The sequence below is a fragment of the Engystomops pustulosus genome, chromosome 2 (assembly GCF_040894005.1).
Source record: "Engystomops pustulosus chromosome 2, aEngPut4.maternal, whole genome shotgun sequence".
Classification (NCBI taxonomy): Eukaryota; Metazoa; Chordata; class Amphibia; order Anura; family Leptodactylidae; genus Engystomops; species Engystomops pustulosus.
Window position 1 is genome coordinate 49,041,822 of NC_092412.1, and position 236,820 is coordinate 49,278,641.

The window sequence follows — 236,820 nt, forward strand, 5'->3', positions numbered from 1 at the left end:
TGCCAGGCTGTTGGTTGGGCGAACTCTGTTGTTCTATTACGTTGCTCTTTAGGTTTTTATTGTGCTCAGTTTTGTACAATTTGAGCCGAGTTCTAATAAATATTTAACATTTTTCCTATTTCACAGTGAAGCAAATGTCATAATCTGAATCAGCGCCACAAAGTGACCCTGAAACTTGTGGGTCAATAATAAAAAGAGTTTGTGCTAGTAATACTACCATATCTTAGTAGGGACACAACAGAATACAAGTGACTTACGATTACTCACAGAATGAAGACAGTGTGGACATAACATTTTCTTCATATAGTTGTATAGGAGGTTAATAATCCTGGCACATGAATAATGCATTTGACTCCATGCCTATAGATAGCTAAAGAGGGTTAAAGTTTAATGAGGGGGCATTGTTTGTTGGCATTTGCCTCTCCATTTGCTCTAGTGATAGAACAATTCTCGGGCCTGGTGTGAAGTGCTCATTATTAGAAGACACAATGGCGGCTGCCTGTGAGGCTGGCATGTAACAATACTTCTACCAGCACTTATTGTGTACAGTCCGGATATAAGTACAGATAAAGAATCGCTATCTCAGCTGAGCAAATGTCAATGTTGATTTAAAGCGAACAGATCTTATGTCTGTAAGACCTGTAGTTCATCAGCATCAATTCTACCGACACCTATGCTTTTTCATATGAGATATGGATTTGATTTCTCAAAAAATCTTAAGTACTTACTGAAACATAGCATTAGACTATGACAGTGGCGTAAATACGAGTGGCAGGGCCCCATAGCAAGCTTCGGCATGGGGCGCCCCTTCCCACTTGAAAATTATACATATTTGTATACTCACACATGCAGGTTACAATCACACATCTGTACACTTTTGCACATATGCTTACATAGAGCACATACAGTGACATTTACAAACACACAGCATATATACACACATACAGTATATGCAGAAGCCATACATCGTATACACAGATGCAGCATATATACATCACATTTATGTTATATACATATTATGATGTACAAAGTGCAGCATAATGGGGCAGATTTATCAAGTGTCTGAAAGTCAGAATATTTCTAGTTGCCCATGGCAACCAATCACAGCTCAGCTTTCATTTTACCAGTGCTCATGAATACTTTAAAGAGGAACTGTGATTGGTTGCCATGAGCAACTAGAAATATTCTGACTTTCAGACACTTGATAAATCTGCTCCAATATGGATATAATGATGCACATCCTCCACTCTTTAGTATGTCAGGTCGGATGCTGGGGCCCCCTGACACTGTGGGCCCCTTAGCGGTTGCTATGGCTGCTACCACTGTAGTTACGCCACTGGACTATGACTTTTATAGTCTAAAGTTAAAGGGGATGTCCTTTATTTTATATTGATGGCTTATCTTTAGTATAAACCATCAATATCAAGTTGGTAGGGGAACGGATATGTGAATAAGCCTTAAAGGGGTTTTCCCACGAATTGAAGTTATGCCCTATCCACAGGATAGGGCCTTACTTGCTGATCCATGGGGGTCTCAGTGATGAGACCCCACAGATCACGAAAACAAAGGGTCTGATGGGGTCCCAAGTACCTCCGTCCGACCCCCTTTTTGCTATGGAGCTGATGGAGATCGCCGATGGTGCTTGGTAATTACCATCGGCTCCATTGAGACGTCATGCGCGACCGTCTGCTCCATTACTCTCATGGAGTGACGAGGTGATCCAACGGCTGTACGTGGGACCCCATCAGACCCCTTGTTTACGTGATCGGTGGGGTTCTCATCACTGATTACTTAGACCCCCACCGATCAGCAAGTTAGGCCCTATCCTGTGGATAGGGCCTAACTTCAATTCCTGGGAAAACCCCTTTAAGACTGGCCATACTTGACAAAGTTTACAGCTACCTCTCAATACATGGATTGGCTGAGCATGCACATGTTTCCAGGAGGCTTATCTCACAAAGAAAACATTCAAATGCCCTTGTTATCTTCCCTAAAATATGCCATCCAGCATATTCAGCCAGTCTTTTAATATGCAGCTCACAAACATAATATTTGTATGTATTTTCAGTTAATCGGCCTCATTCACACGGCCGTTCATGGGACGTATATAAGGCGACGTATATGTGTCTCATATACATCCCCCTTAGGCCAGCAACCATTTCGTAGCTGTGAAAAGATAGGACATGTCCTATCTTATTTTGGCATACGGCACCGTGCGCCATATAACCCTATGGAGAGGGGCTAGGGTGAGCAGCGCTCACCTCCTCCTCCTCTCCCCAGCGCCGTTGTGTGCCCGCCGTGCTACGGTACGGTGGGCAACGACAGTGTGAATGCGCCCTTACACATTTAAGATTTCAGCTAACAACACAGTGCAAGGACGTGTCCCACTGTATGGGGATACAACCTCTTGTTACTCCCCTTCCCACAAGAAAGCGAGAGGAGTGAATATCAGTTCCTATATAGAATTTATTTCCTTATATAGACAGTTACATCACTGGGGACCTTCCTGAGTATATGCTCAGTGGAAGCCAGGGGATGGATTTAAAACGTGGAATGGCCTCCGCTGAGAGTATTCATCACTCAGCAGGAGACCACAGAATAGAAAGACAATGCTTCTTTTGTCTTTTCATCCTGTGTTTCCCACAGTATATAACATATACTGTGCAGACTGAGGCAAAAAGGATGCCTCCACCTGCCAGTATATGCCTATTTTCAAAAGGGGGGAGGGACTGTCACGGTGTCCCGGCGACCCAGGTCTCGGGTTGCGGGAACACACATGCCTTGCTCTGGTCCCTGGCACCTCCACGGCCCCCTGTACTTCCCCCTGTACTGCTCAGGATTTGACAGTGCGGCCCGTTCGTCCTCGCAGACCGCTAATTGGTGCTGGCCATTTCCAGGAATTTTATAAAAGCTGTCCATTTCTGCATTCCCCGACAGATCTTTGTGCTTCATGCCTCTGAGTAAGCTCCCCTGCGATATTCCTGAATGCTCCTGCTCCTGAGTTCCTGTGTTGCTGCTCCTGAGTTCCCCTGCTCCTGTTTCCGTGCTCCTGTGTGTTAATGTCTGTTCCTGTGTTCCCGTTCCCATCTGCCAGGACCTCCCATTGCTGACCTCGGATTGGACTTGACCGCTACATCTCAGCCGCCTACCCTGACCCTGTGCCAGAACATGACCGCGAGATTGTTTCCTGCTAAGGTATCTCGACCTCGGCTGCCACTGTAGCCCAGTCACACCTGTGGAACAACCTGGTGGTACTCCACCACAGCAAGACCATCCCACATTGAAGACCAGGTGCCACTTAGATTCCGGTCCCAGTTGTCAGCTAGTACCAACTCCCGCGGTGGTCCAGAGGATCCACTGTTCATTAATCCTATGTACACCTATGTATACGCTCAGCATATACATCAGAAGCTTACCTCAGGTATACCCTGAGTGTGTACATAAAAGGTGGTGTAAATGTTGCCTAATCTACATAGGGTCCTCATGATTTTAATGAATTTTAATGGACAGAGAAGTCTGGCAACTCCTACTCATGTTGATCATGTGCAATGCTTGACCTGGACAGGTATAAAGTGGAGTTGGGCGAGATAGGTATCTCAATTTAAAGCTTTCTCATGTTTACAGCCGGCATAAACAGAAATATGAATAGAAGTCTTCTGTATGTGAGTCAAATCAGTTCACCTTCATTCCCTGAAGGAATTAGGATGAAAAATTACGTGTGAACAAGTCTGTTTAAGCAGTTTCTCATGTCATCGATTTGCAAGATAATTGAGTGATGTAAAATTATACAGTTATAGCCAAATTATTGTTTGAGTCACTCCATGTCCTGACATGTGCTTTTCCCTGCAATTACTCATGACATACTACTCAAGTAACTGATTGTAACTCGACTGTCAATAACTTGTCTGGATCTGAGACCTCTCCATCAATATCTCTTGTCTGTAGCAATGGTTACCAGCAATTATTGATAGGGAACCTGTCACCGAAAGGCTCTTTTTCAATGGGGCCAACTTACAATAGACTTCGGAAACATGTTTTTAAATATTGTGTATATGAATTGGTTATAGATATATTATATGGTAAAGTTTATTTGGCTCCCTGCCAGTTTACCGCTTGAAGTCCCGGTGCTTTGCAAAAGGATAACGTTCTAGTTTGAATCCAGCACTGGCCCGTCCCTTCACTAATTATTATAACCTCCCCCCCAAACACTCTCCCACAATCTCCTTCCAACTTCCATTAATGACGCAGAGCCAATCCCGACATGCACAGTGAGTAGCAAGACGGTTCACCACGCCACACTGCGCATTCGTCCCCTCTCTCCGTGGTCTTACTAGGCAGGAGGTACGCCAACTGTATAGTAAGATGGCATAGCTAATGGACGCTGCTCCCTGTGCATGTTGGGATTAACCCTACCTTACGAATGGAAGCTGGAATAGAGGGAAGTTGTGGGAAGAAGTTTGGGTGGGTGGAATTATAATGAGAGAGGGGAAGGTCCAGTGCAAGATTCAAACTAGAAGCCGAACATTATCCTTTTGGAAAGTACAACCACTGGACTTCAGTTGGTGAGCTGGCAGGGAGCCTTTACCATACAATATTTCCGTAACCAATTACAGGCAGTCACCTACTTAAGGACACCCGACTTACAGACAACCCCCAGTTAAATACGGACCCCTCTGCCCACTCTGACCTCTGGTGAAGCTCTCTGAATGCTTTACCTTAGTCCCAGGCTGCAATGATCAGCTATAAGGTGTCTGCAATGTGGTTTTATTGATAATCCTTGTTACCAAGACAGTACACAATTTTGAAACTCCAATTGTCAATGGGGCAAAAAAAATTCTGCAGTCTGGATCTACAATTATAAAATATACAGTTTTGACCTACATACAAATTCAACAAACTTATGCAACCGATCTTACAAGTAACCTGGGGGCTGCCTCTATATGTGGAATATTTAAAAACATGTTTCTGAAGTACAATTTACTGTCTATTGTAAGCTGTCACTGTCAACAATAAGGTGAAAGTTAGGGCCTCCTGATAAGTACTTTTATGAGGAAAAAATGTAAACATTTACTGACCTAAGCAGTCCCTCCTGTCACGGTGGACCCACGACCCACATCGCGGGCTCACCTGTGCCTCTCGCTCCCCGCTGGCGCCGCGCCAGCCCGTCTCACCTCTCCCCGCTCCCGAGTCCCACCCTCGCTCCGTGTGCGCGCGGCCCAGTGCCTTAGGGCGCATGCGCAGCACCTTTAGAAAATTTAAAGGGCCAGCGCGTCATTGATTGGCGCTGGTCATTTCCCATGAGGCTATTTATATCTGCCTCTCCCATCTAACCCTGCCGGATCTTTGTGCCTCACAGCCTTAGAGAAAGCTCTGTTGCAATTTGCCTGCGTTCCAGTGTCTCCTGCGTTCCTGTGTCTCCTGCGTTCCTGACTCCCTCCGTGTTCCTGTGTTACCTGACCTCCTCCGTGTTCTCGTATACCAGTGTTCCTCCGTGCTGCTGTCGTGTGTGCTGTGTTCCCGTACCCTTCTGCTTGGACCTCCTGTTGCTGACCCCGGATTGGACTCTGACGTTGCATCTCTGCCACCTGCCCTGACCCTGTGCCTGGACTGTGACCTCGAGTTTGACTGCTGTTTCTGTACTTCAACCTTGGCCGCCACTGCAGACAAGTCACGCCTGAGGAACGACCTGGTGGTACCACGCCGCAGCTTGTCTAACCCGCTTTGCGGAGGGCTCTGGTGAAAACCGGGTACCACCTAGACTCCAGTCCCAGGTAGTGGCTTGAGTCTTTGTCTGCAGTGGTCCAGAGGATCCACATCCCGTAAGCCTGACAGTAAGATTCGGCCATGGATCCCGCTGAGGTTCCGCCTCCAAGTAAGCCTGATCTCGCTACCATCGTGATCCACCAATGTCGACAGATTGCTGCACAACGAGATCAGTTGGAACAAGTTACCGCCATGCTGCAGCAATTACTTGCTAACTAGCAACAGCAACAGATGCCTGAGGCTATCCCTGCAACTTCAATTGCTCCGGCTTGTCTTCCCGCTGCTGAACCCAGACTACGGCTGTCCATGCCCAGCAAGTACGATGGCGACTCCAAGATGTGCAGAAGCTTTATTACTCAGTGCTCCCTGCACATAGAACTTATGCCATCCCAGTTAATCACAGAGCGATCTAAGGTGGCCTTTATAATCAGCCTTCTCTCCGGAAAAGCCTTGGCCTGGGCTACGCCTCTTTGGGATAGGAACGACCTAGTTACGGCTTCTCTTGCAGCCTTTCTATCTGAATTTCGCTCCGTGTTCAAAGAACCGGCCTGGGCCTCCTCAGCCGAGTTGGCCTTGCTGAATCTACACCAGGTGAATTCCTCCATGGGGGAGTATGCAGTCCAGTTCCGCACGCTGGCCTTGGAACTTTCCTGGAATGACGCAGCCCTGTCTGCAGCTTTCAAAAAGGGTCTCGCCTCTCATGTGAAGGACGCTATGGCCGCTCGTGATCTGCCGTCTACTCTGAGTGGTCTCATCACCTTGGCCACCTGGATAGACGTGCGATTTAGAGAGCGTGCTGAGGAGTCTCGCCTCAAGCAACCTCAAAGACCACTCCAGCCTCAGGTCATACCCTCCGCAGAGGAGCCTATGGAGGTGGACAGAGTAAGACTCTCTTCCCAGGAACGCATCAGAAGACACCAGGGCAACCTTTGCCTTTATTGTGCTAGTTCGGAACACTTCATCGGGTCCTGTCCTATCTGTCCTCAGCGTCCGGGAAACGCCAGCACCTAGGGTTCTTGGGAGAAGCGTCCCTAGGTGTCTGCCAAGCTTCTCCACGTCTGAGGATTCCGGTGCTTCTCAGCATTGGCGCCAGCCCCCAGATCCAAGCCTACGCTTTCTTGGACTCCGGCTCTGCAGGGAATTTCGTGGATGCAGCTCTGGTCTCCCGGCATCACATCCCAGTGGTTCCCCTCGAGAAGCCGTTGGTCATCTCATCTGTAAGTGGCCAAATCCTCTCTGACCCGGTCCTGTACCGCACCAAGCCTCTGTTCTTGCAGGTCGGAGTGTTGCACAAGGAGAGACTGTCCTTTTACGTGCTACCTCGGTCCACGTCCCCTATCCTGTTGGGTCTTCCATGGCTGCAGCTCCATGCACCTGTTCTCAATTGGATGACAGGGGAGATCCTTCATTGGGGTCCAGAGTGCCAGTCCTGCTGTATGGGGCCCTCTCTGCCTGTACCTGTATTGGCCTCCTCCCTGTCTACGAAGCCTTTGGAGGGTTTACCCATGTGCTACCAGGACTTCTCTGACGTCTTCTTGAAAAAGCAGGCTGAGACTTTGCCACCGCATCGACCCTATGATTGCCCTATTGAGTTATTGCTGGGTACTTCTCCTCCCAGAGGCCGGGTGTATCCACTCTCCGTTCCTGAGACCACTGCCATGTCGTAGTATATCCAGGAGAACTTGCAAAGAGGTTTCATATGGAAGTCCTCTTCTCCTGCGGGTGCAGGATTCTTCTTTGTTACCAAGAAGGACAGCTCCTTGCGTCCTTGTATTGATTATCGTGGACTTAATAAGATCACGGTTAAAAACCGCTACCCTCTGCCACTGATCACAGAACTGTTTGACCGCCTGCACGGTTCCAAGATTTTCTCTAAGTTGGATCTTCGCGGGGCCTACAATCTTATTTGTATCAGCAAGGGAGACGAATGGAAGACAGCATTTAACACCCGAGATGGTCACTTCGAGTACCTTGTGATGCCATTTGGATTATGTAATGCTCCAGCTGTCTTCCAAGAGTTTGTCAATGACATCTTCAGAGACCTTCTGTATACGTGTGTGGTGGTCTACCTAGATGACATCTTGATGTTCTCTCCAGATCTCAAGACTCACCAATCTCACGTACAGCAAGTCCTTGGCCGCCTTCGAGCCAATTGTCTCTACGCCAAGCTCGAGAAATGTCTCTTCCATCAACAGAGTCTACCTTTTCTTGGCTACATCATCTCCGACAGGGGTCTCCAGATGGATCTTGTCTGCTGTTCTGCAGTGGCCACGTCCAGGGGGTCTTCGCGCCATTCAGAGGTTCCTGGGCTTTGCAAACTACTACCGACAGTTCATTCCACATATTTCTACTCTTGTTGCTCCCATCGTGGCACTCACCAGGAAGGGCGCTAATCCACGTCTTTGGCCTCCAGCAGCTGAAGAGGCCTTTGCAAAGTTAAAGTCCGCCTTTGCCAAAGCTCCGGTCCTTTCTAGACCTGATACGGAGAAGCCTTTGCCTGGACTGTGACCTCGAGTATGACTGCTGTTTCTGTACTTCAACCTTGGCCGCCACTGCAGACAAATCACGCCTGAGGAACGACCTGGTGGTACCACGCCGCAGCTTGTCTAACCCGCTTTGCGGCGGGCTCTGGTGAAAACTGGGTGCCACTTAGTCCCAGGTAGTGGCTTGAGTCTTTGTCTACAGTGTTCCAGAGGATCCACATCCCGTAAGCCTGACACATCCCAGCATCCTGCGCTGTTCCTTTACAGGATCACGGGAGCTACACTGAGTTAGGTTTCCATCCAGATGAGGTGGCCACACCACCAGTCCCTATTCCCAGTGGGTCATAATAGATCTTTTTGCTACCAACAGTAAATTTCTGTAAGTATAATAAAGAAATGAAACACCCATTTATTGAAGTTTACAATAATCACTAGCCCAAGTATTACAAGTGGTTCCCTGCTCATGAATGACAGATAAATGCAGAGGGAAAACAAAATTGGAACAGAATGGTGAGCACTAGCACAGGTGGAAATACTTTTTTTTTTTTTAACACTTGTTAGCATACATACGCTACACTTTAGGCAGTATAGCTGATTATTGCCCCCACCAGCATATATTTTATTCTTGTATTGTATAGATAAACTGGGAAACACAGGAGTATTTCATCTGTTGTTTTAATATAATGGAGCACATTTACTTACCCTTTCCCGGCACGATCCCCGATCTGGATGATCCGAGGAAGATGAAGTCCGGCGCGATTTACCAAGATCCGCCGGAGTTCACCTTCTTCTTCCCGGTGTATGTGAGTGCATGGCTTGCGACACAATTTGCAATGTTAAATCCCGTGCACTGTCCGAATCCGTTGGAGCCATATAAATTAAAAGAAACAACTATTAAGCACTGGAATTATTCACATGCACAAAAAGGCATTTTTAAATCATCATGCTAGAGGCTATTGGTACCTGCCATCATGTAAACATGACCCTCCTGATGACAGGTTCTCTTTAAGTTTAAGTTTACACAAAGTTGTTAAATAATTGGCAAACCAGTGGACCCCTGTTGTGACCTGTATGTTTCTGATCGTCCACTCATGTGCCGATAAGTAAAGACAAAGACAACCTAATCTGCAAACAGGCAGGAATAGGACCTGCTCCATAGTTTGTGGCTCGGGCAGTTTGCTTACCCACTGGGCTGTGGATACAAAAGTTTGGGTTCAAGTAGCCCTAGGGTAAAGGTAAGTACTAGTTTTTATGTTGTTTTATAAAATATTCAGCAGTTTGTAAAGAAGGAAAAAAGACAGTATGTGGCGAGAAATTCCCTTTAACATAATTGCAAAAAAGTTTACCCAAATGTTGTTTACAACAAGAGGACAGAATTGCACATCATTTGTTTATTTAAGCCACAAATAATTTCAGCATCATTGATCTGTTCTCTGTCTTAAATCAATAAATGAGTCTTTCGGAAATTTACCGTAATTATTTAAGAGATACAAATATAACATACGCATGATCTCCAGGACATCATGTCAGACCAGAGAAATGATTATTATTAGTCTTGTTATGTAGTAGGTTATCTCCCAGTGAATAATCTAATAGTTATATTCATCTACTTCAAGTAGATTGAATCTGAGTAAGCTTCTAGCAAACTCAAGGAAAGAAAAATGAAACAGTTTAAAATTGCAATTTCCTAATCTAATCTCCAGAGAAAACAACAAGAAAAAACAATTTTATCATAACTTAATTCACCAGACAAAACAAATCTCTCACTTTAGAAGTAGTTTCTTCTTTTCTCTGGCTACATTGTGGAGAAGGGAAAAGTAATATGGCATTGTCCTGGTAGGTGAGCAACTACAGCAATTATTTTCAGCATGTTTTATGCTAATTATGCTTGTACCACCACGGATCTACCTTTTAAAGTAGATCGAGTGGTAGGTGCCTCTATTGGACGTGAGGATAGACATTTTAAGAGTTAATCCTCACATCCCCAGTATGTTTTTATAACTTTTATTTCTCTAATATGCTCATTTTCTAAAGAGGCTACTGGGGCATGGAGTAGCTGGAGCTGAGGCTACACGGCCCAGCTACTTCACGTCCCAGTAGCCACTTTTATCCTCCTATCCTGAGATCTTCGGCGCGAAGCTACAAGGAGCTGCGCTCCCTCGTCTGCAAAGCCGAAGTTCTGCACATGCGCAGTAGCTCTGGCTGTGGAGCAGTGACCGTGGGTCTGCGTTCTGCGCATGCAGAAGGGCTTAAAAGGGCTATCCTCACGTCCAATAGAGGCACCTACCACCCCATCTACCTTAATAGGTAGATCGGTAGTGGTAGGTTTTTCTTTAAATTGTCAAAAAGTCTGAGACCACCCATCTGATATTTGAGAGCATAGTAAGCATATTTGGTGCCAACAGTTTGAACAATAATTGTAGAGGCTGGAATAGATAATCCAACTGCATCAGAATGAGTGGAGCGACACATATTAGGGCCTCATACACACGACCGTATGGTCTTTTCTGTATTCTAGCCGTAAATACCGGACGTATTGCAATGGTATGGCAACATATTGTACCATATGGCACCGTATCCTAAGAACCTATGTTCCTCCTACAGGCCCAGGTCTCCATGGAACCTGACCGTGTATATGGCAGCATATGGTGCACAACCATATGCAGCAGGTATTTTATACGTTCACATTGACTTCTATGGAAGGGAAATACGGTGGAAAATATGACATGTGCTATATTATTATATGTCCTGCTCATGGTACGGTACGGTGAACAATACAGCCATGTAAATGGATGGCAGTATTGCCCATTGGAATGCATGGGGCCGTATGCCGGCAGTAATACGTTCTCTAAACATTTCCAGTACGTAGGGCCTAAAGGATACAAAGAGTTGGAATAAATCAAGGTGGCAAAGTTTTGAAATCTTACAAATATCACAATAAGATAACAGTGTAACATGTTGGTATAATGACAGAATATACATTAATTTAAATAATTAACATGTTTTGCAGCAGCAGTATATTGATGACTGATCCTCCACTGGATGCCCTCCCCACGAGCTGTTTGAAGGAGCCACTGTACTCTGACAAGCAATGAATGACAAGCACCTGACACTACTAATCTGAGATTGTATTCTTGGAGAAGTCCTTTGAAAGGAAATCTACCATCAAAATCCATCATGATAAACCAGGGACACTTCCTCATAGACCCAGTCACTATGATTGTGGTAATCTTCTTATATTTGTTATCCATGGCTTTCCATGGTTTTCTCATCAATGCTAATAAGTGTATGTGATGAAGTTAGAAACAGCACCACTACAATATCTATGTTGGTACAGCTTTTGCATCTCGTAAAAAGTTCAAGCACAGTGGCAACACAATGTGAAAACCCAGCCTTATAAGCACTTCATCACATGGCTTTCTACTGGCTGCTAGGGCACTGGTCTATGATAGTGATATCGCCACTTAGATGTCACAAATTACATAGGGATTTTACAATTACTTATATGAAAATATATCCTTCTCACTATAAGACAAATGGTGTGACTTCCTGGTCCCTTTTGACGCACAGGAAATGACTACTGTGGCCATTGAGATGAACCCTTATTTCCTGGGTGTCAAATAGCTCCAGGAATTAGAGATCTTTTGGGATCTCAGACAGTGCCGGAGTGGAGACAGGACAAGCCCTTTAAATAGATGGAACAAAAATAAAAGTCAAACCAAATACTGCCCTAAAATGTTATGACCACTCAATATCCAACTTTCTGTCACTTCCAGTCAGACTTGCTCACAGAGTTTATTGCTCATGTCCTCATGAGTCAATGCAATCGACAACCTGTCATTGTCACTAACACCAGGTGACTGTGTAACATGTTATCACAATTGTTACTGATACAATCACAAAAGGAAAGGTTCAGTGACAATCCCTATGTTAGGTTGGTTGCGGATTTACTGTCCAGAAATCAGTTAAGGTTCTCTGCAGTTTGGAATTCATCAAGATCAGTCCTGAATTAGTTCTGAATGACCAAAACTCGCTCATGTGAAGACGGCCTTAGTTTCTGAGGTTAAATATGTACTGTCAGGATTCGGGATGCGTGAATCCACTGGACCACCGCGGGAGGTGGTACTAGCCGACACCTGGGACCGGAGTCTAGGTGGCACCTGGTCTTCACCAGAGCCTGCCGCAAAGCGGGTTGGACTTGCTGCGGCAGGATACCACCAGGTCATTCCCCAGGTACAACTAGCCCGCGGTGACAGCCGAGGTTGAGGTACCTTAGCAGAAGACAGTCTCGTGGTCAGGTCGAGACACAAGGTCATGACAAGCGGCAGAGATGCAACATCAAGTCCAATCTGGGGACACAGGACACAGGAACACAACAACACGGAGGAACACTGGTAACACAGGAACACGGAGGGACCCTGGTAACACAGCAACACAGGACTCAGGAGCAGGAACACACTGGAACGCAGGAATACACTGGAACACACAGGAACGCAGGATAATTGCTAGGGAGCTTTCTTTAAGGTTGTAAGGCACAAAGATACGGCAGGGGACACAGGAAGGGGCTGTAATTTAAGCAGTATAGCTGGCTAGCCAGCACCAATTCTTGGCGTGCTGGCCCTTTAAATTTCTTGAAGCTGCCACGCGCCCTAGGAGGCGGGGACACGTGGGCCGCGCTGCTGGAGTCATCGCTGGATCCTGGGAAGGTGAGTGGAACACCATGGGCCGGGAGGAGTGGCTAGGGGCACGGGTGCGTCTGCAACCCGGGTGATGAGTAGCAGGAGCACTCGGGACATGTACTAATAGTAATTAACAGGTTTTTTCCAGCAATTGGAAGGATTTCTATTTGAGACTTCCAGATGTGTAGATCTCCTTTATGACTAATAACCAAGTCATCTGCCTTCCCTTTTAAGAAGATAACTTGTTTTACATATTCTGATTCACCATTCACAATTTAAAGCAGTTGTATGTATTCTCTTATGACCAGACATCACCTATATACTTCTATATTGCTCTTTTACTCACATAATATTATATGGATTGCACAAATATAACTCTAAAAGACAAAGAATATCAGGAAAAACTTGTTGGTGTGGTATAGCTTCTGGCTAGACAAAACTCTTCTAAGTTGTTTCTGTCTCTGTTTCTCCAAGGATAGTTTTTCAAAAATACAGAAATGATGCATATATGAGTCTTGAAAATCATTATCATAATGTTTACAAGTCTAAGAACAAGAATTTGCTGTCGGCTTAGTAGAAAACGAAATCTCCAAAACTCAACATCTTACTCAAGAATGGAGGGCTCCTTGTATTCCTACTTACCGTTTCCCTGAAAATAAGACAACCCCAAATATAATACCTAGTGATATTTTTTTCACACTTAGAAATATAAAGCCTCTCATGAAGATAAGACCTCGTGGCAGTGTCCCGGGTGCCCCTGCGACCAATCTCTTGCAGGCGAACCCGTGTGCCTTTGTGTGCTTCGTTAGCTCACTTACCTCGTCTGGTTTCAGCGCCATTTCCCGCGGCTCGGCTCGCCGGCTATGTAAGATTTAAAGGGCAGTGCGCCACTAATTGCCTCATAGCCGTAGAGAAAACTTGTCTGATTTACCGCTGTAACCTTGATTCCATTTGCTGCCCGTCCTGACCCTCCGCTACTTTCCCGACTCTGATCCTGTGCTGCCTGTCTCAACCTACTGCCTGTCCCTGACCATGACCTTGCCTTACGATTCTGTACTTCGCCTTGGCCGCCACCGGGGACAAAGTCAAGCCTGTGGAACGAACTGGTGGTACCACGCCACATCAAGTCCAATCCACTTTGCTGCCAATGACGTAAGCCAATACCTGTGACCGGAGTCTAAGTGGCACACGGTTTTCACTAGAGCCCGCCGCAAAGCAGGTCAGCGACGTGCTCTGGTGAAAACACTTAGACTCCTGACAGGCAGTCATTGCTACAGCTCCCTCCACACCATACATTTGTATTAGTAGATTTACATACTGCCTGAGGTTGTGACATGGGTAAAGAATTCATGTGATACAATCACTGATGTTGCAAATGCACTATGAGTAGGCTACCGGGATAAAAAGTCCTCTTTAAAGGAAAGTGCTTTTGCATGAGATATTGAGGGCAATGGTTTTTAAAGAAATTCAGCAGGTTTTGGAGAGTTATGATGAGGTTCCAGAAGATGATACAACTGTCTTGAAATTAATAAATGACACTGTCTTATTTCCAGGCATACAGGGTAGCTAAATAGACCCAGTCTTCAAATATTTCTGTACACATATTATTAATTTTGTCCAAACCCCTTCCACTGGCCTTTCTTCTGCCTGTTGTGAACACATCTATGCCCAGAGGAACTGTACTTATATGTGCTGTAGTGCGATCAGAAAAAAATTGCCTCTTAAAGGTGTATTGTCACTATTTTACTTGCTAAACAACGTTGTAGCCATCTGTGTCTATTGTATAATATCACAATCATAACTATTTAGCAAGACAGAACAAGTCGGGAGTGGATTACTTGTTCAAGGAAGAGAAGTTGAAAACATCACTAAGTAATCAGATAAGTAAAAATGTGAGAAAGCCACTTAACCTACTGGTTTCTAGGAAGTGGTCAGTGATAGTTTCTCTTTGGCGTTGAGACATCCAATGACGTGACCTTAGTAGGGAAGAGTTCTGGCAAATAAACCTGGAAATCTGGAAAGTAATGTGGAGATTGTTCTTCTCTATCTTGACCCATCTGTAGCAGCTGGTTTGGCCTGAAGAGCTGAATCTGTGTTCTTTTTGTTAACTACAATGTAAACATATACAATTTCTATCATACACTTTTCAAGAGCAGAGCACCAGATCCAATTCTTACTATTTCTAAATATAAAAAAGCTGTTAAATAATATTAATAAATGCAAGAAATCATTTGCCCCAAGTAGCATGGACTATTCTTCGTGTTACTCTGCCTGGATCATTGCTACTACTAAGGGTTACTGCTACTACATCAGTGTCCACATGCTGAGTTCAGACATTACAAGGGCCAAGATCAAGTCTAAACTCAGAGTTTAACTCAAAAGTTAGAGATAGAGATTAAAGTTTAACTAAACCCCCTATCTTAAGATGCTCTATATGATTCTCTATAAAACTATAAACTATTTATCTTAAGATTGTTTGTCTCCAGAAATCTTTCTCTGCTACTACGCTGGTTTAAATATTTCCCCAACTTCATAATAGATCTTATGGTGAAATTTCAGGAAAAAGAAAGTTTTGGTCATCCAAATGTATTAGGTAGCCTCATGTACAAAATCGATCAGGGGGGACATACATTACAGTCCGTCAGGGGCAAGTCAGGAGGCAGACATACACATATACGTTTCTTAGACATCTGTATATGAGGCTAATGATGTCATTCTATACGAAATGTATCATAGTATATAGTAATCTATACTCACATGACTAATGAGGAATCTCCTCTTTTTAGTGTGTTAGTTGTGTGTTCCAAATTATTGAAGCATGTGTGCACGTCACAAGGAATGACCCAGACAACTGCTGATTCAAGTATCGCTCATGCTACCACCCTGGGTAAATCAGCACTGCACAAGTTTATTTGGTTTACCAGTCTATATTGAAAAGCAGAAAAAAGTAGAAGAGGAGGAGTGTACGAAGCATAACATATCAGTGTAGTCTCTTGATTGTAGTGTTTCCTGCTGTCTCACGCTCAAGTCACCATAGGGTTGTGCATGGAATTCCTGAAATTCCCCTGCTTCGAGGTTTTAATTGCGGTCCAGGATGCCAGCACCTGGACATTCATTCATTTTCTATTACAGTACTTTTTAGGAATATAAGACAAGTAGAAATGACAGGATTTGATCTATCAGCAAGGTTTTCCTTAACAAATGTATAAGCCCTGTGCCAATACATAAGCATTCGTGGCCAGATCACAGTCCCCATAGACGTCTATGGCACCTGGTCACAATGTGGTGAGCACACATTGTCCAAGAGCACCATGACCAAACTGCATAAAAAAATATAGGACATGTCCTTTATTTTGCCCTATTACGGCACCGGCAGATTGGCTTTCTATGGAGAAGAGATGGGTTAGGAGCGCTCAATACTCCTCTCACCTGCACCCGGCTGTATAGGACCTCATGCACACAAACGTAAGCTCGCCCGGGCCATAGCCTGAGCCAGCATACGTTTGTGTGCATGAGGTCTTATACACAAAATCGCTTCCGTTTCTCTTTTAATGTTAACAGACAAAATTTAAACATTTAACCCCTGAAAAGAATGTCCCAAGTATGGTCATTGCCTGCTGAGATTTAGTTAACTAATTTGTTCTAGAGATTGTATTGGCAAAACAGTAACCATTTTTTGCTGTGTTTCTGCATATCAGAGGTAGATTGTATCCTACATTGGTCAGTAGGAGTCTTGTGATGAGCATGGCATAGGCTTTCTGTTTCAGTGTGACAATGGCTGTCCCTATACCCTCCCCATGCAGTAAATCTGGATAGATTTGACTACATTGAATTTTATTTGTTCCTTATTTTTCTTTATTGCATCACTTACGATACAATTTCCTGTACGATAAATGAAGTAATATTAAATTCTTTGCATCATATATGACTCTGAGTTTTTTTTGCACATTGGAATGGTTTCCTGATGCTAAGGCTGTGAACTTTGGTTTCCTTGGGCTATTTTATTAGGAGTGTCACGCCTGATTCATTGTAAAGCTGCCCTTCCCATTCCGTTCTGTATATTTCATATCTGGAGGAAGGGCTATTTGTATTGTGACAGCGCCTGACTGTCTCTAATAAACAGTGTCCTTACTGGCCCTTGAATAACTAACAATGATTTCTCTGAGTGCACAGATTATGTGAATAGAACTGAAGATCTTCAGCTGAGGAAATTCAGGTTTCTTAAATCACATGTCTAGGCATGAGAAAATGCAGAGGGGGAGATTACTGAGCCGGATATGCTGCAATTCAGGTACAACTGAATCTGGTGTACATGCTTTGCATTACATCTATTATGTGTTTTGAACACTTTTTAAGGGCCTTTTTTTGTAGGGGGTGGAGGTATGACCTAAGATGCTTTAGAAAAAGGTGACTTAGGCCAGGGAATGATGGATATTTACCAAGATCCTATAATGGATCTATAAATGAACATAAAACTGCAGCAGTGATACAGGGTACTTGTTTGAAGTTACTATATTAGAAGATTCAGCACTTTATTATATATAGCATCTGAATGATATAGTATCATATGCTGATGGATGGACATTATGATTAAATTGAATGCTGATGCCCATAGCGATTGCTGCATTTGACTATATGTATTTGCAATATCCCCCACCGGGGCCTAGCCTTTACTTGTGGCCTGGAGGCAGCCGGGGCCCAGAATACTGGAGTGGCTGGCTAGTGCGGCCTTGGGCACACTGTGGTCATGGTGCTTGGTTTGGGGACTGGAGGGCTGACCGGCAGGTATCCAGCAGGTGGTGTGTGCAAGCAATATGGAGGGAGAGGCTGATGTTTTGGTTTCTCCCTGGGGCAACCCCTGAGTGTCTGTAGGATGAGTCCCTGGGTGATGGATGGGGAAGCCCGTGGTGGTAAGCAACCGTATCCAGGGATCAGACGGAGGCAACGTTCTTTATTCGATAACAGCAGATTTAGCACCAGATTCGGCAAGCTGAAAGAGTCATGGAGAGCTGGTCTACAGGAAGGTTACACGCAGCCTGGTAGTAGTTTCAGGCTGGACGGGTAGAGATGGAGCTGAGTCCGGGTGGTGGATCTCAGCTCTGGGCCTAAGTCTTCTGACTTGCCCTGGATGCTAGGCAGTGGCCTCGGAAACCTGTGGTTCCTGATATTAAAACACTGGCTGTGGCAGCACTGACATGTGCTTCTCACTCTGACTAGACTTGCCTCCAAGATGGAGTCTCTCACTCTCCTGCTCAGACAGACAGACCATGTGCTCCTGCCCACCAGGGGTTTATATACTCCCTTGGTCAGGTGGTCTCACTTCTCCAATCAGCTTCCAGCTTGCTTTGCAAGAACATCATTGTACAACAGCATTATGTATTGTTAACTCTTACCTTACCAGGCAGTGGCTACAGCTGCAATCACTAGGTTCTCCTAGCGGTAGCTTCTAGATGGGGTGCGCAGGCTCACCAGATAGAGCCTGACATTGGCAGGGATGTTGCATATTTGTTGCTGTGGTTTTATGTTCATGTTTTTTTGTAGACGATTATAGGGTTATATATTTCGTTGTGTATATATTTTACAAATTAAATCATAATATTTGACTTTGTATAAGAAGTACTTGATATATGTTATTTATACTATTTAGATAGGACTGGATCTTAAGATTTGAAATTCCCATTTTACCTCTGCTTGTCATCCTGTAATACCTAGGAGTATATGTGAAGTTCTATACTTTTTAATACTTCTTATTTCAATGTATTTTTTTTGCTCCTCATGTTAAAGGATCTTCAATTTGTGATTCTAATATAATTCCGGAATTGTTTGGCTGAAATTGTGAAATGTTTTGGCGTCAGGTCTCATAAACCAGATTTGTGATGCAGAAGATAAATTATTGCTTGTAGAAATAGTTCACTACTTTTGTGGCCTCTGCGTTATCTACTAGTTTCTTCACATGGTGCCAGGGCTGTAGTCATGGACTGCTGCAATGTAGACCTGGGCACAACGGGTTCATTCTGTTCTTGAATTGTAAGATTGGATACATGTTTGTTTGCGTCTCCACCATATGTTCATATTTTGTGTCCCTTGGAGACTTTGTGAGGCTCTGATGACTAATATTTTTTTTTGGAATGCATTTTTTGAGACTTTTTATTTATCCCATGCTCATCTTTGTGGTTTATTGTGCTATTTTTGTTTTCCATATGTATTTCATTACCAATGTTTTCTTAAGGTTGAGAATAAGTATACAGTATATCACACTGCTGGTATCTGTCTACCAGTTTTGGAACTATCACTTGATGAATTGTAACCTGTCTAGAATTTCCTCCTGCCATTTGTCGACATATTTGTAATGCCGCTTTGTCATCTTGGTTATTTTTTACTTCATTGGAAAGACTGGTACATTTCATTCTTAATTTCAGCTCCATGGTTTCTCTTTTGATTTGCCACGAATTTTGAAAGCTTGAGATAAGTCTTCAAGGACGTATTGGGATATAGATTTTCTTACACTGCTGTACCCAACAGATTATAAAAACTCTTGTAATAATGCAATATTAGAGCTATGTGAAAGCACCATTGCTTTGTCTTCCAGTACTTTCTCAACACTAAAAATATAAATGTCCTTTATTTTGGAAAACATTTCAAGTTTGTCTTCAGATCGTCATTTACACAACACATCCCTTGGACCATCTATAAGATTAGGGTATTGGGGCTAGTCTTATGTCTGATAAGTACAATATGTGTATTGTACAATAGAGGGATCACATACCAATAACCAGTGCTTTAAAGGAAACCTACCACCACGGATCTACCTATTAAGGTAGATCCGGTGGCCGGTTCCTCTAATCTATATCTATTCTATATGACACTGCCTACCATAAATACCATGACCCTCTGTGTCTCCACACCTATATCATTTAAACCCCATTCCATTACTTCTATGTATGTTGACTTTCTGAGTAGCATCTCCTAATGGAGGGGATGAAAATAATAAGTAAATGAACATAAATTGAACATAAATGAACATAAATTGCCTCGGGCGTTCTGCTACTGGAACGCCCGAGGCACACGCCCTCAAGTCCCTAATGGCAAATACAGCCCTGGTTATCATCCCTGGGGTTAGTTTGAGATGACAACAAGTTATCCCATATCCAAATAATTTACTGAATTCTGGGGGTACCAGTGGTCCGTTGTACCCACAAATAATTGAATCAGCTGGTTGTACTTGTGGCCTCTCTATGGTAATGTGGTAATATAGTAGGTATCTTAGCGCAGCACCTGTTGATCTATTTATTTATTGCACAATGGACCCTTGTTCTATGGTTAGAGATGAGTGGACCCAAACATCGCATTCAAGTTCAGGGTTCAGGTGCACCGCTCACGACTCGCAAATATTGCCAGAGTGGCTGCCTGATACGGCATATTAATGTCCTTAGCAATTAGCTATGGCTTTGATTGGCCACAGGGGTGCCCACTTGACCAATTATGGTCATATCTGGTAGCTAGGGCATTAATTTGCCAGATTGGCTGTTCGCCAGCAATATTTTTGGGTAATTCGGGTCAAACCTTAACCTCCAACACTAACAGGAAGTTGGGGAAAAGAGTTCTCATCAATTCTGTGTATCACTGGACAACCCCTTCAAAGGTGTTGTGTGCTTAACTATATTTATCTCAGGATAAGGGATAAATATATGAATGTGGGGATTTCAGCTGTTTATCCCCCCCAAAATTGACAGAACAGAGAATCACAAATTCCCCTTATGCGCTCCATTGCACCAGGTTTTGGCTGTGCTGTATTCAATTCTGGAGGTTCCATAGAAATCCTATGGAGGTCCAAAGCATGAGGAACCTGTGGGTAATGGATATATATATTTAAGGACATTATAAATAAATATGGTGAACTCCTTTAAATATTCATGTTTCTTACACATATTATATACATGATGTTTCATTTAGGAATTGCATAGATTCAAGAGCAAATCTTAAATTTATGAGACCTAAATTAGATTAATTTGTATTAGTAAAGATTGAGGGGCGGATAAGACTGTTTTGTATAAATATATCATTGACTCATGGAAAATTATGTTCAGTTTACGGTGCCAATAGACATGGAGCCTCCCTCTGCGAGAGTTACAAAAGAAAATAATCTCCAGCTATGAAATGGGTTATTGACTCTGGTCATGCAAAGGGGTGTAGACGAAGTAAGACGGCAAAGTCAATCCCTGGATCCTTCACTTGAAGGGGTTGTCTGGGAAAAATCATAGCCTCTGTTGCTATGACAAAACTTTTACGTGCCTCCATTCACTCCACCAGGTCACAAGTGGCCTCTCTTGACACAATGGGGGAGATTTATCAATCTGTCTACAGCAGGATTCTGGAGTAATTTGCAGCTGAAATGCTTTTGCACCACATTTCTTAGTTTTACGACTTCCCCGAACAAGGGGTGTGACTTTGGGAAAAAGGGGTGTAACTCTGTGCGCCAGGAAACTCAGTCAGAAACCAATTAATATATGGTCTAAAGTAGACTCCATAGTCCTAAACTACTCCAGATATGTATCAGCAGTTATGTTATAGACCAGCGGTTCTCAACCTTTCTAATGCTGTGACCCCGCAATACGGTTCCTCAGGTTGCTGTGACCCCAAACCATGTACATGAATATAACTACTATAATACTGCCCCTTATGTACTAGAATATGACTACTATAATACTGCCCCCTATGTACAAGGATATAACTACTATAATACTGCCCCCTGTATACAAGAATATACCTACTATAATACTGCCCCCTATGTACAAGAATATAACTACAATAATACTGCCCCTTATGTACAAGAATATAACTACTATAATACTGCCCCTTATGTACTAGAATATAACTACTATAATACTGCCCCCTATGTACAAGAATATAACTACTATAATACTGCCCCTTATGTACAAGAATATAACTACTATAATACTGCCCCCTATGTACAAGAATATAACTACTATAATACTGCCCCTTATGTACAGGGATATAACTGCTATAATACTGCCCCCTATGTACAGGAATATAACTACTATAATACTGCCCCTTATGTACTAGAATATGACTACTATAATACTGCCCCCTGTATACAAGAATATAACTACTATAATACTACCCCCTATGTACAAGAATATAACTACTATAATACTACCCGTTATGTACAAGAATATAACTACTATAATAATGCCCCCTATGTACAAGTATATAACTACTATAATACTGCCCCCTATGTACAAGAATATAACTACTAAAATACTGCCCCCTATGTAAAGGAATGTATGTATTGTTTACCGCTGCCAAGGCAACGCGTGCTCAGAGCGGATATATGACGTCAGCTCTGAGCTCTCGCGTTGTCCGAGGCTTGAGAAAGCGGCCAGTGCGCGAAATGGCCCGTTGCCTAGCCGTGGCGTGCATCCCCTCTGTCCTGGATTTGTTTACACAATAAAGTACCCCTCTTTTACTCCGGTGAGTGCCACTTCGCTTTTCTAAAGTTTTACACCTAACTCTCCCAATGCCATTGCTGAGCCTCTATATACCAGCAGATGCAGCAAAGGTGAGGAATGAGTTAAGTATAAGGTCTCTTGTTTTATCACATTAGCCCTTGCCATAGTAAAAAAATGTCCATACTCAGTGTTGGACTATATTGCACAGGTAAAATTGTTCATGGGAGCAGATTTAATGACTCCTGGACAGTATATTATTGAGGCGGATTTGATCAGCTACAGGACAATATAACAGGTGGGGGGATTTTATAAGCTCCTGAACAGTTTATTATAAAGGAGGGGATTTGAGTAGCTCTTGGACAGTATATATACGGGGGGTGGAGGGGGGTCAGATCAATGGCTCCTGGACAGTATATTATAAGCTTTCTGGATGGTATATTATAAAGGGGGGTTGCTCCTGGATCCTATAATAATATAAGACTGCTGGAAAAGTGGAGCCTGATAGACATAATATTTATTTTTATTTAACTTGGGGCTGCTGAACCAAATTAACAGAATTAAAGGGGTATTCCTATGAAGACAAGATTATTAAATATACTCAAGATAACACTTTCTCTAATTCACTGTTGTTAACAAAAATACAGCATTTGACAGATATAAGTTCATCCTGTCTCTATCAGTCCTGGTGAACACAATTTTGTTTGCCCCCTGGATCCAACCGTAAACCTTCTGACTATTCTAGGATTCTTCTCATGAATAGCTTCTCTTGTCTGGACACTGCAGTGATCTCTGTCTCCTTCCCCTGTCTCCTTCCCCTCCACCCCTCCACCTACATTACAAGACCAGCTCAGACACAGGCACTCCCTGCCAGCAAACAGCAGAGTGCAGAGACTTACTCTACAACTACAGACAAGATAAGGTCTTTATCTGGGAGGGAGGCATATAGCAGACTAATGGGGGAGATAAATCATTAGGTAGTGGGCCGAGCCCTCTCCATAGCCGGTAAGTCTTTGCTGCATATTGTCGGAGGCTTCAAAAAGATGCCCCATCTTGCCGCGGATCTTCGCTCCCCGATGACGTCACGGGGAGCGGTGATCCGTTGCCATGACAGCATCAGGTCTCACGAAGGCCCGAAGCTGTCTCGTTTTAACCCATTCATTACAATGTGCTATCAGCACATTGTAATGAATGAGGAGTAAAATCCCCATATATTGCAGTATGGCAGTATATGGTAGGATCGATCAGACAACCTAGGGTTAAAGTACCCTAAGGAGTCTGAAAAATAGTTAAAGTAAAAGTAAAAAAAAGTTAAAAAAAAAAAATTATATTAAAAAAACCTAAAAATTCAAATCACCCCCCTTTCACTAGAACTGATATTAATATTAATAAACAGTAAAAATCATAAACACATTAGGTATCACCGCGTCCGAAAATGTCCGATCTATCAAAATATAATAACGGTTTTTCGCTGCGTTTAACCCCGTAACGGAAAATAGCGTCCAAAGTCAAAAATGACATTTTTTTGCCATTTTGGAAAATATAAAAAAATTTATAAAAAGTGATCAAAAGGTAGCACAGTCCTAACAATGATAGCAATGAAAACGCCATTAAAAGTCGCGCCATGGAATATTAAATACCGTCACTACGAATTGCAATTTGTTACGCAGAAAATAAGCCATAACAGAGCTCTTTATGTGGAAAAATAAAAAAGTTATAGATTTTTGAAGGTGGGGAGTGAAAAATGGAAGTGAAAAAACTAAAAAAGGCCAAGTCGTTAAGGGGTTAACTAGTAGGAGGGACTGCTATGTTACCTATTAATTATTGGGACACTGCTGACTACATATGGATTGCTAAAGAGTGGCTTACATATACATTAATAGGGGCTCTGCTTTCCTAAACATTAATGAATGGGAGAAAACATAAATTATTGGGGATTAAAGGGGATGTTGTGGCTTTATAACAATTAGTGGGTATACAAATTAGGACTTTTTTCTACCGTATGTGACTTTATACCATAAGTGACTGTGGTGTTTTTAGGGGCATAGTTAGAGATATGCTGCACTGAGCTGAAGACGTCTGGTGGTAAATTCTGTGTCTATATCTGCCTTATGGCAGCCCTGGAGTGCAAGACATTTTACATTTTGAATAATAAGGTGCAGTATATTCCCAGCTGGTATATATTTATGTATGCAGTGTATTTGTTACTGCAATATTATTAGTATTGGGTATACATATTTATATGCACATATATTTGAGTGTTTCTTATACATGGTGTGTGTATTTGTATCATATATATAGTGTGTGTATAGTTTGTATGGTGCTGTGTTTATATATGTGTGTTAAGCATATTTATATATATATGTGTACATATGCCTATGTGGTGTATATATGGTATATGTGTATTCTGAAGAACAATGTGTGGGATGGGGCCGGCCGCGAGGGTTAGGTATATCTGGGCCCTGATTCTTAGTTTGCATCTGGGCCCACTAGGGTCTTGTTACTCCCCTGCAGGGCACCTATGTAACCTTTGTACCTGGTAACTCACTATATTTGTTATTGTAACATGCAAAGAAGACTTATCAAAGAGAGCACAGACAATCTACCTCCAGAAGATAGATAAGAACGCACTGAATTTGCTTTTATACAAAAGTCTAAAGTTTTTCTGCCAGATCAGATAGGACCTGTAGTAGTATGATAAAGGCTGCATTTACTTCCAGGCTTGTTATGACTTTCTCATTGATCTTTGAACATGTATTCCTTTATGAGTTATCTTCATTGTCTTGTTATTAGATGTGAAGCATGTGTTATGTATATAAATTTCCTCCGTTCATCTTGGCCATACATTATCTCGGTTTGCTTGGATCTGTATTCAATTAAATCACATGTTTAGTCACAAGATAATCTGTTATTATGATGTAATGCAAGTCAGCACATTTATATGATCTGCATCTAGGTCTGAGAGGCAGCACATACTTTCTTCATTTCATCACAGGAGTTGACATCATTTGGGGTGAGATCACCATAAATCTGCTTTAAATTTTGTTTTGCAATATGGGAAGATGCTGCAACACAGTGTGAAATGATAAAATGTATCCTTTAATGCCAGAACATACTACTACCTCTGAAAAACCATGTACAAAATACAGTTATGTGACCAGGAATGAATTAGCGGTATATATACCGAAATAATTAATAATAAATAATAATTCCTTTATTTATATAGCACCTACAAATTACGCCAAATCGTAAAAAGTTTACCAAATCGGTCCCTATCCCCAATGGGGCTCACAATTTAATCAACCTACCAGTATGTTTTGGTGTATGGGAGGAAACCGAAGGACACAAAGAAAACCCACACAAACAGAGAGAGAACATACAAACTCTTTGCCGATGTTGACCCTGAGCGCTATGTATGCAAATAGTAACAAGAAAATAAGTGGCTAAGATTTCCAAGGAAAATTGGAAAATTGTGATTCTACATAGGGTGCTCAATTATATATTTCCTCCAGCCTATGCAGATCTTAGGAGGTTTTCTACCTAACTCCAAGTCCAATGTAAATGTGAGACCTCACTGAGGTCCCACTAAGGCCCCTTTCACATGACCATTTATGGAGGCCGTAAAGCTAGCCGTACGAGCGGCAGCTAGTATGCGGCCACCATAGAAGTGAATTGTCCATATTCTATCTTTTTCCTTTGGTACGGTACAGCTGCATGCCTTCCCATGGAAAGGGAAAGAGTTAGGACCGCTACCATTCTCTGACCGGACGTATTCTACACCCGGGCTGGAACATGTGTGCAAAAGGATTTGTTCACATCTCCATCAAGACTTCCCTTTTTCTGTTAAGTTATGGGAATGAAAATCTCAAACAAGATTAGGGATACATATTAATCCTGATGTCCCTCACTGACACTGACAGAGTCCATCTAGTCTTTTAATGAAGTCAGGAAAACAGATATAAATATAGGTTGGGAGTGAGCAGTAAGACTAGTTGCATATCAACATGTAAGCTCTATGCAAAAAGGTAATATCTTACCAAAGATCTTCACAGTTCCTTTGATTCCAATATGTGGTGCATGGAGAGGGGTAAAAATGAGGACTCTGCATCGGTAATGGAGAAGCAAACCATCAGAATGGATGGCATCTTCAACACTCCAACAATAGTAGATTGAAATGTTTTGATCTACTACCCTTGCAGTGCTTGAGATCCCATCCATTTTGATTGTTTGCACACCAATATGTTCCATAGATACAGGCCTATATTCTGGGTGGAATCCATGAATGGATCACAGTAGAGGGAATAGTGATATATATTAAAAGCAGTCCCACCCTGCGGCAATGACACTGTAGTCATAATTACAGTTTGGAAAGCAGGCAAAGACTCCTTGCATCAAAAAACATTATAATCCAAGGACTCCCAGCCACTGTACTGTGCTCGGTCCATAGATTCTGACCAGCACATAGGTCCATTTACACCATGTTCTTGTGCAGCCGATCTAATAGTGCACTCACGTGTCAGTAGTGTATGTACAGCATAACCTCTTAAAAAGAGGTTATCCCGAGAGAGTACTAAATCAGGCATATGAAAAGGTCAGAACACGGGACCAAAAAGAGCTCCTTAGGAATAGGGAGAAGAACAAAACACAAGATAGGTTTACTTTCTCCTTTGATTTTTCCCCCATGGCAGATAAAATTAAAAAAGCCATAAAAGAAAACTGGTATTTAATAGAGAATGATAAAGATCTTGCCAGGGTAACGAGTGGAGCATCACTCGTTAGTTTCAGTAGAGGGAGGACAATAAGATCCGAACTTGTGAAAAGTTTGTTTTGTTCAGATAATAAAAATTGGTTGGAAAAAAAAACTCACCCCAAGGAAATTTCAGATGTGGACAGTGTAAATGTTGCCCACATAATTTGGGAGGAAAAATGTTGTCATTTGGAGGGTTGGATGTAAAATTCTAAAGTTTCATAAATTGTAAGACCAGCTTTGTTGTGTATGTCCTTATCTGCAGTTGTCACAGATTTTACGTTGGAAAGACTAAAAGGAATCTATATTTGAGAGTAAGAGAACACTTAGCGTCCATAAAATCAGGACTAGGAGCCCCCCGGTTGATACAACACATTAGAGAGATTCACGGGGGTGATACAGGGGTTCTAAAATTTGCAGGTATCTAAACAGTTTTGCCCCCCAAAAGACGAGGGGACAGGCCTACTTCTACAGGTGGAGAGCAAGTGGATTATTCGCTCGAATGCCATGGGCCCAGCAGGTTTGAATGATAAAATGGACTTTGGAGTATTCTTATAATATCCATCAGATGACCTTGATATGAAAATAGTATCCCTTGACTTTTTCTGTGCATGTACTGTTGCCCATGTCTATTAAAAATAATGCAAAATAATTCTTAAAGACTCCCAGGAAGACGGAACAACGCTGCATATGGGAGCCCCCGCCAGCGTGGATTATATGTCACCTGCCGACAGGTGGAGCGACCATGCGCTGGAGGTAAGCCTTAGCCTATCAAAAGGTTTAAAATGCTAAATCCTGTCCTTTGTTGGACTAGAATTTTGTGAGTGCCATGTGTTCACCACCTATGAAATAACACTATACGCAGAGGAATAGGTGTGCACATTCCCACCTACAGGTATATAATTCCCCATGTTTGTAGTCACTTTAAACGGAGGCCAGTAGAAGCGCATTGCTATGCGAAACGGCCGTTGCGTCTCACTGGGCACCTAGGCTTCATTCCCTCCCCTGTTTACCGCCTTTATAAGTATATGCATATGTCATAATAAAGAAGAAGAACACTTTACTGAAGACCGGTGAGTGCTGTCCATTTCTTGTTCCTGGTTGGATTTGTGATTGAACTACATATTCCTAGGACTGAGCACCACTGACTGCTTACCAGAAATTCTGTGGATCTCATGTTTTATATGGCTGGACTTATTGTAGGTTACTAATAGATACAGGTTGTGCCGTCACCATCTCTTGTTTTGGGGAGTGTATGTAAAGCAGTTTCATGCCAGAACCAGACACAACTCATGACCTTAAGGACCCATCTAGCGCCTAATATAACATATATACTGTATATATTTTAAAAAGCACATTGGGACACAGTGGGGCAGATTTATCAAGTGTCTGAAATTCAGAATATTTCCAATTGCCCATGGCAACCAATCACAGCTCCCCTTTAAAATATTCATGAGCACTGGTGAAATGAAAGCTGAGCTGTGATTGGTTGCCATGGGCATCTAGAAATATTCTGACTTTCAGACTGCTTGATAAATCTGCCCCATTTACTTACCCAGTCCTGCGGAGTTCACAAAAGTGCATTGTCCGACAATCATGCACTGTGCCGCGATTCACAAAGATCTTGTACCCAATATCCTGCATGTGCTGCTTCCCCGCTCAGGTCCGCCGGAGTTCACCTTCAACTTCCCGGTGTATGTAAGTGCTTAATCTTGCGACACAATTTGAAAGTTAAATCCCACGCTCAGACCAAATCAGTCGGATTGTCCGATAGCCCGCCCCCCCCATTTCTGTTGCATGAAAGCCAGAGCAGCTGTGCCACAATCCGATCGCATGCAACACAATCCCAGCGCAAACTCATGTTAAACACCTGTCAAAGCTGCGCAAATCCCAAAAACGTGAACAGTCCAATGAAAGTGTGATCCGCGACCCATTAGTAAATAAGCCCCATTATCTGGATTTTGCATACAACACAACACCTGATGCATCCAAACTATGGTATTTATTCTGGCCTCAGTATCCCTCTAGCATTTGTCACCAACGCTAGAAGGAAACTGATGTCTTGGTGTGTATAAGCGGATGCACCCGCTAGTATAACACATTGACCATGCTTTATGTCTCTACCACAACTGGCCCTTTGGGAGGGTTTCTAGATTCTTACAGCATTAAATAATTAAGTTTTGTTTGTGACCGACTTTGCACCATTTTTAATTCAAAAACTCTTAATATATTACATGATTTCTGATTAAGTAAAAGTACTGATGTTGTTGTTTCTTAAAACTGCAGTTCGGTTCACAGTCAAAAAAGTTGACTGTTCACCCCCATGTATTCCTTATGTACATCCTTATGTGGGCCCCCTGCAGCTCTGTGCCCAGTTTTTTCTCCTTTCAAAATAAGTGGATCTGGTACATAACAACATATTCAACAAATGCAGATCCTTGGAGATTGAGGAGATGATGTACACATAAGATAGTTGGGGGATCCTATTGCAATCTCTGGGCTAGTCATATTTGCTCTTATGTACATGGGTGTGCTTTTTTGCGTTTTTATTTACTATATTATTTATATGGCCCCCACTATACTTGATAATTGTAAAGTTAGTAAAATAGGCAGGAAGTTTCACATAGATTTTTTTCCACTGGGTTCTCACTTGTAGACCTGTCCTCACATGAAGGGATGTGCTAACTTTTAATTAATTCTTCTGGTTTGTATCCAGGACGATGTGAAGTAGTCTTTTTATGAGTCAGACTGCTAGTGTATGATATATGAGTAGCATTTTATTTCTTCATTTGCGTTGTATACTGTGACCTTGTTACTGCCAATATATATTTGTATTACTCACTTTCTTTGCACGGACACGCTGTTCACCATCAAGCCTGTATAAAATGTGCTGTACAGCCGCAGGGGTCTCCAGCTGCTGGAGTGATGTCATTTCAGGATTACTCATATCTTGTTTACAATGTCACAAATGAGGGTTAAAGTAAGGTCCTGGGCTTCATATAGATCTCTGCTGCTATCGCCTGGTTAACTGTCATAAATATGCATACCATATTTTTGACCTCTGTTGTCAGGATATGTTAGGCGTCTGGTTCCACACCCTCACCTTAAAAGCAGGAGGAGGAGTGAACATTGGTAATTGTGTGATGTTCAGTGTGTTTCCTGAGTGGCTTAAGTGTCCATATATAGATACATCACTGAGAGCCTCCCATAGAGTATGCTCAGCAGAGGCCTGAGTAGGATGCAATAAAGTTGAATCTGGTCCTCATAAGCTTTTATGGCCTCCACTGAGCATATGCAAGATGCAGCTTGCTATGTCTTCCATCCTGTGTTTTCTGCAGGATAAGATGTATACCGCAAAAAGGAATGCTTTTTCTGCCACTATGAGGCATATTTACTTACCTCGTCACTGGAGTTCACTGAAAGTGAATTTTCCATCTATAATGCGGCGGGCGGCGATTCACTAAGATTGTGTGCCTGAACTTATGAATGTGACGCTTCCCCCGCTCAGGTCCGACAGAGTTCACCATCTTTTTAGTGGTGCATCTTTGTGCTTGGGCTTGCAACACAATTTAAAAGTTAAATACGGTGCTCAGTCTGAATCAGTTGGATCGTCAGTCGGATCGCCCCCTAATTTGTGTTGCAAAAAACCCAATGCAGCTGTGCCGCCAAAAGGGAGTTGCGTGCGACACAATCCCAGCGCACGCACTTCTTAATTACCTGTGCAAGCCGTTTTAGCCCCAAAAAAGGTGCACAAAAAAAAGTGCACAGCGCGACCCTTAGTAAATGAGCCCCTATATGTCTGGGTATGTTCAGTGTATATGCCGAGAGCTTTCCTGTCGTATAAAATGTGTTGTGTCTGTAGCCTAATTTGCACAGCAAGAGGGTGGAAGACATGATGACATATGCACACATTTTAGAATTTTAGACACTTAGCACCTATTATGTGGGCAAGTTAGAAGATGAATATCTGGTACAACCCCTTTTAGCTATAGATATGTCATTTTTCTGTGATTATTTTGTGCTTTGATAATGAACAATAATTCTCATGCATATTTTCCAAATGAGTTCATTTTTGGCACAGTGCCAACAAATTTGGGCATGTCCTGGTCCAAAACTGGGTATTCCAAGCTGGCAGCGGTAGGACAGGCTGTGGAGAGACTTAAATGAATGTACACTCACCGGCCACTTTATTAGGTACACCTGTCCAACTGCTCGTTAACACTTAATTTCTAATCAGCCACTCACATGGCGGCAACTCAGTGAATTTAGGCATGTAGACATGGACAAGACAATCTCCTGCAGTTCAAACCGAGCATCAGTATGGGGAAGAAAGGTGATTTGAGTGCCTTTGAACGTGGCATGGTTGTTGGTGCCCGAAGGGCTGGTCTGAGTATTTCAGAAACTGCTGATCTACTGGGATTTTCACGCACAACCATCTCTAGGGTTTACAGAGAATGGTCCGAAAAAGAAAAAATATCCAGTGAGCGGCAGTTCTGTGGGCGGAAATGCCTTGTTGATGCCAGAGGTCAGAGGAGAATGGGCAGACTGGTTCGAGCTGATAGAAAGGCAACAGTGACTCAAATCGCCACCCGTTACAACCAAGGTAGGCAGAAGAGCATCTCTGAACGCACAGTACGTCGAACTTTGAGGCAAATGGGCTACAGCAGCAGAAGACCACATCGGGTGCCACTCCTTTCAGCGAAGAACAGGAAACTGAGGCTACAATTTGCACAAGCTCATCGAAATTGGACAGTAGAAGATTGGAAAAACGTTGCCTGGTCTGATGAGTCTCAATTTCTGCTGTGACATTCGGATGGTAGGGTCAGAATTTGGCGTCAACAACATGAAAGCATGGATCCATCCTGCCTTGTATCAACGGTTCAGGCTGGTGGTGGTGGTGTCATGGTGTGGGGAATATTTTCTTGGCACTCTTTGGGCCCCTTGGTACCAATTGAGCATCGTTGCAACGCCATAGCCTACCTGAGTATTGTTGCTGACCATGTCCATCCCTTTATGACCACAATGTACCCAACATCTGATGGCTACTTTCAGCAGGATAATGCACCATGTCATAAAGCTGGAATCATCTCAGACTGGTTTCTAAAACATGACAATGAGTTCACTGTACTCAAATGGCCTCCACAGTCACCAGATCGCAATCCAATAGAGCATCTTTGGGAGGTGGTGGAACGGGAGATTCGCATCATGGATGTGCAGCCGACAAATCTGCGGCAACTGTGTGATGCCATCATGTCAATATGGACCAAAATCTCTGAGGAATGCTTCCAACACCTTGTTGAATCTATGCCACGAAGAATTGAGGCAGTTCTGAAGGCAAAAGGGGGTCCAACCCGTTACTAGCATGGTGTACCTAATAAAGTGGCCGGTGAGTGTATATTACCAATTAAAAAATTGGCAAGTATGCAATTAATACACGTCAGCTCTAGTAAGGGAACATTAAGCTCTCAAATAATTGGTAACAGTGAACAAGAGGTAATTGTGCCCAGGGCCCCAGTCTATAGAATTTTCTGGAAACATGAAAAGAAATTGTGTAAAGAACGCAATAGTTCATTTGTGCTCCTTCCTTTCTTATGAAGGGAAATCTACCATCAAAATCAAGCATGATAAACCCGGGACACTTTCTCCTAGATCCAGGCACTGTGACTGTGGTAATTCTCTTCTATTTGTTATCCATGGCCTTCTTCCTCCTGAAATCAACTTTTAAAATTGTGCAATTGTGTCTGGCTTTACATTCTGTTACATTGTGCTAGGTTAGACTTATTAGCATAAGTTGATTTTAGAAGGAAGGAGGCCATGGATACCAAATATAAGAAGATTACCACCGTCACAGTGCTTGGATCCATGTGTAAGTGCCCCAAGTTTTTGGCTGAACGATTGACATGAATACCAAATACCATTCACTAACAAACTGGTGGACTTAAGTGGGTCATACCAATAATAAATAAATATTTTACAGGTACGCAAGTTATTTTATGGACAACTGAAAATTGGCATTAGAAACAAGCCCTCTGTGACTTCACGTAGCCCTGAAGGGTACTCAAGGTCAATTAATTATTGTTTTTTGTAGACAATCCCTGAAAAAATTCCCCAGGGCACAGGAACAGAGATAAAGTTGTCCACACCATATATGGTACGACACAACACTAGCTCACAACCCTGAAAAGCTGAAAATCCCCTTTCACTAGCCTCCATGAAACAGAGACTTATCACTACAGTAGGCTGCCACCAACTTCTTGTTTGATATAAGCCCGCTCCGTTAGCAAGTATATAACTGAGACAGGTGATGTCTCAGATATATACTTGCAGGTGCATGTTTAGTGCATGGAAATAAAAAAAAGAATGCAGGTTAAATTTTATATTTAATTGCCTTAAGGGCACACTAGACAAAACCACATATACAATACAGATATATTCAGCTAACAATGTACAAGTACAAGTGGAGCACTACAAGTATAAGCAATTCATGAGTAAGTTACCTTGTGCTGGACTAATGGGGAAAGAGGTTAGTCTATACTAAGTTAGTCCTGCTCTTTATGATGTTGTTCTTGAAACTGTAGAAAATCCCATCTTTGATCAGATCCAGAAGCTTGGATGAGTTCTCTATTCTCAATAGAAAGTCATAGGATCAGGGTTCTGGACTCATCCGGCTGAATCTCTTGATTCTGTTGAGAACAGACATAATCCATTTCCTATGCTCCCACTGAGAGTTCTGTATATTTCAGTTTCCAGGGCTTCTAGAGAAAGCTGAGACCCAGGTACATGTTCACCCTGGTGCCCTGATCCCATATATGTATTTGACCTTGGGCTGAGATGGACCATAAATCCATAACTAGCATGTTATTTGGATAGGCTTTATGGGTTTTATGGTCCTTTGTGTCTTTGTAAAAATTTTAGGGAATTCTCTGAAAATTGTCGTTGCCAACACTACTGGTCTTTGAAGGTATACCTCCCAGAGAGTTAAAGGGGCGTTCTTATCTTGGCATTCACATTTAATTTACCGTATATACGATATATAAATGTGCTGAAAAACGTCACCTCCGCTTATACTCGAAAAAACAAACAAACAGTGAACCCACCTTCCAAGGCCCCTCGGCAGGTCCTCTTCTATACAGCAATGCTCAGGCATCGGCATTGTGTCCCCGAGCGGTCCATCGTTGGTGGGTGGAGAACTAAATCCCCCCTTCATATAACAAGTATGTCAATGAACTTCTGTCTGTCTTTAGCGTGTGCGTTCACAAGTTCAGTTTTCAGATGCAGTTTTCAATGTCCAGGAGTGGAGTGGAAAAAAAGAGGAGGAGTACCACCTCTCAATGATATTTCATCACCCATTATGGTCTACACTGGCTTTTGGCTTTGAAATATATATATATTTATTTATTCAGCTTTGTTAGAGATTAACCGCCCTCACTTCAGTTGTACAGGTGACTTTCAAATATATAATATATAATATTTCATGTCTCCCGGTACCAAGGAGGAGAGAACAAACCCAAGACACACATCAGTCAGTATGTAAAGATCTTCTCCCAGTTTATTCTCTTAGCTGCATAATATATATAAATCATCAAAGAGGCGTGAATAGAATACTGCAATGCTATTGGCCATAATGAATTTACCAGCACATTCTGCGAAAAAATTAACTGGCCTTGTTCCTTAGACATGTTTATCTACAGAATGTACAGAGAATGTCTCCAGAACTCAAACATTTATGATAAGAAGGAGAACATACTGAAGGTCAATCATCTCTCACATGCGCCAAGGAAAAACTTTTACAGGCAGGTTATACAAAAATGGCTGAATCATGACATTAGCTTGAAAGTGGTCAGCGAACATGTCTGCTGTATCTAAAATGGCTGACAGTACGCAAGATCGCGTCCGAAACCAGTGCGATCTCTGTACCAGCTTACACAAACAGAGGATTGTCTGCATTTCTCCTCTGTTGCACGTTTGCCATTATCTCGGTAGCTGCTCTTAAATATATTGTTGAATATGAAAATTCTTTTGGGTGTCCTTAAAAAAAAACCTTCACGGACCAGGACATACTCACAGGCTGAGCTCTCTCTGTTCACATCAGGTGTCAGCTGTATAATACAGCTGACACCTGCCTGTTACTGCCAGAGTTGGTGCTGGCACTAATCGTAGCAATCAACTTTTAACGTGTTGCAGTCGAACCCGACCACAGCACATAACATTTCTGTCTATGGGCACCACCATCTTGGAATGTGAAAAAGTTACTGGTCTCAGAATTTGGACAAAAAAAAATTTGTACAAAATATTAAGGTTTTTTTTTAAATCTACTAAAACCAAATAAAACCTATATAAATTTGGTATCATACTGACCCAAAGAATAAAGAGGAAGTGTCATTTGGAGCACAGAATGAAAGCCGTAAAAAAACAGAGCCCATAAGAATATGCAGCAAATATGTTCTGTTGTCAATTTCACGGCACTTGGAATTTTTTTCCAGCTTTTCAGTACATTGCATGGAATGTTGCAACTAAAAAGTACAACTTGCCCCGAAGATAACAAATAAAATTAAAAAATTATCGCTAGAGATGAGCGAGCACTAAAATGCTCGGGTACTCGTTATTCGAGACGAACTTTTCCCGATGCTCGAGTGCTCGTCTCGAATAACGAGCCCCATTGAAGTCAATGGGAGACTCGAGCATTTTTCAAGGGGACCAAGGCTCTGCACAGGGAAGCTTGGCCAAACACCTGGGAACCTCAGAAAAGGATGGAAACACCACGGAAATGGACAGGAAACAGCAGGGGCAGCATGCATGGATGCCTCTGAGGCTGCTTAATCGCACCATTATGCCAAAATTATGGGCAACAGCATGGCCATGACAGAGTGACAGAATGAAGCTAGATAGCATCTAAAACATCCAATAATTGACCCTGACACTATAGGGGACGGCATGCAGAGGCAGCGGCAGGCTAGAGAGTGGCATGGCGACATACCCTAAATGGACTCAGGCTTCAAACCAATGGGTGGCAGAGAGGAACCAAAGGAGGTGAGCAAGAAGCGCTCAAATAATATCGGTACATGATAAAAGTTTGCCAGTATATTTTGTGGATTACACAGCAGGGTGGCGACAAAGTTAACATGGAAGCCATGAAAACAACCCAAAATTCTGCCTGACACAGCTCGTTTGATAAGGGGACCATGTATGGAGGCAGTGAACTAGTAGTAGATTAAAGGTGCTGCAGTTAAAACTATGTTAGTTGGATCTTGGCATGGAGCTGGCGCTCCGCTGCCAGGCGAGCTTTCGCCAATCCAAGCCCCTGTCTCTAGGCTACTCCCCAAACAGCACTTCTAAGAACCTTTTGTATAAGATCAAGTGTAGTAGCGTTCTTATAAGTTTGGGATATGGCGGGTGAGGGGAATGTAAACAGATGTGCAAGAAGCGCATGATGCGCATGGAGCTGGCGCTCCGCTGCCAGGTGAGCTTTCGCCAATCCAAGCCCCTGTCTCTAGGCTACTCCCCAAACAGCACTTCTAAGAACCTTTTGTATAAGATCAAGTGTAGTAGCGTTCTTATAAGTTTGGGATATGGCGGGTGAGGGGAATGTAAACAGATGCGCAAGAAGCGCTGAAATAATATCGGTAAATGATAAAAGTTTGCCAGTATATTTTGTGGATTACACAGCAGGGTGGCGACAAAGTTAACAAGTTTGATGTGGAATGCCCTGTAATAGCTCTTGGGCGGTGTGCCTTTTATCGCCTAGGCTTAGCAGTTTGAGCACCGCCTGCTGTCGCTTAGCGACGGCACTGCTGCTGTGCCTAGAGCTACCGACTGATGGCGCCATGGCCACGGATGGTAATTCGGAGGAGGAGGAGGTATACTAGGCCTTTGAGACCTGGACCGAGGTAGGCCCCGCAATTCTCTGCGTCGGCAGTATATGACTAGCCCCCGTGTCAGACTCGGTCCCAGCCTGCACCAAGTTAAGTGTAGTAGCGTTCTTATAAGTTTGGGATATGGCGGGTGAGGGGAATGTAAACAGATGCGCAAGAAGCGCATGATGCGCATGGAGCTGGCGCTCCGCTGCCAGGCGAGCTTTCGCCAATCCAAGCCCCTGTCTCTAGGCTACTCCCCAAACAGCACTTCTAAGAACCTTTTGTATAAGATCAAGTGTAGTAGCGTTCTTATAAGTTTAGGATATGGCGGAAATAATATTGGTAAATGATAAAAGTTTGCCAGTATATTTTGTGGATAACACAGCAGGGTGGCGACAAAGTTAACAACTTTGATGTGGAATCCATGAAAACAACCCAAATTTCTGCCTGACACACCTCGTTTGATAAGGGGACGATGTATGGAGGCAGCTATATGGACGACTTTTGGAGGTAGCAATGGAGACAACGTGTGGAGGCTGCTATGGAGACAATTTAATTTGGATAGTGCCTGTATGTGGCAGTCCAAAAAAGTTTTCAAACCAGAGGAGCAGGTAGGTGGCCCTCCAGAAAAATGAAATAAATTGAGTGCCTGTATGTGGCAGTCCAAAAAAGTTTTCAAACCAGAGGAGCAGGTAGGTGGCCCTCCAGAAAAATTGAATAGATTGAGTGCCTGTATGTGGCAGTCCAAAAAAGTTTTCAAACCAGAGGAGCAGGTAGGTGGCCCTCCAGAAAAATGAAATAGATTGAGTGCCTGTATGTGGCAGTCCAAAAAAGTTTTCAAACCAGAGGAGCAGGTAGGTGGCCCTCCAGAAAAATTGAATAGATTGAGTGCCTGTATGTGGCAGTCCAAAAAAGTTTTCAAACCAGAGGAGCAGGTAGGTGGCCCTCCAGAAAAATTGAATAGATTGAGTGCCTGTATGTGGCAGTCCAAAAAACTTTTCAAACCAGAGGAGCAGGTAGGTGGCCCTCCAGTAAAATGGAATAGATTGAGTGCCTGTATGTGGCAGTCCAAAAAAGTTTTCAAACCAGAGGAGCAGGTAGGTGGCCCTCCAGAAAAATTGAATAGATTGAGTGCCTGTATGTGGCACTCCCAAAAATTGTTTAAAACAGAGGACCGGGTCGGTGGCCCTCCAGAAAAATTAAATGCATAAAGTACTATAGCTAGAGCCAGTGGGCCCTGTCAAAAAATAGCCAGTTTCCTCTGCTTTACTCTAAAAAGAGGAGGAGAAGGAGGAAAATGAGGAGGAGGAGGAGTGGATAAATTATTCAGGTTGAGCTTCCTTCACCTGGTGGAGATTGGAAATTATGAGAAATCCAGGCTTTATTCATCTTAATAAGCGTCAGCCTGTCAGCGCTGTCAGTCGACAGGTGTGTACGCTTATCGGTGATGATGCCACCAGCTGCACTGAAAACCCGCTCGGACAAGACGCTAGCGGCAGGGCAGGCAAGAACCTCCAAGGCGTACAGCGCCAGTTCGTGCCACATGTCCAGCTTTGAAACCCAGTAGTTGTAGGGAGCTGTGTGATCATTTAGGACGATGGTATGGTCAGCCACGTACTCCCTCACCATCTTTCTGTAAAGATCAGCCCTACTCTGCCGAGACTGGGGACAGGTGACAGTGTCTTGCTGGGGTGACATAAAGCTGGCAAAAGCCTTGTAAAGCGTACCCTTGCCAGTGCTGGACAAGCTGCCTGCTCGCCTACTCTCCCTCGCTACTTGTCCCGCAGAACTACGCACTCTGCTGTTAGTGCTGTCAGAAGGGAAATACTGTTTCAGCTTGTGCACCAGGGCCTGCTGGTATTCATGCATTCTCACACTCCTTTCCTCTCCAGGGATGAGAGTGGAAAGATTTTGCTTGTACCGTGGGTCCAGGAGAGTGAACACCCAGTAATCGGTGCTGGAATAAATTCTTTGAACGCGAGGGTCACGGGATAGGCAGCCTAGCATGAAATCTGCCATATGCGCCAGAGTACCAACGCGTAAGAATTCACTCCCCTCACTGGCCTGACTGTCCATTTCCTCCAACTCCTCCAACTCCTCTTCTTCTGCCCATACACGCTGAACAGTGAAGGACTCAACAATGGTCCCCTCTTGTGTCTCGCCAACATTCTCCTCCTCTTCCTCCTCATCCTCCTCCACCTCCACCTCCTCCGATATGCGCTGAGAAACAGACCTAAGGGTGCTTTGGCTATCAACAAGGGAATCTTCTTCCCCCGTCTCTTGTGACAAGCGCAAAGCTTCCGACTTCATGCTGATCAGAGAGTTTTTCAACAGGCCAAGCAGCGGGATGGTGAGGCTGATGATGGCGGCATCGCCACTGACCATCTGTGTTGACTCCTCAAAGTTACTCAGCACCTGACAGATATCAGACATCCACGTCCACTCCTCATTGTAGACTTGAGGAAGCTGACTGACCTGACTACCAGTTCTGGTGGAAGTTGACATCTGGCAGTCTACAATCGCTCGGCGCTGCTGGTAAACTCTGGATAACATGGTCAGTGTTGAATTCCACCTCGTGGGCACGTCGCACAACAGTCGGTGAGCGGGCAGTTGGAGGCTGCGCTGCGCTGCCCTGAGACGGCCGTTGTCACACACAACCATGCCTGGCTTCAGGTTCAGCGGTGCCAGCCACAGATCAGTCTGCGCCGTGATGCCCTGTAATAGTTCTTGGGCGGTGTGCCTTTTATCGCCTAGGCTCAGCAGTTTGAGCACCGCCTGCTGTCGCTTACCGACGGCACTGCTGCTGTGCCTAGAGCTACCGACTGATGGCGCCATGCCCACGGATGGTAGTTCGGAGGAGGAGGTGGAGGAGGGGTGGGAGGAGGAGGAGGCCTAGTAGGCCTGAAACACCTGGACCGAGGTAGGCCCCGCAATCCTTGGCGTCGGCAGTATATGACCAGCCGCAGGGTCAGACTCGGTCCCAGCCTCCACCAAGTTAACCCAATGTGCCGTCAGCGATATATAGTGGCCCTGCCCGGCAGCACTCGTCCACGTGTCCGTGGTCAGGTGGACCTTGTCAGAAACGGCGTTGGTCAGGGCACGGATGATGTTGTCTGACACGTGCTGGTGCAGGGCTGGGACGGCACATCGGGAAAAGTAGTGGCGGCTGGGGACCGAATACCGAGGGGCGGCCGCCGCCATGAGGTTGCGAAAGGCCTCGGTCTCTACTAGCCTATAGGGCAGCATCTCCAGGCTGAGCAATCTGGAGATGTGGACATTAAGGGCTTGGGCGTGCGGGTGGGTTGCACTATATTTGCGTTTCCGCTCCAGCGTCTGGGGTATGGAGAGCTGAACACTGGTGGATGCTGTGGAGGATCGTGGAGGCGACGATGGGGTTTTTGTGCCAGGGTCCTGGGCAGGGGGCTGACTATCAGCTGAAACAGGGGAAGGAGCAGTGGTGTGCACGGCCGGAGGTGAACGGGCTTGGTGCCACTGAGTGGGGTGTTTAGCATTCATATGCCTGCGCATACTGGTGGTAGTTAAGCTAGTAGTGGTGGAACCCCTGCTGATCCTGGTTTGGCAAAGGTTGCACACCACAGTCCGTCGGTCATCCGGTGTTTCCTTAAAGAACCTCCAGACTTCTGAAAATCTAGCCCTCACCGCGGAAGCCCTCGCCACGGGAGCTTCACTACGTGACACATTTGGCGCTGATGCACCTGCTCTGGCCCTGCCTCTCCGTCTGGCCCCACCACTGCCTCTTCCAACCTGTTCTGGTCGAGGACTCTCCTCCGTCTCAGAAGCACTGTGTTCACCCGGCCTATCAACCCAGCTTGGGTCTGTCACCTCATCATCCTCCGATCCCTCAGTCTGCTCCCGCCTCGGACTTCCTGCCCTGACAACAACTTCCCCACTGTCTGACAACCGTGTCTCCTCATCGTCGGACACCTCTTTAAACACACCTTCCACTACGTCAAGAAGGTCATCATCACCCACAGACTGCGACTGGTGGAAAACCTGGGCATTGGAAAATTGCTCAGCAGCAACCGGACAAGTGGTTTGTGACTGTGGGAAGGGTCCAGAAAACAGTTCCTCAGAGTATGCCGGTTCAAATGCCAAATTTTCCTGGGAGGGGGCAGACTGGGGGGGAGGAGGCTGAGGTGCAGGAGCTGGAGGAGTGCCGATTTCGGTGACACGGGTGGACTGCGTGGAAGACTGACTGGTGGACAAATTGCTCGAAGCATTGTCGGCAATCCACGACATCACCTGTTCGCACTGTTCTGGCCTCAACAGTGCTCTACCACGAGTCCCAGTAACTTCAGACATGAACCTAGGGAGTGTAGCTCTGCGGCGTTCCCCTGCTCCCTCATAAGCAGGTGGTGTCTCAACCCGCCCAGGACCACGGCCTCTGACCCCTGCAGTAGTTGGACGCCCACGTCCCCGCCCTCGTCCTCTACCCCTAACCCTCGGGTTAAACATTTTGAAAATGAGAGTTATAACTTGAATTTTTTTTTTAACTTTTTTTTGTTTTTTTTGTTTTTTTTTGTGTGTTTTTTAGTTTTTAAAACCAAACGATGCTATCCTATTGCTATGGCTATTTTCTAGCCAAGTATGAAAGCACACTGCTATGCCAGATGAGATGACGCTGAGTTATGAAAAAAATAAACGTAAAATAAAAAAGGAAATGGCAGACTGTGCCTAATTGAAATACAACCCCGGGCCCTAATAAATTTTCCCACTTCGGTCTTTGCGATGGATATGTGCGTCACTAAGCGCAAAACACAGCGGTCGCAAGTCTCACTCCAAATTGCTCACAATTTGCTAGTAGATGCACTGCAGCAAGTACAGCCACCAGCAGATCAACCAGAAATCAAATATATATAACGCTACTGTAGGCGTAAGTAAGCCGTTTGGATTCTCCTATGGCTATTTTCTAGCCAAGTATGAAAGCACACTACTATGCCAGATGAGATGACGCTGAGTTATGAAAAAAATAAACGTAAAATAAAAAAGGAAATGGCAGACTGTGCCTAATTGAAATACAACCCCGGGCCCTAATAAATTTTCCCACTTCGGTCTTTGCGATGGATATGTGCGTCACTAAGCGCAAAACACAGCGGTCGCAAGTCTCACTCCAAATTGCTCACAATTTGCTAGTAGATGCACTGCAGCAAGTACAGCCACCAGCAGATCAACCAGAAATCAAATATATATAACGCTACTGTAGGCGTAAGTAAGCCGTTTGGATTCTCCTATGGCTATTTTCTAGCCAAGTATGAAAGCACACTACTATGCCAGATGAGATGACACTGAGTTATGAAAAAAATAAACGTAAAATAAAAAAGGAAATGGCAGACTGTGCCTAATTGAAATACAACCCCGGGCCCTAATAAATTTTCCCACTTCGGTCTTTGCGATGGATATGTGCGTCACTAAGCGCAAAACACAGCGGTCGCAAGTCTCACTCCAAATTGCTCACAATTTGCTAGTAGATGCACTGCAGCAAGTACAGCCACCAGCAGATCAACCAGAAATCAAATATATATAACGCTACTGTAGGCGTAAGTAAGCCGTTTGGATTCTCCTATGGCTATTTTCTAGCCAAGTATGAAAGCACACTACTATGCCAGATGAGATGACACTGAGTTATTAAAAAAATAAACGTAAAATAAAAAGAAACTGGCAGACTGTGCCTAATTGAAATCAAACCCCTAATAAATTTTCCCACTTTGGTGTTTGAGGTGGATATGTGTGTCACTAAGAGCTAAACACAACGGTAGCAAGTCCCCCTGCAAATTCCTCACAATATGGTACTAGCTGCACTACTAGTGCCAGCAAGCCCAGCCACAAGCAAATAAAAAAAAAGTATAACGTTATTGTAGCCCTAAGAAGGGCTGTTGGGTTCTTGTTGAATCACTCCTGCCTAACACTAGTCTAATAGAACACCCTATCGCTTTCCCTAACCAGCAGCAGCTCTCTCCCTAGCGGCATCCAGACACAGAATGATCCGAGCAGCGCGGGCAGCGGCTAGTCTATCCCAGGGTCACCTGATCTGGCCAGCCAACCACTGCTATCGACGTGTAAGGGTACCACGTCATGCTGGGTGGAGTGCAGAGTCTCCTGGCTTGTGATTGGCTCTGTTTCTGGCCGCCAAAAAGCAAAACGGCGGGAGCTGCCATTTTCTCGAGCGGGCGAAGTATTCGTCCGAGCAACGAGCAGTTACGAGTACGCTAATGCTCGATCGAGCATCAAGCTCGGACGAGTATGTTCGCTCATCTCTAGTTATCGCTTTTTGAATGTGGGGAGTAAAAAACAGAGACGCAAAAACAAAAAGGGCTGAGTCCTGTAAGCATGGCCGGCGCCAGCACCCGGCTTACCCGGGCAAGTGCCGGGGCCCCAGAGGTCCCAGAGGGGCCCACGGCACATACTGGCAACATAAAAAACTCAATTACATCGGCATGCTTGTCGCCAATGTAATTGAGAGAAGCGCCGCACTCACAGTGCTGGCGCAGCTGACAGGGGGCGGCACCACAAGCGGACGCGCACATAACAAAGTAACATCGACGCGGCCGATGTACTTCTGCCGGGGAGCGTCTAATACTGTGCAGGACGTTGCTGATGTGATGACGTCACGCGGCCAGCGTCCCTGCTGCTGCACAGTAGACGCTGCTGTCACTTAGAAGATGTGTGCAACCCTTCAGGTAAGTTAGCGTTTTTTTTTTTTTTTTCTGGCCACTAATAATGTATATTTAATTAATTAATTAATGGAGCCTGTCTGGGGGGGGGGGGGGGGTATATTATTTAATGGAGCCTGTCTGTGGGGGTATATAAATGAATGGAGCCTGTCTGTGGGGGTATATTAATTAATGGAGCCTGTCTGGGGGGTATATAAATTAATGGAGCCTGTCTGGGGGGTATATAAATGAATGGAGCCTGTCTGGGGGGGGTATATAAATGAATGGAGCCTGTCTGGGGGGGTATATAAATTAATGGAGCCTGTCTGGGGGGTATATAAATTAATGGAGCCTGTCTGGGGGGGGGGTGTATTAATTAATGGAGCCTGTCTGGGGGGTGTATTAATTAATGGAGCCTGTCTGGGGGGGGGGGTATATTAATTAATGGAGCCTGTCTGGGGGGGGATATATTAATTAATGGAGCCTGTCTGGGGGGGGGGGGTATATTAATTAATGGAGCCTGTCTGGGGGGGTATATTAATTAATGGAGCCTGTCTGGGGGGTATATTAATTAATGGAGCCTGTCTGGGGGGGTATATTAATTAATGGGGGGGTATATTAATTAATGGAGCCTGGGGTGGGGGGTATATTAATTAATGGAGCCTGGGGTGGGGGGTGTATATTAATGGAGCCTGGGGGGTATAATAATTACTGTATTCTGGCTGGGGGGTGTATATTACTTAATGGAGCCTGGGGGACTGTATATTAACGGAGCATGGGGGGCTGTATATTAATATTGGTATCTTAAGGTTTTGCGTTTTTAATGCCACCACATGAGTTCATTGCTAAGGGGCCCAGTGAGGCGCTGTCGCCCAGGGGCCCACTGAAACCTGGAGCCGGCCCTGCCTGTAAGGGTTAATATATTCTTCCCAAATACCTCACTTGGGTGACACCTAAAGGACTCTTAGAATTCTTACAATTCTAAGAAAAAATTTCCTTTATTGCTGTTACCCAGGTTGAGGAATACAAAATAATTGCATAGTTTATCAGTCATGTGTTAGCTAGGATTCCTATTTGTCGAGTTCAGTGGATTTCCTCGTCTCCAGTTGCTCTTCCTATGTCTTCCTCCACTTGCCACTCCAGCCATTGCTTTACTTTGTTTGTATCCTAATGTGTCATCATATGTGTGTCCCCCATGACTCTTTCCATCAGCATATCTAGTAAAAGCAGAGGTGTGTCTTGAATGTGTTGTGTCTGTGTATATGGTGATCTTTGAATTTAGGCTTTACGTGCCCATACAATAGCCCAACCCTTTGTACCAATAGAGATTGTGTATATCAGCAGTGTGTGCATTACTATTACTTAACTCTTCATAGCACGGTTGGCTCCAGGTTTGCAGTGAACTCACATGGCGGCATTAAAAATTCAGAAACTAAAACGGTCTCCTCTTCCCAAAAATATTCCCTAATATATCATATGACAGTGGTGGCGAACCTATGGCACGGGTGCCAGAGGTGGCACTCGGAGCCCTCTCTGTGGGCACCCCGTCCATTAACCAGCACAAAGGTCACCATTCAGGGCTCCTCCTCCTGCAGTCACAGGCAGCCCAGAACGTGCCATGTTCAGCACTATTTTAAAGTGACTTGAAGAGTAAGGGAGGAGCAAGGAGGTTTGGGTAGAGCTGGATTATCATTGAAGCCCCTTCTCAGGGCCTGCGATTCATCCTAAGGGGACCTTAGGGGGAAGCTACAATAATAATCCGAATTTCTCCATCATACTGTATTGGTGTCATCAGGGCTCCAATACGTTCGAATCTGTGACACAGCAGGGAGCAATAAGTTACTTTAAATTGGCATTTGGCACTTTGTGAAAAATATGTGGCTTTAGGTTGTAGTTTGGGCACTCAGTCTCTAAAAGGTTCGCCATCACTGTCATATGAAATGGCCCCCTCATGGTTATTTTGAATACAGCCCCCTCATGATTATTTTGTATACAGCTCCCCTCACCCCAGAACCCGGCATTAGCCCGGTTATGCCCAGTGCTGGCGCCGGCCCTGCTTCATGGTCTAATACAGATGACTATTGTAGATCATATTAAATATTTATCTGGACTACTAATGAGAATGAATAGTAAATCCTTCTTCCTGCATAGAAGACTAAGAGTACGTCCCATGGAAAATACATTGTATTGTGTTGTGTTGGAGACATATCAGGTCAGTGATTGTTCTAAACCAGGGGTCTCAAACTCGCGGCCCGCGGGACAATATTTTGTGGCCCCCACCTGGTCGCGCTGCATGGAGAGGGCTCAGCCGGTAAGTCTTTGCTGCATATTGCAGCAAAGGCTTACCGGCAGTGGCGTACCGATCGCGGTCGCAGGGGTCGCGACTGAGACCGGGCCCATGGTCAGTCAGAGGCCCGCACCTGACCCCTGCGCTGCGCTGATAACTCGGCGCAGCCCAGCGGGCAGATGTTTTAAATTGTGACAGCCGCGGGCCTTCCCGTTACAGCGCACGGACTGTTCTGTATCTGGTCCGTGCGCTGGATCAGGGAGGGCCCGGAGCTGTCCCAATTCAAAATAAGAACGGGCCCCCGATCCGCCCACCGTCCCACCCACCTCAGCGGCCGTTCCCACCCATCGCATCCATAGACGCCGACACGTCTGCCTGCGCCGGGTCTGCTGAGGTCCATGACCCGGCACCTGACCTGGCAGACGCGTCATCAGCCGTCGCCTGCGCCGATCTGCAGAAGAGAGAGCGCGAAGAGGAGCGGGATAACTAGGTAAGAGTTTTATTTTTTATCTTGCTTAAGTATATGGGGCCCTGTTTCTATTTGGGGGGGCATAGGTGAAAGTTAGGAAATTTGGGGGGATATTACCTATGGGGGACATTAATCACGGCTACTGCTGGGGGGATATTAATTATGGCTACTGGAGGGGGGGGGGCATTAATCATGGCTACTGCTGGGGGGGGACATTAATTATGGCTACTGGAGGGGGGACATTAATTATAGCTACTGCTGGGGGGGACATTAATTATGGCTACTGCTGGGGGGGACATTAATTATGGCTACTGGAGGGGGGACATTAATTATAGCTACTGCTGGGGGGGACATTAATTATGGCTACTGCTGGGGGGGACATTAATTATGGCTACTGGTGGGGGGGACATTAATTATGGCTACTGGTGGGGGGGACATTAATTATGGCTACTGCTGGAGGGGGGGACATTAATTATAGCTACTGCTGGGGGGGACTTTAATTATGGCTACTGGTGGGGGGGACATTGATTATGGCTACTGGTGAGGGGGGACTTTAATTATGGCTACTGGTGAGGGGGGACTTTAATTATGGCTACTGGTGAGGGGGGACTTTAATTATGGCTTCTGGTGAGGCGGGACATTGATTATGGCTTCTGGTGGTGGGGGGGGACATTGATTACTGCTACTGGTGGATGGTGTTCAATGTTTTTATGCATACTGGGGGGGGGGCCCTGTTGGGAATTTTGCCCTGGGGCCCAGAGGACTCTAGTTACGCCACTGCTTACCGGTAACACCCGCGATCAGTGCTAGCACCGATCGCGGGTGCTTTCACAGCGATGGCTGCCGGCAAATAAAAAAAATTATTTTTGTACAGGAGTTTTTATGGAATGGAGTGTCCCTGACTGGGCTCAGTGCGGTAGGAGCTTGGGACCCCTCGGTACACAGGACGCGTTCATAGAGAAAACACGTCTCCCAGCATGGGGCTTTCCTTGCACTGGGAGACGCCGTGACATTTGAATCTGAATAATGATATTTTGTAAGCGCATTTTGTATGGAAAACTTGATGCGGCCCAGCCTTACCCAGAATCTACCTCCAACGGCCCCCAGGTAAATTGAGTTTGAGACCCCTGTTCTAAACAATCTCCTAATCTGCTGATATCCAGCTAACAAAGGTATTTGCTTAGAGTTCTCAGCTTTATTTACTTCCATGTTAAAAAGCAGATGTAGATGTAAAACGTTATCATCAGGGACAGTAACCAGCAGATTCGGGATGTTTAATTATCTACACAAACATTGTCTGCTGGTCTGATGTGACTGCTTGTGCTTCCATTCAGATGCTTGCAGGCTATGACCGCATTAGATAATGGACTGGCTTGTTCAGACCTCATCGGCTCACAATGTCCTCAGACACATGGCTCTGCTGTGGCCTGGATTAACTTCACATGACGATGATCTAGTGTTTGGGTTATAAAGTTGACTTACATCAACCACGGCAAACAATATTCCTTTTCTTCAGCTTCTTTCACACATATGAATGTGTTTTGATTGTTCAGGGTTGCCATCACAACCACTATAGGTCATATACTGATGTACAGATATTTTTTCATCGTGTGCCATAGATCAAACTAGACTTTCACTTAAAGGAAGTCTACCACATGGATGCGGTATTGTACACCAAGCACACTTACATGCTAGCCTGTGCTCTCTGAAACATGATCTGTTCTTCCTTTATCTCTTAATGGCCTAGTTTTGTGTGTGTGTGGGGGGGGGGGGGGGGGCGGTTGGAGAGCTCATCTTTTAAAATTATACAAATGAGCCCCACGGGCTCCAGTCTACATTATAGAAGCCCCTTCTGGCTCTGTCTTCTGCTAATTTGCACACCTCCTCAGGCTGGGGAGGGGAAGGAGGAGGTGGGCATTAATGCTGAACAGAGATGTGCATAGTTAGCAGAACCAGAACGGTCTTCTGCGAAGAGTAGACAGGAGCTCCTTAGGCTCATTTGCATAGTTTTAAAAGATTATTTTCTCCAAATCGGTGCCATTGGAAGATAAAGGAAGAAAGGATTACAGGGGTGATTGGTGTCCTTCATTTGGTACATTTTCACAGGTGGTTTTCAAATTCTCAAAGCGTAATTTCAAAGTCATAATAATTTTACCGAATTGGCATATGTGAATACCTTTCTAAAGTTTTCACCAAAATTCTTTGCCTCTGTGGTAAAGTGGCCGGAGTTCAATTCACTCTGCCCACAGTTCTTATGATACCACATGTTCTTTTATTCAGTAATTTATCAGCAGATCCAGTGAGATTCCTACAAATAAATCAATTGAACAATGCATAGTGTACATACAGGATGTATATGGTGACTAGCCTGGCAGCTTTCATTACATGGAGGAGCATGGAGCATGTTATAAGTAATAAAAAACTGTTCTGTAAAATCATGGACAGGAATGGAGGGATTGATGGGGAACAGGGGAGATCTTGTACCCATAGCTCTAAACACATTCAGCTCTGCTACACAAATTCCTTCCTCCTCTGAGAGCAAGGAGAAGCGGCCCCTCCCCTCTTATTTACAAATGTATGGTTCATAAGGGTAACAAGAATAGCAAGGAGAGGACCTAGTGAAAGAGCCAGGCTAAACAGAGGAGGATAGCAAAGAAACTGCTGGATATAGGTAACATAGATAATAGGCAAAGTTGTTCTACATCCCAAGAGATATTGATTTGTGAAGGAAAAAAGAAGTTACAGTTGCGCTTTAAATGAACGCAGAAATAATAACAGCATTGTGTTGGAGAATTTATAAATTTTCCAGGCATAATTTTTCTATTTCTTAGCAATCTGTGATCATAATGAAAGATTCAGCTTTTATCTTTATGCAAATAAGCCTCGGGCGGAGCACCAGGGACCAGGCTGTGCTGGCTGGTGCCTCTGTATTCTTTTTTATATGGACTCAAGCAGTTTCTTTGCTTGAAGATAAAGGCAGAATTTTTGTTTCTAGTTTTCTGGGAAACAACAAAGACAGATCTGGAAATATTCACCCTAGACAATGCTGCTTTTACATGTTCAGTGATGTGGGAGCCTCTGGCTTATTACCTTATCTACTGTTTGACTTACAAATACAGTTCTCAGAAAGCAAAGTGGATGAGTGGATGAGCAGATGAGCAGTGCATGCTGGGCTTCTGGCTCTTGTATGGTTTTGATGCCTGGTGGGCAAGTGTACCTTTGCTGCTTTGTATCACTGGGATGGGTCGCAGGGGTAAAGTTTCCACAGGGTGGAATAGAGACAGGGGCACAGGCCAGGTGGAGATATTGGTGTGGGCCATGCTTACAGAAAAATGTGAAAAACTTACCCAAAAAAGGTAGGACTGAGAGTTTCCTGCTCAAAAAGAGAGTAAACCACGAGTGAAAGAGATCTGACCATCCAGAATTGCGTTGTACGTCTTGCCTTAGTTGTGCACGTCCATCTACCCATCTTATAACTGTTTGGGAAACATCATAAGAACAAGTCACTACCTACCAATTAATAAAAATGTATAATTGTCATTTAAGAATTCTGACATACCTCCCAACATTTGTGAAAAGGAAAGAGAGACAAAATGGCGGCACGCCTGGCGTGCCGCGGCGATCCCCCTAAGCCACACCCCCAATCACTCCCTGGCCACGCCCCAAATTTTAGCCATATTAAAATAATAAAAATCATCTCAATAAAAAAAAAAAATTATCCTCATTGGGATTAGAACCCAAGGTGGAGAATTTTGGTAACTAAGAACTATGACTATATACTGCCTTGGTATATAGGGAGGGATCTTCTCAGATTATTGTAATTATTGAGACTTATTATTATTATTATTATTATTGAGATGATTATTATTATTATTTTTACCATTATTAATAATCATCTCCATAATAATAAAAATAATAAAATGTATGATAATAATAATAATAGTCTCAATAATTACAATAATAATCTCTGAGAAGATCCCTCTCTATATATCAGTGCATTAGTCTGTGTCACAGTGTAAATGGCAGATAACATGTCTTAGTTACCAGAAATCCTCAGCTCTGTATCACTGGAACCCTAGGAGATGCAGTGACCATATATGGACAGATACTGATCTGAAGCTGATGACGTGGTCCCTGCTCTCTCCGCTAAGCCCGACACTTCTCTGAAAAGGATTCCCTCCCGATGTCTGTAGAAGCCATTCTGTACTGTGAGTTCAGACTTTCAAAGTATTTACTATGCGGACACAGAATCCGTGACAATCTCATAGCTGCCCGTGACGCGGGGCAGAGGTACGAAAAACGGGAAAGTCCCGTCAAAATCGGGACGGTTGGGAGCTATGTTCTGATGAGAGCTATATATCAGCTTCCCGAGTCACATAGCAGCCTATGGGGTCACAAAGTAGTAAGGATTCCTTAGCCCTTAGGGCAAAGTATAAAATGAGTGCAGTCAAAACATTCAATAGACGACATGTTACCAGACTTATCCCTAAAACAAGTAATGAGTGTTTTAATCTGACAAGTGCACTTTGTAACAATACATATTAGACAGGTCGGATGAATGCGTCTCACATGTTTAATTCATTGGGCACAAAGAAGAGAGAAGCATCTGTTCCATCATATTAGTCATAAGGTCATGTAGTTATGGGGGAAGCTGGGTACGTTTATAATTTTCCATAATCTAGGAGCAGGTGTAGGAGATTATTATTATTAATTACATAATCATGTATCCCCGTATGGTCTGTCACCCATGGGTGCTGATAGTGACAGTAACACCCACACGTTTACTCAGTTTGCTGTTGCTAGGAGCAGAAAACAATCCAGAGTCCATCCACTGACCTTTATACTAGGACAATATTAACACTTTTCTGCCTATTGCTCCACAGTTTCTCCTGCAACGATCTCTAATATTCTGGTTAATCTGCCTTAACACAACAAATATTACTTAGACAATGGATGTACTAATATGTGATATCTAGTTAAGACATGGAGGCACATTTACTTACCTTGTCTCAGGAGCAGCTTCCACTCTCATTGTGCCCCAACACCCTAATATTGTGCCCCCCCCCCCAACAGAGCCCCCTCCCACAGGAGCAGCAGAGGCATAGTGATAATGCAGAGAGTGGACAGCTTTCTGCATTATCACAATATATTTACTAAAAGGATGCTGAAAGAGTTAAAGTTCCAGGACATCCCACCACCTGGGATACCAATGACTGGGCCGCACATATGAATATTTACCATCAATGAATAGATAGCACATAATAATATCCTGTGCTTATTAATATAGACCAAAACTCGGATCACAGGCACACCCATGCCACTCTCCGTGGTGACGCCACGGTCCGGGCTCACTTACCTCTCCACAGTCCTGCTCCATTCCAGGCTGGCCAGTGCGTGTCCCCGCTCCCTACGGCACTCGCAAATTTAGAGGGCCAGCGTGCAACTGATTGGCGCTGGCCACTTCCCGGGTTTCCATAAGGGCCGGCTGCTCCCAGCATTCCCCGCCAGATCTTTGAGCTTCATGCCACTGAGAAAGCTTCCCTCGGTGATTGTGGCCTCTGGAGAACATCTCCACACTTTGCCCCTAAAAAAATCACAGTCAATATAATGTCCTCTAGATAAAAGCTAAGTGCCCCCTGCATATACAGATAATACACTGTGACCCATCAATATACTATAATATACACTACCATATTCTTCCCCTTCATTAATCTGGTAGCTCCTGTCGAATAATGTCAGCGGCAGCCACGCATAGGTCCTAGAGTGTGCCGGCTGTGCACAGCAACCAGCAATATGTGTATCTTAAAGATACACATATGGCTGGTCGTTACGGGGGTCGGGATGGGAGGGTAGCGCCCTAGGCGATCGCCAACGCTCACCTACCCTTCGTACCCCTGGCACACAGTGGGAGAGGGGAAGTGATACCTGCACACTGTGAAACTACAGCACAAAGGGGCTCTGGTAATGCCCCCTAGAGCCCTTCTGACTCATTAGCATAATTTAGAAGTTGAAGTTGAAGGAAGGAGGCCATGGATAAGAAATATGATGATTACCACAGCCACAGTGCCTGGACCTATTGGTAAGTGTCCCAGGTTTATCATGATGTATTTTGATGGTAGATTTAGTTTCAATGTCATTATTGCTTTTATCATAACATAGTCCCCAGAGGTCACCAGACCACACCAGAGGTAGAACGAACACTTGCTGAACTTAAAAATATGCTCCAAATGCCCAAACTACCATATGTCATTTATAGTATATCAGGAAGAGATTGTAATATCTTATTTTGTTTGTATATGTGTCCCATAATCTGTAAAGCACTGTGGAATATGAAAAAATTATTTATATTATATTCTTACATTATGGGCCCCCCAAGACTCCTCAGGCCAAGGTACAACTGCACCCTCCGTACCCCTCAAGTTACGCTCCTACTTAACACTTGAAACTGTCCATTGTTGCAACCTTAGCCTTTCCTAACCTTGATGTCTGTATATGTTATCTACAGATCTACCTACTAGACAAGCAATGTGCGCTACCGACAAAATACCAAGACCTTAATTCCTAAACAATAGCATGGAAAAGTGGTTTTATAGGGAACAATTGTGGTCCAGTTCATTACTTCCTCTGGATAACTTACGAAACTTTCTAAAACTTTTCCTCTGCAGTTCCTGGTTATGTCTTTAGAAAATGACTTTACTCATAGGGCAAATATAATCCTGTCTGGTCTGTATGAAAGCAGGTAAACAGTCACTGTATTATGTATCAGTGATAAGTGACACTTGTGTCAACACATGAACAAGAGTAGAATAAGGAGCCACGGGACCATGTTCGTGCTGTGTTCATGTCACTGTTCAGACATAACAATCCCTTCCCTCCTACATATGAGGCTCACATGACGGGTTAGAGAATGAATGCTATGCGGCCTCACACATTCTGCACAGCACAGACATCTCCACATATTCTCTATGAGAAGGGCGGCTCGCCCTCACATGGTCTCACACCAAGAGTTAATCGGTTTCCGCATGATCTTCTTTTCTCTCTGACAAGGAGAAGGTTCACATGAACTTTAGATTACATTGGTTTGTGTTTATACATGATGCTATCAGCAGTGGAAAGGAAATAGAGAGAGAAGGCTCAGTAGCGCCCTCTACAGGCATTTTAAGTATACTATACTAAACTATACAATAAAGATGTACCCATTACAGAAGATCTGATTGCTGCTTCTTCTCAAGATAGTATTTAACTATACCTTCCCAATTTGTGTTTCCTACACACCCCTTACTCTTCACATAACCCTCATCCCTTAGTATCACTACACAATATCCTCAGCACCCCCCAAACACTGTATAACACCCCCTTCCTCTAGTCATCACACTATATAATGCACCTTTTCCTGTGGCCCCCACTGTGTAAGGCTCCCTTTCCTGTTGCCCACAGACTTATAATAACACCTTATTGTGGCCCTTACTTGTAATGTCCCCCTTTTGTAAAGCTTCTGCAACATCCCCCACCGGGACCTAGACTTTTCTTGGGGCCTGGAGGCAGCCCGGGCCTTAAATACCGGAGTGGCTGGTGATTGCGGCTTAGGGCGTGCTCTGGTCACGGTTTGTGGTATGGGGATGTGAATGCAAATTAATTAATAATCGTAATGAGTGTATTTGAACACATGTCTCTGAAATGACCTCTGCCATTGTACAGCTCTTTGAATGACAGCTGTAGCTGGACTCTGCAGGACACATCCCCCTCACTAGACTATCTTTATAATTAGCTGCACATTGTAGCTTTATCATCAGCTTTATGTAAAGGACATATATGGCATCATGTGTTCTCTTATGTCATCAGTCACATGTGTATGTAGATTGTGAGGGGCAGTCCCAGGATTTCACTATATATAATAAAGATTATTTGAATGCTCTGGAGGAGTGAATGAGATGGAGCACTAAGCGGCATGTGTCACCTGTGTCTCTGTCTCTACCCCTTCCATCTCCCCAAGGGGGAAGGGGGGGGCTTCTCCCTCCATCTTTCTTGCACACACCACCTGCTGGAGACCTGCCTGGCTGTAGGACAGCCCTCCGTTCCCCATACCAAGCACTGTGATCACAGCGTGCCCAGGGCTGCAACCGCCAGCCACTCCAGTATTCTGGGCCCCGGCTGCCTCCAGGCCCCAAGAAAAGGCTAGGCCCCGGTGGGGGATGTTGCCAATATATGTGAAGACTTTATATTCAATGTCCACTAATGTCCAGCTCACATTTTTGGTGTTCATTTTGGGTTCAGTACTTTTTTACTATTTCGAAACACATACAAATTTTATGAAAAGTGATCAAAAGGTTGTACGGTCCCCAAAATGGTAGCAATGTATACCAAAGTATAAAAAAGTTACTGCAGTCAGAATATGGTAAAACTAAGATTTTTTTTCCCTATAAAACCTATGTACATTTAGTATCCCCGTGATGGTACTGACCCAAGGAAAAAATAAGTGCACATTGAAAACCATAAAAACATAAATCCTTTGCACCTTATACAGCAAAGATGATTTAGACTTAATTTCCATTTGCAGCTCACATCTTGGTGCAGTTGGGGTTTAGCTACGGTGTATCTGTCCCGCCTTTCTTATATTTAATAATGTAATTGTGAGATATATATTTATGATCTTCATATCACAGAGTAATAGATAATTATGGTTATTTTCAGTTGATAAAAATGATAGCATGTATTTCTATTGTTCCATTATTTTGCCTTATGGATATGATATGGAATCAATGGTGCTCTATAAATAAAATCATTAATAAAAATAATAATTCTTCTCTACACTAGTGATTATACCATTATCACTACAAAGCGTAAGTAGTTATACTAATACAAACAGTAGTTAGCCTGGTTACACATTGTGGGAAAGAAATCTGCTGCTGCCATCTAATGGTGTCATTACAGATGATACGATCCATACGGAAAGGACACTACTACAGGCCCAGTTTACCACCAGTTAAAACAAAGAGTCCTTAGAAAAGAATTATAGAATACAGGCAGTCCCCGGTTACATACAAGATAGGTTCTGTAGGTTTGTTCTTAAGTTGAATTTGTATTTGTAAGTCGGAACTGTATATTTTATAATTGTACCCCAGACAGAATTTTTTCATCTCTGTGACAATTGGATTTTAAAAATGTTGGATTGTCATAAGAACCAGGACTAACAATAAAGCTTCATTACAGACACCTGTGATAACTGTTACAGCTGATTATTGTAGCCTAAGGATAAAGTACAGTAAATAAGCAACATTCAGAGGTCCGTTTGTAACTAGGGGTCTCCTGTAAGTCGGGTGTTCTTAAATAGGGGACCGCCTGTACTAGCAACCATAGAGAACTAAAGATTATACGGCTGCGCCTCTGCTAGCACCTTGAAGGATAAACATTCTTCAATGGAATTTAAAACTATGGCTGAACCATTATACCAGCTCTGTCACACATTTCATCCTCATAGACTGTAAGCTCTTGTGTCACCCCCTTCATCCTCATAGACTGTAAGCTCTTGTGTCACCCCCTCATCCTCATAGACTGTAAGCTCTTGTGTCACCCCCTCATCCTCATAGACTGTAAGCTCTTGTATCACCCCATTCATCCTCATTGGCTGTAAGCTCTTGTGTCACCCCCTCATCCTCATAGACTGTAAGCTCTTGTGTCACCCCCTCATCCTCATAGACTGTAAGCTCTTGTGTCACCCCCTCATCCTCATAGACTGTAAACTCTTGTGTCACCCCCTCATCCTCATAGACTGTAAGCTCTTGTGTCACCCCCTCATCCTCATAGACTGTAAGCTCTTGTGTCTCCCCCTCATCCTCATAGACTGTGAGCTCTTGTGAGCAGGGTCCTCACTCCTATTGTCCCATATGACTGTTTGTACTCTATAATGTCTTAATATATTTGTTTATGTCCCCTATGATTTGTAAAGCGCTTTGTTAGCGCTATATAAATAAAGATTATTATTATTATATTATTAAAACAAAAATGAAAAATAACTTTATTTTCTCATAGCCATCTAAGCGTTAAATTGTAGTCCTATTGGTATTAAGGGAGTATATAGAGGGCTCACTGGCTGAGCCCTCTACATACAAACTGGGTGTTTGTTGTGTACTTTAAAAAAATATTAAAAAGACTGGCACTAGTAAGCATGGTAATTTCATAAATTTAATAATCACTGAAAGAACACTGAAAGAACAATATACAGGCGGTCCCCTTCCTAAGGACACACGACTTAGACGACCCCTAGTTACAGAGTGACCCCTCTGCTCACTGTGACCTCTGGTGAAGATCTCTGGATGCTTTCCTATAGTCCCAGACTGTAATGATAAGCTGTAAGATGTCTGTAATGAAGTTTCATTGATAATACTTGGTCCAATTACAACATAAAATGTTGCAACTCCAATTGTCACTGGAGCAAAAAAAAATTTTTGTCTGGATCTACAATTATAAAATATACATTTTCAACTAACATACAAATTCAACTTAAGAACAAACCTATGGAACCTATCTTGTACTTGTAACCCAGGGACTACCTGTACCTTCTAAAAAAGAAAGCTTGTGACAAGTCTAGATATCATTCTACATACAATGTAACAACAAGAGAAATAATTAATATTGTTAAAAATATATATAAAACAGTACATATACCTTTTAATATAAGTCTTAATATAGCACAATTACCTCAAACACAACATATAGGGGCTGATAATCCCTTTTAGTCTGTACTTTGTTTATAGTTTGTTTATCTGTCAGTTTCATGGGAGGAGAGGGGCTGTTGCTCCCTGCTCACAGAGGAGGAGGTCATGTGACAGAGCTCTCTCTGTGTACGTAGCAGAGCTGGATGCGTTCAGAACAGTGGATACAGATGTCTCCTGCACAGAATAGTGATTCTACAGAACTCTCTCTGTCTTTCTCTCCTCATGCTGCTCCCCTCCTCCACCTCAGCTCTGTGCAGATAAGCAGATAGTCACCATATACATCCTGCATGAGCACTGTGCAGTGTTCAGTGGATTTAATTGTAGGAAACTAAATGGATTTAAAGGGAACCTGTCACCAGATGGCTGAATTTCACTGGTGACAGGTCCCAATAGGCACTGCATGTCAGGATCAGTGGATCCTCTGGATCACCGCGGGAGATGGAACTAGTCGACACCTGGGACCGAAATCCAAGTGGCACCTGGTTTTCACCAGAGCTCGCCGCAAAGCGGGTTGGACATGCTGCGGCAGGATACCACCAGGTCGTTCCCAGGTGCGACTAGCCCGCTGTGGGAACGGGAATACAGGCACACGGAACACAGCAACATGGAGGAACTCGGGTAACACGGCTACACAGGACTCAGGAGCGGAGACACATAGGAACGCAGGAATACACAGGAACGCAGGAATACACAGGAACACAGGAATACACAGGAACGCAGGAATACACAGGAACACAGGAATAATCACCACAAAGCTTTCTCTTAGGATGTGAGGCACAAAGATCCAGCAGGGGACACAGTAAGAGGCAGGATTCTTAACGGTGAGGTGTTCAGCCAGTGCACTAACTAGCGGTGCGCTGGCCCTTTAAATTTTCAGAAGGAGCTGCGCGTGCGCCCCAGGAGGCGGGGACGCGCGCGCACGGCAGTCTGGGGAAGAGCAGGAGCCGGGAGAGGTGAGTGACGAGACCGGGCTGCAGCAGGGACACACGGAGGAGCACAGTACATTACATAACTAACTAACATACTACACAACTCTGCTCCCCTCCGTTTGTGTAAAATCCCCTGATAAAGCTAAACAAGTTCTGGTGAAGTCCCATGGTAATGCCTCTTTTCAAATCTGGCCCCACTTATTAATATTCTATTTCTTCCCCTTCCACGTCCTTCCTGCTCCTAACCCTCCTTCTCTGACATCGGCTCACCAAGCATAGATATATACAGCCCCCCCACCCCAGAAATACACAGATATATACCGAATCCCCTCCCAGGAAAATCCTAGGTATATACCACCCCTAATAGCCCCCCCTCTGGAGAAATATATATAGATATATACAGCCACCCCCAGAAAACATTGATACATAGAAATACACAGCCCCCTGTGAAATTATACTCACCTTCCCCCAATGCATTTCAACTTCATCTTCTTTTGGTATGACAGTGTCCTGGCACAGGCAGCACAGTGTGTGATGTCACGCACAAACAAATCAGTCCCTCGCTCTGCCATAGACACAAGTCTATCGGCTACCGTCTGGTTCTCTGTGCCAGCCGCGATTTTAACAGCCGGATTCATAAAAGCTAGACCTGCAAATATATGGGGTGATTCAGGTGGCCATGCAATCACTCGAATTGCCGGCCCAGTATAGAGTGATGTTGGCTTTACCAGAATATGTCAAGGTGAAATACTTCCAGCGTTGTATGCTGTCACTTAACATTGTTCTTTGTGGTATAATATTGTGTTTGTGTAGTTCTCGGTTAAATTTAGGAATCTGTACATAGTACATTTTGCTAGATCCCATCAAAAACAGTGGGATCTGCAGATATCGCTTTTTCTTACTTGATTGTCACTGAGACTGAACTTATTTTGCTATTTTACTGCTCTGTGCAAAATAATTGAAGAAATACATACTTGACGAACTTTTGACTGTACAAAGTGCCATCCAATTTTTTCTTTGAACTATGAAAGGCACACTATGTTGTTATAGGGGAAAGGCAGCAATAAGTGGCTGCAGAGTACAGCACTAGAGACCATTGTGGTGACACCTGTGGCTCCTGACTCACTGGTGAACAATGTACATCTGGATCATCCCATCAAGTCATTGCTCTGGCAATCTTTTTAATTTAGCTTTGTTGCAGCAGAAGATAATAAGACAAATGTCAAGGAGTTTTCAGAATGTCATCACAACCCGAGGTGATTTCAGTACACTTGAGTCTACCTTTGTTCCTATGTCAGCTGTTAATCTCCAAGGCTACTGAGCTGAGTCCAAGAAAATGACATGCAATTAGTGCTCCTGCTGTTATTGTTACTTTCTATATGAAATTGTACATTTTTATAGATTTAAAGAAGACATTCGCCACTTCCACCAACTACAACTCTTTGCATTACCAAAATATGATGCCGGACAGTGCTGGGACTGTAACAGTTACTACAGGACCAGCGCTGCAGCTCAGACGGAGACGGAAAGTATTTGCAACATATTATTTTGTTATTATGCAAGGAATCAGTCCATTGGATTGGGCCAACATGCAAGCCAATTTCTACGTGCTGTAGAACATGTAACGGTGCGGTGAGACGGGAGCTCAACATTCCATGACCAGGTGCAATACTTGTCTATGGGGATCATGATCTGGCTGCAATGTCAGGAGGGCGAGTCTGTGCTGACTCCTGCAGATGTCAGAGATTTACCTCCTATGGTGGATTCTTACTCAATGGGGGGAATTTATCAAGCATTTCCCTACATGACAGCGTTCAAGGTTTTCTCATTAGACATTCATTCCCTATCCAAATGCTGGGGATAAATGTTTGACTGACCCCTAGTTATTTGATGATTATCCTTGTGTACCTCTATTGACTAGTTCTAAGCTAGATAATTCTTAACAATCATATTGCAAGGCTTTATGTGGGCAGTGTTATGTTAAGCGGTAGGCAAGAGTTAAAACTATGAGTGGTTTTGCTCAGCTGCCTCTCAGTTATGTATAAAGCCTGCGTTACACTGGAGCTCACTGACAGATATTTGGTTTATGGTGCGTTCACACTTTCAGGAGTGGAGTGAAAAAAGAAGAGAAAAGACTTCTCTTAATGATATGTTCTCATCCATTTTGATCCATATCTACTTTTGGGTTCAAAAACTGCATTTGAAAAACTGAACGTGTGAATGCACCCTCTCCTACCTGTGCGTGAAAACTCTTTGACCTGACACTTGCTCTGTTTCCTGACTACCCCCTCGCATTTCTGATTTTGTACTGTGCTGGGATCATGTTGTGACTATGGTATGTATTCTTATTTTCTAGTTTACAGGTTTGTCCAGATGCACTTTCCTGGTATTTACTTGGTTTGCTGACTACAGTTTTGTATCCAGTTTTGGCTGTCCATTGGCCATTTCATGGGTCGTTGTCAAGTAGAGAGGGAATACTGGGGGAGATTAATCAGGGCTCACCTATCCTTACCTACCCTGGCTGACTTAAATTACAAACTTTAGGGGGCTCTGCTCTATTCATCAGGTCCAGATCGACTTTTGAACCTGGATGGGACCAACTAGGTTAGTTTATCAGTATTCAATGAGTGGAGGTCTTAGGATAGGCTATTTGTAATGAACATGTATCAGGGACCAGAAAACCCTTTTAAGTTTATGCAGAACTCCAGTTCTATCCACATAATTTTTTAACGCAAATTCTGCAATTGAGAACTGCAAGACTTGAATGTCCTTTGTAGGGGCACCACTCAACTCTCCCATACATCACATTATGAAATAGGACCCTTAAGCCACCTATACAAATGACATAGGTGTTGACAAAATGTTCAAGCAAGGTACCTTGCCCATACACATTGGGGCATATTTACTTACCCGATCCCTGCGTGATCCCTGCGTGATCGTGCACCCGATTTCCTGCATGTGTCGCTTCCCCGATCAGGTCTGCCGGAGTTCACCTTCTTCTTCCTGGTGCATGTAAGTGCATGGCTTGCGACACAAATTTAAATGATAAATCCCGCATGTAGTCCGAATCCGTCAGATCGTCTGATGGCCCGCCCCCGATTAGTGAAAGCCGACGATTCACGAAATTGCAACACAAAACGATTGCGTGCGACACAATCCCTGACGCGATCCTCAGAAAGTTGGGAAAAACGACGAAAATGTGGCCGCGGGACCCTTAGTAAATAAGCCCCATTTTGTACACCTGGTTCTGCTTAGCAATGCAAGTGATAGAGGGTGTCAGAAGAGTCTATTCTCTCTGAGAACAAGAGAAATTGAACTGATATCTGACATCTGCAGTCAGAAAAGAGTTGACTATATTTGATGGTTGGAAACCACCAATGTTAATCCAATGTGAATGGCTAGCTTTAGACTTTGCTATGTGGCCCAAGGAAAGAGGGAAACATATTCCTTGATCTCTGTCTCAGCTTTTTATTTGATTTTGCCACATTCATTTTTTGCAATACAGTAGATTAGTGCTGCAGTCCCAGCATGCAGATCTTTATTCAGGCCCTGCTTTGTGCAGATGTACTCTATTGAATTATGATATTATGGCAACTGACATTTATCAGCATCACTTCACTGATACCGGCTGGGAGATCTAAGTACCTTGTCATCTTTGAGAATAAGGGGACTTGAAGTCCTAGAAATGTCAAATCCCATGTTTTGATCAATAAGACAACAAATATACCTCACTTCTTAGATCCACGGTTTTGAACATCTATTGGGAGCGCCTGTTTAGTGAATGCAGTTATACCTATTGGTATGACTGTATTAATGTACCAGACTGACATTCTAATTTAACAGAAACGTATCACCATAATGCTGTCTAATCTTTACCTCTATATACCTATACATTAATACTGCACTATAACATGCTGCCTGCAGATATGACACCATGTACAGTACTTCCTACTTTATAACATGCTACCTTCAAATAGAACACTATGTACAATATTCTGAGCTCTTACTGCTCTATAATATGCTGCTTGCAGATAGGACACTATGGGGCTTATTTACTAAGGGTCGAGGATCACACTTTCGGTAGGATTTTTCACAGTTTTCGGGATTTGCGCAGCTCTGACGTGAGTTTGTGCTGGGATTGTGTCGCACGCGATCAGATTGTGCCGCAGCTGCGCTGGCTTTCATGCAAAAGAAATTGTGAGGCCTGCTGTCGGACTGATTCGGACTGAGCGCAGGATTTGAATTGTGTCGCAAGACAATGCACTTACATGCACCAGGAAGAACACTTGGCGGACCTGAGCGGGGAAGCGACACATGCAGGTTATAGGGCGCATTATCTTAGTGAATTATGGCACAGTCTATTATCGTCGTACAATGCACTTTCGTGAAATCCGCGGGACTGAGTAAGTAAATGCTCTGTAAGTAAGTAATGGTACAATCTGTTCAGCTTCTTGTGCGCTATACCAAACAATTTGTGGCTGTTATGCATGATGTGTTATACCTACTGTCATGATGGCAAATGTCATTAAACAGAGATCAGGGCAACTGTCGTAGAAGGAAACAAATGTTTTTTTACTTATAGTTTTTGAAAAATAAATGGTGTAAAAAGGTTGTTTGCGGCAGCTGCTTTCTTCCAAAAAACTCTGCTGTCGACAATGGTTTGTGTCATTACTGCTGTTCAGCTGTATAGAAATTAATAGAGCTCAAAGGGGTATCTCCATTTTGGCAAATTAATGTTATTGTTTGTATGATGAAAAATTATACAATTTTCCTATATACTTTCTGCATCAATTCATCATGGTTCTAGATCTCTGCTTGCTGTCAGAAGAAAGTTTCTATGTTTACTTTTAGTGGACAGAAATCTGACCATGGTCACACATGGGCTTGTTAGTATCATAGAGAGTAATCAGAGCTGTGTGTTATATAGCAGGTGTGCTTTCTATAACAGGTGTCAAGGTACCCCTGCGACCCATATCCCGGGTCACAGGCGCACCCGTGTGCCTTCCTGCGCCCCCAGAGCCTGTCTACATGAGAACTCACCGATCCTGGCTTCAGCGGCGGTCTCTTCGGCTCCCGGTGTCTGATAAATTCCCAGCCCCTTCCTGTGTCCCATCACGGATCTTTGTGCTCTATGCCTGAGAGAAAGTTGTATTCCTTGCCTTGTGTGATTATCCTGATTTCCCCTTGTGACCTCGATTCCGTTCCTGACTTCAATCTCATGCTGCCTGCCCTGACCTACCATTACGTCCCCGACTCTGATCCTGTGTTGCCTGTCTCAACTTTCTGCCTGTCCCTGATCACACTTCTCCCAAGTCTTGGCTCACCTTGGCTGCCACCACGGACAAAGTCGCACCTGTGGAACGACCTGGTGGTACCACCCCGCAGCAAATCCAACCTGCTTTGCGGCGGGCTCTGGTGAAAACCGGTTGCCACTTAGATTCCGGTCCCAGGTGTCAGCTTATGTCATCATTCACAGTGGTCCAGGGGGTCCACTACCCTTGAAGCCTGACAGCAGGGCAGCAAGCAGAGATCTAGAAAACTGTGAGGAAATGTTGCAGAAAGTATATTGAAAAATTGTATAACTTTTTATTTTTCAAACAACCATTTAATTCTGAAATGGGAAAACTCATTTAAATGCAATGCCGTACACTACACATAGTCAGGTATAAAGCAGTTTGGACAAACCCTTGAAGCAAAACTTTAGAACTAGGTGTTGATGTGCTCCATGCATATAAATAAATTACATCATTATGGTTACAAGATGGCTGTCTGTGCAGATTATTGTTTTTCTCCTTTTATTGCCAGAAAAAGATTATGGGACATATTTATCAATCTTTATAAATTTATAAATCTAAAAAGCCACATTACAATGGTATCAGCCTGTTGAGCTGCAGTGTTCTCACAAAAATCAGTTGTGTTTCAAGTAAAATTGAAAGGCCAAAAATGTTACCACATTTTTCTGGCCTAGGTCAAAAAGACATGAAGGTGCTTGGACCAGTGGGGCAAGGCAGGTTGGATTGATGCCGCGTGGTACCACGGTGGCAGCCAAGACGCTGTACAAAGACAGCAAAATCGTGGTCGCGGACAGGCAGGAGGTCGAGACAGGCAGCACAGGATCAACAGCAGGAACAAAGCAGGAGCTCATGGCAGGCGAGGCTGGATCAAAGTCAAGTACAGAACCTGGGTCACAACGGGAAAACCAAACACAGGCACAAGGCAGGGACACAAGCTTTCTCAATGGCATAAGCACGAAGATCCAGAGGAATACTGGGAGAGACTGGCTTTTTTGCAATTTCCAGGGGACGGCCAGCACCAATCAGTGTTGCGCTTGGCACCGGTGAGCCCGCTATGTGGGTTGCGGGAGCACCCGTGACAATACCCCCCCCTTCACCCTATTCTTCTTGGGCTTGAGAAACCTCTGCAGGAGGTCATGGTCCAGGATATTGTCCTCGGGCTCCCAAAATCTTTCCTCTGCCCCAAAGCCCTTCCAGTCAACCAAGAAGAACCGCTTACCTCTCACAGTCTTCATCTCTTTCACATCATAGACATCGATGTGGTCAGCTTCAGGAGCAGGAGGAGGAACTTGCCAGGAGAAGCAGTTATGGATGGTTTGAGTACCGATACATGGAAGGAGTTCAGGATGCGCATGGTGGGAGGAAGACGCAGCTTGTAGGCCACAGGATCGATGCCCTCGGAAGAACCCAGGAAACAAGGACCAAGTTTGTCGCCAGGAATCTTTAGCCGGACATACCTGGAGGATAACCAGACTTTGTCACCCGGAGAGAAAGTAGGAGGAGGCCTGCGTTTCCTATCTGCCTGGAGTTTGGTTCGAGCAGAAGCCTGTAGCAGGGAAAAGCGAGTCTGCTCCCAAATGGACTTCAGATCCTGTACCAACACCTCAACTGCAGGAACGTCCGAGGACATAGGTAGAAGAAGAGGTGAAGACCATAGTTGATGTAGAATGGAGCAGAGTCAGCAGATGAAGAATACAGGTAGTTATAAGAAAACTCTGCCCACGGCAACAGAATGGTCCAGTCGTCCTGACTGGCAGAAACAAAATGGCAGAGATAGCAGCCCAAAGTCTGGTTCACTCATTCCCCTTGACCATTGGACTGTGCGTGATAGGCAGAAGAAAAGTCCAATTTTACTTGAAGCTGGTTACACAGGGATCACCAGAACTTAGAAACAAACTGAACCCTCCCATTCAGAAATGATGTGCAGAGGAAGTCCATGAAGCTGGAAGAATGTGATGTATGAACAGAATGGCAAGGCGAGGAGGAGACAGTAGACCTGAAAGAAGAAAGAAGTGCAGGAACCCACAAAATCCCAAACATCTTTGACCAGGTCAGGCCACCAATAGAAACGGGAAATGAAGGCTACAGAGCATTGCACTGCAGGGTTCCCAGCCACATGAGAGCAATGTCCTCAAGTCAATATCCTCTTTCGAGGTGTAGGTCAGACATAAGTCTTGCCAGGAGGAAGCTGCCGAAGATCCACTGGAGCATCAACAACCAGTTGCTCAGGAGAAATAATATGCCAAGGAGCCGTTTCTTCTCCAATGACATAAGAGGCACGAGAGAGGGTATCATCCTTGACATTCTACTCAGCAGGACGTAAGTGAATCAGAAGGTTAAAACGTTAAAAGAAGGGCGACCAGCGAGCTTGCCTAAGGTTGAGGCATTGAGCAGTCTGGAGATATAGGAGATTCTTATGATCTGTTTATACACAGACCGGATGGTGAGTTCTCTCCAGAAGATAACCTTATTCTTCCAGAGCAAGTTTGATGGCTGTAGTTCTCCTATGGAGTAATCGCTCTCTGTGGAGGAGAAAGTCTTAGAGAAAAAGCCACAAGTGAGAGTTCGGCTTTGGGCCCTTTCCAGGTGAGCACCGCCTCGGCACTTACTGAGGAGGCATCAACTTCCAGATGAAAAGTCTTCTCTGTATCAGGCCGAGTGAGAACAGGGGCTGAGGCAAAGGCAGATTTTAATCTCGAGAAGCCTTCTTCATCTGCCGGAGGCCAGAGATGGGTATTGGCGCACTTCTTGGTGAGCGCCACATCAGGAGACAATAGGAGACTGAGCACGTGGGACTGTGCGTCAAGTCAGGTTGCGACAGGAGGTCAAGACAGGCAGCGCAGGATCAACGTCAGGAACAAAGCAGGAGGTTAGGGCAGGCGGAACAGGATCAAAGTCAAGTACAGAACCGGGGTCACAATGGGAAATCTAAACACAGTCACAAGGCATTCACAAGGCAAGCTTACTCAACGGCGTAAGCACGAAGATCCGTCAGGGAATACTGGGTGAGACCAGCTTTTTTGCAATTTCCATGGGACAGGACTTTCTACACGTGCAGGGATGGTGGAGCCAGAGCAAGGTTAGTAAGTGGCGTGAGCGTGGCGCTGACGGGCAGCGAGGGGCACGGGTGAGCCTGCGAGCTGCAATATGGGTCCCGGGAGCACCCGTGACACTGAGTTTCCATAGTTCACAGGTTTGTAAACAGGGTGGTTCTTCAAAAAGGAAGTATAATCCTCCACTCCGGGCACCTCTCCTGTTGTGGGTTCTAAGCGCCCAAACAGCCATCTGGGACATGGTGGACTTGATAAGAGGCACAACACGCAATAAGAGCAAAATCACAATCCCCAATACCACCCCCACTTAAGTCAAGAAACCCTTTAAATCCCCCAACCACAAAGTGAAGAATGAGGTGTCCACTCCAGAGTTTCTCCTGAGTTCTCTGGACAGTCCTCCGAGCTTTTCAAGGGGGTGGGTAATGGATCCATAGGGGGCGGTGTCATTCAGGATTTACATGCAACAAGCCACTCTCACCATCTTACAGACTCCTCCCTTCTCAGCAGGGATCATTTCCAAAGCCATCCGGTTCTGGAATGCCATGATAGAGGTTGCATTAAACTTCACAAATCTCTGTTGCTTACAATAAAAATAGTTAACTCAATCAACATTTCTGTTTTAGCTAACAGAGGAATAATGTACTCTAGACCTGCCCATATCTTATTGTGGGCCTTGAACTCATCTGCCCCCCCCCCCCTTTGTGCTCTTACTGTATCTATATAACCATTGTCATGTAGACCTCCAGAATCTTTTGGGATTCTCTACATTTTCTTTCAAACTTATCCTTGGGGATGATGAAGAAGGAATGCACAAATTTTATCACAGCACCAGAGCCGGATTATAGGCGGGGCTCCCGGGGCGCGCGCTCCGGGGCCCCCACCATCCCGTTCCCGGGGTGGGCCCCCACCATATCGCAATTGAACTTGTAAAAATCATGCGGGCATTAGATTTGCGGCGCCAGCGGCAGACCGCTAGCGCTCCGGGACACTGACACTGAGCTCTCTGGAACTGGGAGCGATGCGCTGCGGCTGTGCTGCAGCGCATCACTCCCAGCCATGCACGGACATTTCAGCTGTTTGCAGAGCGGTGCGCTTCCACCCCCATCCGGTTGCCTACCTGGGGGGTGAGGCGGCTGTATGTGGATGTATTACTGGGGGGTGAGGCGGCTGTATGTGGATGTATTACTGGGGGGTGAGGCGGCAGTATGTGGATGTATTACTGGGGGGTGAGGCGGCTGTATGTGGATGTATAACTGGGGGGTGAGGCGGCTGTATGTGGATGTATTACTGGGGGGTGAGGCAGCTGTGTTACTGAGGGGTGAGACGGCTGTATGTGGATGTATTACTGGGGGGTGAGGCGGCTGTATGTGGATGTATTACTGGGGGGTGAGACGACTGTATGTGGATGAGTTACTGGGGGGTGAGGCGGCTGTATGTGGATGTGTTACTGGGGGGTGAGGCGGCTGTATGTGGATGTATTACTGGGGGGTGAGGCGGCTGTATGTGGATGTATTACTGGGGGGTGAGGTGGCAGTATGTGGATGTATTACTGGGGGGTGAGGCGGCTGTATGTGGATGTATTACTGGGGGGGTGAGGCGGCTGTATGTGGATGTATAACTGGGGGGTGAGGCGGCTGTATGTGGATGTATTACTGGGGGGTGAGGCAGCTGTGTTACTGAGGGGTGAGACGGCTGTATGTGGATGTATTACTGGGGGGTGAGGCGGCTGTATGTGGATGTATTACTGGGGGGTGAGGCAGCTGTGTTACTGAGGGGTGAGACGGCTGTATGTGGATGTATTACTGGGGGGTGAGGCGGCTGTATGTGGATGTATTGCTGCAAGCATAGTGGATAGTGAGCAGGATAATTTGTATCTTTGTTGTATTCGGTTGGGGCCTCCACCATATTTTGCGCCCAGGGGCCCCCACCAACCTTAATCCGGCCCTGCACAGCACACTCATCTTCTCAGCCTCTAGGCAGGCTCGACCTGACTCTTCTATCCTCACAAATCCAGTACACATCAGACACTGCCAATACATGGTTACTTGTGCTGTCAATGTTAAGGAAGGTCTTGTTGCACCAACCGTGGGTAAAGTTCCCTACGGAACTTCCCTAAGAGCGTCCATGAGCTCTTTAATTAGCGTGCCATGCTTAAAGGGGGTCCCTGCAGAGGTGAGGAAATCTTTAGCCTTTCATATGGTCCATAGTCGTGTTCAGACCCCAAAACTATACCTGGAGTTGGTATAGATTTGCCCTTTTACCTTTCGCCATCTATAGTGCTTCCTTGAGTGCCGTCAACTCCACCTGCTATGCTGATCTCCTCCCTTCTGAATCCTGTAAGACTTGCAACAGAATGGCAGGATTTAGAGTTGTGCACCTTGTCAGTGTGACGTTATGGGGCATCAGGAGTGCACACTGGAGTCTGAGCTGTCTGGCTCAGCCCAGATGGTTGAGCTGTACTTGGGTGAGGACACTGTGAGTCATGTGGGGTTTGCACAGTATCTGCGTGATTTAGGATCAACTCACTGGCCTTGCTGACTGTAGCTACTGACACATGAGGGGCTCCAGTCTGAACAGTCTCCCTCATATCCCCGAGGTTTACACTTACTGAAAGGAAGTAGTGGGGATCCCGCCCAGTACCCGCTGGGGCGTGCTGGGGGTGTGTCGGCCGGCCCCCTTATGAATAAGGCCGACTCCCCTGACACAAGATACGAGAATCCGACCTCTTATTTAGTAAGAGGTCGGATCTGTTTAAATCTACTTACCACAAATACATTTTTTTAAAAAACTGACTGGGGAGAAAGGGGCTGGGGAGAGGATTATGGGGGGAGGCACATTTGGTGGGGGTCATTTTTTTGGTGACAGGTCCTCTTTAAATACCTGTGCGAGCAGTTTGTACTAGAAATAACATGCAAAGACCGCCAGAGCTTAGTAAATGTGCCCCTCTCGCTAACTTGAACAACTTTTAGACACATTTAATAAATTACCCCTATGAGTTTGCTGCAAGGTTGCTCCTAAGTCACAACTCCCAGAATAGTCTCCAATTGGCAATAATCTTCTGCTTATAAACCAGCAATTAACTAGAGCAGGGAGTGACTATAAAAGCTGTCTTTCTGATCTAGAAGACTTGGCATATTCATGGAGAGCCTATTGATTCCAATAAGCACTAGGTACGTTTTCCTGGATCCCTGTGGTGGTGCTGCTAGGGAATTGAAAACTTGCTGACAGATTTCTCCACAAATCATGGTGGGTCTCAGGACACCGGCGCAGGCTTACTCTATAGTTCACTGCAACCTTCATCTAACCTACAGCAAGTGATCATTTTTGTAGACTTAAAGGAAACAACTGCTGAAGAGAACAAGCGAGGAAAAGGTATAAAAACATGCCCCGTTATGAATTCAGTCCAACGTCAAAAAACTAAACGAAAGAAGGCAGGCTACCTACTCATTTCTGGTAATTTTTTTTTTTTGCGTTGAGAAATCAATACACTTTGAAAGTATTTTCTGTGCCTACAGATGTACAAACCTGATATCTGGCAACAAACTACAGGTATAAGCAGTCCATGGGACCCTTGGTTGCAGCCCGAGAGTACATAAAGTTCATGTGCCGGAGGCCTAATTAATAAAAAATAGTAATTAAAAAAACTGCGATGTGAATTGGCCCTAACTTAGGTTTTAAAAAGCATGTTGATAGAAGATGTTATTTTGCTCTAGAAAAGGCCCAAAATTAAAGGAAATCTTCCATCAAAGGCAAGCATGGTAAACTAGGGGCACTTACTCATAGATTCAGGCACAATGACGGGGGTTATCTTCTTATATTTGCTATCCATGGCCTCCTTCCTTCTACAATCAACTTGTAAAATTCTGCTAATGAGTGTGTTACAGAAGCCCATCTATGCTCTGGCTTCACAAGCTGCTGTTACACTGTGCAGCATATTTTAGTCTCACCCAATCCCCTGCACTTCCTGTAATCTGAGCAGCAGTGAGCAGACAGTAGGACGGGGAAGTGCTCCTTCAGAATGCAACAGCCTGTGAATCTCCAGAAAGGCGGGTCTCTGGTAACACTCTCATAACCCTGCTAGATCATTGGCATAATTTTAAGAGTTGATTTTAGAAGGAAGGAGGTCATGGAGAACAAATATAAGAAGATTACCACAGTCACGGTGCCTAGATCTATTAGTAAGTGTTCCTGGTTTATCATGGATTCTTATTGTAAATTTTCTTCAAAATACAGGGGAACATTTACTTACCTGTCCAACAAACTTCATTGTTCATCGAGAATGCACTGTGCCGCGATTCACTAAGATTGCGTGTCCAATATCCTGCATGTGTTGCTTCCCCGCTCAGGTCCAACAGAGTGCACCATCTTTTTACTGGTGCATATAAGTGCATTGTCTTGCGACACAATTTGAATTTGAAATCCTGCGCTCAGTCCGAACCAGTCGGATTGTCCAACAACACTCCCCTCAATTTCTGTCGCATGAAAGCACAGTTGTGCCTATTGTGTATCCAATTGCGTGCAACACAATGCCAGCGCAGACCCCTGTCAAATACCCGTCAATGCTGTGCAATCCCCGAAAACGTCGGAAAGTCCAACGAAACTGCGCAGGACCTTAGTAAATAAGCCCCACAGTGTCATGGAAAGCTTCAAATTCCGGCTATTTGCATTTTAAGCTCCACATTTATATTAGGCTAAATATAACTAAAAGAATACAATAAAACATTGCTAAGTGGGCCTTAGGGAACAATACCTGTATGTCAGTATTCAGCAGAAATAAAAGTCATTCATAAGATGAACATAGATGACATTTAATACAAAATACCACTCAAAAAGAAGAATATTTTTAGAGTGGAGTAGAGTTGTCATTATCGTGTTTTTCACTCTTATCATCAGAGAGTTGAGTCCACTCCTATAATTGAAATGTTTTTCACTGAAGAGGCTTCTACACAACAAAGAGCTCTTAGTACAGGGAGAACACTCCTTGTGTGTTGATGAAACCATTGTATAACAGATTTACCTCTCTAAATACATCCTATAGTACTGGAGGGTAATTGAGATGCGATTGTTATTGTCTTTTGGCCATACATAAAAATAGATGAACACACCTGGTATACTCATACATAATGCAGCTCTCAGTCCAGCAGAGGTATTGACAGTACAGTAGTATTGTACATGTTGCTGAAGCTACTAAAATTAAAGGGATATCCCAATCACTTTCCTCCCTTTTATCTCTTCCAGGACTGTCCACATCCTTTCTAGGTAGGTACAAGGATGATCCCGCCTTGACCTTTTACAACACTGAGCATCTGAATGGTTTACAGTATGTCGAGGTCCTTTTCTCTGACGGCCAACAAACTCATAGGTTACTTTGGGAACAATCCCAGCTTAGACATTTCTATAACTCCTATAAAAACGGCCTTTAAATCCATAGAGACATTACAGTTTTTGAGAATTAGTGCCTCTTCACCTACTACTAGAAAGCGGCATTATCCTTGAGAGAATATCAAGTTCTCTTCCACTGTATGTCCAGAGCTGGGATGGCAAACGTCAAAAAATATTTGTCTGGTCGATGGAAACCTTTTGAATTGTTCCCCTTGGATCAGTGTTAGCGCTGCTCTCAAGCCAGAGGCACTACAAACCATGTGTGGTGGGAATGCCAGCCCATTCATGCCTTCTGGGCTGGAGTTTTCTCTTTTAACAAATTGTTAGTAGTAGCTCGTAGCTTGATAATGATCCCTCAATTGTTCTTCTTTCATTATTTCCATCTCCTATCAGTCGCCCTTGCATTCAATCACTAGCCATCTCTTGGCAGTGGCCAGAAATGCCATCACCAGACTCTGGGAATCCACCAACCCCCGCTGTTTGATTTCCTTCTTGTTGTCCCAGTGAAACCCATTGCTAATCATATTTTTAGAAAATGTTCTTTTGTCCACTGTGCTGGACAGCGGCATTACATGTGCTACAATAGCCCTGTACAATGTGCAGTTTGCCTCACTAATGTGCAGGGTGTGCCAGGTTATTGAATACTGGTGCACAATCTTCATTAATCTGGCGCCCCCTGCACTGCCCGGGATGTGTGCACAAACATTTTTTTGGTGCAAGTTTAAAGGACATTTACCATCAGGTACAGTATAGTGATGGTAGATGCCTATAACTCACCAGTCCCTGCCGTCTCGATAATAATTCCTCTATTTATATAGCGCACACAGATTACGCAGCGCTGCACAGAACTTGCCAGATCGGTCCCTGTCCTCAATGGGACTCACAATCTAATTAACCTACCAGTATGTTTTGGAGTTTAGCGTTTGAATGGCGCTAGGACGACCCAATTGGTATTTTCAGGATCTTTTAATTTTATAAAATAGGTACACAATAATAAATAAATAAAAGTCTATAAAATAAGTTCCAAACAACGCGTTTTGCGCTCGAGCCGAGCGTTTCTTCTGGTTCATACATATACATTGGAAATGAGAGACTATTTAAATAAACCGGTGTCATCTCATTGGTAGATGACAGTATCCGGTAAATAGCATAGTTACATAAGCTTGAGATGAACAATACAGATGATAAAATAACATACAACTTCATTTTAGAGTTAATAAACATATTTAGAGACAAAAATTCATTGTGAACTCATAATATTATTATACATACAGAGCATTAAGATAGACTTGATCTTGTGGGCAATGGAAAGCTGCGGGAAGCAGAAAAAACTACAGGTACGGATCCCTGCTTAGGACATGGGAAACTACAACTACGGAAGCCGGCATGGGACATGAGAAACTGCAACTACGGAAGCCGGAATAGGACAAAAAGGCTAACGTGGTGTAGAATGGATCGGAATAAGTGAATGAGTAAAGCCGCTGGGTGTGAGAAGGTAAAAGAGTTTTGATGCAAGTTTTTTTGATGCAAGTCAGAGGATTGTCTCATTGGCTTCATTGAGGCCATTAGGGACAAGGATGTTTAACGTATATATCCAATATACCTCGCGCCTACACAGTAATTGAAAGCGATTGGGCGCTGTGTCAGGTATATGGTCTATGGGCATAATGGATAAGGGAAATTTAACCTGGGGGTGAAATATACTGCAGTGCTTTGATACACCTTGTAGCAGATATTTCTTTTTTACATTTTCCCTGTGTTTATTGAGACGGGTGCGTAAAGCTTGGACAGTACGTCCGACATACTGGAGGTGACATATCTGGCATTCAATAATATAAATTACATATTTTGTTTCACAAGACATATTTAGCAGGATAGTGAATGTTTCCTTGGTTGAGTTGCAAATAAATGAAGATCCCGTTTTTATAGATACACAGCAGAGGCACCTTTTTTTACCACATTTTAAGATACGTCCCTTTTTTGTTTTGTTGGGATGTAGTGGCTTTTTATGTTGTCTTATGACGCTAGGAGCCAACAGATTTTTGATAGTGGCTGCTCTCCTGTATGTGATTTTGGGATGGTTAGGTAAAAGGTCTCGTAAGTATGTGTCGTTGGTGAGAATATGCCAATGTTTTTGAACGGCATCCCTGATCTCTTGAGATTTATCATTATATTTTGTGATGAAGTTTGCATTTGATAGCTGGTGTTCTTCCAGTACGGTGTTGGCTTTGGTAGTGATACATTCGCTCTGGCTGAGCGGTTTCGCCTTTTGATATGCTTTTTTTTAGGAGATGATTAGGATACCCCTTTTCTTTAAAACGGTTTCGTATGGTCTCAGCTTGTTCGTTGAAGGACTCAGTATCAGTGCAGTTCTTCCTAATCCTTTTGTATTGGGAAAATGGGACATTATTTATCTATTTTTTGTAATGTGAACTTGAATATTCTAAGTAGCTGTTCGAGTCTACTTTTTTGAAATGGGTTCTTGTTTTGAAAGTTTCTTTGTCATGATAGATTTCAATATCAAGATAGGTGATGCTGAGGTTGTTGGTTTCTAGTGTAAAATTGATACCCCAGTCATTGTTATTTAGGTGTTCGTGAAATCTATCGATTTCCTCTCTGGGGCCGGTCCATAACAGAAACAAATCGTCAATATAACGTCTGTAAAGGGAGATGTATTTGTGGAACGGGTTCATACTACTTTGTATGTGTATTTCTTCGAAAGCCCCATAAAAAGGTTAGCGAAGGAGGGGGCCACATGGGTCCCCATTGCCGTCCCTAGAATCTGATGGTATATGTTAGTGTTATATGTGAAGTAATTATTCTCAAGTACGATCTCTAGACATTGTCGCAGAAAATTGATCCTTTCTTCAGATATATTGGTGTCCTTTTTGAGATATCCGATAACGCATTCTATACCTTTGCTGTGACGGATGTTTGAGTATAAGGCACTAACATCAAGTGTTATGAGCCAAGTGTTTTCTTCCCATTTTCTTTGTTGCAGTTCGCTGATTAGTTGATCGGAATCTTTCAGGTAACTAGCAAGTTTGGTCACGTATTTTTGGAGGATGAGGTCCAAATAGTGTGATATATTGCTGGTCATAGAACCTATGCTAGACAGTATAGGTCTTCCTGGTGGGTTTTGTGTGTCTTTATGGATTTTTGGCAAAAAATAGAAGTATGCCATTGATGGAAACTGGATGAATAGGAATGATCTTTCATCTTTGGTGATAAGTCCAAGTTTGTAAGCTTTATGTAAAAGTTCTTTTAAGTTTTTCTGTATTTTTGGAGTGGGGTCCTGTTTGATCTGTTGGTAATACTTCTCATAGCCCAGTATACGTAGGGCTTCATTATTGTAGGCTTCATAGGAGAGGATAACTATTCCTCCTCCTTTGTCAGCTCCGCGGATAACCAGATCCGGGTTCTTTTGTAGGGCTTTCAAGGCTTTTTCTTCTTCTTTGGTGAGGTTTTTCTTTTTTATTTTGTGTTTATTTACAGTATGGTGTTTGTTATTCCTGTTGCCGAGTTTCTCCTTTGTCGTATTTGGCTTAGAGAGATTGTTGAATTCTTTTAGAACTAGTTGGTAGAATGTTCTAATGTTGTGGCTTTGTTCTTTAAGGGGGTAAAATTTGGATTTATTTTTTATTATGCTTTGTTTTAAGGTGTTTTGTGATGGATGGGTTTCCATATGTTCATCGATTCTTTTTTCTTTTTTTGCAAAATATCTTTTAAATGTCAGTTTTCTAATGAATTGGTTTAAATCTAAAAATAATTCAAAATTGTCTGCTTCCGAGTTGGGACAAAAGGATAGTCCCTTTTCTAAGAGGGATCTCTCCGTGGGTCTCAGGGTATAGTCCGTCAGGTTGAATATTTTGACCGTAGTCGTAGTGGTACCTGGGTCTATATGGTTTTTCCTTTTTTTGCCCCCCTGTTTTCCTCGTTTGAATTTTTTTTCGTTTGAAAAAAGGTATGTATTGCTCTGGTTTTTATTGGTGGTCTGCTGTTCCCTAAAAAATGACGGGTGTCATTTTCCTGCGTGTCCTTTGGAGATGTGCTGGTGGTATCAATCGCATTTGTCAAGTTGAAATTGGCATGGTAGTTTTCTGAGCTGGATCGGTTGTGGGACATTTCAGATGTTTCCTTTGTTGCTGAGAGAGGTGTTAGGCCTTCGTGTGTGGTGATGAATGACCAGTTGGCTTCGTCCATAGGTGGTGTGCGGGATGGTGTATTGGAGAGTGGATTTTTGGGTGGCTCACCTCTCCCTGTTCCCACTATTGACAAAGGGTATTACACCATAGAAGCGCCCCTGTCTTTTTTCTCCTATATTTCTAGCCCATCTGTAAATAGGGAAGTTGCGAGTGAAACTCTGCAAGTGGTAGTCGGAGACATGCAAACTAGGTACTCGGATGGTTTGGTAATCGTCACGGGTGACTTTAACCACGTGGACGGGAATAAACTGCTACCAAAGTTCTGGCAATATGTCTCTACCCAGACAAGAGAAGAGAATGTACTGAACCTGTTGTTTGTCAATGTTAAAGACGCATATCACGTACCAAGTATTACTCGGTGGGACACAGTAGACCAATCAGATTTTTTCAGGTTAACAAGTGGTCTGAGGAGGTGGAGTATGAATTACAGTTGTGCTTTATAACAACGGACTGGGACTTGTTTTTTAGAGAATTGGGTGGGGACATTAACCAGTGTGTAGATATGGTGACGGACTACATTAACTTCTGTGTAGGTTCTATAGTGTCGGTCAAGACTATTAAAAAATACCCTAGTTCTAAACTCTAAAATTTAGAGGCACACAGCACTGATCAATGGACGCAGGCAGCAATGTTACAGCTGTCAGTGCCCTTTATGCGATCTAGGAGCCACCATCATAGAGAGTAAGTCTGGGTCATAGAGATGACGCCTGGCCCTAGAAAAGAAGAAGCATGAGAGTGAGGAGGAGGCAGCTGCAGGAACCACAGGAAGGTGATTATTAATTTTTTGATTTTTTGCTGTGCTGCATATATAATGGGGGCATATGCTGGGACTACCTATATACTGGGGACATGTTCTGGACTACATATATACTAGGGGCATGTTCTGGGCTACCTATATACTGGTGTGTATGTGTGGGGGCTACCTATATACTGGGGGAAATGTGTGGGGTCTACTTATATACTGGGGGCATGTGTGGGGACTATCTATATACTGGGGTGCATGTGTAGAGATTACTTATATACTGGGAGGAAGGTGCTTGGTTACTTATATACTAGGAGGCAGGTGCTGAGCTACATTTATATACTGGGGGCAGGTGCTGGGCTATGTGTGTATACTGGGGGGCAGATGCTGGTATGGGCTACCTATATGATTATAAACACTGGGGGCATGTGCTGGCCTGGGCTACTTATGTACAGGCATGTTCTGGACTACCTAAGTACTGGGGGCATTGGATGGGCTACATATATACTGGGGGCATGTGCTGGGTTACCAGTTGGTTGAACAGCCTGATCAGAGCGGGGAGGAATGACCTCCGATAAAGCTCCGTTTGACACGTGGTGCTGCTGTATGCCACCATAGTAGTCTCATTTATGTGATGGGAGCTGTTCTCTAAAATAGATTTAATTTTGCACAGCATCTTCCTCTCAGCTACCACACGCACTGTGTCAAGAGGACCCCCAGGACAGAGCTGGCTTTTCTAATCAGCTAGTACAGTTGGCATTCAATTTATATTTATATTTGTGATATGTATATTTCAGGTATATGTGATGTGGGGAATTGCTCTGGTAGTTGACAGGTAGCAGTGCAGAAAGCAGGGACACAAGCAGGTTTAAAAGTCCAACTTAAGTGTTTATTCACACTTGCAAAACAGAACACAAATTCAGCCTTGGCTTAGGCACATGCAAAAACATTATAAAAGTAATTCCTGCCCGGCTAGGCGCTGTCTAATACATTTTGAGGACCCTAGCTATCCGGGTACCAGGCTGCCTGGCACACGCTCTTGGCCAGCAGCAAGACAGGAGACCCCCAGTTACCTTTGCTGTGAGAATGCAATCTCGCTTTCAGCTCTCCAGGTAGGGCCTCTCCTACTGCTTCTGGCCTGCAGACTAAATCAGGCCCTAACGAGGCCTGTGACCTGCACCTGTGGGCTATACAAAAGCCCAGGACCGAAGCCCGGGTGGAGTAGGAGTCCCACTACCAGCCTACCCCTACTCCATAATAAGCAGGCCCAGTACGGACATTACCAATGTGTCTGTGTTAGCTAGGCCAACACAGACAAAACAGACTATTCCTGCTTATCATGTCTGCATTAACCCTTGGGTTACTGCAGACAAACCCAGGGCTTTTACCACCAGCATTTCATCTGCCTGTAAGACAGATAGCGGTTTTCCCACACAACACCTCTCACTTTCTCACAGTGATTATGTGGTATTTTTGCTGGAGGGACATGTTTTTCTGTTTGTGCTATAGTTACTTCTGGTAGGCCTCATTATAGATAATCCCATAGCAGTTGGCCCCTTGAATTTTATTCTTGTGATTTTTTAATGGGGGGGGGGGGGGGTGAGGTCATTTCAATTTTCCCCTTTGACTCGGCCCTGATTCTGCCCCTTTTTTGCTACGATTTTACAGACAGTGGGGGAAGAGGTGCAATTTTGCTTGTCTGCCTAGGGCACAAAAATGCTTCATCCTGGCTCCTGTGGTAATCAATTTAAAACTGTACTTATCTTCTACTGCTCATGGCACAGCTCTGCACTGGGTCTTGATACCAGCGCAGACAACCAGCATGTAACATAGAGCAGAGTGGCACATGGAGGAGAGAAGCAGCTTCAGTATGGCACAGGGAGGAGAAGGGGAACCAGCGCCACTCACCTGTCCCCGCTCCTAATTACCATACTCGTTTAGTGTGCATCCCCGTGTTCCTGCACTCCTGTGTTTCTATATCTCGTGTTCCTGTGTTCCCATTCCCATCTGCCTAGACCTCCCGTTGCTGACCCCGGATTGGACTTGACGTTGCATCTCTGCCACCTGCCCTGTGCCTGAACCTCCCCATGAGACTGTCTTCTATTAAAGTACCTCGACTTCGGCTGCCACCGCGGGCTAGTCGAATCTATGGAACGACCTGGTGGTACCCTACCGTAGCAAGACGCTTTGTGGCGGGCTCTGGTGAAGACCAGGTGCCACTTAGATTCTGGTCCCAGGTGTCGGCTAGTACCACCTCCCCCCGGTGGTCCAGAAAAGCGACACATCCCAAATCCTGACAAAAGTCTTCTTGTTCAGGACAAGGAAGCTACAATGATTATCCAAATTTCTCCTCATTTATTCAATAGTATTGGTGTCCTTATGGTAACTTGTACTTCTGTGGTTGTGGTCATAAGTACGGTCTCCTAAAGTTTAATAGTATGACAATGAGGCCCTCTGACTGAGTGAGGTTGTCCATCCCCTGCTGTAGACATAAGGAGCCAACTAGACCTCTCTGGCCTGTCTGGATTTTTCTAGTACATAAGATTATAAATATAGTATAACAGAATATTAAAAAGAAAAAAGACGACCACCGATATCTAGACCTAATGGGGCAGATTTACTTACCTGGTCCCGCCGCGATCCCGCGGTGCGTTGTCTGACGAGTATTCAGGTCAGGCGCGATTCACTAAGATCGTGCGATCGAGTTCCTGCATGTGTTGCTTCTGCGCCGAGGTCCGCCAGAGTTCACCTGCTTCTTCCTGGTGCATGTGAGTGCTTGATCCTGCGACACAATTCCTTTTTTAAATTCCGCGGTTTGTCTGAATCCGTCTGGTAGTCCGATGGCCACGCCCCCTGATTTCTGTTGCATGTAATCCGATTGCGTGTTCCAAAAACCCGGGGCAATTCAGGGCAAAAGAGAAATATTCGGGAAACCCGACGAAAGTGCGGCGTTCGGACCCTTAGTAAATGAGCCCCAATGACTACCTGGTATTTGCCCAGCCCTAGAGTTGTGAATTACTGCTTGCATTTCTGACATATGCCTAGGTTCCTCAATTTATATATTACATTTTAATGAAAAATAAGCCCTTCTGAATTACACTGTGATTGGTTCTACTGCCTCATAAATGTTTCTACAAAAAGTGTCATATATGATTTAAAAAGATTCCCCCCTGTTAATTCCCTAACTTTACAAAGTAGGTGTAATAAAGTCGGAAAGGCTCCAGTGCAGTCCATACATGTATATACTCTGATACTGTGTGATTCATACAGCTTTATGGGATTCAATGTAGCTCTACAGTTACAAAGACACAAAGCCAACTCCTTACTTCAGTCTCGAGATCTCTTAAGAACACTATGACATGGCCTTAAGATTTCTTTGTAATTACATGGTATATTATCTTAATAACCTAGCACATAAAATCTAATTGCCATGTACTTGTCTATGTTACAACTGGCTCTGGGAGTTTGTCTTTCCAAGTACAGTAGCTGCCGGCCTGTGGGGACACAACTATGTGTATATTGCTTATTTGTGAATATTTTTTTTTTCATATTATATTTTCAATTTAAAGGAAATCTACCATCAAAATCAATCATGGATAAACCAGGGACCCTTACTCATAGACTCAAAGATCTTCTTATATTTGATAGTTTTATTATAAAGTTAGAGAGAGAGAGAGAGACGGGTCAGGTGGTGGAGGAGGACAGACCTCAGTTACAGTCCTGTCCTCCTGCCTGGAGGACCTGGTCCACCCTCTTTAGTGTAATCGGAAGGAAATAGCTCATCGGTTTAGCTCTCAAGCGGGAGCCAGCTCACATCATTCACTGAAAACAGCTAGTTGTATATTCCACCTCGGTCGTGAATGGCCCATCCTGCAAGAGGACTGTCATCCAGCTAAAGCCAGCCATCTTACAGGCTTGCTAGCCCTCAAAGGAAGGAGTTTGTTACCAGCCTGTAATCTGCTGCTGTTGGAGTTCTCCTAACGCTACATTCACACGATGTCGGCGCTGGGAAGAGGAGGAGGGGTTGAGCGCAGCTCACCCTCTCCCCTCTCCATAGCGATAAATGGTGCACTGTGCCGTGTTACGGGGAAAGATAGGACATGTCGAATATATGTCAGCCGTATATCATCGACTGTATATACATCCCCTATACGTTCGTGTGAATACAGCCTAATAAAGTATAAGTGAATTTACAAGATCTTCATTTGCAGTGAGTCCCTGGCGTGCCGCTACCATCATGGCCTCCTGGGACATAGTGAGGGGCGAGCGTGCCAGGTGCCTGGAAGTTGAAGGAAGTAAACAGGGCCACAACTCGCATGGGCCTCCGAGAGCACCAGGGGAGGTGAGTAAAGATTTTTTTTAAAGCCCTCTCCAGCCCTCCCGCTAATTTTTTTCTAATAGTTGGACAACCCCTTTAACAGCCCGGATTGCCAGACATCCCACTCACCGCTCTGTAGCTGCTTTATCTCTTTTGTACAGTGATCTTGGCATGTCAAGCTTAATGAAGACCAATGCTGGAATCCTGGAGAAGTCGGTGATAGGTGAGTATGTTTATTTAGACTACCATATAATGGTAGATTTCCTTTAACCCCTTAGTGCTCTCCGTCCGATATAACAGTTGTGCTGATGCTGGCAATGAGATACATGCTATTATCATGAACAAGCAATCAGATGATTGCCTATTCATGTTCCATGGTGGAACTAGTAAAAAAGTATAAAAAAAATGTTATTCAATAAAAATAAAATCCAGTACAGAATTGATGCTTTTCTACTCTTGCCCTCAAAAAAAGTTAATAATTTTTCAACAATAGGGGATACCAACCCCAAAATGGTAACACTGGAAAAAGCATCTCATCCCGCAAAAAAAATGCCAGCACATGGCCCCAATACCGGAAAAGCGAAAATTTTATAGCCTACAAAAGGGGCCAATGAGGAAACTAAAATCCTGGCAGCTGCAGGGCGCTCCTTCCCTTCTGCGCCTCGCTGTGCGCCCATAAAACAAGTAACGGCCACATGTGGGGAGTCACTGCACTCAGGAGAAATTGTAGAACAAATTGTATGGTAGGTTTTCTCTTTTTATCTTTTGGAAATGTGTAAATTTTAGTGCTAAATGAAAGTATAACCGACAGAATGTGACCATTCTAAATTTCCCCTCCATTTTGATTCAATTACTATGAAGATCTCGAGGGGTTAACAATCTCCATTTCTGATAGTTTGAGGGTGCAGATTTGAAAATGGGTTGATACATAGGGGTTTTTTTTAATGTTAAATATTTAAAATTTCATTCAAAACTGTATTTATCTCCAAAAAAGTAAATTCTGAAAATACATAAAAGCGATATTCGATTTGTAAGCCACGTGACGTCAAAATAAATTATCCAGACATTAACAAAATTATGAAAATGTAAAGTAGACATATGGGAAATATTATTTAGCAACTTATTTAGGTGGTAAATTTATCTGCCTGAAAAAAAGCGATGATTTAGAATTTTTGGAGATGGCAAATTTTTCCAAAATTTTCTTTCTTTCTTTTTGTAAATAAACACAAAACTTATCAGCCAAAATTTACTACTAAAATGAAGTGCAACATGTGAAGAAAAAACAATCTCAGAATCACTGTGATATAAACTTAAAACCAAATAAAGTGACGCAAGTCAGAATACAAAAAATGGGGCTGCGCCTTAACCTATAAACTGGCTGCGTCCATAAGGGGTTAAATAGCAGAATAGATCCGGCTTACGTGGTGGCCTCTCTCCTCTGGCGCAGTGACATCATCACGTGACAGCTCTATGACGTGACGTCGTTTGGGCAGCGCATCCCGCGCGCTCAGGACCACTGCTCTGGTCTCTAGGCAACCAGCACTCCTGTCAGGAGGTCACTAGGAAAGGCTTAGCCACGCCCAGTCTCTGTAGCGCTGGGCCAGGGCCAGCACGTAGCGTCCGGGGGAACCTCTGCGTCTTGCGGGGTGACGTCACGGGATCTCCCAGAAGCTGAGAAGTGCGCGTTGTGTTGTTGTGGGTCTGTGCCTCATCTCACCGGAGCAGAAGTTGCAGCAGCAGCAGCAGCAGCAGCAGTAGCAGTAGCAGTAGCAGTAGTCCCCTCCTCCTCCTCCTCATGAGCCGCAGTGCATGTGTGCGGTCCTCGGTGCCTGAGCTCCGCTGTCCATAGACTCTAAAGCCCGGAGCCTTCTTAGGGGGAAGTAGAGATGGAGCTGCGGGAGAGCAGTGTGTAGGGGCTGGAGCAGCACGGCGCAGGCTACACGGTGAGTACACATGGTCACTTGTTGCTGCTGACAGCTCCGGACACCCGACCTGTCACCATTCTGTACAGCGAGAGGAGCACAGAGTGTAGTAATGATGAGTAATGTGCAGAAGGAGTGATGTACAGTAATGTGCAGGATGAGTATTGTACAGTAATGTACAGGAGGAGTAATGTACAGGAGGAGTAATGTACAGGAGGAGTAATGTACAGGAGGAGTAATGTACAGGAGGAGTAATGTACAGTAATGTACAGGAGGAGTAATGTACAGGAGGAGTAATGTACAGTAATGTACAGGAGGAGTAATGTACAGTAATGTACAGGAGGAGTAATGTACAGGAGGAGTAATGTACAGGAGGAGTAATGTACAGGATGAGTAATGTACAGTAATGTACAGGAGGAGTAATGTACAGGAGGAGTATTGTACAGTAATGTACAGGAGGAGTATTGTACAGTAATGTACAGGAGGAGTATTGTACAGTAATGTACAGGAGGAGTATTGTACAGTAATGTACAGGAGGAGTATTGTACAGTAATGTACAGGAGGAGTATTGTACAGTAATGTACAGGAGGAGTATTGTACAGTAATGTACAGGAGGAGTATTGTACAGTAATGTACAGGAGGAGTATTGTACAGTAATGTACAGGAGGAGTATTGTACAGGAGGAGTAATGTACAGTAATGTACAGGAGGAGTATTGTACAGTAATGTACAGGAGGAGTATTGTACAGTAATGTACAGGAGGAGTATTGTACAGGAGGAGTATTGTACAGGAGGAGTAATGTACAGTAATGTACAGGAGGAGTAATGTACAGTAGAAAAATATACTCAAGAAAAAAATCAGCTCACCAGAAAGTCCAGACAATACGGTTCTCCGACTCCAATGACTCCCGCACGGACAACCTCGGCCACAGGTGCATGTAAAGCAGGTAATTGAGAAGTAGGAACACATCCAGCTGAGTACGGATAGTCGGCAAATAGGTAAAAAACATTAATGTTTATTTCGTCCTTTTAAAAAAGTAGACATGCACAGCACAGTACATAGGATTGAAAAAAGACATAAAGGCTACAAGCCTACGCGTTTCGGTACACAACCTTACTCGTGGCTTATACAGTATTGTACAGTAATGTGCAGGAGGAGTAATGTACTGGAGGAGTATTGCACAGTAATGTACAGGAGGAGTAATGTACAGTAATGCGCAGAAGGAGTAATGTGCATAGGAGGAGTAATGTACAGGAGGAGTAATGTACATTAATGTACAGGAGGAGTAATGTACAGTAATGTGCAGGAGGAGTAATGTACCGGAGAAGTAATGTGCAGTAATGTGCAGGAGGAGTAATGTGCAGTAATGCGCAGGAGGAGTAATGTGCAGGAGGAGTAATGTACAGTAACGTGCAGTAATGCGCAGGAGGAGTAATGTGCAGGAGGAGTAATGTGCAGGAGGAGTAATGTGCAGGAGGAGTAATGTGCAGGAGGAGTAATGTGCAGGAGGAGTAATGTGCAGGAGGAGTAATGTGCAGGAGGAGTAATGTGCAGGAGGAGTAATGTGCAGGAGGAGTAATGTGCAGGAGGAGTAATGTGCAGGAGGAGTAATGTGCAGGAGGAGTAATGTGCAGGAATGTGCAGGAATGTGCAGGAGGAGTAATGTGCAGGAATGTGCAGGAGGAGTAATGTGCAGGAATGTACAGGAGGAGTAATGTACAGTATTGTGCACGAGCAGCGATGCGCAGGAATGTGCAGGAGGAGTAATGTACAGTATTGTGCACGAGCAGCGATGCGCAGGAATGTACAGGAGGAGTAATGTACAGTATTGTGCACGAGCAGCGATGCGCAGGAATGTACAGGAGGAGTAATGTACAGTATTGTGCACGAGCAGCGATGCGCAGGAATGTACAGGAGGAGTAATGTACAGTATTGTGCACGAGCAGCGATGCGCAGGAGCGGCGATGCGCAGGAGCGGCGATGCGCGGCAGCAGCGATGTGCAGGAGGGCTATCCTGCAGGCGTAGTCATAGGCGGAGCACTATCCTACAAAAAATTGCGTGGTGCTGCACCGTCCTTAACGGTCCTAGATGGATCCAGCAAACATCCACTATTCAATAATCCAGTAGAAGAAACTCTTTTGTGACCGGAGCTCAAAAACGAAAAAGACGATCCATGCAGGTTTCCTCCTTATTTGTGCACCAAACACAAGGGATCACTTTCAGGGATAAGTCACCATTCAGACCAGAAACCGTCAATATTTTCACTCCTGTCCTAGTCTCCTCCACTCACTGCATATAAGGCCCCTTCCACACTAGCGAGTGTGATGCGATGAACTCGCATCACACTCGCAACGCAAGCTGCCGGGAACGCACGGCCCGAACGCTGCACCGCGGGAGTGAACTGACATGCTGAGTTCACTCCCGCGGTGCAGCGTTCGGGCCGTGCGTTCCCGGCAGCTTGCGATGCGAGTTCATCGCATCACACTCGCTAGTGTGGAAGGGGCCTAAGAGACATATCCAGACATAGTGTAGACAGTTTCAAACTTTTAAAACTTTTATTTCCAGTTCTACTCACATATGTAGATAAAAAATGCGCATATCACAAATCACTCCACGAGGACGCCAATCCTGCAGGCGTAGCAGCGCACATAGAATTATTGCAGAGGCTGAATGTATACTGTGTGTTGCTGTACTGGTGGCGTATACACAGTTCTCTTTCTGCGTAGGGGCAGCTGCAGGTGTATGATGTGTGTGTATGATGTTACACTGCAATGATACAGAGCGCTGTCACGCAGGTGTATGATGTGTGTATGATGTTATACTGTCATGCAGGTGTATGATGTGTGTATGTTGTTACTCTGTAATGATACAGAGCGCTGTCACGCAGGTGTATGATGTGTGTATGATGTTATACTGTAGTGATACAGAGCGCTGTCATGGGGATGTATGATGTGTGTATGGTGTTATACTGTAGTGATACAGAGCGCTATCACGCAGGTGTATGATGTGTGTATAATGTTATACTGTCATGCAGGTGTAGGATGTGTGTATGATGTTATTCTGTAATGATACAGAGCGCTGTCACGCAGGTGTATGATGTGTGTATGATGTTATACTGTAGTGATACAGAGCGCTGTCACGGGGATGTATGATGTGTGTATGGTGTTATACTGTAGTGATACAGAGCGCTATCACGCAGGTAAATGATGTGTGTGTGATGTTATAACGTAATGATGCCGAGCGCTGTCACGCAGGTAAATGATGTGTGTATGATGTTATACTGTAGTGATACAGAGCGCTGTCACGGGGATGTATGATGTGTGTATGGTGTTATACTATAGTGATACAGAGCGCTATCACGCAGGTAAATGATGTGTGTGTGATGTTATAACGTAATGATGACGAGCGCTGTCACGCAGGTAAATGATGTGTGTGTGATGTTATACTGTCACGCAGGTAAATGATGTGTGTGTGATGTTATACTGTCACGCAGGTGTATGATGTGCGTATGGTGCTATACAGTAATGATACAGGTATAGGAGCAGTCGGCGCCTTGTGGTGCTGTTGCATACAGCTTTGCGCTGGTGTGTGAGTTGTGTTGTGCTACGTGTGGGCTGGGTGTTTATTTCTGTACTGGGTTGGTGTTGTCATACTGATATATAGATACGGAGCCTGAGCTGTGACAGGGAAGTTGTCAGTGTCACCCATGATGTGGAGACTTCCCTGTTTGGTCTGTCAGTGGCTCGGAGTAAAGTTCACTGATAATCTCTGTTGTGTTGTCTTCCTACACAAGATATCGCTTGTTATTATTATACAGTGACACGTAATAACAAGCGGCTGGATCTATTATGATTCAGCACTAGAAGTCATTTCTTACTGGTTTTGGTTTGGGTTTTTTTCAGTAATGCTGATCACATTTACCAGACTGATGCCCTGGTGCCACCTCAGGACAGCCTGAGAAAGTGATACATGTCCCCAATGGTAGAACTAATACATTTGTCCACATCACTGTTTTATTGTATTGTGTCAGATACAATTTGTGTGTTTTCTGTCTGAAAAGAACATGAAAACTGCCTGCACATGTATTTGTGAAGTGTTTGCGCCAGTATTATGTCACGGCTGCACTGTGTCCCCCATGCCACACAATTCTGCACATAAAGGGGTTTTCGGTTCAGAGTCGGACCGCGACTTGACAGTATTGTGCCGCACGCTCTATGTTAAAGGTGCAGCAAAATAAGGCTACATTCACACGATGTATGCCCGCCGTACCGTAGTACGGCCGGGCATACATCGGCGCCGCGGAGAGGAGCAGGGGATGAGCGCTGCTCACCCCCGCCCCTCTCCATAGGAAGATACAGCGCACGTCGCCGTTTCACGGGAAAAGATAGGACATGTCCTATCTTTTCCCCTGCTAAGGAGTGGTACGGTGCCTCACATGTGCTGCACCGTACCGCTCCCGTACAGGGCCGTGAGCCCATAGAAGTGTATGGGGGACGTATATTGGCCGTATATATACGTCCCCCATACATGTGTGTTAATGTACACTTCCTGAGCAGTACAGGGGGCGCATTTGGTTCAAGAATAGAATACTAGGATGCAGTGAAGACTGACACAATGGTGGAGCAGTAGTTTAGGGAGCAATGGAGAAATCTATGCATGAGGTTTTTGTAGACAGCGATATTTTCTAGAAATTGTCTGATCCGGAGTAATTTGTGTCTCTTTTCTTCCCTTACATACTTCTTATGTTTCACTGATAATGGTTTTGTTGACAGTTGTATGTTGCTTCTTCTCTTTTCTTTCTTTCTGTCTATTTGTTTCTTTCTGAGGTGTCTCTTGCCATTTGTCTCTTTAGCTATTCTTTAGCTATTTGCTATTTTGTGGTCCGTTAATGTGATCTCTGGGTCCGCGTGTAATCCGTTTCTGAGCCATAACCTGAGATTGTATTAACCCCTTCCCGACATTTGACGTAATAGTACTGCATCGCGGGAGGTGCGTTCCCGCAAAATGCAGTACTATTACGTCAAGCTTCTGGCGGCGGCTCCTGAACGGAGCCGGCGCCAGAAGCTGCGGGTGTCGGCTATATATTATAGCCGACACCCGCCTCTAACACCCGCGATCGGAGATTTCTCCGATCGCGGGTGTTAACCCCTAACACACCGCGGTCGCGCTGACCGCGGCGTGTTAGAGGCATTTAAAGTTACCTGAAGTTGAATCGGACCCCCCCGCGGCGCTTACCGGGGGGGGTCCGCTGCTCCGATCACAGCCCCGGGACTGCCGGTGCCCGGGGCTGCGAGATCTCCCTCCGGAAGCCGGGTCCGTGCCTCCTGGCAGGACCCGGCTGTAAGACACTGGGCATGCGCAGCATGCTCAGTGTCTTACATTACACAGTGCAATACATCTGTATTGCATTGTGTAACCTGTAAAAAAGCTTGAACAAGTGATCAGAAGATCACTTGTTCAAGCTTAGATGTCAGTAACAGTAAAAATAAAGTAAAAATAAATAAACGTTTTTTACAATAAAAATAAATAATAAAAGAAAGTGAAAGTCCCCCCAAACACCACATTTCCCTTTACACAAGTAATAAAGTATAAAAAACACTAAATCACGAAAAAACCCCACTTATTTGGTATCGATGCGTCCGTAACAATCTGTACAATAAATCCTAATCATAATTGCACCCGCTCGGTGAACGTGGTAAAAAAAAACCCCAAAAACTTGCCAAAAATTAAAACTTTTTATCAAATTGCTTTACAAAAAATGTTCTAAAAAGTGATCCGAAAAAGTTACAAGCACCAAAATGATACCAATAAAAAGAGCAACTTGTCACGCAAAAAATAAGCTTACAACCAGCTCCGTAAACCAAAAAATACTATAATTATGCCGCTATAAAAATGGCAATACTAAAACAAATGCAATTTTTTCTATTCTAGTTTTCCTTCAATAAAATTGGACAAATAAAAAGAAAACTATATAAATGAGGTATCACCGTAATCGTGGTGATCCGTAGAATAAAGATAATATATTATTGTTATGCTACAGTGAACACCCCCCCCCCCAAAAAATGCTAAAAATCCAAAAGAAGAATTGATGATTTTATTTTCCTCCACACGTAAAAAGTTAATAAAATTTCTTCAATAAGCTAAAAACCCACTAAAATAAAGTTTTTTTTACAGTGCATCGCGTCTTGCAAAAAATAAGCCCTTATTTGTCTAAATTGCTTAAAAAATAAATAAAGATTGTATAGCCTATTCCCAACGAGCGTTGTTATAGAACGGTGCGGCGGGTAGTGACTTTACAACACCGGTCAGGGTAAGACGGCGGCTGTTCACTGATCGGGGTAAGACGGCGGCTGTTCCTGACAGCCATCCATCCTGCCCAATGGACCAGAAGGGTTACGTCCCCCCCACACACCCCCAGTTTATTATTGCTGCTATTGGCTCATCAATTCAGACGAGCCGATAGCAGCGAATTTACTTATGACGTCAGTAATACCGATCACCATGTCTATAGACACGGTGATCGGGGCAGGGTGGCGGCTGTTCCTGACAGCCACCAATTTTGCCTTGCGGTCCAGAGGGGTTTTGTTGCCCCCCTCTGTCCATGTTTGCCGCTATTGGCTGGTCGATTTGGTCCAGCCAAAAGCAGCAATATTCGTCACAATGGGCATTGCTAGGGTGAATAAGAGCAACACTTGGCGATAATTTCCCTACGAAAAACGAAGATATGGTACAAAAGTGCTGGCCGTGCACATTGTACAGATTACGCTGTACAACTCTTACGAGCTGTTCCAATGTGCAGGTCCTGCCGTATCATTTCTCCGTTTTCAAGAGGAAGATATTAGGAAACTAATATTGGGACAAGAAGGATGGAGCCCCAGTACCTTTGGTTTAGATGTTCCTGTGTTTTGCCAGGACAGCATTTTCCCGGTGAATTCTGCTGCTTCTAAAGATAAGACTCAATAAAGAGTCTGTTCCAAAAGAGAAGTTAGGATGGACACTATATACTACTAAGAGACCTGCAACAACTCCAGAGTGACAAAAGTTTAGTTGGTCCCCTGGTCTATTCTACCTCCTTATACACTAGACATTCACAATTCACGCCCAACCTATTGTGAATTAATTTCAGTAAAATGAATAATTGTAACAACTGTTATGTCCCGTTGCTCCCTATACCCCTCGATTATTTCATAAGGGGCGCCACATAACGGGCACTGAACGTTCCAGAAATAATTGCAATTTCCATCTTGGACTCCATTGCACATCATATTTGGAAACCACCTGTATGTTCAAATGCTCATTTCACGACGTGTATTACCCTACACCACATATTACACCTTGCTATATTCCCCAAGGGGTGTACATTCAACAATTATGGTCACTTTTCGGGTTTTCCTCTGTTTTGGTACCACTACGGCTCTCCAAATGCATCCTGACACATGTGAAGGATTTCTTGCAAATTTGGCCTCTAAAAGACAAACATTCCTCTTTTCCTCTACTGTGCGCCCATAAAGCATTTTATATGCACATGTGGGGTACTTCTACACTCGGGAGAAATAGTTTTACACCTTTTTTGGGGTTATTTAATATATTATCCCTTGTGGCTTACATAAATTAGGGGTAAAGTGACATTTATAGGAAAATTTTCACCTTTTTAATGATTAGGGCCTAATTGGATCATTCACCTGTAGGGGCAAATACATATATTGCACATTGCAAAATTCTCTAAGGGGTGTGCATTCAAAGATTAGGGTCACTTTTTGGATTCTTCTCTGTTTTATACCATTAGGGTTCTCCAAATGCATGTCAAACATTTCTGTCAAATTTGGCTTCTAAAAGGCAAACATTCCCCTTTCCTTTTACTGTGCGCCCATACAACATTTTATATACACATGTGGGGTACTTCTACACTTGAGAGAAATAGGTTCACACATTTTGGGGGTTATTACATTTTTTTATCCCTTGTGGCTATATAAAATTAGGAGTAAAATGACCTTTATAAGAAAATGTTCACCTTTTATCTATTTAAGTCCTAATTAAATCAAACACCTTTACGGACAAATACACATATTACACCTTGCTAAATTCTCTAAGGGGTATGCTTTCCAAAATGGTGACACTTGTTGGGGTTCCCCTCTGTCTTGGTACCACTACGGCTCTCTAAATACATCCTGACACATGTAAAGGATGTCTGTCAAATTTGGCTTCTAAAAGGCCAACGCCCCTCTTTCCCTTCTGAGCTTCACTGCGTACCCATACAACATTTTATTTGCATGTGTGGGGCAATTTTATACTCGGGAGAAATGCTAGTACACATTTTTTGGGGTTGTTTCATCTTTAATGCCTTATGGGATACAAAAATTAGCCGTAAAAGTGACTTTTTTGGGAAAATGTTCACCTTTTTCCTTTTAGGGACCTAATTGAAGCAAACACATGTAGGGGAAAATACACATATTACACCTTGCTGAATTCTCCAAAGGGTGCACTTTCCAAAATGGTGACACTTGTTGGGGTTCCCCTCTGTTTTGGTACCACTAGGGCTCTCCAAATGCATCCTGACACATGTAAAGGATGATTGTCAAATCTGGCTTCTAAAAGGCCAAAGCCCCTCTTTCCCTTCTGAGCCCCACTGTGCACCAATACAACACTTTATATGCAAAAGTGGTGCAGTTCTGTGCTTAGGAGAAATAGTTTTACACATTTATGGGGTTGTTTCATCTTTTATCCCTTGTGGCTAACAAAAATTTGGGGTAAAAGTGACTTTTTTTAGAAAATTTTCACCTTTTTTCCCTTTTGGGGCCTAATTGAATCAAACACCTGTTGGGGAAAATACACAAATTACACGTTGCTAAACTCTCCAAGGGGTGTACTTTCCAAAATGGTGTCTCACGTTGGGGCTTTCCTCTGTTTTGGTACCACTATGGCTCTCCAAATGCATTCTGACACATGAAAACTTTTTCAGCCATATTTGCCCTGCAAAAACGAAACAACGCTCTTTCCCTTCCAGGTGCCCCCATGTGCCCGTACAGCAGGGTACAGTGACAAAATGGGTATTGGCATACTCAGGAGGAATTGCCCTCAACATTGTAAAATGCATTTTCCTTTTTAACCCATTGTGAAGGTGCAAATTTTAGTGTTCAATGAATCTATAGTAAGATAAAATTACATTTCTCTAATTTCACTTTCATTTATCTTTCACCCTCATGAAACGCTCATAGGGTTAACAAAATTCCCAAAGGTTGTTTTGAATATTTTGAGGGGTGTAGTTTCTAAAATGGTGTCATTTGTGGGGGTTTTCTGTCATGTGGGCGTTATAAAGTCACTTCTAACTAAATTGACCCTCCAAAAGTAGGTTTTGATGATTTTTGTGAAAATCTGAAAAATTGCACGTAAAGTTATAAGCCTCCTAACATCCTAAATAAAGGAAAAGAGGTTTGAAAAATGATGCCAAGTTAAAGCAGACATGTGGAAAATATTAGTTATCAAGTTATTTTAGTGATATGACCAACTTTCCAAAAAGTAGAAAATTTTGAATTTGGAAAACATTGTTTTTTTCAAAATTTTTGCCAAATTTCCATTTATTTCATAAATAAATACTAAATATATTGATTAAATTTCTCAACCAGCATGAAGTACAATGTGTCACGAAAAAACAATCTCAAAATCAACTGGATATGTTAAAGCGTTCCAAAGTTATAACCACTTAAAAAGACACATGTCAGATTTTAAAAAATGGGCCGTGTCAGGAAGGTGAAAAGTGGCTTCAGCGTTAAGGGGTTAAATAGAAACAGATCCGCATATATGAAGAGTTTAACCGATGTCACCGGGCAGCAGTGTGACGTCACTATATTTCTGTTTTACTGCAGACTTCTTTGGGAAGCCTGGAGCTACAAACACAGGTAGGAATAGGACCAGCCTCCTTGTGGATCAATGAAAAACACTTTATTGTGCATGGGTCCATTTAAATGAATGTGTCAGTGTGCCGTCACAAAAAAAACAAGCGGATCTGCACCTCATGTACACCGTGCAGATCCTTTTTCTATGGAGATTTAACAAGAACTGTTGATATAGAAAATGTTCATGTATTACAAGTGGGCTTACATTTTGCAGTGTATTGAGAGCGCTGGTTCTGTTCTAATTCTGATTCCACAGCGATTCTGCTGGCATCACAAACCAGATGAAGGTTTCTGATGCATTTTATGTTGTGATCTGGCGCTCAACCTTTGCATTGAAAAGGTAGATTTACGCACCGTGGACCGCAGAAATTTTGCGACATGCTGCGGATCAATTCACAGCATATAGCAGATTTTTTTTCTGCAATGTGTGTAAAGCATTTTCATAAATGCTGCGGATTTACTGTATGGAAATGGCGCATAAATAAGCTACATGTGTGGGAGAACTTTAGTTTCATAGTTTACTCATCAATTTACTAAATGAGAGAGACAAAATTCTCTTCAGAGGTGTATTTACGTGGCCGGATTTGTCTGCAGATGCAGTGCAGAGGGGCTGCGTTGTGGGCTGGGCTGTTGCATGACTCCCCTTCTTAAACGCATGGATTGTCCAAAGAGGTGGCCATGTTATAAGCGAGAGGTATACTGTACCTGTTAAACTAATAATCATCAATGTCATGTATATTGTAGAGAATGGCCCATTGGGGGGGGAAGCGGTATCTAAGCCATGTCCACCAGTTTTCAATTGCAAGCTGTTTGTACTCCAGCCAGCTGAATTTACTAAAGTCTGCAATAGAAACGGCTCCCGAATTTTAGACCAGATTTGATTTGGTCTAATCCAGTCAAACCTGGGAAAGGGTGGCGGACTGCGCGTCCGGATTTACAAAGAGTCGCCTACCTCTTAGTAAATCCAGTATGTTGCTGGTGGTGGCTACAACGTCAGTTGTGGTAAATCATCACCCCTCCCCCCCCCCCTTCCCCATTGTGTGTTTTTCAGCTCTTGGCATAGCATTTATTATCTGTTGTCTATGGGAAATGCTGCAAAATAACAAATGTAAAGCTAAATCTTAACTTAAAAGTTTAGAAAATCTGGTACAGATTGGTCCCCTACAGAAAATTAACTACTGAAGATTTTATAAGTACTCTCTTCCTGATGGGGGCGCTCTTACCGCCTCATCTTATGACCCCCATCATAGCCAATATAACTGATTTAGTCTAAATTACTGTATTTTTTCCGACTATAAGGCGCACTGGATTATAAGGCGCACCATCAATAAATGCCTGCTAAAAGGTCTAGGTTCATATATAAGGCGCACCTAATTATAAGGATGAATGACCAGCAGGTGGCAGACCTGTGCACAGTTCAAGGCGTGTTGTCTGTAAATATGGTTCATATATAAGGCGCACTGGACTTTAAGGCGCACCTTTGATTTCTCAGAAAATCAAAGGATTTTTTGTGCGCCTTATAGTCCGAAAAATACGGTACACAGGATGGAGTTTCTCCAGTATTACATATTTCTTATGTCACACAAAGAGGCAGCAATGTTCCACTTCCTGCAGATTATCACATAACTGTCTGCTGAGATAACGCTGCGCCGTTAGTCTTTATCATTTGGGTGGTGATGTTTCATTTTTATAGGAGAACTGCCAACATTTTTTGATAAAAAGACCCTTTAGCGTACATAGCAGCATCTTTCTTGCATCACCAGTTCTAAGCTTAATAGGGGGCGCTCGTAGTCCCACGGCACTTTTCAACTTTTTTTGATATATAACTTCTCTAACTGTTCAATGAATAAAGGGAACACACAAATTCTACATCCTAGATCTCGATGAACTAAATATTCCAGTTGGAATTCTTCATTCATTATATAGTGGAAGGCAATATAGTATGTAAGAGACTAGAATCAATGCAAAATGAATATCCTGTGGAGGTCTGGATGTGGAATGATGCTCAAAATCAAAGTAAAAAAATAAAATTTCAGACTGTTCTACTATAGCAGTGATGGCTAACCTATGGCACTGGTGCCAGAGGTGGCACTAGGAGCCCTTTCTGTGGGCACTCAGGCCATCACCAGAGATGACTCCAGGTATCTTCCTGCAGTCCCAGACAGCCCAGGACTTGCTGTGCAGAGGTATTTTAAAGTGACAGGACTACCTGGGACTACTTTCTGCTTTATTGGTGCCTCAGGGTGCTTGTATCAATGAAAACTGTGACGGAGAAGGGAGTATAAATCACAAATTTAATTTCTGGGTTGGCACTTTGCGATAAATAAGCGGGTCTTTGTTGAAGTTTGGGCACTCGGTCTCTACAAGGTTTGCCATCACTGTACTATAGTATTCCTGGACTCCTTGCTGTAGCTTCCTTCCTGGATGAGAACAGACAAATGTTGTGTTGGCACAATCTAGGAAACCACTCCTTTATTAGGGTTGTCATGCAAATTGCCTATCATTTTTATCTGTTGTCTGTGCCATTTGCACATCAGCAGGAGCAATTGATTCACAATCAGTATTGATTAATAACTGCACTGGATGATGTCACATAAGTGTGATTCACTCGCAGTTACATGGTGTTGTTTAAGTGTTCTCTTTATTTTTTGAGCATTGTATTTGGGTTCCATATTAATGACTCTATCGAGTTGTAACAGATTTGTGTGTGTTGAAAGCCACATCCGTGTCAATGAGGTGATCGTCACGGCGACTTGGATATTAAAGGGGTTGTCTGTGGTGGCTCTCCATATGTTGCATTGGTGTATAGAGCCCTTAGTTTAGCTGAGTGATTCTATGATCTGCTTTATGAAGGTCACGTATAAAAGGATGAGGGTCTAATATGGACCAAATGACACCCAAACTAGGATCGTAACGCACTACATAAAGAAGGATGTCCATACATAATCTAAATTCATAAATCTTTATTAATGAATTAATCCAAAAAGTGGTTAAAAACAATTAAAACGATTAATGGCTTTAAAGAGAACCCGTCATGCAAAATAACCCCCTAAACTAAATATATTTTCATAAACTGCCATTAGAGAGCATTGCCTCTATCCCTTCATTGTCCCTCTACATGCCTGTAAACCTAAGCAATGAGGTCCTAAAGCTGTATGCAAATGACCTGTGAAATGTCCAATGAAGCATTAGCATATTCAAGCTGTCCACTCTATTCATGAGTGGGAGGCACAGCCACACCCCCAGTGCTTGACTGACAGCCTGTATAATGATGTGAGGCTGTATAATTCCTGGTGCTGGCGCCCCCTGCAGCCTGTGTGTGTGTGTATATAGGAGAGATACAACAGCTCCAGGATGCAGTCATGTTACAGCAGAACATGTCAGATTCATGTGTAGCTGATGTCTGTGTCTCTGTGTATTAGGAGGATGCAGCATGTCAGCAGGTACAGCACTCACACTAGCCATGCTTTACTATACATTACACAGACATGAGCAGGGTAACCTTATTTTATGAAGAAACATCTGCTTTTGGCCTTTTTACTATGGGTTGCAATTGTGAACACTATGATGTTTCCACCCCATGTGAAGAGACAACACACACGCTGGGAGTATCAGCACAGCAGGAAGGGGCGCACAATCACAATTTTTTTTTTTTTAGCTCCTATCTCTGGGTATTAAAATCTTTGATGTTAGACTTCTTCTTGGTGTGACCTCGGTACACAGTCGCTCATTGGCCGGCCCCGGAGTGCGCCATGTGTAGTCAGACAAACAGCTCCATGTTTGCTCAGCTTAGAACATTTGCTGTTTACTTTTCCGTTCCGCGTTCGCCCACTCATGCCATCACAAGTGGTCAGCGTGGACGTAACCTTGTACTTGTCACACAGCGTCTCACCTGTGCACCTGTGCATTACATTTATGTCCTGGCAACAACCATGTATGTGTAAGCCAAGGCTGTGTGGGTGGAAAACGTTACCTTCATCGTTTGTAATATGTTGGTACAATTACAACCATATCTAAGATGTATAGAAGTTTTTTTTTTTTTTTTTTTTTTACAGCAACAGATTTTTAATTTTCATTGCAATTTTGGCCACTGTCCCAGCTTAAGAGAAAGAAGGCCACTTATTTATCAGCAGATATCATACGCAACGAGGTCTGGCGTTACAGCTGCTCAGACATGGTGATTTTAAATTGAACCACAGGACCCAAACAATGGACCTGTGAAAAGACCTGAAAAGATGGATGTTTATTGGCACAGAAGGTATACACAATGGCCCACATTTACTAAGATTGTGCAGTTTGCCTGTGTATAGTGCACAGTGCACACGTTCTGCTTGAAACTGGCGCCCCCTGCACTGCCCCGACAGAGTGCACCAACTTATTTTTGGTGGACCTTAAGCATGGGGAGTGCAGCACATTCAGTGCAGAAATTTTTGTCGCATGAAGAGTAGTGCAGCCAGACACTAAGGGCTCTTTCTTATTGGCATTGTTTTAATGTCCGTGGTTCTGTGATTTCCACAGATATCTCACAAAGCCATAGTTTTCAATGGCTGTTTTCACATTGGCTTGTTATTTCACTGATCCCTGAATTATGAAATCTATTTTTTTTTTTTTCACGGAAGCTCCTAGGCTATGGATGCACAAAAAAACTGATGAAACATCCATTTGCTAGGGCTGGAATGGGACCTGCTCCAAAATTTGCAGTTCAGGTAGTTGGCTTACACACGGGGCCGTGGGAACCATAGCTGTGTGTATGAGCCCATAGCAATTCATGGGATTGTGTGCTGGCCGTTGAAACAATGGATAGCTCACCAAACGAGGTTTGTGTGCATGACCCCCCCCTTAATCCCGCAATGCACAGCGGTTGCCTTTATATGAGCATCTCCTTACTGGTTTAAAATTATTCAAACTTTTTATTCTCCTTTGTCTTACTCCACTTCTGTTACAGCGTGAAGGTGTTAATATCTAGGCTGAGAAGTCCAGGAGGGGAAGACTTTGTGTCCTGCTATAATTTCCTCATCTGTCTCCCTCCCTCCCATTTGTTTCATTATAAGCCTTTCATTTAGAAGCTGACACATGGAGAGTCCAGAGCTCGCTGGCCTGTTTTATTATACTGCCAAAGAAAATGACATGTCTGTACTGGCGGTGCCCACATCAACAGGAGTGTGCTATAAACATGGCCCAGTGACAGGCCGGACCTACCTAGGTGGTTAGAGCAATCCGGAATAATAAAATACACTTGGCTCATTTATGTAGATTACAGAGAGTCGATAGAAGTGTTTTCCTCCCTGTCTAGAGGCCGAGAGCTGCAGGAAATTGTAGTCATATCCATCATAGGGTTGGAGCCTGGTTGCAAAACAAATACATGTGAGATTTCCATGAATTTACCATCTGATGGAAAGCTGAAAATATCATACAAATAGGGATGAATTCATACAGAGTGTCACAAAGGGTTATGCTGTCACTGTGCAGAAATGAATACAGATAACCATGGCTTGTAGGTTCTCCTGACGATGGATGAAGTTAAGACTGCAGATGCCTCTTGTCGGCACCTATCAGGCTACATTCACACTAAGGTATGTGGTGGGCATACGTTCGCTGCGATAGAGAGGAGGAGGAGTGATGACCCCCTTCCCCTCCCCCTAGCGATGCACGGCGCGGTAACGCGGGAAAAGAAAGTACATGTCCTATTTTTTCCCCATGTACGGAGCGGTACAGTGCATCCCATTGCTGGTCATTTGAATATAGCCTTACTGAGTAAGAGTATCATGTAGGGTTTCAATTGTTATAGTCATCAGTTGTGTCTAGTCTATGATTTGCATAGAGTGAGTAAATTTAGTACACCATAGTTATGGAACTATATGTTGGTTTATTGTAAAGCATGGTTGCTCAACACGTGGCCCACAAAGCCTCACGTTACAGCCCGCACACTACTTCCTGTAGGAGTAGCAGTGAGTTTGTCTGACAAGTACTCACCTCTCCTAGGTTCCCTCCTGAAGCTGGTTGTATGCACCAGCATTAGGACTCTGAGCAATGAGTACATGTCCGATGTACTGTATGCACCACTCCTGGGTTATCATCTGCTCTGGGAGCTGCTCAGCTCTGGGTTCTGATACTGGTGGCAGAAGACCACACATATCAGGGAGGAGAAGAGGAGCTGGGAGAGGTGAATTTTTAGTTTGGTTTGGGACCTGTATCTATTGTCTGGTCTAGGGTCTGCCTTAGGCTACATGCACACTGCCGTGAGCCCGCCGCACCGTAGCACGGCGGGCACACGGCAGCGCGGGGAGAGGAGGAGGTGAGCGCAGATCACCCCTCTCCATATCGATATAAGGCCGTGGCACTGTAATACGGGAAAAGATAGGACAAGTCCTATCTTTTCCCGGGCTGTGGAGCGGTACGGTGCCGCACGTAGGGCGCTGTGAGCCCATAGAAGTGTATGGGGGACGTATATCGGCCGTATATACGTCCCCCATACTGTAGTGTGAATGTAGCCTTAGTTTTTGGCGGGGGTGGTATTTTGTGCTGTACTGTGATTGTTGTGGTGCATCTATGGAGTTGAGTATTATTACGATGGAACGATAAAGTTTGTGCACTCTAAAGTTTACTGTTTATCTTCCATGTTCCGATCCTAGCCCTAAGTGTTGGATTACTTTAATTTTTTTTATTTTTGCTTTCAGTGTTGTAATGGTTCATCCGGACGCTGTACATTGGCAAACATTTTAGTTAGTCATGGGTATTTGTTTCCTTTCTGATTTTCAAAGGGGTGTTCCCATTTCAGCAAATCAATGTTTTTTTTGTATGATAAAAAGTTATACAATTTTCCCATATACTTTCTGTATCAATTCTTCACTGTTTTTAAGTCTCTGCTTGCTGTCATTCTATACAAAGCCTCTGTTTTTCTTGCTGAGGACGGAAATCTGAGCATGTGACGTCACACAGGTGCACAGCTCATTAGAGAGTAATCATTAGATAATTATACCAAGCTGCGCACCTGTGTGACATCACATGACCAGCTATATAACGAGCCATTCACCTGCGTGATATCACATGACCAGGGATCGGTTTCTATCCACAGGAAATAAACAAATGAAGCTTTCCGTTGAATGACAGCAAGCAGAGATCTAGAAAACCGTAAGGAATTGATACAGAATGTATTTTGGAAAATTCTATGACTTTTCATTGTAATAAATAACAGGCATGGGGCCTTTTATTTTGGTTTATCTTTTACTTTTGTCGCTTGTTTTTTTGCAAAACTTTGCGAGACCGGACCTGATAGCTGGATAGCCTTGATGTATCCGTTGTGACCGCTATCATGTGCCGGTGTATGATTTACTTACCCTGTCCACCATTACTCTGTTCACTTTGTGCACTTTGATGACATCCTAACAGATCATAATTTTTCTTTTTCTTCACTATTATTTGGCAGGGCTTTGTTATTTTTATATAGGATGTTACAGCCCTCTGCCATGACTTATCTAAGATTCGCACTGACTAATGCGGGAGTATCCCATGAGACTACAGTTTCTTCCAGGCTTGTGGACACCAGCCGTATCATTGAGCTGAGACTTGCAGTGTGATGGGACATACAGTCTGGGTACAGTACTATGCAGCACTCGGTGCCACACACGTACAGTAAGGTAACTGTACACCTTGTGTCCTGAGGGAGCTTCTGCTTCATGTTCCACTTTCCCTGACGTCTTTTGGGTGTAGCAGGAATGTCTTTTTTTCTGTTTATGTTCTCACTACAAGAACTGTATTTGCCTGTGGACAGACTTGGTGCACGTGTTGTTTACCGCTTCATCGCTGACCTGCATTTTTCCTCTGAAACAAACATAGTTGTGAATTTTGAGATGTAGTTACTTTTTACTACTTATACACATAAAATAAAAAAGAAAAGGGTATTTTTCTCATCCATGGTATTAATAGCCAGTTTGCTAGCTAAAATTGTAAAATAATGGTCCCCTTTTGTACTGATCTAAAATAATAATTATCAAAGGCAACCTGTCGCCAGCGATACCCTCCTTCCCCTAGCACCACACACACATAATCCACGTTCAGTGCCTTTTAGGTGTCTTTTATATGTGTTTCCCTAATGGCTCTGTCCATGTGAATGGAGCCACCATTTTTCTCAAAACAGACTATTATCGATATTATTGATTATTGTTACTGAAGAGTTTTTTTTAGGCAGGGTCAAATCTCCTAGGTTGCCAAAGCTGGTGTGCCAAGTGGTCCCATAAACACTGTATTGGAAATGAATCTGGAAGCTGATCAGGGCAAGAAAGTAGTGAATTCAGGCAGAGACATTTCTTGGAAACCTTTTGCTGTTTATGTGGTTAGGTTGTCAGGGAAATTAAGGACATTAAACCACCCACAGGTCTTATGGTTTTCGGGCTTTGGGGTTCCAGATCTCACTGTAGTTTTTCTCATTGGAAAAAAAGACAAACTTATGTATACAGTATTCTGTATACTTACCCCAGTCTGAAGATCTCAGCACCTGCACAGTGATGCAAGGAAGCCCCCGTGGCGCACCCTGGTGTCCCTGCACATGCGCCATAGGTACAGTGCATGCGCAATGTGGAAAGATGTATTACTGCTGTTTCAGTGAATCACTGCACAAGTGCGGGGAGCACCAGAGATGAGTCTACGGACCTTATCGGATCTCTGGGTAAGTATAAATATTTGTGTTTTTTCATAATGGTCATGGAGAGAGTGATTGGGGAGGTTAAGCCACAAGCATCGGTAGTTGGTATGGCGTACCTAATAGCTCTGACCGGTTCTCTTTAATGGATATTGCAACACCAAATTTTCTTCTGCTAAGTTCCTGGAAATTGTCTGACCAGAGACAAGAGCTTGATGTATGGGAGAAATTAACAACAACAACAACAACAAGTTTATGGGAGTCGTTACATAAGAAAGTATTTTCCTTTTTTTTTTTAACATGTTTCCATTGGCCATTCTTCTTGATCATGTGAATTTGGAACAATCTGCGAGATCCTTTGTTAGTCTGAGGTGTGTCTGACACATTATGTAATAGTGAGATATTTCCCGATATACCGCGAAGTGCTGATAATTGTAGGTGGAAATGAATCGCCTACATGAATCATATCATTGAGTAAATTCTTCATCTTTTCATCACCTTCCATCACAATGGGGAATATTTATTTAAAGAAAGTTTTAATTCTGTCCACAAAATACACATCATTTTTATGTAATGTTTTGGTGCAATTCTAAAGCATAGCGCTCAAATATAAGCCTCATGTCATCGTTGGTTCTATTGATCTCTGTTTCTCTCCTTTAGAACCTGTTCACTGGTTACTCACATGTGGATCACAAAAGTTTATATGTGAATTACCGGTAAGTCTTTCTAGTCAAAGGGGCGGTAACCTTCCCTTTGTCAATTTATGTATGTGCAACATGAAAATAGAAGGTTACCGCCACCTTGGCTACTATTATCTACTCCACATATAAACCTACAAGGGATCTTTCTTTTACATTTTTTTTTAAAATAATATCAAATTGATATGAAGCACAGGGACAATATAATAAACTAAATAAATAAGATCTTAATAAATCTTTGTGTAGCACCATTATATTTATCAAAAATGTACAGATCATTGCTGGACATAAACAAATAAAATAAGGCATTACAGGCAATAAATCTTCATTACAGACACCTGTGATAACTGTTACAGCTGATTATTGTAGCCTAAGGCTAAAGTACAGTAAATTACCAGCATCCAGAGGTCCGTCTGTAACTAGGGGTCGTCTGTAAGTCGGGTGTTCTTAAGTAGGGGACCGCCTGTATAAAGCAATAACAAAATCCTATGAAACTATAGGGGTAAGGGCTTTGCAATTGATGTCGTTAGGGACTTTGTACTTGGTGACTGATCCTATTTTAAGTTGCCCTTCGTGTATGAGAATTTCTTTCACATATCCATCTGCAAAAGATTACTTCAAATCTTGAGAGCAACACCAAAAAAAACATGAGTAAAATATTCACTGGGTGGAAGCTTCATATAGTGACAGAGCGTATGGAGCTATGGAAACCTTGGGGGACATTTATCAGGGTTTTTACGCCAGAAATTGCTGTAAAAGCCTGAAATAGTTGCAATGCCCTGTGAAATGTCAGAAGGTTGCAGAAAGAGATACTTACCACTGATATAAACAAGAAACTCGTAGCTCCAACACTTAGTACCTTTTTACCTGTGCGTAGATGTGGGTCCTATGACGTGACCAATGGACATTTTTTGGGGGGGCCAACCTAGACTCTGTGTGAGGCGCAATGCTGGTCCCAGCTCATGTTCCTCCGCAGAGCCCGCATATCCCCCAGTGTTCTCTTTTTTATTTGTAGCCGTGATAGCGCAGGGTGTCCCAGATACGCTGCATTAGAATCAAGTCCTAGACTTTTTGGAGTTCATCTCCAGAGGTGTATACTGTACCCTAGTTGTCATCACAGCTAATAATGACCTTGCCTTTCCCCTTTCTATTGGAATTGGTAAAATCCTATTCAAGGCACGGACATTATTATTTTTAAATTTAATTGATTTTTAACTTTCCATTGGATTGAGCAGGCCCCACTCATTATCCGAGAGTTGAAATCTAAACTAAATACAGGCAGTACCCTACTTAAGAACACTCGACTTACATACGACCCCTAGTTACAAACGGACCTCTGGATATTGGTAATTTATTGTGCTTTAGTCCTAGGCTACAATGATCAGCTGTAACAGTTATCACAGGTGTCTGTAATGAAGCTTTAGTGTTACTCCTGGTTCTTATAACAACCCAACATTTTTAAAATCCAATTGTCACAGAGACCAAAAATGTTCTGGCTGGGGTTACAATGATAAACTATACAGTTCCGACTTACATACAAACTCAACTTAAGAACAAACCTACAGTCCCTATCTTGTATGTAACCTGGGGACTGCCTGTATTGTACTCAGGCTTATACTCCACTCTCCATTCTAACGGAAGGTATATCACAAGTTTGACGCATTTGGGCCCCCTTTTGCTGATGCTCCTGGCTTGCCTACCAGGGCTCTGCATATGGCATGATACATGAGAGATACTGGTTCTTCTCCTACGTAAACCAGCCCCATTGATTATATTCATACAAGTAAAGAGATGTGGGTGTAGACCTTTTCTATCTGAATAATTCCTGGAAGAGTTGTTTTTATTTTTTTCTTAAGTTTTACATCTCTCTATATGTTCAGAAACTGGAAAATGTGTATGTGATGTTTAATAACAATATCTATTAAAATATGAATTGTCAGAAGGTCACATCTAGAGGTAAACTCCTTCCCATGTCCAGACTTGATTGTTAGATTTTTTTTTTTCCAAAAATCGGATTGAGACCAGATCCGAAGTGAGAAAACTCTTTCCAGGATAAACATATATTCTCTGGTCATTCAATAAATAATAGAAGATAGATACTCGGTGACCTGTCTGTTTAACGGAGGAAACCGCTGGAGCTTCATGTTCTGCCTGTACAGTCGCTGCAGCCAAGACAAACATCTTACATCCTGGTTCTCCAGGATTCACTCATTGAACTCTCATCTCCAAATGTCAGATTCTCTCCCTCTCATTATTTGTCTTCTCTTCTGCCCCAGCAATAAAGGTCCAGCTGCCATATCAGGAAGCTGGTAAAATCCTCGTCCCTGTCATGGCCACGATATAATACACCACTGTGTAATTAGGTGTAACATGAGCCTTTTTTCCGTGTTTTCCTTCTTCTCATACAAGTTGCTGTATATTAAAACACACCTGTTGTCCTACATGTTGTAGTGACTGTCCCTATCGTAGTGCTAGTGTACATATACATAAAAAGGAGGTGCTGGGTAGATTATACAGTGTGCTAGCAGCAGGTAGCATGTTATAGAGCAGGAGGAGGGGAGGATATTGTACTTGGTGTAGTATTTGTAGGCAGCATGTGATAAAGCAGGAGGAGCTATGGAGATGGGACACTGTACAATCTGTAGGCAGCAATGGTAAAAAGCTCAAAAGATTATATGTTGTCCTATCTACAGATGGCATGTTATAGAGCATGAGAACCTGGGTGAATTGATTCATCTTGTTTAGGTAAGAGTTATTTGAACTTGTCATTTATTTTGTATTAACAAGTCTGAGGAAGGTTCTATCGTTGATATACGGCACACCTCTATGATAAGCATATAAAGATAGCTGTCAGTCACTGATGGGACTACCTCCTTAACTCCCCACTATACTAAATATCAATCTGTAATACTGCTCCTCCTGCTTTATAACACACTCCCTGATCATAGGAAATTTTGTACAATCTTCCCAGCTACTCCTGCTCCATAACATGCCACCTGGTGTTTTATAGTGACTACTTAGCTTGGAAGCTGCAGCATCAAAGATGAGTTGCTGCAGATTTCGCCTGAGGATTTCATCCTTTGCGTCGGCAGCCTTTTGCGTTGCAAAATCCATGACTGATCCACATGGGGCACATCCACATGTCCCTAAAGCAGCTGAGAAAGAAATGTGCAGATATGAGAAGATGCTAGTGTTGTAGACCTGTTAAGCCGCTATTTTAATGTAGACATCATCAGGTGCTTTGTAAAAAGTAATAAAGAGGGTGCAACTAATTTCCAAGAAATTGGCAAATGTGTCTGTGAAGTTTAACTTTTCCCAATATTCCTAATTCCTAACTGATCATTTACATATAATATAAAAATCCCATATAAATCCATAAATTGCATTGTCCTCTTCTTTAATTCCTGGAAGAGCTCTCGCAGTGATCCGTAGAATGGCTGTTATGAAATGTGGAGCTGAGCTGATCTCCATTTCCCCTTCTCTTCCTGCCTGGCAGCGAGTCCACAAGACAAACAGCAGCTGAGAGCTTTATACTGAGCCCGGAGATAAGTGCCGCACTGCTCTGCTCTCACCTCTGCCATATGGATCGCTCTCTGTAGCCGCAGCACTGCCCAGGTTTGTACAGTACTGGGGGGTAGTCACTATATATCTGATCGCAATCTGATTACAGGCAGTCCCCGGGTTACATACAAGATAGGGACTGTAGGTTTGTTCTTAAGTTGAATTTGTATGTAAGTCGAAACTGTATATTTTATCATTGTAGTTCCCGACAATTTTTTTTTTTTGCCCCAGTGACAATTGGAGTTTCAAATTTTTTTGCTGTAATAGGACCAAGAATTATCAATAAAGCTTCATTGCAGACAATTTTAAGCTGATTATTGCAATCTGGGACTATTTTAAAGCATCCAGAGAGCTTCACCAGAGGTCTCAGTGGGCAGAGGGGTCCGTCTGTAACTATGGGTTGTCTGTAAGTCGGGTGTCCTTAAGTAGGGGACCGCCTGTAGTTTCTTTTGGCTGTCCTTCTATGTTTCCCTTATACAGGCGGTCCCCTACTTAAGGACACCCGACTTACAGACAACCCATAGTTACAGACGGACCCCTCTGCCCACTGTGACCTCTGGTGAAACTCTCTGGATGCTTTAAAATAGTCCCAGATTGCAATAATCAGATTAAAATTGTCTGCAATGAAGCTTTATTGATAATTCTTGGTCCTATTACAGCAAAAAAATTTGAAACTCCAATTGTCACTGGGGCAAAAAAAAAAATTGTCGGGAACTACAATGATAAAATATACAGTTTCGACTTACATACAAATTCAACTTAAGAACAAACCTACAGTCCCTATCTTGTATGTAACCCGGGGACTGCCTGTACTTATGTGCATTATGTCTCTCTGTGTCTATACTTAATGTATAACATATGGTATGAAGCACACAATACCAATATGTTATGTGCCTACAGGTGCCCTCCTGCAGCAAGTCTTAGTGCCACTTTTTGGATCCTCTTTTATACTATACACTAGATCTCTGTGTGATGTCCATCTTGCTGAAAGAAGCCTTTACTGCTCACCTTAAGGGGCTACAATATCAATGTCTCTGTCAACTCCCACCTGGTAGCTGACGCACGTGAATGGTATCAAATTCATTGGTCACAATTTATCTACTTATGGTAAATGGGGCTCAGTTGCGATACCAAGGATAGTAATATACTGAGACCCCTGCCATAGCCCAGGTGAGCACACGTCAGCGAGCTGGAGTGGAGGGGGTGCTCACCCCTCCCCTCTCCATAGTCTAGCATCTGATTTTAGTCAGTGGCTGAGAGGCTTAGGCTTTTTTTTTTGCTTTTTTGTTTATTTTCTATCACTGAAGAATAACACGGACTTAGGACGGTTTTACCAAAAGTAAAGTTACTTGTGTTCTGGTGAATTGTGCCCGTCTACCCAGGATCTTATCCTGGACCTAATCCTTTATACAATATTTACAATATGAATTTTGTTCCCTTCCCAGTTAGTTGTACCATCTGACTCCATACACCTGTTTAGGAACACAAAAGCTAGATTTTAGGAGTAGGGTGATGTCCCCCACTGGTGTGTGGAATTATTTTTTTTTAAGCCACAGGGTCCCTTTAATTCGTATTGATGCACCCATCTAGTCTCTTTGGTGGGAGGAGCACAACCTGCTTAGATGAAGGTGTTATGTCACAATTTTTCTGAATGTTTTGATGCCATTTGGTTTATAAGTCTCTGTGTAACCTTCAGCATGAACCAAAATTATACAAGTTTGTGTTTTTTCCTTCATGATGCATTGTGACTTACTGCATGGATCAGAAATCATGTTGCAAGAACTTCTGATTTTGCTAGTTAAGGATAAGAGTGTGAAGTACATTTGGTTCCTGTCCATGGTACTGATATTTAGAATTTTATCAAAGCCGTATTGCAGCAAAATGTTTAAAACTAGAAGTTATTAATATGATAAAATAAAATAAAAATCTTTGCTCCGTCTCCTTTCTGATAAGTAAAAATAATAAAAAAAAAAAATACAAATCTTGCTGCTGGAACCAGTCATCAGCTGCCATCTCTTATACAGAGTCCAAGGTTATAAGAGAAGCCTGGAACTTGGTATCTGGTATTTGCCGGATCTTTAGTAAAAAGAGAGTTAAAGGGGTGTTCCCATTTTAGCAAATTAATGTTATTGTTTTTATAATAAAGTTATACAATTTTCTTGTATACTTTCTGTAACAATTACTTGCGGTTTTCTGCTTGCAGTCCTGCTATACCAGGGGTAGGGAACCTATGGCTTGAGAGCCAGATGTGGTTTTTTTGTTGGCTGCATGTGGCTCTCAGACAGATCTTTAATAAATAGTGATGGCTGCTGCTGTGTGTCTTAGACTGATCACTGGACACAGGCAGCAATGTTACCTGTGCCTACGTCCTTTGTATGACCCAGGCGCCATCGCCGCCATCATCGCCTGGGTCAAAGAGAAGAGCCTGAGAGCGATGAGGAGCTGGCAGCAGGGAGTGCAGGTAGGTGAATATTCTTCTGGGAAGCATGTGCTGTGGCTACCTATATACTGGGGGGGCATGTGCTGTGGCTACCTATATACTGGGGGGCAAAGGAAATAAAAGAGATGAGGCAGTACTCCTGGAAAAGGCTAGGTGTTTATTCACCCAATGTGGAAGGTGCGACGTTTCAGCCTAGAAAACGGTGCCTAATTGATACAGAAAGTATATTAGAAAGTTGTATACATTTTTATAATGCAAACATAATATTAATTTGTTGTAATCGGAACAACCCTTTAACCCCTTTAAGACGCAGCCATTTTGTAGCTTAAGGCTCAGTCCCATTTTTTGGATTCTGACTTGCGTCACTTTATATAGTTATAACTTTTGAACACTGTTATTTATCAAAGCGATTATGAGATTTTTTTTTCCTCACATGTTGTACTTCATTTTAGTGGTAAATTTTGTCTGATAAGTTTTGCATTTATTTATTTTGCGTTTATTTATTTATTTACCATTTTTAACCCCTAGGCGCACCAGGACGTTATAGTACGTCCCGGTGGCTAGATACTTAGCGCACCAGGACGCACTATAACGTCCTGCTTCTGGCACCGGCTCACGAACGGAGCCGGTACCAGAAGCAGCGGCTGTCAGCTGTCTAGTACAGCTGACAGCCTGCGCTAACACCCGCGATCGGAGCCGACTCCGATCGCGGGTGTTAACCCCTTACACGCCGCGGTCAAGCATGACCGCGGCGTGTAAGGGTCTTCCCCCTATGGATCGGATCCCCCGTGCCGCTTACCGGGGGATCCGATCCTCTCCTGGGCAGCTCCGAGGACTGGCATGTGCCCCGGAGCTGCCCGGTTTCCATGGCAGCCAGAACCCTTCCGGGTCTGGCTGTAAACTGTCTGAGCATGCGCAAGCATGCTTAGACAGTTTACACTGCTCTACAATAAAATAGTATTGTAGAGCAGTGTATTGAACTTAAACCAGTGATCAGAGCATCACTGGTTTAAGTTCAAGTATGTAGAAGTAAAATTATGCAAAAACACTTAACACTACACATTATAATAAATAAAAAATAAATACATAAAAATATAAGCCCCTAAAATGTCACTTTCCCATAAAAACACTTAATAAAGTATAAAAAACATAAAAACACAAAAAACCCCCGCATGTTTGGTATTGCCGCGTCCGTAACAATCTGCATAATAAAACAGAATCATTACTGGACCCGCACGGTAAACGCCGGAGGAAAAAAACGCAAAAAAGTTCCGAAAAAAAGATAATTTTTAATTAATACCCTATAAAAAATGCTCTAAAAAGTGATTTAAAAAATTTTATGCACTCTAAAATAAGCCCACTAAAAAGAACAACTGTTCTCGCAAAAAATAAGCCCCTAACCAGATTTGTCAGCCAAAATATAAAAAAGTTATGCATATGAATAGATGGTGATGCTAAAATGAATAAGATTTTCTCCAAATTAGTTTTTATTCAGTACAATTGAATAAAATACACAAAACCCCCACATATTTGGTATCCCTGCGTCCGTAACAATCTGCATAATAAAACAGAATCGTTATTAGATCCGCAAAGTGAACCCCGTAAAAAACAACCTCAAAAAACTCTCTCTGAAAAAAAGATGATTTTTTATTAATGCCCTTTAAAAATGCTCTAAAAAGTGATTTAAAAAAGTTACGCAATCTAAAATAAGACCACTAAAAAGAACAATCCTTCTCGCAAAAAATAAGCCCTTAAACAGATTTGTGAGGTGAAAAATAAAAAAGTTATGCATATGAAAGACGGTGATGCTAAAATTAACAACAATTTTGCCAAATTACTTTTTATTCAGTAAAAATGGGAAAAAATAAAAAATATATATAAATGAAGTATTTTTGTAATCGTGGCGACCCATAGAATAAAAATAATATACTATTTTTATGGTATGGTTAACGGCCAAAAAAAAACACATAAAAATGTTCCTAAAAATTGACGATTTTCATTTCCTCCACCAACAAAGCTTTAATTAAATCTCACCAATTAGCTATAGATGCCCCAAAATTACATACCAGAAAAGTGCATCTCATGTGGCAAAAGAAATAAGCCCCTATAGGTCCTCAATAAAAAAAGAAAAAAATTATAGCCTGTACAATGTGACATAGCAAATCGGATCTGGATGGCGCCTCCTTCCCTCCTATGCCCAGGCGTGCGCCCATACAGCAGGTTACCACCACATATAGGGTATCGGTGTACTCGGGAGAAATTGGGTAACAAACTTTGTGGAGCCTTTTTTCATTTAATCCATTGTAAATGTTTAATTTTCCACCCAAAATGAGTGTATTGTGAAAAAATATTACAATTTTCAGACTGCACCTCCGTTTTGTTTTAACCCCTATAAAACACCTAAAGGGTTAACAAACTTCTTAAAAGTGGTTTTTCATACGTTGAGGGGTGTAGTTTCCACAATGGGGTAATTTATGAGTCTAGCTATTATTTAGGCCTCTCAGTGTCAATTAGAAGTTGAGCAGGTCCATCTAAATACGGGTTTTGGTGATTTTACAAAAAATGTGAAAAATGATACCTAAATTCTGAGCCTCATAACATTCTAGTAAAATATGTGGAATCTTAAAAAAACCATGCCAACATAAAGCAGACATTTGGGAAATGTAAGTTATGAATTTATTTGGGTGCTATGACTATCTGCATCAAAAGTAGAGAATTTAGAACGTTGAAAATATAGAATTTTTCCAATTTTTTGCCAAATTTTGTTTTTTTTCATAACTAAACGCAAAAGATTTCATCCAAATTTTTAAACTAATTTGAAGTACAATGTGTCACGAGAAAACAATCTCAAAATCCCCTGGATTTCTCATAGCGTTCCAAAGCTATAACCACTTATAGTGACACAGGTCAGATTTGAAAAATGGGTCCGCGTCCTTTAGGCCAAAAGATGCTGTGTCCCGTAGGGGTTAAAATTCTAAATCATCGCTTTTTTCAGGCAGACAGATTTACCACCTAAACAAGTTGCTAAATAACATTTTGCAAATGTCTATTTTACAGTTTTATAATTTTGGAAATGTCTGGATAATTTATTTTGATGTCACGCAGCTTACAAATCGAATGTAGATTTTCTGTACTTTAAGAATTTACTATTTTGGGGATAATTTCTGTTTTTGAAATTTTAAATATTTAATATTTAAACCCCCTATATAATCAATCCATTTTAAAATCTGTACCCAAACTATCAAAAACAGCTTTTAGGAAGATTGTTAACCCCTTGAGATCTTCATAATAATAAAATCAAAATGGAGATGAAATTTAGGATGGTCAAATTTTGTTGGTTATACGCTCATTTAGCTCTAAAATTTATACATTTTCAAAAAGTAAAGAGAAAACTCATCTTACAATTTGTTATGCAATTTCTCCTGAGTACAAGTGCACTGCACCAACTGGTGTTGGTATCCCCTATTGTTGAAAATTTATGAAAATGTACTTTTTTTGAGTGCAGCAGTAGAAAAGCATCAGTTCTGTACAGTATTTTTTTTTTTTTGGTGTTTGTGTAGCCTAATACTCATATTATCTTTATTATATTGGTCAATACGATTTCGGGGATACCAGACTTAAATACATTTTCTCACATTTTACTAAATTTGCCAAATATAACCCTAATGTGGGGAAAAATCTATCATTTTTGCATCGTCGTCTTTCAAGTGGCATAACATTTTTACTTTTTTGGCTATAGAGCTTGTTCATGGCTTGTTTTTTTGTGGGACATGTTGTACTTTGCCACAAAATTCCACAGAATTGGTGTAGCAGAAGTGTAAATGTAATAATGTAAATATAATAATGGTTATCCCCCACGTTCAACCACGTAACTGAGCACCCAAAGTGCTCAACCACTTTTTTGCCATTTTGAAAAATATAAAAAATGTAATAAAAGGTATCAGAAGGCCATACAGTCCTGAAAATTGAAGCATTGAAATTGTCATCAAAAGTCACAAAAAATGACACCACCCACACTGAAGTATGAAAGTTATTAGCGCCGGAAGATGGCAAAATGAAGATTTTTTTTTTTTGTATCAGAGGTTTTCCATTTTTGGAAATATAAAACATTATAAAACCTATATAAATATGGTATCCCCGTAATCATACTGACCCAAAGAACAAAATAAGCATGTAAATTGGGGCGCACAGTGCCAAGCCCACAAGAAAATGGGGCAAATGAATTTTTTACAAATTTCATTGCATTTGGAATTCTTTTTGCTGGTTCCCAGTACACGGCATGGAATATTAAATACTTCTAATACTAAGAAGTGCAATTTGTTACGCAGAAAACAATTCCTGATTTTTGAATCAAGAGTGGATTTATCCAGTTATAGTTCTGTTTCACCTAGAGAACACCAGAACTGTGTTTTTAGGTGTCACAGTTCAGGAGATAGGGCCGCTTTTGAAGTTCGCACCCTCCAGCCTGTCAGCTGAAGTCAGAATGGAGAAAGAGCTGCAGAAGACACTTTGCAAAAGTACATGCACCCTCTGCCTATATCTCTGAACCTGGAAAATGGTTATGGTGATTGGTGATACATTTTTACATTTTTAGTTATTTTTCTGCATATTCTATAAAATAAATGTTAATAATAAAATTATTCTATCAAGTTAGTCTCACATATCATGATAAAAACAATGATAATGGTTATGATATGTAAAGCGGTTCCAAAGATATTGTCATTTAGTGAACTGCAAAAATGGACCCAGACATTCAGGTACCAATGACCCTGGGTTACAAAAGGGTTAAACAAGGAAGAATAGTTAGGTTCTGAACCACTGAACATTCTGGGTTATTTTTTATTATACATCTAGAGATGTAGCCATGCTTCCTGCATCTTTCCTTGTCTATTCTCATTCAAATATGAACATTTCTCATGGAAAATAATAGACAAACGCCAGGAATCGGACATTTCTATCACCTACATCAAAATGAAATTGATATAAAATTGCAGCATAAATGTAACAATTATGAGGAGTCTGTCGCCACCAGTCCGATGCTTTTATGTGTGCGGTTGTCTCCACAACTCCATTTTTCGGAAAGTGGTCTTCTCTATCTTGTCTGTCGTCTAGAGGCTTGTCATCGTGTAACGTTCAGTCCGCTTTTTGGGGAGGGGGGGGGCACTGTCTGAGCGCTTGTGGAGGATTTCATTGAAAGCAGATTTAGTAACAGAGGAGACTTTGATATAGGCAGATTGTTATCTAACGGTAAGCCTTATCTGAGGCTTGTAACTGCAGGGGAGGCCACTTCCTCATGTGGGACCTTCATTGCTGGCTCTTGTCTGTATGGGCCACAATGCAATCTGGAAGACAGTAAGGAACAGGTAATATCTCTACTCTGCACAATCTGGCATCATACAAGTGTAGCCTTTATGATTATATAATGCAAGTGTCTTTTGTTAAATTCTACGCCTGATTTTGGAGGCTGGGGATGATTTTTTTTTTCTTATAAGGCTATTATCGAGTCACACCTGGAAACATTGCTGTAAATGGCCATTCCTGAGACATAAAATACAATGGTAGCACATATTCTTTATGGGGTATTCCTATATCTGACATTTAGGATATACCACAGACCTTGGTCTTGTCATCAATTATTACAAAGGTAGTACAGAGTTGCCCCGTACTTTCTGAAGGGCAGGATTTTTTGCAATAAATGTCTATGATTGGAAAACCCTTTTAATAATCATATGAAGAGGAATAAGGCGCCTCTCCGTCTGATGAGCCATTGTTTCATTTCATTCCTAAAGTGGAGTATAAAGGAGGGAGTAATTTCTTATATCTACTATTAATGAACATGGAAAGATGTTATTGATCTTTGCTGCTATTAAGCTGGCTGAGAAGTCATTTCCTTTTCACGTTTAATAATGTATTCGTAATCTGTAACATCGCAATTATTAAGGCTCTGTTCACAATAGAATAATGGCTTCAGATTACAGCAATGCATGAACCATTTTCAGGTTCTGTCAAATTCTTAGGAATCGCCGGAAAGGGCATTGGAAATTTGTTTCACACTGCCGGTGACATGCACGCTGCTGCATGGAGCACAGCCTGCTTCTTCCCTCATGCCTTATTTGCTGCCTATCCACATCTCTTATTTCCAGAATCCCACTTACATACTGAAGTCATCTGTATATAGCTATAACTGACTATAGCTTTTGCTAGATTGGTCATACTTACCTTTCAGACCTCTGAGCGATTCTTAACAATCCTCTGATGCGATGGCTGTCGGGAGGTAGATTTTTATATTCTTTATGTAGGTAACATACAGGGTGGGCCATTTATATGGATACACCTAAATAAAATGGGATCGGTTGGTAATAACAACTTTGTGTTTGTGGCACATTAGTATATGGGAAGGGGGAAACTTTTCAAGATGGCACTTGACCATCACAGCCATTTTGAGTTCAGCCATTTTGGATCCAGCTTTTTATTTTTCAGTTGGATGTAACACATCAAACGTATTGAGAATTTCACAAGAAAAACAATGGTTGGCTTGGTTTGAATGTAACTTTATTCTTTCATGAGTTATACAAGTTAAAAATGTGTGAAAAGTGCTGGATGTATTGTCAATGCAACCCTCTTCTCTCACTCCTTACATACTGATGGCAACACTGCAGAAGAAATGCTAGCACAGGCTTCCAGTATCCATTGTTTCAGATGCTCCACATCTCATATCTTCACAGCATAGACAATTGCCTTAGGATGACCTCAAGAGTCCGAGCATTCCTACATGAACAGTTCCCTGGAAAGTGGATTGGTCCTCATGGGCCAGTTGACTGGCCACCAAGGTTTCCCGATCTGACCCCCCTAGACTTTTTTTGAGGTCATCTGAAGGTAATTGTCTGAAAAGATACAAGATGTTCAGCATCTGAAACAATGAATACCTGAAGGCTGTGCTGGCATTTTTTCAGCTGTGTTTCTATCAGTGTGTCAAGAGCGGGCGAAAAGGTTTGCATTGACAATCCAATACAATGGGCAGCACTTTGAGCATTAGCTTCTTAATAACTAATGAAAGAATAAAATTGCATTTAAACACCGTAGTTTTTCCAGTGAAATTCTCAATACGTTTATTGGAAATTGGAAATTAAAAAGTTGGATCCAAAATGGCTGACTTCAAAATGGCCGCCATGGTCAACACCCACTTTGAAAAGTTTTCCCCCCTCTCATATACTGAGGCGCCACAAACGAGTAGTTGATATCTCCGACCATTCACATTTTATCTAGCTGTATGCATATAAATGGCTCACCCTCTAGATGTACATGGTTGTTCTAAAGCAGTGATTTTCAACCTTTTTTGAGCCGCGGCACACTTTTTATACTTAGAAAATCCTGGGGCACACCACCAACCAAAATAGCACAAAATGACACTAAAACAGTCATAAAAGGCCTCCCTTTACTAATAAAAAGGCCCTAGCTGCCTCCCTTTACTAATAAAAAGCCCCTAGATGCCTCCCTTTACTAATAAAAAGCCCCTAGCTGCCTCCCTTTACTAATAAAAAGCCCCTAGATGCCTCCCTTTACTAATAAAAAGCCCCTAGCGGCCTCCCTTTACAAATTAAGAGCCCGTAGCGGCCTCTCTTTACTAATTAAAAGGCCCTAGAGCCCCCCCTTTACTAATTAAAAGGCCCTAGAGCCCCCCCTTTACTAATTAAAAGGCCCTAGAGCCCCCCCTTTACTAATAAAAAGCCCCTAGATGCCTCCCTTTACTAATAAAAAGCCCCTAGATGCCTCCCTTTACTAATAAAAAGCCCCTAGATGCCTCCCTTTACTAATAAAAAGCCCCTAGCGGCCTCCCTTTACTAATAAAAAGGCCCTAGCTGCCTCCCTTTACTAATAAAAACCTCTAGCGGCCTCCCTTTACTAATTAAAAGACCCTAGAGCCCCCCCTTTACTAATTAAAAGGCCCTAGAGCCCCCCCTTTACTAATTAAAAGGCCCTAGAGCCCCCCCTTTACTAATAAAAAGCCCCTAGATGCCTCCCTTTACTAATAAAAAGCCCCTAGATGCCTCCCTTTACTAATAAAAAGCCCCTAGATGCCTCCCTTTACTAATAAAAAGCCCCTAGATGCCTCCCTTTACTAATAAAAAGCCCCTAGCGGCCTCCCTTTACTAATAAAAAGGCCCTAGCTGCCTCCCTTTACTAATAAAAACCTCTAGCGGCCTCCCTTTACTAATTAAAAGACCCTAGCGGTCTCCCTTTACAAATTAAGAGTCCCTAGCGGCCTCCCTTTACAAATTAAGAGCCCGTAGCGGCCTCTCTTTACTAATTAAAAGGCCCTAGAGTCCCCCCTTTACTAATTAAAAGGCCCTACAGGCCCCCCTTTACTAATTAAAAGGCCCTAGAGCCCCCCCTTTACTAATTAAAAGGCCCTAGAGCCCCCCCCTTTACTAATTAAAAGGCCCTAGAGGCCCCCCTTTACTAATTAAAAGGCCCTAGAGCCCCCCCTTTACTAATTAAAAGGCCCTAGAGCCCCCCTTTACTAATTAAAAGGCCCTAGAGGCCTCCCTTTACTAATTAAAAGGCCCTAAAGGCCCCCCTTTACTAATTAAAAGGCCCTAGAGCCCCCCCTTTACTAATTAAAAGGCCCTAGAGCCCCCCCTTTACTAATTAAAAGGCCCTAGAGGCCCCCCTTTACTAATTAAAAGGCCCTAGAGCCCCTCCTTTACTAATTAAAAGGCCCTAGAGACCCCCCTTTACTAATTAAAAGGCCCTAGCGGCCTCCCTTTACTATTTAAAAGGCCCTAGAGACCCCCCTTTACTAATTAAAAGGCCCTAGAGACCCCCCTTTACTAATTAAAAGGCCCTAGAGACCTCCCTTTACTAATTAAAAGGCCCTAGAGACCCCCCCTTTACTAATTAAAAGGCCCTAGAGACCCCCCTTTACTAATTAAAAGGCCCTAGAGACCCCCTTTACTAATTAAAAGGCCCTAGAGACCCCCCTTTACTAATTAAAAGGCCCTAGAGACCCCCCTTTACTAATTAAAAGGCCCTAGAGACCCCCCTTTACTAATTAAAAGGCCCTAGAGACCCCCCTTTACTAATTAAAAGGCCCTAGAGACCCCCCTTTACTAATTAAAAGGCTCTAGAGACCCCCCTTTACTAATTAAAAGGCCCTAGAGACCCCCCTTTACTAATTAAAAGGCCCTAGAGACCCCCCTTTACTAATTAAAAGGCCCTAGAGACCCCCCTTTACTAATTAAAAGGCCCTAGAGACCCCCCTTTACTAATTAAAAGGCCCTAGAGACCCCCCTTTACTAATTAAAAGGCCCTAGAGACCCCCCTTTACTAATTAAAAGGCCCTAGAGACCCCCCTTTACTAATTAAAAGGCTCTAGAGACCCCCCTTTACTAATTAAAAGGTCCTAGAGACCCCCCTTTACTAATTAAAAGGCCCTAGAGACCCCCCTTTACTAATTAAAAGGCCCTAGAGACCCCCCTTTACTAATTAAAAGGCCCTAGAGACCCCCCTTTACTAATTAAAAGGCCCTAGAGACCCCCCTTTACTAATTAAAAGGCCCTAAAGGCCTCCCTTAACAAATAAAAAGCCCCAGCCTACCTTTACTAATAAAAAAAAGACCCTAGCTGCCTTCCCTATACAAATAATAACCCTATATACTTACCCTTGATGTCTTCTTCCACGTACCTTCACTCCTAATGGCGATCCGCTCACCTTCTGTAGCTCCCTCACCGCGCGCCTCTGGTCACGCGGTGCAGGAGCTACAGAAGATGGGCAGATCGCCGACGCGGGGCTTAGAGGTAAGTATGGGCGCAGAAATACGGGGGCGCAGCGGCAGCTCGACATCGGGGCAGCTTAGTTCGGGGAACTTTCCCCCGCGACACACTCAACCTTGTGTCGCGGCACACAGGTTGAAAATCACTGTTCTAAAGGACATCCACATACGGTACATACATATTTGTTTTCTGTTGTTTTTCAGTACTTATTAAATATAGATGGAAAATGTTTAAAGAGGACCTGTCACCGCGGAAAACCCAAAGACCAAATGTGCCCCCATAATCCTCCCCCCAGCCCCTTTCTCCCTAGCCTTTTTTTTTAAATTTATGTGCAGTAAATTGATTTAAAACGATCCGACCTCTTACCAAATAAGAGGTCGGATCGTGTATCCAGCGCACTGGCAGTCGGCGTCATTCATTAGGGGGCGTGCTGACACACCCCCAGCACGCCCCTGCCAGTCACATTGTAGGAGAAGCCGGCAGCATCGCATCACTGCCGGCTCTCTGTGCCGCTGTAAATAAGCCCTCTTATTTGGTAAGAGGTCGGATCGTTTTAAATCAATTTACTGCACATAAATTTAAAAAAAAAACTGCTAGGGAGAAAGGGGCAGGGGAGGATTATGGGGGGCATATTTGGTCTGTGGGTTTTCCGCGGTGACGGGTCCTCTTTAAAAAATATATTAAAAAACTAACAATAATACGGTACTTCGTTATGTTACTATTGTAACATGTTACGGATTGCTTGCCCTCAAATCTAATGGGAAAATTCTTCATATTTCTTTACGTCAGTTCTGTTTAAAGGTGAATTGAACCCCATGACACTTACAGTGCTGTGCCCAGTGGTAGAAAAATCCCCTGCACTTGGCTGATGTCATTATACCATGTATTACCGTGCACTCAATAACCTCTCTCAGGGGAGCACAACGTTTATTTCTGACCTGTAATTTTTAGAAGAATTTCATTTAGTGTTTAGTTTGTTTGTTTTTTCATTTTCGAAGCAGATATTTGTCGTATATTGTGCTCAGACTTTACAGAGGTAAAATAATATACAAATGAAATGTCAGCCTTGCCACTTGGTAGCACAGATATGTGCATTATTAAAGAAAGAAACCAAACCTACATTTATCAGCTGGAGCGCTTCATACTCATACACACATGCAGAGAGCCACTGCCCAAGTCTTCTGACAGCGACCTAGCTCTCAGTACTAAGAGTTATGGCAATTGAATAATATTTATCTCCCTTGATATCTGCCATTAGCGGAGTGACTGTAGGCCTCATACACTACCATTGGAATAGATGGATATGAATATAAGCTGTGACTTCATCTATTGTCAGTAGTGATGTAATGAGGGGTCAGTGTTATCTATATAGAGGTCATTGTACAGGGAGGGGGAGGAGATAAGCTGTGACATCATCTATTGTCAGTAGTGATGTAACGAGGGGTCAGTGTTATCTATATAGAGGTCATTGTACAGGAGGGGGAGGGGATAAGCTGTGACATCATCTATTGTCAGTAGTGATGTAATGAGGGGTCAGTGTTATCTGTATAGAGGTCATTGTACAGGCAGGAGGGGGAGGATATAAGCTGTGACAGCATCTATTGTCAGTAATGAGGGGTCAGTGTTATCTATATAGAGGTCATTGTACAGGGAGGAGGGGGAGGAGATAAGTTGTGACATCATCTATTGTCAGTAGTGATATAATGAGGGGTCAGTGGTATCTATATAGAGGACATTGTACAGGAGGGGGGGGGGGATAAGCTGTGACATCATCTATTGTCAGTAGTGAGGTAATGATGGGTCAGTGTTATCTATATAGAGGTCATTGTACAGGGAGGGGGAGGAGATAAGCTGTGACATCATCTATTATCAGTAGTGATGTAATGATGGGTCAGTGTTATCTATATAGAGGTCATTGTACAGGGAGGAGGAGGAGATAAGCTGTGACATCATCCATTGTCAGTAGTGATGTAATGATGGTTTATTAATAAAGTGAAAATGTATGTAGTTCTTTTATTATAGCTTGTGATGTGGAATAATTTACCACCTCTCTAATGTGATGGAATAGTACTTAAAGGGTTATTCCCACGAAGACAAGTTTCTCATATGTTCTCAGGATAGCGAGCACATTCTCTAATTCACTGTTATTTTAAAAAAATGCAGCATTTTACAGATATAAGTCCAACCTGTCTCTATCAGTCCTGGTGTACACAATTTCAGTTTCCCCTAGAAACAACCCTGTAACCTCTGACTTGGAGCCGGTCGCCATCTTGGATTTCTGTGTGACAGCATTCAGATGAGATTTCTGTCTTGCTCTGCTCTGAGCTTGTAGCCACCCCCCTGCACGGAGGTAAGAGACACTCACTGATCAAATCCTGCCAGGAGATGGTGAGCAGAGAGAGAGGCTGCAAACTACAAGGAGATAAGTGATCAGGGGGAGGCAGGCACATATCTGTGAGATGTAGTAGAGGTCACAGTGTAAAAGTCTGATCTGTCTCATCTCTCTCTCTTTCTATGTGTCAATGTGTTAGTACAATGTCAGAAGCCAGATGAAAGTATATATATACCTGTACCCTGATAATCTAACCACACTGTCACCCCACAGAGCTAGATGGATCATAATGTGTCTGCATAGAGAGTCGCCACCCACACCCTGGGATCTTGCACTAAGCAGCCTAGGGAGTGATAGGAGCTAAAACAGCAATAAAACTGAGTAACTTTGTAAAGTAAGGGGTTAAAATGATCTTTGAAATTTGAGAATGTTCCTTCGTGGGAAAACCCCTTTAAGGGTGTCATTAAGGATGTATGAAGTGGGCTTACAGGCTGTACTCTCTTCATATATTATAGACATACTCGGGTGCACCAATGCCTACCCCAAACACCTGGAAGTTAACCATTCGAATGCCGGCGTGCATATGCTGCCATATTGTTATATTTGTTGTGTGAAAAATAAGGCCTCATACTGCTCTTGAAATGGAACAAACAGTGGCAAGGGGTTAAAAAATACTTTAAAATGATGTTTTGACATAAAAGCTTTGTTAGAAAGTATGTGATTTTGTGCTGACACTTTCCTTTTTAATAAATACATCTGGTTAAAGGGAAATTGACCTAATAAACCACAATCAGAATGTGATCATGCAGCTGAAAATCTTCTAGATCATGTCTTTTTCATGGCCTAGTTTGGTGGCATCGTCCAGAAAATCAGCTTTAAAGTGAGATGTAATTTAGTCAAGGAGGCGGAGAGTTTAACACTGAAGTCAAGCTCTCATCATCTCAGAATGCAGTCTTTACTGTCATGAATTGGTCCTGCATCCAGGCACATTACTAACCAGATCTCTGTAAGTCTAGTTTATAATGTCAATCACAGGGGAGGGGACGTTCAGAGGTGGGGAGAGCTTGACTTCAGTGCTGAGCTCTCCACCTCCATGACTTTAAAGTGAGATGTAAATTGGCTGTTTAAAGTATATTTTCTGGGTTATGCCACCACACTGGGCAATATAAAAGACATTATCTAGAAGGTGTTTATGTACTTCACAACATACTGGTAGTGGTTAATTAGGTACAATTTTATTAGGTAAATTTCTGATGATGGTTCCCTATAAGACCAACTCACATTTCATTAGATTGGTTATTATGAACCAAAACCAGATGCGGTGGAACACACACACACACACCTTATCCCCGTGTAGCTTCCTCTATTGAAATGATGGGAACTGGCCCTTATTTTGTAACATTTCCCATTAATGTGTTGCTATTTATGCTAATCATTCTCACTTATTGTCGTCTGTGACAATGAAACCTTTGCTCATTTGGATGTGTGGAAATGGTTGATGGAGTGTTTGTCTTTACGGAATGACTATGATAAATGATTCTGGGATCATCCCCCCCCTGATGTACACATGAAGCAATTATATACCACCTTTCCACATTGATTTATGCTGATCATTTAACGCTTCCATCTCATAGGAAGAGAGTAAATATTTAAACAGAGGTATTATGCAGAACTGCGGAAACCTGGAAAGAAAAATATATTCTCCATGTGGCAACCATAGTAAGTACCGACGGATCACTCTTTGATCTCCACAGTTGTGTCGGCCCCTTATGAACCACTCATTTGTAAATGAAGAGCATTCACAGCGGGACTAGTGTCATCCTCACCTGCTGTGCCAGGACGGAAGAGGGATTTTTTAAATAATTTTTTTATGGTTATATCCCTTGTAAAAATTTACTGTGTGTGGGCCATAATGATAAAAAGCCGCTGACCCCATTGAAAAAAATATAATATAAGAATCACTTATGTTACTTATATCCCGCCAGGTTGCCCCCGCTCAAGAGAAGTCCTAGAGCAGCTGTCTGCCTTTACCGTGTGCAGCAACCTTTTCTTAGAGGAGATTTTTGCTGAACATATGCAACACAATTTCAAGGCCTTGAGAGATGATATAGTTAAAATTGGAATTTTAGTTATTACATCCAAAACTAAATCTAAACCTCATGTGAACAAACATATTTTTCACATGTGTGCTAGTCCTTGTTTTTGTGGCCAGCTCATGTCCGCATGTATTTCTATTGTCTCATACACACAGCCGTGACTTCCACAGACCCGTGTCTATTCACATGCATGTAGCCTAAGTGTGACTCGATCTCCTTTATAACGAAGCTGTGGCCTTACCGATGACTTTTATATCTATAGATTTGTCTTGATGTAGAGTTGGATCTATCTTGTTTCTTTAGCTTTAGCATAAAGAGCGTGTCCTTGTTTAGAATGGCTGTATTCTGTTTCCTAAATATGGAGTGAATAGAAACGGTTTTCTGCACACATTAAAGTGTGAAATCGATATTTTATATTTCTGCAAAAGATTTCTGTGATTATGCCGCAACCAACGCAAGCTTCAAATTACAGCAAAATAGTACAAAGAAGCACAAAGGGCCCTAATCTCCCTGAAATCAGATTGTCTGCTCAATGTTCCACAGTAATGAACTGTGTTTATCTGCAAATAATGGAAAATTAAATTATCTCAAGTTTACTTTTTTTTTCTGTGAATAGTTTGTGAGGTATCGTATTTGTGGATTAACAAAGAAAACATGCCAACGTTGTTATCAGAGAATTCATTGATTTTACTGTTCAGAACTTTCCATCCGGCGTGGTAATGAGGTGCTCAAATATACTTTCTTAATTATTAAATATATGTGTATACTGTGATAGTGATAACCTCTGGACACGAAGGCCAGGGTCAACTTCTGAGGTGCTGGCAATTTTTTTTCCCCTTGGTTTAAGATAATATTGGCTGAAGACAAATCGCATGTGATGGATTCTTTAAAGGGGCTTTCCTACAGGTGCGAGATATTGATTAAGGATGAGTACATTTGCTCAATGTACATTCATGACCATAGCTGAATGTATAGCACATGACCAACCAAGGCTCGAGTCAGGTTATCTGTAATGCTTGAGTTTGGGTCATCTGTAATGTGCACAATGGGGGAGACTGTGCTAGTGGCCACTCCCCTCTGGGTCCCGCCGGATACTTCCAGAGGCTGGTAGTATCTGGCAGGCGGCGTAGTCACAGGGCAAAGCCACGCCAGGTCCATAGTTGTGTAAAAACTATGTTTGCATGTTTTTTTTCAAATTACACGGGCACGGGACAGGAACACCCCGTGCCTACCCAGTACGCTGGCTGCCACGGCCCTCTATGCCGCCTCCACACTCACATGGCAATGTGCAGGAATTAGCGTTTTTTCACTTCTTCTACACCAGTTTTCTATCTCTGTACATCACTGACATCTCAGAGATGAAGGAGCTTGACGAAGTATCTAATGACTTAACTCTTTACAAAAGGCTTTTGGATGCACTGCTCATTTCAGGAGAAAGCGTGTATTTGTAATGTCTATTCAAATATAATGACTTCTGATTTTTTTTTTTTTGTAGGGATTGAAGCCATTGTAAATGTATGTTTTATCCACAATGGCTGACCATCACCCTCCACCGTTGGACACCACCCCACTGCTGACTACTGATATTCCACTTATACCGGCACCTATTGTCAATGGAGAAGGCAGCCAACAGGTTAGATTTTATATATTTCTTTAGCACAGAGATTCAGAAAAATTCTATGCAAAGTATCTATGATTACCAGGTTCTGTGGGCCATCTGTCTCTCAGATTGTACCCTGACGCAGAGGTCGTATTAACGCCTCTATTGCCTAGGTGCTTGTACAGTCAATTTTACTCCTCCGCAAAACCCCATGTGAATAAATCCACATGACACTTTTCTTCTCCCTCATGAGGGACATTACAGGATCAGGCTGACAGTATAACTGCATGATCGTGATCCTCCCAATGGCAACTTGTTTAAGATTGAGAAGTTCCAAGCAGACAGGTCTTTCCTATAGCAGCCTCTGTTCTAGAGGTCATGTGACAAGCACCTGCAGCCTATACTGAATTACTAGGCTCCGTTCATATTATTTTCCATTAGGCCATTAACTGCAGCAGTAAAAGAACTTCAAGACGCCGCAGCTTGCAGCCAGATGGAAGGTCATGTGACCGGAACCTCAATTTCAGAATAGCTCCGGTCACATGACCTGTAGCACACTGGCTGACAAAGGAGGGGCCAGTCTGTTTGGCACTGTGTGATCCAAACTCCGAACGGCAGCAGAGTAGGGACCACTTCATCTCGGAAATATCATGATCTGTCCATATATGGTGTTTCTACATCTCTCAGGGCTTCACCTGACACTAGGGCTCTAAATAATTTCATGTTATTCAATTAAATATTTCTTTACCCACCTGGGATCTCTAGCTACCATAGAGATACAGTGTCTCTAACCACTAAACAATGGACTAATTGTCAATGGGACGATGTTATCTCACTAGATCTTCCCTAGAGTTAGACTCTGACGCAAGCTCCATGCACTGGTATATAGAGATGGATTTTCTCAGAGATCTTTCTATATATCACTATATTATCCTTTTTTATTATTATTGTTTTTCTATAAACCTATAATTAATAAAGTTAAATTGTAAGAAATTTTATATTAACATTATCAGGACAACCTTTACATAACAAATAATAAACTGGGAACCTGTCACCAGGGACCTCATTTTCACAAAAGACAGTTTGCAGAAGCCCATTACACCTGTATTGCAAATATGTCTTTCTGCTTTCTCTAAGCATTTGCATTACAATACAACTGTGTGTTTCAGAGAAAAAATTCTCTGTGTATTCCCAGGGGTTGGGCTTTGTTTTGGATGCATTTTAAAAAAACAACTCAAGACTTGTCTGTGCTGCTCACTCCTCAGCTCTCAGCCTCCACCTTTGTGCTACTGTACAGCTCTTCCCTCCCCCACTGATGTCATCTCACCAGGCTGTGAGCTCTGTTACTTTTAAAAACTAAAGTTTTCCTTTCCAAACGCTGTTTGATTGTTACAGATTTTTTGCTTTTCTTTGGAAACACATATTCCCAGGCGTTTGAAATATGTTTCTAAAAGCCCCCATTAATGGAGTGCCCTGCAGAGTGCCCCCATTAATGGAGTGCCCTGCAGAGTGCCCCCATTAATGGAGTGCCCTGCAGAGTGCCCCCATTAATGGAGTGTCCCCTTAAAAAAATAAAGTTAGTACTTGCCCTCCAACACTGACCCCCGGCGTCCTCTTCTCCCCACAGCACCTCTTCAGGTTCCCGGCAGGTCTATGCGATCTGCCTGCACACTAAGACGTCAACAGACAGCGACAGTGCCACGTCATAGCAATCTACACCACTTGTCTTAGTTTACTTGACCGCACCGATGTGTTCATATACCTTAGTCGCCGTGGGGCCAAACATTGGCCTTACCAGAATTAATCACAAGAGCAATGAGGACAGTCGTTTAGTGCAGAGGGTTTCAGATTTTTCTAGGTAGGAAGTGTGTGAAGGACCTCAATCTTGGTAGAAAAGATTTATGCCCGTAGCATGTCTTTATCACAATTCCTGGCCAGATTTTTGATCATTTCGACAACCCCTTTTATTGTTCATCTATGGATTATCTTTATGCAGTGTGGTAACCTAGAGGCCAAGAACTTTTTCTTGTTCGCTACTTCGGAGTGTGTATGACGGATGACTTGGTGGCAGACAGCCAGAAGACGACAAGGTTCTGTCCTTGTAATAGAGAGGAAACATTTCTTCACTCACTTGATTGAGCCGATAGGGTCCTCTGCTTCATGTTCCAGCGAGTCCACAATTTAATTTGTTGACGAAGACTAGTGACGTGCAGAGGTTCACAAACTGCGTACAAGGGAAAGAAATTCGGTCTTCCCAATTCCGATTAGGTCCTTATGTTAAGTAAAGAGATAAATAGATCTGGTGGTGTATGCCTGCTATTTCCAATTTCTATCATTGTGGACTAACAAGCAGAGGCAACCATGATAACTGTATGCCTCATCCACATTGTAGTGGAAGCAGCCGTCACTGCCGTCAGGTTTTCTTAAAAGAAGCAATTTTACCAAATTTAGTTTTTTTACAAAATATATTTTTGTTTTAGTTTTGTTTATTGCATTTGACTTTGACAACTGCCATATGATCCCATATATACGTGATGTTTTTCAGCCATATGCAGCATGTATGTAACCCGTATAGTATACGTCCCCATACGGCACACGGAACTGAAATACGGGAGACAATAGGACATGATCTATATTTTTATACAGCTAGTATACGGTACGGTGTTAACCACGGCAATATAAATGGTTGGACGTATTGTCCATTGAAATGAACGTTTTTCAGTCATGTAAATGCAGCCCCACACTTAATAATTGGCCCCAAAGATCCAGCAGAAGACAAACTATGGTCATTTGGAAGTGAATGGAGCTTGACACTTTGGTCTAGTTCTTTATAGGTTGAATCACAATTATTATGAATGATTGATATTATCTTATCAATGTCAGACCCAAATAGGGATTGTATATCGCCTACCACACCCCACTTTGAAACGTCTTCTGTTCTCGGCAGGCAGCCATTCTGCGGCTGGTGGGACACGTTGTGACATTGTGCTATCCCTGGGACCCCCTGCCACATTGCGTTTAGTCTCTTTTCCTCACATTTCTATACAAAATAACACATTGAGAAGAAAGCCGTTCACAATCTTTTGAGATGCATAATACTAATAATTAATAATGCATGTGCCAAAATCCAGCAGCAATGGTAATGTTTTCATGTGGTGAAATCTGTGAGATTGTAATTGCTTTCCTTTTATTAGGTTTCATGCACATTGACGGTGTCTATCTGAAATTCTCCAGACACGGACGTGATCTAGTAGGATTCATTCTGTCTGATGTAACGCGCTGTACGCCCATTGCTCTCTGCATTCTGAATTCTCTTACCTTGCTACAAGTTGACCAGTGGTTATAAGAGGTTGTGTACTTCTATCCAAGTCCTGTATAAACAGGAGAGAAGCTTCACTGCCTACACAAGCACCACTGATCCTAAGGCAAACATAGCCTTTATATAGAGCTTAGTACATAGGGGAGACTGATTATAAAACTAGTAATACTATTTGTCATCATGTTCTACAGAGATCTTACAGAGGTCACTTACTACCATACCCACCAAAAATAATAGGGGAGACTTATCAGGGCTTGTAGCGGACGGCCAGGTGTGGAGGGGGTCATAAAGTGGACGAGGCTGGACCGGCATGGGACGTTCCTGCACCACACCTGCTACCGCTGAAGCTGAATGGTCACTGGCTAGTAGCGCAAATCTACACCAGGCGGGGTTTCATCATAAGCGACCACACTCTATAATTATCTCTAACCTTTTGTTGCACTCCCTTATATCCTCTTTCAACGCCGTATTTAAGGCTCACATATGGGAGGTTACTAAAAGCGCTGCCAAAGAGTTATATACCATGTTTTGGGCTAGAAAAAAAGGTGGATTGAGTGGGACCACACATTTCAGGAATGGTTTATTCCCTTCATCAATAATCCAATCCCAAAACATGTTGTCCCACTAAATGTACCTTTAATACAATTAAGACTTTATTCTTGCCCCCACCACTGTATATATTTCTTGAGCAGCTCGGTAAGGAACCTGGTATCACTTTTTGATGTATAAGTTCATGTTACTGTAGAATTATGACTACTGACGGAAGTATAGAAAAGAAGCTGTCAGCAGATCCTCTCCTATTAGGGTATCTGTTACTTCCTACCTTACTATCAGTACGCGGTGTATGTAACATCTATATATATATTATAGCTCAACATCTTTTTACTTCTTTTGACCTCTTTGGTCCGTAAAGTGGAAGCCAGCAGTAGAGCAGCTGATTGAAAGAGGAACTGGTAGATGGACAGACCAGTTGTGATGTTGATCACTTATACTAAGGATGGATGGTTGATATAAAAGTCCAGAAATAGCTTACAACAACAATGGTGAACCTGTTAGAGACGGAGTCCCGAAACTACAACCAAAAACCACTTATTATTCACAAAGTGCCAACATTGCAGTTTAAGTTTAATCAGTAACTTATTGCTTCCTGCTTTATCACCATTGTCAATTGTATCAGCGCCCTGAGGACACGAATACAGTAGAAAGGGAGAGATTCAGATTATCATTGTAGCCTCCCTCCAGGATCCAAAAACAAATAGAATCATATGGACCCAGAGTAGGATCATCAATATCAATCATGCGAAGTCCACACCTCATCATCACTACCTTCTGTAGTTCCAAGCATCCAAGGATGATCATGATACATCCAAGGTTGTCTGGACTGTAGGAGGAAGCCTTGATTCCTGTCTAGCGAATTATGGGCTGGGGTGGTAGCCTGGGTGCCCACAGACAGTGCCATAGGGTTGCATAATATTAAAATGAAGAGTGGATCCTGCCAGAGGGGGCACATACCAGTATGTCCATGTACTTGGTTTACATTCCTTGTTCCTGGTGGTAGATGCCCTTTAAAGGAAAGTTCAATCTCAAAGCATTTGTCGCCTATCCATTGTCAGAAAAGTATGTGGGCTTTCCCGTTCTGGCAATTTAAATCCTATTCCATTGATCAGATCGCATCCAATCCACTTTTTTTTTGTTCACCGTTCCAGTAGAAAAGGTTAAATTATATTAAAGCTAAAATATTTCGACCTTTTGCAATCTTCATTAACTGATCCATACTAAATGACATTGTGTATTCCTGAAATAGTAGAAAGTCTGTCCCCACGTGTGGTCCCCAGGCTCGGTGTGTGTCTAGCTTTAATTACATGACACATACATTTATGTCCATGCGTCACTCCTTAATATACAGCACGGAGACGTCTTCCTTTTCTGGGATTATTGTGAACATGATGCTGAATTTCCGGTGACATAGAAGCCACAGCAGCTTATTAATTACTGCTTAGCTTGCCGGCTCCTGTATTGTTGTATGAGGTCTAGCATGATGTTAATATCTAATAGTCTATGCTCTTACACATATTCCAGCATATTTCCAGAGATACAAGCACAGGCTGCCCCGTGTATGTGTCTCAGGAGGTACAATAAAGCTAATTAAATGATGTCAGCGGTAAAGCGCAGCTTGTTTAAAGGGACACTTCCTTCAATCCATATATTTTTATGTTAAAGGAATCCTCCAGAATTTGATTTGATGATCCTCTATTATTGGGACATTCCGCATCCTCAATTAGTAGATCCTGAAGCATTGCACGCCTCTGAACATTGTACAACAACAGCGTTTGGTATTGTGTCCCATTCACTTGTATAGGGCTGAATTATCAACAAGCCACTGGGACTGCTTTAATACCAATACAGATCTGTTATTGATCACCTATCCTAATAATAGGTGTTAAATAGGTTTTACAGGATTTTTGTTTATTGAAGTTTAATGTGTTGTATTGATTAAAAAAAACTCAGTGTTAATATATAGTGTCAGAAAACGGGCTCTCGTTTTAACCTCTAATGACTCAATTAATGCCTCATTTAACCTGATGCACAGCAGCGCCACAAAAGGATCGCGTGCACCAAAATCCCGGCACAGACACTTCTTAAATACCTGTGCAAGCCGTGTGTAATTGCTGAAAAAGTTGTGAACTCCGACGAAAGTGAGCAGCGCAACCCTTAGTAAATGAGCACCATTCTCTCCTGCTGCAGGCTCCACCTATTCAGCAGAGCTCAGAGATGTAAAGAAAGAAGGTTGGAGGGTCTGCACACAGTAAGTAGCAGGACTGCTGAATAGCTTGATAAACATTCAAGAAGTAAAGGTTTATGGGCAACTTATATAAAAGAGTGGCTAAGTCCTTTAAAGGGAACCTGTCATTCCCTAATTCCCCTAAAGCTCACCAACCGTAACTTGTGAAGTATAATTCATGTACCCTGGATGTGTTTCAGAAATTGCTGAGCACAGTGCTCGGTTTTATCCAGTAAGTACTCACTGTCTAAGAGAGTGTTTGGGATACTTGAGCGCTGTGATCAGCAAGGTCCAGCACTACCATTCTATTGACTGGAAGACCAGATTGACAACACCGAATGTAATAGGTACAGTACAATGTCTGCTCCTAACTCATGGACAGGCCTCCAGGATAGGGATGGCAGGTTTATCAGTTTGTCTGCATTTGGCTGGATATGAGGACGCAGTATAGGGAAGATTTATCATACGCCGGTGCATGATGAAGTCCCACCACCACATCATCATGAGACTTAGGCCCCTTTATGTCCCCTCCACGCCGCCAGAATAATTGCAATTTCTTGCACAATTGTGATTATTTCAGTGCTTTACGCCATAAAACTGACGTAGAAGCGCTGATAAATCTCTGTCCTATGTCACATCATCAATAATCACTGGCAGCCATCCATGCCTGGGCCATCACACTACCTCTGCCCTATTTTACCATACTTTTTTCTTTCCATCCTTCCGCTAGAGGTTCATCTTGGTTCATGTCCGAAGAATGTTTTTCCAGATTTTTTTTCAATTTATTTTTTTAGCTTTTTTTTTATAGTTGAAGCTTACGAGTGTCTAGCACCCACCGTGCAGTGAACCCTCTGTATTTACTTTCAGCCTTCTCTTTATGGTAGATTTGGATATTGATGCGCCTACATCATGGAGAGTGTTGGTTGATTGTTTCTCCTCGACATGTAAATTATTCTGCAATCCTCCACCACTGTCATCTAATGTGGGCGTCCAAGTCTTTGTGCATTGATGAGTTCACCAGCTTTCTTAGAATGTACCAAACTGTAGATTGTGCCACCCAAATATTGTAGCAATTTCTTGGATGGGGGTTTTTCTGTTTTCACAGCTTAAAGGTGTGGTTGTTTTACCTGCATGGAGAGCTATAAGTTTCATATTTTTCTTTAAACAAGTAAAAAAAATTCTAAATTTGTGTCCGGACCATAAATGTTTGGACACTATCTGTACATTATGGAGCATGTATGTATATTCTCTGGTTTTGAATAGAACTGCAGTAAAACATAACCATGGACAAACACAGCCGGACAATACAGTGTATTCAGCTCTGCTTAATCACAAAGCAATGGTAATGTGGAATATTAACATAAACGGCAGATATTTCTGCTCTTTTTGTTTTATTTTTCCCTTTCCTTTATTTTTGTTTCCCTTTTTCCACGTTTGCAGACGTATTTGTGTGTTACCTCGCAGTACAAATATTATTTCTTTAACTTTTTGTTGCTACGGTAACAGAGATATCTGCGTTACCGCCCAGTAGTTCTACTTAGGTGTGTTGTCGCTGAAGGAGTGTTTTTTAGTGATTGTCTCTTTTTCAGTATATTTTAATATGAATGATAAGCTCTGTCGGTGCCACATGATAATAAATTCTGATTTGGCACACAACATTATCTAGAAATGTCTCAAGGATCATACTATTGTGGAGCAAAAGGTTTTCTTCTAGGGATTAGTTGCCAGAAGGCATCCTGAACACCTGAACCCAAGGTTAACCCTGTTGAAATGAAAACGCTTAGATGTGGCAGAACTGTTTTTTCTTCCTCTGTCTTTAACTACTTTTTTTTTTTTTTTTAAATTTTGGGGCAGTTAGGCTGATGCCTAAACCTCTTGGAAGCAGTTCTCCTTATTGATGGCACATGCATGCACAGCTGAAAAGAGCAAACAGTGAGCCAAAATAATATTAGTCCAACAATTTTCAAATGTAGATGGGCTACGCTAGTACTTCAGACGCTTATAATGGCAACTATAGTATGCCAAAAGGAAGAATTACATGGAGATTTTACTTTTTTCCCATTTACTGCTTCACAGCTCCTCCTGCTCTATAACAGGAGAGCAGATGGTACACTTTGTACATTCTGTTCAGCTCTTCTTGCTCTATAATATGCTGCTTACATGTACAACACTATGTACTATCTTCTCAGCTCTACTTGCTCTATAATATTCTGCTTGCAAATGTGACATTATGCATCTGTTTAGCTCTTCCGGCTCTATAAAATACTCCTTGCCAATTGGACTGTCTATTCAGTGTGACTCATGTAAGATTTTGCACAGCCCACGGGATTAGCGCTAACCATATTAATTTAGGTTATATGAAATGGTGAGCTCATTGCCTTGCCTAGAAGATGGCCCTTGCCAACAGGCTAACAGGATGCCCACCCACGTGTTCTTTAGCTCAATAACATGTTGATGACTCAGCCTATTTACAATGCACAATTGGTTTACTTGCAATGTGGATTTGTGTCACAAAATTAATTTAGCGTAAATGTTGGCGCCAGAGTATTTCTTTGTTTTTCTCCTTCCCTCCTGCGCCATGTTGGTTTATATTTAGTGCGCCAACCAGATACATAAGAAGGGTGTAAGGACATAAGAGGGGCAAGGACTTCATCAGGTGTCGGCACAAGATAAATGTCCTCCCATGTGTTTTACGTTATTTGCTCAAGAATCAGAAAGGAATATTACGTTAGTTGTAGTTTTTCAGGTCAATGAAAAAAAACGGTATGGAAATCGAGATAAATCTGGCCGTCCAGTCTGGTAAGAGCAGAAAGCTTATAAAGTCCTTCAAACAGTGCCATTTGTACTTGTCGAGAGATTCTTTTTAGGGCCTATTGCCCACGAGCAAAGTTGATGCGTGCAACCCGCATCATACACTGACAGAAATGTGTTTATCACAGATGTACAGTCAGTGAGAAAAAAATTGCAGCATGTACTATATTTTTTTCCTCACATGCAGACCATGAACCTCCCTAGAAGTCGAGGGATCCCCACCAAAAAAACTTGGAAGACGTCAGTTTTTATCTTAACTTGGTTTGCTATGCAACCAACTGAAAAGGGTAAAAAGTATAGATACGATTCGGACTGAACACGGACATCACACTTCCGTGTTTTTTGCGAATGTGCAGCGGATATGCCCATGTGAACGAACCCTTATTTTGTGTCTTATACATTTTTATTAATTCAACTTAACTGTATTAAGTAGTATATGCTTTAAAAAAGGATTTGTAGTGAGATCTCTGAGAAGATCTATCTCTATATACCGGTGCAATGAGCTTGTGTAATGGTGGTAGTCAATGCAGTGCACACTGGTAGTGAACAGAGTATTCTTCATAGGAAACTTTTATTTGTAGCTCAAAAACACAACGCGTTTCGGAATCTCAAAGGATTTTTTTTTTCAAGTGTGAAAAGGCGGATACACAGAAGATCCTTATCCAAACCGATAATGATGCAAAAAAACTTCTGGTCAGAGCAAAAGGTACTGACGTGTATTCTTTCTATGTGTAGGAAATCTCGCAGCACTACTGTATTCTATCTTGTTGGTGCCTGGATAGAGTCCCAGTCCCATCATGCGTGTGTGAGGTTTATTTCTGAATTTGGGGATCCCCTGCCTTTTCCTTACAGATCCTCTCCAGGATCTGGAAAGGAAAAGGCAGAGGTTCCCCAAATTCATGAAGAATACCCCAGAATCCGTTTACTACCAGTGTGCGCCACATTGACTGACTACCACCTCTTAGCGATTTCCTCTGATCCAGATCACTGCACGTAAAAGAGGTGGAAGGCTCACCGTGCATGAGCAGACTAGTGTGATACACCAATGTCAGGAGGGGGGGGGATGTAGAGGCAGGATGTGGGTGAAATATTAATAATCGGGCGCAGAGTGAATTTCATATGCTAACAAGGAGGCGCCCATCAGGTTTTAAATGTGACACCCCCAGGACTTAAAGGCTGGGAGCCAGGTAAAATTTAAGAGCTCTTATTTCTTGAACATATAGTTATTATAAAAGCCTGTATGTACTCTACATTAGTGTCTATGGGAACCTGTCACCAGTGAAAAATAATTCTCTGGTGACTTGTCACCAGGCACCTCATTTTCACTAAATACAGGTTACAGAAGTCCATTACAGCTGAATTGCAAATATGCCATTCTGCTTTCTCTAAGCATTTGCATTACAATATGACTGTGTGTTATTACTTACCTTGCACCCTGACAGAATCCTCTGTGTAGTCCTAGGGGTTGGGCTTTGGTTTGGATGCATTTCAAAAACAACATGTGACTTGTTTTTACTGCAGACTGCTCAGCTATTAACATCCAGCTTTGTGACCTGTACAGCTCCTCCCCCAGCTGTACAGGAGCAGAAAGGTGGGGGGCGAGAGCTGAGGAGTCTGCAGTAAAAACAAGTCACATGTTGTTTTTGAAATGCATCCAAACCAAAGCCCAACCCATCCCATGGGACTCTGTCAGGGTGCAAGGTAAGTTATAACACAATGCTTAGAGAAAGCAGAAAGACATATTTGCAACGCAGCTGTAATCGGCTTCTGCAATAAAAATGAGGTCCGTGGTGACAGGTTCCCTTTTTAAAAAAAAAAACAAACAGAAATATTAAAAAGTACAAGGTCCACATTTATAACCAGGTGAGCGCGTGCTTTTCACCCTCTAGGCTCTAAGCAATTACTTTCAGCCATTCAGAATTCTGACTCCTTTCTTCTTCTACACTTGAGTGTGGGAATCTGTATTGGAGGAAATAACAACCCGGTCTGGTGTTGTCTCTCTTACTGTGACTTATATGTTGACAGACGGTGATTCACATCTTTTGAGCTATTCCTTCCATAGACATTAAAGACATTTACTTTCCAGCTCTTGTTCCTAGGCATTGCAGTCTATCTGTCGCTATCTTATCATCTTTCTGCACATTTTTATCAAAGCTTTCTTTACTTCAAGTCCTCGGGTTAGATAGGTTTACAAAGCTGTTTAGCAGAGAATATGAGGAATCCACTGTTCGGGTGGGGAATAAAAAGTCTGAACATTTTAAGGCTTTTGTTTTGTTTTTTTCTTTTTGGATGTATCTGTATACTGTTGATTTTGGGAGTATTTCTCAATGTATGCCTTGAATGCATGAAGAAGGTTAAGTTCTTACCTGCGTTTTATAGGTTCCTTTACACAATCCACTGTTAGTGGAAAAAATTGCGTAGCAACCAGTGTCTTTTTTTTTTTTTCTGTAAGGTGCAAGAAAGTGGGGATCGGAAGTTAGCCTGGAGTTTTTTTAGTTTCTTTTATGCTTTCCCAAGGGTGGCGCTGGTGTAGATGGCTGCCTGTGCATCAGCTCCGGCTCTGTGGCGCTAGTGTTGCGTTTACAAACACAATTCTAGCATCCAGGGACAGGCCTCCTCCTGATAACCAAAGTGTCTTTATTTTTACAGTCTTTTTTCATTAGGTTTACTTGCAAGAGAAAGTATGGTAAAAATTTACTGTATGTGACCATATATTATCCAGGACCTCAAAACGCAGGGATCCGGTAAATTGTTATCTATTGTGTGTGTATACTCTGTTTCTCTGAAAATAAGATGTATATTGAAAATGAACTCTAGATGAACACCTTCCGTTTTTTAGTTACTTTTATGCTCTCCGATGGGTGGGGACATGTGGCGGTAAAGTTGCATTTACAATTCCAGCACCCAGAGAAGGGCTTCGGCTTGATCACATATGCATTTCCATCGAAACACATGCGATTGGTAACCAGGACCCTGGGGTGTGGCATTTAAACAATACAAGACACTGGGTGCTGGTTACTAATCGCATGCGTTTGTACACACAACACTAGCGCAATGTGTTAACGCACCCTAAAACAGAGTGTAAAATGGAAAGTCCAGATGCAAATGTAAATTGGGCCTTAGGAGCACAGTGGTATATCGCGGCCTCTGCTGTCCATTGTTACATAAATAGGATCACAATGATTTCCTTCTATATTTTGGGAGACTGCATATAAATGAGCTATGGTATCACAGGGACAGAGAAGAGTCACACTGTCTTAATCTCTCCTTGCCTGCCTTATGCACATCTCCCAAATCTCTCAAATTCAGTCCCTGATTTAAGGTTATAATCTGCCATCTCAGACTGCAACTCTGATAGAGTTGAGAGCAGTGGTGTAACTAGAAGCTGATGGGCCCCAGTGCAAAGTGTGTGCCTGGCCTCCGACTATAATGAATGGTTTATAGTAATAGTCTTCTCATATGGGAAAGTGACACCATAAGGGCCCCCTAAACCTCTTGGGCCCAGGGGTGATCGCAACCTCTGCACCCCTGGTTGAGAGCAATAATGAGAAAGAAGCTGGCCACAATGTAAGGAGGAGGAGGGGGGCGGCCGCAATGTAAGGAGGAGGAGGGGGGCGGCCACAATGTACATACTTCTTCCTCTGACGTATGCCGATATTTTTTCAGATGCAGTTTTTGAAGGCAAAAGCAGGTGTAGATCATAATGGAGAGGACATGTCATTGAGCAGTTCCTACTCCTTTTTTACTCCACTGCTGGTTTGGACATCAAAAACTGCACCTGAAAACGTGTGAACGCAGCCTAAAGGCTTTGTTGGGTGCCTTGATTTAGAAAAACATAGTTGACTACACTATTTGTTGTGTAGTTGGAAGTTACAGAATGATTTGCTATTGATGGACAGTATGTCAAGATCTGTCTTGTTGAATATGGCAAATAGTAACTGGGGTGTAACTACAAACATTTCTAAATAGCCAGAAACAGAACTGCATAATGTGGTCATGGGTTCCTTTAAACTGGATGTGTGCCCTATAGCGTTCCCTAATTTAGTGCCGGCTATTTGCTCCCCTGATATATCTCCATTACTTTTTATCCCTCAAGTAGCAATTTTAGCTCGGATCTTCTTAGGAACAGTCTCATTTACTAGATGATGGAAGGGACAGATGTGAGGCATTCCTAGACACTTTATCAGAACAAATAAAGGCCACATTGCTTTGATGTCTCCCGAGGTCCTTGCCGCAAATTGTATTGAGTCCCCTGCAGTATATCTGCTGCTGCAAATTGTCTTTATTTTTACTGGCTGTTTTTTCATTATTTTTACTTGGAAGAGCAAGTATGGTAAAAAAAATTACTTTAGTGACCATATATTATCCAGGATCTCAGAACTCGGGGATCGAGTAAATTATAATATCTATTATATTGTGTATATACCGTAGTCTGTTTCTCTGAAAACAAGATCTGAATTGTAGATTAAGTCTTGCATCATTTTGAAGCCTATTTGGAGTAGGGCTGAAATATGCCCTACCCCAAATATAAGCACTAGCTTTTTCTTTTGAGCATACAGCTTTTTCTTATGAACCATGGCACCTAGAAACACAGTTCTGTTGCCATCTTAAAGAAGATTCTCCACTTTGATATCACATACGAATTGTGTTACACTTCTGGAGTGTGATTTTTCACATATAACTCCCATTCCCGTCTGTAACATTAATAGTGGATATCTATGGTTCTTAGGCACCTAGAGAAACCATCCTTATGCAATACTAAAGAGGAGAGTCTCCTGTTTAAAATTACATGAAGTTGTGGTACAAAAGTAATAGCAATTCAAAGTCTGCCCCCTCCAAGCTGTAAGCTGGAGGCAAAGTGGAGAAAGTGTAGGTGGTTGTATAGAGCTGCAGATGCAATGGCTACAAGAAACTACATGGACAAGAGTGGCTTTTGTAAGGAAAGTTCCATTACTGAACACCAGAAATTAAGGCCAATGATTGAGACCAATTGATGATAAAGGCAATAGAAATAAAATTGAGAATGTAAGGGTTTGGAGAGTTATGTTGATGGCATGATTTTATTATACGATTATATTATCAAATAAATGTTTATTATTATTATTATTTTTGTTCAATAATAAATGTGAAACAAAAATTTAATACCCTTTCTTATTTAGGAGAAACATGGGGGCTATTTATTAGGGCTTTTGCCTGGCGTAGAAGCCCAGAAATTATTGCAAGTACTCTTTTTTTTTTTTTTTTTTTTTTCCCTTTCCGCCACCTCCACGCATGTGGAGTGCCCGGTGTGGGGTACTCCTGTTCATACTGCTGCCGCTGATATATTCGGCTGTGCCCAGAGGGTCCACAAGGCTATCATCCGCTGGCGCAAGAGCGCTGACCCATGATGTCCGGATACGGAGGAGTATGTTTCTATGGTTATAATATATTTTCAAATAATTTTATATAATTTAATAACATAAGAAAATAAGATACTTGGATATTTTAGGAAGAAAAAGAAATATGAAAGAAATTTCCCATACTGTCCCATCTCAACAGAAAACTATTTGCAGGCACATAAATCACTGTTACCTAGAGGTTTATTGTGCACAGTCACGGTGGGGCGAGTACACCAAGTCTGCACTGTTACTGCGCCAGGCAGGTCCTACTCCTGCCGATATAGCACGCGGCCACTCGGCTCCATTGGAGATGGGAAGGATGAGCAGCACTGAAACTGACTACACACTACACATGGATTGCGGGTCAATCCTTCCCTATTCATGGCATATCCAAAAAGCCCATGAATGCAACTCTTCATCTCTCTTGTCTTGTGGGCACATAAGCACTGCAGCAATATACAATGACAAATATACATGGTTTTTTTTTAATAGTTTTTTGTTTCGTGTCGGATGAGAGTGATAACTTCTTACATATCTGTTCAGTAACGTCTCATATTTTTGTTATGTAATATTTGGAATATCCTGTCTGCACGGAGTCTCTGCAGAAAGCTGGCGGCGGGCACATCTCCCGTGTGCGTGCCAGCTGTCATATTGCTGGAGTGGGCGATTTATCAAGCCACGTCTCATGTGGCTTCCGAATCATTGTAAGGAAAGGGAAAAACCTAGACGGAAATATTAAAAAGCTGCATCGGCAGACGGTGTCTGACAAGTCTCGGCGCAGCTATTTTGCTGCTTTGTACATTCATATCTGTTCTCATATCCAGCAGAAAGTGTCTTCATAAATACTATTCACAAGTTTCCCTCTGTCAGGATGGATTGTCCTGGGGACGGCTGATAGAATAATGTTATTATAAGTCACATGCCATGGGCCAGTCTAGTGACTTTTCCGCCTTGGTATACAAAGAAGTGCCAATCACTCTCCCTATGACTGGTAAGTAGAGGATGTGCCCGGGGTGAGGGCTACGTGAGGACAATGTCTTCTATTCTGCTCTTAGCAGACGCATTTACCATGACTGGCAACATGCACAATGCTGATGTTTATATTGGGGTGTTTTTCACCCTCATCGTCTGGCCTGTCAAAGAGCGACATATAAAGTGCCATGCCGGATATTTGTTTGGACAGATTATCCTTATATCGTGGGCATGTCAGTGTGAATTATGTTTAGTGAATACAGTAGCTAAGGGGCGATGTAGGTCTTTCAAAGAAGTAGTATGTAGGAAACACACAGGCACATTTACATATAGGCGATGAATTGTGGCTGGGGTTCTCCTGACCCTTTCACAGTATGAGGGAAATTTGTTGGGGATCTTGGATTGTAACAATTCCTATGAAATGTGACATATTTCATTAGGTTGTGCTTACAAAGGGGTTGGTCATGATTGCCAAAGTTCACTAGTACTAATAGGGTCAGTCCTAGCCTTACACTGGTAAACTCTGTCACCCTGCCAGCACAAGCTGTGGGTCATATGGCGATTTCAGAATTTTCTGCGATGCCCCATGTTTTCCGACACTTCTGCGGGTCAGGGGCTTATGTTCATTACTGAATAGAAACCTTTTCCCTCAATACCACTCTGATACCACTGAAGGGCTTGTCAAGGACATGGTTAACAGGTTAGTACTCTGTTTCCTGATCCAAGGGAGTACATCAAGACATTGATCGTCACATGAAGTCCCAAAATCGTCTGCCTGCAGGTCACTACCTCATCCTGGTAAAAAGCCAAAGTTTATCAGGGTAAGTGCAACGTGGATGCAACTATTGGGGGATTGTACTTGCCTCTGCAAACTTTGTTAATTATTGCCCACACCTTAAGCCAATTTCAGCTTTTCTGTTCTGCTATGAGAGGAGAAACCCCCAACACAGAAAGAAACATGAGGAGATCAGACCAAACTATCATAGGTTGCCCGGACAGGTCCTATCTTTTTCCAGGGTACGGAGCGTTACAGTGTGCTGCACTGTACCGCTCCCGTAGGGCGCCGTGCGCCCATTGCCGTCTATGGGGGACGTATATCGTATGTCTGAGCAGGGTATAGTGTATAACCTGCAGAACGGAAGCTGAGTTGCAGTAACACAGCTCATCCCCAACAAAAAGAATGGAGCATTCGCGCATCTAAGCCCCTCCGCAGAGAATGGAGCAGTAACACAGCTGGGCCCCTCCACAGAGAATGGAGCAGTAACACAGTTGGGCCCCTCCACAGAGAATAGAGCAGCAACACAGCTGGGCCCCTCCACAGAAAATGGGGCAGTAACACATCTCGGCCCCTCCACAGAGAATGGAGCAGTAACACATCTCGGCACCTTGACAGAGAGTGGAGCAGTAACCCAGCTGGGCTCCTCCACAGAGAATGGAGCAGTAACACAGCTCGGCCCCTCGAGAGAAAATTGAGCAGCAACACAGCTCGGCCTCTCCACATAGAATGGAGCAGTAACCCAGCTGGAGCCCTCCACAGAGAATGGAGCATTAACACAGCTCGGCCCCTCCAAAGAGAATGGAGCAGTAACACAGCTCAGCCCCTCCACAGAGAATGGAGCAGTAACACATCTTAGCCCCTCGACCGAGAATGGAGCAGCAACACAGCTGGGCCACTCCACATAGAATGGAGCAGTAACCCAGTGGGAGCCCTCCACAGAGAATGGTGCAGTAACATATCTCAGCCCTTCCACAGAGAATGGTGCAGTAACACATCTCGGCCCCTCCACAGAGAATGGAGCAGTAACACAGCTCAGCCCCTCCACAGAGAATGGAGCAGTAACACAGCTCAGCCCCTCCACAGAGAATGGAGCAGTAACACAGCTCAGCCCCTCCACAGAGAATGGAGCAGTAACACAGCTCAGCCCCTCCACAGAGAATGGAGCAGTAACACAGTTGGGCCCCTCCACAGAGAATAGAGCAGCAACACAGCTGGGCCCCTCCACAGAAAATGGGGCAGTAACACATCTCGGCCCCTCCACAGAGAATGGAGCAGTAACACATCTCGGCACCTTGACAGAGAGTGGAGCAGTAACCCAGCTGGGCTCCTCCACAGAGAATGGAGCAGTAACACAGCTCGGCCCCTCGAGAGAAAATTGAGCAGCAACACAGCTCGGCCACTCCACATAGAATGGAGCAGTAACCCAGCTGGAGCCCTCCACAGAGAATGGAGCATTAACACAGCTCGGCCCCTCCACAGAGAATGGAGCAGTAACACATCTTAGCCCCTCGACCGAGAATGGAGCAGCAACACAGCTGGGCCACTCCACATAGAATGGAGCAGTAACCCAGCGGGAGCCCTCCACAGAGAATGTTGCAGTAACATATCTCAGCCCCTCCACAGAGAATGGTGCAGTAACACATCTCTTCCCCTCCACAGAGAATGGTGCAGTAACACATCTCGGCCCCTCCACAGAGAATGGAGCAGTAACACAGCTCAGCCCCTCCACAGAGAATGGAGCAGTAACACAGCTCAGCCCCTCCACAGAGAATGGAGCAGTAACACAGCTCAGCCCCTCCACAGAGAATGGAGCAGTAACACAGCTCAGCCCCTCCACAGAGAATGGTGCAGTAACACATCTCAGTGCCAAAGATCAACATTTTTTTTTTTTGCTAAATGTCATAAGAGGAACATAACATATGAAAGCTTCAGTGTGATTGGTTGCAGCCGATTACTTGATTGTTTTGGTATAGACTGTGAGCTGTTCACTTTCGTAGTGAATGCTGCAGCCTATGCCAGCCTTGCTTCCAGCACCCTGGACAGCGCATATACCATGCCAAGTACAAGTGTCGAGTCTCCTCCAACCATTGAGTTAGTTTCTAGCAGATGATAGAACTTCAGCTTTTAAGTCCGGATATATGGAAAGGATCCTACTGATGGAGATGCAAGTCATCCACTTTTCATGATATTGAAGTCCTGTGCATGGACCCAACCTCTAGATAAAGGGGTTTTTAAGCCTGATTACTTCTAACGGCCCATCACTACTGACAATAGATGATGTCACAGCTTATCTCCTCCTCCCTGTACAATGTCCTCTATATAGATAACACTGACCCATCATTACATCACTACTGACAATAGATGATGTCACAGATTATCTCCCCCCCCCTCCCTGTACAATGACCTCTATATAGATAACACTGACCCACCATTACATCACTACTGACAATAGATGATGTCACAGCTTATCTCCTCCCCCTCCCTGTACAATGACCCCTATATAGATAACACTGACCCATCATTACATCACTGCTGACAATAGATGATGTCACAGCTTATCTCCTCCCCCTCCCTGTACAATGACCTCTATATAGATAACACTGACCCACCATTACATCACTACTGACAATAGATGATGTCACAGCTTATCTCCTCCCCCTCCCTGTACAATGACCCCTATATAGATAACACTGACCCATCATTACATCACTGCTGACAATAGATGATGTCACAGCTTATCTCCTCCCCCTCCCTGTACAATGACCCCTATATAGATAACACTGACCCGACCCATCATTACATCACTGCTGACAATAGATGATGTCACAGCTTATCTCCTCCCCCTCCCTGTACAATGACCCCTATATAGATAACACTGACCCATCATTACATCACTACTGGCAATAGATGTCAGTCCCCCAGACGAAGCCGTTTCCTGGCAAAACACGTGTCGGGGCCATTGCACACTACCCACGGTCTGTATGTGATCCCTTTATGTATATGCATAATATGTGGCTTTTCCCTTACTTATTGTAGTCTTGTCATTGACTTTTTAAACAATGTATTTTTTGCATCACTATTAGCTGCCTTACTTTGGCATTACAGGGAGCCCTTTGCTGCTATATAGTTTACATCGGGTATAGTGCAATTTGTTTCTGTGTGTTGCCCTATTTATGTTTGTCATTGATTATATATATATATATATATATATATATATATATATATATATATATATATATATATATATATATAATAATAAAATGAAATTTATTTTTTAACCACTTGGTTGTTTATAGTTATTATTGGTTGTTCTTTTGTTCCTGTATGTGTATTGCTTTTTTGGGAGGTTTGGGGTTAGTGACCCACTGACCTCACCCCCGCTTTTCCTTTGGTGACAATAGATGATGTCACAGCTTGTACAATGACCTCCATATCTAGAAATATTTCTTATAAACCTCAGTAAATTGTCTCTAGTCTAATGCTGCATGTGGTAATTTTTAAAACAAATCACCAATTACTGTTACCGGAGTAGAGGGAGTTCTGGGACAAGATGGCAGCCCCCATAATAATGTATAGAAAATAAAAATAAAAGTCTATGACTAATAAATAAAATCCAATAAAAAATTCCCTTTTACAGCTTTACATATTTGCAGTTATTGAAGAAAGGTTGTCAAACCAGTCGGATCATGAGCAGATGTAGCGATGTCTCTGGTATTCTACTTTAATGTTCGGATCAGACTATTATTATAACAAATTTCTTGTGATGACTAAGATTGCTGTGACGGGGGCAAAGTGAAGCATAACCTGTGGTGCTCCGTCGTCAGTGATAACATGCATATACATTGGGAGACCCCGGCAGGCTAATCACATTGTCACCTTTAGGTTAGCGGCAGCGATGTGTGGCTCTGCTCAACACATATATCTGTGATTGTGTTAATGTTCTCTTGTAATAAGGGTTTCAGCAGGTAGCAGATGTGACATGTTGGGGACATCACCTCCTGCCTGGTGGAAAATAATACATGGTTAATGAGGCTGATGTGAAATCTGGGGCTGTCATGGTCGTGTATCTCATCGTCAAGAAATGTGTTTTTTTTTTAAATTTTGTTTCCTTTTTTTCTTGGCTGTTTTAGTAGCACACAGTGCATATTCTTGTCTTTATTGACCTTCTTTACAACCTTCTCTCATGCCAGTTTTGTCGTTTTTCCTATTAATTTTTTTTTTACGAGCGGTAAAATTTGTCTAAACCTTAACCGAAATATGTTCTAAATATGTACAGTGCCCCTGAACCTGGGAAAATGTGACCTTTTGACAGAGGGTGCATGTACTTTTGCAAAGGGTCTTCTGCTTTGTGCCTTCAACTGGCAGGCTGGACAGGGTCTCCCTTCAAAAGGTCATATCTCCTGAACCCTAGCCCCTAGAAACACTGCGGTTTCCTATTAAAGAGTAGAACCTCCCTTTTAATAACTGTGTTTTCAGGTGAAAAAGAACGTGAGTTATCGACTGTTACATTTACAGCCGGGAGTTGAGATCTGTACAATCCTGATATTCTTTTAAAGGGAAGATTTTGCAATAGGTGCCAGGGTTAAGGGGAAATGATTATTTAAACTTTGTCATTTATATATGTGCTGTCTGTGCAAATAGGACGTATATATCCGTATGGCACTCGTGAAGGGGTTAATAAAGTATATCACAAAGTTTTACTATTGTTATCTGCACAATTTTGTTAGAAAGTTTAGTTAAACTTCAAAAGCAGCAGCCGAGGAATATGTGATATGTAAGATTAATAATAATAACCTGGGTCCTTTTGTTATCCTTTCAGAATTTTTTTTTTTTAAGGCAGATTATTTTTTTTCTTGTTACACAGAAACCCAGATTTTTAGACTTTTTTTTTTTTTTTCCTCACATACAGCCCAGGTCTAGCAAGTTTCCCCATACATTGGGTGGTCCAGGGTTTACAGTCTCAGTGTTGGTGTGAGGGCAGGGCAGGCACGGGGCATTTGATGATGATGATGAAGCAGCGCAGAGTTCCTGTTGCCATGGAGTACTTCCTATGTCTTGTTTGGAGGTAAATACGGGAAGACAGGAAAAACTGTGACTTTTTAACTGTGAATGGCAACTAAATATAAAATATGGTGTTACTAGGGGACATTTGGATTCTCAAGTTCTCCTAAATCCTAACCTTCTGCCGGCTGACGTTGGCTAATCCAGAAACAGATGCTGCCGCAGCTATTTGTTGATTTAGTTTCCATGGAAACCTGATACATTCGTCTACAGTAGGAAGCTCCCTGCACATTGGCTGATTTGATAGGAAGCGAGTCTTGAGGTAGGTATTGATGACTGCACTGATAATTGGTCATACCTTTTAACATTCAGCTTCTTCATGCATTTATCCATGGACTGCGAGATAAGGGGCCACAAAAATCCCCTGCTATCTGACATCGGGAGGTAGGTGAGGCCGCTCCGCTCAGCAGAGAAGGGCCCGATGACCTAGAGACGTCAGCGCTGCTTATTTGACTCTGTAGTGAATGAAACAGATTGGACTCTCCATCCTCCCTGCAGCCTTTGTCAGCGTGCAAACGCCTCTCTTGAATGAGCAACATCAAAGGATGCGAGCAACAGTAAGTGGAAGTGTTAAGGGCTTTTCTTTTTACTATCATTTTACCCTTTTTTCACCCTGCTTTGTTATATGGTAGTCGCCAGACTACAAGGCTGTGCTAGCTAATTTGGAGACACAAAGGAAAAAAAGAAGGGAAAGGTTTTTCCGAGTGATCCCAAAGCACGGTCGGAGCATGTGTTTGTGTTTTCAGAGTGATTTGTTGGGTGGGATTCGCCTAGCCATTGTGTCTGTGTGCAGCCCTGCAGTGCCTTCACTGGGGGCTGACAAACAGCAAAGTGATGAGCCGTAATGACTCCCCTGCCAGATGATCGGGAGGTTCTGGCCGGGGAAGGGTTAAGGGTCCAGTTTTTGCAATGAAATGCGAAATAACAATGCACGCTTTATAGAGAGATTTATAATATTCTGCTCATCTTGTGGTAGGGGTTGTTTTGTGAGTTTGTGACTAAGTTTGATATTGTTTATTATGCAATGGAATTATTTTGCCTCCTCTTATTGTAATGTAGGGTAGAAGATCTGAGTGCTTAATAGTGCTCACTAATAATTGCTCCCCGACTTATTAAAAAAAAAATTGAGACTTGAGGTGCTTGTCCCATGTCTTATATATATGTCAAATTTTTTGTGGATATTAACAGTCCGTTACGCTTGGTCGCATTCTGTTCCTTGTAATCTGCTGTGTCAGGTTAAGAAAACCTACCATCAAATCGGGCATGATAAGCCAGGGACACCTACTCATAGATCCAGGCACTGTGACTAGTCTTCTTAAATTTGTTATCCACGGCCTCCTCCTTTCCTAAATCAACTTTTAAAATTATGCTAATGAGCATGTAAGGCTCTGGGGAGTGTTAACAGCACTACTCCCGATTCACAAGCTGTTACACTGTCTCACCCTTTTCCGGCTCCATCCGCACTGAGATTACAGCAGGATGTGCTCACTGCACAGGTACTAAGGAAGCAGGGGGGAGGGTGAGACAGTGTAACAGCTTGTAAAGCCAGACACAGAGTGGCTAGGAGTAACTGTCCCTGGTTTATCATTCTTGATTTTGATGGTAGATTTCCTTTTAAGCTTATTTGGTTCAGGTTACTTACAACAATTTCAGATGAAAACTCAAAGCTACAATATTAAGAAACTGTGGAGATCATTGGGGGAATTGTCGATCATGAGAATTTGGGGTCCCATATCCCCTGCACAAATGAGACCACTGCTCCATCGATCTATGGCACTGCTGAAGAGAAGTGGAGTGCAGGGCTGGGATATCTTTTACAGTCAGTGGATAGGTATCAATGGGAAATCTTAATACAACCTCTTCTATTTCTAAAATCTTCAGAAACATTTACATAGATCAATGAGATTGATAATAGTTGTCCTTATAGGCTTTTATAGGTTTTGCGCTAGAGGTTTGCTTTTCCTTTAAAGTTTTGGGTCTTTAGCAGCTGCAGGGTTATGTATATTCTGTATGCCATGTGGAGAATGTCTCGGAAGACCTGCAGCTCCTTGTATATTACATTGTAATACCCATATTCACGGATCCATTATTATGAAGGATGCGTCACCATCATTGTTTTATAGGGAGGCAAAGGTGACCGTCCCATCCATTGGCTGGTCTCCATAATAGCAGACGTGCTGGAGGGGGTGGGATTTTCCCATGCTACGTTTGTACGTGTTGCTTCTTTTCAATGAAGTCCCCCATCTACATGGCGATTCATAGTTAAGTCACTGTTTGTCTTATCTCCTTTCATTATTGTGAAGGGGCAGAGGGGATCGCTTTCCCTGGGAGCGGAGACCACACCAAATGCCTGATCCGTGCTTTATGTTTAAACATTTCCTCCTAAGGAGAATCTCATGAATGGATATTTAATCCGCAGGAAATATGATCATTTTACTTTTGGAGGCAGAAACTGTGATTTGCATTCATTTTCATAGGTTCATTTACTTTACCATTTCCTCCTGAGCAACAGAAATGCAGAATACTTAGAGAATATGTACAATTCTGATCAGTTATCTGCAGTTTTGTAGGTGTAACTTTTGATCTATTGTATACACAAACAACCATTGATGGTCACAGTCTTCTAATGGATAATTTTTGGAGATTTAAATCCCCTCCTTCTGTTTACTCTGCTTGTGTATAATAGTCCTGGACTGAAAGGTCAGAATAAATAGGAAGGAGTTTGGATTTTGGGGAAATTAGTCTGATGCTGTCAATACTATTTGGATAAGAAGCCTTCAGAACAAGCATCACCTTTGGACCCGCCTTATATACCTGCACCCATAAGAGTGCAAAAACAACTACCAGACACATCAGCTGTAGGTTATCTACCTTGGGGACTTTAAGGGATAGTCTCATTTTGGCAAATTAATGTTATTGTTTGCATGATGAAAAATTCTACATTTTTCCAATGTACTTTCTGTATCCATTCCTCCCAATTTTCCAGATCTCTGCTTGCTGTCATCGTATTAAATGTTTTTTTTCCAGCGTTAGTTGTTTGTTTAGCCGTACTCGGAAGCTTTCTATAGAATGACAGCCAGCAGAGATCTAGAAAGTAGATTTGAGAAATTGTATACTTTTCATGATACAAACAATAACATTTATTTACTGAAATGGGAATACCCCTTTAAGACTTGAGCATTTTAAAATCCCTCCTCTCAATCCTTATCCTCGATTACATAGGACATAGTTTATTAAGAAAACATGCACTTTAGATGGTCGGCCGTTCCTGATTAATGTTGTGTAACCTGACAATTTTATCTTGTTTTGCATTATATTTTTGTATATTTTGGATTACCGTATATTATTATTAAGGCACTGTATAAATATACTTAAAGGTGTTGGTCACTTATAGGAATCTTTGACATTGTAAGTATAAGACCCTAATAAAGTTTCCCATTCCTCCTCAAGGGTTTTGTGGGTTACGTAACTCCCAGCAACAGGATTTGGAACTTCTTAAGATGTCATTTATCCTGCTGGAGGAGGGAGGCTGTGCAGGCATTATTCCTCTTCGTTTTAACCAATCCCAAAACATGTTAAAATTTAGTTTAATTGGCCTACCCCTTTATAATAGAGTAGTTGTAGTTGCCTACTTTTGTCTCTTTGATGATGTGGGCAGCAGGTGACCACCACATCCTATTAGATTGAGGTTGTTGTGTATTGAGAGCTGCAGCACTAAATAAGTAGGGAAACCCTAAGGAATGTTTTCCAGGGATCTTGAATGTAGATACTGTATCAGTCCCGATCATCACAGGCATACAGAGGGCTCTATACCAAGTTAGGAAAATAATAGAGGCTCACTGGATAAAACCTCGACCACCATGGTTAGGGAATATATAGATAAACTGAATAGGATTATTAGATTGGAGTACGGCTCATATCTGTAAAGAAACATAATGCCTAAATTCGAAAAAAATGGATGGATGGACACCCCGGGTTTGCCTTCACAAGCTCTGTTACGATTAACGGCATTGATGGCATACCAGCTTTTCCTTTTCTTTGGGGTGTCCTGCTTACTGGAGAGTCTCCGGCTTTCTGTAGTTGAAGTATTGTGGTCCTCTCTGGGGATGCGAGTTTAGGGGATTGTTTTTTGTTGTTTTTATTGTACTGTGTATAGTGCATTGCTTTCTCAAATATCCCGATGTATGGACGACTGTTCTTCTCCTGAATTGTAGTCTGTGATGGAATGTACTTGTATGTAATTTGTTACTATTTGAAAAACTTCAATAAAAATGATCGGTGACAACACGGATAACTCATTTAAAGGAAACCTACCATGAGGAATCTACTTTTAGAAGTAGATCTGATGATAGATTCCTCCTGCCTACCTCTGCTCTAATCTGTCATTTAATTATCGTGGAACCTAATTGGTTAAAAATGTTATGTTGGTAATATTTAAATTAACTGCAGAGGCTACTGGGGCGATAGAATATTATCGGGGGCAATAAAATATTTATGGGGGCAATAGAATATTTTGGTTATTGGTAAAGTCACGTGTTATTCATATTACTGCAGGCTGTAGAAACTTCATGCACTCTTACTTCAAGCATGATGTACCATACATGTAGTAGTTCCTGAACAATGCAGGCGTAGAAGTCAAATTCAATGCAAAGAAGCTTTATTTGCTAGACCAAAGACAAGTTAGCATTGCCAAAGCATTTAATGAATAAAGGATTGTGGGAGATGGGGAGAGGGATGGGGTGCAGGGTGATGGGGAACAGGATGATGAGGTACATGGAGTGTGAGGGGTTATAGCAGTCCAGGAGGAGTTCTGAGAGTCTCCTGAAGTGAGTGTCCCTCACTGCTGTTTGGAGCAGTGTAGCAGGACATGGACCCCATTCTCGGTGGCCTTCTGGTCCTGGCATTGTTGGCAATCCCTGGGCACATATGTCTGTGCCACCCAGAGTCCATGGCCATGTTGTGGGCACTGTCTGTAGCGGCCCTGGGTCTGATGGTTTATCCAGCTATGTGTCCAAGTTGTCAGATTCAGTCATCACTGACCCCCATCCCACACACGCAGACATTTCTTCTAAAAATAATCCCACCTATTTAAAACCAGCAGCATTTTTCTTCCTCATTTTAAAAAAGGGGCTTTGTTCATAGACCTTGCAGGGCCATAATAATGACGACAGATGAATCCTCAGACTCCGGGATTGTATTGTGAGCAACTCAAGGTTAAGCGATGACTCATTATTCTCCATATACATCCCGCCTGCAGTCCTCTCCGAGGACAGATAGTTTTAGTAAAAACCAATCTATTATAATGAAACTATTACCGGGCCGCTATTAAGGAGAAAATGCAGTCAATTTAGAAACCTGATATTAAAAACTGCTGTAGATTACACAGGATAAAGATAATGAAAGCTTAAAGGGACTGGATATCTGTACAATCCTTTTTTTGTCAATAAAGGCCCCCAAAAATATTGCTGGCCAAAAATCAATGCAATGCAGCGCAACACTACCACAGGAGAAGTCTTATTGTAAGTAACTTATGTAGCATCCCAAGTGTTTGACTCTCTTTAGTTAAGTTTATATTTACTTATTGGGGTTTTCTAAGTGGATCGACACCAAAGCCATTTGAAAATAAGCAGAGAAGAGTCATATTTGCCTGCGATGGGTCAAATATAGATCGTGTCACTAAAGACGCCCCTATATCCTGTTTTATAGTATCTAGACACACCATTCAGTGTCATATTGAAGAAAAGAATTTATCTTTGAGATCACATTGCAGTGGTTCTGTGATCTACAGAACCACAGATACAGGCAGCTAAATACAAAGTTGTTTAGATTGTGAGCCCCATTGGGGACTGGGACTGATCTAGCAAGCTCTGTGTAGCGCTGCGTAATCTGTGTGCGCTATATAAATAAAGGAATTATTATTATTAAAATACGAGCTTCACATAAAGATAAAATTCCTGCCATTTTTTAACTTTCTTTATCTTTTGGTTCTGTAGCTCAAACAACCACAGCCTGATGCAGTCTGAAAGATGGGATTTGTATCTTTAATATGCCCGTATGATACAAAAGCATCTGAGGTGACATTCCCTCTGCAGCCTCTAAACTTGACTAATTTCAGGCAAATATGACTCTTGTCTGCTCATTTTCACATGACTTGTGAAAGGGCGAAGTTTCACATAAAAGAGGACATGAGGATGTGCTGCTGGTGTAAGAGTCTAAATCCTGATGATTGGTTCCCTTTAACACAGTGAAAGTAGCTTATTAGCAAGGCCAATTGATCTACCCAGAAGACATTGCATGCCCACTTCAACTTCCACTTCAAGACTAGCTTGTTAGCTTGGCAAACAATGGGGCATGCAGTAGCTTTAATCTCTGTGGTGATCCTTTACTCTAATGATTGAGCACTGATACCCTATTACGTGTTTCTCTTTGTTTTTATTTTTTGCAGTTCACTTTTAGATTTTTAAGATTGATCCCACAGGTTTAGCATATGGTATTGCAAAGACCCTATTAAATAAAATCGTGTTCTGTGTCATGAAGGGTTGCACTCGGGTGCATCTTGGATGGGGATCCTTGTCCCTTGTGAGTCTGTTTTTTGTTTTTTTTGTTTTTTTATATTGGGACCCAAATTCCTCTGTAAACATCTTCTTTTTCGGGACACAATAGGCTGATCTAACCATCCGAACACTCAATGAACTATAGAGAAGGACTGAGGAAATCTATGCAAATCCTGATTAACATAAATTACCAGACTTTTGTCCATAGTAACCTATTGAAATAGTTGTGTGGTTGCTGGCTGTTTTGGTAATTGGCGTATCTTATTGAGGATGAAAACAATGAAGGGGGAAGTGGGTTGTAGGCCCACCATGACAGCCAGCTGGTCTTTGTGTGTGTGTGTATATGGTCGAAATCAGTAGATTACATTCACTATACATAAAGACAAATGCCAGAATAATGAAAGAGAAATATTTTATTTTCAAAAGTCAAAAGTTTACATCTAGTAAGATTATTATGCCTTAAACAATTTAGGACACTCCATTTGATGAGGTCATGTCTTTGGAAACATCTGAGTTAGTGATACACCTGTGGATTTATTTTAAGGCACACCTCAAGCATACTGCTTTTTTTCTGGAACATCATGGGAAATCGGCCAATATATCAGGAAGAGAATTGTGGACTTGCACATGTCTGGTTCATCCTTGGGTACAATTTCTAGAAATTTGAAGGTGCCTCATTCCTCTATACAAACAACAATACAAACAAAATGGAAATGCCTAGCCATCACAAAGGAGCTCGGAAAGGAGACTTGCCCATGAGATAAAGGTGCTTTTGGATCAAAATTTGCAGAACAAAAGCCAAAGACCTTATGAAGATGCTGAGTGAAGCCAGTAAGAGTGTCTCTTTATCCACAGTGAACCAAATACTGCATAGACTTGGACAAAAATTATGACCCAAGTTTTACAATTTAATGGCAATGGTACCAAATACCCGAATTGTACGTAAACTTTTGACTTTGCAGAAAGTAATAACAATGCCTTAAACATTTACTCTCCCTCTCGTTGTTCTGGTATAATTTTGGGAATCCTAACTGACCTCAAACAGGAAAGGTTTATTCTAATTACTTGTTGGAGAATGAGAAAAACGTGCATATTTTTATAGTGTATGTAAACTTCTGTTTTCAATTGTAAATATGTGTTTGTGTATATGTGTTTATATGTATATAAAATCTACTGGTAATTATCCATATTTTTGTGTAAGGTTAGGTTTGGGCTGGGGATCCTACAGCTCTGTCCCCCCTACTGGCTCTAAGTAATGAAGAGCGACTCTCTGGGGCTTCTTTACTAAGGGTTGTGCACTGCACTTTCGACTGACTTTGCGCCGTTTTTGGGGATTACACAGCTTTGGCAGGTATTTAACAGGTGTCTGTGCTGGCACTGTGTTGCACGCGATCGGTTTTTGGTGCTGCTGGCATCCATGCAGCACAAATCGGGCGGACCGTGCGCAGGATTTAACTTTTAAATTGTGTCACAAGACAATGCACTTACATGCACCAGGAAGAAGAAGGTGAACCCTGTCGGACCTGAGTGGGGAAGCGACAGATGCAGGATATCGTGCGCACGATCTTAGTGAATCGCGGCAGAGTGCATTATGGACAATGTACTTTCTGTGTACTCTTAGAGTAAGGGTAAGTAAATGTGCCCCTACAACTCTTAAGGCTAAGTTCACATCTCCTTTATTATCTTCTGACACTTTAGAGAAGAAAAATGGAAGTTAAAGAGGTTGTTCACTTTAAGTACATTCCAGAAAATAATTGATATTGTTTGTATAGTGAAAAGTTATAGACTGTTCCAATATACTATCTCTATCAATTCTTTATGGTTTTTCTAAATCTCTGCCTGCTGTCATGCAACAGACTTCATCATTTACTTCCTGTAGACAAACACCGGTCACTGGTCATGTGATGTCACACAGGTGCAAGGCTCATTATATAACACAATGTAATCAGAGCTGTGTGATACCTGTGTGACATCACATGACCATGGACCAGTGTTCATCTACCGGAAGTAAAGAATGCTATTTCCTGTTGGATGACAGCAAGCAGAGATCTAGAATACTGTAAAGAATTGACGCAGAAAGTGTATTGGAAATTTGTATAACTTTTCACAGGGCATTCCTTCCCACTGCCTTATTCCTCTGACCAGTAGCAGATGAGCTTCACTTCTGAGCATGTACACATTAATCTCATTTAAAATCCTAGAAGAGGATGCACAACCCTGTGGCTGACAAGTTGGGGTCTCAAACCTACTGACAACCAGAGTCTAATGAGCTCTTTCATAAGTGTTCATTGGTGCTGAAGGCCAGGTAGCACTAAGTGCAGCTGAGAAGTCCTCCGTTCTCTCAGGTCCTCTCCTGCTGCTCCGCATTTGAACTCCTGATGCTGGTTGCATTCCTTAGGGTAAGGACACAGCGGTCCAGGGGAACAGGAGAGGACTCGGGAGCGGAAACTACTGTCAGCTGCACTGTTCTGCTCCCGGGACCTGGACCTTTCCCGGCACAGCTCTGCTCCAGGTCCTGATGCCGGCGCATACAACCGGTGGAGGACACAGAGCGGTGCATCAAAGAGAGAAGAAGCTGCAATGTTGGTGAAGGGAGAGAAGAAGAGAAACCAGGAAAGGACAGTATTTAGCTTATTTTATTGTCTCCTCTGGGGTCCTCTGGTATTTGTTGTTGTATGATCTGGGGGTGTCCAGTATTTCTCAGGTTATGCCTCTTGGGTCTCCATAATTAGTTTTATTCTCTGGGTTCCTCCAATACTTATAGTTTTATTTTCTGTGGGTCTCCAGTATTAGTAGTATTATGTTCTGGGGGTTCCCAGTGTCATTATTGTCAGTGTCTGGGGGTCTCTCCATCTTTATTGCTCTGGGGTCTCCACTATTGTCTGCTCTGAATGCAATATGTGTTTGCTAGCGTGGTATTTATTGTATTGTGGTATTTATAATTTCTGTGGTGGTATTTTCTGCTGTTCTATGGTCACTGGTGCATCTAGGGTGCAGGGTACTAGGACACTATGAAAATATGGCCCTTGGACCAATAAATGTTTTTCACCCATGGCCTAAATCCCTCAATCAGCAACAGGCTTTTAAAGGGAATGTCATAACTTTTATAATTCCTTATATGTTTATGACTCCTGACTCAAAGACTCCCGAGTCCCGTGAACTGGGCCTTAGCCTTTGATACAGTATGAGCTGCATAGCCCAGGTTGTAATCTGCGGTTGTAGCTATATAGAGAAATTATTTTATAGATGATATATAATTGGATGTATGCTGTATTCACTAGTTATTCAGTTGTATTACAATGGGTGACTTCACACACTGCATGCAGTTTTGATGCATTTTTTTTTTAAATATTTTAACGCCATGCATTTTTTGCCAGAAAAGTTTCCATACGGTTACACTGCACCCAGCTCGTCTGAATGCAACCATAGCTGGCAGCAAATTTAGAATATTTTCTTGTATACATTTTCCCCCCCCACTTTCTGTACCACCAGCAGGGTAAGTGGATGGTGGCGCACAGAGGTCTGTTCCGGTTTTATTAATGTTAGTATTTTTTCCTCTATAAATTTCAATGACGGACATTTTCTGTACAATCTCTTGTAATTCATGCCTCCTGTTGTGTGCAAGCAAATGAATCTTGATATAAGGATAATTGTACCGCGCTAATCGTACGTATTTCCAGTCCTCGTGTCACAACTCCCAGCGCCGGAGCTCTACTGTATAATTATACATTTCACGTTCCTTTCATGCATTGTGCTGCTAATAAGTTTTGATGTCTCTTAATAATGGCACTAGGCAACCTGTGGCCCCAAGCAAACAGTTGTTGAAAAGCTCGGTGTTTCCGCTTTGTTCGGAGTGGGCTTTTTAGACTGTACTGGATGGAAAAATCAGAGACTGAATTCTTCATTTATGTCATTAACTGATGGTTTGTTACCATGCACCTATGTACAGGAATAGAGTATCCATAAAGCATACCACCATATGGTTATATAATAAATGTGACTAATAAAAAAATCAGGTTTTGCACGCTGTCTGATGAAAGCATTGATTCTTGTAAAAAATTTGCATCTTACAGCAGAACTTGAGCTTTTCTCTAGTTTAGACCTACTTTATTAGAAAATTAATACCATAAAAATAATCTCCGTTTGTAGTCTGATGCTGCTGTCATGTTACCTCCATCTTCCATTCTTTCCTATTCTTTGTAGGTTGGCATGAAGATGGAGTGGAGTCACTTGAGGATCAGACTACATGCTGGGCTTGTTTGTAGTCTGTAACCATGGAGCTGTAGATCGGGAACTGCATGTTTTTGTTAGTTCTATTACTAAAGCTGAAATTTTACTTTCTGTGAACAGCAGTAATAAGAAGATGCTTTTAATAGTCAGGAGCCTTTTCTAAATCATTACCAGCATAGTCTGATGATCTTCCTTCAGGACCAATTCTTTGCGGAAGCTTTTTTGTGTTATTGGATGGACTAACCCTCCATTGCTGTGGCTGTTTTTGTATCCATTTGTATATGTACGTGTTGGGGAGATGTAATAGTGTAATTATTTCCCAGAACTGAAAAAAAACCCTATGCTTTATCCCATATAAACCCAAAATATGTGCACTAGTCAGACCAACAGTGGGTTTCATCAACCCCATCTGTTTTATAATTGCATCGGCGTTAGGCCCCATTCACACAAACCTTTTTTTATTTTCCTCCGCTAACTCGGGCTTGTAGGTCTGTTTTTACACTGTGTTTTTACCTGTTTTTACCATGTTTTCTCCTCCCACATCTGCAAAAATGGTCATCCATATGTCATCCATTTTTGTGGATCTGCAAAATCAGGAGTCTGGCTTAAGTGAGGTTCATTGCTTCTTGCCTCTATTTCAACTTACTTGGTCATGTGATTATTTTCTGGACATGTGCTTTGTATCCAAGCATCACAAAAACAGTCCGCAGAGACGGGTAAAGCATGAAGACACATCGACTTGAATGGGAAGATGCAAAGTGAGCTAAAAATAGGACACAACCTGAGATTAGGAACACACAGACAAAGCACTAGGAAAAATGGTCATTGAGAATGTATTGAATACATAAAATATTACCCACAAATACTGGTAGAAGAAAACTCAATGCAGAAAACTCCCGTCCCACGCTAAGTACCAGATCTCTGGCTGTGAGACACAGGAAGAAGGCAGGAGCAGATTATTACCCCTTCTGCCTTCTCCTTTATTTACTGCATAGCACTAAGTAGCAATATGCAGTGAATGCGGCTCCCGGCGGTGCCATCGGCTGTATGGACAAGTTGGTCACATGATCGACGGGCCTTTAATGTTTTTTTTTAACTATCACTATGTGTAACTGAAAACCTTTTAAGGTATGGCATAAAAAAGAAAGGTATGGCCCTTGGACCAATAAGTATAAAAATTTGCTAAATATGCCTTGGTCATTAATACGTTTAATACACTTTTAAAACTTTTAAAACACCCAGTCTAACCAAATATACCTTTAGACAGGTCATGATAAGCTGATGCAGGTGCAGGGCTCGAATAGGAAAAGAAACTGTCTGTTTCACCAAAAAAACGATTTTAAAATATTGCTAATGACCCTTCAGCACACGGGGTGCTCAGCGCTCGGGTATTAGCATAATTATGCACGCCCATAATGTGCATGAAGTAGCTCTCATTAGCATAATTATAAAATATATTTTTCAGCTAAACAGACAGTTGTTTGTTTGTTTTTTGCCAATTTAAGCCCTGCACCTGCATCAGCTCATCATGACCTGTCTAAAGGTATGTTTGGGTTAGAATGGGTGTTTTAAAAGTGTTAGATTTATTTTAAGCCCTGGTCAGAATGGGGTTAATATAGATGACAATTTTTAATATCTATTGTAGATGCCGTAGCGTGGGCAGTGATAAAACCTACAATTTTATGTTTGCACTGTGCATGTCTATATAGTTTATTTATTTGCTCTTGTTTTCTCGCAGGTTATTTTGGTCCAGGTCAACCCAGGGGAAGCATTTACAATAAGAAGAGAAGATGGACAGTTTCAGTGCATTACAGGTCAGAACTCGGCTTTATCTGGATAAGATGTACAAAACAACAATGTTCCCATCTCCCCTAATCACGGCCTATCCCTTGTAGCAATCTAAAATAACGAGAAGTAGAAACATTCCAAGCCAACGTCCTGTGCAAACCTTACTCTCCCACCGGCAGGGAATCCAGGTTTGCTGAGTCCATCAGTTTAGCTTTGCCTCTACCCCATGAATAGACCCGTTTTTACTCGTCATATTTCAACAGGACTGTTAGGATACAGGCAGTCCCCGGGTTACGTACAAGATAGGTTCTGCAGGTTTGTTCTTAAGTTGAATTTGTATATAAGTCGGAACTGTATATTTTATAATTATAACTCCAGGCAAAAATTTTTTTGGTCTCTGTGACTGTTGGGTTGTCATAAGAACCAGGATTAACAATAAAGCTTCATTACAGACACATTTGATAACTATTATAGCTGTTTATTGTAACCTGGGACTAAAGTACAATAAATTACCAATATCCAGAGGTCGTCTGTAAGTCAGGTGTTCTTAAGTAGGGGACCGCCTGTATTAGTAAAAGAAAAGCAAAAAACACAAATGACACATTCTGGCCTCGTGGCTGTCAGACTTAAGTTGACATTGCTGAATGTAAGACACATTTTGAATGACTTCTCCAGGTTGTTGATGGATGTCCTCAATGATAACTTCTGGAAAAAGTTGTGTTTTTTCCCCTTGAACTGTCATTCTCTTGTATCTTGGAACATTTTCTCTGAATGACTGTGTCTCTTTTTGGGAAATATGCAAATAGGTTTTCCAGGATGGGATTAGGAAGGGATTAGTTAAAGGGGGGAGGGGGGGTGACTAATAAGGTAATGAAGAGGAAACTTTTTCTAATCATTCTAGTTAGTGTTTCTTTTTGTTTCTTTACCCTATTACTAACACTTTAGTCCTAAACCGGCGTTGGAGGTTGTGGACGCTGTTAATAATGAATATATGAAATAGAATCCTATGGAAGATTTTTTTTTCCACTTTTAGGGTAAATTATTTTACACCAAATTTGTAAAAAAGTTTTTTTTTCCATTTTTTTTCATTTTTTGGTCTTACCACTTCATTAAAGGGGTTGTCCACTTAGGAAAATAATAACTGGTTAAGGGGTAAAAAAAAAACATTTTGAAGCTATTTTATTTTAAATTGCAGATAGGGATAGTACTAACACGCTGCAGCAGTGTCTTCTCTCTAAACTCCTGCACATACTGAAACTGTATTTACTCAGGCGTCCTGTCCCAGGTGAGACCTACACTAGTAGTGTGACGTATAGTAATAACCATCGGCTATGTCGTAGCTGGAGGGTTTCCAGTATGATAAATAGCTGTCTGCAGAGAAGACATGGCTACCTAACCATTCCATTAATCATACCGCACAGTGCGTAGCGTATGACGAGCGCAGGAGCGTGTCAGCTCAGATGCCGCTGTTTTTCATTATGCCTCAATTGTTGTTTTTAATGAGGAGCTTATGCTTTACAGATGCTTGTGGATGTACATATGAGGAGAGGGCTTTGGACATACTGCTCTGCAAATGGTTATATAATATGTGTATTGCTTCACTTCACAACAGTAATAGAAATGCATATATATATATATATATATATATATATAAGTATGACTCATCGGTGTGCAGTTTCTTTCCTGTAAGGATTCATTCACCAGTTGCCATAAGTTTAATTTTTTTAAGGGTTGTCTGGGATTATAAAGGGTTGTCCACTGTCAGCAAATTATTGAGATTGCTCTTATCTTGAAAAGTTGTACAATTTTCCAAAATACTTTCAATTCATCGCAGTTTTCTAGATCTCTGCTTGCTGTCATTCTACAGGGAGCTTCATTGTTTACTCGCAGTGGATAAAAAATGTGATGTTACACCGGTGCCATGCTCGTTAGCATCAGAGCTGTGCAATATAACAAGCCGTGCACCAATTTGAAATCCCATGACCAGGGATAAAATGAGCAGTGCACCTGTGTGACATGCCATGACTAGGGTTGTAACAAGCAGTGCACCTGTGTGACATGCCATGACCAGGGATGTAAGAAGCAGTGCACCTGTGTGACATGCCATGACCAGGGATGTAACAAGCAGTGCACCTGTGTGACATGCCATTACTAGGGTTGTAACAAGCAGTGTACCTGTGTGACATGCCATGACCAGGGATGTAGCAAGCAGTGCACCTGTGTGACATGCCATGACCAGGGATGTAACAAGCAGTGCACCTGTGTGACATGCCATGACCAGGGATGTAACAAGCAGTGCACCTGTGTGACATCTCATGACCAGGGATGTAACAAGCAGTGCACCTGTGTGACATCTCAAGACCAGGGACCGGTTTTTATCCACAGGAAGTAAACAATGAAGCTTCCTGTAGACTGACAGCAGGCAAAGATGTAGAAAACCTTTAAAGCGGTATGCCTATTTCAGCAAACAAATGTTAGTTTTTGCATAATGAAAAGTTATACAAATTTTCAATATATATGTTGTGTATCAATTCCTCACTGTTTTCTAGATCTCTGTCCATGGTCACACAGGTTGCATGACCCATTATAACACACAGATCTGGTTATTCTCTATGATACTGAATGAAGTATGCACCTGTGTGATCATGGATTTCTGTCCACTGGAAATAAACATAGAAGCTTTCTATAGCAGGACAGCAAGCAGAGATCTGGATAACAGTGAAGAATTGATACAGAAAGTACCGGTATATTGGAAAGTTGTATGACTTTTTATTATACAAACAATAACATTAATTTGCTGATATGGAAATACCCTTTTAAGAAATTGATGCAGAACATATATTGCTAATTTGTGTCACTTTTCATTACACCAATAATTTCAATTACTTATTTTGGTGCGATGGGCTCAAATAGGGGATACTCGCCTCATTGCAATATTCTGTTTGTATACAGAGGCTCAGCAGTGATGTAACATTGCAGGCAGACGCAGTAACACCCCTGTCGATCCGAAGTCCATGCTAAGTTACTGTAGTCCATGCTAAGTTACTCAGAACACACTTCTGGCAAGGACCCAGGTAATTTGAAGTAGAGTTTTATAAAGTACTGAACTGATTCAGAATGCTGACAAAGGCATTTTGAAAATCTGCATAGCATAGTCTATTGGATCCTGTCACCAGCTAAAAATGACTACCCTGGTGACAGGTTCCCTTACAGAACAGCAGTTTTTTGCATTATAACATGTTGTCACTTCCCGGATGACACAACCTTTGGACTCCCACTGGTAATATATGCAGGCGGTCCCCTACTTAAGAACACCGGACTTACAGATGACCCCTAGTTACAAACGGACCTCTGGATGTTGGTAATTTACAGTACTTTAGCCCCAGGCTACAATGATCAGCTGTAACAGTTATCGAAGGTGTCTGCAATAAAGTTTTATTGTAACAACCTAACATTTTTAAAATACAATTGTCACAGAGACCAAAAAATATTTGGCTTGGGTTACAATGATAAAATATATAGTTCTGATTTGCATACAAATTCAACTTAAAGGACTTCTACCACCAGGCTGAAGGATTGTAAACCAAGCACACTGACATGCTGGCGTGTGCCCCCTATGGCTGGAGTTGCTCTTCTTTTAGCTTCTAATGTCCTGGTTTCCATAAAAAAAGGCTTTTAAAATTATCCAAATGAGCCTGAGGGGCTCAAGGCTCCATTAACATCTATGGAACCTGGAGCCCCTCGGGCTTATTGCATACTTTTTAATGCCTTTTTTTTTCTTAAAAACAATGGCATAAGAAGCTTAACAAAGAGCAGATCCTGCCAGAGGAGGGGGACACACCAGTATGCCATTGTGCTTGGTTTACAATCCTTCCTCCTGGTGGTAGATTCCCTTTATGAACAAAGCTACAGAACCTGTCTTGTACGTAACCCAGGGACTTCCTGTTCTAGCCAAATTCTGTAACCAGTTCACACTGTACATACAATAACTCGAACATACTGCTAATAATAATAAAAATGTATATTTGGGGCTTTCATATTTTTTCCTCCCTAGTGGTGAGATTGGTGTGCAAGACTTGAAGGAAATAATCCTATATCTATCTGTCTATTAATCCGTTTCTGAACGATCAGGGAGGGTTTGCCTGAATCTTGTACCTTATTTAGTCTGCGGAAATCTTTTTATAGCTCTGAATCGTAGCAGGAAATGTATCAAGGCTAATACGCGTGGGTATGTATATATTTATCCGCTGTCCGTGATATGCGAGATGTTTTCTCCCTTCTGGAAATAGACCTATCACCTCTATTCCAGCGAGTGGAGTCGGCGTGGTATGAATGGGCACCATTTGTAGCTGAATAATCCATTCATGAAAATCTGTGTGCTGCACACATCGTGAATGGAGATGACTCATTCAGGGCACAGTCCCAAAGCCTCTGCTAAGAGCCATTAAACGCTGCTTGACATCACAAGGAAAGCCATGCTATAGATGGTTTGGCTGGAAGGATAGCGCCACACATCCCGAGCAGTGGGGGGGGGGGATTCTGCATACAAATCAGGGTGAGTCATTAGTAATTAACTCCTGAAAGGGTAATAAAGCATCTTTATATGGGGAGGCGGTGACGAATCTTACCTATAGTTGGGGCTCTGCAGTCATTTCCTTTAGTTTTTTTGGGGGGGGATTACCTGGGTGTGAAGGGACACGACTTGTCAGACGGAAATGATAATTGCGCTGGGAAACGCAGGGACATCCTCTGTCTTTTCATCACGCGCTATCCTTTAATGACTTTCTGATGTTACTGCTATAAAAATGTTCCTGCAGTTTTACTTAAGGCGTAGGCGTGAGACCTTGTAAATTTTACGTAACAGCGCAGCTAAAAACAGCTGGGGACACAGATGCTTTTTAAAGAACAAGAGAAAAATATTTTTATTTAGGTTTCCTCCTCGCCTCATGGATTTTACTGCCTGTCGGATGCTTTGCACAAATACAATGTATAACAAGATAATGGACAGATGTGGAAACAGACCGCTGTGGCCTCTGCAAATTATGCATCAAAAAAGCCAACTAATAGGACGTCAAATGTAGATCTAGGCAGTGTTAAAACAGATTTATCATTCAGGATCACATGCTTTGATAAATCTGGTTAAGTATAAGACTATCTAGTGGAGAGCCAGTGTGGTGCAGTCTATGCATTTCTCATATTCTCAAAGTAGGGCCTAAGCATTTGCCCTACTTATTAAAGGGGTTTACCCACTAAGGGCACTTACTCTCTATCCGTAGAATAATTGTTGGACAACCAGCGTTAATGGAATGGGAGTCGTAACATGCCTCTGTGTACCACAAATGTATGGCGCACTGGCACATTTTCTTGTTCAGCAATTAATTTACATGGACCCGAGAATTTATTTTTTAATAAATGGAGGTGAATGAAGCCTCATGTACACGAACATATGCTCAGTGCATACAGACAGTTGCAGGAGAAAGGAGGGGTGAGGGATCCTCACCCGTCCCTTCTCCATTGAAAGCTGAGCCCCCACTCTGTAATCTAGGACATATCCTAAGCCATGCACACAGTCCGCCGGCTCGGTCACAGTGCTGTGAGACCGCATGTGCTCACCACATCGTGACCGGGTGCTATAGAGCTCTATGGCGGACCTGATTAAGCTGCAAATTGTTCAACCAGATCACGGGCCCCCAAACGTTAGTATACTTGAGGCCTTATTTTCTCTCACAAACTATAGTGGGACCTGAATAGTACATAGGAACTTTCTAAATGTATCGAAACCTCTCCAAAAGCCCACCCCTTGAGAAGACCTCCACCTCGATATACTTTATTGAAGCTGCTCCTTTACCCATTAAGGGACTAATTTTCTGTGTAATATTGGGCGGTCTGCTCAGAGAGGTTTCACTGTATTGTAAGGATAGGGTATGGGCCTTATACTTCTGTTTATGGAAAAGTTATGGAAGAATCTCTGCCACAAGTAAAACATTGTGTCGGGCACTTTATAAGCCTCCCAGATATACCATTTGTGTTTGCCACTGGACATTTTATTTTTATCTTTATACAAATGAACATTTTAGTGCAGTGGGGATGGGGCCACAGCTGCTGGTGCACTTGTTTTTTTTTTTTTCTTTTTATGCTGCCCAACACCGCTGACCCTCCACGTCATCATTGATCTATCATTAAAAAGGTGTAAGAAGTACAAAGCAAATGAACTAGCTATTATCGCCGTAGCCCTGGTGCAGCAAGAAGCTCATCTCCTTAAATATACTTTCCATGAATATGGATAAGCCCGAGGGGTCTGGGTAGGATAAGAAAAAAAATCTTACTTGCCCCACTTTGGCTTCTGGTTTCCAAATCATTTTGGTACCTTTGGTTTCGGTCCAGGGGACATTATTATTTGTCAGAATACATGTAGTATTGAGGGAGTTAAAAGGTTAGTAAAAAGGTCCTAATAACTTATGATTTATCATCTTTTTTTTCTTTTACAATAAGGGTCAATTTAATGCTGTCTGTGCTTCTACTTTTTGCATCTAGTAACAATAACTTACAGTAATGGTAGATCTAATGAGCCAAAGTGATGTACGTACAGAGATTAAACTGATACAAAGCTCTAAAATCGCAATAAATATATTTTATGCATGTAAATGGTGCAACCAAATGCAGCTGGGAAGCCTTCCGTAGTCATAAAATAAATAACAACTAGTTATAAAGATAGTGACGCATGGGCCGAGCAGCTGGATCATTATCTGGGATTGGAGTCATTTAGACACCATGCACGGGGTAATGTATGCTCGCTTGTCAATATCAGCTGAGATATAGCCGCTTTTATAGGCCGGCCGCTCATGTACTGCCACCCACCCGGTGCATGTAATAGCTAATGAACTGCTATCCCAGGAATAAACAGTGAACTGTAGACTCGCTTTCATTTGGATTGAGCAATATTCTATTTTACTTTTTGATGAAAACAATGAAGAATGGGTCTGAGATCGTAACTCTTAAGGCCCATCTAAATGTACTTAGTATTTTCCCCAGGAAATGAAAGTGTCTCCTTTGCGTCTTCGGTTCTGACTCATCTTCTTATAAAATCAATCCAATATGATTGACCATATTAACCCCGTCTTACAAAATGGTTCATTGTGATTGACTAGAAAAGGGCCATCTATCACCCTGTATTGTCAGATTTCCTCAAATGATATTCCAAGTAATGTGTGGAAAAGGACCAAACCTTTTGAATATCAGTCTTTGTGTTGTGTCATGAAGTAATATAGCCACAAATCCAATGGGATTCCAAAAAGTAGATCTGCTGAGATCAGCATAGACTGTACATACAGTGCTATATAGTAAGTAGCCTGGCAGCTTTCGTCCAATGAAGGACCATAGAATAAATGGTAGAAACCAGCTGTGAAATAGTTACTTAATGTTTAGTATCTTCTTTATTTGCTCCAATAGTTAACGGCTTCCCTGTTGCGAATATGTCCAGGAAGCAACAGTTGAGGGGGAGGCGTAGTGATGGGCAGTACACTATTTCATAGTGAGTTGGATCTTTTTGATCACCTCACTAAAAAGGGATGGCTCTTTTGGCTCCTGAATGACTTCCAATGTAATTAAAGGGGTTTTCCCACAAAACAAGTCAGGCCCTACCCACAGGATAGGGCCTAACTTTCTGATCGGTGGGGTTCTCAGTGATGAAACCCCCACATATTATGAGAATGTAGGCTCCAATATACCCCGTTGGACCCCTTATCGCTCCCCATGATAAGCAGAGCAGCAGTGTTGTGCATGGCTGCGCTGCCCCGTTCATCTCTATGGAGCTGATGAAGATTGAGTACGGTGCTCGGCAATCTTTGTCAGCTCCATAGAGATGAACAGGGCAGCGCGACCGGCTGCTCTGCTCATCTTGGGAAACAACAAGTGGTCTGAAGGGGGGTACATTGGGCGCTCTGATCTCGTGATCTTTAGGGGTCTTCCACTTTTAACTTGTGTGGCTGCAAATGACTGAGGAATCTATGACACAGAATGATAAAGTTATGGAGAAACAGTGACTATATTATGGGATTGATGCCGATCAAAGCCTTTTCTTTTCAAGAGATTTCTGTATCCAGAGAGCCACACAGACATGAGGCTCTCCTGCTAGTTACACAGAGTGGCCTCACATGGCCTCCCCTTACTTCCAGAGTGAGCAGGGAGCAGCAGCCCCTCTAGCAGTCAGAATTGCTAGAATTTCTTGTGTAAACAATCTACTGTCTCTAAAAGCTAATCGGCACAATAAGAGGATACAGCGATGCAGGAACAGGCCATACTGATCAGGATAGTAAAGAAACTGCTTGACATATGTTATGAAAGCAATAGACAAAGTTGTGCTATTGATTTTGTTAGAGCATGCTTTCAACCTTTGTGCAGAGGTTTCCCAAATCCAACCTTGCCTCTTTACACCAAACAATAACATAACAGACACCGGGAGTAGTAATGACATCACTAATGACTGGCTGCAGACATCACATATAGAGCAGGGTGGGCAGACACTAGTGGGGTACCAGATAAGCATCTACATGTAAGTGTCATCTCCTATCACTGACTGCTATTTTACAGGCCTGTCAGACTCCTTGTATTAGTTCTCATTCTTTAGTTCCTTTTTATAGGATGTCAATATGTTCCGCTCTGCCGGCTTGAAGTATAGACAGCAGTCATGTATAATAATGGGCTGAGTAACGATGGCTGCTGTCTGCTATGATCCCTGTCATCTTCATCTGACACTTCTTACTGTCTACATTAAGATCCAGGCATCCTAAAAATACATCTGTAATGAGCACTTCTTGCTAAAAAGGAAAAGTACTGGGACCATTGGATGCCGGGAAGGCTATTGATCGGGTTGCAGTCTGTTAGCGTTGATTTGGTTGGATGTCAACGTCAGCAGCGATCTCTATTGTTTCAGCGGGCTGTGGTCTTTGTGTTTGATCCTGTCACAGCCTGCGTCAGCGATGCATATCATTGGCCATGTGATGTCAAAGTGTGGGTGTTCTGCTAGAGAGAGACAGTTCATCTAATGTGCTGCTGTAAAAAGCCAGCACTGTTGCCTCTAAGGGAATAACAGCGAGTGATTCATCGCTGTTCACATTAGCCTGATGCTAAGTATAGAACCATTCACGACCCGCACATCCGCATGGATTAGTATCTCCGCTTGCTAAGCTCAGGGTGCCAAAATGCTTAGCTAAATAAAGAAAGTAGAGGAAAATTCAGGATGACAACCACCACAGTATACACATCACCTGTGTATGGCACATGTCATTCTATATATATATTATATATTTAGTTTTTTTAACCGTTCTTGTACTTGTTTTATAAAAATGAACAAAATCCGGTTTCACTTGGTAGGATTTAGTGTTCTTTGTGGTATCCTTCCAGCCATAACATTTACATCCTCCATATTGGCACTGAAGACCCATTGTAGCTACTTAGGGGCACATGAAGACTGCCATGGGCCCTGGGCTTTGTGAAAATATTGTTACCTTTTTTAATGGTTTGACATTTACCGGCTGCATATGGTGCCAGAACCAAGCTTTTTGGGAATGGAGAGGGGTCATTTCCTTTGGCTTTCCATTCTACTGTTAAAGGACCTTCAAAGGTCCTGAAAAGGCACAAATCTATGAGGACTGCAGGGAAGGTCCACATCTTTTATTTTCTCTATAAATTCGTATCACACTTGTTGGGCTGTTTGGGTAGATATGGGTCTCCAAGAAACCTCTGACCCAAGGCTGCCGACCAAAACGCCTATTTGCTTATATAGTTTAATTGGAAATAACAGCTCCATCAAGTGCAGAAATAACAAAGTCCAAGTTAAGTCACTTTATACAGGCAATCTGCTTCACCTTTATCGCTAGAGAAATTTCTATTAGATCTCTGGTGGTGACCATAGTGAGTATACGTTCAGCTAAGCGATGTGCTATTTCCCTAGCAACAAGACATTAAAGGGGTTGTCCAGTAAACACAATTATACACTCAGGCGCTCTGTCATTTCCCAGTACTCCCAACAATGGAGTGAGAAGTAATGGAAGAGAATACTTTATCATGGTTTACATACCCAAACTAAGTTCTACAACATGTAGGACTATTCCCACACATTCCACCCAAATTCTTGTTTTGACCAGGTGCTCCTTCTGTGCCAAAAGTTAATTTTACAAATATGAAAATAAGGCTGAAGAGCGTTGGTTGAAAAATAAAGCCCTATCCACAACATTAAGTAAGATTAATAAATATCAACTATACTCCCATTAAAGGAAATCTACCATCAAAATAAAGCATGATAAGCCAGAGGTACTTACTCGTAGATCCAGGCAGTCTGACTGTGAGCATCTTCTTATATTTGTTATCCATGGCCTCCTTCCTTCTAAAATCAACTTTTAAAATTATGCTATTGAGCCAGAAGGGTGTTACCAGAGCCCCTCCGTGCTGTTGCTTTACAGGCTGTTACACTGTGGAGGAGAACCCTCCCACCCCCCACTGTGTGCAGAAATTTCTTCTACAGCCATGAGATTATATCAAGTAGAGGGCGTAGGAAGTGCTAAGTGAGTAGGGGGAGGGGCAGACACTGTAACAGCTGGTGAATCCAGAGCACGGAGGGGGTCTGGTAACACCTGTTGATCCCTTCTGACTAATTAGCATTATTTTAGAAGGAAGGAGCGCATGGATAACAAATATAAGCATTGTCCTTGATTTTCATGGTAGGTTTCCTTTAAGGAGAGTATTGTTGGTGTATTTATTCATTTTGCTTACTATTGTGTATGGCACTTACTTATTACTATGTCTTCAGTGGGAAACAGTACCTTCCCACTTCTCATCCAGCTATATCAGTAAGTTCACACCTGCTTCTGGACTTTCTGTTTCACTTTTCATTTTCGGAGATCTTGTTGGAAATTTAAAACGTCAATGAACTTTTTGTTACATGACATTAACCATCCATTATTAATAGCTTAAAATAAAAAGAAACGCGCTCTATTTTTCCTGCTATTCATAACGGAATGTAGAACCTGCCGAATGCGGGTGTGAACTTGGCCTAACCCTGCTGTGCACTGTTGGGGGGGGGGGGAACATGACATGGCTTAATTTGCATATTTGCTTTGTTATTGAGCCTTCCCTGACGTCTTCCTATTCTGCTGGCTGGTAGATTGTTATCACATAGGACTTTGTAGTCACGTGATTTCTTTTGTTGTAACACACACCCTAGTGCTGGCTCACCCCTTACATAATGTCATGTGACCTGGTCATGTGGTTTGCTGGCTGGTTTCCCTGTATCCACCGTGTGTCCTGTATACCCCGGAGCCGGCTCTCCTCCTATCTATCCTGCTTGCAGACATGAGTGGTAAGGACTATGCTTCCATACATAGGTAGACATCCAGAGCCTAGCTGTGTGTGCAGACTATCTGCGGCTTGATGACAATGCAGACACCAACTGCTAGGAAATGATCAGGAGCCATCGGTGGTCAGGACGTGCTGCTCGCATTGTACTCAGCCTTCTGACTCACCCATCCGATTGCTGAATCACTCGCCTCTCCACCGAGGAGGTGCATTATTTTCTTTGTGTCGGCAGCGCAGAGTTAACAAATCCTGCTAAATGTCAGGTCTCACCCCTGGCTACAGCAAGGTAGCTGTTATCCCATCATTATGACAGCTCCGCTGTAACCCTTTCATGGCCGTCGTGGCTTTAGCAGCTCCCACAGAGAACAATGGTCTGACTGCAGTGCTGCAATGTTGTCTTTGTGATCTGTATTCCTCACATGGGTTCTGCAAAGGGAAGTATTTAATGGATGATTTCAACATTTTTTTTTTACCTTAACCTTACTTAATTAACCTTGCTTTTAGATCTATAACAAAGCTAGAGAGCACTGCTAAAGGAGGATGGGGGGGACACAGGTAGTGGAGATGAATATTTTCTATATACATGCTGTTCAAATGAGGAGTGTGTACAGGTTTAGGGAAATGTGACTGGCCTCTTCCAAAAAACCACACCACCGTATCCATAGGATGTGTTTGGTATTGCAGCCCAATTGAATGGGGGTGAGCTGCATGCACAACCCTGGTTTAAATGGATGTATAGAACATATTTAAATAACTTAAAATGGTTGTGCAGACAGAAGGCATCACTTATACAGAAGTTGGCAAGACCAAGGCTCTAATATCCCCTTATTCGCATGAAGAAACAGTCAAAAATTTGTTATGTCACTTCTTTCAGTCTTGACAGGACATGTAAAGAGGGGCCGATTGCAAAGCTTCCTTGATAATCCCATTAATGCACAATAGTCACTGCTAGTAAACCAGCACCCCAGCCCGCCCCCTTCCACTCCCTCCCATTACCTCTTAGAAGTCTTTACAAATGTTTCACTGATGGCTCCATCCATGGTATCAGAGCTACAAGTCTAAAAAAATAAGACAGGTTAACTTGACTGTAGAGCCCCCCTGACTGCATTACTTGATCTTTAGTAACAGATGGCATCAATAAGTCATTTTTATAAGAATGGTGGCTTTAATCTAAGGCATCAGTGAAACGTACTGTATAAAGATATCTAAAAGGTACTGTGTACAGGGAAGGACCACAGGCTCAAGTCCATCCCATCCTTAAATCTAGAGTGGAGCTAGATTTGTGAAAATGTATAGATTTTAGCAACATCTACTACTTTTTAAATTTATATTAACCATGCAGCTTGTCCTGCTTGGTTTTACCCTTGCAAAGTTGAGAAGTGTATATGTTGTAAGGAAGTAGTACTCGCTTTATAGGGAATCTGTCAAATTTACTAACCCACGCTAATTAAGATTCTCTTTTAGACCTGCTGTTTATATAGCAGGACAACTATCCCTATATTGTTCCTTCCCTTGCCTGTAAAGTTCCACAGTTGAGTCGTAAAGTTGATTACCCATCTATGCTTATTCATGTTCTTCTTACTCCACCATGCCTCCAGATTCATGACAAGGGGCCTTCTCTCTCTTCAGCCAAGTAAACTCACTTCTGCTACATCATTCTTCCCTCCATCAGGAATGAGAGACTGGCTGTGCGTGAAAGACCCACTGAAGAGAAATCAGTGCCATCATTCACCCCTCCCTTTTCGGCAAGTCACACAGCCAGCGTCACTCTCATTCCTCAGGGAGGGGGTACTAAGCTGGAGGCACAGGTGAGCAGAAAGGACATAACTATGACGGACTTTGCTTAAATTTAAGACGAGCATCTGACTCACATGAGATCATTTGCATAGACAGTCAACTTTATGAACAGACCTCAGAACTTTACAGTCATGGAGGGAACAATATAGGGATTGTTCTCGCACTGCTTGCTTTCTTGTGCCCATGTCAATGCACAAGCACTTTTTTAACTTTGAAGAATAAAAATTTTGGAATTACTTTTTAAACGTCGTCTACCTTGGATTCTCTGTGTACGGATGCTGGATTCCCCGCTTTCCTTTTTGCTTTTTAAGCCTCTTGCCATAGGGATAGTTGTACTGCTGTATAACGGCAGGTTTCAAAGATATGATTAGTTAGTTTGGGTTAGTTTAACTGACAGGGACCCTATATAGGATCAAAGGAATGGGAGCAAGATCACACCCCTCAGTATTATTGGCTCAAACTATTAGAATACTTGTAAGAAAATAATAAAAGTGGAAGATCTGCTACACCAATGTGGACATTTTAGATTAGCTAAAATAAAATAGACATTTCTATATAAGAGTTTGTGGTATAGCAGATCTTGTACTTTGAGGACTTTGTACAGGCAGTCCCCGGGTTACATACAAGATAGGGACTGTAGGTTTGTTCTTAAGTTGAATTTGTATGTAAGTCGAAACTGTATACTTTATAATTGTAGTTCCCGACAATTTTTTTTTTTGCCCCAGTGACAATTGGAGTTTCAAATTTTTTTGCTGTAATAGGACTAAGAATTATCAATAAAGCTTCATTGCAGACAATTTTAAGCTGATTATTGCAATCTGGGACTATTTTAAAGCATCCAGAGAGCTTCACCAGAGGTCACAGTGGGCAGAGGGGTCCGTCTGTAACTATGGGTTGTCTGTAAGTCGGGTGTCCTTAAGTAGGGGACCGCCTGTATATGCTTTGCATCTTGAGCATCATGGCTGAACATCATCATCTGTTTGGATGCTCAGCCATGTGTCTAGTATTTTGTAGACAGGTCGTCACATTTTCCTTCCTTGTTATTTCCATTTGCACATTTCCTCATTTTAATATTATGGAATATCTACTAGTTGCTACTAGTCTTAATAACAATGTGTTCTCTGTGCAGGTCCTGCTCAGGTCCCGATGATGTCCCCGAATGGCTCCGTCCCTCCAATCTATGTGCCTCCAGGATATGCTCAGCAGGTGTGTATTTCCTGTGTCTATTTTTGGTTGTTACTGATGTTGGAGCAGTGATGATCTTATCAGTCACAGTAACACGTACAGCACATCCTACGTTATCAGATTGACATCATGTTCTTCTGCTGGATGGAGATCTGTGATCTCAGGGTCAAGCAATAATATTAAAGTCTTGTCTGTATCTTTATCAGGGTTAGGCCTGTTTCTTCAACCAGGTGCTGCGGGCGATGGCCCCGGGTGCAACCTGATGAAGCTTGGGGCACCTGCCCCCAATAAAAAAAACAAACAAAAAATCTTTAGTACGTACTCGCCTTTCAGCACTCCCTGTGGATTCTCTTCTATTTTAAGCAGTAGTGCAACCCAGCTCTGTGCTCTGCCCCCGTGCACACTATGACGTCATGAGGCGCCACTCATTAATAGATGGCGGTTCCTTCATACACTTAATTAGTTATCAGCAGTATATTCTCTATTTACACAGGGCGATGTGTGGCCGAGCATTGGAATACAGCAGCTGGAAGGGTAAAGGGTGAGAGTGTAACAGCCTGTAAAGCCACATCACAGGTGGACTTCTGGCTCAGTAGTATAATTTTAAAAGTTGATTGTAGAAGGAAGGAGACCATAGATAACAAATATTACCACAGTCACTGTGCCTGGATCTATGAGTAAGTGTCCCTGGTTTATCATGATGGATCTTAATTATCACTAACTGTGGGCTATATTTCCGCTAAGAATGTGGTTTATCCTGCACATGGAGGTATGTGGCTTGGAAGATGGTTATACTGTAGTGGTATCTTTAATAAATGGACTTAAACATAGTGATATATGGTAATTCCCTCTGTCATCTGAGTACAGCCCGGGACCATAACCTTTGTTCAGTCTAGATAGAAACCCTAGTTAAACTTTAATTGGAGAGTATGCAGAGATACTGTTCCTACCTGGAAAACCTCTCTGACATGAAGAACGACCTATGATTCGTAACGCACATAATGGAAAATGTAAGTTCTGGTTAATATTTCATACCTGCCAAATATCCTATTAAAACCTGTGTCTGCGCCTCCAGCTCTAAATGTGTGTGGCCTAGTGCTATACTGAAGCTCCTGCTTTACTGACTGCGCTCTCAGGCAAAATGTCTGCACAAGCAGACAAACCATCATTCCTTCTTGTTTGGGGAATCTGCAGACTGAAGGCTGAAAATGAGGTGATAATTGTCTGTAAAAATGACTTTTATCTGTGTCTGGACATTGACACGTCAGCGTTTCAGTTCTTTGTCACGTTACAGGAAGAGTATGAACTGCCTTATAACAGCTGGTATCATTAAAGGGAACCTGTCATCAGGTTTCGTCATTAACCCTAAAGACAGGTTCAGACAGAAGTCTCTATACTGTGCCCAATGCATATGTATACAAATCCTAAAATCTACCTCAGATCTACCTAAAATAACTTTCAAAAAGTAGCTGACACAAGGGACGTGTCATATCAGCTCCCTCATTTCTCCTACCTTCAACAATATTTTATAAATGATTCATATCAATGAAAATAGTACACTTTGTGATATATTTTATTAGAGAATAAGTTTCTGTGTCCTGGAGCACCTCGGGTTCATTTACATTATCTTTTAAAGGCTTTTTTTTTTTTTTTTTTTTTTTGCAAAATCAAGCACAGTTTATAATCCGTGTTTCATTTAAAGGTTTCCTTTAAAGGGAATCTACCACTAGGATTGAGGCTTGTAAACCATGTATACTTACATGCAGGTGTGTGCCCCCCTCCGGCAGGATCTGCTCTCCTTTTAGCTTCTATTTTCCTTTTATGTTGTTTTTTTGTTTTGTTTTTTAGAAAAAAAGGGATTTAAATAATATGTAAATGAGCCTGAAGGGCTTCATGCTCCATAGATGTTAATAATAACCTATGGTTTGTATAATTTTAAAAGCCTTTGTACCAGTTTGTAAGTGTACTTGGTTTACAAACTTTGATCCTGGTGGTAGACAGTCCCTGGATAGTCTAAACATCTTAGAAAGCTGAATCATCAAGGGAAATATTCTCTAGATGTGGAAAGAGTTGATCACTAATCTCCTTATCTGAAGTGGAGAGACTTTCTGTTACACTGCTCACTACAGGAGAAAAAACAGAGAAGTTGCTTTACTTAAAGGAAATCTACCATCAAAATCAAGCATGATACTGTAAACCAGGGACACTTACTCATAGATCCAGGCACTGAGAATGTGGTAAACTGCTTATATTTGTTATCTTTTCCCTCTCCCTTCTAAAATCAACTTTAAAGTTGTGCCAATGAGCTACAAGGACTCTGGGGGGCATTATGAGAGCCCATCTGTGCTGTGCTGTAGCTTCACATTATGCAAGTAGCACTTTTTCCCTCCCAATGTGTGCTGAAGGGGGATAGGAAGACAGTGTAACAGTCTGTGAAGCAACAGTTGCTCTGGTAACACTCCCAGAAGCTCTTTAGACTCATTAGTATAATTTTAAAAATTGATTTTAGAAGAAACATAACATGCATAACAATCTTGCATAACAAATATAAGACTATTACCACAGCCGCAGTGCCTGGATCTATAATTATGACCCACTTTATTCTTTTCTAATATAAAAACCGCTTCTAAGGTCTAGCTATACTTTAAACACACAGGCCCACATTTACTGAAGCCCCTGCCGCAGTTTTCTGTCAGACTTTGCATGTTCATTTATGTGCAAACTGCTTGCACATGTGTTTAAGAGGTGTCCATGCCACACATGTGCACTGAAATGAGCGTTCCGATGCACAGTGGGACCATGTGCCACATTTTTCATGCAGTGTTCAACAGCACTGTGTTTCTCGCCCTTGTGTACACAAAAAAAAAAAGTTGGTGCACTCTGTTGCAGCAATGCAGGGGGCGCCAGATTCATGAAGAAAGGACGCCACTATTCATGAGTCTGGCGCCCTCTACACACTACACATGCAAACTGCACCTTGTACAGACTGCACTGTTTTTGTTAAATGTGGTCATTGTATTCTGTATGTTTGTATGCAGAGAAACAGACTATAGCGGCTTCTTCATGAGCTTTCTAAGATGTTTAGACTGTATTGTTGTGGCCTCCTGTCTTAATGATCCATGTATATTGTGATCCTGGGTCGTGGCTTACACCTCCATGTCCTTCCTCAGGTGATTGAAGACAATGGTGTGCGGAGAGTTGTAGTGGTTCCACAGCCACCAGAGTTCCACACGAGTGGCCATCCTGTCATCCACCGGGCACCTCCTCCTCTGCCAGGATTTATACCCCTTTCTGCAATGATGCCTCCACCTCATCGCCAAATTTACACAGCAGTGAGTGGAGCAGGAGATTTGACCTCTCAGTACACCCCTCAGTATCACCCCTCACAGGTATATGGAGATTTGGGTAAGTACTGTAAAATCGAAAAGAGAAAAAAAAATTGAGGGAACTTTTATTGAATGTCATTTATACTTGAGTATAAGCCTAGATTTTCAGCACAAAAAAATGTGCTGAAAACCCAAACTCGGCTTATACTCAAGTAAAAAAATATAGGTTTTACCAGGTTTTTGTGGTAAAATGAGGGGCCTCAGCTTATACTTGGGTTGGCTTATGCTCGAGTGTATAAGGTATATCTTTTACGTTTCTTGTAGGTATTTTTGCATATGTTTACTACTAACCATCTTCAAAAATCTAAATATATTTCTGAAAAAAGTAAAATCTCTTGACAGTAGTTGAGCTGGACATTTCACTAATGTTGTGGAGGTGAATTGAATTGTATTATACCTTTATCTCTAGCAATAGACTCATCTTTTCAATAATTTTTAGCTCCGACGGGCCTGTTACACTCTGCAGGATACAGTACCTTGTAATTATTGTGCTGGTTTTTTAGTACCGTATTTTTCGGATTATAAGGCACGTCATCAATAAATGCCTGCTAAAACGTCTAGGTTCATATATAAGGCGCACCTGGTTATAAGGATGAATGACCAGCAGGTGGCAGACCTGTGCACAGTTTAAGGCAGCTGTTGTCTGTAAATACGGTTCATATATAGGCTGCACTGGACTATAAGGCGCACCTCTGATTTCTGAGAAAATCTAAGGATTTTTTGTGCGCCTTATAGACTGAAAAATACGGTAAGTGTTTTATTGGGAGAGGCCGTGACCCAGGTAAAAAAAAATATTTTGGAACTCCCTTCATGGTGTGTATAACATGTGTACATCTTCTGCTGCAGATTTCTTCTCTCTTAGGGATCATTGACACATGTGTCCATAAAAAAGCATCCATTTTCAGCCTATTTTGTGTCAGTATTGTGACTGCATTGTTATATGTACATATGGCATCTGTTGATCGTTGCACTACCCATGTTTTATTTTTTTTTTTTTTCCGGAGCCATTGACTTCTATGAAAGTCTGTGGTTCGGAGGTAAGGAAAAAATAGTCCTTGCTGACAATTTCTTCACACAGTGCGCACGCCCGTTTAAATAAATAGAAATGTTAATAACCATAGAAAGTAATGGGTCTGTACGCTATCCGCATAAACCATGGATGGCATACGGACATAACGCTAGTCTGAAGGAGGCCATATGCCACATGCAAAAGGAGGTTGTTTCCGTCCATGTGCAATCTTTATTTTATGTTTTTTTTAATATAAAGACACTGACCCATTGTTTTCAATGGCCCCATGCACATAAACGTGTATTTTGTCTGTGGGTCCTATTCTTGCCTGTGCTTGTGGCTCAGGGTGGTAGCACACGTGGCGTTTTGAACCCCTTTTTTTGGTTTGTTTTTAAGCAGTCCATTAAAAAACGCATGCGTTTTTTGAAAACAACCCTTTGGGACAAGCCAGTCACTTCATTTTTAGGTTTTTGTGGTCAGGCGAATCAGAACCGATCACACACTGATAAAACACTGACAATAGAAATGGACGGCGGCTCGAAGAAGAGCACACGACCCTTAGAGGGAGTATATACAGGTTCTGCAGCTGAATCCTGGCCGGAAAATATTTTCTGTGAATCAAAGCAGAATTGTGTTTGGATTTAATTGTGTAGTGGGAGAGACTCTGCAGCAGTGTGAGAGCTATTGGGTATATCAGCTGTTTTTATTACATTATTGCAATGTCTAACACGTATTTTACAGATTGACAGATTGATGACTTTGTTCTTAAAGAAATTTTACCATAAAAATCTGTCATGATAAACCAGGGACACATATGCATAAGGAGATTACCACAGTCACAGTACCCAGTTCTATATTTTTTATCCTTGGCAGCCTTCCTTTTAAAATTATGCTAATGAGGGGGTGTTTCCGGGGCCCCTCAGTGATGCCATTTCACTCCCTGTTTCAATGAGCCGAGCAGGTCTCCCCTTCCCCAAGTGCTGCTAGATTCCACAGGCAGAGGGAGGAGGGAGGGACATGTCCTGCTCATTGTAACAGCAAGTTAAAAGACATCACTGAGGGGATCTGGAAACACCCACCAGAGCCCCTCAAGCTGGTTTGCATAATTTGAAAAGTTTATTTTAGAAGGAAGGAGGCCATGGATAACAAATATAAGCAGACAACCACAGTCACAGTGCCTGGATCTATGAGTATTTGTCCCTGTTTATCCATGTTTTATTTTGATGGTAGATTTCCTTTAAAACCTTTTTATGAAAAAATTCTCTGTTTTGGGGTTTTATATTGGTTACAATTACGTTTGTTGACATTTCTGTTGTACATAACACATTGGGGCACATTTACTAAGGGCTGTGCGCCAGTTTTCTGTCGGACTTTGCACGTTTTTAGGTGTTAACGGCTTACACAGGTATTTAAGACGTGTCTTCACCACAATTGTCGCACGTGACCCTATTGTGGCGCAGCTGCACTAGGCATCATGCGACACAAATTAGGGGCCATTCCCGTGCTCAATCGGACCATGCGCCAGATTTGTCATGCAAAGTCTGTCGCACTCCCTATGTTAAAGGTGCACCACAAAAAAGTTGGTGAACTCTGTTGGTACAGTGCAGGGAGCACCAGAGCCATGATTTCTGGCGCACGATCTTCATGGATCTGCACTGTTCACAGGTAAATGTGCCCCACTGTATCCATTTATAGAGCAGAAAGGTTTTTATTCAGAGTATGTTTGAACCGGAATGTTTTCATCTGTCTTTCAGATGCTCTTTCTACCCATGGGAGGTCTGGACTTCGGGATGAGAGATCAAGTAAAATCCATGAACGGTTACAGAAGAAGTTGAAAGATAGACACGGCGCACAGAAAGACAAGCTGAATAGCCCTCCCTTCTCCCCAAAGAAAAGCACTTCTCCGGTTAATGAATCTAATGGAATTTTTAAAGGACAGAATAGTCCGGGGTTAAATACAGGACAATTTAAGAACAAACAGAAAGGAAAGAATTCATCCCAGGTAGAAACCGAAATACAAGGTAATTGTGATTATTGATGTGTATGAATCATTTACAAGAATTTAGGCAGTGAAATCCCAATAAATGTTAGTACATGTTCACATGACAATTTTAGTCTCTGTTCAGTATGTACTCTTGAAAAATCAGAATTTTAGTGGTTTGTGATTTGATAAAGTAAAACCCAGTTTCATGTTATCTGTACATTTTCCAGAGGAGAAACCTAGGTAGGGCATAATACCCCTCTCAGGATAGATGCTGCAGAATAGTCATTTCATTGGCCTTATGAATCTCCAGATAAGCAGGAGATTTGTATTGTGACAAGAATAGGGTGACAATGGAAAAAAGTGATTTAGCCAGGAATAGCTGTGTTTCAGGTGCCGACAACATGCCCCAAGAGCACCAGGTGCCTCGTTTGCATACAGATTAAAAATGGGAATATCTTGGAAATTGCATAAAGTAAAGAAATGTTAGAGATCACAGGGCATTTCTCTACAACATGCTGCTAACAAATTATAACACTGGGTGGAGGTGATAGACTCCTTTTCCCACAAAACAAGTTTGGCCCTATCCACAAGATAGGGCCTAAATTGCTAATTGGTGGGGTTTTCAGTGATTAGACCCCCACAGATCACAAGAACCACAAGATAATGTACCTCTGTCGGACCCCTCTTTGCTCCGCAAGATGAGCAGGGCAGGGCAGGGCAGTCTCACATATCCAGGCTGCCCCGTACTGATGTCTTTTAACCTGTTGTTACAGTGACAAGGGGATGTCCCTCCCTTCTCCCTCTGCCTGTGTAATCTAGAAGCAGCAGTAAATGCAGGGGGAGGGGAGACCTGCTTTGCTCATTGAAACAGGGAGTGAAATGACATCACTGAGGGGCTCTGAAAACACCTCCTAGAGCCCTTAGACTCATTTGCATAATTTTAACAATTGATCTTAGAAGGAAGGTGGCCATGAATAACAAATATAGAGCCAGGCGCTGTGACACTGGAAATCTTCTTGTGCGTATGTGTCCCTGGTTTATCATGATGGATTTTGATGGTAGATTTCCTTTAATTTATTGCCTTGTATTTCACATCTCATCAGTTTTGCAATATAGTACAAATTGATTCTACAGGGATATATTAATATATAAAAGCAAATTGTTTTTTTTTTTTCTCATTGTAGAGAAAGATGAAGAAACGAAAGCGTTAGAAGCCCAGTTGTCAAACATTTCAAAGCCTGCGGTAAGTGTTTGCAGATATTTAGTGGGAACCTTCAGTGTATGTGCTACACCGACATATTCTCACAGCACCATACTCACACACCTTATATGTAGTGTTTAAAAGCAGCCTCCACTCAATAAAATAACCAGCAGAACCCTCCACTCAACAAAATAATCAGCAGAACCCTCCACTCAATAAAATAACCAGCAGAACCCTCCACTCAATAAAATAACCAGCAGAACCCTCCACTCAACAAAATAATCAGCAGAACCCTCCACTCAACAAAATAACCAGCAGAACCCTCCACTCAACAAAATAACCAGCAGCAGCCTCCACTCAACAAAATAACCAGCAGCAGCCTCCACTCAACAAAATAACCAGCAGCAGCCTCCACTCAACAAAATAACCAGCAGCAGCCTCCACTCAACAAAATAACCAGCGGAACCCTCCACTCAACAAAATAATCAGCAGAACCCTCCACTCAACAAAATAACCAGCAGAACCCTCCACTCAACAAAATAATCAGCAGCAGCCTCCACGCAGCAAAATAACCAGCAGCAGCCTCCACTCAACAAAATAATCAGCAGCAGCCTCCACTCAGCAAAATAATCAGCAGCAGCCTCCACTCAGCAAAATAACCAGCGGCAGCCTCCACTCAACAAAATAATCAGCAGAACCCTCCACTCAACAAAATAACCAGCAGAACCCTCCACTCAACAAAATAACCAGCAGAACCCTCCACTCAACAAAATAACCAGCAGCAGCCTCCACTCAACAAAAAAATCAGCAGCAGCCTCCACTCAACAAAATAACCAGCAGAACCCTCCACTCAGCAAAATAATCAGCAGCAGCCTCCCCTCAACAAAATAATCAGCAGCAGCCTCCCCTCAACAAAATAATCAGCAGCAGCCTCCACTCAACAAAATAACCAGCAGCAGCCTCCACTCAACAAAATAACCAGCAGCAGCCTCCACTCAACAAAATAACCAGCAGCAGCCTCCACTCAACAAAATAACCAGCAGCAGCCTCCACTCAACAAAATAACCAGCAGCAGCCTCCACTCAACAAAATAACCAGCAGCAGCCTCCACTAAACAAAATAACCAGCAGCAGCCTCCACTAAACAAAATAACCAGCGGAACCCTCCACTCAACAAAATAACCAGCGGCAGCCTCCACTCAACAAAATAACCAGCGGCAGCCTCCACTCAACAAAATAACCAGCGGCAGCCTCCACTCAACAAAATAACCAGCGGCAGCCTCCACTCAACAAAATAACCAGCGGCAGCCTCCACTCAACAAAATAACCAGCGGCAGCCTCCACTCAACAAAATAACCAGCGGCAGCCTCCACTCAACAAAATAACCAGCGGCAGCCTCCACTCAACAAAATAACCAGCGGCAGCCTCCACTCAACAAAATAACCAGCGGCAGCCTCCACTCAACAAAATAACCAGCAGCCTCCCGGAGTAGCGCAGGCACAAACACTTCTGTGCGCCCATGCATACTATATGACATCACACTGATAATTGATTGTATGCATGTCTTACACACATACAATTGATAACCTTCCAGTCATGGACCTCTCTTATACCTGCTTGCGGTTGCAACCTCCTGTACAAATTAATATGCACACATAGATGAAGCCATATGGACATGCATATACATGCAGACACTTTTTGTTCACTTATTCATACACCCATTCATACAAATCTCATACATAATAACCAGCAGTGAAGTCTGGGTCAGGAATGCAGTCTTCTAAGGGGGGCCTGGCTGCTGCTTTGAGGACACTCCAGGAGGCAGAGGGTTAAAGAGCTCTTCCTGTGCAGAGGCCAGCACACTCTCCTGCTGCGCTCTGTAGTGATGGGACGTCTGGCCCTTCTTAGTGAACTGGCTCATTGGGCTCCAATCACTAAGAAGAGCTGTCTCTACTAGCTCCTGAACGGCTCCCTATTAAATATATAATAGGGAGCCGCTTCATCTCTCGGCAGTACCTGGCTTCTGTGTATTGCCTCACACCCAGTAACTTAGGGTCTTCTGAACTTTTTAAGGCCTGTTATAAAAGCCATATTACACTGCTAGACTTAAGACTTGACACAGATCAAAGATCTTAGAGCCGTATCGTGAAGAAAGGCAAATTTCTTGCTTCTCATTTTCACAGAGATGAAAGCGCACCATTCCTGTCTCTGACAAATGCTGTGGTGCTACATCAAGAGCTGGAGGTATAGGAAACCTCTCTTCATGATGTACCATTAGTTAGTTTTAGCCTTCAATAACATTTATACTAAAGTGCATATAGATAAAGGGATATTCTGCAGCAGTTGTATGTCCATGAGAGCTGTCATCTTGGGTATTAGTGTGAAAATTGACTTTAATATCTATTCCAGGTAGTGATGGTGTATATATATGTAGATATGATGTAGATCATATATGTATATGTTTCATTACAGGTATCAGACATTCAAGCACGGTCTGTAATACTAACATGGTCGCCTCCTTCTAGTTTGATCACTGAGGAAAGTGATGGGACAGTTACTCCTGAAGTTTACACCTATGACATACTATTGTCCAACAGTGGGAAGGATGGAAAATACAAGGTTGCATATAGGTAAGTGTACACACTTTTGCAAGTTTTCTGCTTTTTCTTTACACAACGGGGCACATTTACTTACAAATTTGGACAGTTCACTAAAAGTGCATTGTCCGTCTATAATGCTGCGTGCAACCATTCACTAAGATCGTGCACCAGAAATCTTTAATCTGATGCTTCCCCACTCAGGTCTGACAGTGTTCACCATCTTTTTTGTGGTGCACCTCTAACATGAGGAATGCAACACAATTTGCAAGTTAAATATGACGCTCAGTCCGAATTGGTCGGACCGTCCGACAGCACGCCCCCTAATTTGTGTTGCATGGTGGCCTGCACCACAAAAGGGTTGCATGCGACTCAATCCGAGCGCAGACATTTTTTAAATACCTGTGCAAGACGTTTTATCCTTGGAGAACAGGAACAGTCCCTAAGTAAATGAGCTCCAATGAAATGAATCATGGGTTAAAGGGGAATTCCCGTTTCAGAAAGTAATTGACTTTGTTCAAAAAATGAACGGTTGTGCAAATTTCCAGTACAGACAGTCCCTACTTAAGGACACCCGACTTACAGACGACCCCTAGTTAAAGACGGACCTTTCTGCTCCCTGTGACCTCTGGTGAAGCTCTCTGGATGTTACTATAGTCCCAGACTACAATAATCAGCTGTAAGGAGTCTGTAATGTAGCTCTTTTGATAATTCTTGGTTCCATTACAGCAAAAAAAATTTAAACTCCAATTGTCACTGGGGCAAAAAATATACACATTATATACAGTACAATATACAGTTTTGACTTGCATACAAATTCAACTTAAGAACAAACCTATGGAACCTATCTTGTACGTAACTCGGGGACTGCCTGTACACTGTCTGTGTCAATTCCTCACATATTTTCTGTCCTTCTATAGAAAGCTTCTGCATCTACATCCAGTGGACATAAATCTGACCATGGTCACACAGGTGCACGGCTCGTTATAACCCACAGCTCTGATTACTCTCCATGATACTAACAATCTGTGCACCTGTGTGACCATGGTCAGATTTCTGTCTATTGGAAGTCAGCACAGCAGCTTTCTATAGCACAACCGCAAGCAGAGATCCAGAAAACGGTCAGATATTCATAAGTTAAGTATGTTGGAAAATTGTTTCATTTTTCATCATACAAATAATAACATTAATCTGTTGAAGTGGGAATACCCCTTTAAATGCTCGGCCACTATACACTGAGCAGAGTTGTTGTTCTTGCTTTGTTCTCTTCAGGCAATATGCAGATGAGTCTCTAGTTTGGTGATTTTGCTTTCCTCCTAGTTCTTATGTTTATACTATTATAGTAGGTTGTTTTGTTTAATTTTTACACCAATGAAACCCCCTCTGGTTAGGGTAGAGTAGCAGCCATTATCTTGTGTCCAGATAGTATAGGTGGAAACCTGATGTCAATGCATCAGACGCCCGAAAGTAAATAATTTTTATGCATCAAATGTCAACAAAGCCGAGTCGCTTATCACTTTGTTATATTTTCAGTGGAGAGAAAACCAGTGTTACCGTGGATGATTTGAGGCCTGCCACAGATTATCACGCCAGGTTAGTCACACCTTTACATTTTTTTATGCTGTGTTAAATCTGATTGTGGAATTGATGTCGTCTATTAGGGCGATCTTTCAGCGTATAAATGGACATATTCCAGTTCTATTCTTTAGCCGTGACTGAAAAAGAGAGCAGTGAATTATAATGTGTAGTATATGATGCGATTGCTTGTATCATGCATACAAGAGACCTCTCTATATATATATGCATAGCAAAGCAACCTCCACTCAGAAAACAAAATTGTCTCCAGCGGATATTGTTCCAAAAGTTCTGATAAAACTATGCAAACTATGCAAAGAAGGGGGTAGTCCGGTGACAACAAGTTAGCCTTAGTTGCTGATCGCTGTGGGTCCCCTGTGGATCATGAGAATGGGGGTCCTTTGTACCCTAGATGAATAGAGCAGCCAGTTACGTATATGCCTGCTGCTCCATTCATCTCTATGGCACACTGTAGATAGGTGCCATACCCTTATGGAGCTCTATCACACTGTAGATAGATCTCCATCAGGGTCGTTTCCAGGTTTCAGTAGGCCCCTGGGCGACAGAGCCTCAGTAGGCCCCTTTACAGTAAAAGCACATGGCGGCACTAAAAATTAAGAGACTAAAACAGTCTCTTGTTTCCTAAAATATTCCCTGGGTTATCATGCCAAAAAAAAACCCTTATGGTTATTTTATGTGCACCCCCCTCATGGGTATTTAATATAAAGTCCCCCTCGCACCCTATGGATTAATTACATACAAAGCCCCTCAACCCCATAGTTTCCTTTTGTACAAACCAACAACAAAAGAATAACAGTGTAACAGTGGTGGAATCTAGTAACAGTTTTTTTTTTCCTTTTGTACAGCCTTATGTGGGCCCCACCAGCAGTGGGCCCCGGCACTTGCCCGGATAGGCCCAGTGCTGGCGCCGGCCCTGACCTCCTCCGTTACAACCTAACGTTATAGTCGGTTGCTTTTACTGGTTGTTTTAACACTGATAGTTGGGTATAGAATTTTGCGAGTTGATGCATTCTGCCCATCACACCATAGATGGCGCTAGTGTACAGTAAAAGACTGAGCTCCCTGAAGCTGAGGCACTGACCCTAAATAGTATCTGCTCCAAGTTCTGTCCAAGTGTTATAATAATAATAATACATCTTTATACTATGTATACTATATCATGGAGTACATATACAAATACAATAAGACCTTACAGGGTAATAACATTGTCAGATGGAATGAGGGCTGTGCTCACAAGAGCTTACAGCCTATGAATGGTATAGGAAAATTACCTATTACTTTTCTTTTTTTTTTTTTTTTTTTTTTTGGTAAGCATACTTTTACGTTATTACTTTAATTTTCTAAATACATTTCTATATTTAAAACAACTGCTGAACTCCTCTAGTTTGACTGTCTGTTTTCCATAGCTCTATCCCTTACATCCAAGGCAGTATTAGGTTATCAGGTCACAGTTTACAGAAGGGGAGTTCTTTCCATCCTCTCCTTGTACAGTGACCTCTGCACATGTTACAGAGACCAACTAGAAAACTCTTAGAAACAGGCAAACAATTTGCAGCCGTATCGTGTCCCCCCATAGTCTGTAAGAAAATTGTGCAAATTTTTGTTTTTTCCAACAATTTCACTGTATTTGGGACTTTCTTCCAGCTTCCCAGTACATGGGATAATAAATGGTGCCACTAGGATGTATGTTTTGTTACGCAGAAAACAATCCGTCACATGTCTCTGTGAACTGAAGAGGGGGCACAGACAATGGAGAGGCAAAAACAGAAAAGGGCTGCAAGAAAAATGTTTTCTCCATTTATCTGTTATACAAACATGTTGTTCTTCTATTCGTGCTATAGTGGCTGTGCATGGTATTGCAGCTTATCACTATTCAGCTGAATGGGACTGAGCTGCTATGGGGCCACATGATGAATGCATGTCTCATCACTGGACTGTGAAACAGAGGCGACACTCAGCTGACTGTAGGGTTTTTTGCTATTGGCTTAACATAGGGGAACAAAAAAAAAGGTAAACCCCGTTAAATGTTCTACCTCCCTTTCTTTTGCAGTGTATTGTAAATCACTGGGGCTGTAGATGAATATAAAATCCAGTGTCCTTACTAGTCACTGAGATACAAATTAATGCACTTCATGATCCTTGTGGTGCTTAGCGCAGTTCTCTTTCCTCGCTGTATTTATCGCCATTCCTCACGTAATAACCATCCCACAGGAATGACTAATTCCTCCGACTCCCACCGCTTCACTGTGACTATTAATGCTCTCCATTTTCTAACATGCAGAGATGTTATCCTAACATAACCCTATGTACTGCGCTGCTCTGAAGGCGATCTGCTGTTGACGTCTTTAATTCCTCCTCTTGTATGTCAGATATCCAGCATAGGAGACAGGGGAGCTTTTGGATGCAGTCAAGCTCCCCCAACTCCTCACTGCGGCTCAAGTTCGGACCCCCGCCCCTTTGCACAGCCCCTCCTTTCATTATTTCCCTTGCATCCACGGTACACCTGCCATTTTACTGTCAGCCCTCCGCACCATACCTCGGTGTATTAAGATCTGTGCTTCCTTACTTATAAAAATAGCTTTATTTTACTGTAAATGAATCACAAGTATTCCAGGAGACATCATCAGAGCCCCCTCTAGGCTCCATCTATTGCACGCCCCCAGGGCACTTCTCTCCCACCTCCCTGCTTCTTCTCTTGCTCTGCCTCCCACTGTCATATATATCTATCTAAACCTAATATTGTCTGCTGCTGGGAGATTTTCAGCAGATAGCGGGAGGAGGAGCGAGAGAATGAGTAGTGCTCTGTGGGCCATTCACCACCCATTCATGGTCTATATGCTGACAGTGAACTTCAATGGGATGTTGAACATTTTGGAATAAAGTCTGTAATCATTTTTGTCTACATGTGGTACGGAACCATTTTTTGTTGTCTCTCATGTAACAGCAGGAACCATTTTTATTTTTCTAAGTAGGGGGTTGTGTGAGGGCTTGTTTTTTGCGGAACAAATTATTTTTATTGGTTCAATTTTTTTGTACATCTGATCTGATTTGATCACTTTTTAATTTTTTTTGGTGGCAGATTGGTAAATGTTGCAAATTTTTTTAAGGATTTACATAATATGTATGGGTCAAACATTTGCAACATTTTGGTTGCAGTGTATTATAAATGGAAAGGGCAGCCTATTACACACCTAATCTCTGCCCATTACACGCCTAATCTGAATGGAGGGTTGCCTCCATTACTGAACTAGGCATTGTACTTTCAACATATATGCTGGGAGGTCTAGCCTATCATGGGTCAAAAGGAGAACTTTTCACAATTCTGGTGTTGCTGCAGTTTTCTCTTTAGCTCCCGCTGTTCCCCAGAAATCAATGTCTTCATTATCCAATCTCTATCATCAGATGGCAGTGGTGGGCTGCCTGTACCAGCTCAGGGCCACGTATCTGGCAGTAGAGAGTGTAATTACTATATTGGGTGATGAAACTACCATAAAACTTTGCCAAATCGTCTCTACTGTCAGATAAGTTGTTTGGAGCTAAAGCAAGTGGCCTGGCACCCCCCATTTGACAGTAGAGAACCAAATAACATTGATGTTTTATCAGACGTTTGTTATTATTTAATACTTCCCTAAATAGTCAGTGTGCACAGTGTCCTATGTGTATCCATGATTTCTCTCCTTTTGTTGCTTAGGGTGCAGGCAGAGTTAAACTGTGTGAAAGGAAACCCTTCTGAGGCTGTAAGCTTTACCACCACGAGCTGTGAACCAGAAACGCCCAACCCTCCGCGGATCACTAACCGGACCAAAAATTCACTTTCCCTCCAATGGAAGGTGAGTTACATAAGAATAGATTTACTATCGCAACATTAAATACAAACTAGCAGAGCCCAAACATTAAAAAAATGTATGTTTCCCTGCTAATGAGATGCCAACCAAGCATGTCGCATCCTACATTACCGCTAATGAAGCTTGATGTAAAAGAACTAGACCATCGCTGTCAGACATGTGAGATAGAAAAATGACAGATTTTCAGTAACAATATGGAAATCCCCGAGATATGCCATCTGTTCAGTCTTTATAACTCCAGGAAATGGGTTTTGTATGAAGAAGGGAAGTTGCACCTCTCACTATCTATTATTTATAATGGTAATTGCTTATATCTTCTAGCAGCTCTCCGCCACACATGGTGACGCCCCTGGCAGGACATTTCTAGCTAGATGGAGATAATGTAGTCTTTTCTTTTCGCACCTACTCCACAATGAAAGGGCAATGCTAGACAACACGTTTCAACGTCCCCTTATGTGCAGCTTTTGTTTTGATGTAATGAGATGGAAGTGCTGTTCTCCAGTCTGTAAATCATAACCTAGTCCTCATCAGTGACATGACATGCTACCATATTATACAGCATTATCAGCCGGAGAACCAGTATAGTAAAGAAGCAGAACCCCTTGTGTTCATTGATAAACCACTATTTTGAAATTTAAGCAATGCAAATATCCTTGTTGGTCTAGTATTACATGCAGTATATTCTGATAATTGGCTGGCCTTGTAATACATGGAAGGGTGGGATGAAAAGGCCGGGCATGTGACGAAGATTTGTTGAAATAAGGCTCTGTTAGAAGAACATTTTTGCATTGAAAAGATTGTTGTTTTACAAGAAAAATAATCTTCAGTTAGTATATTATAGAACAGTAGGAACTGAGCAAATTGTCCTATCTGCAGGCATCATGTTACAGAACAGGAGGAGCTGAGCACACTGTACACTGGGACACATTGGGGATCATTTACTAAGGGCCCGATTCGCGTTTTCCCGACGTGTCAACCGAATATTTCCGATTTGCGCAGATTTTCTCTGAATTGCCCCGGGTTTTTGGCGCACGCGATCGGATTGTGCCGCATCGGCGCCGGCATGCACACGACGGAAATCAGGGGCGTGGCCGAACTAAAACCCGACGGATTCGGAGAAACAGACGTATATTTTTTTTTAAAAAATGTCGCGGGACACGCACTTACCTTCACCAAGTATATGATCGTGCACTCCGGCGGGCCTTGGCGGACTTCAGCGCAACAGCGACTACTGGTGGACGTCGGAAGACCCGAATCCACCGCAGAGAACGCGCCGCTGGATCACGAATGGGCCGGGTAAGTAAATCTGCCCCATTGACTTACCTGTCCGGAGGAGTTCACCGACAGTGTTGCGATTCACTAAGATTGTGCGCCCCATATCGTGCATGTGTCACTTCCCCGCTCAGATCCACCGGAGTTCACCTTCTTCTTCCTGGTGTATGGAAGTGCATTTTATTGCGACAGAATTTGAATATAAAAATCCCGCGCTCAGTCCGATTAAGTCGGATCATCCAACGGCACGCGCCCCCCCCCCCATTTCTGTCACACGAAATCGCGTGCGACACAATCCCCTGGTAAATACTTGTCGCAGCGTTGCAATCCCCAAAAATGTCGGAAAATCCAACTAAAGTGCGGCTTAGTAAATAAGCCCCATAGTGTTGTATCTGCAAGAAGCATGTTATAGAACAGGAGGAGCTGAGCAAATTGTACATAGTGTCCAATCTGCAGGCAGCATGTTATAGAGCAGGAGGAGCTGATCATATTAAACAAAGTGTCCCACAATACTGTAAACCATTCTGCTCCCCTCCTCTTCCATTAGACATTATGTCTGCATTTATTTATAATAATAATAATTCTTTATTTATATAACACACACAGATTACGCAGCGCTGCCCAAAGCATGTTATTTTTTTATCACCTCCTATATACCGAAAGCCATAAAACAGTTTTTGTGAGACATTTGTATGAATCCTCTTGTTATAATATGTTACAAAAGTCATGGCAGTATATTCACTTTTACATTTTGTTTTTAGGCTTCATGTGACAATGGCTCAAAGATACACAATTACCTGTTGGAATGGGATGAAGTAAGTTGTCCAGTGTGTAGAAAATGTTTCTGATGAAACTGCCTGCAGGATGTGTATTGTAGATTGTACAAAATAAGTACAACTCTTTATATAGCACCATTGTATTCTGCCGTGTTGTACAGATTATGGGGTACATATACGAATAAATATAAAACATTACGGAGCAATAACATTGTCGGATGAAACTCTAAGAATTCAAGCCTGGCGCTCAAGAGCTTACAATCTATTAACCATACAATCTGTGTAAATAGCTTCAATATACAGTCCCTATCTTTACATAAGAAAATGCAGGTTTCCTCCCTATAAATGTACCACAGCCAGGAATCTTGTATATACCAGTACGTTTTGTATGTGCTTCTTTGTATAACAGTGATGGCCAAACTTTTGAGCTTGGTGGGTCAAAATTTGTTAAAAGAAAAAGCATAACTTTTTTTATCACTATTAGAAAAATCCATTATTTTGTGATATCTGTAGCTCTAATTAGTGATATTTTTCATATGACTGGTAACATATTAGAATTGCTGAGCATTAACTGTGTTGATACAGTGGCAGCAAGGTGAGGTCTTGGCAGGGTACTTGTCTCTCATGGGGTGTCCTCTTCCTCTAGTATAGCTGAGCGGTAACTATGGTGGGCACACTAACAGCAGGAGTGTAAGGGGCGCAGACACCTGAGATGACTCTCCTATCCCCCTGTAATCACCGAAATGGACCATGGTCCAGCCATCTGCCACTGACTGGGAAACTATGGGAGCCTGTTATAGTCCGAAATAAATTTAGTACGGGTGGGAGCTCTGGCTTCACTGATTAACTAACTGAGGTAAGATGTTTAACCCAAAACTCAGTGGAGTTTTTAACACATATGGTTGAGCACACCCTCCTCTAATCTGAACTGTAAAACTGCTCTAGTCTCTCCAGTTCCACTCTTCCTGGGATGCAGGTTGGTTCCCAACACCAGTGATGCAGGTTAGTTCCCAACACCAGTGATGCAGGTTAGTTCCCAACACCAGTGATGCAGGTTAGTTCCCGACACCTCGGGAGAGCATTCAGCTTTGAACTGGCCTGGTACCTACTCGACTGCCACTGTTTTATTTTCCAATGCGGCCCCTAGCAATACTACTGGATATGCCTCCATATCTGTAGAGAGCAGCTAAAGCTTGCGGGAGGTTACACATTGGGGCAGATTTATCAAGCAGTCTGAAAGTCAGAATATTTCCAATTGACCATGGCAACCAATCACTGCTCCCCTTTAAAATATTCATGAGCACTGGTGAAATGAAAGCTGAGCTGTGATTGGTTGCCATGGGCAACTGGAAATATTCTGACTTTCAGACTGCTTGATAAATCTGCCCCATTGTGTCACACTAGAACATTACACATAATACCTCAAGGCTCTAGTTTACTACAAGGTGTACATTAAAGCATCTATAATGTATCATCTGGATTTTTTTTTCAAAGTTCAAAGGGGAATTAAAAGGTGTTCATATGGTGTAATAAAACCTCTTTTTCTGTTCTTCAGGGTAAAGGATGTCAGGAATTCTGTCAGTGTTACTATGGCCTACAGAAACAGTTTAGAGTAACAAAGCTGTCTCCGGCAATGGGATACACTTTCCGACTTGCTGCAAAAAATGATATGGGCATGAGGTAAGCACCAGAAACATATCATCCAATTTGGCAGCTCTTTTGGGACCCCGATGTGCACATTGAGGAACATTTCCCCTTCTTTATTTCTCAGTGGCTTCAGTGAAGAAGTTTTGTTCTACACCTCAGGCAGTGCCCCGACAGTGCCAACAAGTCCAAAACTTATTAAAGCGGGAATTACCTGGTTGTCACTGCAGTGGACTAAACCCTCAGGTACACCGTCCGATGAAGGGATTTCTTATATTTTGGAAATGGAAGACGAAACCTCGGTATGTGTCTGTAAAGAAATTGTGTTCACTAATCTAAAAGCTATATAATGAGCATGAGGGCCTTGAGTTATACCAAATCAGTTTGGGGTAGTTTTGCCTCTCATTGTCACATTTAAAATCAGACCTAACCTCTCACTAGAGAATTCAGGAAAAGTGTCAGAAACAAATGTGGTGTCAACGAAGCTTAGTGAGTAGTCCCCAATGTGTTCATTATTTTAAAGGAAATCTACCACCAGGATTAAGGATTGTAAACCAAGCACACTTACATGATGGTGTGCACCCTCCCTGGCAGGATCTGCTGTTCTTTTAGCTTCTTTTGCCCTTCTTTTTAAGAAAAAAAAGTCTGTAAAATGATGCAAATGAGCCTCAGGGACTCCATGCCCCATTAACACCTATGGAGCCCGAAGCCCCTCAGGCTCATTTGCATCATTTTAAAACCCTTTTTTTTGGGGGGGGGGGGGGCATAAGAAGCTAAAAGGAGAGTGGATTCTGCCAGAGGGGAGCATGCACCGGTATGTAAGTGTTCTTGGTTTACAATCTTTAATCCTGGTGGTAGATGTCCTTTAAAGTACGGTAATAATCCTTACATGATCTTTGCAACATTTTAACAAAATTGTAGTGTGGCAGGATAAAAGATAAACAAAGTGGATTCCACACAAATTTTATTGCTGTGTCAACTAAAAATCCAACAAGTTTAGATTCTTGGTTTACTATATCATGGATGTGCAGTGCAACATTACATACCTTATTTTTCAGATCTCGTGTAGCCCTAGCATTATACCAGGACTATTAGAGATCCCCTTTAGGGAAGGATTAGTATGTAGGTACATGCTCATTAGAGGGATGATTACACAGTATATGGTTTACTACCACTGTATGTTATTATCCTGTCTTGTTTTATTCTACAAGACACTACGTATAGAAGTTAGAAATGTTTTAAATAATGCTAATTTTTATTTATTTTTACAATGTAATATGTTTATTGGACTTAACACAACCTTTAATGACCTTTTTTGTGCTTTATGCCAACAAAGTACATGGGTTCCTTTACGGTATATACATCTTAGTCAGTATACTTGTTTAAAGTATGTGCTTTTCAGAGCTTTCAGCAATCACAAGAACTGGGGATCCTTGAGTTCTTGTCTGAACAGGGTTATAGAGTGTATGGATGACCACTGCTTCATTCACTTTTATGGAGATAACTGGGTAGGGCTTTCTCATGCCTGTTGAAGATTATAGAAAGAAGGCCACACATGCACTACTGCTCCATTAAATGGGGACACTTGGAAACCCACATTTCCCATGACTGCTGGGGGTCCCAAGGTCTGACTCTCGGCAGTCAGATAATTATCTCGTATCCTGGGGATGTTAAAGGCAGAACCCTTTTAAAGAGAACTTGTCTGTAGAAATTAAAGGAGCACTGCAGTCAAAGCTCATTCATTAAACTATACCTTGTGCAGGGCATGAAGGGATGAGCAGGACTCCAGCTCCAGGAATACAGTGAAAATGAGTTGTGCTCCTCCCTTCAGGCCTTGCACCATAATAATTTCAACGGATTAGCTTTGACTGGATTGTTTCTTTAACCTAGTAAGCCACTGCCAGAGGGTTTACAACACCTTCCAGATAAAGTTTCTTTCATGGGCCAGGAAATCTACTTTAAAGTGTGGTTGTCTACAGTCACAGAGGCAGGGGTTTAAACGTGGAAGTCAAGCTCTCTCTGCTACAAAATGCAGCCTCTGCAGTAATTGATGGCCTGGTGGTCCAGGAACATCCCCAATCAGCTCCCATGAAGTCTGGTACTTGATGTCAATCCCAACCAATTCACATGACATTTTCGAGTACATTTTCTGGATGATGCCACTATTCTGGACCATGAAAGAAACAAAATCTGTGAGGTGTTCTTCGCTGTCATTTGAGAGAGACACTTTTTTAGTGAATCTGAGGAAACTAAACTCCTGTGCTGACTACCACTTACCGTAAGTGAAATAATCTCCATAAATCGTATGATCCATATATCTATAAATATATGCTGTGTATGGAAAATATTTTCATGTTCAATAACTGAATAAGTTCAGGACGTCCTGTGCAAGAAATGTGTGTGTATATGATTAAAACGACAGAACTGTGTATGTATAATACTGCTAGTGTGACTTGTTAATTTGCTTTTCCCACCATTTACAGTATGATAAACTCGTATAATATCATTACGGGGAGAAGAACATTGCTTTGCCTAGCAACAGAAACCAGAATAAGTCTATTCTTTTACGTGTTACATTGAAATAATTGAAGTTATTAGAATACGGAGGCCAATATATTTGAATATGTTTTTCTCAATAGACATCTTATGTTGAGTGATCAATGTCATTTTATTTCCGTAGGGTTATGGATTCAAGCCAAAATATAATGGAGATGACCTTACATTCACAGTAATGAACCTGAGGCGCAGCACAAAATACAGGTTTAGGGTAGGTCCTTTCTCCTGTATGTTTATATCTCCATGAACACACTGGATTACACAGAAATTATTTTTTGATATGTCAGGTTATGATTTTTAGACCATTAATAAATGGGTGATGGGCAGACAACCGGCCCAGCACTGATCAGCTGTCTGCCACCGCAAGGTGAATAAAGCCGGAGCTCTGTCCACTCGAGCAGCATATTAGTGCTGGGCCTTTATAGGTTGTCCCTTTACAGATTCCTCCTTCCAATACTGGCATCCCAGTCAATACTGGAAGAGCAGCGGTTTCCTTCAGTTTATGGCTGCTTCTTCCACACAAACATTGTTTGAGGACACAACCCCATGTATTTTGTGGGCTCATAGAGACGACTCTGCTTACCACAGACCTGTGTATGAGCAGACTATTTGAGCCAGGTCAGCTCCAGATACCAGCAGGCCCCTAGTCGACAGTGTCAGTGGGCCTCTTTGCACTGAACTCAAGTGGCAGCATTAAAAATTCATTTTAAAACAGTCTCCTGTTCCCTTAAATATTCCCTAGTTTATCCAAATCCCCAGTTATCCCAAACAGCCCCGTCATGGTTATTTTATATAAGCCTCATCACCCCCATAGATTTCTTATGTGGGCCCCCCAGCAGCTCTGCCCAGGTATCCCCCCAGTGCTGGAGCCGGCCCTGGACGAACCCAAACTATGCACTTACCCACAGTCACAATGCCTGGATCTATGAGTATCTTTTTATATTTATTATCTGGGGCCTCCTTCCTTCTAAAATCAACATTTAAAATTATGCTTCAGAGCCAGAAGGGCTCTGGGAGACGTTACTCCCAGGCTGTTGCAGTGTGCAAGGAGTTGCCGAATAAAGAGTTATAAGAGAGGTTGCTCTCGAATTATTTTATAGGGATATAGGTATTAAAACCGCAAGGTTAAGGGAGGTGACATATCTTTTATCAAGGGAACCTGTCGGCATAAAATGAGGTAGCATGTTATAGAGCAGTAGCAGCTCAGCTGCTTGTAGATAGTGTCCTAGTGTTATAGAGGATTCTTTAGAACTTGTCATTTATTCATTTAGATATTTATTGGGACAGTTTTATCAATGATTGACAGTCTGCAATGTATGGACTGGGCTAGTATTTCATGTTCACAGATTCCCAATACATTGTATTATCGGTTCTTCAACCTGTCTAAATTCTGATGATGATGATTATCCAATTTTCTGAAATCTGAAACCCTAATTGTAGGTTATTGCCTATAACTCAGAAGGGAAGAGCGGTCCAAGTGAGGTGGTGGAGTTTGTGACCCTTCCAGACAGGCCAGGTGCACCCCCAAAGCCTTCTGTTAAAGGAAAGGTCCATGCACAGAACTTCCGCTTAGTTTGGGGTAAGTTCCGATAATTGATTTAACGGATAGGATACAAAGGCCTCACCACTCCCGGTTTGTTGTATTGGTATGAACCCTGCTCCCTATGCCTCTGGTCTTGGAAAGTAGATATTCCGTGTCCCATGTACAGTGACATAGGCCAAGAATGGAGGCAGAGGAAACTGCGGCTGCACCAGTGGATGTATGTGAATATATCTTAATTGTATAATTGACAGCCCACAGCCAGCGAGGGGCTCTTCTTTGATGACCCATCTTAGGGTTAGGTAATCCCTATCAGGCCGATGGGGGTCAAAGACCTTGTATTGTACCTGCACACGCGATCTGATCCCAGCCACCTCTATAAAAGGAAGATGATCAGAACCAATAGGACTATTGCAAAATCTACTTCACATCGGACTCACAACATTGTCCTTCTGATGACAAGTGATATAAGGAATGAATTATTCTGACCTTTCTATTTTGTTTCTGTTCAGATCCACCAAAAGATAACGGAGGAGCGTCAGTAACTAAATACATTGTGGAAATATCTGATGAGCAAAACGGTAATCATCTCCTAATATCTCTCTAATTAGTTTGCTATGGTATCTGCACAGCACTAAATGGAACATATACCTTACTGCATAAAACTCTTTGTTGACGATAATGAGAATCGCTCTGCTTCAACGTCACAAAAATAATCCATTTCTGTAAGCAGAGAAAAGCAATCTCCTGTGTGATGACGTGGCATCTAAACGTCTGCGTGGCAGGAATAAACTATCTATAGTCCACATAATAATCAAGAGCTACAAGTGCTGCTATTGGTATCATCATAATGTGGTACCAGAGTCTAAAGCAATGATTCCAGTTTGGGGTCCGTGAACCAGGTCAAGAGTTCTGCGGCAAGAGTTAACTTCTACAGCAGGGATTGCACATTGCTGCTTGCCATAGTTATATGCTAAGCAATCAACATATATTAGCGAAATATAAACCAATAGAAGGCTTAAAGGAAATCTACCACCAAAATCCATCATGATAAACTAGGGACACTTACTCATAGATCCAGGCGCCGTGACTGTGGTAATCTTATATTTGTTATCCATGGCCTCCTTCCTTAAAAAATCAGCTTTTAAAATTATACTAATGAGGAAGAAGGGTCCTTGGAGGCCTTTACAGACTGTTGTCTGCTGTAGCTCTAAAGACTGTTACACTGTCGTGCCCAGTCCTTTTTTTTCCCCCACAGGAGAGAATGGGGCTCATTTACTAAGGGCCTGATTCGCGGTTTCCCGACGTGTTACCCGAATATTTCCGATTTGCGCCGATTTCCCCTGAATTGCCCTGGGATTTTGGCGCACGCGATCGGATTGTGGCGCATCGGCGCCGGCATGCATGCAACGGAAATCGGGGGACGTGGCCGAACGAAAACCCCGATGGATTCGGAAAAACCGCTGCATTTTTTTTAAAAAATGTGTCGCGAAAATTGCACTTACCTTCACTCAGCCCGACTCGGTGTATTCCAGTGCGTTCCGATGCTCTTCGGTGGAGGAACTACCTTAATAAATCCCGGCCGGACCCGAATCCAGCGCAGAGAACGCGCCGCTGGATCGCGAATGGGCCGGGTAAGTAAATCTGCCCCAATGAGTCTTACATTCTTATGTATCAGTATCAGCAGTATCATTGCTGCTCTTTGGTTGGCAGACAGGGACTTCATCACTATGATGAAGCATTACAATGTGCTTGATCCGTGTGATCTGACCAGCACAAGGACTGAGCACATTTTTGTGAAGGGATCCTTGGTCTGTTTTTTTTTGATAGTGACAGGATCACATTATAACTAACTGGTTTTAATTTGTTGTCATGTTTGGACTTGCTTACCAATAATGTATTTAAGGGCTCATTCACATGGCCGTCTGTGGGGACGTACATGCGGCCATAGACGGCAATAGCAGTACGGCGCAAATGCAGTGCCACACATGTGTGGCACCGATCCGGGCCGCACACCGCTAAAAGATAGAGCATGCTCTATCTTTCGGCGTGTGCGCGGCCGTGTGACGCTATTCTCTATGGAGGGAGGAGGGGCCACCTGCTCCTCCTCTCCAGCACACGGCGGGCATACCGCGTGTGAATGTACCCTAACAGGGTAATAAAAACAGCCAATTAAACAGTGGACACCTATTAGAATCTGCAACTAGGACAGGTCAGGTTTTGTTCTGTTGGCAACTCTTCCTCCTTACCACTCCCTTTGGCAAAAATACATATACGTTCAGCTCAGCTAAGCATGCATGTGTTTTCAGTGGAGAAGAGGATGCTACTGCCGGTCAGTCAGGACCAGCTTATCTCCTGGGGAGACAAAAGATCAATATAATCGTGTCTGATTCTCCATCTATTTGGGGAGATTTGTGAGGCCTTTGCTCTATTTCTGTTGTTTTTGTTCATTGATAATTTTTCCTTTGATAAGAGTAGAATTAAATTGTCTAATGTTTGGGCCTGGGATCTTGCGGTAAGCCTAAGCTGCCCCAGTACATAGTGGATATGAGTCCTGCAAACAGGGGCTTATTTAATAGCATGATCTGCTGTGTACACATGGCTTGTAAACCACAGGAGCCGGCTCGTTGTATGTACACACTGATAGTAACAGTGATAACAATAATAACTGTGATTAGCAATTTAGTTTCCTCCTTTATTTTACGCGAGGAAGTGCTTTTGTCTGTGTGTGCTCCACCATGATGTTCAGTATTTGTACAAGCAGCCGGCTTTTGTTTCCTCTACATTTGCTCGTTTTGATATGAATGGACCACCATCTATTGTGACGTGCAGTGTGTTCATCTAAAGCTATTCAATCCGCCATTCACCTGATAACCGTAATTTTTGGACATATTGTCATTGCTAATTCATGTGTACAGTACACATTATGGGAGATTTCACGCCCATCGCTCAATGTGATCAATGGGCTTACGTTCATGACTTTATTAAATTGTTTCTAGGAAGCTTTAATGTGTTGTTGTGTTTCAGTTCATCTCACACTCTTGGGCTTTCAGCGGTTTTGGGAAACTAGTATAGAAAATAGTAATACAATAGCTTATGATTGGCTCTTATCTTCCAGGAAACAATTGGGACACTGCATACTCCGGGCCCGCACGAGAACATGCGTGTGACCACCTGAGCCCTGGCTGCACCTACAGAATCCGTGTGTCCTGCGCTAGTGAAGGTGGACAAAGCATGGTATGGATTTGCTGGATTTGGTTACTTGTTTTTATCCTGATGCAGGCTCTGAGAATTACATCAATGACTTGTTAATAGTTATAGTGCAACATCTGAGTATGTGGTGCATTACACAAACATTCGAAAAATGATAAAAAAGTGAATACCTCTGTCAGTGGCCACTTACAGTGTGTCTGTTTAGACTACGTGTCCCATCAGGCTGTGACTAAAGTGAAAAACCAACCTTACAGTTTGACCATCACTTAAAGGAAATCTACCACTAGCTGGTACAAATACTTACCAGTGCTCCTCTTGATGTTCATCCCAGCAGTGTCCTTCTCTAATCACCGGGATCACCTAAAAAAAGAGACTTATAATTAGCAGTCGGGAGTGCGGGGATGAGATGTCCAGCGCTCCCAGGCTTTTAATTATGCACGCCCCCTGCATGACATCAACTTCCTCTCCAATATGGGAGAGGTAGGCATCTGTCATGCAGGAGGCGTGAATTCGCGCCTCTCACATGATCTCACCTCCTTCTTCCAGCATGGGGGTGTGCATACTTAGCAGCATGGAGCACCGGACATCTCGTCCCCATGCTCCCGGCTACTAATTATAAGTCTCTTTTCTAGGTGATCCTGGCATGTCAACACAGCCGGAATCAACATCAAGAGAAGTATAGGTAAGTATTTTTAGTTTAATATCTACTAGCTAGTAGTAGATTTCCTTTGAAGGAAATCTACCATCAACATCAAGCATGATAAGCCAGGGACACTTACTCATAGATCAAGGCACTGTGACTGTGGTAATCTTCTTATATTTGTTCTCAATGGTCTCCATCCTTCTAAAATCTACTTTTAAAATTATGCTAATGTGCCTCTATCTGCCTGTGACAGCAGGCAGATAGAGAGTGAGACAATGTAACACCCTGTGAATTTGTAGAACTGAGGATCTCTGGGAACCACCCTGCAGAGCCCTTCAGGTCCATTAGCATAGTAATTAAGGTTGATTTTAAAAGGAAGCAGGCCATGGATTACAAGGTCACTGTTCATGGAGTAAGTGCTATTTTGCTTGATTTTGACGATAGATTTACTTTTAGGTCATATTCCAACATTCACTCATTACTGTCAAGATGAAACTAAAGCCAAACTTTTGGACTAAGTAAACCTGGACATACAGATGCCTAAAATATCCTAATTCTGCAGTAGTTTTGGTCCGTTTGCATCAGTGTTTTCAGCAATAATTATTGCCACAAGGTTTTTACTTATTTTTTATTTAATTTTTTATTTTATGTAATTTTTTTTTATTTTAACTTCTTAAGGTTTCAGACGTGTTGACAGTCCAAACCCCAGCTGTGATACCTGGACCTTGCCATCCGCCAAGACTCCAAGGCCGACCACGTGCAAGAGAAGTCCAATTGCGATGGGGTAACACAGCATTAAAATTTACCCTCTCTAATGGTTTAAATGAGACTATGTATACATTATGTGCCAGACAAAATACGTGTAAAGTCTACATAACTGTTACAAACTTGGCAGAACTTAGCTGTGCATTCTGTTTATTTAAAGGGAACCTGTCACCAGGAGACCCATTTTTAGCACTACCCCAGTCCCCACAGAGAATAGTACATACGCTGCCAAAGTGTTTTTGTATTAAAAATTGGTTTTACAAAAAAAAAAGATATGTTATATTGTACCTTTCATTAGCATCTGCTGTGTGACTAGGCAGTTGCCAAATGGGAGGGGCTGGAAAGGAGCAGTTCCCCCCACCCTTGGGAAACTGCTACTCCATGTGACCTTTTCAAATATATGAAAACAACCATCACTTGGCTTAGCGACGCCCCCTGATCCTCTATACAGCCAGGGGATTTATTCATATATTTTTTCTGAAAAACTGGAGCGGGGGGGCAAGATGTCCGGTGCAGCGGGCTGCTAATTATGCACACCCCCTGCACCTCCCTCTCCCATGCTTCCACTGAACTACTTGCCCCTGACTATTTACCACTTAAATTCCTTATAATATTTTTAAAATAGGTTTCTGCATACTGCAATTTCTGTAAATGTATACATTTTTTCACAGTTATGATTGTATGAGTATGAATTTATAAGACCAGACATTTCAGGAGAGTGGACGACTTTACTGTTTGTCCCAAATACCAATTTTATATAGTGGTGTTGATGGTTTTATTTTAACATCCTGCTTATGAAATAGTGTTTGGTTCAACGCATCACGTACGTCTTGTTCTGTTCATTCTAATGTGGTTTGTCTATATATCTCTACCTGTTATGTCTATAGCACCCCCTCCGTTAGATGGTGGATCGCCGGTCACCTGCTACAGTCTGGAGGTGTGTACCTGTGATGGTGAACTGAGAGAAGTATACCAGGGAAGTGAGATGGAGCACACAGTGTGTGGTCTTCTGCCTGGAAAAGCTTACAGCTTCAGATTACGTGCGGCAAACAAAACTGGGGTATGTGTAATTCCGCAATATAGTAACCTTTCTAGACTATAATGGAGAAAAACAATATATGTGTGCAGTTGACTTCCCCCTTTTTTTGCAGATGTCTCAAAGTCAATAGAAGAGCTTATGCTTTAGCTTTTTTGCTTTAAATCTATGTTGTGTGGTGGTAACTTTAGAGGAAAGCAACCATGCAAAAAACATTAAATAACCTTCAAATACTCACCTCAGCTCCTCTTTACCTTGATTCCGCCGCTAGTCTTGACACACCGGGATCACCTAGAAAACAGACTTTTAATTAGCAGCATGGAGCGCGGGGACAAGATATCTGGTGCTCCGGGCTGCTAATTATGCACTCCCGTGTGAATTCACAAATGTCCCATGACGTCACCTCGTTCTCCCATGCTCACATCATGGGAGGGGGAGGTACAGGGCCATGCATAATTAGCAGCCTGAAGCACCATACATCCTGTGCCCCCGTGCTGCTATTTATAAGCTTCTTTTCTAGGTTATTCCAGCCCATCAAGACTAGTGACGGACAGCCCTGGGATCACGATGAAGAGGAGCGGAGGTGAGTATTTGTAGATTTTTTTTGTTTTTTGCATTGCATTGCACGAGAGACCTCATTTTCAGTAAAGACAGGTCAAAAGCCCATTATACCTGCACTGCAAAGATGCTTTCGTGCCCTCTTAGCAGTATTCATTACAATATATTTGTGTGTTTTTACTTACCTGGCTCCCTGTCAGGATCCTGTCCCGAGTCCCAGGGGGGCTTTTGGTTTAGATGTATTTAAAAAAAAAAAATTGCCTTGTCTGGTGCTCAATACCTCCTCCCTCATCCACACTCCTCAGCTTTCAGCCCCCGCCTTTCAACTCACTCTCAAATCCTCCTTCCTGCTCCTTCATTCACACAGGGACAGAGCTCAACATGTGGTGAGCTGGCATCAGTGTGGGGGGGGGGCTAGGTGTTGTAAACAAAAAGAAAAGAGGGGCCCTTGAGCAGAGGAGAGAAGGTGAAGAAGGACAGATTGAGCACCGGACAAGACAAGTGTTTTTTTGTTTGTTCTTTAAATGGCTCCAAACCAAAATCCCCCCCCCCCCCAAGGACCCTGCATTTTTGCTGTGCAGGTATAAAGGGCTTCTGCCATCTGTCTTAAGTGAAAATTAGGTCCCTGGTGACAGGTTCCCTTGAATGTTAACATAAGGCCTAAAAAACTTCTTCTTCATTTTTTAGTTTGGACCGTTCTCTGAAAAGTGTGATATCGCTACTGCTCCCGGACCCCCAGATCAGTGCAGACCACCTCAGATAACCTGCAAATCTGCAACGTGCGCACTTATACACTGGGAGGTAAGAGTATAGCTCACTACTGTTGGCTCAAATTCTCCATTTAGCCTGATTGGGATATTAAATAGGTTGGGACCTGCATTTGTACCTGCGGGCATTTTTTGTTTTGCCTGCTTTAAGAAAATCTGTGAACATAATGCAGAGAAATCTTCAGAATTTGTATGTTGAAAAGGATACATTTGGGCTACACTCTAATGGTTTCAGACTTAAAAATTGCTTGCCTGTTTTCTTATTGTTTATTTTTGTTGTGCTCTTTCTTTTCTCTCTCCTTAAATTTTGTAATATTTTTCTTTCAGTGCGAATAGAATTTTTTTTTTTAAGAAAAAGAATATTTTGTCTGGCCTCACTGTAATTATTTCTTGCAAAATTGGGTGAACACTATTTAACACACTTCAGACAGATAAGGAGGCTAATGATTAACTCTTCCTATACCTAAAGAATACTTCCATTAATGATTCAACTCTGTAAGTTAGAGTTTGTATGTTCTCTCCGTGTTTGCGTGGGTTTCCTCCGGGTCCTCCAGTTTCCTCCCACACTCCAAAACATACTGGTAGGTTTATTAGATTGTGAGCCCCATTGATGCAAGTTTAATTATGCTTCAACATACGTAGTATTGCTTTTACTTCAAGGTGTAAGGGAGCCGTGCTAAGCATCTTCACGGTGATTTAGGAGGCAAGGACATCATAGCATCTGCTGGAGTACAAGTTTTCGTGGTTGTGTGGGGCTTCTCTTTTGGTCAGTGAAAAATTTCGGAATAGCATTTACTCGGGTGTATGGGGTCTGTACAGGTCACCATCACTTAGACTTGCCCTGATCTGTAGATCACGGTTCAATGTGAATGTCCACATACAATCTACAAGGATAATTACTGTCTCTTTTTTTGTAAATATTAATTTCATCTCTTCTCCTTATAGGCCCCCAGTAATAATGGTGCGGACATCACAGAGTACCGGGTGGAGTGGGGAGGCATGGAAGGCTGCATGCAAATTTGCTACTGTGGTCCTGGCTTTACATATGAGATAAAAGGCCTTTCACCAGCAATCGTCTACTACTGCAGGGTTCAGGCAAGTTTATTCACCACTACACTTACAAGTGATGTCTTGGTTCTGCCATTGATAATTATACTCTTGTGCTTTATTGCCATGTCTCCAGGCTGTGAATGTTGCTGGCACAGGTCTTTTCAGTGAAGTAGTCGCATGTCTGACTCCTCCATCTGTACCGGCAGCCGTGACAAACCTCTGGGAAATAAAGGAAGAAGAAATAGAAAGTCCATATTATTCTCCTTCCACCTGCCTGGCTATACAATGGGAGAGGCCGTGTGACCATGGCTCAGAGATCACGGGCTACAGTATAGACTATGGCGACAAGCAGACCATCACAATAGGAAAGCTGCTGAGCTACATTATAGAGCAGTTACAGCCGGACACCACATACAGGTATAACCTATTCCCCTGTTTTCATGAATTCCTTGTCAAAGTAATCCCAGAAGTCATAAATCATTGTTATCACACAACTGTTACAAAGTTATGGCTCAGTCATTTTTCCCAAAGTGATGTAGTCGCCTATTTTTAATGGCTACCAATCTGATACTGACATATGTTTGTTTTCTTTCTAGAATACGGGTTCAAGCCCTGAACAGTCTGGGAGCAGGTCCTTTCAGCCATTCTGTAAAACTGAAAACCAAACCCCTTCCCCCAGAGCCCCCACGTCTGGAATGTGCTGTGTATAGTCACCAGAGCCTTAAGCTGAAATGGGGAGATGGTACGTCCAGAGCTATCCCAACAGACTCCATACAATATCACCTACAGATGGAGGACAAAAGTGAACGGTAAGGAGATAAGTGTTGGGATTTCATGTGTGAATTTTATATACACCATATTTTTCAGACTATAAAACGCACTTTAAAAGTGCCCGCACTGCCACACCCTCCTGATCGCTATAATGGAGATCGGATGAGGTGCTGACATAGCGGTGCACCCGATCTCCCAGAGAGGAGAGCCTCCGCACTGCTCTCTCCCTGGTGTCACGACCTAGATATCATCACCAGGACCTATGGTGAGGTCTGATCACATACTTCCTGCTGAGGATAGTGACATGTGCAGCGCTGGGACAGTGCAAGAAGAGGAGGAGAGGATGGGGGTAGAGTAGTGCCCAGCATGTTCCTGGTATGCTCATTGTCTGTATAGCAGATCTCTGTGTGCTTATGTGTATAGTTTGTGTATGTAGCAGTGTCCAGTGTGTTATTTATGTGTGTAAAACAGAGCTGTGTGTATGTTTGTGTACCGTAGTACCCCAGTGTGTTCTTTATGTGTATGTATAGCTGTGATGTGTATGTGTGTGTGTAGCTGAGCTGTGGATGTAATAGAGCTGTGTGTCTAAATGTATGGATGTAGTAGCTCTATGTGTGCTGTGCTATTGTGCGACCAATTTTAATTGGTGTAAAACATAATTTTACTTTTTTAGAAGACTAAATCTGGGTGCGTCTTATAGTCCGAAAAATACGGTTTATATTTTTTCATGCCTAACCGCTGGACTCCATACTTTTAGTCTTTATGGTATGAATAGGAATGTATTGGTCAAATCCCTTTGTTGCACCGTTTGGAGTTTTTGGATAGGAGTCTAGAGTAACATGTACAATGTGAAATCTAAATGGGGGGATGCAGTATAAGATAATAGGTGTAGTGGTCTGCCTGAGATAAATGTAGACTTCCAGATAATATTTAGTAGTAGTATGAAGTACATAATGGTAATACTTACCACTGGACAGCGGCCTGGAATAGGATATGACGTAGTTGGGTGCGCAATTAATAATTTATACACTGAGCACCTGGTTTCCCCATTGGTGACTTGTACTATATACATACCTGGGTCCATCAGTCCGCTAGTATCCCCGGGGAAAGCATATATAGCGAAATACATGTCTGGGCAGAGCTCCTGTGGTTGCTATTAGACCCCTTTCACAGGAACGTATGCTTTTTTCGGTCATGTATATCAGTGCCGTATATACGTGACATTTTTTAACCGTATGTGCGTGTATGTCAATGAATCCGTTCCATATAAAATAAGGTGGATTGGCAAATTATTTTACTAACTAGCTCAACCCCCAAACCCCTGGACACTACAGGTATATACAGCAGCATACGGTGCCTTATATGGGGCTTACACAACCGTGATACTGGAGAATATAGGATATGCTCTATGTTTGTTTATGCCTCCCCCACGTACGGTACGGGGGCAGTCAATGAGTGACCATACGGCACACTTTTCTCCTTCCTCAGGTCTAACACGTGTAACAAATTCTATTGCTTTTTCTTCTCGTCCCGGCCAGGTTTATATCCTTATACAGAGGACCTTGTCATACGTATAAGGTACAAAGATTAAGTGAGTCCACATCCTACAAATTTCGTATTCAGGCTTGCAATGAAGCTGGAGAGGGACCTTTCTCCCCAGAATGTGTTTTCACAACCCCCAAATCCCTCCCTCCTGCATTGAAAGGTAAGTGCAGTGATATATACAGGGAAAGCATCTAACATAGCGTTACCGCACAAGAGACTCTTGATCCATTTTGCCTTTTGGTGTAAACTCTTTCCTGTATGAATTTACTTCTCAGCTCCAAGAATCGACAGAATAAATGATCACACCTGTGAGGTCCTCTGGGAGTCGCTGCCCCCAATGAAGGGCGATCCAGTCATCTATGTTTTACAAATTATGGTTGGGAAAGACTCCGATTTTAAACAGGTATTTTGCTTCTTTGTAAAGCATACATAATGCAGTTATAACATTCATTTCCTGTTCTACCTCTGGTTATTTGAAAAAATTTATTAAGAACTGCAGCAATTTTATTCCATCGCTGCGCCCCACCTGCTTTCAGTGTACATAGTAAAAGTGCAGCCTCACTGTAAGATAACTGCTGTCAATCCCATGATGCCTTAGCATAGAATCACATGAGTGGATCCAGTATAATTTCTGCCTGCTGAGAAGACAGGGGGGCACATTTACAAAGGGTCCGCAGACCGCATTTTCGTCGGGATTCACGACTTTTTCCGATTTCCAACGCATTTAACAGGGGTCTTTGGCGCACGCGATCACATTTTGGCGCAATCACGCCGACTTTCATGCGACACAAATTGGGGGGTGTGGCCGCCGGACAACCCGACTTATTCGGACTAAGCGCAGGATTTAAAATTCAAATTGTGTCGCAAGACATTGATTCACGTACACCAGGAAGAAGGTGAACTCCAGCGGACCTGAGCGGGGAAGCGACACGTGCAGGATCTTGGGCGCACGATCTTGGTGAATCGCGCCGGACTTCATCCTCGTTGGACAGTCCGGATTGGGGATCGCGACAGGACCGGGTAAGTAAATGTGCCCCGGTGTGATTATTCTTCTCTCTTAAAATCTTAAAAGATTAGCGAGGCTATACAGGCAGTAACATAGATCTAGGCACTGTGACTGTGTTAATCTTCTTACATTTGTTATCAGTGGTTCCTTCTAAAATAAAGTTTAAAATTATGCTAATAGTCCTGAGGGGCTTTGGTGTCCAATGAGTCATTAGCATATTCAAGCTGTCCAGCTTATTCATGAGTGGGAGGCACAGTCACACCCCCAGTGCTTGACTGACAGCTGCTTCATGTAATGGCTGCTCCATGTGCTTGCTGGTGGCTACGCCTCCTGCTGCCTGTGTCTGTGTGTGTATAGGAGAGATACAACAGCTCCAGGCAGCCATGTTATAGCAGAACATGTCAGGTACTAGTGTAGCTGATGTCTGTGTATTAGGAGGATGCAGCATGTCAGCAGATGCAGCACACACACTAGCAATGCTTTACTATACATTACACACAGATATGAGCAGGGGGAGGAGAGGGGAGGGGTAACAGGAGTGACATCACTGCCTCTGACCATGTGACCAGCCTCATTTACATAATAAAGAATACATGCTTTTATAATGATTAATGTATGAAATAACTAGATAAAGGCTGGGATGGGATGCTTGTGAGCTGCTCCAACAGGTAGAGGTGACAGGACTAGTGACACAGACCTGATGACAGGTGTTATGAAACGCAGTCTTTGCCTGTGGATACATATGTGTTTCAGTAACCGAGAATACACTATATTAATACATATTACTATTTATGGTTTTCTATACCACCCAGAATTCATAGTTCTGGCCAAGTGAACATGAGCCCATCCTACTTACATGGCCGCTCAGCAGGACATTGGCTAATATAAAAGTGAAACTTACAAGGTACTGAAGACATTGGCAGGTCAATATATTGTGAAATAGGCAAAACTGGCAATAGGAGTATATCACAAACATGTTCAGAATGCTATGATCTAATGAAAGCGGCCCATTATTGTTAGTAACACAACCCCTTTAAGGACACCCAATTTACAGACAGACTTGGAACTTAGATCCTGCATGTAAAACTAAAAGGGACACACAGGACCAGCTAATCTTCAACCTTCAAAGGCAAGGCCGCCACTAGGAATTTTGGGGCCCTTGACTGGAAGATTTTTGTGGGCGCACATGCCCACTCAGTGTATACAGAGCCCCTGCACATGCCCACTCAGTATATACTTAGCCCCTGCACTTGCCCACTCAGTATATACTTAGCCCCTGCACATGCCCACTCAGTATATACTTAGCCCCTGCACATGCCAACTCAGTATATACTTAGCCCCTGCACGTGCCCACTCAGTCCACAGTCAGCCACCCCCAGTTCACAGCAGATTCCCCCCTTTGATGAAATGGCCCTTTTGGAACTCACCCCTACAACGCTATCAGCTTTCATTCACACAGTCTTGCCTCTGAACAGGGTTTAATACACAATGGGGCACATTTACTAAGGGTCTGGAACAAACCTTTTGACTCGAGTATAAGCCGTGGGTGGGAAATGCACTGGTCACAGCCTCCATTATATACCCAGCCAGCCCCCTGTAGTATATAGCCAGCCCCCAGTAGTATACAGCATGCCAGCCCCCAGCAGTATACAGCCTGCCAGCCCTCTGTTGCATATAGCCTGCCAGCCCTCTTTTGTATATAGCCTGCCAGCCCTCTGTTGTATATAGCCTGCCATCCCTCTGTTGTATACAGCCAGCCAGCCCTCTGTTGTATACAGCCAGCCAGCCCTCTGTTGTATACAGCCAGCCAGCCCTCTGTTGTATATAGCCTGCCAGCCCTCTGTTGTATATAGCCTGCCAGCCCTCTGTTGTATATAGCCTGCCAGCCCTCTGTTGTATATAGCCTGCCAGCCCTCTGTTGTATATAGCCTGCCAGCCCTCTGTTGTATACAGCCAGCCCACAGTTGTCAATTGCCTGCCAGCCCTCTGTTGTATACAGCCAGCCCACAGTTGTCAATTGCCTGCCAGCCCCTAAAAAAAAATAAAATCAATACTCACCATTCCAACGGCCCAGGCGGCTCCGCTTCCATCTTCATGTCCACGACAGCTCCGTCTGCAGCGCCTCTTCTTTCTTCAGGACGGCGATATCTCTGTGCGCACGGCTTGGAAGGCGCACTATGTGATGTCAGCAGCGGCTGATATCACAGTTTTGCGCCGCGGACATGAAGATAGAAGCAGAGCTGCCCGGGCCGTCGGAATGGTGTGTACTAAGTTTATTATTTTTTCTTTTTTATACACCCGAGTATAATCCGAGTGGGGAATTTTCAGCACAAAAATTATGCTAAAAAACTCGGCTTATACTCGAGTATATACGTTATATACATGAGAGGAACGTCTATAATATAAACTGTATTGTATACATGACAGAATATAAGCTAAGCTACAAATGAGTATTGGCTACTACTCTGGAGATCAATGCTGATGCATTTATTCCACTTTTATTACAAGGTTTTTTTTGTAGAAAACATCATCATTGTTTTGCTGCAATTTTTTCATCCTTGTGTTGGTTGCACATTTATTTCCCATTGTAATTGGTTTTTAATTCATTACCAGACTTTAAGTCAGATAGAAGAAAGAAAAAGCTGTTGAAGGCAAATATAGATTTTTCATGTTATTGAATTACATTCTTAAAAATATAACTGTGCAAAGTATATTAATTTAGCTAAGTAAACAGGACTGTATTAAATTAACAAATAAGACTTCCTGCACGACTAATCCTATTAATATGTGCTCAGCTAACCAGTTTATTGAGGACATGAAGTCTACGGAAGCAGAAAATTTACAAGTGTCCAGTCAGTAATTTAAAAAAAAAAAATGAGAGACTGAAATAAAAACAAGGGGGCATATGCTGCTAGCATAAAAAAGCTACCATACAAAGCTATAGGTGGGGTTAGGTAATGCCCCTGGATAGCTGTGTAATCTTTGGGTGTGTGGTTGGTAGCAGCTTCTGTTTGAATACTACAGCGGTTATGCAGGGAGGAGGGGCTTAGCTATATTTAGTGAATACATCTCTAACACCAGTGCCGAGTTCAGTCCATACAGCTAGAAAGACTGAATTTAGAATACGTTTCTGAATGTTACTATTTTTGTCAGAATTGGGGATGAGCAGAGCGTTCAGGTTTGTGTCCGGCCGAACCCGACCCCCGAAAGTTCTATAAGGGTTTCACTACTGAACCAGAAAGTTCAGAAACCTGACATTTAACATAACCCACCTATAGTAAATACTTCATAAAAAACATTATTAAAAAGCATTGCCCTCATCCATAAATGGTTCCTTTCCATGGCTCCAATGTGTTTGTAAACTTGTATGCGACTCGCCAATGAGTCCAATTATATTAATGGATATTAACAATCTGATATTAATGAAGATAACCTGATTGACTGTTACCTCCAAATGTTTTTATCTGGTAATTAAAGAAGACCTTTTCTCTTCCAGGCATATAAGGGACCCAATACATCGCACCGATACTCTGCCCTCCATTTGAACTGTGAATATCGATTTCGCGTATGTGCCATTCGCCAGTGCCAGGACGCTGCCGGACCTCAGGATTTGACTGGTCCTTACAGTGCCACAGTCCTCTTCATCTCACAGAAGAACGAATCACAGAGCAACACCAGCAAAGACATTGCCGAACCTACAAGGACAACAAGGACGCTGAGTGACGAGCAGTGCGCTGCCGTCATCCTCGTGCTCTTCGCTACGTTCTCCATCCTGATTGCCTTCATTATCCAATACTTTGTCATAAAGTGAAGGGACCCATTTAGCTTTATCCTGATCCCTATACTTTCTTTTTTTTTTTTACTTTACATCTTCTAAAAGAGAAACATACATTTTGTTTTCCAAAATTATCTTGCTTTTAAAGAAAAACATGGTGGCATGTAGTACTGCATCAGGACTACTGTAGCATGTCATGTTGTCACTTCTGTCAGCCACAAAGCTTGTACCATTGTATGGTCCTGGGTGACGAAGGCACAAGCCAGACAGACCTCGACACTTCTGCCATCTGGTGTGATGTTTACACACATCCAACGCTCCTCACTTCCTCATCACCCTGCGCAAGGATGATTTATTTAAGGGTCACCTTAAGTGCTGCAAAAATACATTGTTAAAAAGTGGGGGTGTTCTTCTCGTTGTACTTCTACCTCCTCTGTGTCTTAAATCTACCCTCTTTGCTGCCCGGTGCGGTGCCCTCAATGGCGGTAGCAGGGTATTTACCTGAATACAGTCATTTGTCTCAACTCAGGCAGTAAATACAACTGGAATCTCTAGAATAGTATGTTGATAATATAGGACAGTGAAAGAAGATGATATTTATTGCAGATAATACAGATGGCACAACTGATTTCATTTACCTAAAGAGACTTAAGCTTTGCAGAGATGTGATCGGCATTGTCCTGAGGCTGAGCAGGTTTCTATTGGCTTGCTTATAGTGCAAGGCACAACGCCTTTATCTAAAGTGGATGAAGCTTCTTTGTCTGGACACAACGTGCACGGAAGGACAATTTCTGCTGATCAGAATGAGAGAGCGTCCTCTTGTGGCAGGCTGATGCCTTAATAGTTGTGAGGAATAGGATAGTCGTGTCCACGGTGGTGACATTATGTATAGCTGAAAGATATCAGAGAGGATATTACAGAGGCTGATATATATATATGTATTACTGAGCACTAGTACTGTGATTTCCCCGGCCGCAAGACATCTCCTACGCTATCCATAGAACAGATGTGAGGTATACCAGGTATAAAGGGGTAAGCGGTGTTAACCAGCCACATTCTAGTACTGTTTATAACATGCACAAAACACTTTAAAGAGCTTCTATTCAATGGTGGAAGACCTCAACTTACCTGAGATGAGAATATGGTTCACACCAGGTAATAAAGGGCTTCTAGTCGGCAAGATTTGGCCATTTTTGAGCCTTCATCGGTCGTCTGGAGATGGGAAATGAAATAATACATAATGAATATGTGAAATGCAGGTCATATGTTAAATCCATGAACTCAAGGCTACAGTTATTGATGTGTACATATCATACACCGCTAAGGTTCTGTTCACATCTGCTTTTGTATCGAAGACATTATACCAGAGGCCGATCTGTCATATGATGGTACTGATAGACCAGATTGACTCGTTTCCATCACCCACTCGGCAACATACCATCCTCTGATGCAGATGTCAACGTGTATCATGCGGTATTATGCTTTGTCCGGTGTAAATTTTACTTGGACTTCTTTTTTTTTTTAATCTATTAGTTTTTGGTTTCGGGGGTTTTAGCTTCTTTCCATGTCCCAATGACTGATGAAGGCCCAAGTAGTATCACGCAGGGTTGATTTCTTATATTTTTTCCCAAGTCGTTTCAACTTTTCTAAAAGTTTGGGCTAGAAGAGCTTATAGAGCTACACTTTATTGAGTCCCTCACTTGAAGCACCTTGACCTTAGCATATATATAGCATTTGTGCCGTTCTCAGAGATGTCTGTGGCCGGTTGTCTATTAAGCTGGTGCTAACGTTTTTCTTCTCCGGAGAAAGAGACAACCAACAACATCCCTATAGACTAAACAGATGGAAAGCCTAAAAGATATCCTCTATATCTAACCAGCAGAAAGATCCAACCACATTTGCTTCTGTCCCTTTGACCTTTTGCCTGGGACCCTATGGCATTTTAAGGAGGGCTAATCGGTCAACACTTGAGATGGCTCTTCTGAAATTCAGGTATGTCGGCACTTTTAGCTTACTAGTATATATAGGTTGATGGGCTAGCACTAGTCTGATATCTGCCCTCTTCTCATGAGTGCTCCGTCTCCAGCCATTTACTGTCTTCTTTCTACCCTTGTTGTTACCTCTCTCACCAAAACTTTAAGGCAACATGTTGTAATTTGCACCAGAAAAAAAAACAAAAAACTTTTTTTAAGCTGCTTTATTTCTTGGAGGAAAAAAAAAAAAAAAAGTAATGTCTAATGTTCCGTCTGTCCTGAATTTGTACCAAATAGTTCTCTGCATGTGGTCAGTGTTGCATAGAAGCACTTTGCGCTTTCGTCCTGTTCTGTGAGCTTGCGTCTGTAAGTTCTCTAATGACCAGAATGAAGCTTATATAACCTGAACCTTACCGCTCACACACGTTCCTTCATCCATCCTATTTATTTATTATGCGCTATGTCAGGAGGTAGTGAATCACTATTGTTTTATTAATTTTTTTTTGTTTGGGGGGGGGGGTTTGATTAGCATTTTAATGACAATAAACAATTCTCTCTGATAAATTAGCGGCTAATTTGTGCTACCAGATCTGTTTCTGCAGTAGTAATGGGCATGTATTGTAATTGTTTCTGTGTCAAATAATGTGTTTGTAGATCTTTATTTGGTTTTTGTTACAGCGAATGTTAGACCTTCAGTCCTCTAGTGGTAATAATGCTCCGTCCTATGACTCGTGACGTGTCTTTACCTTTGTTATTTTCTCCTCCTTTGTCACTTTTTTTTATGTATCAGTTAATATGTTCTCAAAGGAAATGATATATAAATATATTTTTTTCTAGAGCCTTCTGTATGTGCCATGTATAAATGAGGTTGTGTGTAATTGCCCAGATATTTCCACACGGTTGAATGTCGAAAAAATTGGGGTCACTCGGAGATGATCTACGGTGACTTGTTTTTTTTCATAGCAAAATTCAAGATGAATTCCTATTTTTGATAGTAAATGTCATTTAATAGTGTATCTGCCACTGAGTTTCAGTGGAGATTTAAGGACAAAAAAAAAAAGCAAAACAATTTTTAATCTAACCTTAATTTTACCTCATACGATGTACATTCCAAAAAAAAAGAGAAAAAAAAAACATGCTAAACTTTTTAAAATGTTAGAGGTACACTACCAGACATATCACTATAAATTGTATAATGTTGGACTTCATAAAAAGGAAGACCTGTATAATCGCATAGAAATATACATAAACAATGTAGCAAAATTCTATAAAATCCGTGGAAAATAAAAGTTGTATAATTCTTCCTCTTGTGTATTGGTTCTTATTTATTTGTCATATTAGTTTTTTTTTTAGATTTTGTTCAGAATGAAAATACACCTCCTATTCGTACACAGTGGGGTAAATATGTATATGATACACTCTCAATTTGTAACGTTTCTTGCCTACAAAGACCAGCTCTTACTGAAGTGATACATGGCCCCTCCATATTCCCTGCAAAACAGTCAAGTCGTCCTATCCCTTTCCGCCTCCCCCTCCCCCCATGCTTCATGGTTGACACAATGTTCTTGGGGTTGGACTTCTTCCTCCAAACACGGAGAGTGCAGTTGATAACAAAAAGTTCTATTTTGGTTTCATCTGACGGTCAATGGGAAACAGGCCTGAACATGTGGTGTGTCCTGCCGTGTAGTTCTGGGCTACTTCCTGATCATTCGGAGAATCATTCCTACCCCACAAGATCTTACATGGAGCCCCAGATAGAGGAAGAGTGAAAGTCGTCTTCTGTTTTTACATTTTCGAATAATTTCGCCAACAGTAGTTGCCTCCGCAACAAGCTGCATGACTGTTGTTCTATAGCCCATCCCAGCTTCATGGAGAGGTTGGAGTCTGCACCTGTATATAAGACACATGTCTACATAATCAAACAGGTGGAATACAGGTAATAAGTGCAGAGAAGGAAGAACTAACAAGCCTGAAGGTGTTTTCACATGTGCCACTAGCGTCCTGTTTCTCCATGTCCAATGCACCTCGTCTCTGTAGCTGCCTGAAGTTGTCTGCAAAACCAGAGCTATTGCGCATGCACAGAACTCCGGCCTCACAGTAACCACAGCAAGCTGTGCACTAAAGAGAAGCTGGTAGGAGGGAGCAAAAGAGGCTACTTGGGTGTGGAGTAGCCATTGTTCCCATCCCACAGTACTGCTACTCCATGCACAAGTATTCTCTAAAGAAAATTTACAAATATCACAGTATATAAGGCCGGAAAAAGACGCAAATCCAACCACAAGTACAACCTATAGGAATTAAACAAATGTTTTTATAAACTGTGATTTTTTTTTCTCTCCAGAAAGGCATCCAGGCCTCTCTTGAACATGTACATAGAGTCCGCCATAACAACCTCCTGCGGCAGATGGTAAAATCGCCTCTCTTCTAGGTGTAGAGCAGGGTTCCCCAAACTACTGCCCGTCTCGATCCGGCCCCTGACACTTGGAAGCTCCTGCCCGTCACTGTATAGTGCTCGGTGCGGCCGGAAACGGCCGCTCGAGCACTATTACTGAAGCGATGTGGCCGGAATACAACCCCGGCGCACATCGCTCCATGAACTAGGCTGCGCGGCCGCGCACCCCTTCCTGCCCGGACGTGCCAAGAAGATAGAAGACTTAGGTGAGTACAGGGTTTTTATTTTTTTATTAAAAAGGGCAGTAAAAAGATTGTTGCGACTGGGGGCCAATAGTTAGTTATGAGGGGCAGTATGGGAAATAATTAATGGTGAGCGGCAGCTTAGGAAATAATTAATTATGAGGGGCAGAATAGGAAATAATTAATTATGAGGGGCAGTATAGGAAATAATTAATTATAAGGGACAGCATAGGAAATAATTAATTATAAGGGGCAGCATAGGAAATAATTGGTTATGAGGGCAGCATAGGAAATAATTAATTATAAGGGGCAGCTTAGTAAATAATTAATTATGAGGGCAGCATAGGAAATAATTAATTATAAGGGGCAGCTTAGTAAATAATTAATTATGAGGGGCAGCATAGGAAATAATTGGTTATGAGGGCAGCATAGGAAATAATTAATTATAAGGGGCAGCTTAGTAAATAATTAATTATGAGGGGTAGAATAGGAAATAATTATAAGGGGCAGCTTGGTAAATAATTAATTATGAGGGGCAGCATAGGAAATAATTAATTATGAGGAGTAGAATAGGAAATAATTAATTATGAGGGGCAATACCGCTATTTATTTTTAGACTTTAGTCCGGCCCTCCAACGGTCTGAGGGGGACAGTGAACGGCCCCCTATGTAAAAAGTTTGGGGACCCCTGGTGTAGAGGATGCCCCCTGTCTATGTTGATGGTAGAATCGCCTCTCCTCTAGGCGTAGAGGATGCCCCCTTGTCCTGGTCACAGGCCTAGGTATAAAAAGATCTTTGGAGAGATCCTTGTACTGCCCATTTAGGTATTTGTACATTGTAATGAGGTCCCCCCTAAGCTGTCTTTTTTTCTAAACTGAATAATCCCAAATTTTGTAACCTGTCATCGTATATCAAATTTTTACAACGTTCTGCTATAGTAAAAGTTTCAACACCAAAAGTAAAGGACTCGAGGAGACTAAAGGAACCTGCCATGGGATCTACCTTATAAGGTAGATCGGTGATTGTAGGTTTCCTTTAAAGGGAACCTGTCACCAGAAGGCAGAATTTCACTGGTGACCGGTCCCAGTAGGCACCGCATAGTACATTACCTAACTGTTAGACTCACAACTCTGCTCCCCCTCCGTTCATGTAATTATCCCCTGATAAAGCTTACCTTTCCCTTCCAACAAGACTTAGTCCCGGGGTGATGGCTCTTTTCAAATCTAACGTTCGCTTGTCAATTAGCATAACGCTTCGCTGGGCCCCCACTCGTTAATATTCTATCTCTTCCCCTCCCACAACCTTCCTGCTCCTAACCACACAGCACACCTTGCACATGTGCGGTGAGCCCTACACCCTTGCACTTGTTCTGTTAGCTCGGACAAGTAACCGCAAAGAGGGTGCGAATGTGCAGATTGCTGCGAGGCGCATCGAGCCTCCGGGCATAATAATAGAACATAATAATTAAGTTATTTTATGTGATCAGTGGCGCCTGAAAGACACAGATGCCATTGATAATTTTTGTGCGCGATTTGGGCGGTCTGTACGTAAGCGAAGCTGGGTTCCTGACTGTGCAAAACTGGTGGGGGCCCCTGGCGAGCACCCCAGGAGCCCTCATTATAATCCAGCCCTGGTTGAGATGGTGTTTTCAGGCTTGCAATCTTCTCCGTTTCCTTCAAACTTAACGATTGTCATTATAGGATAAACAGTTCAATTTTAGTTATGTCAACCCACACGTTATATCTCCAAAAATTTAAGGAAACCTGTCACCTCAGAACCACAGAATAAACTAGGAATAATAACTTATAATTGTGTATGCATGGTTGCTGTGTTTCTTCTGTATCACAAAATAGCCAAATCCCTCTGGCACTATGCACAAATTATGTCCTGGCTACAGGAAAACAAAAGCATAGAACTAGCCACTAAAACTTAGCTTTTACTAGTAACTTTTAAAAACTACTTATTTCTGCATAATAATATAAAATACATAAACAGTAAAAAATTGGAGCAGTCTTACCAGGTCGGGTGTCGGGCTTCAGGATAGATATCCTTGTAAGAGACCTAAGAGGGGAATTAGTATGCACTCTTCCTACATGCTACGTAGTCCTTATTGCCCCAAATGTCCTGACGAGGACAGTACCCACGTCGTCCCTAGACCAGTGTACTGTTTTGCCCTAAAGGTACATCCCTTCCTTATGTGTTTCATCACCATTCACGGTGAATCATCAGGGGGCTAGTGAGGACTGAAAAAGATTCCAGGAGGGGGAGAAAATAATAGTAAATCTCTGGGGGGCCTAGGAATCCTGGATGTAGGTTACACACAGGCCTTGCATGGTGATTCCCCAGAGAGGTCGGGTCCACCTTTATCTATTGGTATACCTTGGCCATTTTCCATGTGTCGCAGGTCATCCACCTCTGCTGAACCGGAACCTCATACTATGCGTCTTAGGGGGCCCTGCGGTAAACGCACGTTTACCCATCTTTCTGCGCATGTGTGCCGCCGATATATCTATCTTGCTATGGGGCAATAAGGTATGAGGTTCCGGTTCCGCAGAGGTGGATGACGCGCAACACATGAAAAATGGCGCGCTTCTCCAAATACACCCTGCGGATTGAACCGGGTTACTTCCGATGGCGTCCGGAAGCATGGTGATAGTCACACGTAGGTAATTGATCACCACCTTATGAGCTTATGCAGTGGGGGGGCTTATTGTATATAAAGGAAGTGCCCACAATAGGCTAATGCTCACTAGCCAAGGTATACCACTAGAAAAAGGTGGACCCGACCTCTCTGGGGAATCACCATGGAAGGCCTGTGTGTAACCTATATCCAGGATTCCTAGGCCCCCCAGATTTACTTTTATTTTCTCCCACTCCTGGAATCTTTTTCAGTCCTCACTAGCCCCCTGATGATTCACTGTGAATGGTGATGAAACGCGTAGGGAAGGGAGGGATGGGGAGCACTTTTTTGGATGTACCTTTAAGGCAAAACAGTACACTGGTCTAGGGACGACGTGGGTACTGTCCTTGTCAGGACGGGAGCATTTGGGGCTATAGAGACTACGTAGCATGTAGGGACAGTGCATACTAATTCCCCCCTTAGGTCTCTTACAAGGATATCTATCCTGAAGCCCGAAACCCGACCTGGTAAGACTGCTCCAATTTTTTACTGTTTATGTGTTTTATATTATTATGCAGAAAGAACTGGTTTTTAAAAGTTACTAGTAAATGTTTATTGTTTCTTCTGTATGTTAAAGCGTCAGGCAAAGAAAGACTTTTATTGATGATTCTTTTTTTTTTTTTTTTTTTTTAATAGATCCACATATGTGACTAGATCTATGGGAAAAAAAGGTCAATAAAAGTTTATTTTTTTGCCTGAATGTTTTTTTTTTTTTTTTTTTTTGCAACATACAGACACAAAGCAACCGTGCAAACAAAACTACAGTCATCTATGGTCCTAGTATTTTTCCTGGTTTATTTTATGGTTCTGAGGGGACACGTTCCATTTATGTTTTTTTTTCTTGTTCCTGTATGCATTTGCAAATATTAATTTGGCTTTTTATGTTTCTTTTGGAGTAATGGCATCTACCTGGCAGAGGGGCCTATCAGCCCATGTCAATACAATACTTATTTCACTGTGGATAATGATGCACTCTTACCAGCTTCTGCAGCATCTTACAAGCTCTTTTGTTGATAGGTTAATATACACATTTCATACCAAAGCACATTCATATCTAGGACAGAGATCCGGTCTCCTTTCTGAGCGGTATGATGGCTGGACATTCCCACCTTGTTTGTACTGAAATTGTGTGACATGAGCACTAAAGTTGAGTAGTCCTAAGTCTACTAATGTACTGCTTCTCTTTCATCTGGCATGTTGATGACTGGCTGCATTGGGGTTGCAGAATCTACAGAGGGTTTGTGTAGTCTGTTACCACGGAGACAAATAACATCGGTCTGTGTGAATGAAACCATGACGTTTCGGACCCCTGAAAGCAAGGTCACTTAGTTATCCTTTTATAGACACTCCCAAAACGCACTAGTTCTGATCCTCCCTGCGTTTGGTGATGGTAAGGTTTCCCCCAGGTGAAAGACGATGTGGCCTTAGAGGTGCCTGATTATATCAGGTGCAGACAGGGGCGTAACTTGAGGGGGTGCTATCGCAACCAGGCCCAGGAGGTTTAGGGGGCCCATAAGGTGTCACTTTCCCATATGAGAAGACCATTACTTAAAACCCTACTTCATAGTCGGGGGGCCTGGCACAGACTTTGCACTGGAGCCCATCAGCTTCAAGTTATGCCACTGGGTGCAAACACACCTCTGACCACCCAACAGGAGGGGTCATGGGTCCCTTCTTCCTGGTATTACATCCTGAACCCTGGAGAAATCATAGCTTCTCAAGGGGGTGTTGTAGGGTCATGGTTCTGGTATCATTGAATCAGGGTGAATCCCTGGATCACATTAATACCACATCTGACCTATTTTTTATGGGCCTACCCAGAGATATTTATATCTCTGGACCCAAGGGTGCTAAAGCCCCAGGAATTGGACCACTGCGATCTCCTGAAGATAACATTCCAAAAATGTAGTTGCCCTTGGGCTGAGATGGACCATAACGCTATAACTGTCCCTATTCAATGTATTGGTTTAAGAGTTTTTATGGCTCTTTGTGTCCAGTTTGAAAATAGGGGGGGAGATGCGTGGAGACAATTTGGCTGCAGAGGCTCGAAGCTCGGACACCTGCTGTGTGATAACACTAGCTAGCTCCAACTAGCTCATTATGCTGAGGCTGGGAGGGGGTGAGGAATTTTAGTAGTATAAGGCCCCCCTCCCCCTGGCCACATTTATCACAGTCTGCATAAGAGGTCTAAAAACCAAATGATAGGACATTTTGAGTTGTGATCGGTTGCAGTTCATTGACAATGCAGGTGGACATGACTATTAACTCATCTAGCCTTGTACGGGTTTGTGGTTCCTGTGTTTTTCACAGACTCTCTGATGTTGTTGATAAACAATTCTGAGGGAATATGAGGAACAAAGTATGTTCCCATCTCTCCAAGACTATCAATGAACCCTTGGGACTAACAGAAACTCAATGGCATTGCTAAATTTAATTGTGTACTCACAACAATCTAAATAGAAGCAGATGTCAGTAACTAATGCTGCATTTACATTCCTATAAAATTTACATTATATTCACATAACACGCCTGGTTGGCTGTTATTCCCAATGGAATATTATCTCCAATAGTTACTATATCCCTACAGGAGTGTCAGCTTTATACCTAGACATGTTTCGGCCTCCATGGAGAAGGATGTTGAACAAATTGGAACACATTGGGCCACATTGGGCGCAGACAAAGCGCCCTGTGTGGCGCCGGCCTTACTTACCCGGTCCCTGCGCGATCCCCGAGGTGGTTGTCTGACGAGGATGAAGTCTTCCACGATTAAAAAAGGTTGTGTGCCCGATGTGTCGCTTCCCCGCTCAGCTGGAGTTCACCTTCAGTCGGGTTCTCTGACCACCACGCCCCCGATTTGTGTCGCATGAAAGTCGGCGCGATTGCTCCAAAATCTGATCGCTTGTGCCAAAAACCCCTGTTTAATGCGGCACAAAACGTAAATAGTCGGAAATTCCGACAGAAATGAGGTCCGCGAACCCTTAGTGAATGTGCCCCACTGATTTATCAGAAATGCTTGAAAGCAGAACTGTTCCAGTTGCCCATGACAACCAATCAGAGCAAATCTCCAGAGATCTAAAAGGATTTGTGAATCCAAATCAGACCATTGATTTTTTATATCAGCTGGTGGGACAGTAATACAGTGGCCTTTATAGTCACCATTATAGATAAAAAATATTGATGCAAGTGCATACTATGTGGTCAGAAATATCTCCCAATATATACGTTATGTCTCACAATAAAAGCTGTGATCTAGATTAAACCGGTTCACTTAGATCAGGGAATCACAACCTGTAGCCCACAGAGCCTTGAGTTGCAACCGCACCCTACGGCAGAGTCCAATGAATGACACTTTGGTGTAATAGCTGGACACATAATCGCCACTCCTGGGTCCTCTCCTTCTATGCTTTCTGTTCTGAAGCTCTATGTTCCAGGTACTGCTATGCGGTACCCCGACGCTTGTTGTGTGTACTGGCATCAGGACCCAGTGTGAAGCAGCGGCTGGAGCAGGACCTGAGAGCACTGAGTACTTGTCAGATGTTCTGTACCGGGTCCTCTCCTGCTCCAATAGGTGCGTCTCTGCTCTGGCTCCTGACACCTGCACATACAAAAAGCATTGGGACACAGTATTGCGGCGCCTGGAGCAAAGAAGAAGTTGCTGTACGTCGCAGGGATGAGAAGAGGACCCAAAAGAGGTGGGTATTTATAATACTTTGTGTTTGCTCTGGGGTTCTCCAGTATGAATATTGTGTGCTCTGGAGTCACTGGTATTATTGTCTTCTCTGGAGGACTACAGGATTAATATCTGCTCTTGGTATACAATATTTTTAGTTTGCTCTGGGGCCTCCTGTAATATGAGACTGCTGAGGGGTCTCCAGTATTATTATAGTCTGTTCTGGGATGCATGTAGGGTGCAGGTTACTAGAGCGGCCCCTTGAAGTTGAGCGGTATGACAATGCCGTCCGTCTACTGATAAAGGTTGTGCACCCCTGATTTAGACAGAATATAACGTGAAGGTGGATTCTATGACTTTGCCTAGACAATTAATGCAGAGGATTATGGTCTCTTCATTGCCCTGATTAATTGGGGTCCCTCAGATGCTAAATTTTGGTAAAACATTCTAAAGATCCATTCTAAGGTATCATGGATACTATCAATGACCAAGGCTGAGTTTACATTGTGGTTGAAGTTTTTGTCCTGTCCTGCAAGATCTATCATGTTTTCTTATGGTTTCATGGTGACTTTATTTATTGTGCTTCTAAATTCTTAATCAATTTAGGGATCTAATCTGGATTAAAAATTTTAATTTGGGTTTGATCTTGGGGCGAATTTTACCTGATCAGAACCAGATTTTGAATAATTTAGAAAGCCTGGTCAGGACAGGGTGTGATTCATTTTAGCAGCCTATTCTGTACTAGAAGGTTATCCATTCAGGGTGCAGCCACACGTTCAGTTTTTCAGATGCAGTATTTGAAGTCAAAAGCAGGTGTGGATCATAATGAGTTGCGACAAATAATTGAGTGGTGCTGCTCCTCCTCCTACTTTTAATCCATTCCCGATTTGGGCATCAAAAACTGCATCTGAAAAACTGACTGGGTCTGGACTGGGGTGTGATTCATTAAAATAAATTAACCACTTAAAAAAAGGCTAAAAAGAGTCTTTTCTAAGCGATGCTGGCGTGTCAAGACTAGCGACGGACAGCTCCGGGATCAAGATGGAGAGGAGGTGAGTATTTCTAACCTTTCTTTGTTTTTTAAGTGTTTGATTGCCTTTAACCCCTTAAGGACGCAGCCATTTTACAGCTTAAGGCTCAGCCCGATTTTTTGGATTCTGACTTGCTTCGCTTTATATGGTTATAACTTTTGAACACTGTTACTTATCAAAACGATTCTGAGATTATTTTTTCCCCACATGTTGTACTTCATTTTAGTGGTAAATTTTGGCTGATAAGTTTTGCGTTTATTTACAAAAAAAAGAAAATATGATAAATTTTTTGAAAAATTTGCCATTTTCGAAATTCTAAATCATTGCGTTTTCAGGCAGATAGATTTACCACCTAAATAAGTTGCTGAATAACATTTCCCATTTGTCTACTTTACATTTTCATAATTTCTGAAATGTCTGGATAATTTATTTTGATGTCACGCGGCTTACAAATAGAATAGCGATTTTCCGGATTTTCAGAATTGACTATTTTGGGGATAAATACAGTTTTGAATGAAATTTTACATATTTAGCATCAAAACCCCCTATATAATCTACCCATTTTCAAATCTGCACCCCTCAAGCTATCAGAAACAGCTTTTACGAAGATTGTTAACCCCTTGAGATCTTCATAGTAATTGAATCAAAATGGAGGTGAAATTTAGAATGGTCATACTGTTCCCTTATACGTTCATTTAGCACTAAAATTTACACATTTCCAAAATATAAAAAGAGAAAACCCACCATACAATTTGTTCTGCAATTTCTCCTGAGTACAAAGACCCCCCACATGTGGCTGTGACTTGTTTTATGGGCGCACAGCAAGGCGCAGAAGGGAAGGAGGGCGCTGCAGCTGCCAGGATTTTAGTTTCCTCATTGGCCCCTTTTGAAGGCTATAAAATTTTCGCTTTTTCGTTATTGGGGCCATGTGACGGCATTTTTTTTGCGGGATGAGATGCTTTTTCCATTGTTAGCATTTTGGAGTTGGTATCACCTATTGTTGAAAATTTAGGAACTTTTTTTGAGGGCAGGAGTAGAAAAGCATCAATTCTGTACTGGATTTTTGACTTTTTTTTTTTTGGTGTTCACCGTATAGACTAATAATCATGTTAGCTTTATTCTATGGGTTGATACGATTACGGGGATACCAGACATGAATATATTTTCTTACGTTTTACTAAATTTGTCAAACAAAACCCTAATGTGGGGAAAAATCTATAATTTTTGTATTGCCATCTTCCAAGTGGCATAACTTTGTTACGTTTTTGGCTACGGAGCTGGTTGATGGCTTGTTTTTTGCGGGACATGTTGTACTTTGCACCAGTATCATGTCTGAGTACATATGTTTTTTTGGTCGCATTTTATAGCATTTTTTGTGGGATTGAAAAGGTAAAAATCATAATTTTTGGAGGGTTTATAACAGTTTTTTTTTACGGCGTTTATCGTGGGGGTTCAATAATGATTTACTTTTATTCTACGGGTTGTTACGGACGCGGTGATACTATATATGTGGGGTTTGTGTTATGATTTAGACTTTTTTTGAGTTATATGTCTCTTTATATGTTTTGGGGGTTTGGGGCATTTTTAGTGATTTATGACTTTATTTTTTTATTGAATAACTTTTTTTTTTACTTTTTCACTTTTATACCATGGGATATGAACAAGCAATCATCTGATTGCTTCTTCATGATAATATTCTGCAATACTCATGTATTGCAGAGTATTATCAGTGTCAGCCTATGCACTTGCATAGGCTGGCACTTTGCCAGTAAGATGACGTCACAGACGCCATCTTACTGGCAATTCTTGCTAGTAACTCTGGGGTCCAGATCGGACCCCAGAGTTACTATAGCAACGATCGGCGCCCCCCGAAAACGGTTCGGGGGGGGCGATCGTGGGGGAAAGACCCCCCAGATACTTGTTAGATGCCGCGGTCGCGCTGACCGCGGCATCTAAAGGGTTAAGCACCCGCGATCGGAGACAACTCCGATCGCGGGTGTTACACTGGGGTGCCGGCTATTAGTTACAGCCGGCACCCCGTGTTTCCCGATGCCGGTTCGGCTCTGATCCAGAGCCGAGCCGGCATAAGCGCCGTGGCGGATATATCCGCCACTGAGCTCTAAGTCACTGCGCTCCGTGGCGGATATATCCGCCGCGGAGCGTGAAGGGGTTAAGGATTCAAGTCTGGGGTGTGATTAATTAAGGAGCCAGTTCTGAATTGGGGTGTGCTTAATTTAGGAGCCAGTTGTGGCCTGGGGTGTGGTGTTTGATTAATCTAAGGGTGCATCCACATGTTCACTTTTTCAGATGCGATTTGTGAAGCTAAAAGCAGGTGTAGATCATAATGGGTGAGAATTTATAATTGGGAGATGCTGCTCCTTTTCCTTTTTTCACTCCACTCCAGGTTAAGAAATCAAAAAACGGCATCTGAAAAACTGAATGTGTGGACGCATCCTCCGGGCACTTTCACATAATGCATTGCGTCACATTTTTTTGATGCATTTTTGACGCATTCCATAGTCTTCAGCCTTGATCACCTGCTGAGGTTACATTGCGTTTTAGCAGATGCAGTGGAATCGCAATGTAACCTTAGCATGTGATGAAGGCTGTGGAATGCATCAAAAACGCGTCAAAAAACGCATAGCGCCCTGAAGGTTTGATTTGGAAGACGAATAAAGTCCAGTCTGTTGAAATAAATATAATGGATTTATCTGGTATAAGTCTCTGGCTGTGACAAATAAAAATATTTTTCATGCATCCAATTTTTTTTTAGATTTTGTCCACATAATTTAATTGTTGTGTTTTATTGAAGCTGTAACAATACCACATGTTAGGACTCATGATGCTCTTTTATGCTATTGCTAGTCTAACATGCTATCACTGATGATGATGAACACAATGCAACACCAGACTCCAGATTTGGAGCAATGAATGAAATGGGGAGGTGTATTCTACAAAGAAGTGATAGAGCTTTGGGGTGGAGACATTACTGCTTCTCTAAGCACAAGCCTTAAGTTGCATAAAGCTGATGTGCAGAGGATTCAACATAGCAGTTATTCCTTAACCCATCTCCTGCCAGCTGCGAGTGCTGTAGAAGACCTGTTATTCACAGATGCTGAATACCTGTATCCTGCAACCTGCCCGGATGATGTGAATGTAAATCTCCTTCTAGATAAACCGATTTTTTATTTGGGTAAGTGTTCATTTCAGGTCTGTCTCCCAGAAGCTCAGAAGATTTAGCCTCTACTACGGCTTGAATCATCAAATCTGTTTTGTAACTGTTCAGTGTCACTAAAGACGACACTGGAAAACCAAAGAAGGACTAAACTTTCGGCACAAGTTTACAGATGTTCCGTAATGAGGTCTATGGGTTTGCACATTTAGACCTTTCCATGTAACTTTTTTTTGGCTTATTTAACAGTTTTGAGGAGCATTATTGGCTTCTTAAGTGAAGAGGGTTGTCGCGTGATTTAGTGATTTTCTCTTGATTTTTAATAATGCAAAGCAATTTCTCAAGTGACCATGTAGATGATGAATTTATTGGCAACAGTAGTAATGGTGGTCTTCCATCCATGGAAACGCTATGCTCCGTTTTTACTCTCCAAACACTGATCCCACTGACTATAATCTGTCTCGTCATAATGGTTGCTGGCCTCATTGGGAACACTATTACTATCCTTATAATCAAAAGATACAAAGAAATGAACACAACCACAAACTTCTACTTATCCAGCATGGCCATGTCCGACCTGATCATTCTCCTATGCTTGCCCTTTGACTTGTACCGTCTTTGGAGGCCTTGGATTTTTGGGGGATTTCTTTGCAAATTTTTATTCCTCATCAGTGAAGGTTGTACGTACTCCACCATTCTGCATATCACAGCGCTGAGCATTGAGAGATATCTAGCTATATGTTTCCCTCTTAAAGCCAAAGTCTTCATTACCAAGAGAAGGGTGAAGATGGTCATTGTTCTTCTTTGGGTCATTGCACTGATGTCTGCCGCTCCTTTTTATAACCTGGTTGATGTGCAAATTTACAACTACACCGGTTTCTCTGAAATCATCAGCGAGTGCGAATATACAGAGTATGCCAAGAAATCTGGCCTCCTCAAGATCATGATGTGGGTGACAACTGTCTATTTTTTCTTCCCCATGCTATGCCTGACTGTTCTCTATGGTTTTATTGGGAAGAAGTTGTGGAAAAGCAAAAACACTCTCCGCGGTCCTAATGTGGTGAACCGAGAAAAATGCCACAGACAAACAGTCAAAATTCTGGGTAAGTGCCTTTAACATTACAACTTATCACCTTAACAAATGTCCTTAATGGCCTGTATTACATAGAGGAGACACTTACTCTACTTCTATTACTGACATAACGCCCATGATAAGACCAAGAATCAGTTAAATATATTTATGTATTATTGTCAACCCAACTATAACAAAAGATAAACAGGCGGTCCCCTACTTAAGAACACACGACTTACAGACGACCCCTATTTACAAACAGACCTCTGGTAATTGGTAACTTACTGTACTTTAGTCCTAGGCTACAATGATCAGCTGTAACAGTTATCACCGGTGTCTGTAATGAAGATTTATTGTAAATCCTGGTTCTTATGACAATCCAACATTTTTTAAATCCAATTGTCACAGAGACCAAAAAAAATTTGTCTGGAGCTACAATTATAAAATATACAGTTCCGACTTACATACAAATTTAACTTAAAGGGGTATTCTCATTTCTGCAAATTAATGTTATTGTTTGCATGATGAAAAATTATACAATTTCCCAATATACTTCCTGTATCAATTCCTCACAGTTTTCTAGATCTCTGCTTGCTGTCCTGCTATAGAAAGCTTCTATGTTTACTGCCAGTGGACGGAAACCTGACCATGGTCACACAGATGCAGGGCTCGTTATATCACAGAGAGTAATCAGAGCTGTGTGATATATAACGAGTCGTGCACCTGTGTGACCATGGACAGATTTCTATCCACTGCAAGTAAACATTGAAGCTTTCTATAGAATCACAGCAAGCAGAGATCTGTGAGGAATTGATACAGGAAGTATATTGGAAAACTGTATAACTTTTCATTATTTAAACAATAACATTTATTTGCTGAAATGGGAATATCCCTTTAAGAACAAACGTACAGAACCTATCTTGTATGTAACCGTGGACTGCCTGTATATCTCTAAACAATGTATAATATTTCCTGGCCATTATATACAGTAGAATACAAAGGATTTTGCCATCATAGATACAGCACTGAATTCTGTATTTGCAGGTATTCTCATACCTTATACAGAGCGCTGTTCATATTATAGATCCATAGTGGACTCTACGCTATAGCCTTTCTGTAATAAATACATTGCTTTTCCATTTGTCCATTTATTGCAGCTCATGCCAACTTATATACGGTATTATATATATATATATACAAGACCTAATTGACTCACAATATAAATGCCCCCTACAATCTACAGTATTTATCCCCTGTGCTTCCTATATCTCTAAGAATTTTATGCTACATTGCATTCAGAATAATGTGAACAACCCCCAGACATAGCCTGCCCCTGGTAGGGTACATTAAACCCTTAGTGACAGATGTAGAAACCCGTACGGGCAGTCACTAAGGGGTTAAATAGTTAAGCATCTAGTGCAGTGGTGGCGAACCTATGGCACTGGTGCCAGAGGCGGCACTCGGAGCCCTCTCTGTGGGCACCCAGGCAATCACCCCATCATGAAGTTCACCAGTTCAAAGAATCTGCCTACAATGATAGACAAATTTGCCCTCCTCCTTTCAGCTGCGTTGGTGTCTTTAGGAGGCTGAATGACTGAAAGTTGTCAAAGAACAAAGAGAAATACATTACTGCGTATTTGCTGTGCTGGCACTTTGCAGTAAATAAGTGGCTTTTGGTTGAAGTTTGGGCACTCAGGCTCTAAAAGGTTCGCCATCACTGATCTAGTGTCTAAACCACACGTGAGTCCGATTGTCATGAAAAAAGACGGGTGAAAACATTGTGAAAATAAATCTCTTATGTTACTAATCTATAATCAGGTCATACACAAGAAATGACTTTTGGTAAGCAAGTATGTGTTACACAGCCAGGCAGGCATGTACAGTATAGGGAAGCATAGAGAGAAGAAACTAAGGATCAAGCATGTGGATATGGAACTATACTTTTGTATTGTGCTCCAGGAGACTTGTTGCCCATCAAAGTCAAGCCTGATGAACCAGGGACACTTACTCATAGATCCAGGCACTGTGCCTGTAGTAATCTTCTCATATTTGTTATCCATGGCCACCTTTATGCTAAGGATCCTGAAGGGGTGTTACCAGAGCCCCTCTGTGCTGTAGCTTAACTGGCTATTACACTGCTCAGGAGCACGTCCCAACCAGCCACTGTGTGCTGAGGAAGGGCGAAGAGATGAGCGAGCTGGGAAAAAGGGTAAAACATTGTAACAGCCTGTGAAGCTGAAGCATGCAGGAGCTCTGGAAACACCCCCAGAGCCATGATTTGAAACGTTGATTTTAGAAAGAAGGAGGCCATGGGTAAGAAATATAAGAAGATTACCACAGTCACAGTGCCTGGATCTATGAGTAAGAGTTCCTGGTTTATCATGATGGATTATGATGGTGGATTTCCTTTAAACATAACTTTTATTGAACCCGTAAAATAATCTGAACACTAAATACATTTAACCAGGTTATAAGGAAGTTCAAAGTATCAAACATGGCTTGGGGGAAGCTGAGCATTGTCTTGGCGAAACAGCCATAGGGATGTTATCAGGTAGGGACATAATATTATACACAACGAAGGGGAATAGAAGGAATAGCTGAGTTGGTAGAATTTCAGTGCAAATATCACAGGCACCAAGAATTCTTACGCCAAAATGTTAGTGCCCAGGCCCTTTTTTGATTTAGCTTTTTCTATTTTTATTCCCCACATTCAAAAAATCTATAACTATTTTATTTTTTTCAATTTATATTGCTGTATAAGGGCTTGTGTTCTGCGTAACAAATTGCACCTCGCAATGACAGTATTTAATATTTCATGCCATGTACTGGGAAGCGTGAAAAAAATTCCAAGTGTAGTGAAATTGGTGAAAAAACACATTTGCGCCATTTTCTTGTGGCCTTGGTTTTTACAGCTTTTACTGTGTGCCCCGAATGACATGTCTACCTTATTCTTCGGCTCGCTATGATCACGGGGAAACTAAATTAATAAAGGTGTTATTGGGTTTTAGCTTTAGCTTCTTCCGGCGTCTGGAACGTGGATCAAGGTGAAAAATCTGCCAAATCACTGGATAAAATCACAGGGCAAACCTGACATTTTTGTTATATAAATCTGTGCAGATCGGTACAAAAGACCTTATTCTTCTTTGTGACTTCAATAGAATAGTCCCCAAATATAAGTAGACTGTGAGCCCAGTGATGGAGCTTTGTCTCTGTATTATCAGCATAGTCTAGGTATCTGACAATAGTTTGGGTCGGCTGCTTCCTTTGCTGCAGGCCTTGTATGTCTTCGGGTCTTGCACGGATTCTGGGATACATACATTGCAGAGCTTGTTCTGTCTGGAAAGATTTTCTAAGTCCTCTATTTTGTCCCAGAGGTGTTTGTTCTCTTTTTCTAGATCTAACATGCGGGAAATATGAATTGCAGGGGCAGCTTCTTACTCTGGAGTCCAGCTCACTTATTTCTGTGAGTGACGTTGCACATCCTGCTGCAGGGCCAATGTGGAGGAGACCGTAGCTGCAAGGGTTTCTTAGATGTCATGAGCCAACCGTTTAGCCAATTCTGTAGCTTATGACCTAAAGTCGGCATTTGTAATCAGTGGAGGAAGGCTGCGAACTAGGTGTCTGACCTCTTGTTGCGGCCGCCATCTTTACTGCTGCAGCACATGTCAGTTTCCCGAGAGCTTTACAAAAACAAAAATATCATGAGCAAACGTTACTAAAACATATGTAAATGTTATTGATTATCCTTAAAAAGTATAACATCACATAAATATGGGTGGTTACATGGAAGAAGCCAACAAGGTGCTGGGAAGCAAGAGTATACAATGAGCATTAGGCATGTAGTACAGAAGTGTCATAAAGTGCATAGTGCCAAGCCTAAAAAACAATCCTTTCTAAACACATCAAAACAAATAATTGCAGCACAAGGAAACAAATCACAGTATATACCTTAAAAATAGAGCGTGGTAAGGCGCATGAAGGGAGAGCTGCCCAGCACCTCCCCGACACGTGTTTCGTCCACACAGGACTTTGTCAAGGGGTTCTAATAGGTTAGTGCCGAGAGCTTTAGTTCGGGTCTGCAGTCCCATCGTTTCGCTCCATACACCTTCTCCCAGTCCAGGGTGGGAACCAGAGGGTGCATGGGGTGAAGACGAGGAGCTTATAATTGCTAGCCGGCATAGCAGAGCTTACTCACGCTCATCCATTTTTGCAGCCGCGAGAACCGAATAATAATTTTTATATCCGTTTTTATACTTTTATTAAAATCCTTTATTCCAATTAACATTCAACTGGACATTGTGTGACATGTAATCTGCATTGTTTAGCAGTTTTCCCCTCTGCAGGCTTTGTGTGTGATTACTGCTCTCAGCTCCAGCTCACAGTTACCCCTCCCCTCTCTATAGACTTCTATGTTATGTGACAGTATTGAAGTATTACAACTGTTTTAGTGAGTCATTGTCTTATATACATAACCATACAGCTGATCTTTATTCTTCTTTGATATTTTTTTTTTTTAAGTGGTCGTCATCCTGGCTTTCATAATCTGCTGGCTGCCATTTCACATCGGAAGAATCATATTTGTGCACATCGATGACCAGATGGTGTGTTTTTCACAGTATTTCAACGTGGTCGCCATACAGCTCTTTTACCTTAGCGCCTCCATTAACCCAATCCTCTACAATTTCATCTCAAAGAAATACAGGACTGCGGCCTACAAGCTCCTCCGGCGTAGCACTGCAGATGAAAGGGCCTACAATGTCATCAAAGATGAAACAGGAGGACACACGGAGACGACATGTATCCAGAATGAATTTATCACACACATCTAATACTATATAGTCAGACATGGGATCCATAGCAGTAGCGTTATAACTCTACCATACAGTATAGTTATGAAGTTTTAAGGGGTATTCTGCTTAGTTAGTCCACCTCTCTCAGCATCTCCGAAACGCGTCCAATAAAGCAACATTTAAACCAATACTTATGAAGTCACCCCTCACTGGTCTCCCCAAGAACAGAGATGTAGCACAGCTGACATTGTGAAAGTCTGTCAGCCTCTGTGTAGACATCTCATGCTTCTCCTAATCTCTGATCTGTCTCATCTCTCCTTCTATGTGTCATTGTGTTAGTACAATGTTGGAAGACAATTGAAAGTGTAAATACACCTGTACCCTGACAATGTAACCACATTGTCACCACACAGAACTAGATGGGTCATAATGTATCTGCTTAGAGAGTCCTTGCCCACACCCCGGGATTTTGCACTGAGCAGCCTAGGGAGTGTTAGGAGCTAAAACAGCAATAAAACTGAGTAACATTGTAAAGTAAGGGGTTAAAATGATATTTATTGTGTTAACATCACTAGGGGATTGAGAATTTTCTTTCGTGGGAAAACCCCTTTAAACTTGTAACAAGAATATCCCTTTAATATTTATTTTCTAAAGGCTCCTGTTTTTTTTCTGTTGTAAACTCATTGCTTCTATTATTTTGTATATTATCATTATCTGCAGGCCTGACCTTAAAGAGATACAGAAAGAATTGCTTTTGTAATGCTTAAAGGGATTTTCTGGGCAAAATCTAATTGTAAACTATACATCTGATGGGTCATTTATTGGTGATGGTTGGCGGTCCGAGCACACTATGGATAGAGGCAATTTGACAGCTTCATTGATATTGTAGCCACTCTCCTGGATCACTGCAGATGTCACCCTCACTCTTTGGTGAGAGCCCTGCCGCTACACTAGAGATGGAGCTCTCTGCTGCCAACTTTGTCCATAGTGTAAAACAGCTGTACTCCACCTTTCACATATTATTGCTCTTTCGTAAGAATACGGTAAGTCATGAAAAGATTTTGCATGGAAACCCCCTTTAAATGCAGCCATAATTTGACCATAAAGGATGGCAATAACACCAATATAGTAATAGGAATCTATAGGAGTTTATTCATGACTATTGTCATGCATGGTGCATATCTCTTACCTCTCTTATTTTTCCTAGAACTATAAGAAAATCATGACAACTGGTTTCTACCATCATTATATTGCTTCATAGTTCATAGTAATTAAGCTTGAATTAAGTCAGAAGCGGTAATAGTAACAGTGTTGTTAAAGGGAACCTGTCACCATGGACCTCATTTTCACTAATGACAGGTTACAGAAGCCCATCACGCCTGCAGTGCAAATATGTCTTTCTGCTTTCTCTAAGCATTTGTATTACAATATAATTGTATGTTATAACTTGCTTGGCACCCTGACAGAATCCTATGTGTAGTCCTAGGGGTTGGGTTTGATGCATTTCAAAAAGCAACATATGACTTGTCTGTGCTGCTCACTCCTCAGCTCTCAGCCCCCACCTGTGTGCTCCTTTACAGCTCCTCCCTCCTGCCCCCTCACAGACATCACAGCCTGGGAAGCCGACATCATTGGGGGAGGGAGGACCTGTACAGGAGCAGAAAGAACTCAGCATTCTCCAGCACAAGTCATGCATTCAAACCAAAGCCCATCCCCTGGGACTACACAGAGGATACAAGGGTACAAGGTAAGTTATAACACACTATTATATTGTAATGCAAATACTTAGAGAAAGCAGAAAGGCATCATTGCAATGCAGGTGTGATGAGCTTCTGCAACATGTCTTTAGTGAAAATGAGGTCCCTTGTGACAGGTTTCCTTTAAGGTTTTATAGAGAGGGCTCAAGGCTGAGCCCACTCCATACAGGGCAGGTGTCTACTGAATTATACAACTGTTAACTTTTAAATACAGCAGTCAAAACCCATCTTTTATCTGATTCTCACTTAGGTTGTCCTGGTAAGCACCTACCGTACTTTAGTATTAGCTATGTCCTTCTTATACACTGATGCTCAAAAGTTTACAAAGTTCTTGCTGATCAGGTATATCTCTCACTTCTTACATCACATCATTTTCACCTTCACAGCAGCTATATAGTTGCTTTAGTTAGCTTTACTGCTGCAGTTTTACTCAAAATAATACATAATTTTTCCTTACATGTACCTACATTGGAGGTAATTAGCCATGTTTCCTCCTGTGCTAATACATTACAGAGCTGAGTATCATTTGAAAAAATGTAAATTCTACTCGCTCTTCTACTGTGAATCCGTTATGAGGTCATTAATAAAAAAATATATATACCGTATATCAAGAAACAAGAGGGCTCAATACTGTCTACTTTAACAGACCGTATCCCAGCCAAACACAGGGTCCAGAGGAGGAGGGGTAGTGCTCTTAAACCCTCCTTCCTCCTCTACCAGTGGTCCCCTGTCCTCCAATCTCCTCCTGACTTCCAGCCTCCTGTCCTCCATTCTCCTTGTGTGGCCTCCTGTCCTCCAGCCCCCTCGTGTGGCCTCCTGTCCTCCAGCTTCCTCCTATCCTCTGGCCTCTTCCTGTCCTCCAGCCTCCTCCTGTGGCCCCCTGTCCTCTGGCCTACTTCTACTTCTGTCCTCCTCCTCTAGCCTCCTGTCCTCCAGCCTCCTCTTGTAGCCTCCTGTCCTCCAGCCTCCTCGTCTGGCCTCCTGTCCTTCAGCCTCCACCTGAGGCCCTCTGTCCTCCAGCTTTCTCTATTGTGGCCTCCAGTCCCCTGCTCCAGGGTATTTAACAAAAAAAACCCTTTAAGTTATTTTCTGTTGTTCCCCCACTTCCTCTTCTCCCCTTTGCCAGGGCTGCGACTGGGACTCGGAGGAGGGGTGGGGGCAGCTGAGGAGAGGAGCTACTTACTCACATGACTCCTTCAGACATGTAAGGAGGTAGCAGGGGTTGATCCCGCCTCCTCCTGACCCCAATGCTTCAGCGGTTCTGCAGCTCTAATATACGGGACCAGGAGGATGCGGGCCAGAGAGGGGCAGCCCGGGATATTCTCAGGACAGCAAGACAATGGCTGAAAACCAAGATCACCCCGCCAAATCTTTGCAGGTTGAGAGATATGGTTACAGTGTCTGGAATCCTGTTTATATCCATCTTTGCTATATAATTTGTCCTATTATTGTCTTGCTTATGTGATCAACATAATAACATGACAACAGAGAGCCAGCGCTGTTTTACCAGCTCTCCAGCTATTAGCGACCAGGGTCCATGTCTGTTACACTTAGACCTCTATAGCTACGCCTCTGCATTTCGCATTATAATGCAGTTTATTATTTTAGACCATAGCACGGCTAATTCATACTGCATACAGTTACATGTATCATGTAATGTACATCAAACACACTTGCTCCTGCCTCTTAAACTGGGTAAGGTTCTTGACCGAAGGAGGAAAAAACAAAACCACCATGAACCAATGACTTTCCAATGGCTGTGCAAGAACCTGAAGTCACATGTGATACCCAAGTGTAAATGGAAGGATACAAAGACTTGTCATAACATTGTAAACCACCCATGAAGTTATTACATAAATGGACCTACTGGGGGATGTCCACCAGAAGAATGATTTCTCACCGAATATACTGGTGGCTCACCCGGGTTAGGCTTCATTAATGCATTTGGCATTATTGGGTAGAGACTATATATCACTCTCTTCTGAGCAATGTGCAGTTTTGCCATTTATTTATCCAAACAAAGGGCATTATTCTAGCGATTATTCTGTATTTATCCGTTTCTGTATAAGATAATATTTAAATGGTTACTAACTTTTCACTGAACTTTGCCTAAATCAGTAGTACGAATAAATAGCCGAACCTTTGTAATATATCTTATCAAAGCCTCTTTTTCTACATACTTTGACTTAAGAAATCTCTGCTTTATGACATAATCTCTATGGAGGAGGGAGGGGGAGCAGTGAGTCACAGCAGCTAGGTCTCCTCTCATAAGCACAGACAAAGGGTGACATTTATTATACATAGGCAGGCGGCTTGCACTGGAGTACAATTTTATGACAGGTCCTGCCTGGTGTAGAATTGCACTATAACCTGTGAACGTTGAGGCCTTAGCACATTAGCATAGGCAACGGGCAGCAACCCCCCCCCACCTAATTTTACATAATGAATTACTGATTTCTGCAAAGTGTGTGGAAAGGCTATGTACACGTTATTGTAACTATGTGATTTGTTCTATAAGAGGGCTAATGTAATCTTCTACATGTATATATAAGTAATATACTCACACACTATTATACTGTTACCTGAAATATATGAATAAAGTCACAGTTGTAAATATACTCCGCTGCACCGAGACTGACAACTTTTTGTTTCCTGATTTTACTGTTATTAAAGGACTTCTACCACCAGGATGAAGCACTGTAAACCAAGCACACTGACATACTTGCTTGTGCACCCTTTGGCAGGATCTTGTCTTTCAGCTTTATTCATTTGGCAACGGATATGTCTGGTTTGGAGAGATCAGTTTAGGGTCCCTACTACAAAAGATGTTGGTTAGGTTGTCCTACTACTAGGACTCCTTGCAATCCATTGTAGAGATGGCCACAAGATATGTAAGTCATTGGTTAACCAACTGTTTCATAACATTGGGATGTAAGTACTGGGATGGCAGCCATAGCAGTTGCTATGGGGCCCACAATGTCAGGGGGCCCCAGCATCTGGGGTATTTCATGTGAATACGCTGTATGTGTGTATTTGGGATGTGTATATGCTCTAAATGTACAGTTCAACCAAAAGTTTGGACACAGATTCTCATTCAAAGAGTTTTATGTATTTTCATGACTATAAAAATTGTAGATTCACACTGAAGGCATCAAAACTATGAATTAAGACATGTGGAATGATATACTTAACAAAAAAGTGTGAAACAATTGAAAATATGTCTTATATTCTAGGTTCCTTTTGCTTTGATTACTGCTTTTCACACTCTTGGCTTCTCTTGATGAGCTTCAAGAGGTAGTCACCTAAAAAGGATTTCACATCACAGTTGCCCTGTCAGGGCGCGTTCACATGTTCCGCTATCGTCACGTTCATAACGCGTCGCTAGCGCACAGTGGGCGGGGCTCGCGCCGATCGCATATGCGTTTCCCGGGAAACGCATGCGATTAATAACCCGATCGCATGCGTTTCTCTGGAAACGCATATGCGATC

General features: G+C 42.5%; 2 protein-coding genes across 9 annotated transcripts; both read left to right on the forward strand.

The window, feature by feature from the left end:
* Nucleotides 1-82,862: 82,862 nt before the first annotated feature.
* FNDC3A (fibronectin type III domain containing 3A) lies at nucleotides 82,863-213,830 on the forward strand. Of its 8 annotated transcripts, none has more exons than XM_072134536.1 (26): nucleotides 82,863-83,001; nucleotides 123,908-124,045; nucleotides 157,636-157,711; nucleotides 171,964-172,040; nucleotides 175,190-175,424; nucleotides 178,169-178,435; nucleotides 179,583-179,641; nucleotides 182,071-182,228; nucleotides 183,729-183,788; nucleotides 187,483-187,621; nucleotides 189,670-189,723; nucleotides 191,240-191,364; nucleotides 191,456-191,630; nucleotides 194,009-194,095; nucleotides 195,325-195,463; nucleotides 195,937-196,005; nucleotides 198,543-198,661; nucleotides 199,959-200,064; nucleotides 200,933-201,105; nucleotides 202,327-202,440; nucleotides 203,352-203,501; nucleotides 203,590-203,873; nucleotides 204,053-204,265; nucleotides 205,766-205,932; nucleotides 206,048-206,175; nucleotides 210,275-213,830. In XM_072134536.1, exons 2-26 carry the CDS (start codon nucleotides 123,926-123,928, stop codon nucleotides 210,587-210,589), a joined length of 3,609 nt encoding a protein of 1,202 aa, XP_071990637.1. In that variant the 5' UTR covers nucleotides 82,863-83,001; nucleotides 123,908-123,925; the 3' UTR covers nucleotides 210,590-213,830. The 8 variants fall into 8 exon arrangements, with proteins under 8 accessions (XP_071990637.1, XP_071990645.1, XP_071990638.1 ...); XM_072134537.1 differs by lacking the exon at nucleotides 82,863-83,001 and adding an exon at nucleotides 105,704-105,825; XM_072134538.1 differs by lacking the exon at nucleotides 82,863-83,001 and adding an exon at nucleotides 122,017-122,035.
* A 12,318-nt stretch (nucleotides 213,831-226,148) lies between these two features.
* On the forward strand, nucleotides 226,149-232,049 carry MLNR (motilin receptor). The gene is made up of 2 exons (XM_072132992.1): nucleotides 226,149-226,815; nucleotides 231,303-232,049. The coding sequence occupies exons 1-2, from the start codon at nucleotides 226,182-226,184 to the stop codon at nucleotides 231,611-231,613; spliced, it is 945 nt and encodes a 314-aa protein (XP_071989093.1). The 5' UTR covers nucleotides 226,149-226,181; the 3' UTR covers nucleotides 231,614-232,049.
* Nucleotides 232,050-236,820: the final 4,771 nt, after the last annotated feature.

Coding starts and splice junctions, on each gene's coding strand:
- FNDC3A (XM_072134536.1), top strand. CDS start 123,926: ATGTATGTTTTATCCACAATGGCTGACCATCACCCTCCACCGTTGGAC. Junction 191,365..191,455: donor AAAAATGATATGGGCATGAG/GTAAGCACCAGA, acceptor TTTATTTCTCAG/TGGCTTCAGTGAAGAAGTTT. Junction 204,266..205,765: donor ATGGAGGACAAAAGTGAACG/GTAAGGAGATAA, acceptor CGTCCCGGCCAG/GTTTATATCCTTATACAGAG.
- MLNR (XM_072132992.1), top strand. CDS start 226,182: ATGGTTGCTGGCCTCATTGGGAACACTATTACTATCCTTATAATCAAA. Junction 226,816..231,302: donor ACAAACAGTCAAAATTCTGG/GTAAGTGCCTTT, acceptor TTTTTTTTTAAG/TGGTCGTCATCCTGGCTTTC.